The sequence below is a fragment of the Oncorhynchus clarkii genome, chromosome 1, assembly GCF_045791955.1.
Source record: "Oncorhynchus clarkii lewisi isolate Uvic-CL-2024 chromosome 1, UVic_Ocla_1.0, whole genome shotgun sequence".
NCBI classification, from domain to species: domain Eukaryota; kingdom Metazoa; phylum Chordata; class Actinopteri; order Salmoniformes; family Salmonidae; genus Oncorhynchus; species Oncorhynchus clarkii.
The window spans coordinates 20833664-21122021 of NC_092147.1; the positions used below are offsets into that span (position 1 = coordinate 20833664).

The 288358-nt window shown below is 42.9% G+C and overlaps 5 protein-coding genes and 1 pseudogene across 6 annotated transcripts in view; 4 read left to right on the forward strand and 2 right to left on the reverse strand.

Annotated features, from left to right (window-relative positions):
* The first annotated feature begins 4836 nt into the window (after positions 1–4836).
* LOC139415642 (protein kinase C-binding protein NELL2a-like) lies at positions 4837–97674 on the forward strand. 2 transcript variants are annotated; one of them, XM_071163760.1, is made up of 20 exons: positions 4837–5191; positions 5497–5625; positions 17678–17828; positions 19657–19830; positions 21501–21597; positions 23651–23723; positions 23937–24019; positions 28060–28188; positions 34698–34800; positions 40220–40311; positions 43519–43624; positions 44020–44148; positions 51803–51928; positions 64629–64751; positions 65866–65961; positions 90396–90536; positions 91313–91506; positions 92257–92433; positions 96741–96965; positions 97177–97674. In XM_071163760.1, the coding sequence occupies exons 1-20, from the start codon at positions 5143–5145 to the stop codon at positions 97216–97218; spliced, it is 2439 nt and encodes an 812-aa protein (XP_071019861.1). In that variant the 5' UTR covers positions 4837–5142; the 3' UTR covers positions 97219–97674. The 2 variants fall into 2 exon arrangements, with proteins under 2 accessions (XP_071019861.1, XP_071019866.1); XM_071163765.1 differs by having other exon boundaries at positions 5053–5191; positions 5503–5625; positions 97177–97426.
* Positions 97675–100829: 3155 nt separating this feature from the next.
* Positions 100830–193856, reverse strand: LOC139415659 (transmembrane protein 117-like). Its single transcript, XM_071163778.1, has 8 exons — positions 193726–193856; positions 190460–190766; positions 151301–151433; positions 120980–121079; positions 115096–115193; positions 111500–111659; positions 105950–106079; positions 100830–103195 (listed from the first exon to the last, which is right to left on the reverse strand). Exons 1-8 carry the CDS (start codon positions 193813–193815, stop codon positions 102516–102518), a joined length of 1698 nt encoding a protein of 565 aa, XP_071019879.1. The 5' UTR covers positions 193816–193856; the 3' UTR covers positions 100830–102515.
* Positions 162000–166096, forward strand: LOC139414019 (P2Y purinoceptor 1-like). The gene is made up of 2 exons (XM_071161898.1): positions 162000–162126; positions 165090–166096. Exons 1-2 carry the CDS (start codon positions 162000–162002, stop codon positions 166094–166096), a joined length of 1134 nt encoding a protein of 377 aa, XP_071017999.1.
* Positions 193857–201583: 7727 nt separating the features above from the next.
* On the forward strand, positions 201584–215153 carry LOC139384101 (twinfilin-1-like). The gene is made up of 9 exons (XM_071128789.1): positions 201584–201724; positions 203997–204077; positions 204283–204461; positions 208835–208930; positions 209294–209398; positions 212732–212857; positions 213256–213406; positions 213579–213700; positions 213958–215153. Exons 1-9 carry the CDS (start codon positions 201700–201702, stop codon positions 214123–214125), a joined length of 1053 nt encoding a protein of 350 aa, XP_070984890.1. The 5' UTR covers positions 201584–201699; the 3' UTR covers positions 214126–215153.
* A 106-nt stretch (positions 215154–215259) lies between these two features.
* Positions 215260–220697, reverse strand: LOC139423082 (interleukin-1 receptor-associated kinase 4-like; annotated as a pseudogene).
* Positions 220698–274358: 53661 nt separating this feature from the next.
* LOC139385010 (A disintegrin and metalloproteinase with thrombospondin motifs 20-like) overlaps positions 274359–288358 on the forward strand; it is a 153857-nt gene continuing 139857 nt past the window's right edge. The window contains exons 1-3 of the mRNA XM_071130028.1: positions 274359–274484; positions 274731–275095; positions 285774–285945. Of these exons, the coding sequence (XP_070986129.1) occupies positions 274394–274484; positions 274731–275095; positions 285774–285945 (628 nt within the window). The 5' untranslated portion in view covers positions 274359–274393. The remainder of the gene's footprint in view (positions 274485–274730; positions 275096–285773; positions 285946–288358) is intronic.

Below are 288358 nucleotides of genomic sequence, written 5' to 3' on the forward strand. Positions count from 1 at the left end.
GAAGAGAGTATGAGTAAATATGGAGTGTGGGATTGCACAAGCCTTTTGGAAGATCTAATGAAGGAGAAGATGGCGGACAAGGTAAAAAGAAGAAGTGAGTTTTGAGTGAATATGGAATGGAGGATCACACAGAATGTTTGGAAGAGCTAGAGAAGGAACTTAAACATGACGAGTATGAGGATGAATTAAATGCGGTGGCAGGTGCAGTGATGACCACCTAGAACACATATGTCAGAGTCAAGGCCCGCGGGCCACATCCGGCCCGCAAGAAGGTTTTTTACGGCCCCTGGGATGATCTTGATTTATTATTAGAACCGGCCCGCAGCAAGCCGGCAGCCCGCAGATCTTTTACACGCACCAATACTACATTTCCCACAATGCAAAGGTGACGCACCGAGCAGTAGGCTGCTTCATTTCAATATTTATTGGCACAGCAGTCGTCAGCATCACAGTAAAATTAACTTTCAGATACCCATCAAAAATGGCAAAACGGAAGGTGGATACTGAGAACCGGGGGTTTCAAACAAGGTGGGAGTCGGAGTATATGTTCACGAAGGTAGCTGGAAAACCTGTGTGTCTTCTGTGTGGAGAAAGTGTGGCGGTACTGAAAGAGTATAATCTGAGACGACATTATGAAACGAAACACGCGGACAAAAACAAGAATATGGACATGGAACAAAGGCTACAAAAGGCAGAGGAATTAAAACGAGGCCTCAAATCTCGACAGGCTCTGTTCAAAAAAGCCAAATCACAAGGCCAGGCTGCTGTCAAGGCCAGTTTTATTTTGGCAGAAGAGATCGCTAAATCAGCCCGGCCATTTACGGAGGGGGATTTCATCAAAAACTGCATGATTAAAGTTTGTGACGAAGTTTGCCCAGAAAAAAGGCAACTCTTTTTAAATGTGAGTCTGAGCAGAAACACCATTGCCGAGAGAGTAGACCAGTTGTCCATCAATCTAAAAGAGCAGCTTGTGAAAAAGGGAAAAGATTTTATTGCATATTCCTTGGCTGTGGATGAGAGCACCGACATTTCTGACATTGCCCAGTTGTCAATTTTCATCCGCGGAGTGGACTCCAACCTAAGCGTGACAGAGGAGTTTTTGGCTTTACGTCCTATGCATGGCACAACTACGGGGCATGATTTGTATGAAGAGGTGTCAAGATGTGTAAATGAGATGGAGCTGCCTTGGGAAAAACTTGTGGGTTTGACAACCGACGGAGCACCTGCGATGTGTGGACACAGGAGCGGACTGGTGGCGAAGATACGGGAAAAGATGCAAGAGGAAAACGCGACAGGTGAGCTGACAGCTTATCATTGTATCATACACCAGGAAGCGTTGTGCGGTAAAGCCTTGAAAATGGAGCATGTAATGAGCATCATCACGCGCACAGTTAACTTTATCAGAGCCAAAGGTTTGAATCACCGCCAGTTCAAGGCATTTCTGACGGAGTTAGAAACGGAGCATGGTGATTTGCCTTATCACACAGAGGTGCGATGGCTAAGCCAGGGAAAGGTGCTTCAAAGATGTTTCGAGCTTCGTGAGGAGATTTGTCTGTTCTTGGACAGCAAAGGGAAAGACACAACACAACTCCGAGACGAAATGTTTCTGTGTGAAATGGCTTTTCTGTGTGACATTAGGAGTCATCTGAATGCAATAAACTTGCAGCTGCAGGGTCGGGATCGTGTCATCTCTGATATGTACAGTACAGTGAAGGCATTTAAAACCAAACTGACTCTGTGGGAGACGCAGATGCGGAAAAAGAAAATTTGAGCCACTTTCCCAGCTGCCAGACCATGAAAGAGAAGCTCTCTACCAGTGCGTTCCCGAGCACACAGTTGGCTGATAAAATAGGTATGCTTGCCGCTGACTTTCGACGCCGATTTGCTGACTTTGAAGCACAAAAAAGCAGGTTGGAACTGCTCGGTAACCCATTTGCTGTTGACGTGGAAAGCTCACCACCAAACCTCCAAATGGAGTTGATTGACCTCCAATGCAATGATGCACTGAGGGCAAAATATGCGGCAGTGGGTGCTGCGGAGTTCGCCCGTTTCCTCCCCGGCACAATGCCCCAGCTGCGCATCCAGGCTGCTCAAACGTTGTCTATGTTTGGCAGCACATACCTGTGTGAACAACTGTTTTCTTTGATGAACCTGAACAAAACATCACACAGAAGTCGACTTACTGCTGAACACCTCCACTCAATTCTGAGGATTTCTTCAGCTCAGAGCCTTACCCCGAACATTGATGAACTTGTGGAAAAGATGGGACACCACCAAGTATCACCCTCAACCTCAAACAAGTGAACATTACTGTGCAATCACATATTTAGAGTTTTTACTCAGTTCAAGTTTAAAAGTTAAAATTTAATATTTGTTTTCACTGCATGTTACTTCTCCTTAAACAAAGTGTTGTTTTTGATTAATAGATTTTTGCACTTTATTTTTTTGTATTTCAATCCAATTATATTTTAAAAATATTTCAGTTGAGTGGATGATAGAAAATTGCTATTATTGTTTTTTCTTTGAAGTAAATTTAGCCCACTTTTGCTAAAATAGAAAATATAGTCTACTGATGGTGCCTTGAATACCGGTTTCTTTCATTTAATGTTCATGTTATGGGGATATTTATATAAAGGAAATTTGTCTTTTGTGTCTGTTGAAAATTAAAGATTACTGACAGAGCCATAAGAAAATATTGCTTTATTTATCTGATCATATTGTAATATATTTGTTAGGTTTTCAGTAGGTTCAATTAGGTTCACTAGACTATATGCGTCATTTAAAAAATTTTCAATGAACATTCGAACAGTCCGGCCCTCGTCTTGTAGCTGATTTTTTTATTTGGCCCTCCGTCCATTTGACTTTGACACCCCTGACCTAGAAGGAGCTAAGTGTATAGGGAAGTGGTGTGGTGAGGAAGGTTCGTGTCAAGGTCAAAAAGAGGGATACGTGCTCCAGTAGCTCAGAGATTGAACCTGACGAGAGTAAGGAAGAAGTACCTGCATTGAGAACTGCCGAGTTCAAGCCTCATCCCAATGATAAGAAGGATTCTGGCACAGTGCGGGTGAGCTTTGGGGAGAGAATGGATCCTTGTATTCTGGCTGATTCATACAGTATGTGATGTCAGGTTGAGTGGAGAAGAGTTTGGGAACTTTTGAGTTGTTTAAAGTAATGCGAAGTGTTCTTTTGTTGATTTATTCTGTGTCTTCCATCCAGAGTGCTCAGAAACCACGGGACTAGGGACAATAATTTACTTGCTTTGCTCACCAGAGAAGGGCGCCTTTGACAGGAGTGATAACGGGAGTAGCATTAAATGGTGAGGAGGATCAGCTGAAATGGAAGATTCCTGGTGTCTGTGATGCCCGCCGTTTGGTGGTGAAACGGAGAAGTCATTGTCTGTCTTGCTTTGTTTTGATGCAAGTTTTGAGTCTTTGCCCGACAAGGTCAAGTTAGGCTTTGCCAGTTATGCCGTGAGAGCTTTTGTTCCAATAATACTACAGTACTTTTTTTTTTAGATGCCAAGCTTATGGTCATGTTGCAGCAGTGTGTAGGAGGTGGATTCGTAGATGTGAGAAGTGTACAGTAGGGAATTAAACAAAGGAATGTGTAGTATTGGTGGAGAAAGTTGTGTGTTAGCTGTGGGAGTGCCCATGGTGCTGGAGATCGGAGGTGTCCTATGAGAGAAAGGCAGGTTGTGGCTACCAGGGTCAGAGTCGTACAGAAAGGGTTGTATGCTGAAGGAGTGAAGAAAGTGGTAGAGAAAGATGGGATGAGGGATCCTGAGAGGATTCCTGTGAGTAGGCAGAGACCAATATAGAGGGATGGGAATAATATGTGCTTCAGCAAGGTGGGTGTCTTAGCATTCATATTCATGTTTGTCAATTTAATGCAGAAATGGAACATAAGTCACAGAAAACAGAGGTTGCAGTGGTAGCTGCAGAAAGTTCTTGGGATTGCAAGGTTTACTGCAGAACAGTTGCAGGGGGTGTTGAGGGGCAGTGTTCTGTCCTCCCAGACCATTGGCCTAGAGTAGGATTATACAGAGTTAAGTAGTGGAGTGGGTGGTGGGTTTTTTAGTGAGGGCTATTAGTTGGAAGGTTCATTTTCCTTTACCATTTTTTCTATTTTCTATTACTGAAATTGAATGTAGGTAGGCCATGACTGGCCTCACACTCCAGCACAGTAGGTGACGGTGAATGCACCTAAAATTAGGATGCAATCCCCAAACCAGATCATAAAGAATGAGAAATAGATAATGTACGTGTCATTTTTTACATTTTACTAGTCAAGTCAGTTAAGAACAAATTCTTATTTTCAATGACGACCTAGGAACAGTGAGTTAACTGCCATGTTCAGGGGCAGAATGACAGATTTTTACCTCGTCAGCTCGGGGATTCAATCTTGCAACCTTTCGGTTGCTAGTCCAACATTCTAACCACTAGGCTATTTGCCACCCCATGTGTGCCATTCAGAGGGTAACTGGGCAATACTACAATACTGCCTTTGAATGGGATATGGTAGTACTGTAGGCGCCATGCACACTGGTTTGAGTGTGGGAACTGTGGGAAGCATTGACGTCAACATGGGCCAGCATCCCTGTGGAAGGCTTTCATCACCTTATAGAGTCCATGCCCAACGAATTGAGGCTGTTCTGATGGCAAAATGGGATGCAACTCAATATTAGGAAGGTGCTCCTAATGTTTTGTACACCTTAATGCGCGTTTTGGATTAAGGCCAGTTCAAGGCATTTTCAGCAGAAGACCACAAGGGGGTTTATTGGTCCTATTTCATTGGCTATATTCGCCTTTCCTTCCCACCTTGAAAGCGGGTACCCTCGCTCTCGTGCATACTGCTGAACAGAGCGTCTCGGGGACTGGTAAAACTTGTTTTGTTACAACCTCTAGACTATTGCCTACCCACTTGTGTTACCGACGGACCGGTGCCTGTGTAACAGACCTTTAACGGAGTTTGTACTGAATGGAATAATATCTCTGGCGTCCAAGTTCTGAATCTGATGCGGTTTTCACAAGTGTGGGATTTGTAACACTGCGCTGGTGTGACATCGTTCGCATGTAAACCGATTGAGCAGGATTGACTCTTGGAAGTGGTCAAAAAATGGACTACTGTTAATTTTTATTCACAATGGGATTAAAACTATTTATTTTCCTCGGTTTATTCTGCGTCACCTCAGGTAGGACACACATTTGCCATTGACCATAATGTATTGTAGATAAAAATGTAAATGACTTGATACACCCATTTTACAACAAAGTATGGTATAGGCTTTCATAAAATGGTATTGTTATTGTCCTGTACATTAGTGTTTATCCTATACATTTTCACTTATTATTCCAAATGGCCGGTTTAAATATCAGCTGGAATTCTGTACACTTTGATGCGCATCTACCTAGCACCTTATAGCCGTTCGGAAACAGGTCACCGAAATGATGCTATGAATTGTGTCCATGCGTACTGTGTTTGTTTCTGTCACTTAAGTTTTAGGTTTCGGGGTTGATCCTGCTCTATGCATCAATGTTTTCGATGAATTGACGCTTGGAGAGGGTTTTGATGGAGTTACTCAAGTCCAGGGCTTCCACAGCGAGTCTCGGGCGTTCCACTTTCAAGGTAAGACGCTCCCATAAAGAAACCTAATAGGCTATGCTATGTGGTATGTTGAAGGCGAGAGGGCAAGAATGGTTAGTTGCAGTTTTTTCCTCATCAGAATGAGACAACAAAACAGCAGGCATTATGAGTTCAAAAACTCATGGCAAGGGAAAAAACGTGTTTCTTTCCATGTATTATTAGATTGACTGTCATGCATGGTGAATGGGTGTTGATGCTTTTGGAAGCTCTCACATAAAAGGAAAACATTCTATTTATACATATTGTCCACAATATAACCTGTTTGTTTGCACAACCATTTATTTTGACATACTTATCCTAGTGTTGTCATTTTCTCTCTGCCCTGGGATGCCACCTGCCCAAAGCAAAGAACAGTGTTCCCATAAGAGAGGGGGACACAGACATGCAAAGAATTATGGAAAGATTGGGCATAATGAGAAGTCAGCAAACAAAACCCCAGGCTCATGGCGATGTTGAATGAGCCACTCTACAGGCCCCAGCCAGACTGGACCTTTAACGGCCACCCTAGGTCTGAGGTCTATGGGTTGTCTAGCCTGAACCTGTTGTTGGCGATTCCAACAGAGTAAATTGCTCTGGATGAGAGAGTCTAGTAAAATGTAATTATGTGCTCTAGTTGTACATCCTACTGCTCTGCCCTTGGACAAGCACCTCTCAGAATATCACATGATACATAGTGTTTCCATGGATAAATTCTCTGGAGAAGAATTTCAACCTGGACAAATTGGCACCTGAAGCAGTAAGCATCCAGATCAATGTATACAAAATAATGAGTTATGGCTTCAAAAGGAACATTTGCCATCTTATAGCACATCATCCTATATAAAAGTAAATAACATTGTTAGAGGAATAACTCATTTCCAAATTCTTCTACGTGTACCTGGTATCTTCTCCTGCCTATCCTTACACATACTTCTCTGTAGCGACGCCAGCACAGTTACTGTATGTATAGTGCAGATGGAGCCCCTCTTCCTCTTTGAAGATAGGGGGACATGATGTCCCGTCCTCTACTCCAACGCTTATGCATTCCACCTAGGCGGGGTTCCACCCGCCCTCTCTCCTTCAGTTTGCCATTAATGTCACACAATGGAAACATGACTCAGACATCCCCATACATTCTTCAGCGTTACCCCTTATTTCATTTAGGATGTCTCTGTTAAGTAAGTCATGCTGGGTGGAGGCGAGGAGCGGAGTGGCAGTCAAACCTGCTGGCCTCTGTGTAGTGTAGTCACTGAGCAGGCTGTCTAGAGTGAGGGGAGCTGTCTGAGTCAGGAGAACATTCCCTAAATGTCAAACAGAAATTACCCAGAACGTGGTTGCCATGTTCTCAGAATATAAGATATTAATGTTCTAGACACGTTTCATGGGAAGATTGCGAGAACATTCCTGTGTTCAGTTTTCTGAGGGTTAGGAGAATATTCCATCAACATCCCACCAAACATACACAGACCACAGTTGCCATGTTCTCAGAACATAAGATATGAATGGTCTAGACACATTTCAAGGGAATGTTGCAAGAACATTTCTGTGTATCAGTTGTCAGCACATCACCTGATGGTCCCAAAGAAACATTCTCCCCAAAATATTTTGTTTCATTACACATTGTTACTGTTGCCGAGCACGTGAAGGACCTGATTAATTTACCTCTGATCTATTCACAGCTCTTTGTCAGTTGGCAATGTTAGGGACACACATGGTGCTTTTAACAGTGCGTTCTGTTGACATACATAATTATATTGCTCAGGTTCATTTAAAGTAATTAATTATTTTTCAGCATGTCTTCAATTGGGATTTGAACTCAGAACCTCTTGGTTCACAGCCTTCCAATCTTTCTGCTACGCCACCATGTCTGTCAGTTATCAGTTAATCTGACTATTTTCTCATTGATTTGATTTTCTTATTTCATCAATTTTAGTGTTGTTGGGGCATTTGACCCTGTTTTAATGTTACTCCTGATTCCCTATGAACAATGAAATAGTTGTTATTGTGTATACTTTTAAACAGAGCTGAGATTTACTTCAAAGTGTGTTTCAAGAAGATGACAGAGAGATGCTCAGCTATATATAAATAATAAATACTCATAAATTATGAGAGGTAGTGGAAATGTCATTTGTGCTCAAGGGGTAATCTTACAGATTCACTTCTTTTAATTAAAACTGATTTTAATTATATCAGTTATGGGTGTTGTATATGTTACCAAATAATGACATTAACATACATTGCTTAGAAAGTGAGAGTAGTGTGACTCCCCATGTGGGTCTCAAACCCAGGCCACCAGCACCAATGAAGAACACCCTAGCCACTCTCCCAATAAGGGATGTCCCTAGACTGTACAGTATGTGCTTATTGGGCCAAAATAGTTAGGTCCTGTCCTGAAGCCAACCCTAACTCCTCTCCCTAGACACTTGTGTAGATATGAAACTGGGTAGATATAAGCAATAGGGCAAATTAACTTTGAAGTAAATCTCAGCTCTGTTAAAAGTACACAAGAAAAACAATTTTATTGATCATAGTGATTCAGGAGTACCATTTAAACAGGGTTATGCCCCACTAACATTATACAACTCAACAAAAAGCCCTAAAATTGCTGAAATAAGTCAGTCAAATCAATGATGAGAAACTGTTCATTATCTGATACAGACATGGTGGGTTAGCAGGATGATCAAACTGCAGTGAACCTAAAGGTTGAGAGTTCAAATCCCAGGGCTGGATATTTTTTATAATAATAATTGTACTAATGAAGATGCACAATATAATAATTGATGTGAAATGTAAGTTGAAAACACTGTTACACTCAAACAATGCTTTTATCTAAACTTGCCAACAAATAAAGAGCGGTTGTTCACCAATCAGCCTTGATGGGCTTGGCAACAGTAACAAGGGGTGATGTGTAATGATGAAACAAACATCTTTGGCGACCATCGGGCAACATCCTGAACACTGATACACAGGAATGTTCTTGCAACATTCCCATGAAACGTGTCTAGAACATTAATATTGAATATTCTGAGAACATGGGAACCAATTCCGGGTAAGTTATGTTTGACATTAAGGGAATGGTCTCTTGGAAACAGTCCTTGCATGTCACTGGAACATTCCTATGAAAACATTAGGTAATGACCTAATGAGACTCTTAAGAGAACGTTCTCTAAAGTTGTTTCATTCTTAAAGTTGTGTGAACGTTTGTTGCTAGCTGGGTGCCTGATTGCCCATGGGGATTGCTGGTATCTCTAGGAGGGGGGAGAAGAAGGATACGTTTCTGTGGACTGGCTTGTATGAACTATGTGTGTGTGTGTTTGTGAGAGAGCTGGGAAGGTGGGGATTACATTTTAGAACTTCTCACCTGCTGCAGATTGCCTTTGAAATGACCTGTCAGCCGTACAGTGAGTGGCAGTACTGTAGATATACAGAGGTAGGCCTCGGACTGATATGATAAAGCTGGAGGAAGAAATGTCCCTGTGCTACATATGAAACAGACGGCCACAACCAGAGCACTGAACTAGGATCAGACTCTGTCCTAACTGATCCTGGAAGAGGAGCCTACCATGGTCAGACAGCAAGCAGCCAATGAGCAGTATCCTATCTACACAGCTGCATGCATGTGAGCCCAGAGACCCACGTGCTGATTTTATGTCATCACCAGTGTCAGAAAGGCATTCGTTCTTGTTGAGTGTTTGAGCACTGAGCAGCACTGCCGGTGAAGTGTTTCTGTGTATCTGGTGGTGGTTATGCTCCTAACTGCAACTGCCCTGGAGGGTAGAGGGATGGAAGAGACTCATTTGTTATACAGCAGCGCTCCCTGTGTGTGTGTGTCAACCAAATAGGAGGCAACTAATGGGCTAATCTCTGGGGCTACAGCCACCAATGCCAGCTACCAAAGCTATTCTGGCAAAAACACTGCATTCCTTTGACTGATTCTGTGGTAGGACTTGTAACAGTAACTTGGAATCCAGGTGTTAGCCCTCTTAGTCCAACCAAATCCTTTATTCCAGAATTGCTTATGGTGGTTGAGTGATATTTGTGTCATCTCCGGGCCACCATAAATAGTGTTTACGCTTAACCTTTTATTTAACTAGGAAAGTCAGTTAAGAGCAAATTATTATTTACAATGATTGCCTAGGAAGAGTAGGTTAACTGCCTTGTTCAGAGGCAGAACAACATATTTTTACCTTGTCAGCTCAGTGATTCAATCTAGCAACCTTTTGGTTACTAGCCCAACGCTCTAACCACCAGGCTACCTGCCGCCACCATAGATTTAGGACTAGTGGCTGACACCAGCTCAAAGACTCTGAATGTCAGACAGCCAGTGGCTGAGTCGATCAGAGAATTTGGGAGAGAGTGCTGCCCCAGCAGTCCTGGAGGTGCCCTTGGCTCGGTTTAGTATTTGTTCCAGTAGAGCGGACACACAGTGGAGGGAGAGACCATCCTCCGAATGCAGATTTCCTGAGCCAGCCGGAGCAGGAGCTGGAGCTGGTATTGGAATATTCAGGGTGTAGGCTAGCCAAAAGGGGGCTACGTGAGGGTTTCGAGTTGCTGTTGAGTTTATTATTAATGTAATCCCCCTAGAGAGAGGTTCTCAAGCCCAACCCTCCCACGCAGATGCCTCAGCCTCAGCACCGATGTTTAAAGCAGAGTGTTTTGAAAAAATGCTATGTCATTTTCTAACTGGCAGTGTTACGCAATGTTGAGTGAGTCATGAATATTTTTATCGTCTACCTGTGGTAGAGCTCTGCTACCTGAGCCGAGCCTGATGGGCCCCAACATTATACATTGGGTAGGGCCTGTTTTCTTCCATCAATAACTAGAATATAGGTAGGGCTCGGGCATCATTAAATTGATCACTAACATTTTGAAGCTGAGCCAGTACAGTTATATCTTACTAAGATCTAAACATGCTGTCAGAAGTGCTTAAACCTCGTCAAATATAAGACAGGAGAGATTATTTCACAGAAATAATAATGTTCCTTGAGTTTTGTCTGGGTTTAGAGTGATGAAAAGTAGTTAACAGCTCACTGCTCTGTCTCGTCATTGAGCAGAGAGGCCCAAGCGGAGCTGTTGCTATGGTTACTCACAGACTCAGAGCCGCCATGAGCAGAATGCATGCAGAGCGAGCCTCCTTTGCACAGGGAGCCAGTGACCAACAGAGAGGAGCGGCTAATAGATTTACGGTCATGGCTAGAAAAAATACAGCTTTTGTCAAATTACCTTCTGATTTGACTTTTCGTAGCAGGTTAAGAGAATTAACGTAGCAGGTTACGTGAATTAGGTTAAGAAAAGGGTTAAGGTTGTTATTGGCTAAACAAATTAACTTTTGACGATAATTTTACAAAAGCTGGAACCCTTCTAGCCACGATTTGTATTTAATAACTGATTTCTGATTTCAGGCAGGCCTGGACTTTAAATTTGACAGGAGGAATCGGGCCTGGGTAGGGTAGGGCCTGAATGTCGCAGGCATGGGTAGGGGTCGGGCTAAAGATTAATGCCCATGCAGAGCTCTAATCTGTGATATATTATTTGTTCTCTAATATGGCTGTTTAGGATTTTGTTTATGTTTGGACTGACTGGTCCCACTTGGTCATTCTGTGCCAGGAATATTTATGCAGCTCACAATAATATCATTTCAAAATAAACAAATACCCTGGGTTAAATAATCTATGGTTCTATTTCAATACCTCAGGTAAAATCACGTTCTCCCTTCTATAGTATCAATTATCACCAGTACAGTTCAATTCAGAAAATTATATTCAAATACAGTATTTCAGTCTTACCACATAACATGGGGTGATCAGTTACTGTTCAATTGAATTTTAGAATGTGCTAAACAAGTGACTTAAGTGAATTTGACTGTGGTATGATCGTCGTGCCAGATCCGGTATCTCAGAAACAGCTGCCTTCCTGGGCTTTTTACACACACAACAGTGTCAAGGGTTTACAGAGAATTGGGCGACAAACAAAACAAAACATCCAGTCATCGGCAGTCCTGTGGGCGAAAACAGTTAGTTGATGAGAGAGGTTCGAATGAGACAAACACAGTAGAGCTGTGGAGAATAGTGTACTTCAAGAAAAGGTCCTCTTGAAAAGATTTCTTCAGATGTCTTCTTTCTTTGCATGTAATGGAAGATGTCGTTCTCTCTGGGTAGGCTCGCCATCCAAGAAGACTCAAACGCCATCAAAAAACCTGCATACTATGGATTCATAAACTGTACTTGGCTCCAAAAGGGGGCTTCGCCCCATACCGCATTGGTAATAAAGCATAATTTGTTCAACCGCAACTTCTGGGGTAGCTAGCTTTAGCTTGGTACCTAGCTAGCACCAATACAACCAGCCTGAAAACAATGACCTGTATAAACTGCAGTCATTTTCATTATTCTTAGCAATGATTTAGGAATCCTTGTGAGTAAGTATTAGCTAGGTTGCCACTTGTTATTCGCCTATTGAAATTGAACTTCAGTTGATGAAAATAAATAGCTAGCCAGCTACTTAACCCTGTTGCCCAAAGCTAACATTATAAGCAGACAGCTAGCTTCATCTGGCTAGTGAGGCTCGACCGTACTGGGTTTTGTGTTGTGAAGCTAGCCACAATAAGGATTAGGCACAATAGTGGAATTTGTGGTTTGCCTTCAAAATAAAAGTATGAATTTTAGAATGGGCTAAATGCCTACCTTCAAACTCAGTACCTCTTTGCTTGACATCATGGGAAAATCAAAATAAATCAGCCAAGACCTCCACAAGTCTGGGTCATCCCTGGGAGCAATTTCCAAATGCCTGAAGGTACCACGTTCATCTGTACAAACAATAGTACGCAAGTATAAACACCATGGGACCATGCAGCCGTCATATCGCTCAGGAAGGAGACGCGTTCTGTCTCCTAGAGATGAAAGTACTTTGGTGCGAAAAGTGCAAATCAATCTCAGAACAACAGCAAAGGACCTTGTGAAGATGCTGGAGGAAACGGGTACAAAAGTATCTATATCCACAGTAAAACGAGTCCTATATTCAACATAATCTGAAAGGCTGCTCAGCAAGGAAGAAACCACTGCTCCAAAACTGCCATTAAAAAAAAATGACTACGGTTTGCAACTGCACATGGGGACAAAGATCATACTTTTTGGAGAAATGTCCTCTGGTCTGATTAAAGAAAAATAGAACTGTTTGGCCATATTGACCATTTATGTTTGGAGGAGAAAGGGCGAGGCTTGCAAGCCAACGAACATCATCCCAACCGTGAAGCACGGGGGTGGCAGCATCATGTTGTGGGGGTGCTTTGCTGCAGGAGGGACTGGTGCACTTCACAAAATAGATGGCATCATGAGGACAGAAAATTGTGGATATATTGGAGCAACATCTCAAGACATCAGTCAGGAAGTTAAAGCTTGGTCACAAATGGTTCTTCCAAATGGACAATGAACACAAGCATATTTCCAAAGTTGTGGCAAAATGGCTTAAGGACAACAAAGTCAAGGTATTGGAGTGGCCATCACAAAGCCCTGACCTCAATCCCATAGAAAATTTGTGGGCAGAACTGAAAAAGCTTTTGCAAGCAAGGAGGCCTACAAACCTGACTCAGTTCCACCAGCTCTGTCGGGAGGAATGGGCCAAAATTCACCCAACTTATTGTGGGAAGCTTGTGGAAGGCTAGCCAAAACGTTTGACCCAAGTTAAACAATTTAAAGGCAATGCTACCAAATACTAATTGAGTGTATGTAAACTTCTGAACCACTGGGAATGTGATGAAAGTAATAACTGAAATAAATCATTTTCTCTACTATTATTCTGACAAAATCTTAAAATAAAGTGGTGATCCTAACTGACCTAAGACAGGGAATTCTTACTAGGATTAAATGTTTTTACTAGGATTGAATATTTGGCTAAGGTGTATGTAAACTTTCGACTTCAACTGTATATGTATGCTATTCTACTGTATTTTAGTTAATGCTACTCCGACATTGTTCAACCTAATATTTATATATTTCTTAATTCCATTCTTTTACTTTTAGATTTGTGTATATTGTTGCGAATTGTTAGATACTACTGCTGGAGCTCGGGACGCAAGCATTTCGCTACACACGCAATAACATCTGCTAAAAATGTGTATGTGAGCAATAAAATTAGATTTGATTTACTCTTCGAGTTCCTTCCCTGACTGCGATCAGAGACTGATCTACCTTGCAGTAAAGATGTTTTCTATTATCCAATGAAATAGTCTCTGCCTTAATCTTTGGATCTAGTTTTCCACATTAATAACAAAGAAATAAATGTACAAATAGAATAAACTGCTATTAAAATGTCTTCTCTATGGTTACACAACATGTGCGTCTCAAAAGTTACCGTGAAATGGCATCTGACTGCCTGCATTAGCTAGTGCTTTGTACGTTTCAATGTGTCACTCAACTAACAAATAACTTTGAACAACGTACCAATAAGTAGACTTTTCTACAATATATTACTAGCACCAAACGCATCCGTTTGATATATTGTTCACTTGGGAATATTATTATTAATGCCACAAAAGTTGCTTAGCAATTAGCATAAGTTACACCATTTACATTCACTAACATATAGAAAAGTTAGCTTTGGCCCGCTAACGTGGCGCTAAATCAATAGCTTCATTAATGAAAATAAAACTCATCAAGTAAATGGTCCACAAATGCATTCAACCACTTCAAGATGTTGCAATGAATAGAGCATCAATTATCAGCGTTTTTCTGAAAATATATGCATGTTTTACTCATTATTTTTGCTTTAGATCATAGGAGAGAATGTGCCATAAATGACGCTTCCTCTACATGGCTTGCTCGACATTGCAACGATTTAACTGTCGAAGGTGGGACCTAAAGGATTTGCGCACTTCTGATTGGGTGATAATCTAATTGGGTTGTTTGTTCACATTTACATAAATATTTCACCCATTGTTTTGACCGGGGTTACACACAGTTGCATTTTGAGAGTGATGACATGAAATGTTGGAGAGGAGTGTTGTAAACCTGACCAGTGTTATTTCAATCAGAACACCGCTGTGATCTTTTACTTGCTGTTTTTGCTTTGTTATGGGTAAAGTCAGGCATCTTCATCATTTGAAACCGGGGCCAAAATGAATTTAAATGTTTCCCAGTGAATTCATATCGTCCTTGAGAGGCTGTTTACATCTCAATAAACTAAGTTATTCCCTGTACAGTATACAGTAAAGAAGTCACTCTGAAAAGACAGGAAGATATGGGAGCAGAAAGGATTGTGAGAGTTAGGTTAATGTACTGTAGGGCAGCTTTTCAAAGGGAGCTTTTAAAGGCACCTGATCTAAATACTAAACATATGAACCATTGATTAGATTGGCAGTATTTATTTTGCAATGGTAGGGAAGCATTCACCGTTGTGCACGGACTTAGAGTTCAGACCGACAAAATAAGGTATTATTACTCAGTGACAGATTAGAGTCAATCCCTATGATGAAGACTATCGCCTGGTATGAAACCATTTAAAGCTGTTTATACTGGATCCTGCAGATAAGATTAGCGTGCCGGCAAGGCTAACACAAGGCTGTGCTTCCCAGGAACACTCTCTGAGACTTTGGACTTCTCACTCTGTCAATGCTTTTCTTGATTCCTGAAAATGTAAATGTTTTCTTATTTTTTTCAGTAATTATCTGTGTGCATTAGTTTTAATGAAACATTGAAAGCGCTGCCGATGTGAATTGATTGGTATTGATTTGGTGGGGGGGCCCTCTTATCAGAGCAGAGTCTCATCCACTCCTTTTTCATGTGGAGGGTTTTTGGGGGGTTTACTGGTAGGGTACTACTGTCTGGTGGTAATCTTATACCATGAGTGAGCAGCACTGATGCAGGGGTCCTATCTCTGTGCTTTAAATGCAGGCTTCTCCATTGACAGCCGTGCTTATCAGTAAGTCCTAGAAAGGGGTCCGGTGAGCCCCACGCTGCCCCTCCCCCACTTGGGCGTCTCCCCATCCACCATGGGGAGGCAGGCTGTGTCCTGGAGAAGAGAAACTACTAACAGATCAAAGGCTGATAGCATTCTGTGGAGCCCTGTGGTGGGGCTTAGTCCCAAGGTCCCTCGGCCCAAACTGCCCCCTAACCATTGTGTCTGGGATTGAGGTATCACTGTGGTCCTCCCCTTTCCTTGCCCAGTCACACTCGCCATGCTTAGGTCTGGCACATGACTGACCAGCACTGCACTCTACCATCTTCGGGATGAAGTCTTTTGCTTGAGTTTAGTTTTGTTTCAAGTCTGACAAATGGCTTATTGTATTTCTGTTGTAGAAAATTCCACGGGATCTGACTGCAATTGTATAATTTTTTCCAAAGGGAAAAAATGCACCAAACCCTTTATGGGTCACTCTATTTGATCTGTAATTGTGATTCAATGAGGCGGTCTACTAAGACACTTCAAAGCAATAATCATTTCCACCAATGTCCTACATTTATTATGAAAAGTGGTCACTTATATTTAATTATTCATTCAGAGGCTTTCTGTTGCTACCATCATAACTGCAAAAAGTGAATCTAGACAAGCCTAAATATATTTTGAGTGATAATTCACTTTTTAAAATAAATCCTCACCAAACTAAAATTATCTAATCTCATTGGCAAAAATGGGGGGGGGGGATTAAAATAAGCACAAGTATCTACCAATGACGTTAGGTAATTTAGCATGGTAATAGACACTAAGTGAATTCTCACAATATAAGATATTTAGGCTTGCTTATATTTCCCTTTTTGCAGTGCAGGTTATTGCTTTAGCAGACTACTCTGGTACATGTCATCACACCATCTGACCCACCTCAGCCAATAACACCTTTAATGATAGTAGCTCTGTTGAGGATGTACCCAAGCACTGTATCTGTCTAGTTGACCTAAAAAACCAGACAACCTTTTTGTTCTGACAGAAATGACTCAAAACATGGCCTTCCCATGGAGTAGCCTAGCCAGGATCAGACAGATGCTAATGCTAGCAGCACACGCTACACTCCTTCTCTGAAGACTGTATAACGTGCTTCTCTCCAGTCACATGCATAGCACATGTCTCTACTCTGTGTGCTCATCCTGCACAGTGCCAGGCTTCATCATGGCCTTTTTAGCATTTTCATATTACATTGTGTTAATTGGCTACTCCCACCAGCTGGAAGTAAAATGTTTATGCGCTGACGAAAAGAGAGGCAGCGATGCTAGCTTAGCTTCCTGTAGCTCTAAAGTGTGCCATGGCATCATGCATGCATCCCCTGGCTGGGAGTGAACCCTTTGATGTGATTTGCTTCTGAGAAACATCATCATTTATTGATGCTTCCATTAAAGTAGCATAGATGTCTGGGTGGAGTTAGGGGGAGAAGGTGGCACACTAGTGGGACTGGAGAACAAAAGACTAGCTACAGAACAGTAGCTACAGACTAGCCAGGCTACACAGAGATCTGAATTTCCACCGCACTTATTCCTTCTTTTTTCTTCTTCTTCAATCCTTCTTCTTCTTATTTCTTCCTTCCATTTTCTTTCTTCTTCAAGCTGAGCTCAAAAGGTGCAGCTCTGAAGCTGCTTGTCGGAGATTGTTCAGCTTCATAGGAGCTGACATCTTTTGTTTGTATTCTCTATAACAGCCAGATGTGTTCTGCTGTAATTTGGATAGTTTCAAGCTGTGTTGAAATACTTATTTTAACTGTCTGTACCAACAACTGAGGCATTTGTGAATCACGCTAACGGGGGTTTGTTTCTCTGTTCTGGCTCTGTTTGGCTTCAGTTGAGACGCATTTACATTTGAGTAATTTAGCAGACACTCTTATCCAGAGCCACGGTGTAACACTGATCGCCCTGTTATTAATCTAAACACTGGTTGAAATCATCCTTCATTTCCAATATGGCACTATGGTTGAACAATCATGAATATCCTTTGTATTCTGCAACAATGATAACCTGTAATGAATAAAAACACATGCAAATGAAATGCCTACGTAAATAATGCTAATGTATTTGAATGCTCAAGTGCTACTACAATATTGCCTTTTTAATGACCAAACTGCCAACCATCCTTTCCCCAGGTTCGTCCAGGGAGGTGAAGGCTCCTGAGGATGTGTCTGAGCGGATGCTCCAGAAGCTGAGGGGCCGGCGGGAGTTCACCGTTGTGGTCACCCTGAAACAGGAGCACTTCAACTCTGGGGTCATCCTATCCATCCACCACTCTGAACAGAGGTATGGCCAGAGCCATTACAAATACGTACTGAATACAATGCTAGAGTCCTCACAATACCCACTGACCACAATGCCAGAGTCCACATAAAACACACTGGTCAGAGAATGAATGGCTCACCTTTGCAGTGAAGTCCATAAAAAAATATGGGATTGTCATCTGTGCGTAAAATGTGTTGAGGGTACATACAGTATTTTTGTAAATCTGTTAGTGCTGCAGGAATCAGATGACAAAACAGACTAAACAATGCTGTACAGAAAAAGCACACAACACTTACACCAACACTTTATTCCTAGTACATCACCAAACTAAACACAAAACTGTGGTGATTGTGAACAGTTAGTTAGTTAGCTAGTATGCTGATCTGTTTTCCAGATTCCAGCCACATAATGTGTTGATTGAACTGTGTATATTAAAGTCAGCGCAGAGTAAAGACCTCATAGCGACGTTAATGACTTTCCCCAGCTCTGATTAGCTGAGCCAGACTGTGTGCAGGATGTGTGTTCACGCTACAGAACCATTGTTTCATTTGGTTTAGAAATGGGTTGTTGGGGGATCTCGGCAGGCAGTGTTACTGGATTTGTGCAGCTGTTATATTGTGCATGGCTGGAGGACAATAACTCATTAGATTCGGTTTGTAGATAAATCCACTCCACCACTACAGTTCTTCTAAATGGCTGTTTTTCTTTTGAATAATGCTTTGAAGTGAGTAGAAGTCTTTTAAGCCAAAGCTGATGAATCTGTATTGGCAACTCTGTCAGTTCTTTCCATTAGTGTCGCTACTTCACATGGGGAATCTCAACGGACTAGACAGAAGGAAGGCAGGGGTTTCCTGGAATACCAATGTACCAATGAGTTTACTCCTCTCACTCACATTACACACATGCATTAGTGTTGTCTCGCTGAAGCTGTCTTTGACAGCCGTTGTGTAGCATTAAGCTTGCACTTCAAGTGATTGGATATTGAAAGGGTTTGCAGATCTACAGAGGAATGTGTCATGATTCTTTGAAACAGGGTGAAGCACTTATAATTTACCATGGGGTGAGTGTGGTGCACAATCCACTTTACTGGAAGGATTCTGATTCAGGGAATGAACAGGAAATGTTCAGCTATCTGTAGAGTTATGGGTGTGGTCTGTCCTCAGTTTTACTGCCTTTTTACCTCTGTTAGTGATGTTGTGGTTGAATTGGGTAGTGTGCACGTGCACTACATGGCCGAAAGTATGTGGACACCCCTTCAAATTGGTGGATTCGGCTACTTCAGCCACAGCCGTTACTGACAGTGACAGGTGTATAATATCGAGCACACAGCCATGCAATCGGCATAGACCAACATTGGCAGTAGAATGGCCTGTACTGAAGACCTCAGTGACTTTCAACTTGGCACCGTCATAGGATGCCACCTTTCCAACAAGTCAGTTCGTCAAATTTCTGTCCTGCTAGAGCTGCCCCGGTCAACTGTAAGTGCCTTTATTGTGAAGTGGAAATGTCTAGGAACAACAACTGCTCAGACGCGAATAGGTAGGCCACACAAGCTCACAGAAGGGGACTGGTGAGTGTTGTAGTGCGTAAAAATGTTCTATCTAATGGGAAATCTTCCCAGAAGAGTGGAGGCTGTTATATCAGCAAAGGGGGGACCAACTCCATATTAAAGCCCATGATTTTGGAATGAGATGTTCGACGAACAGTTGTCCACGTACTTTTAGCCATGTAGTGTATGTGTGTCTCTCTCCATATTCCATCTGCTCATTATTTCAGGATCCACTTTAGACAAACTTGTGTCCATATCAATTCCTCTCTCCATCCATATTCTGTCTGCTCGTCCCTGCAGGTTCCTGGAATTGGAGAGCAGTGGGCAGCGCAATGAGGTGCGTCTCCACTACCGCACCAAGGGTCAGAAGGCCCACACCGAGGTGTTTCCCTACAGCCTGGCAGACGGACAGTGGCACAAGGTTTCTGTGGCTGTCAGTGCCTCCCACATCATACTGCACGTTGACTGCAACAGGTAGGCTAAATGTACTGAGATATAAACATGTTTAATTTAATCCAGTATTATTCCCAGTATAAACAACCTATAATAAGTAGGGAATAGGATGACTGAAGAGGGTGTATTTTAGTGTTAGAGGCATTATTACCAATCAATTTAATCAAATATGTGACTCACCACCTGGATTTGGTCTTGTTTTTTTTACATTGGATAAAAGTAGAGACTCAGAGCTACAAAATGGTATATCATACACTGCATTTCTGAGTAACAATGGGAAAGTAATTATGCTTTGGAAGTTGATGAACTTGTAAACTCACTTTTTAGAATGTTTTGGTATCTAGTGAAGAGCTCTTCTTTGTCTACACCCATTCAGCATCGTTGACACCCTCTTAAGCTTGAGCCCCACCCATCTCGTTTCGCTCTCGGAGCGTTCAAAGCGCACACTTGACGCTCTGGATGATTTGTTTACCTCTGGATAGCATGAAAACAGCCTAACCAGTTCTGCTGGCAACAATTTCATGACTCTTTTTTTGCTGACGTTTACTGACACCGGCCATATTCAATGGGTGTTTTACACTTTAGCTTAAGACATGTATGTAGCTAGCTAGCTAGGTAAACAATGAACCTAGCTAGGTAAAGAACGTATAAGATCACACACGTCACGTAACGTTAGCTAACGAGCCAGCCAGCTAACGTTAGCTAGTTAAACAACAATGAACATCGTGCCAAATCATGTCGCTAGTACCCTGCATGAATCTGCTGGGAGCTAACCAACCAGGTTCAATGTTAACTAGCTAACATTAGGCTCTAACTTGCAATGCAAACGACTCTGGGATACGAATAATAACGTTATACTAGGGAGCCAGCTAGGGAGCCAGCCAGCTAATGTTGGCTAGCTAGCTAACAGTACACTTTAGCTTGAAATGAAAACACTCTGACAAAATCAGAAACTTGTAATATCTGAAAATGTAGCTAGCTAGACTATCGTACCCGTATACATCATCATGCATGATGGATGGTTCTCCCTGTCACGGATGCCATGCCACGGTTGCCCTTAGTTTGAAGATGTAATCCGGTGTTTTCTCCATCTCTTTAGCTATCACACTCCAATTCCACTGATTTCAAAACTCGATCCTCCAGAAAGTGGTGAGCAACACTTACGCAGCTCCACTACACAATACATTTTTAAAAAAAAGCCTCGTTCAACAGGATTACCAACACAGACTGACCAACTCAAATAGACAGAAGCCCTCTGTATGGCAGACCAATCCAAACTCCTCTTTCGGCAAGTCTAGCCCACTCATTATCTCAACCAATCATGGCTAGTGGAAAGGTTGCTGATTTTTTCTGTGGCTTAACCAACAAGGCTCATAACTGTAAAGTTTTATTCGTATTTACAGATGGCATATACGTTTCTTATTAAGGGACATGAAAGTTCATATGTTCCAGAAGGCATTTCTACCAAAAAACACATTTTGATAAAAACATTTTTTTAAAGAATGGCTCTCCTGTGGAGTCATGACTTGCGACATATGCGTAGTTTCCTGAAACGGGTCACATATTATTACTGTTACAAGCTTTAGTGGTAGTAGTATTAGAAGGTGTGGTGTGGTTGGCAAATACAGTATGTATTATGATGAGCAATAATCATGGTTTGTGGACCCGTTCCTGTCTTTCTGTCTCTGTAGGATCTATGAGAGGGTGGTAGAGATCCCATTCATGGACATCCCTGAGGACACAACCTTCTGGTTAGGGCAGCGGAGCAGCGCCCATGGCTTTTTCAAGGTAAATATTACGTTTTGTAAAGCTGAAGACTCTTCATGGTGGCTTAGGTTTGACGGTGTGGCATAAACGGTGCTGATGCTGCTTAATAAATTATTCAAATAATTGAAGAGGAAATGAAGCGCGTTGGCTCATGGACGTTGTTTTCCCACATGCCACCCTGGTACGTACCCCGCACCCCCCTTCCCATCCTCGGTTGTTTAGCCCTGGACTTGTTTTATTTATTATGGCTGGGAATTTAATTGCTCGCATTTTCTCAAGACTGCCAATGTAATTTGTGCATTCTTTCTCGTTTCTCTCCCTCACTGCTAAGAATACATTTACAATTTTGTCCCATAAATTGTTTCTCCCCTAGTCTGCTGCTGTATGCATTGCCACCGTAATTATCCCACTAACACTGATTTGGGAGAAATCATTAAACTCTCTGGACCGTGCTCATTAAACATGGTCCATTGTTTATCAGACATGAAGACATGTATCACCCCTCACAGCGGTTTAATCCACATGGGAACATCCTTCCCATATTGATAACTTAGAGTATAATGTCAGCTTTAATGTCGGATTTTACCCATTTTAACCACACTGGTACTACTTTTTGTTTGCTGTTGGGCAGAACGTGTATGTGTGTCTGTGTGTTGAACTGCGTGTGTATAATTTTGTGTGACGCTCCTGGCTGTTGCATTTACTCTGCGTTAATTGGCAGATGAAAGAAGACTTGGAGGTCACCCACTAATCTTGACGTGTGCCCACCACACCTCCCCCTTTTGTGCCTCTGAAGCCCTGATTAGTGCTGGGAAAGGAAAGCCACATCTCATCTAAAGGAAAACCCCTTCATTAACAATCAGACATTCTTTCTCTCGGTTTGGATGGGGGTTTAGAGGAAGCAAAAATTGCATCCCCAGCAGTATAGTGGCAAACACTTTGGGATGATACCCATTCAGCAGTTCGATATTATAGCATCCTACATGTATAATATACCTTGATGTGTGTGAAGTAGAAGTCCATAAGATGATTTATTCACAATTGATTACCAATTTAGTTGCATTTAGATCTTAATCTTTCATTAAAAGACACTGTGTGTGGTTTACAGCTGTAGTCTACATCTGGAAAGTAATCATACACTCAATAACCTTTCACACTAAATGCACACATTCATCAGTGATACATACATGCATTATCGTCCCTAGTCTAATGGTTTTTCAGCCTTCCACTGAGTTAGTCTAAATTACCAGGAGATGGAAACATATTTAACAAAACATGACTCATGCCTGCTTCCATCTCGCATGATGTTGCCATGAGAAATCAGCTAATTGGTTTCTTTGGATTTGAATTCATGGCCAGTAAATTAAAGTGGCAAGACAATAAAAAATATAAAAAATATCATAAGTTGCGTGGCTCCACTTCTGTAAGAGAAGTACATGCACTCAAGGAATGAGATGGGCCAGGTTTCCATGGTTACTGAGTGTCTGGATGTGTGCTTCGACCACACGATGATAGGCTATACAATGAGGATACCTATGAATCAAATTTAATGTGTATCTCATAGCTATGCTTATCAAAGGGAATCAGAAGAAAACAGAAATTGAGATTACATTCATTATTGGTTCAATTTACATCCCATTTCAGTCCAATTAACTCAACGGACATCAGGCTGTAACAGTCCAGAGAACACATTAACTAGAATAAAGAATAATAGAATAGAATAAACTTGTCAGACTCCCTCCCTTCTATTGAAACATATATTTCCAGTAACAGTTTTCACTAAATATTTAATACAGTTGTTTACTTATAGCACAGTATTTATTGGGCTTTGTGCGTGACTTGAGGTGTGTGTGTGAAGAATATTAGACCATCTCTCTTATCTATTTTCTACCTATTGCACATGTAGCTGTCCTAGCTTCTCTTTATATAGCACCATCCACGGCACTGTGATGACGGCTATCCTCTCATTTAGGGGTGCTATCTGTGATCAAGTAGGACACATTTAGTCAGACGAGACAGTACGCTCTGTGCTGGCTGTAACTAAGCCAGTGTTTTTTTCTATGTGTGTCTGCAGGGTGTAATGCAGGACGTTCAGATATTAGTCATGCCTCAGGGATTCATCTCCCAGTGCCCAGATCTCAACCGGAGTAAGTCCACACCGTAGGAGGATGCTGAGGAGAGAACAGCTCATAATAATTGCCAGAACGGAGCAAATGGAATGGTATCAAACACCTGGAAATCATTTGTTTGATCTATTTGATACCATTCCACTACTTATTGGTGCAGTCATATAAAAATGTTATTCATCTGTAACAAAGTTATGTGTAAACATGTTGTCTCTGTGGTCTGTTCTTTTCTAGCTTGCCCAACCTGCAATGACTTCCACGGACTGGTGCAGAAGATCATGGAACTGCAGGATATCTTAGCCAAAACATCCAGCAAGGTACTGTAATGTGTCCTGATCATAAACCTTTGTTGTCAAGGCTGATACCTCAGGCTATTCATTTCTGTTTCAACAAGTTTCATTCACCATCAAAGGGCATCTATGGTCTACCTACAGTCCCTTTGGAAAGTATGCAATATTTTGATACGTTACAGCCTTATTCTAAAATGGATTTAAAAAAAATAAATAATCCTCAGCAATGTGTCGTGTCTTTACTATCATTAACTGAAGACTGATAGGTTTTATCAAAGATTCTCTGTAATTAGTTACTATGCGATCAACTGATTAATCACGTAACTAATTAACTAGGAAGTCGGGGCACCAAGGAAAAATATTCAGATTACAAAGTTATTTCCTAAAATAACTTTGCAGATATTTTTATCTGATCAATTAGTCTTCGAATTAATGAATTATTTACTGTACCACACGTTAGTCTCATTACAAACGTCTCGTTCCAAATTGTTGGTTATCTGCACGAACCCAGGCTTCACTGAGTCATCCATGCATCAATTGTCTTAAATCATTTATTTATTACTAACTAAGTAATTCACAGAAATGCATAAACAAACAAACATGGTAAATGTGGTTACATGAAATGATAGGAGAATGTGCCCTAGTGGGCTGAACCGGCATGGCGGCTTGTTTGACAAGAGGGGGAGTGGGGGTCAACTAAGAAGTCACTACAGTTAATGATTATAACAATTGAAATGCTAATCCTTTACACATGAACGCTCACTCATTCGGGAACAATTGCAATCAATATATATATATTTACACTCAGTATGTCGTCTTGATCGCTGGAGAAAAGTTTGTCTTTCGTAGAATTGTCCGTCTCTCTCCCTCTCTCTCTCTCTCTCTCTCTCTGTCTTGGTTAGAGGGGATAGTTAAAAGTGACATTCGTTATAGAATGGATTTTTCGGCGGTTGTCGTTCTTCGCGTTCAATGATACCGAATTCCTAGCTGCAGACTAGTAATTAATATCAAAGACTTGTTCTCATTCTATCGGTATCGATAGTCTAAGAGTTTAACCACGTGGTATGGTTAAAAGATTCTGCAACCTTTAGCCATCTCGTAATTGAGGTAAGCTCGGTCTGGTGATGATTTCTCAAAGTTGGGTTTTATTCGGAATGTTCCAGAATGTCTGACCCTAACTTGGCTCAAGAGCGGTCCTCTGATTTAGTTCAAATCCAATTCCCTTTTTGAGTTTTCCTTCATTAAACAGTCCAAAATCACATTGTAAAATTGTGTAAACAGTATCATACTCACTCATTCATCTTATACAACAATTAGATGTAAACCTTATATCCGGGGCTATTATATAAACAGGTTTATGGTCTCTCATGAGCTTCCCAAGTTGTGACAAACGGACCAGTTCGTAGCTGGATTCTTCACCGATCTTTTACACTTTCTCCGGAACATGAAATTTGTTCGTACCTCAAGTTCTGTGAGGTGGAAGGATTTCCTTTGTCTCCATGAAAAACTACTCTCTATATCTGTGTGTCCATGAGGTCTTCTCAGGAATTTACGACCTCTGACCACAGAAGCCTAGTTTAAGGAGGCAAGGGGGAGGCAGGGAGAGGGGGATGGGTTTGCTATACCCAAAGAGGCCAACGTCATGACAAATGTACACACAATACTCCACAATGACAAAGCGAAAACACGTCTTTAGAAACAGAAATACCTTATTTACATAAGTATTCAGACCCTTTGGTATAAGACTCAAAATTGTTTCCATTGATCATCCTTGAAATGTTTCTTCAACTTGATTGGAGTCCTCCTGTGGTAAATTCAATTGATTGGACATGATTTGGAAAGGCACACACCTGTCTATATAAGGTCCCACAGTTGACAGTGCATGTCAGAGCAAAAACCAAGAATTGTCCGTAGAGCTTCGAGACAGGATTGTGTCGAGGCACAGATCTGGGAAAGGGGACCAAAACATTTCTCAAGCATTGAAGGCCCCCAAGAACACAGTGGCCTACATCATTCTTAAATGGAATACGTTTGGAACTCCAAGACTCTTCCTAGAGCTGGCCGCCCAGCCAAACTGAGCAATCGGGGGAGAAGGGCCTTGGTCAGGGAGGTAACCAAGAACCCGATGTTCACTCTGACAGAGCACTAGAGTTTCTCTGTGGAGATGGGAGAACCTTCCAGAAGGACAACCATCTCTGCAGCACTCCACCAATCAGGCCTTTATGGTAGAGTGACCAGACAGAAGCCACTCCTCAGTAAGAGGCACATGACAGCCCGCTTGGAGTTTTCCAAAAGGCACCTAAAGACTCAGCATGGTGGTGGCAGCATCATGCTGTAGGGATGCTTTTCAGTAGCAGGGACTGGGAGATTAGTCAGAATTGAGGCAAAGATGAACAGGGCAAAGTACAGAGATCCTTAATGAAAACCCGTCCACTCAGGACTTCCGACTGGGGTGAATGTCCACCTTCCAACAGCTCAACAACCCTAAGCACACAGCCAAGACACAGGAGTGGCTTCGGGACAAGTCTTTGAATGTCCTTGAGTGGCCCAGCCAGAGCCTGGACTTCAGAGCCTGGACTTGAAACAGAAGGAACATCTCTGGAGAGACCCTGAAAATAGCTGTGCAGCAACTCTCCCATCCAACCTGACAGAGCTTGAGAGAATCTGCAGAGAAAAATGGGAGAAACTCCACAGGTACAGGTGTGCCAAGCTTGTAGCGTCATACCCAAGAAGACTCAAGGCTGCAATCGCTGCTAAAGGTGCTTCAACAAATTACTGAGTAAAGGGTCTGAATACTTATGTAAATGTGATATTTCAGTTTGGTATTTTAAATAAATTAGCAAAAATTCCTAATAACCTGTTTTTGCTTTGTCATTATGGGGTATTGTGTGTAGATTGATACACTTTTTTTTGGGGGGGGGGGGGGGCAGTTTTAGAACAAGGCTGTAACCTAAAAAAATGTGGAAAAAGTCAAGGGATCTGAATACTTTCCAAGGGCAATGAATATGACTCTACTTTGATGATGTCATACACTGTAGATCTCCTTTAGTGCATGGTTGACTGTAGCAAGGCTTGTAGTAGAAGGCGTTTTATATGTAGATCAGTGGTCACCAACCTTTTCTGAGTCAAAATGCAAGCTGAGATCTACCGCTCAGACTTTTTTTTAATGACTTAGAAAATGTAAGCCTATGCAACATTAACCAATCAAAAACAGTTCTGTAGCAATGCCATTTGTGCAGTAGGCTATAGGCCCAATACATTATCATTGCATAATGGCTAATCTTGAATTGCCTTGCCATTGTTGTTCTTCTCAGATCATTTTGAAATTATATTTACAAAATGTAGGTGTATGATCACACTGGTAATAGATCATTTGTTGTATTACTTATGAGGCACAGCTGAGAGAGCATAATAATAATAACAACGCAAGCTTATCGGAAATAATTTGCTATACTCATTCATTGCAGGGCTGGTTGTAATTGTGAGTGGAAGTAGCGAGAACGTGCATTTTATGCCTTATAAAAGTGTTGAACAAAGTGTTGACAGTGCTGAATAACAATTTGAACATGAACATACTTTAAAAAACAGCAGCCGTTTGCTGTATGTGTTGTCTCTCTCTAGTCATGGTTTTAAGTTTTGCTGTGCGTTCAAGATTTATTTTTACAGTCTATGGCCCAAGGAAACTGTGCAGACACAGTGGTCTGAGCTATCTGATTGGTCAGCGCTAAGCCTATAGATTCACTTGATCTTCTCTGGGCCTGCCCGGTAGGCGGAGTTCTACCTTCAGACACATGAAATGGTTAAGAATGGGAACACTTTGCCTTTCCGGGGCTAGGGCTGCTGAATCAAGTGCACCTCCAGCCAACAGCACGAAACAAATAAAAAACATAGGAACGCAAGGCTTTATCGTTGGGTTTTTACAGAAATGTTTGGTGATCGACTACGAATGCCTTGGAGATCAACAGGTTGGTGACCACTGATATAGATGGATTATATGCACCGATCTGAGACCCTCTCCCTCCCTCCATCCCCGTCCCTCCCTTTGTATCTGGGCCTGGCTTGGCCAGCTGTCCAGAGCAGAGGAGATGATGAATAGTCTGGATGGATGCTACTGTGAGAGGACCTGCAGCGTCAAGGGGGTCGTCTACAGAGAGGACGAATCATTGACAGATGGCTGCAGGAACTGCACATGCACGGTGGGCTATATCAGTGTGTGTGTACTGTGTGTGTGTACAGTACGTGTACACTGACTGTACAAAATATTATGAACACCTGCTCTTTCCATGAAATAGACTGACCAGGGGAGTCCAGGTGAAAGCTTGGATTATTGATGTCACTTGTTAAATCCACTTCGATCAGTGTAGATGAAGGGAAGCAGACCGGCTAAAGAAGGATTTTTAAGCCTTTAGACAATAGAGACATGGATTGTGTATGTGTGCCATTCAGAGGGTAAATGGGCAAGTCAAAAGTTTTCCGTGTGTATCAAGAATGGTTCACCAACCAAAAGACATCCAGCCAAGTTGACACATCTGTGGGAAGCATTAGAGTCAACATGGATTAGTATCCCTGTGGAACGCTTTTGCCACATTGTAAAGTCCCTGCCCCAATAAATTGAGGCTGTTCAGAGGGCAAAAGGGGCGGGGGTACACTCAATATTAGGAAGGTGTTCTTAATGTTTTGTCCACTCATTGTATATAACTGGTGTGTGTATGTGTGCGCACGCGTGTCTGTGTGCGTGCATTTGGTTTTACTATCCTTGTGGGCTAGTCCATCTGTACAAGTGCCGACATTTCACCGGTCCCCATAAGGAAAAAGGCTATTTTAGTGATTGTGGTTATGGTTAGGGAAAATAGTATTTTGAATGGGAATCAATTTTTTTGGTCCCCACAAAGATAGTAAAACAAACGTGTATGTGTGAGTGATTTAAATCCCATTGTTGACCCTGCCTATGTTTTTGTCTTCTGTTAATCAATTGTTGTTGGTGGGGGGGGGGGGGGGGGGGCAGTACTCCATTGTTGATGGCTTATGTTCTCATTACTTCATTGGTTTGAGAGGAGAGTTGCCCTAGATATTTAAAGAAAACAGGATAGAAACACTGAGGAATAATAGAAAACATACACAGTAGCTAGGATTAAACAGAGCACCAGGACTCAGCTATGCTGGACAGACCCTCTCAAGGGTCTACTTTCCTCTTCAACAAGTATGTCAAAGGAGCGTAAATATTTATGAGAGTGCTGGGGTTATTTACCACAACAAAAGAGATTTCACCTCTGTCTCTCTCCCAGCTATAGGTCATGCATTACTTTCTATGCCACTGGACTCCTGAAATGAGCCAATGGGGTGGATCTGTGGCTTAGCACCTGCAGCTGAGAAACTGAGGAGATCACATATTTCTCAGTACATTACATTGGTATAATGTGAGTAAATCACATCTCTCACTATATTGCACCTAATTACTCTCGACAGATGATAATTATCGTCTGCGATTCGTTCCGCCCCGTTTGTCTAATGAATCATCGGTGCTCATCGACGTGTCACTTCTCTGATGCAGACTGCAATTACGCCATTAGATAGACGTGTTCGTTACCTTATGTGTGGCAATTAGCCGCAACCTTTGAAACTCAAAGGTCACAGCATTAAGATGTTATCAATTATGGTGGATCAGTCACATACAGTGGTTCTTCCTTTAAAAGTTGCATCATACTGCAGCACAGCTTGCAGGGTGCTGCATAATGGTATGGCACGTTGGAGTGCATGACGTCATAGTATTTTACTCTCAGCCATGGTCTCCATTAATGCTAGTTAATTTTAGTTTGACCACCAGAGAGCATCTTTGAGAAGTTAAGTTATTGAAATGACATGGAGCTGTAGACCTAAGTGTCCTGTTTACTGTAGCTGTTTTAGCGTAACTTACTTATTGGCATAAAGGCCTACTTCAATATAAAGTATATCAATCAATCATTCATTTGTGCGTGTCATCACACAGCATACTGTAATGGTCTGGGTGTAGCTGGTGCAGAGGAATCAGGCGCAGGACAGCAGAGATGAGTAACACAAGTAACCTTACTCAAATATTCCAATAACATGTCGTAAATACCGAGCCCACAATAACGAGAGACACATGTAAGGAGGGGTTAATACGGTAATCGGGGGGAAGCTGTAACCTGTAGCAAACCTCGTTCAGTCTCCTCAGGACTTTGAATGGCCCCACAAACCGCGGGCCCAGCTTCCGGCATGACAGGTGGAGGGGCAGGTTTCGGGTCGAGAGCCAGACCCGGTCCGCCTCACTGCGGTGGCAGTGTTATCATGCTCTCCGCAGCCGATGTGAGTAAGAACTTTTAAACAGGTCAACATTCAAATGGATTACCAGGATGTGTACTCCGAGCATGCACTGACCAACTGGAAAGTGTCTTCACTGACATTTCCAATCTCACCCTGTCTGAGTCTGTAATGCCAACATGTTTCAAGTAGACCACCATAGTCCCTGTGCCCAAGAACACCAAGGTAACCTGCCTAAAAGACTACTAACCGGTAGCACTCACGTTTGTAGCCATGAAGTGCTTTGAAAGGCTGGTCATGGCTCACATAAACACCATTATCCCAGAAGCCCTAGACCCACTCCAATTTGCATACCGTCCTAACAGATCCACAAATGATGCACTCCACACTGCCCTTTCCCACCTTTCCCACCTGGACGAAAGGAACACTTATGTGAGAATCTTATTTATTGACTACAGCTCAGCGTCCAACAGTATAGGGCCCGCAAAGCTCATCACTAAGCTAAGGTCCCTGGGACTAAACACCTCCCTCTGCACCTGAATCCTGGACTTTATGACGGGCCCCCACCAGGTGGTAAGGGTAGGTAACAACACATCCGCCACGCTGATCCACAACACAGGGGCCCCTTAGGGGTGTTTGCTCAGTCCCCTCCTGTAGTCCCTGTTCACTCATGGCTGCACGGCCAGGCACGACTCCATAAGTTTGCCGATGACATAACAGTGGTAGTCCTGACCACCGACAACAACGAGACAGCCTATAGAGTGGAGGTCAGAGGCCTGACAGCGTGGTGCAAGGACAGCAACCTCTCCCTCAACGTGATCAAGGAGATGATTGTGTACTACAGGAAAAAGAGGACTGATCATGCCCCCATTCTCATCGACGTGACTGTAGTGGAGCAGATTGAGAGCTTCATGTTCCTTGGTGTCCACATCGCCAACAAACTAACGTGATCCAAGCACACCAAAACAGTCGTGAAGAGGGCACAACAAAACCTATTCTCCCTCAGGAGACTGAAAAGATTTGGCATGGGTCCTCAGATCCTCAAAAGGTTCTACAGCTGCACAGTTGAGAGCATCCTGGCAGGTTGCATCACTGCCTGGTATGGCAACTGCTCAGCCTCCAACCACAAGGCACTACAGAAGATAGTGTGTACGGCCCAGTACATCACTGGGGCCAAGCTTCCTGCCATCCAGGACCTCTATACCAAGTGGTGACTGTTCTCTCTGCTACCGCACAGCAAGCGATACCGGAGCGCCATGTCTTGGTCCAAGAGGCTTCTAAACAGCTTCTACCCCCAAGCCATAAGACGCTTGAACATGTAATCAAATGGCTACCCAGACTATTTCCATTGCCCCCCTCTGCTCTTATCTATTGATAGTCACTTTAATAACTCTACCTACATGTACATATTACCTTAATTACCTCGACTAACCAATGCCCCCGCACATTGACTCTGTACCGCTACCCCCTGTATATAGGCTCGCTATTATTATTTTAATGCTGCTCTTTAATTATTTGTTACTTTTATATTTTAAGGTATTTTTCTTAGCTGCATTATTGGTTAAGAGCTTGTAAGTAAGCATTTCACTGTGAGTGTAACGGCTTTCCTCCTCTTCGTCTGAGGAGTAGCAAGGATCAGACCAATACGCAGCATGGTAAGTGTCCATGATACTTTAATAATAACTGAACACGGCTCAATAAAAAAATAAATTGAATGGAAACAAAAACCGAAACAGTCCTGAATGGTGACACAAACAACAAAACAGGAAACAATCACCCACGAAACACAGGTGGGAAAAGGCTATGATTCTCAGAGACAACTAACGACACCTGCCTCTGATTGAGAACCATACCAGGCCAAACACAAAACACAACATAGAAAAACGAACATAGACAACCCACTCAACTCTCGCCCTGACCATACTAAAACAAAGACATAACAAAAGAACTAAGGTCAGAACGTGACAGTACTCCCCCCCCCCCCCCCCCCCAAAGGTGCGGACTCCGGCCGCAAAACCTGAACCTATAGGGGAGGGTCTGGGTGGGTGTCTGTCCGCGATGGCGGCTCTGGCACGGGACGTGGACCCCACTCCATCATAGTCTTTACCCGCTTCTTAACCCGCCTCCGTGGTGCCTTTCGAGCGACGACCCTCGCCGCCGACCTCGGACTGGGGACCCTAGCAACGGGCCCCGAACGGAAAGGAGATTCCAGCTGAACCAGACAGGTGGGAGACTCTGGCAGCTCCTGACAGACGGGCGGCTCTGGCAGCTCCTGACTGACGGGCGGCTCTGGCAGCTCCTGACTGACGGGCGGCTCTGGCAGCTCCTGACTGACGGGCGGCTCTGGCAGCTCCTGACTGACGGGCGGCTCTGGCAGCTCCTGACTGACGGGCGGCTCTGGCAGCTCCTGACTGACGGGCGGCTCTGGCAGCTCCTGACTGACGGGCGGCTCTGGCAGCTCCTGACTGACGGGCGGGAGCACCTCGAGGAATGAAACAGAGAGACAGCCTGGTGCGTGGGGCTGCCACCGGAGGCCTGGTGCGTGGAGGCACCGGATAGACCGGACCGTAGAGGTGCACTGGAGGTCTCGAGCACCGAGCCTGCACAACCCTACCTGGATGGATACTCCCCGTCGCCAGGCCAGTACGACTAGGTGGAACAGACCGCACTGGGCTGTGCTGGCGAACCGGGGACACCGTGCTTAGGGCTGGTGCCATGTACCCCGGCCCAAGGAGACGCACTGGAGACCAGATGCGCTGAGCCGGCTTCATGGCACCTGGCTCGATGCCCACTCTAGCCCGGCCGATACGAGGCGCTGCGATGTAACGCACCGGGCTATGCCTGCGCACCGGGGACACTGTGCGCCTCACGGCCTAACACGGTCCCTGCCCGGTCCACCTCTCTCCATGGTAAGCACGGGGAGTTGGCTCAGGTCTCCTACCTGACTTAGCCACACTCCCCGTGTGCCCCACCAATACATTTTCGGGGCTGCCTCTCGTCCCAGCCGCGCTGCCGTGCTGCCGTGCTGCCTCCTCATACCACCGCCGTTCAGCTTTCGCTGCCTCCAGCTCTGCCTTGGGGCGGTGATATTCCCCAGCCTGTGCCCAGGGTCCTTCTCCGTCCAGAATCTCCTCCCATGTCCATGAGTCCAGAGATTTCTGCTGCTGCCCGATACCACGCTGCTTGGTCCTTTTTTTGGTGGGTGATTCTGTAACGGCTTTCCTCCTCTTCGTCTGAGGAGGAGTAGCAAGGATCGGACCAATACGCAGCGTGGTAAGTGTCTATGATACTTTAATAATAACTGAACAGGACTCAATACAAAAATAACAAAGTGAATGGAAACGAAAACCGAAACAGTACTGAATGGTGACACAAACAACAAAACAGGAAACAATCACCCACAAAACACAGGTGGGAAAAGGCTACCTAAGTATGATTCTCAATCAGAGACAACTAACGACACCTGCCTCTGATTGAGAACCATACCAGGCAAAACACAAAACACAACATTAGAAAAACAAACAATGACAACCCACCCAACTCACGCCCTGACCAAACTAAAAAAAAAGACATAACAAAAGAACTAAGGTCAGAACGTGACGGCAAGGTCTACACCTGTTGCATTCAGCGCATGTGACAAGTACAATTTGATTTGATGTGTGGTTTCAGAGCGAAGCCAGCTGCGAGCCTGCCACCAGGCACGGTGGATGACATGTTTTTCCTGCACAGCAATTTGAAGAAATCCAGTGACGAATGGACTGTTTTTGTTTTAGTATTATTATTTGTTTTCTAATATTAGAAGATTCTTTAAAGCAATTTGAGTTGTCAATGTGCCGTATTGCATTATGAAAAAAAAGAAATATCTGTTCTTAATTTATGAAAAGGTTTCTTATTAGTTAGATGTTGACAGAAATGCAGACAAATTAATTAATGCAGGAAAATAAGAATAATAACATACTGTCTGTAATACTGTCTGTCATACTGAACTCATTAAGAGGTAGCTTCTACCTTCAATATAATCATTCATTCAGAAGGTTAAACCCATAGGTCTTAGGCCTGCATAAATACAATTAGATTGCCAAATTTATTTTTTGTTAGGTTATAATAATCCATGCCTTCGGAGAATGTTATGAAGTCCGAAAGTTAAACGACGAGTTAGAAATGTGGCTGTCAGAAGTATTACAATGAAAATGAACTTTTAATCCGTCTGTCTGCATATTTCAAGACATGGCATGTAAGGGTGCAGTGAGATGGGTTGGACGATACTTTTCTCATCAACCATCTTGAATAAAACGTATATTTAAACTGAAAATCAACCATTGTCAGCCTTAAAATGTTTTATTATCCAAATGTTGAACTCCGGGACCACCCGCAAGCAATTATTTTGGGGTTGCCTGTGACTTCCAGTCTTTTCTCTCTCCTACAGAACGGCACGGTGCAGTGTGAGACTATCTCCTGCCCTCCCCCTCAGTGCCCAGCGGACACCACGCCTGCCTACGTGAAGGGTGCCTGCTGCATGGAGTGCCAACGTGAGTGAAGTGTTTTAACATAAACACGCACAGATGGACACACGTATGCACACACATACACATATAAACACTCCTCTTCTCACACACTCAACACAGAAACACCAGAGACACACATAGCACGCCTCCACAACGGCTGCCTGGCAACTGACCTGCGTTGCTAAGCTGCTCCCCAACACACCTCTTGAGATGCTCCATACTTTTGCATATACATGGACCAAACAATTATTCAACAGCCAGCTTCTCAACCGGGGTGGCCACATTGACACAAATGGGAAATAGAATTCAGGGGTCGCAGGATGTGCGATGAACTAGTTCCTGTTTACAATAGACAGGATGATGCTATGAGCCGGGAACTCGTCCAAGGACTTTCATTGAGTTTTCTTTCTAAGAAAATATGTAAAATGATGAAATTGAAGTTGGAAGCTGTTGGAGTATCCTTGTGTCTGGCTGAGTGGACTATGAAACATTAAGATACATGTCTGTGTGTTTTGTATTTGATCAATAGCCATTTGCTATATACGCTAAAACTTGTTGTGTATTTGAGGTTTAAAACTGCTTGTCACGCCCTGACCTTAGAGAGCCGTTTTATTTCTCTATTTGGTTCAGTCAGGGTGTGATTTGGGGTGGCATTCTATGTTGTCTATTTCTTTGTTTTTGGCCGAGTTCCCAATCAGAGGCAGCTGTCTATCTTTGTCTCTAATTGGGAGTCATACTTAGGCAGCCCTTTTTCCCACTTTCTGTTGTGGGATCTTGTTTTTGCACAGTTGCTGTTAGCCCTGCAGAACTTCACGTTTGTTTATATTTGGTTGTTTTTTGGTGTCATTTTTAATAAAAGAAAAATGTACGCCTACCACACTGCACCTTGGTCCATTCATTCAGACGAACGTAACAGAAGATCCCACCACCAACGGACCGAGCAGCGTGGTCAGGAGGACTGGACCTGGGAGGAAATCCTGGAGGGAGCAGGACCCTGGACAAGGGCCGGGGAGTATCGCCGTCCGAAGGAGGAGATGGAGGCAGCGAAAGCGGAATGGCGACATTACGAGGAGTTATACCAACAAAGCAAGCACGAGAGGCAGCCCCAAATAATTTTTTTGGGGGGGGCACAAGAGGAGATTGATGTCAGGGTTTAAACCTGAGCCAACTCCCCATGCTTACCGTGGGGAGCGTGTGACTGGTCAGGCACCGTGTTATGCGGTGATGCGCACGGTGTCTCCAGTGTGCATTCACAGGCCTGTGCGCTCTGTGCCAGCGCCCCTCATTTGCCGGACTGAAGTGGGCATCCAGCCAGGACGGGTTGTGCCAGCTCTACGCTCGAGACCTCCAGTGCGCCTCCACAGCCCAGTGTATCCGGTGCCTGTTCCACGCACCAGGCTTCCAGTGCATCTCCCCAGTCCGGTGAGACCTGTTCCACGTACCAGGCCTCCAGTATGTCTCTGTTACGCACGCCTCTGTAAAGAGGGAACGCAATACCCTGCTACAACTCAACTCTCCGTGAAGTGAAAGAGGTATGGACTGTAGGTGTGAGTAAGGATGACAAAATGCAGAGAATTTACCGTTACTAGGAATTTATTCCTTCACACGGTAATATGGGGAAAAGAGGCTGACCGGAACCAAAGCAAAGAAAGTAAATCTCAAAGCCCCCTCTCCTACCTAACCTGCCTACCCACTACCTATCTAACTTAGAACCACCTGATGCGCTAACCAAAATACAGGGGGTGGTCCGCCCAGGTCTTACCTAGTGTGCCTAGACAGTGAATATACTACGGGTATATGTATGCCTGCGGGCCTCATGCCTAAGCACTCCCTAGGTGCCTTCCCCTTCCCCCTGGGAACAAATTAAACAGAATAACAAACAATCCACTTCACTACAAAACTGAGAAAAAACTAACTCAGGCCATTAAAGAAGCTCTGACAAAGCAACAAACACAGAACATACCAAAGCTGCTACCAACAACAACTCACATAGTACATAACAACGACCAATATGCTATAACCCTCAGCCATCAACCTCCTCTCTCAGCAATGATCTGTATCACAATCAATCTCTCTCCTGAACAATAGAACACTGGCTTTTATAGCTTCAGAAGGCATTGGAAATTGGAGACAGCTGCGTCCTGACGAGGGGGCGGGGTCAGCCCTCCAATTCAACTCCAGCCACTTTAATAATGGGAATTGATGGGAATGGATGTCAAATATATCACTAGCCACTTTAAACAATGCTACTTAATATAATGTTTACATACCCTACATTATTCATCTCATATGTATACGTATATACTGTACTCTATCATCTACTGCATCTTTATGTAATACATGTATCACTAGCCACTTTAAACTATGCCACTTTGTTTACATACCCTTACTCATCTCATATGTATATACTGTACTCGATACCATCTACTGCATCTTGCCTGTGCCGCTCTGTACCATCACTCATTCATATCTTTATGTACATATTTTTTATTCTTTATCCCTTTACACTTGTGTGTGTGTGTATAAGGTAGTAGTTTTGGAATTGTTAGATGACTCGTTGGTTATTACTGCATTGTCGGAACTAGAAGCACAAGCATTTCGCTACACTCGTATTAACATCTGCTAACCATGTGTATGTGACAAATACATTTGATTTGATTTGAATTAATCGTGGAGTCGACCAATCAGCTGCTGGGGGATTTCAGGAAGCCATCTCCTGAAACACACTCAAATACACAAACTACAACAGAAACTGGGGAACGTAACAGTCTCCCCAGCCAGGCTTCCAATACGTCTCCTCAGTCCGGTGAGACCTGTTCCGGTTCCACGTACCAGGCCTCCAGTATGTCTCCCCAACCTGGTAAGCCCTGTGGCAGCTCCACACACCAGGCCTCCAGTACGTCTCCTCAGTCCTGTGAGACCTGTTCCGGCTCCATGTTCGAAGCCTCTAGTGATGATCCATGGCACGAAGCCTCCAGTGATAATCCATGGCCCGGAGCCTGAAGTGATAATCCATGGCACGAAGCCTCCAGTGATGATCCATGGCCCAGAGCCTGCAGTGAAAATCCAGGGCAAGGAGCCTCCGGTTCCACAGAAGCGGAGGGATCAGCCTAGGGAGCGGGGGCTACGTCCCGAACCGGAGCCGCCACAGAGGGTAGATGCCCACCCGGACTCTCCCCTATAGGTTCAGGTTTGCGGCCGGGAGTCCGCACCTTTGGGGGGGGTACTGTCACGCCCTGACCTTAGAGCTGTTTTATTTCTCTATTTGGTTAGGTCAGGGTGTGATTTGGGGTGGGCATTCTATGTTGTCTTTCTTTGTTTTTGGCCGAGTATGGTTCCCAATCAGAGGCAGCTGTCTATCCTTGTCTCTGATTGGGAATCATACTTTGGCAGCCCTTTTTCCCACTTTCTGTTGTGGGATCTTGTTTTTGCACAGTTGCTGTTAGCCCAGCAGAATTTGACATTTGTTTATATTTTGTTGTTTTTTGGTGTCTACCACGTTGCACCTTGGTCCATTCATTCAGACGAACGTAACACTGCTTCTGAAGTTTGTAATTTCCACTTGATTTTCCCTGACAAAATGTATCAACCCCTACAAAAATTTTCATTAATTATAATCCACATAATAATTCACATTTCCTTCTACTGCGGGATTATTTTCCTGCTGTAGCAAACTGGCTCAAATTAGGATCCTATATCTGTACATGCTGTATGTCACATATTCAAAGGTTCTCTCAACTTTGTTTGCTCTCAATAAGACATGGCTCTTGTTTTTGTCTCTTTTGTGGCTACCTATACCTTATATATACAGTACCAGTCGATAGTGGGTTAGTACCCACAAAATACCAGTCTCAACATCAACAGTGAAGAGGCGACTCCACACCTTCTAGGCAAGAGTTGCAAAGAAAAAGCCATATCTCAGACTGGCCAATCAAAAGAACAGACACTGGACAGAAGAACTCTGACTAGAAGGCCAGCATCCCGGAGTCGCCCCTTCACTGTTCACTTCACGGACGTTGAGACTGGTGTTTTGCGGGTACTATTTAAGGAAGCTGCCAGTTGAGAACTTGTGAGGCATCTGTTTCTTTCATTTCTCAGAACAAGAATAGACTGACGAGTTTCCAATGAAAGTTCTTTGTTTCTGGCCATTTGAGCCTGTAATCGAACCCACAAATGCTGATGCTCCAGATACTCAACTAGTCTAAAGAAGGCCAGTTTTTTTGCTTCTTTAGTCAGAACAACAGTTTTCAGCTGTGCTAACATAATTGCATAATTTTCTAATGATCAATTAGCCTTTTTAAAATGATAAAATTGGATTAGCTAACACAACGTGCCATTGGAACACAGGAGTGATGGTTGCTGATAATTGGCCTCTGTACGCCTATGTAGATATTCCATAAAAGAAATCAGCCGTTTCCAGCTATAATAGTCATTCACAACATTAACTATGTTTACACTGTATTTTTGATCAATTTGATGTTATTTTAATGGACAAAAAAATAGTTTTTCTTTAAAAAACAAGGACATTTCTAAGTGACCACAAACTTTTGAATGGTAGTGTATATGAGGCCTGGGTGGGTTAAACAGTACATACATACTCTCACATGTAAATTGAATTCACTTCAAACTCACACTCTACAAAACCTCGATTAGCTTAGCTAGCTAATCAGGCTGTGTTGATGTAAACACTCTCACTCCATACCCACTTCATACCCAACTGCACTGCATTGGTGGAGTGGGTCATAAGGCCTGTAAACATCCTAATCTGACATCAACACACTGGTATTAATCCTCCTGCTAGTGTGTCTCTACCGTGTCTCTGTGTACAGCGCTTATCTCACTTAGGTAGACAAACATAGGGTTTATTGAGCTCGCTTTGGTGTTAGACACAAAGACACAGCTCCCTCTCCAAATTAAAACCTTATCTGTTGACATATTGTACAGTATCCTCCTCCACGGAGCGGGAGGCAAGGAGCTAGGTTCTCGTTCTGATGACTTGTCAAACACAATGTTTAATTGCGTTGTCAAAAGTTCATCATTGAGTTTACTTGTAATCACCATTCTAAAATACTGGATGTAATGTATGCAGTTTATTCAGTTTTACTACTGTAGTTATTGTGCAGATGTAGGAATTCACAGTTTGATTGAAGTGTGAAGTGGCTTAGTGCTAGTCCTATATAGTGCTTTCCTCCAATAATTCTGATAACCAGGTAGCCTATCCACTCAAACCTTCACATCAAACTGACACATTTAATATGATGTTCTGCCCAAGTAAGAGTGACATTGAAGTCCAATGCTCCAATTCTATTTTCTGATAATAAAGATTGCCATGCCTGATCCCAGTGTGTCTCCACACCACCACAGGTTGTCACAGACTGCCATACTGAAAAGTGTGTGTGTGTGTGTGTGTGTGTGTGTGTGCATGGCGTGTGTCTATTTTTAGCTGTATGCCATTTCGGAGAAGAAGAGTTGGTGGAGGGAGATCAGAAAGCGGTGCATTATAACTCTGGCAGATGCCAGCTGTCTGAGTGCAGGGTAAGTAACACGACAGCCCTAATAAAAACATACAACAGTTTTTCTGCAGTACTGCTTGCTTAAAACTCCTTCAACTCTTCTGAAAAAATACAATAATTCAAGCAAACAAGCGCTAAAAGTGTATTTCAGTGTTTTAATTTTCATCTTGATGTGTATGACGGCCTCATTAAATACTGATTCCTGACTGGAGCTGCGCTCCTCAGGCCAGGGGCTAAATCAGGCCTGAATGAGAGACTGTGGTGGGCCGTCAACATCAGCTAAATGTATTGATCCGTTGGTTGTCAACTCTCCATGTTTATCTATTGCTCTCTAAGGGGAAAGTAAATGGGCAGAACTGAGTAATTGAGTTTCCATAAGGGTACCAAACTGTCACAGCATGTCAATCACTCCAGGGTTTGATCCATCCTCATCAAATATATCTCCTGTGGATTCATGCATGGCCCTATAGATTTTATACAAAAATACATATATTCTGCATTGTTGGGAAGTGCACGTAAGTAAACATTTCACTGTTAGTCTACACCTGTTGTTTACGAAGCATGTGACAATTAAGATCTGATTTGAGACTGATGGATGTACACTCTTAGAAAAAAGGTGCTAAGTACTGTACAACCATGCAGGGTTCTTTGGGTTGTCCTCATAGGGGAACCCTTTTTGGTTCTGTGTAGAACCCTTTGCATAGGGTTCTATCTAGATCCCTCTATATAGGGTTTTTCAAAGAACCACCTGTATATAGTTCTACCTAGAACCCTCTATGAAGGGTTTTGCCTAGAACACTCTGAAGGGTTTTTACCAAGAACCAGTTTATCATCTAAAGGTTCTTCCTAATACCATCTATGAAGGGTTCTACCGAGAACCCTTTTATCTTTGGTGGGTTCTTCCTAGAACCCTCTATGAACGGTTCCACCAACGTTATTAGCCTTTAACATGTAAAATTTAAGATAATACATTACATATCTCATTAGGCCTTTTTTAAGGCCTAGTTATTGTCACGTCCTGACCTTAGTTCCTTTTTTATGTCTCTATTTTAGTTTGGTCAGGGCGTGAGTTGGGGTGGGCATTCTATGTTTTGTTCTGTGTGTTAGATTTCTGTGTTTGGCCTGGTATGGTTCCCAATCAGAGGCAGCTGTCAATCGTTGTCTCTGATTGAGAACCATACTTAGGCAGCCTGTTTTCCCACTATGGGTTGTGGGTAGTTGTTTTCTGTGTCTGTGTTTCACCATACAGAACTGTTTCGATTTTCATTGTTTCACTTTGGTTATTTTTTATTCAGTGTTCAGTTATATTTCATTAAAATGGACACTTACCACGCTGCGTTTTGGTCCGATCTTTCATACTCCTCATCAGATGAAGAAGATCGTTACAGTTATACCCTAACACAGCAGTGTTAGGAATCTCCTGGTTGACAGGCCACATCAGGCCTGCAAGTCACATGATGCTGTCTTGCAAATGTGACGTGTAATTCTATTGAAATCGAGCCAGAGTTAGGATATCCAAGAAGTGGAATTGTTAATCACCCTTGACCTGCATTCAGGGTGACTGCCAGGGTAGGAAAGATTAACTACTGAGACAACCTACAATCATCTAAACTGGAACAGCCATCTCAGTAACGGGTGTAATAAACCCAACAGATTGGATTAGTTAAGAAAACCGTATGTTATTAATCATTGTGTAGCATAAAATGTATCAACCAATCAATGTACATGCACAAACAGATATTACAGTAAAACAACCAGCTCTGAAAATCTCCCTGCAATAGAGCATGCTGGGAAATATTATATATGGTTCAATGTAGAACCCTTCTTGCCTTTCAAAGAACCATTTTTTTCCCAAAAAGTTTATTATGATGTTAAAGGTTCTAGGTAGAACCTTTTGCCTTAAAAAAAGAACCCTTGTCTTCCAGAAAGTTTTTTCTGATCAAAACAATTATTGGTAGAACCCTATCCCTCCACAAAGAACCCTTTTGGAACCTAAGAGTATATGGTGAGGTCACTCACCTGGCCCATTGACGGCCCCTGCATTCTGACAGCACAGATACAGACATGGATAAAGATACAGCTACAGACAGACTCCAAGAGAGACATAGATAAGGACACAGTTACAGACACAGATGTAGACATACAATAGATAAAGGTACAGACTCAGACAGACCCAGACATAGACACAAGCTACAGACAGAAGCTGCAGATGAAAGGACTGGGTGATGGCAATAGTCATCCTGGTCCTCCAGTTTCAGACAGGTGGCCATCTGACTACTGGTGACAGTTGCCTGGCATGTCTTGTGTCTCCGATCTCATGTCTGACTGCTGCTGGTTGAAGGAGGTTTCTGGGGAGAGAGGGACTAACATAGAGAGACAACTATTAGATTTATCTCTATTTTGGCATCAGAGTGGAGAGGAGCGGAGCTGTTGAAGAGATGGTGGGAGAGGGAGTCCCCTTATAACGTTACTGTCTAATCATACAATTGGGGACAAATACACTGGTTTCATATCCTATCCAATGAGCTCTGTTCAATTGGATATCATGCTCATACTCATCATGAATCTTAAAAGACAGGTTGGTTGTTTAGCATCAAAACCGACTCGTGCACAACTATGGAGTAAAACAGAAAGGTTTGGCTTATAAGCTATATTTCCTCTCCAAATGTTGATTAAAAACATAAATACTTTTGCACAATGAGCACTTGTTGTTGCTCAAATGCATAGTTACAGTTGTTGGTTAGCTAGCTAGGGAATTTTTGCCTTATTAGCATAGACATGACATGAGTCAAAACATGACATCAATAACAAGATACAACGAGCTGAAACGATACACCTACAATTCTCCACATGGCAGCTTCTTGTCATTGTTTCTAGCTATCTGACCATTCAGAATCACAACGTCACACGGCCTTCTACCTCATCGATGCGAGTGCATAATTTTTGTGACGTTGTCAGCCAATCCATCTATAGGTAAGAGAATCGACTTGCAGAGTTTACTACATCGCTAAACACTAACCTGAAATATGTAGACCTTACTGCTATTGACCCATTATGTCACTTTAGTTGGGAAGATGTGCACAGTGAGGAAGGAGGCACACAATGGATGGATAATTGCCTCTAATTAAATTCAAGCCTTATTAAATCTGTGGGAAACTAGCAGCTGAGCTAATCTAACCCTCCATTGTGTTGTGTCTCATATTGTTTCTCATTGGTTCCCTGTTACTAGGAGAGGACCATGCATCGGGTCGTCATGACTAGCCCCTGTCCTGAACTTAACTGTCCAGAGTCCGAGCAGGTCACTCTCACCAACAGGTGCTGCAAAGTCTGCAGAGGTATTGGAAAATACATTCACCTACCTATATTCTACAGATGTAAACCTTAAAATAATCTGCAAATCATGACTGGAATCATTGCAAGAAACCCACCTGGACTGTTAGACCCAGTCTGAGAGGAGTGACCTGTGTGTAACCTCCATAGAGATGGATAGAGGATTAATCTTTGCATCTGTATCGTTATAGCATCAATGGCGCTGCCCATGCTGTAAAAGATGCTATCTCCATTTTAAAGTAGTCCATTTTCTTCTTCTTCATTGGCTGATTGCTCCCAAGTCATAGGAATCCCCACCCAGTTGATTGCCATTGATAGCTTCCACCATTTTAAAGCAATGTCCATGCTAAAACGGCTTACATCCATGAGTCCTCTATCTATAGTAACCTCTGTGCCCTAGGTCACGACTTCTGTGCGGAGGGCCACGGCTGTGTGGAGCACTCTGACTGTATCAACCTGGAGGCTGGGGCCTGCTGCAGCTGCAAGGACGGCTTCCGCCCGCTCCGAGATGACAACGCATACTGTGAAGGTACATAAAGGATTCTAATAAAATAATAATAGAATTGATAACAAACCTTCCATTGATCTACTGTTTTCCTACAGGTTAATTTATTTTGCAGATCCAGTTTGCTTTTCCTTTTGTGCACTTTGGTTGAACTGTGAGGTACTTGTAATAGCATAATTCTTATTTTGCAACATAACTACATCTTTCAACACTTTGAGAGATGACATACTGTTAAACAGACTGTCTGCTGGGATTTGTGTGGAGGTATGAGACATACGTACAGTGTCCGATCCAAGGACTTACTTTCACTGACATTCTCACACCACTCTTGTCCCTTTGTCTGCTTGTGGTCAGTCTCTACTGTCTATTGGTATGAAAATACAGAACGCTCCCTAGCTTTGTTTATTGTATCACTGTTAAGAATGCATCAGTGATATTTTATGAGCAGTAGTGCTGTCATGTAAGTAGTGTTACTCTATACTCTATATATACAAAAGTATATGGACACCCCTTCAAATGAGTGTATTCGGCTATTTCAGCCACAACCGTTGCTAACAGGTGTATAAAATCGAGCACACAGCCATGCAATTTCCATAGACAAACATTGACAGTAGAATAGCCTGTACTGAAGACCTCAGTGACTTTCAACGTGGCACCTTCATAGGATGCCACCTTTCCAACAAGTCAGTTCGTCAAATATCTGCCCTGTTAGAGCTGCCCCGATCAGCTGTAAGTGCTGTTATTGTGAAGTGGAAACGTCTAGGAACAACAACTGCTCAGCCGCGAAGTGGTAGGCCACACCAGCTCACAGAATGGGACCACCGAGTGCTGTAGCGCATATAAATTGTATGTCCTCTGTTGCAACACTCACTACCGAGTTCCAAACTGCCTCTGGAAGCAACGTCAGCTCAAGAACTGTTAGTTGGAAGCTCCATGAAATGGGTTTCCATGGCTGAGCAGCCGCACACAAGCCTAAGATCATAATGCCAAGCGTCGGCTGGAGTGGTGTAAAGCTCACCGCCATTGGATTCTAGAGCAGTGGAAACGTGTTCTCTGGAGTGATGAATCACGCTTCACCATCTGGCAGTACAACGGACAAATCTGGGTTTGGCAGATGCCTGGAGAACGCTACCTGCCCCAATGCATAGTGCAAACTGTAAGGTTTGGTGGATGAGGAATAATGGTCTGGTTATTCATGGTCCGGGCTAGGCGCCTTAGTTCTAGTGAAGGGAAATTCTACACAATTCTGTACTTCCAACATTTGGCAACAGTTTTGGGAATTCCCTTTCCTGTTTCAGCATGACAATGCCCCTGTGCACAAGGCGAGGTGATTTGGCCCTCCACTTTTGAAGATTGGAAAACGTGTTAATACATCAAGGGCATTATTTCACATGGGTTGCCTGCAAAAATACATGCTCGTAAATGCTATATAACATACACTGTGAATATAGATGTCTTCGCCCCTCGTCTCCTCCCTCTCCTCCCTCCTCCCACATACAGTACATGTATGCTTCTTACTATACGGAATCTTCCTGGGATGATCAAAGACGAGATGACTGCTTCATCTGCAGTGATGTCATGCTATAACATCTACAGTGTTTACCCCAACTCATATTAATACATGTGGGATTCCGGGAGCTAAATCGAAACATGACGTTGATGACTAGTGCAAATAAGCCATTAATTCTTGGCTCCATATCGCTTTCTTCCTCACTGCTTCACTCCGTGCCTGTGTGCATACATGCCCTACTTTTAGCAAGCTGAAAAATTCCCTCCAACTTCTCTGTTCTGTCACCTTCACCAAGATCAGTGGGATGTCTTTGGCTACAAGTTTGTTGGCGCTGACAGAGATAACCAAGGAGGGAAAGGCATGTGTGTGAGAAAGAGAACAGTTATTCCTGACCTCATGTCAGTCTGTTTTAATATGCTGAATATGACCAGTTGGTCATATTCTCTGCATCTCTGGGAATCTGCATAATTGAAGATGACATCAGCCCCCGGTCTCAAATTAATGGAGTGTATGGTCTCTGGGCTTCAGGTTAAGTTCTTGCCACACGGCACCACCTCCACGCACTGAAATAGACTGTGACCTCCCTCCGCTGTGTACATGCAGCACTACAGGCAGCTTAACCCACTATATGTTGGAGGGAAGAGTTTTGCTAAAGGCTTTGCAAAATCTGTGAGGAAGACGTGTTCAATGTTTTTGCACACCTATTGTGTTAAGAACGTGAAGGTTCAAATTAGGTGTGTATATTTCAATTTAGAATTGAGCCATATTAGGTTTTTTCTGTGTTTTTATTTAGCTTTATCTTGGTGTTGTAGTATGTTTGGAAATTGGCCATATTCATGACTGTATTCAGTTGTTCACTGAATGACTCAGAACAGCCATTCCATCAAAGGGGCAATCAGCAGTTAAAATGACAACAAAGCATTTTCCCCGCCACTGTTTCGGTAAAAAGCTGAGGGATGCGGCTGGAAGAATGTAATCACTCTTACATTCATAGACTTAGCTATTGATGCATGGACCGGCCCACTCACCTCGAGAGTGACCCAGGTCTCTGTATGAAATTGGATAGGGGTGTGATCTGAAAACTGCATTTGCATCTGAAATTGCGTAGGAACCAAATTGACTATTGTAACTCTCACAAAATAAATGTAATTTTGGGGGTGCTTCTGGAAGTCACTTACATTTTGAGTAATGTGCCCTGCTAAAATAAGTGGACCCGTCAACTTACACTGTAGTTGTTTTGAGTGAGTGTATGAGAGAGTTATGTTCAGATAATAGTCTGGACAAAGGTAGTTATGCCATTTTGCTGTTGAGGGTTGGTATATGTCAGTAGACAGATGCACACAGACATTGAAATTGGCAGGTTCCAAATGTTTGTCAGCTTCATTATCAGATCGCAGAAGAGATGAGATGGACTCTGATAGACAGTCTTGCTGCACACAATGTACATACAGTACACGATACATAAAGTACATACAAAATACCCCAATACAGTTCCCTGCACCCATCAGGCAGGAGTCAGATAGGACTAGGTATATCTGTCTGGAGGATAAGACAGACACTAACGTTAGCTCTTTAAAACAGTCCTAGGTCACTGATGTGCTGAAAATAGCATATGAGATCACTCCTGTGTAAATGTTTCATAGAAGCAATGGTAGCAGAGACAAAGGGGGAGATACACTCCTCTCCCAGCCTCTTTCTGCTCTGTGAGATAAAGTGCTGTTCTCTCTGACAGAAAAGCACCAGAACCCATCTCTAAGATTGCGTCCCAAATGGCACCGTGTTCCCTATATAGTGCACTACTTTTTGACCAGAGCCCTATGGTGCCTGTTCAAAAGTAGTGCACTACATAGGGAATAGGGTACCATTTGGGATGCAGTCTCAGTCCCTCAGAAGGCGAAGGCAGCCATTAAGAAGGCTCCTGAACAGCTTTTACCCCCAAGCCATAAGACTGCTGAACAGTTAATCAAATTGCCACCCAGACTATTGACATTGACCCCTTTTTATTATTATTATTATTTTTATTTTGTTTGCACTGGCTGTATGAACACTGTAGACTCTACCCCACACACTCACACATACTACACTGAACCTCCAACACACACATACATACACACTACATATGCTCACAAACACATACACACACACACACATGCATATTGACGCCACACACACCCACACTCACTCGCACATAGACACACTCCTTCACACTCTTCACATATGTTGCTGCTACTCTGTTTATCTATCCTGATTGTCTAGCCACTTTTACCCTTACTTACATGTACATATTACCTCAACTACCTCGTACCCTGCACATTGACTCGTTACCAGTACTCCTTGTATCACATTGTTATTTTATTGTTGCTTTTTCCTTTTATGACATTTTTTTTATTTTGCAAATATTTTTCAACTCTGCATTGTTGGGAATGGGCTCGTAAGTAAGCATTTCAAGGTAAAGTGAAATTTGGCGCATATGACCTATTTTTTTTTTATTTGTATTTTCCAACACAGCTTCATGTGTTGGGGTGTGTTAAACATCAATGTTAGAGTAAGAGCCAAGCTGCTGTGGCTATGTGATGGACTGTGTGATTGGCTCTAAATTGAGGCATCAGTAAAGCGCTCCAAAGGTTGAAGCTAGTCTCATTATTAGTATTCTTACCACAGGAGAAAAGACAAGGGGCAGATCGTGTAGGTTTTTCTCATACGGAAATAATTTTTTTCTGGGTCTCTGAAAATTACTGTAGTATCAGTTTTCTTTTTATACCTCAAAAGGACAATTTGAAATGCGTCTCTATTTTGAAGTACACAGTAATTTAGTCAACTATCGGCATTTGCACATTGCAAACCTTCACGAGATTTATCTAGTGTATTATTACCATCCAGAGGGACTGTGTGTGTACAGAAGGATAGCGGCTGTGTACCATCCAGTGCATTGTGACCTGGCCGGTGTATTTTGCAGCGTGTTTTAATGTCACAAGGTGGAGGGAGGCTAATTGGTGTTGACTGAGGGGCACAGCTCACTCCCCAACGCAATCACTGCTGGGATGAGCCTGACCCACACAGCGTGCAAACGCCAAGACTGCTGACAAACACCCTGTGGTGCTGAAAACCAGGCCAGTCTGTAAATAGCAACAGCATATGACAGCAACCGCGCTCCTACTGTATCCTTCATCACCAGAGACACTTCCCCTGTGTTTGTCAGGCAGCATTAGAGACAGCTACAACTACTAGCACCTGTTATTCAGAGAGAAGGATGATAGATGATGGTGATTCATTCAAAGAGGCAAGATTCCGCAAGATTAATGAGTGCCGTGAAGGAGCGTAAGCCCACTCACTCCCTCAGACAAATCCCCCATTTCCTTACATGCTTGATAGCATAGCAAGGAGTTTATTCTGTAAAATACATTAGCATTCATATACAGTAGCTTGTCATGACACACACGCACGCATGTGCACACACACACACACACACACACACACACTGCATTCCTCAGTGTCTGCAGAGTTCATTCATACCAGTCCATTATTCTAAACTCAGGTACTGTAGTGGTATGATTCCTCTCACTTCATTCTCGCTATGATTTATCACTTCTGGTTGTTGCCTTGAAAAGAGACAATGACTGTACTGCTTTTTAAACAGAATTGAGACAGAATTGTTGTTGCATCCTAATGTGCTTCTTTTCACTCCATTGTGTTAATTGTTTCGCTTTCCAAAACAGTTTGAGATGCTTTTCCATGTTTGTTTTTTTTTACTCATTGACTGGTTTTTGAAAGAGATGAAAAGATGTTGAGCATTGTCTCTCGCCCATTAAAACACAATCAACAAAGCATATAATCTCCCCACCAATGTTTAGGCAATTGTTCTGAAGAGATACTAATGGCTCCTAGTTGTTTTACTGAGAGGCCTGTTTGCGTAGAGTGATTATAACATGTAGCTTGAAAATAATCGGAGACTCTTGGGATTTTAACATAAAGGAGCCAGATATTTTTCCTCTATCAATTACAGCTGCAGACTCTGCTGAATGAAGGAAATAGAGTTGCATTTATTCTCCATCCTAATATACCATGCTCTGCCTCCTTCGACCTAAGCAATATATTGTGGAAATTCTTACACAGAGACACTCAAAGTCAATCTTAAATGAATCATTGTTTATTGTCATCATGCTTGAGAGGTTCCAACAAAGTTAATTCCCTATAGTGAACGTCTGTCAGAAACTCGAACGGGGCAGTCCCGTTAGTTCCCTTCTATACTGACAAGTCATATTTGCATGATTTAGCTTATTCACTGTTCCCCGGGCGCCGAAGACGTGGATGTCGATTAAGGCAGCCCCCCGCACCTCTCTGATTCAGAGGGGTTGGGTTAAATGCTGAAGACACATTTCAGTTAAAGGCATTCAGTTGCACAACTGACTAGGTATCCCCTTTTCCCTTTCATAATTAATTAATTAATTAATGAATCATTGTTTGCTTCATTCATGTGACCAACCAATACTGGGTCATGCATGTGACAGACCAATACCTCACAAGGCTTCTTCTCTCTGAGCGGAGACCTTAAAACGGAGATATCTCTAAACAAGGCTCTGTGTGTGAGGATTCGTTAAATCAGTCACTTGCATGAACACAGAAATTGGTTTATAGAAAAGCACCAACACAACATTTTCCATCACAAATACATAGACAATTAACATGTAGTATCACAGTAAGTGGAGTGCTGCCTAGAGAGAAACCTATTGAGGAACTATTTTTTTATTGTAATATGTAGAATAATTTTAAAAAATATAATTCATACGCAAAGCAGTGGCACCTACTGAATTGTCTGAAAGACAGAAATGTCTGAAAACTCTCCAAACAGAATAGCCTATCTATATACTCTTGCTCCGTTCACCGAAGGTGCTTCAACAAAGTACTGAGTAAATGTTCTGAATGATTATGTAAATGTGAAATGTGTTTTTGCGTGTAGATTGATGAGGGGGAAAAAAATATTTGATACATTTTAGAATAAGGCTGTAATGTAACAATTTTCTACACACAATAACCTAAAATGACAAAGCAAAAAAACAAAATTTCACATTTACATAATCATTCAGACCATTTACTCAGTACTTTGTTGAATGTGGAAAAAGTGAAGGGGTCTGAGTACTTTTCGAATTCACTGTATACAGTAGATCGCTGGTTGTTGGTTGAGCTCTGTTTGCATTGCACTGCGTTGAATCACAATATGAGTATTTTATTTACTCCAACAGTTTTTTTGAGATTCTGCATGTTGTGTATAATGCTTTGACAGTTTTTTTTGTTTGTGTACTTCACAAAGAGTTGCTGTGACCACTCTCCAAGGGTCTCTCAGGGGGATGCAAACCCATTTCACACCTCACACCTGTACAGGTTACCCACTTAAACATACAGTGAAACAGGACTATATAAGCACCCCCTAATTATTATTTAATATATTAGCTAATGTGGTTAGGAATACATTTATAAAAGATTGAATCTACTGCCTTGTGGTGAGTCATTACGCATAAAGAAAATATATAGACAGTTCTGTGAGGTTGACTACATGACTACTTGGCTTTTCCAGTTCAACAGCAGGGATGGGCAACTGGCCCTCCTTTTGAAGGCCCTCAATCCAAAATATATCTCACTCAGATATCATATTAAAACCTGCAAACATTTCTCTCCACCCTATTGGAAAATATGTAGAATTGCAGGAAATTAGCTGTTAAACAGCAACATTTTCTCTTCGCCCCATGGTACGAAATTCACTCTAAAATGTAAAAAATGTATCTTCTGTCAAAAGTGGGCTGCTAAAATGTTTTGCTTGCAATGTGGTGGTGGGGGAGAGGTATGCAGACCTGCGAGCAACTGTCGCCCTTCAAGATTTTTGATGGCCCCCACCCCCATCAAAGTTGCCCATCCCTAATCTAAAGTATGAGTAAAGGATGTTGTTCTTTGAGTACATGGAAGACCTAGACGCACAGCCTCCAGTGTCCCCCTCCATCTCCTCAGGGTCTCCACTGATGAAGGAAAAACTACACTTGAGCTCTCCCTCCTTCCCTAGCTTTGTATGAGGACTTAAAGCTAATCTGGGGCCCTTGTCTTTAGTAGAGCCACTGTTAGGGGATCCTAGGGTTGGCCATGCATGACCAGCTGTCCTGTCCTTACACCTCTCCCCAGATATCGATGAGTGTGCAGAGGGGAAACACTACTGCAGGGAGAACACCATGTGTGTCAACACCCCCGGCTCCTTCATGTGTGTCTGCCACACGGGTTACATCAGGATCGATGACTACTGCTGCACAGGTGAGTCTTTTCTTGTGGAAGACTCTTATAGCTGCTAACAGGAGAGACCCATATTGCCCTACCAAGCAAAAAGGCAGTAACTGCTAATTTGGTCGAAAAAGAGTTGATGTCATTTTTGCTACATTAAATACATGCTTAATAATGTGGACAAGTGTCCTTCCACAATTTTTTCTTGGAGAAAATGGGGATCATGTCAGCTGTAACTCCATAAAGTTATTGTGAAACCACGTTAATAAAAGCCATTTTTCTTAGTTCCACGCTATGAGCAGTTACTGCCTTTTTGCTTGGTAGGGCAGCATACTGTACTTGTTTCATGTTTATGACTTCGGACTAAACCGTTGAAAGCTGCAGACTTGCCTTTTCAACAGAAGTTATTGGAAGGGATATTATTTAATAAGGTAACTTAGCTGTGCTCAGTGTGTGCGTCAGCGTTTGTGTGTGTGTCAGTGTGTGCCCACAATTGTGACTCATGCTTGTGAGCCTTTTTAAAACATTTCCAGAACTATCATCATGTGATGAAATCACTTCAAACACTGCATAGCCATGTACAGTTGTATTTCTTTCATCACATTCCTAGCGGGTCAGAAGTTTACATTCACTCAATTTAGTATTTGGTAGCATTGCCTTTCAATTGTTTAACTTGGGTCAAACGTTTTGGGTAGCCAGTTCTTCCATCATCTTGAATATGCGCCTCGGAATTCAATTAGGACAATGTGTTTGTCTTCACTTCTAGCTTGTGAGAGGACCTGAGATGGCTATGAGAAGGACCCGATCACGTGACGGGCATTGGCTAATAAGAATTGAGATACAGTGCCTTGCGAAAGTATTCGGCCCCCTTGAACTTTGCAACCTTTTGCCACATTTCAGGCTTCAAACATAAAGATATAAAACTGTCTTTTTTTTGTGAAGAATCAACAACAAGTGGGACACAATCATGAAGTGGAACGACATTTATCAAAAACTGAAAAATTGGGCGTGCAAAATTATTCAGCCCCCTTAAGTTAATACTTTGTAGCGCCACCTTTTGCTGCGATTACAGCTGTAAGTCGCTTGGGGTATGTCTATCAGTTTTGCACATCGAGAGACTGAATTTTTTTCCCATTCCTCCTTGCAAAACAGCTCGAGCTCAGTGAGGTTGGATGGAGAGCATTTGTGAACAGCAGTTTTCAGTTCTTTCCACAGATTCTCGATTGGATTCAGGTCTGGACTTTGACTTGGCCATTCTAACACCTGGATATGTTTATTTTTGAACCATTCCATTGTAGATTTTGCTTTATGTTTTGGATCATTGTCTTGCTGGAAGACAAATCTCCGTCCCAGTCTCAGGTCTTTTGCAGACTCCATCAGGTTTTCTTCCAGAATGGTCCTGTATTTGGCTCCATCCATCCTCCCATCAATTTTAACCATCTTCCCTGTCCCTGCTGAAGAAAAGCAGGCCCAAACCATGATGCTGCCACCACCATGTTTGACAGTGGGGATGGTGTGTTCAGCTGTGTTGCTTTTACGCCAAACATAACGTTTTGCATTGTTGCCAAAAAGTTCAATTTTGGTTTCATCTGACCAGAGCACCTTCTTCCACATGTTTGGTGTGTCTCCCAGGTGGCTTGTGGCAAACTTTAAACAACACTTTTTATGGATATCTTTAAGAAATGGCTTTCTTCTTGCCACTCTTCCATAAAGGCCAGATTTGTGCAATATACGACTGATTGTTGTCCTATGGACAGAGTCTCCCACCTCAGCTGTAGATCTCTGCAGTTCATCCAGAGTGATCATGGGCCTCTTGGCTGCATCTATGATCAGTCTTCTCCTTGTATGAGCTGAAAGTTTAGAGGGACGGCCAGGTCTTGGTAGATTTGCAGTGGTCTGATACTCCTTCCATTTCAATATTATCGCTTGCACAGTGCTCCTTGGGATGTTTAAAGCTTGGGAAATCTTTTTGTATCCAAATCCGGCTTTAAACTTCTTCACAACAGTATCTCGGACCTGCCTGGTGTGTTCCTTGTTCTTCATGATGCTCTCTGCGCTTTTAACGGACCTCTGAGACTATCACAGTGCAGGTGCATTTATACGGAGACTTGATTACACACAGGTGGATTGTATTTATCATCATTAGTCATTTAGGTCAACATTGGATCATTCAGAGATCCTCACTGAACTTCTGGAGAGAGTTTGCTGCACTGAAAGTAAAGAGGCTGAATAATTTTGCACGCCCAATTTTTCAGTTTTTGATTTGTTAAAAAAGTTTGAAATATCCAATAAATGTCGTTCCACTTCATGATTGTGTCCCACTTGTTGTTGATTCTTCACAAAAAAATACAGTTTTATATCTTTATGTTTGAAGCCTGAAATGTGGCAAAAGGTCGCAAAGTTCAAGGGGGCCGAATACTTTCGCAAGGCACTGTATCTGAGAGAGCCATGTGAGTGAGAGGTGCTTCGAAGCACGCAGCCGGGAGAAGGGAATTATAATTATTATATTCAGCCCAAGGGTACAACGGACACTGGCCGCAAAAGGCATGCATTTTTTTAGAGGGCATTACGGCCACACAAAGGGGATGCCACCTCAAATTCAAGGGATTATCAAGTGCTTGTCAAATTTTTAATGAGAGACAGAGGAAATGTGTGCAGCCACCACAAAAACAAAGCAGAGCTCATGCCTTCCATGCAACTTTAAAACAAATCATCATTAGTCACATGATGCAACCTTAGAATGTATAAAAAAATCTAAACATATAGCCCAATTATATCCATATAATTTTCCAAGTAGTTATAGATAACTCTAAATGAAGCGTATAGGTGGACCTGTTTTTTTGTTAACCACTCAACACAGAATAGCCACGTGTGTACTCCCAGAAATCTTTTGGATAAAATATCCTTTCTATTTTATTCAGCTACAGTTGAAATCTGAATTTTACATACACCTTGGCCAAAATACATTTAAACTCAGTTTTTCACAATTCCTGACATTTAGGATTTAGGACAGTTAGGATAACCACTTAATTTTAAGATTGTGAAATGTCAGAATAATAGTAGAGAGAATGATTTATTTCAGCTTTTATTTCTTTCATCACATTCCCAGTGGGTCAGACGTTTACAAACACTCAATTTGGTAGTATTGCCTTTAAATTGTATGACTTGGGTTAAATGTTTCGGGAGACTTCATCAAGCTTCCCACAATAAGTTGGGTGAATTTTGGCCTATTCTTCCTGACAGAGCTGGTGTAACGGAGTCAGGTTTGTAGGCCTCCTTGCTCGCACACACTTTTTTCAGTTCTGCCCACAAATGTTCAATAGGATTGAGGTCAGGGCTTTGTGATGGCCACTCCAATACCTTGACTTATTTGTCCTTAAGCCATTTTTGCCACAACTTTGGAAGTGTGCTTGGGGTCAATATCCATTTGCGACCAGGCTTTAACTTCTTGACTGATGTCTTGAGATGTTGCTTAAATTATATGAATATATTGTCCATCCTCATGATGCCATCTATTTTGTGAAGTGCACCAGTCCCTCCTGCAGCAAAGCACCCCCACAACATGATGCTGCCACCTCCATGCTTCACGGTTGGGATGGTGTTCTTCGGCTTGCAAGCCTCCCCCTTTTTCCTCCAAACATAACGATGGTCATTATGGCCAAACAGTTCTATTTTTGTTTCATCAGACCAGAGGACATTTCTCCAAATAGTACAATCTTTGTCCCCATGTGCAGTTGCAAACCGTAGTCTGGCTTTTTTATTGCGGTTTTGGAGCAGTGGCTTCTTCCTTGCTGAGCGGCCTTTCAGATTAGGTCGATATAGGACTCGTTTTTACTGTGGATGTAGATACTTTTGTACCTGTTTCCTCCAGCATCTTCACAATGTCCTTTGCTGTTGTTCTGGGATTGATTTGCACTTTTCGCAGCAAAGTACGTTCATTTCTAGGAGACAGAACGCGTCTACTTCCTGAGCAATATGACGGCTGCGTGGTCCCATGGTTTTTATACTTGCGTACTATTGTTTGTACAGATGAACGTGGTACCTTCAGGTGTTTGGAAATTGCTCCCTCGGATGAACCAAACTTGTGGAGGTCAAACATTTTTTATGAGGTCTTGGCTGATTTCTTTTGATTTTCCCATGATGTCAAGCAAAGAGGCACTGAGTTTGAAGGTAGACCATGCACAAAGTAGATGTTCTAACCGACTTGCCAAAACTATAGTTTGTTAACAAGAAAAACTAGTTTTAATGACTCCAACCTAAGTGTTTGTAAACTTCCAACTTGTACATACAACCTCAAATAACCAGTGCACCCGCACATTGACTCTGTATCAGTACCCCCCTGTATATTGTCTCGCTATTGTTATTTCACTGCTGCTATTTAATTACTTGTTACTGTTATCTCTTATTCTTATCTGTATTTTTTTTTAACTGCATTGGTGGTTAGGGGCTCGTAAGTAAGCATTTCATTGTAAGGTCTACACCTGTTGTATTCAGAGCATGTGACTTGTCGGATGTGACTTGTCGCATGTGACTTGAATCGCTTTGAGATTCTTTGAAAGCGCTATATCAGTTGAACAAATTAGGGCAGGCAGGGCGTGCATGTGACTGAGTGGGGAGGGAGAAGAGGCAGCCAAGTCGATCTATACTGAACAACAATATAAACGCAACATGCAACAATTTCCACGATTTTACTGAGTTACAGTTCATGTAAGGAAATCAGTCAATTCCAATAAAAAATTATTTGGCCCTAATCTATGGATGTCACAGGATTGGGCAGGGGCACAGCCATGGGTTGGCTTGGGAAGGTATAAGCTCACCCACTTGGGAGCCAGGCCCACCCATTGGGGAGCCAGGCCCAGCAAATCAGAATGAGTTTTTCCCCCACAAAAGGGCTTTATTACAGACAGAAATACTCCTCATTTCCATCAGCGGTCCAGGTGGCTGGTCTTAGATGATCCAGCAGATGAAGAAGCCGGATGTGGAGGTCCTGGGCTGGCGTGGTTGCAAGTGGTTTGCAGTTGTGAGGCCAGTTGGACATACTCTACGCCAAATTCTCTAAAACGACATTGGAGGTGGCTTATGGTAGAGAAATTAACATTAAATTCTCTGGCAACATCTCTGGTGGACATTCCTGCAGACAGCATGCCAATTGCACGCTCCCTCAACTTGTGACATCTGTGGCATTGTGTTGTGTGACAAAACTGCACATTTTTGAGTGACCTATGCCATACCTGTCAAGTGGATGGATTATCTTGGCAAAGGGGAAATGCTCACCAACACGGATGTAAACTAATTTCTGCACAAGATTTGAGATAAATAAGCTTTTTGTGCGTATGGAACATTTCTGGGATCTTTTATTTCAGCTCATGACAGATGGAACCAACACTTTCCATATATTTATAGCCTCCAATACCCTACTCAATAAATTGGGATGCAGTCTATCACAGTGCCATCCGTTTTGTCACCAAAGCCCCATATACTACCCACCACTGCGACCTGTACGCTCTCGTTGGCTGGCCCTCGCTTCATACTCGTCGCCAAACCCACTGGCTCCAGGTCATCTACAAGACCCTGCTAGGTAAAGTCCCCCCTTATCTCAGCTCGCTGGTCACCATAGCAGCACCCACCTGTAGCACGCGCTCCAGCAGGTATATCTCTCTGGTCACCCCCAAAACCAATTCTTCCTTTGGCCGCCTCTCCTTCCAGTTCTCTGCTGCCAATGACTGAAACGAACTACAAAAATCTCTGAAACTGGAAACACTTATCTCCCTCACTAGCTTTAAGCACCAGCTGTCAGAGCAGCTCACAGATTACTGCACCTGTACATAGCCCATCTATAATTTAGCCCAAACAACTACCTCTTTCCCTACTGTATTTATTTATTTTGCTCCTTTGCACCCATTATTTCTATCTCTACTCTGTACATTCTTCCACTGCAAATCAACCATTCCAGTGTTTTACTTGCTATATTGTATTTACTTCTCCACCATGGCCTTTTTTTTGCCTTTACCTCCCTTCTCGCACCTCACTTGCTCACATTGTATATAGACTTATTTTTCTACTGTATTATTGACTGTATGTTTATTTTACTCTATGTGTAACTCTGTTGTGTGTGTCGAACTGCTTTGCTTTACCTTGGCCAGGTCGCAGTTGTAAATGAGAACTTGTTCTCAACTTGTCTACCTGGTTAAATAAAGGTGAAATAAATCAAATAAAATAAAATATTTGTTCAATATAAAAAGACTGCAAGCAAGATTCCTCGTCTTTCTTCTCCTCTGTTCTTCTCTGTTCTCCCCTGTTCTGTTTCTCTGTCAGCAGTACTGTAGCCCTCCATGTTCAGGTCAGCCAGTTCTCCTCACACCAGATTGAAATGCCACATGGTGACACAGTTACTACTGACACAAGCACTCTTTTTCTGTAGAGCTACCCTTAGAGTTGTGTTCCCTTAGAAGGTATAGGCTCACCCACTTGGGAGGCAGACTTGTGTTCCCTTAGAAAGGTATAGGCTCACCCACTTGGGAGGCAGAGTTGTGTTCCCTTAGATTGTTTCAGGTAATGAGTTGAAGAAACAGACTTCGGGAAAGATTTACTAAGTCTGCATCAATATAGTTTGTGGTTATAAGAAGAGAATGATACTGCAGCTAAAAAGCTTACAATTTCTTCTATAGTCCATGTTTTTACCGTGGATGTCATATGTACAGTGCCTTGCGAAAGTATTCGGCCCCCTTGAACTTTGCGACCTTTTGCCACATTTCAGGCTTCAAACAAAGATATAAAACTGTATTTTTTTGTGTAGAATCAACAACAAGTGGGACACAATCATGAAGTGGAACGACATTTATTGGATATTTCAAACTTTTTTAACAAATCAAAAACTGAAAAATTGGGCGTGCAAAATTATTCAGCCCCTTTAATTTCAGTGCAGCAAACTCTCTCCAGAAGTTCAGTGAGGATCTCTGAATGATCCAATGTTGACCTAAATGACTAATGATGATAAATACAATCCACCTGTGTGTAATCAAGTCTCCGTATAAATGCACCTGCACTGTGATAGTCTCAGAGGTCCGTTAAAAGCGCAGAGAGCATCATGAAGAACAAGGAACACACCAGGCAGGTCCGAGATACTGTTGTGAAGAAGTTTAAAGCCGGATTTGGATACAAAAAGATTTCCCAAGCTTTAAACATCCCAAGGAGCACTGTGCAAGTGATAATATTGAAATGGAAGGAGTATCAGGCCACTGCAAATCTACCAAGACCTGGCCGTCCCTCTAAACTTTCAGCTCATACAAGGAGAAGACTGATCATAGATGCAGCCAAGAGGCCCATGATCACTCTGGATGAACTGCAGAGATCTACAGCTGAGGTGGGAGACTCTGTCCATAGGACAACAATCAGTCGTATATTGCACAAATCTGGCCTTTATGGAAGAGTGGCAAGAAGAAAGCCATTTCTTAAAGATATCCATAAAAAATGTTGTTTAAAGTTTGCCACAAGCCACCTGGGAGACACACCAAACATGTGGAAGAAGGTGCTGTGGTCAGATGAAACCAAAATTGAACTTTTTGGCAACAATGCAAAACGTTATGTTTGGCGTAAAAGCAACACAGCTCATCACCCTGAACACACCATCCCCACTGTCAAACATGGTGGTGGCAGCATGGATGGAGCCAAATACAGGACCATTCTGGAAGAAAACCTGATGGAGTCTGCAAAAGACCTGAGACTGGGACGGAGATTTGTCTTCCAACAAGACAATGATCCAAAACATAAAGCAAAATCTACAATGGAATGGTTCAAAAATAAACATATCCAGGTGTTAGAATGGCCAAGTCAAAGTCCAGACCTGAATCCAATCGAGAATCTGTGGAAAGAACTGAAAACTGCTGTTCACAAATGCTCTCCATCCAACCTCACTGACCTCGAGCTGTTTTGCAAGGAGGAATGGGAAAAAATTTCAGTCTCTCGATGTGCAAAACTGATAGAGACATACCCCAAGCGACTCACAGCTGTAATCGCAGCAAAAGGTGGCGCTACAAAGTATTAACTAAAGGGGGCTGAATAATTTTGCACGCCCAATTTTTAAGTTTTTGATTTGTTAAAAAAGTTTGAAATATCCAATAAATGTCGTTCCACTTCATGATTGTGTCCCACTTGTTGTTGATTCTTCACAAAAAAAGACAGTTTTATATCTTTGTTTGAAGCCTGAAATGTGGCAAAAGGTCGCAAAGTTCAAGGGGGCCGAATACTTTCGAAAAGGCACTGTATGTAGCATGGTCGTCATGTTCTTTGTGAGTGCATTACAGTGCGAGTTATGAGGCTAAGTAGATCCCTGTGTGTGTCGTCTCTGATGGGGACACAAAACATTTCCTCTTCTTCTGTAATTAAAAAAGCAATTACCACTAATTCAAACTAACTCAGCACGGAGGAGAGGAGGTAGAATGCAGAGTAAAGGAGCAGCCTGCCTGGCTGAGACATGCCAGAAAGAGGGGTTGCATCCCAAATGGCACACTATTCTCTTTATAGTGCACTACTTTTGACCAGGGCCCATAGGGAGGGCCCATAGGGCTCTGGCCAAAAAGTAGGGAATATGGTGCATTTAGGACATAGCCAGAGAAAGGATTCGGGCCTGCTGCAACGCTGCTTTCCTCCCCCCTCCCTCCCTCCCCTCTGAGCTTAAAGCAGTAAGAGTCTGTAAGACCCACCAAGACAATGCAACAACACAGCAGATTTTTTTACATTTCCTGACTGCCACAACTATGCCCATGGTGGGTTTCTCCTTGTTGATGGGAACAGGAAACAAAAGAGGATATGGGAATGGAGGTGGTGAGGCTGTCAGTAGGTATTTTAGGAATGTTTCAGAAGGAATAATCATGAGAATTCTCACTCATCTCACACTTTTTTGTTTTCTAATTTATTCAGTGAAGAAAAGACACACCTTGCGTACTCAGTCTTTTTCTCTAGTGTTAGTTCTCCTTAGACACACCCTGAATTACATTCCACTCAGATATATTTCTATGCATCTTAGAGCCGGATGCAGTCTCCTATTCATTTGTCTCCTATCCTGCAACCCATTAGTTTCACCGATTTACAATGAAGATTAATACTGCAGCCCAGTGGATTAAGTTGTGTCTCTGTATTTGACATAGAATCTTATTAAAATGCCTTCAAGTCAGAGCCATGCACACCTCTGTTATGCATCCTGATTAAACCGAGGCGTATTCGGGGGGCCTGATATAATGACTTTCTGCCTGCTACACCTTAGTCAAATTACTGTCGTAATCTCTCTCTGAGTTATTGGACTATCAGTGTATATTCACAATCATTGCCTCAGCGCATGATATAGAATCGCTCATATAGAGCCACACTCCACCTCTTATCTGATATTAAAAAGATCAATTATGGTTAAATTGTACTTAATTCAAAACTTGTCCGATGGACCCATATGTGGCTAGATCAAATCAAACCGACACAATCTTATTAGAGCACATACACAAGGCACTGCCTCCGACAAGATTCAATGTTTATTTCCAGAGTATGCCATCTCGCCCATTCCTGTTGCACTGTGATATGTTAGTGATAGAGGCCCTGTGCTAAGCTAGCCATGGGGTTCTATTCATTATTAATAGCAATCAAACATCTGTTTCTGTTTGAACAGGGTCCAGAGGGAATGGGCTATTCCCCAAGTGGCTTAGATAGGAAATATAGCACCAGCTCAACAAAACACAAAATATAATATCTCCCATGTCCATTAGAATAACTAATTCAATATGAGGATCTTTATTATTCTCTGTGGATTCGAGCAATTACTAGATTGCAAACCTCAGCAGAAATAATGCACAGGTAGCCTAATTATATTGCTTTTCCATAAGTGCATGTATCTATACTAGTCTGCATAGTGATTTAAGATAGAATACAATTATTTAATTGAGTAACTCTAACAGTAATTCTGGATTAAAAGGCTAAACCCAGAGAGATTTTCTATAGTAACATCGTGAGGTTCTGGGTTCAAGTGAACATGGTATTTACATAAAACACCCCACAGTGAAAGGGGTCACTATTTAACATCCCAGCTGGTCAATGTCGAATAGAGTCAGGACAGAAAGGAGCAACCCAACTTTCCCCTGCTCTCTGACTATCATTTTAGCCTTGACCTTGAAGGAAAGTGCCTGGGGTGTGCTCCTCACTCCTAGAGATGGGTTGCCTTTGAATGTTATTAGAGGGCTGCTGTCCTGAGGTGTGTGTGGTGAGATGTGAGGTGTGTGACCCCGCTCTTATCTGATGATAACCAATCCGACCTTGGTCTCAGAGGCAGTAGGAAAGGAGGGTGGGAGGGAAGGTGAAAGGGAGGACGGAGGTGGTGATGAAGGGAGGGCGGAGGTGGTGATGAAGAGAGGGCGGAGGTGGTGATGAAGGGAGGGCGGAGGTGGTGATGAAGGGAGGGCGGAGGTGGTGATGAAGGGAGGGCGGAGGTGGTGATGAAGGGAGGGCGGAGGTGGTGATGAAGGGAGGGCGGAGGTGGTGATGAAGGGAGGGCGGAGGTGGTGATGAAGGGAGGGCGGAGGTGGATTTGAAGGGAGGGCGGCGGTGGATTTGAAGGGAGGGCGGCGGTGGATTTGAAGGGAGGGCGGCGGTGGATTTGAAGGGAGGGCGGAGGTGGATTTGAAGGGAGGGCGGAGGTGGATTTGAAGGGAGGGCGGAGGTGGGGCAGTGGGGATTAGAAAGGATAACTTCCACTGTGTGAAGTCAAAGGGCCTGGCAGACACAGAGGATTATGGGAAAACAGTGGGCCTTGACCCCCGTCTCCTCCCCATCCTTTCATGCTTTGTTCCCACTCTATTATATCTCCCTTTATCTCAGATATTGCATCTTATGATGACGTTGATACTCTCCCAAAGATGGAAAACAGACACTGCTTTTTCAACACAGCCTTCACATTTAGAACTGTTATTATGATATGCCTGTGAAGACCCAGAATGTCTCCATTTTGCATAAAGATCAGTGCGTTCTCCATGAGTTTATAAGTAGTTCTAGATGCAGTGACTGTATTAACTGATACAGTGACTGTATTACCATGGCCTAATGCAGTTTTAGTTACAGTGTGTCGGTCAAATTGTTGGACAAAGGCGGAGTTGGCTCCAGGCTGGGCTGAGGCTCCAGTCAGTCAGTCTGCTGTATCACGCTACAGAGGGCTCCCTAGTGACAGCCTGTACATAATTGATTGTTTATCTGTCTGCAGCATGAGCAGCACTAGTCAAGAAGAAAAACCCCTACACAGGACGCAAAGGCACACACATACACAGATGGACGCACGCAGACAGATGTACTGTACGCGCACACACACACACACACACACAAAGGATATCCTCTTTGCAGACACACACACACGCACCTAGTCTGCCAGTTTCTCCATCCTGTCGATTCAGAGTGATGGCATACAACTACCCTGCCCGGCAGGCATAGACAGATGTGACCTTGGGCAAATCTCCTCTCTGTTTTTACTCTCCCCTTCCGTTAGTTTTATATGCTATCTGCATCTCATACGACACCCTGTTCCCTATAAAGTGCACTACTTTTGACCAGGTCCCATAGGGTTCTGGTCAAAAGTAGTGCACTTTGTAGGGAAAAGGGTGCCATTTGGGACACATCCTATATGCTGCCTCAGTGGGGACTCAGAGCAGGTTTTAATGCAGGACATCAGCAGGTGTGATAGAGCAGCAGGACCGGTGTTCCTTCATGTTCTTGACTCTGTCATATAGACATCATACCCTCAAAGGAGAATCTCAACACCACATCACTTTCAATTTGTTTGAGCCTGATACGGTTCACGAAATGTAATGGATGGGATGATTACAATGAAATGGATGTAGTTTAGGTCTCTCCCGTGGCACGCATTCTCATTCAGATACATCCTTGTTCTCAGATAGTAAGATGTTCCGTTTGAGGGACGTTTGATTTTTGCTGTATTAGACAATAGAACTCCAACAACTACAGAAAAAATACTTCCACTAATTAGGAGAAAAGCACAATATATTAATACTATACTTTATTGTTATTGTTTAGTAAGACTCCTGAGAGCTAGTTGGTTGGTGTATGAACATGTGTGAGCACAGCAAAGAGGACTTGATGCCAGGCTTAGGATGGCCCAGAAAATCCACTAACACAAATGGTAGAAGTGTTACCCAGAGATAAGCAATACAATGTTATGCACCATAGGACTAGAATTATTCTCTCTGCCAAAATGAGTTGGATAGTTTGATAACCAATGGCAGGTTTAGGTCCTTTGGGACCTGACTTTTTGTGTCATTCTAGATACTGAGTCATAACTGAAGTTTTGTTTTGCTTCTATAAAAAGGTACACAGAAAGTTTCCAGTCATTTTTGGAAGGTCACAACGCAACACCAAATGTTTAGTAAAAAACTTCCTTAAGTTGTACATAGTAAGCAAATACTTATCACAAAGTAGTAGTTCGTTACACCCACAATAACATTGCTAAATATGTGTATGCGACCAATAAAATTGAACCCTCTGGAACGGTCCACACAGAATGGATGTATTCCTGTGTGTTTGGGATAAAGATCTCCCTGTGTTCTGCTTGGTACTGATGATAGTGTGTGTCTGCCTCTCTCTGCTTCCTGCGGCTAAGGTGTGATTGACCTGTGTAAGGTGGATTTTAGTTCAGGTCTTAAAGGTGCGGTTATGGTATGATTGATCTGTGTTTGTTTTGCTGTTCCAGAGCATGATGAGTGTGTGAGCGGACTGCACAGCTGCGCCCAGAATGCCCTCTGTTTCAATACGGTGGGGGGACACAGCTGCTCTTGTAAGCCGGGATACACTGGCAACGGTACCATCTGCAAAGGTGAGATCCTACTGACCAGACCCACACAGATACAGTACAGATAGGGTCATTTTTCATTCTAGTACCTTAAAGGTTTCTTCAGCTGTCCCCATAGGAGAACCCTTTTTGGTTCCAGATAGAACACTTTTGGTTCCCGGTAGAATTCTTTCTACAGAGGGTTCTACATGGAACCCAAAATGGTTTTACCCGGAACCAAAAATGGTTCTCCTATGGGGACAGCTGAAGAAACCTTTTTTTTTCTAGGCCTAAATAAAATGTTAATCGACCTAAATTAATGTTACTGCTTGACTAGTTGGGCCCAAGCTTGCTGTACAACATTAAAACCTATTCAGTCTGTCTACAAACAGGCTCTCAAAGTGCTTGATAGGAAGCCCAATAGCCATCATCGTCACATTCTTAGAAAGCATGAGCTCTTGAGTTGGGAAAATCTTGTGCAATACACCGACGCATGTCTTGTATTCAAGATCCTTAATGGCCTGGCTCCCCCTCCACTCAATATTTTTGTTAAACAGAAAACCCAGACATATGGCAACAGATCCACAAGGTCTGCCACAAGAGGTGACTGTATAGTTCCCCTAAGGAAAAGCACCTTTAGTAAATCTGCATTCTCTGTGAGAGCTTCCCATGTCTGGAATACACTGCCATCAGACACACAACTGCACCACATATCACACTTTCACAAAATGCTTGAAGACATGGCTAAAGGTCAATCAGATTTGTGAACATGGTCCCTAGCTGTGTGTTGCCGCTTTCCATGTTGTCTGTTGTCTGTAGCTTGTGAGGTGTGGAGACACTTTGTTGCTTTTATGAATTTTGTCTTGCTGCTTTTTGTTTTATGTTGCTCTGTCTGTATGCTACGTCTTGCTTGTCCTATGTTGCTCTGTATGCTATGTCTTGCTTGTCCTATGTTGCTATGTCTTGCTTGTTCTATGCTGCTATTGTCTATATTGTAATTGTTTTTAATAACCTGCCCAGGGACTGCGGTTGAAAATTAGCCGGCTGGCTAAAACCGGCACTTTTACTGAAACGTTGATTAATGTGCACTGTCCCTGTAAAAATAAAAATAAACTCAAACTCGAATACTGACTTCGTGGTACCTGTGTTCTTCCTCTAGCGATGTGTGATGGCCTGTGCCAGAATGGAGGAACCTGCATCTCCCCTAATAACTGCATCTGCCAGCTAGGCTTCACAGGGAAGAGGTGTGAGACAGGTAAGACTTCCTTTGTCCAGTCGGCAGTCCTCTGATTTAAACACTGCATCAAGACTACAGAATAAAAAGTATGAGGGAAGAGGTGAGGTGTGGAGTTGTTTACTTTGATTTGCATTTCAAAGGATCAAATATGATTTTTAAAATCAAATCAAACCAAATCAAATGTTAGTCACATGCGCCGAATACAACAGGTGTAGACCTTGCAGTGAAATGCTTACTTACAAGCCCTTAACCAACAATGCTTTAAGAAGTTAAGAAAAATAAATGTTAAAGTAGTCACTCAAGACTAAAGTAGTCACTCTTGCTGAAAATAAAATCTTAAGAGGATACTTTCAGTGTTATCATCGCTTTGGTGCCAGAGTTTATTTCATTCTCTAGACATACCAGAAAGAGCCCATTAAGTCATCTGCATCCTTGTTTAAAATAAAACCAATGTCTTGTGTTCAATTGGAATACATTTGCCTGAGACAATCAAATGAGACTGTTGTCCATTTTAAGTGTTGACCTGGCCCTGACTGTACTTAGTGACTGTCTTTATTTACTCTGACAGTAAAAATGGCATGTGGTATTTTCACTATACCCCAGCTGAGGTATTTGGAGCTTGCAAGAAAGGCATTTCACTGTACTTGTGACATTAAAACTTGAAACTATTCACAAAAAGCACCCGTCTTCAGTTTCTCCAAAACCGTTATCCATAAATACATGGCTCTTAGATTCCCCATTCCCCTGTTCATCCTCCTTCATTACCCATGTATTCTGTTCTGTGGTGACTAATAAGATGGTAATCTGTTATTAATATCGCCAGATATTATTCAGTTTGGCATTTTCTTTTACAGGGCTTTAAACTTTCTCACTTTCAAATGACAATAGCACACAAACACTGATTCACTGTGCATTATAGTGCATCAAGCATTATACTGTAGATTTACCACTATGCATAAAACTCATCCTATATTGATATCTATCTTTTGTAATCTGTTTTTTGTATATATTTCCATCTGCGGTGGTGTATATGTGAGCATCATGGGGAGAGGTTGAAACGGCGTTGACATGCTCATGTAGCAGTTTAACACTCCTTATCCCTGATCTATACAACAGATGCTTTGCTCTCAGCCTATTGTACATAGAGAATAGCTGTCAGGACAAGGCAACATGGAAAGCTAACAAAAAAAACAGGGCCCTTACAGTTTGAGACTGTCTTTAGGCTCCCAGACAGGGCAGACAGAACAGAAACCGAGATCTGCTGAGCCGCTGCCTACTCATTGGTGCAGGTATTGATTGCACATAAAGAACCTTTATGAGGCGTACCCTTTTACTGCCTGTCTTAAAGCAAATTACTTTTCTCAAGGTGCTGTTCTGTCCTGTTTTGTGATGCTGAGGACAGCTGAAGGGAAGGCTAGAAAGCTGGCTGGTGTTATGAGCATAATAACCACGATCTCTTATCACTCCACCTGCTCTCTGCAGTAGACCAGCTCTGATGACCATGTACCCTAGTAATGATATGGCCAGAGCCCTCAACCATTTCATTACCTTCACTAGTCTGGGCTTTGCCTTCACTAGGTTTTCTCTGTAGAATCTGCAATTTTCTGTTCTGTAGATCTAGCAATAGTGAGTAGCAGGGGACAAGGAATTGTGAGAATGTATTTTCTGTTTAATAGAACAGTTTAGAACAGAATTCTTAAAGCCTAATTAGTGACAAACAAATAGTTGTGGTGCAGAGTGACTTTGTCAATCTAATCACAGAATGAGGGAAAACAGTAATGATGATGATGTGGAGCTCAGGCCTCTGTTAATTTTGGGCTCCTTCCTTCCCAACAGTTAATCATCAACGTTTATTTTAATTCACACACACACACTCAAACAGATTCCCAGAGAGGGTGCCTCAGGTGACAAGGCTTTTGTCACCACCTCTGCATCTTTTTCTCTCCTCCTTTCCACTCTGTCTCCAGCCCCGTCAGGCTTGTGACAGCTCCTGTCCTCACGTGCCCATTGTGCCCTCAACAAATAGCTGGAGCCACCTCTGGAGTTGCCTGACGACTCAAACTGAATTCTTCCGCTGCTCTATGTTCACGACATACTTCAGTCTGAGACGCCATAGTTGAAGTAATTTGTGGTGACGTCAAAATTAGGGATGTTGCACAAAACATCAGTGATTGGATCATCTCTAACCAATCAGAGTATCAAAGCCAATGACGCATTATTTTTTACACCCTTTTTTGTGGTATTCAATTGGTGGTTACAGTCTTGTCCCATCGCTGCAATTCCTGTACGGACTCGGGAGAGGCAAAGGTCGAGAGCCATGCGTCCTCCAAAACACGACACTGCCAAGCCGCAGCAATGTGTCGGAGGAAACACCGTACAACTGGCGACCGAAGTCGGCGTGCATGCACCCGGCCCACCACAAGGAGTGGCTAGAGTGCGATGTGACAAGGACCTCCCGGCCGGCCAAACCCTCCCCTAACCCGGATGATGCTGGGCCAATTATGCGCCGCCTCATGGGGTTCCCAGTCGCGGCCGGCTGCGACACAGCCTGGGATTAAACCCGGGTCTATAGTTACGCGCCACTCGGGAGGCCCCACCAATGACACATTTTGTAAACGCTGCTTTACCCACGTATGCAACCCATCGGGTTCTGGAAATAGTCTGGTGGTACTCAGATCCAGACTCATTGAGGAGAAGAAACTAACGTCCATGGGCGTGACGCAGCGTTTGGCTAGAGCAAGGAGTTTGGGCAACCAGGCAACCTCTGGAGGCCTCTGCAGAGACCTCACCGGGCAGTCAGTGGATGGACTGGAGGAGTCAGTGCTCATGTGCTTATGAGCAGAGAGAGAGAGACAGAGAGAGAGCTCCATCCATCCAACATGGAAAAGCTTTCACAGCGGCCCACTCCCCCAACCAACCCACCGTGCTGCTTTTAGAACCGGACACACACTGCCTCCAGAACAGTGGCAAAGCTACCTGCCTGTGACAGCTGAGAGAAGATACGCATACACACACACACACACACACACACTACATATTTGTTTTGTTTTTAGCTCATTATCGTCTCCCTTTATATTCAAAGCCATTCCAAGCTTGTTTATGCTTTATTGTTTGTTTTTTTTCCTCCACTCTGATAGCCCACTGTGCCTTCAGTCGCTAATGGCAACCCGTTGTTGCCCTTGGCGGCAGTTATCTGTGGTTACAATAAGACAATGAAAGCAGCCAAAACAAGAGTGATCTTGGTGTTGTCTCACTCCCTATGTTTGTGACTCATCTTTACACTAAAATTGTTCTTCGAGGACCAAGATAAAGAAAGGGGCTTGTGTTAGATGTTATTGATTTGCTTTAGAAACAACTCTGCTTGAAATATGGAGAACAACCTGGTGGAAAGCTTTGAAAAGCTTGTAACTATTCAAGGCTCGTTATTTTTGTACTATTACAGTAGTTACATACTCAGATTTACATACTCGCCTTTCTACATTTAAGAAAGGTCCGGATGGTCTTAAACATGCTTGATGAACCTTTCAACATCCTCAGGTAACTTCATATTTTAGGCTTTTTTTAGGCTCTATTAAATGAGTGGTTGCCTGACTAGAGAAAGAGCAGAGAGCATACAGCACAGTTCTGTTACAAACGAGACAGCAGAAGAGCCGGAGCCCAGGGGTCACTCTGACACATCAACCAGGAGGGTGGATGGGTGGACGGATGCAGACAAACAGTTTGTTACTACAGACCTCATTAACATGGAGGACAGACGGATGGACGGACGGACGGTAGCTGGAGGAGACATCTTGTCAAATCAAATTTTATTTGTCACACATATACATGGTTAGCAAATTTTAATGCGAGTGTAGCGAAATGCTCTCTCTTCTATTCACATAACTGTTTCCTTACATAGTCTGAAGTAGGGAGTGAGTGTTTGAATAGTATTGCAGTGATTGCTTTTCCTCCCTCAACAGCCCCCATGAAGTCTCTCTCTCTCTCTCATATATATGCGGCCCAGTTGATCTAGTGGTTTTTTAATCACAATGATTACTTCACTTCGCCATACTTCTCCTGTTTCCAAGTGACTCACTGTTCATTCTTTACCATGTTGTATTGTTACTGTACATGCTAATGTTCATTTAATGTGTACAGAGTATTTTAACACACTCCTCTATTCCCCAGACACACCCCCAGGATCAGTAATCTGTCATAAATCCACTTAACGCCAAAGCATGTATACAGGAGAGGACACCAGAATCATATTTGAAATAGGATTAGGAAGTGTTATAAATAAGAGGAGCAGATCAGGATTATAGTTAATTTTCCTGTGAAAATGGAAATACTGTATTCATATTGTACTGTATGTAAGATCTGACTGTCCAGGCCCTGATGTTCTGTGGTCGAGAGAGAGAGAGCGAGAGACTCTCTGGGGTCCAAACAGGAATAAAACAATAGTCTACATCATAAATAAAACAGTACATCAAACTACAAATTGGGCATTATACATATTGGCATTGCTCCATTACTACAAATTTACAGTATAAAATGTGTTAGAGTGCGTGTGTGTCTCTTCACTGTCCACTTTGTGCTGTGAGGTGTTCCATGTACTCATGGCTCTATGTAGTACTGTGTTTCCCAGAGTCTGTTCTGGACTTGGACTGTGAAGAGACCCCTGGTGGCAAGTCTTGTGGGGAATGCATGTCTCAGCTGTGTGTTAGCTGTTTGAACAGACAGTTTGGCGCTTTCAACACGTTGATACCTCTCACAAAGACAAAAAGTGATGAAGTCCTCTACTTTGAGCCAGGAGAGATTGACATGCATGTTATTGAAATTAGCCCTCTGTGTACACTGCTCTGTTCTGGGCCAACTGTAATTTGTGCCCTTCTTTGTGGCACTTGGCCATTTAACTGGGCAGTAGTCCAGGTGTGTTAAAACTAAGGCCTGTAGGACATGTTTTGTTGATTGTGATGTCAAGAAAGCAGAGCAAGTCTTTATCACGGACAGCCCACTTCCCATCTTAGTTACTGTTACATCAAAAATGTTTTGACTGTCAGTTTACAATCTTGTGTTACACTAAGCAGTTTAGTCTCCTCAACAGGTGAGACTAACGACTGACTAATGAGGCGACAGGTGCAATACATCCTGACCAATGAGAATGATTCCAATCAGTGTGTGTCCACACCTGAATAGAACCAACCTTGAAAACCAAAGCCGGTAACAATGAGGATTAGGGTTTAGCGAATAATTTGTCCCAAATACTATGCTTTTAGTTTTTGATATATTTAGGACTACCGTAATACTAGTGTTGCAGTGATTTTACTTGCTGTGGTAGCTGATGTGTATAATGTCAATTCATCAGTGTACATAGACACACAGGCTTTACTCAACGCTAGTGGTAGGTCATTAGTAAAAACTGAAAAAAAGTAAGGGGCCAAGACTCTACCTGGTTTACATTAGGAATTCCTGATTCTACCTGGATTATGTTGGAGATGCTTCTATTAAAGAACACACTCTGTGTTCTGTTAGATAGGTAACTCTCAATCCACAATATGGCAGAGGATGTGAAGCCATAACAAGGTATTTTCTAAGATCGAAAATGTCAAAAGCTGCACTGAAGTCTAACATAACTGCTTCCACAATCTTCTTATTTTAGCCAATTCTTTCAGCCAATCCATCAGTCATTTGCGTCAGTGGCGTACATGTTGAGTTAGCTGACAATGTCATGAAAACGATGTGCACGCTTCAAAGCGGCCAGATAGTTAGCAACAATGACAAGAAACTTCCATGTGGGGAATCGTAAGTGGCTCATTTCAGCTCATTTGATCTTGTTCTTGATACCATGTCTCGTTTTGAGGTGTTTTGACTGATGTCGCGTCTATGCAAATATGACTAACATCTGCTAGCTAGCTAGTTAACCAACAGCTGTAAATATGTATTTGAGTGCTCATTGTGGAACTTTAGTTCTGTTTTTTGAAAACATTGTAGACTAAATATAGTTTACATGTTAAAAACAATCTGAGCCATCCCCGTCGTTTTTCCCCGTAGTTGCGCACACATCAGTTTTGTTGCTAATCAACCAACCCATTTATATTTTGTATTTATTTAACCTTTATTTAACTAGGCATGTCAGTTAAGAACAAATTCTTATTTACAATGACGGCCTAGGAACAGTGCCTTGTTCATGGGCAGAATGACAGATTTTTACCTTGTCAGTTAACACATTTACTGTAAAATAGCATTGTATCTGGTTAAAAAGTTTAGTGAAGGTCGGTACCAGGCTGCTTTGGTCGGCTGTTTGAACGATTAAAGGGCTCTTTGGTAATTTTTGGTTGTATAATTACTTTTCACTGGGCTCAAACGGTCTTATCAGGGGATATATTTAATAACATGTTAGATATCCAGAAATATATAGATAGACATGCTCCAGATACTCATGTCCTTACTTTCATATACAGAGCTAGAATATTCTCCTTAATGGGACAGTTTCTACATGCGTCCACTCTGGAGTTCAGAAATCTCCCTGCTACCATATGAGTCCAGAGAGATATCTGAGGTGAGATATGTTCAAGACACACACCTGATGCGCGTGCACCCGCTTATATATTTTCAGAAATGTATCATATCTTTAGTCATTACCTGATCATTTATGTATATGTTTTTTTAATACTGAATTTCTTCAATAGATATCCTTATATCCACATGTCTGATTGAAAAAGGGCTAAATCCAACTCATTAAATGCCCAGTGACCAAATGATTTTACCTGTTCAGGTGCCGAAAATCATCATGCTTCTTCACATATGATGGTGACATATCTGAGCATACATTTGCACCATATTCAGTGGTAGGTTATACAAAGCACAGAAAGGCGAACATCATATTTAATCCAAGTTGCTATTTCCAAAGCACATCTTTGCTATTTCTGTTTAAAATATGCAGCACAGCAAATCCAGAGCTCCCATCACAAAATTGCAAATGTAGGCAAATCTTTGCTAAAAATAAATGTTTATGTAGCCCTCTCCTGCAGTCGAATGACCAAAGAGCCCTCTAGTGGCCTCATGGGTGGAATGTTATTCATATTTATCACAATTTCATAATTAATGAACATACAAAAAAATAATTACTAGGGTGTTTCTATGTCTAACATAGATTTCATTTTTTTATTTTTATTGAAGTCTTCTGTGATGTACAGTGCCTTGCGAAAGTATTCGGCCCCCTTGAACTTTGCGACCTTTTGCCACATTTCAGGCTTCAAACATAAAGATATAAAACTGTATTTTTTTGTGAAGAATCAACAACAAGTGGGACACAATCATGAAGTGGAACGACATTTATTGGATATTTCAAACTTTTTTAACAAATCAAAAACTGAAAAATTGGGCGTGCAAAATTATTCAGCCCCCTTAAGTTAATACTTTGTAGCGCCACCTTTTGCTGCGATTACAGCTGTAAGTCGCTTGGGGTATGTCTCTATCAGTTTTGCACATCGAGAGACTGAATTTTTTTCCCATTCCTCCTTGCAAAACAGCTCGAGCTCAGTGAGGTTGGATGGAGAGCATTTGTGAACAGCAGTTTTCAGTTCTTTCTACAGATTCTCGATTGGATTCAGGTCTGGACTTTGACTTGGCCATTCTAACACCTGGATATGTTTATTTTTGAACCATTCCATTGTAGATTTTGCTTTATGTTTTGGATCATTGTCTTGTTGGAAGACAAATCTCCGTCCCAGTCTCAGGTCTTTTGCAGACTCCATCAGGTTTTCTTCCAGAATGGTCCTGTATTTGGCTCCATCCATCTTCCCATCAATTTTAACCATCTTCTCTGTCCCTGCTGAAGAAAAGCAGGCCCAAACCATGATGCTGCCACCACCATGTTTGACAGTGGGGATGGTGTGTTCAGCTGTGTTGCTTTTACGCCAAACATAACGTTTTGCATTGTTGCCAAAAAGTTCAATTTTGGTTTCATCTGACCAGAGCACCTTCTTCCACATGTTTGGTGTGTCTCCCAGGTGGCTTGTGGCAAACTTTAAACAACACTTTTTATGGATATCTTTAAGAAATGGCTTTCTTCTTGCCACTCTTCCATAAAGGCCAGATTTGTGCAATATACGACTGATTGTTTTCCTATGGACAGAGTCTCCCACCTCAGCTGTAGATCTCTGCAGTTCATCCAGAGTGATCATGGGCCTCTTGGCTGCATCTCTGATCAGTCTTCTCCTTGTATGAGCTGAAAGTTTAGAGGGACGGCCAGGTCTTGGTAGATTTGCAGTGGTCTGATACTCCTTCAATATTATCGCTTGCACAGTGCTCCTTGGGATGTTTAAAGCTTGGGAAATCTTTTTGTATCCAAATCCGGCTTTAAACTTCTTCACAACAGTATCTCGGACCTGCCTGGTGTGTTCCTTGTTCTTCATGATGCCCTCTACGCTTTTAACGGACCTCTGAGACTATCACAGTGCAGGTGCATTTATACGGAGACTTGATTACACACAGGTGGATTGTATTTATCATTATTAGTCATTTAGGTCAACATTGGATCATTCAGAGATCCTCACTGAACTTCTGGAGAGAGTTTGCTGCACTGAAAGTAGAGGGGCTGAATAATTTTGCACGCCCAATTTTTCAGTTTTTGAATTGTTAAAAAAGTTTGAAATATCCAATAAATGTTGTTCCACTTCATGATTGTGTCCCGCTTGTTGTTGATTCTTCACAAAAAAATACAGTTTTATATCTTTATGTTTGAAGCCTGAAATGTGGCAAAAGGTCGCAAAGTTCAAGGGGGCCGAATACTTTCGCAAGGCACTGTATATGAAGTGTAATATTGAATACATTTAAACTCTACATCTGACATGGTACAAACTTTTGTTTCAAAGTTGATTTGTTTAAGACTACAAAGAAACACTGTGTGACATTGATTTAGCCCACTGCAGTTAAAGGTTTGACAGTATGTCCAACCGGCCTCACAACCTGCAGACCACGTGTTTGGCGTCGTGTGGGCGAGTGGTTTGCTGATGTCAATGTTGTGAACCGAGTGCCCTGTGGTGGTGGGTTTATGGTATGGGAATGCATAAGATACGGACAACAAACACAACTGTATTTTATCAATGGCAATTTGAATGCACAGAGATACTGTGATGAGATCCTTTCCATATTTTGTTATGTTACAGCCTTATTATAAATTGATTAAATCAAATGTTTTCCTCATCAATCTACACACAATACTCCATAATAACGAAGCTAAAACAGTTTTTTTTAAATGTTTGCAAATTCGTAAAAAATTAAATTAAGAATTGTAGAATGTAAGGGGGAATTTACGCATGTGCCGTGCATTCGTGATAAGTCTAATTCAGACGTGACAGGAAGCAGTCGTTTGAGAAGGTATATTTAGACCCACCATCAATTTTACAAAGGCCTCGGAAGTGCTTTGTTGTAATTGTGATCGACAGCTGTGGTGTCACATAAAGGAAGTAGAGGGTGAAACGTTTAATTGAAAACGTGACCTCCTGTCACCATTGCAGGGCATTTAGGCATAGCAACAGAACAGTTTGAATTAATATACGCTGAAAATAGTTCAATTTGTGTATATTTAGAACTGCATTCCCTCTAGGTTGGTTATAAATAGTAACTCCATCTTTCTTTGAACAATTTCATACAGTTAGATTGGAGAAAATATCATTTCAATAGATTATTTTTCCCCCCTTCCCCATCCGGGCTTGAGACCACATGCCGCTTCTCTATTTCAAAGCATGCCAAGCTCTGTCAACGGAAATACACTGGCATCAAAGATCATGAGAGATTTCACTTCATGACTGAGAGACGAGAGAATATGATTAATTTCAAGGCTGGTTATTATTTTTGGTGTTACCATATGCTTTTAGGTGACAAGGTGGCTGTAAGGGTCTGCATTTATTTTCTTAGTCAACCGTGTGCTCTGTTTTGTTGTGTTCTTGAACGTAGCCCTGTCTTTCATTTTTGTTCATTGATGTCACCTGTGTTTAGTTACTCATCTGGTCTCATCAGCTCCTTATTTAGTTCAGTTCATTCTGTTTGTGCCTTTGTGAGGTATTGTTCATTTTAACTCTACTAAGCCTTTTCCTAGCTCGTTTGTGAGAATCAGTTATAGCCTTCAGTCCTAGTTCTGATTCACCTGCCTGTTTGCCTACCTGTGTATGACCATTGCCTGCCTGTGACCAAGAGTCTTGCCTTCTGCAAAGGTGAAATAACCACCTGCCGCACTCTGCGTGTGAATCTCCACTTTTTTTCTCCCTGAGTATTCATTATAGTGGCAAGGTGCTGTAGTTAGCTTTTTTTTGTGTTATTTCTTAAATTATTTGCTCAGAATGTTAAGTATTATGTCCTACAACCAAAAATAATGTTTGGACATTAGTTCGGAGGTCACTCGAGAAATTCGACCAGAAATTTTACTTTCCTGATCTGGATCCTTTGTTTGGACATCCCGAGGCAGCCCCATTCATCCTGGGTGCTACACCCAAATGTTGACGCCAGAGAAAAGGGAGGGGAAGTGTGGTTCTAGTCAGGCAGCGAGCAAACAACCCACCGCTTCCAAGTATAGTACTCACAAACGTTCAGTCCCTGGACAATAATGTAGACAAGCTCAGGGCAAGGATCTCCTTTCATTGAGACATAAGGGACTGTAGCATACTCTGTTTTACGGAATCATTACACTGGACTTCAACGTCAGCAAGAAAAAGGAGCTGATTATGGACTACAGGAAACGGAGGGCCGAGCACACCCCCATCCACATTGATGGGGCCCGTATTGGAGCGTGTCAAGAGATCCAAGTTCCACGGTGTCCACATCACTAAGGAATTAACATGGTGCACACAAACCCACATCGCTGTGAAGAGGGTACAACAGTGCCTCTTCCCACTCAGGAGGCTGAAAAGATTTGGCATGGGCCCTCAGATCCTCAAAGTTCTACAGCTGCACCATTGAGAGCATCTTGACTGCCTGCATCACCGCTTGGTACGGCAACTGCAAGGCAAGGCGCTACGGTGGTGAGTACCACCTAGTACATCACAGGGGCCGAGCTTCCTACCATCCAGGAGCTCCATACCAAGTGCTGTCAGAGGAAGGCACTGACTCTATGCACACACACTGGACTCTACCCACAAACTCACACATACTTACACTGACAGCGAAACACACACACACTACATACTCGTAACACATGCATACTAATGCCACACACACACTTTCACACTCACCACATACGCTGCTACTACTGTCTATTATCTATCATGTTGTCTAGTCACTTTTCTCCTACCTATATGTACAAAGCAACCTCAATTACCTCGTACCCCTTCGCATCGATTCGGTTCTGGTACTCCCTGTATATAACCATTTTAATTTAGTGATCGTTATTTGTTTTTCACTGTATATTTATTCATTTTATATACAGAACCAGTCAAACGGTTGGACAAATCTACTGATTCAATGGTTTCTTTTTTTAAACTATTTTCTACATTGTAGAATAGTGAAGACATCAAAACTATGAAATCACACATGAAATCATGTAGTAACCAAAAAAGTGTCAAACAAATCAAAATATATATTTTATATTTGAGATTCTTCAAAGTAGCCACCCTTTGCCTTGATGACAGTTTTGTACACTCTTGGCATTCTCTCAGCCAGCTTCTTCTGGAATGCTTTTCCAACAGTTTTGAAGAAGTTTCCACATATCCTGAGTACTTGTTGGATGCTTTTCCTTCACTCTGCAGTCCAACTCATCCCAAACCATCTCAATTGGGTTTAGGTCAGGTGATTGTGGAGGCCAGGTCATCTGACGCAGCACGCCATCGCTCTCCTTCTTGGTCAAATAGCACTTACACAGCCTGGAGGTGTTTTGGGTTATTGTCCTGTTGAAAAACAAATGAAAGTCCCACTAAGCACAAACCAGATGGAATGGCGTATCGCTGCAGAATGCTGTGGTAGCCATGCTGATTAAGTGTGCCTTGAATTCTAAATAAATCACTGACAGTGTCACCAGCAAAGCACCCCCCCTAGATATGGTGCTCCGTTACCGCTTGTCGTGCGGTAGCAGAGAGAACAGTCTATGTCCAGGGTGGTTGGAGTCTTTGACAATTTTTGGGCCTTCCTCTGACACCACCTGGTGTAGAGGCAGGAAGCTTGGCCCCAGTGATGTACTGGGCCGTACGCACTACCTTCTGTAGTGCCTTGCGGTCGGGGGATGAGCAGTTGCCATACCAGGCACTAACCAAGATGGCGCCGACAGAGAGTGCCGCCTCGCTATGAGTTCATAGCGAATTTTGCAGTTTTCGCACACCACCCAAAGCTTCCGAGTATATTACTCGCTAATGTCCAGTCTCTAGATAACAAGATAGACAAAATTAGGGCTAGGGTTGCTTTCCAGAGAGACATCAGGGATTGTAACCCACTATGTTTCACAGAAACATGGCTCTATCGTGATATGTTGTCGGAGTCAGTACAGCCACCGGGATTCTCAGTGCATCGTGCCGACAGGAGTAAACATCTCTCCAGGAAGAAGAAGAAGGGATGTATGTTTCATGATTAACGACTCATGGTGTAATTGTAACAACATACAGGAACTCAAGTAATTTTGTTCACCTGACCTAGAATCTCTGAAAATCAAATGCTTGACCGTATTATCTCCCAAGGGAATTCTCTTCGGGTATTGTCACATCCGTGTATATACCCCCCTCAAGCCGATACCACGACGGCCCTCAAGGAACTTCAATGGACTTTATGCAAACTGGAAACCATATGTCCTGAGGCTGCATTTATTGTAGCTGGGGATTTTAACAAACCACATTTGAGAACAAGGCTACCTAAATTCTATCAGCATATTGATTGTAGCGCTGGCATAAAACTGGATCCCTGCTACTTCCATGATGCATAAAAGGCCCTCCCCCACCCTCCTTTTGGCAAATCTGACCAAGACTCCATTTTGCTCCTCCCTTCCTATTGGCAGAAACTCAAACAAGACGTACCCGTGCTAAGGACTATTCTACACTGGTCTGACCAATCGGAATCCACACTTCAAGATTGTTTTGATCACACGGACTGGGACATGCCCGGAGGTAGCCTCAGAGAATAATATTGATTTATGCGCTGATTCGGTGAGTGAGTTTAAGGAAGTGCATAGGAGATGTTGTATCCACTGTGACTATTAAAACTACCCTAACCAGAAACCGTGGACAGATGGCGGCATTTGCGCAAAACTGAAAGCGCGAACCACCACATTTAACCATGGAAAGGTGACTGGGAATATGGACGAATACAAACAGTGTACTTATTCCCTCCGCAAGGCAATCAAATAAGCGAAATGTCAGTGTAGAGACAAAGTGGAGTCGCAATTCAATAGCTCAGACACGAGACGTGTATGGCAGGGTCTACAGAAAATCGCAGACTACAAAAAGAAAACCAGCCACGTCACAGACACCGTTGTCTTGCTTCCAGAAAAACTAAACACATTTTCCCGCTTTGAGGAGAATACAGTGCCACTGATGCGGCCCGCTAACACGGACTGTGGGCTCTTCTTCTCCCTGGCCGAAGTAAGACATTTTAAACGTGTTAACCCTTGCAAGGCTGCCTGCCCGCACGGCATCCCTAGCCACGTTCTCAGAGCATGCGCAAACCAGCTGGCTGTTTTGTTTACGGACATATTCAATCTCTCCCTATCCCAGTATGCTGTCCCCACAAGCTTCAATATGGCCACCATTGTTCCTGTACCCAAGAAGGCAAAGGTAACTAGTCAAGGATAATATCACCTCCACCTTACCTATCACCCTAGACCCACTTCAATTTGCGTACTGCCCCGATAGGTCCACAGATGATGCAATTGCCAAAACACTGCACACTGCCTTATCCCATCTGGACAAGATGAATATCTATGTAAGAAGGCTGTTCATTGACTACAGCTCAGCATTCAACACCATAGTACCCGCCAAGCTCATCATTAAGCTTGAGGCCATGGGTCTCAACCCCGCCCTGTGCAATTGGGTCCTGGACTTCCTGATGGGCCGCCCCCAGGTGGTGAAGGTAGGAAACAACATCTCCACCTTGCTGATCCTCAAGCTACTTTTATGTCTGTTATAGATTGTGGGGATATTATCTACATGCATGCTACGGCATCCACACTGAAACTGCTGGATGCTACTATCATTTTGGAGCGGTAGGGTAGCCTAGTGGTTAGAGCGTTGGACTAGTAACCGGAAGGTTGCAAGTTCAAACCCCCAAGCTGACAAGGTACAAATCTGTTGTTCTGCCCCTGAACAGACAGTTTAACCCACTGTTCCTAGGCCGTCATTGAAAATAAGAATTTGTTCTTAACTGACTTGCCTAGTTAAATAAAAGTACAATAAAATTGCGCGCTTATTATGGGTGCTAGCTACAGAACTCACCACGGAATCCACACTTCAAGATTTTTTGATCACACGGACTGGGACATGCCCAATTGTGGGTTGGACTTCGCTGTCCATGAGATGAGAACAACTTTTTGTCTATAAAGCACTTCTGAATAAACAACCTTCTTATTTATCATCACTCATCAACATTATAATTCATAAAACCAGGTCTCAAGCATGGATTACACTTGAGGCCCCTGCGATCTCCACAGAGTTGGCTGCCTTTTCCTGTTACACTCCTTGCTTATGGAATAGCTTGCAGACCAAATTTAAACTTGAGACTCTTGTCCCCCTTGCCCATTTGAAACATTTATTGGAGTTTATTGGAGTTTTATTTTTATATTGTAACTTCTTTGGGGAATACAAGTTCTTGTGCTATTAGGAGAATAACCTATGTATAAATGTAACAATCTACTGCTGTATTTTTTTTTGTGTTATCTGTGATCGTTTTGTTTGTCTTGTGTAATTTCTTAATCATTGTACTTAAACTGTATATGTATACGCAGGGCCCAGCTGTAAAGGAGACCTTGGTCTCAGGCTCTGTTCCTTGTTGAAATAAAGCTGAAATAACACTGGGGCCCCACAAGGGTGCGTGCTCAGCGCTCTCCTGTACTCCCTGTTCACCCATGACTGCTTGGCCATGCACTCCTCCAACTCAATCATCAAGTTTGCAGATGACACAGCGATAGTAGGCTTGATTACCAACAATGACGAGACAGCCTATAGGGAGGAGGTGAGGGCACTCGGAGTGTGGTGTCAGGAAAACAACCTCTCACTCAACATCAACTACACAGATGATCGTGGACTTCAGGAAACAGCAGAGGGAGCACCCCCCTATCCACATCGACGGGACAGCAGTGGAGAAGGTAGAAAGCATTCAGTTCCTCGGCACATCACAGACAAACTGAAATGGTCCTCCTCACACAGACAGTGTGGTGAAGAAGGCGCAACAGCACCTCTTCAACCTCAAAACGCGGAAGAAATGTGGCTTGTCAAACGTTTACAGATGCACAATTGAGAGCATCCTGTCGGACTGTATCACCGCCTGGTACGGCAACTGCACCGCCCACAACCCCAGGGTTGTGTTCAAAGATGTCTTTAAGGAAAAGGGTGGCTTCTTTGAAGAATCCCAAATATAAAATATATTTTGATTGAACACTTTTTTTCGGTACTACATGATTCCATATTATTTCATAGTTTTGATGTCTTCAATATTATTCTACAATGTAGAAAATAGTCAAAATAAAGAAAGACTCTAGAATGAGTAGGTGTATCCTAAAATTTGAATGGTACTGTATATTATCTTTAACTCTGCATTGTTGGAAAAGGACCCGTAAGTAAGCATTTCACTATTAGTCTACACCTGTTGTTTACGAAGAATGTGACAAATACAATACAATTTGATTGATTTGACTTTGTGCAAACTGGAAACCGCAATTCCCGAGGCCACATTTATTGTAGCTGGGGTCTTTGATAAAGGAAATCTGAGGAAAACACTCCCAAAATTCTACCAACACGCTTGACCATTGTTACTCTCACTTCCGGGACAACTGCAAGGCCCTCCCATGCGGCAAATCAAATCACGCCTCTATCCTGCTCTGCCCCGCCTATAAGCAGAAGCTTAAACAGGAAGCACCCGTGGTAAGGTCTTGTTCTACTTTGGTCTGAACAATCGGAATCTATGCTTCAAGATTGTTTTGATCACGGGTTGCCTTCTGGGAATAGTATCAATGTATACACTGACTCAGTGACTGGGTTCATCAAGAAGTGCATAGAAGATGTTATTCTTACTGTGACGTTTAGAACTTATCCAAACCAAACAACGTGGATAGATGGCAGCATTTGGCAAAACTGAAATCGCAAACCACCACATTTATCCACCAGAAGGTGACTGGCAACATGGACATGTACAAACAGACCAGCGAGGACCTCCGTAAGGAAATCAAAGATGCAAAAAGACAGTACAGCTGGCTGGAGTGTTTACATACATATTCAATCTCTTCCTATCCCAGTATGTTGTCCCCACTTGCTTCAAGATGTCCACCATTGTTCCTGTTCCCAAGAATGCAAAGGTAACTTAACTAAATGACTATCGCCCGGAAGCACTCACTTCTGTCATCATGAAGTGCTTTGAGAGGCTAGTTGAGGACCATATAACCTCCACCTTATCTGACACCCTAGACTCACTACAATTTCCATACCGCCCCAACAGATCTACGGACGACGCAATCGCCATTGGACTGCACACTGCCCTCCAAGCACATCACTAAGCTCAGGGCCCTAGGTCTGAACCACTCTCTTTGCAACTGGGTCCTAGACTTGGTGACTAGATGACCCCAGGTGGTGAAGTTTGGCAGCAACACCGCCACACTGATCCTCAACACGGGGGGCCCCACAGAGGTGCGTGTTCAGCTTCCTCCTGTACTCCCTGTTCGGTCATGGCCGCATGGATACGCACGTCACCAACTCAATCATCAAGTTTGCTGACAACACAACAGCCTGTTTACCAACAAAGATGAGAAAGCCTACAGGGAGGAGGTGAGAGCCTTGGCAGTCTTATGCTAGGGACGGGGCCGCAGTGGAGAGGGTCAAAAGCTTCAAATTCCTCGGTGTGCACATCACTGGGAAACTAAAATAGTCCCTCCATCCTGACACTGTGGTCAAGGCGGAGCCATAGAGCCTCTTCAAACTCAAGAGGCTGAAGAAATTCGGCAAAGACTTCTACAGATGCATCATCGACAGCATTCTGTCAGGCTGTATCATGGCCTGGTACGGCAACTGCACTATCCGCAACCGCAGGGCTCTCCTGAGGGTAGTGTGGTCCGCCCAACGCATCACCAGGGGCACACTCCCTGCCCTACAGGACATCTACAGCACCCGGTGTCAAAGAAAGCCCAAGAAGATCATCAAGGACTTCAGCTACCCGAGCCATGGCCTGTTCACCCTGCTACCATGTAGCAGGCGGAGACAGTACAGGTGCATCAAAGCTGGGACAGAGAGAAGGAAAACAGCTTCTATCTCCAGGCCATTAGACTGTTAAAACCTCTTGATACTAGCCATCCCGGATCTGGGATCGTAAATACAGCCTCAAGCCCATTACCATAACGCAACGTTAACTATTCATGAAAATCGCAAATGAAATGAAATAAATATGCTAGCTCTCAAGCTTAGCCTTTTGTTAACAACACTGTCATCTCAGATTTTCAAAATATGCTTTTCAACCATAGCAAAACAAGCATTTGTGTAAGAGCTAGCGTAGCATTTAGCGTAGCATTCAGCGGGCAACATTTTCACAAAAACAAGAAAAGCATTCAAATAAAATCATTTACCTTTGAAGAACTTTGGATGTTTTCAATGAGGAGACTCTCAGTTAGATAGCAAATGTTCAGTTTTTCCAAAAATATTCTTTGTGTAGGAGAAATCGCTCCGTTTTGTTCATCGCGTTTGGCTACCAAAAAAAAACGAAAATTCAGTCATCAAAACGCCAAACTTTTTTCCAAATTAACTCCATAATATCGACTGAAACATGGCAAACGTGTTTAGAATCAATCCTCAAGGTGTTTTTCACATATCTCTTCGATGATATATCGTTCGTGATAGTCTGGTTTCTCCTCTGAATCACATGGAAGAATACTTGCAGCTGGAGATTACGCACCAATTTTGACGCAGGACACCAGGGGACACCTGGTAAATGTGGTCTCTTAGGTCAATCTTCCAATGATATGCCTACAAATACGTCACAATGCTGCAAGCAAACACCTTGGGGAAATGACAGAAAGTGTAGGCTCATTCCTTGCGCATTCACAGCCATATAAGGAGACACAGGAAAAAAGCGCCTCAAATTTTGATCACTTCCTGTTTGAAGTTTCATCTTGGTTTCGCCTGTAGCATCAGTTCTGTGGCACTCACAGATAATATCTTAGCAGTTTTGGAAACGTCAGTGTCTTCGTTCCAAAGCTGTCAATTATATGCATAGTCGAGCATCTTCTCGTGACAAAATATCTTGTTTAAAACGGGAACGTTTTTCATCTTAAAATGAAATACTGCCCCTAGAGTTTCAACAGGGTTTAAACAGTCATCACTATCCGGCCTCCGCCCAGTACCCCGCCCTGCACCTTAGAGACTCCTACCCTATGTACAGAGTCATTGAACACTGGTCACTTTAATAATGTTTACGTAATGTTTATTTTTCTGAAATCGTTTCTGTAGTTAGGAACAGATGAGATTTGCATTCCTGCATCATTATTCTGTTAAAATGTAATTGATCTCTGAAAAATAACTACAGTGCCTTGCGAAAGTATTCGGCCCCCTTGAACTTTGCAACCTTTTGCCACATTTCAGGCTTCAAACATAAAGATATAAAACTGTCTTTTTTTGTGAAGAATCAACAACAAGTGGGACACAATCATGAAGTGGAACGACATTTATTGGATATTTCAAACTTTTTTAACAAATCAAAAACTGAAAAGTTGGGCGTGCAAAATTATTCAGCCCCCTTAAGTTAATACTTTGTAGCGCCACCTTTTGCTGCGATTACAGCTGTAAGTCGCTTGGGGTATGTCTCTATCAGTTTTGCACATCGAGAGACTGAAATTTTTTCCCATTCCTCCTTGCAAAACAGCTCGAGCTCAGTGAGGTTGGATGGAGAGCATTTGTGAACAGCAGTTTTCAGTTCTTTCCACAGATTCTCGATTGGATTCAGGTCTGGACTTTGACTTGGCCATTCTAACACCTGGATATGTTTATTTTTGAACCATTCCATTGTAGATTTTGCTTTATGTTTTGGATCATTGTCTTGTTGGAAGACAAATCTCCGTCCCAGTCTCAGGTCTTTTGCAGACTCCATCAGGTTTTCTTCCAGAATGGTCCTGTATTTGGCTCCATCCATCTTCCCATCAATTTTAACCATCTTCCCTGTCCCTGCTGAAGAAAAGCAGGCCCAAACCATGATGCTGCCACCACCATGTTTGACAGTGGGGATGGTGTGTTCAGCTGTGTTGCTTTTACGCCAAATTAACGTTTTGCATTGTTGCCAAAAAGTTCAATTTTGGTTTCATCTGACCAGAGCACCTTCTTCCACATGTTTGGTGTGTCTCCCAGGTGGCTTGTGGCAAACTTTAAACTACACTTTTTATGGATATCTTTAAGAAATGGCTTTCTTCTTGCCACTCTTCCATAAAGGCCAGATTTGTGCAATATACGACTGATTGTTGTCCTATGGACAGAGTCTCCTCTGCAGTTCATCCAGAGTGATCATGGGCCTCTTGGCTGCATCTCTGATCAGTCTTCTCCTTGTATGAGCTGAAAGTTTAGAGGGACGGCCAGGTCTTGGTAGATTTGCAGTGGTCTGATACTCCTTCCATTTCAATATTATCGCTTGCACAGTGCTCCTTGGGATGTTTAAAGCTTGGGAAATCTTTTTGTATCCAAATCCGGCTTTAAACTTCTTCACAACAGTATCTCGGACCTGCCTGGTGTGTTCCTTGTTCTTCATGATGCTCTCTGCGCTTTTAACGGACCTCTGAGACTATCACAGTGCAGGTGCATTTATACGGAGACTTGATTACACACAGGTGGATTGTATTTATCATCATTAGTCATTTAGGTCAACATTGGATCATTCAGAGATCCTCACTGAACTTCTGGAGAGAGTTTGCTGCACTGAAAGTAAAGGGGCTGAATAATTTTGCACGCCCAATTTTTCAGTTTTTGATTTGTTAAAAAAGTTTGAAATATCCAATAAATGTCATTCCACTTCATGATTGTGTCCCACTTGTTGTTGATTCTTCACAAACAAATACAGTTTTATATCTTTATGTTTGAAGCCTGAAATGTGGCAAAAGGTCGCAAAGTTCAAGGGGGCCGAATACTTTCGCAAGGCACTGTAATTGATTATTTACTGTATACACTGCTCAAAAAAATAAAGGGAACACTTAAACAACACAATGTAACTCCAGGTCAATCACACTTCTGTGAAATCAAACTGTCCACTTAGGAGGCAACACTGATTGACAATAAATTTCACATGCTGTTGTGCAAATGGAATAGACAACAGACGGAAATGATAGGCATTTAGCAAGACACCCCCAATAAAGGAGTGGTTCTGCGGGTGGTGACCAGACCATTTCTCAGTTCCTATGCTACCTGGCTGATGTTTTGGTCACTTTTTGAATGCTGGCGGTGCTTTCACTCTAGTGGTAGCATGAGACGGAGACTACAACCCACACAAGTGGCCCAGGTAGTGCAGCTCATCCAGGATGGAATATCAATGCGAGCTGTGGCAAGAAGGTTTGCTGTGTCTGTCAGCGTAGTGTCCAGTGCATGGAGGCGCTACCAGGAGACAGGCCAGTACATCAGGAGACATGGAGGAGGCCGTAGGAGGGCAACAACCCAGCAGCAGGACTGCTACCTCCGCCTTTGTGCAAGGAGGAGCAGGAGGAGCACTGCCAGAGCCCTGCAAAATGACCTCCAGCAGGCCACAAATGTGCATGTGTCTGCTCAAACGGTCAGAAACAGACTCCATGAGGGTGGTATGAGGGCCCGACGTCCACAGGTGGGGGTTGTGCTTACAGCCCAACACCGTGCAGGACGTTTGGCATTTACCAGAGAACAACAAGATTGGCAAATTCGACACTGGGCGCCAGTGTCGTACTGTGCTCTTCACAGATGAAAGCAGGTTCACACTGAGCACATGTGACAGACGTGACAGAGTCTGGAGACGTCGTGGAGAACGTTCTGCTGCCTGCAACATCCTCCAGCATGACCGGTTTGGCGGTGGGTCAATCATGGTGTGGGGTGGCATTTCTTTGGGGGGCCGCACAGCCCTCCATGTGCTCGCCAGAGGTAGCCTGACTGCCATTAGGTACCGAGATGAGATCCTCAGGCCCCTTGTGAGACCATATGCTGGTGCGGTTGGCCCTGGGTTCCTCCTAATGCAAGACAATGCTAGACCTCATGTGGCTGGAGTGTGTCAGCAGTTCCTGCAAGAGGAAGGCATTGATGCTATGGACTGGCCCGCCCGTTCCCCAGACCTGAATCCAGTTGAGCACATCTGGGACATCATATCTCGCTCCATCCACCAGCACCACAGACTGTCCAGGAGTTGGCGGATGCTTTAGTCCAGGTCTGGGAGGAGATCCCTCAGGAGACCATCCGCCACCTCATCAGGAGTATGCCCAGGCGTTGTAGGGAGGTCATACAGGCACGTGGAGGCCACACACACTACTGAGCCTCAATTTGACTTGTTTTAAGGACATTACATCAAAGTTGGATCAGCCTGTAGTGTGTTTTTCCACTTTAATTTTGAGTGTGACTCCAAATCCAGACCTCCATGGGTTGATAAATTTGATTTCCATTGATAATTTTTGTGTGATTTTGTTGTCAGCACATTCAACTATGTAAAGAAAAAAGTATTTAATAAGAATATTTCATTCATTCAGATCTAGATTGTGTTATTTTAGTGTTTCCTTTATTTTTTTGAGCAGTGTATACTGTATTCTCAACATAGTTAATCTTACTGTACATGCCTTTTTCCTACATTGTGACACAAATCTAATTCATGGTACCGATATTAACATTTTTCGCACACACAGATCAAATCATCTATACAGTGCAATCGGAAAGTATTCAGACCCCTTGACTTTTTCCACCTTTTTGTTACGTTAGAATTTTTTCAAAAATGGATAAAATATTGTTTGCAAATATGTTTGTAAATGTATAAAAAAAAAAAAGATACCTTATTTACTTAAGTATTCAGACCCTTTGCTATGAGACTCAGGTGCATCCTGTTTCCATTATCCTTGAGATGTTTCTACAACTTGATTGGAGTCATCTTGTGGTAAATTCAATTGATTGGACATGATTTGGAAAGGCACGCACCTGTCTATATAACCAAGCCATGAGGTCGAAGGAATTGTCGGTAGAGCATCTGAGACAGCATTGTGTCGAGGCACAGATCTGGGGAAGGGTACCAAAGCATTTCTGCAGCATTGAAGGTCCCCAAGAACACAGTGGCCTCCATCATTCTTAAAATGGAAGAAGTTTGGAAGAACCAGGACTCTTCCTAGAGCTGGCCGCCCGGCCAAAGTGCGCAATCGGGGGAGAGGGGTCATTCTGACAGAGCTCCAGACCTCCTCTGTGGGGATGGGAGAACCTTCCAGAAGCACGACCATCTCTGCAGCACTCCACCAATCAGGCCTTTATTGTAGAGTGGCCAGACGAAAGCCACTCCTCAGTAAAAAGGCACATGACAGTCCGCTTGGAGTTTTCCAAAAGGCACCTAAAGGACTCTCAGACCATGAGAAACAAGATTATCTGGTCTGGTGAAACCAAGATTGAATTATTTGGCCTGAATGCCAAGTTTCACGTCTGGAGGAAACCTGGCACCATCCCTACGGTAAAGCATGGTGGTGGCAGCAGCATCATCATGCTGTGGGGATGTTTTTCAGCCACAGGGTCTGGGAGACTAGTCATGATCGATGGAAAGATGAACAGAGCAAAGTACAGAGAGATCCTTGATTAAAACCTGCTCCAGAGCCCTTTGGGCCTCAGACTGGGGTGAAGGTTCACCTTCCAACAGGACAACGGCCCTAAGCACACAGCCAAGACAATGCAGGAGTGGCTTTGGGACAGGTCTCTGTCCTTGAGTGGCCCAGCCAGAGCCTAGACCTGAACCCACCCGAACATCTCTGGAGAGACCTGATAATAGCTGTGCCGCGACGCTCCTCAACCAACCTGACAGAACTTGAGAGGATCTGCAGAGAAGAATGGGAGAAACTCCCCAAATACAGGTGTATCAAGCTTGAAGTGTCATAACCAAGAAGACCCGAGGCTATAATAGCTGCCAAAGGTGCTTCAAAAAAGTACTGAGTAAATAGTCGGAATACTTATGTAAATGTAATATTAAAGCTTTTTATTTGTTATACATTTGCTTAAATGTCTAAACCTGTTTTTGCTTTGTTATTATGGGGTATTGTCTGTAGAGGAATATAATACATTTTAGAATAAATCTGTAATGTAACAAAATATGGAAAGAGTCAAGGGGTCAGAATACTATCCAAATGCACTGTAAGTGACTGTTGAGTTTCACAATCAATTTTAGATACTTTTTGAAGATTTGGACACGATAACATGTACCAAGACTTGGATGAGATGTTTGCCACAAATCCTAAAACATTAGCATTTGGAAACAAAGTAAACCAAAATCCTGGATTGCTGTCAAACCTTGTCCATAGACTGCTTACAGTGTAAGGAAACCAATATGTAATTTGGGTGAATTATCCCTGATAAGTGCCTAATATCCACAACATTTCTGCTGGTTAAATTATTTTAAACGGGTGAATGCTCATTAGCCAATAGATCTTAATCCTATTACTGCTGTGGCAGAGGGAGAGGACAAGAGGAGAGGAAGGGAGAGGAGACGAAAGGGGAGGGGAGTAAGGGGAAGAGCAGAGAGGAAAGGAAAGGAGAATGGAGGGAAGGAGTAGAGGAGTGGATGAGGGGACGAGGAGGCCTGACCTGGGCCCTCCAGGGGATCCTGATGTGTTCTATTCTGTCTGGACTCTGGGGGAATTGAATGGGAAGGTCACTGATAGTACAGGGCAATTATCATAATGAGGGACTCTGATAATGCATCACACACGCACACAATCATAAAAAATCCATCCGTGCCTACACAGACACATTTAATCACTCTGCAACCTGGGCCCTTACATTTAGCCCCAATCCTGTAATCACTAGCTAAGCTTCTCTCATCTGGCCAAGCCAGTCTAATTAAATATTAGTTGAAATATTAGGGCATCTTCTTTTTCAGTTCTCACATAAATCCAGTTGATTTGAGATGTTTAGTTTATTTGCACCTCATTCCTTTGTAATAAATGGATGGTCAAGTAGTTGTTTGTCTATATAAATTGTCACGGTCAATGTTGAAAATGCCTGTCAGGCAAGAATGAAGCTAAATTCGATACGCTGTTCCAAACTTAGGGAGATAACGTCTAGTCCTCACTGCTCTCTCTCTCGCTTTCTTACACCCCCCCCCCCCCCCCCCCCACACACCTCTGACAGACATTGATGAGTGTTTTCATGGTTTCGTGGAGTGTGATGACAAAGCCATCTGTGTCAACTTGCCCGGGTGGTACCACTGCGAGTGTCTGGATGGCTACCACGACAATGGCTTGTTCTCTACTAATGGGGAGTCGTGCATAGGTGAGTTGATTCGCTCCTTTCATCACAAGACCAAAATAAACATTGCGGTTGTAGACAATCCCTATTCACCTAGTCACATATGATAATTTATATTGATATCACATAGAGTATACCTACAAACTAGTTTGTTTTTCCATGATTCTAGTCTAGTGTATTCTAACATTGATCATAGCAGCACATCTAACCATTGCAGAACTAGAAATGTCCTTGGTCTTCTTTTGACCAGTTGTTTTTGCTGTCGGGTGTGGGTAACAATATGTTTGGACTGGGCATACCATTACTGGTGCATTTTCCTCAAAATCCCTGTCTGCTTTTTACTGCTCATTCAATCTTTCTGGAACATTCTCTGAAGCTGCCTGCCAAGAGCTTGTCACATGTCAAAATGGAGGGAAACCCTTATGCAGTTACGCCTCAGTAGTGACAGTACTACAGCTCTGTGTCTGTCTGTCTGCGCTATAGACAAATGTTACCTGTCAAGTCTAGCCGATCCACACAGAGCACATCAGAGACTGTCAGAGAGGTGAACATACTGTGAAGAACAAAGCCAACTGCAGTTATAATTTGATGAAAAATGGTCTCTGGGGGGACGAAATTACGAAGTGTTTTGACAAGAAAGCCCACTTTAGTTTACTGAGGCTGAGAGCTGTTAGAATATAATACATGTGCTTCCTTTGTATTTTTTTAAAGCAGTAAGATGCATGTGAATTTAAGCATGACCTACAGCACTTGACCTCTGTTGAGCATATGCCTGAAGTCATCTCTCTGGCTCCCTACAGATATCAATGAATGCAAGACGGGGAGGAACACCTGTGCCAATGACACGGTGTGCTTCAACTTAGAGGGGGGCTATGACTGCAGGTGCCCCCACGGGAGGAACTGCACCGGAGACTGTATTCATGACAACAAAGTCAAACACAATGGACAGATCTGGGTGCTGGACAATGATAGGTGCTCAGTCTGCTCTTGTCAGGTGAGACAGGTGAAAAAAACGATGATCAGGTCAGGGGCGTTGTATTGGTTAATGTAAAGCATTATGATGACTTTATTAATTCAGTTAGTTATATGATTAATACAGGTCTGAAGAATTTAGATGTGTTTAGAACCAGTTATTTGGAAAACTTAGGTTTTTTGCTTAATTATTAAAAACTAACATTTATCTAATCATTATTAGGCCACAGTCTTGTCATGTTTAGTCATTTAGCGTTTACTTCTGGATAATGTCTGGTGTATGGGAATGCTTGCAGGTGATTATAGAGGATTAGTATGGGTATTTAACAATCAAGCATCATATTATTCATTTGATTAAAGAGGAGGGCAGAAATTAAGCTTGAATGAAATTTGTCATTTTAATTGATTGGAGAAATTGAGAACCTGCCTGTCAGAATTAGTAGTATTGAACAGCTGAGCAAACAGTTAAATGAGTAAACATGTTATTGTTTTGTAATGTTCACGGTCAGCTAGTAGAGAGCAATGGTAATATTGAGTGTGTGTAATCAACCAATAACCAAGGTCAACAACTAGCAAATATTGAGTTTGGGTTATGGAGACTGTACTTTACAATAGTTGTTCAAATCAAATTGTATTTGTCACATGCGCTGAATACAACCTTAACAAGAAATGCTTACTTACGAGCCCTTAACCAACAATGCAGAGTTTTTAAAAAGTAAGTTACTGACAGTTGATTGACAGACAGTGTATCGCCCCCCTCCCCTCTGTGCAGACTGGCCGGGTGATGTGCAGGAGGATGGTGTGTGACTGTGAGAACCCGACAGCTGATCTGTTCTGCTGTCCAGAGTGTGACCCTCGCCTCAGCAGCCAGTGTCTGCACCAGAACGGCCTGCTGACCTACGGCAGTGGAGACACCTGGGTGGAGAACTGCCAGCAGTGCCAGTGTCTGGTGAGTACCAATAATACACACCCTATAAATCAAATCAAATCAAATTGTATTTATCACATGCGCTGAATACCACTGGTGTAGACTTTACAGTGAAATTCTTGCTTACGAACTTTTCCAAACAATGCAGAGTTTAAAAAAAATGAATAATAAATAGTATCTAACAGAAGAGGAATAAAATAAAATACGCAAGAATGGAGATACAGTATATACAGGGAATACCAGTTATTTCGTGATTAATGTATGGGAGATACTGTGTGTGTGTGTGTGTGTGTGTGTGTGTGTGTACTGTATACAGGTTTCTATGTCCACAGGTCTCTATGCCCTGCAATATATATAACTGAATTACGATGTGTCAAGAGCGTTCTCTATTGAATCTACTCAGAGAAATGCGCACTGTTTGCATTGACTCTCTCCACTGTTGACCTTTTCCTAGGTTCCCGCATCCCTGCTGTTCAAACAGGAAGGCTTTTTTTACGAGGATTTCATACTAAATCTGACAGAACATCACATCCTACCGCCTTCAATAAGCCTTTCAGACGCTCTTCACCACCAACCATATGTTTATTAAATGCAAATGTCACACTTGGCATTCACCCTGGCCATTCCACTCCCAGATAAAAGTAACACTTAGCTGCATTTGTGTCAATCTGCCTTTGCGTCGACCCATAAATCATCTTTAGCTTTGTTGTTCTGCCAGCTCTCTCCCGCCCGCCCGTTCCCTCGGAGGAGTGGCATTACCGTTGGTTCTTTTTTCCCTCAGATCAAACAGAATGTTGTAGCCACACATACAGCCTTCCCACCTCACTCTCCTTCTGTGATTAACATATGCATGCACACACATACATCATGTTGCGCACACACACACACACACACACACACACACAAACACAGCTACCAGCTAAAATGGTATAAACAGCAGCACACGAAAGAGAGGAGTGGAGGAGAATGGTGAGAGATACGCGTGGGATCTAGAAGCGTGACCGCGACGTGAAATCAACCTTGAATGCCTACACAGTTAGCAGAACCATACTGGCCCTGCTCTGCTCAGCAGGGAAACGGACAAGCAATTCTCTAAGACAAAGATACAAATTCCCTTTTAAATTACATGTATTTTTGTGAATATTTGAATGACAGAATATGGCTCTTTGACGTATGTGTCTCTGAGTTGATACTATAGGTATTAGACGTAATGGGTACAGGATACTATTTTAGCCTTAGATTTGGAGGATTGAAACATGGTTGTTGTTCGCCATGCTGTTGTCTAACCAAGGAACATTTCTGGCAAAGCTCCCTAAACCAAATGTAATTCACCGGTAAATGTAATTTAGAGTGGCCTATTTAGAAACTTATCAGTGACTTACCCAACTGCCAGGGCTCATGTGAAGGTGATTGAAGGACATCACATACTCTATCACAGGGTTCTTCAACCCTGTTCCTGGAGAGCTACCCTCCTGTGGGTTTTTTCTCCAACCCCAGTTTTGACTGATGTCATTCAGCTTATCAACCAGCTAATTATTAGAATCAGGTGCGCTAGATTAGTGTTAGAGTGAAAATCTACAGGACGGGAGCTCCTGCTCTATCATGTTACATAGACTGCAGTTCGGCGTCGGAGCCGACTTCGCTGATTCACGGATTAATCCGGGTTTCAACTGTACCAGGGAGATGGCAGACCGTGTGTAAGGCGTCGTGTGGGCGAGCGGTTTGCTGATTTCCTACATTGTGAACAGAGTACCCTATGGTGGCGGTGGGGTTATGGTATGGGCAGGCATAAGCTATGGACAATGAACACAATTGCATTTTATCGATGGCAATTTTAATGCACAGAGATACCGTGACGCGATCCTGAGGCCCATTGTTATGCCATTTATCCGCCGCCATCACCTCATGTTTCAGCATGATTATCTGTACACAATTCCTGGAAGCTGAAAATGTCCCAGTTCTTCCATGGCCTGCATACTCATGGCACATTTTACCCATCGAGCATGTTTGGGATGTTATGGATCAACGTGAACAACAGCGTGTTCCAGTTCCCGCCAATATCCAGCAACTTCGCACGCTGTTGAAGAGAAGTGGGACAACATTCAACAGGCCACGATCAACAGCCTGATCAACTGATCAAGATATGCTGTGCTGCATGAAGCAAATGGTGGTCACACCAGATACTGACTAGTTTTATGATCCACGTCTCTACCTCTTTTTTTTTTTTAAAGGTGTTTGTGACCAACAGACGCATATCTCTATTCCCAGTCATGTGAAATCCATAGATTAGGGCCTAATGAATTTATTTCAGTTTACTGATTTCCTTATATGAACTCAGTAAAATCATTGAAATTGTTGAATGTTGAGTTTATATTTTTGTTCAGTGTATATTGAAGGTCTTTATATCAAAAAGAATAGCGATTTTGGTTTGTAACCCTGGAAAAATGGTCTTTCAACTCGCCAAATTGACCCCGTTTTCAATTGATCCCTCTGAGAATAACTGCTCCAAAAGCGAGATGCGCATCTGGAAAAATCTGTCATATTTTATTCTGTTATATTACGTCATGTTTTGTACTATAAAATAGGTAAGTCTTGACTGTGAACTGGGCTCGGGAAATAAGTATCTTGTCTGCTAAATTAACAAAACAAGGCTGTGCCATTGCACAGCCATTGGCTTCCACAAGCAAGGGCCATTGCTGAGGTTACTGCCTTTTTGAAGATTGTGTCCCACGATAATATAACCAGTTGATATTATGGTTTCATCCAATCAAATCGTCGGCATGGGCTCTACAAGGTGTCAAAAGCGTTCCACAGAGATGCTGGCCCTGTTGACTCCAATGCTTCCAACAGTTGTGAAGTTGGCTGGATGTCCTTTTGGGGGTGGACCATTCTTGATACACATGGGAAACTGTTGAGTGTGAAAACCCAGCAGCGTTGCAGTTCTGGACACAAACTGGTGCGCCTGTCACCTAATACGATAACCCGTTCAAAGTCACTTAAATATTTTGTCTTGTCCATTCACCCTCTGAATGGTACACATACACAATCTATGTCTCAATTGTCTCAAGGTTTAAAAATCCTTCTTTAACCTGTCTCCTCCCTTTCATCTACACTAATTGAAGTGGATTTAACAAGTGACATCAATAAGGGATCATAGCTTGATTATAGCTGGATTCACCTGGTCAGTCTATGTCATGGAAAGAGCATAATGTTTTGTACACTCAGTGTATATGGGCAATTTAGCAATTAGGATTTGTTATCTGTAATGGCTATGATATATTAGGCATTGTTGGCCTATAGATAAATGAGCAAAAACATGTCTGGCCATGTGTTCTAAAAATATATTTTTTATTTGAGTACTTGAGTTCAATATAATTTATTATGGAAAAACCTAATAAAAATTGTTGTTCTGTTCATCACATTTAATTTTTTCAAACATTTTTGGGGAACCCCGAATTTCAGTCTGCCACCCATGGAGGGACCTACCTGCATTTGTCCAATAGAAGCTCTTGTTTTCATTGCAAAACGTTTTCCGTTTTGAGTGAACGCTTTCCTTTGCAAAACGTTTTGCAATTGGAATCCGACTAATGAATACTGTGTGTGTGTGTGTGTGTGTGTGTGTGTGTGTGTGTGTGTGTGTGTGTGTGTGTGTGCTCTTTTTCCAAGGAGGTGTAAACCACAAAAGCTCAGGGATGAAAATGTTAACAGAACTAGGTCATGCAGAATCATAGCTTAACCAGGATCTATAAAGTTGGCCAGAATATATGTCATGTATTCACTGGCTTATTGAAACGACTGCTGGAGAAATCCAATAAGGCGTTCTCTACTGCAACTGTGTAGTGATTCATATAAGAGGGAGAATTAACGGGTGACCAAAACAACTCCATTAGGAAACACAGAACATTTAGACCAGTGTCTGAAAATGTCTTTCTTCTGATACTCCTACACAACAACATATTCTTAGTCCCATGTACTGTACATCTATGATGTATCAGGACAAAATGTCTATGTTTACATGATAATGACTGCATCAGGGTGGTATAGAAGTATGCCTAAACAGTTGGCAAGGGACAGGATCTATTCAATACAATTGTAGGGGTGATGGGCTGCACATACCAGTGGAGGCTACTAAGGTGAGGACGGCTCTTAATAATGTCTGGAATGGAGTCAATGGAATGGTATCAAACACGTGGTTCATACCATTCCATTGGCTCCATTCCAGCCATTATTATGAGCCGTCCTCCCCTCAGCAGCCTCCATGGGTATGTATCATTGTATTGTCCCAGTGATATGACTCCAGTCTGTCTTTCTGTCTCGCCCATCCACAGCAGGGACAGGTGGACTGCTGGCCCCTGTTGTGCCCCCATGTGGACTGTGAATTCACGGTGGTGCCCGAGGGCGAATGCTGTGCCCGCTGCGTCACTGATCCCTGCCAGGCCGACACCATACGCAACAACATCACCAAGACGTGCATGGACGAGCACGGCATCCAGCGCTTCAGCGGGTCCTCATGGGTCAAACACAGCACCGAGTGCACCCTCTGCCAGTGCAAGGTAACAGACATGGATTTTCATTATATCTATGCAGACTTAAGCCAACCATACCCCATGTTGGCGCTAAACACTCCATGACTATCGAAATTCTAAATGTCAAACCAAGTTAGCCTTTCAGTGAGAAATAACAGAACATAATAACAGAACCTCATTCTGGTTTGTCTAACAGTGACCCACTCTAAATTCTCTCTCTCCTCCTCCTCTCTTTCAGAATGGACATATCTGTTGCTCAGTGGACCCCATGTGCCTTTAGTTCCTGAAGCTCTGAAGGCACCTCCCTGTACAGTGTTATCCATGTAAAAACAACCAGCGTTTTCCACCCTCCAGCCCAACTTCTTTATACCAAATACAAAACATGTATCATAGAACACAGATGGACTACAGTACCCGCAAGCCCCCTCTGTGTTCAGCCTCACCAATCAGGGTGACCTGTGTGCATTGAGGAACACCCCCAAATCATCTGCAACATGACGCTGTAAAATACTATTATACTGGCATGAATGTGCTCGATGTAGAAACATTTTGCTCATTTATAAACTCTTTTAATGTCAATGATGTCCTAGATAGTGGTTGTTTTAGTGTAAGTTTCATTTGCTACACTATTAAAGTTGTCGATATTTTGTGGTCCTCTAGCATTATTTTCTATTCATCTTTTACATTTATTTCCAGGCTTGTTAATGTGTAATGGTGAATAAAGTATTTCAATTTACATGAATTGTTTGAGCTTGTCTTTATTAAGATGTTGTGTATTAGTCATTGGAAACCATCGATCTCTGTATTCATATGAAGTCAAAAACTCACCCTCTCAGGTCTCGTGTACCCGAAAATTCAATCAACACAGATGACAAATCACTTGAGCTGTGCCTTCCCAGACCTCCCCACTTCCTGTGAAGAGGATAGCGAGGTGAGAGTTAGTTCATGTCAGAACACATGTTTGTGTGACAGTGTGTTAGAGCAGAAAAGAGGAGAGGAAACTCAGCCTGACACCAGCAATCACAGCCTATCAGTGGTACCTACACATCATCACGCCTGACCTTTCACATCAAATATTCATTGAGCAGGTGGACTTCCTCTGTCTGCACTGCTGCCGGTGTACATGGTGCTGGTGATGATTACATAGTACAGTGCAGGATCAAGAACCATCCAGATCAGTCTGATTTTGAATGGATAATTGGAAGGTGTTTGAAGTTTAGGATTTTAAGCATTTTGAGGGTTTGTCAATACACACACAGTACTTGATTGAGTACTGTATTTGATTGAGAACTTTCCTTTGTTCAATACATTGAGCATCTCATTTGTGTATACTGTGATACAGTATACACAATGTCCCAATTGGTTTGCTTTGCTTCCTTCCACTGGTTCCATATGTAATGGTAATACTTGTATGATTCAGAGTACAGTGCTTAAAACTCCTAAAATAATTAGCATATCAATATACAGGCTGGCTGGGAGGAATGAGTTGTGCCTGAAGAAGACTGACCAACTAATTCCCTGGGTCTCCCTAGCAGCAGCTTCTTACATGAACAAAAACAAAGCAGAACCGAATCATGGAGCACATTGGTATTCTACCATTTCCTCCTCCCTCAGTGGAACATTTGCCATCTCTCTCTCCTTCGAAACGTGTTATACCTGTCAAATGATGAATATAGACTACTGTGAACGTGTGCCTAGCTGCAATGAAAGTGTGTGTGTGTGCGCATACGAGCGTGTCTGGTTTATGTGTGTGTATATGTGCGTCCGCAGTGGCTGGAAGCACACTGGCAAGGGCACCATCTGGCAGGCTTTGGTCCAGTGACTGCAAGCCGGTGGTGACTCCTAGCTGGTGGTGGCTCTTTGCCAGGGGCACAGGGGTAGTGGCACAGCGGGGCAGAGTGGTTGTCCAGCTGGCTCCTAAATGTCCAATTTTCCATGGTGGGGTAAGTTGAACTCACCACAACAGATGTCTCCACCCACATTACTGCCTGTCCTGGGTTCATTACTAATGGGCACATATTATTGGGATTGGCAGGAGGACTAAGGCAGTGGAGCAGCGCAATAGTTTTACGTGGAGATCTGTAAATACTGTAGCCTTCATAAACCATTAGTTTACAACATGCGTGTTAGTTGACATTGACAACTCTCAAGGCATCAGAAGAGTAATGTATTGGAGGTCAGTCATCAGACATTATTGAACCCTTTCATAGATCTTGGACATACAGTGTAGAATGCTACAGTAGCTTGGTTCCTCTGTAGGGGACCTGGTTCATAATCTCTGTGTGTCAGAGGGAGCAGCAGAGACTCAACCTCAACTCTTTATTAATTGCCAATTTGTTCATATGTAAATCCAAGACAGTGCTGATTCTATGTATAGCAAAGCCTCCAATTATCACTATATGTCCGGATTTAGCCTACATTTAACTAAATATGACATGCAGTATGTGCTTATTTGTCAAAATAGTTGGTTGGTTGAATGCACTAAAGCTGCAGTCACTTATTTTTGATTCTCCCAACAAGTGTTGTGTATTGCATCAGTAAGTAAATTAAGGGAGGTGTCAACACTCAAGACTATACTAGCTGAGAAACCACCTCCACTGCATAGCCATACAGTATATGTGCAGGTATTAGTTCCACAGTGTGCAACCACCATTGCTTAACTCAAAGCACTTCATCCTCGCTGATAAAAATGAACTCTCGCCACCTCTCTATTCCAAAGAAAAGGAAGCAGAAGAAAATCAATTGGAGTAATACTTTTTTTTTGTCCGTCAATCTCTCTTCCAAGCGAGTGACTGGATATAGGCTACCCAGGGACTAATGTGAGCCCCCTGTCTCACAGTAGGAATCAGGCAGGGATAACATAATCCACAGCGCCAGACACAGCTGACAGACAGACTGTCTTCAGACCAGTCAGTCTCATGGGGAAACCACCCTGCCTCTGTCCTGACTGATGGATTCACAGGAGACTCACAGTTCACAGACATGAAGTTGAACTAAAATTTGTTTGAAGCCAATTCTTGCAAAGTTGCATGACTATTCCTCACTTACAGAAGGGCCTACTTTACCCATTGCAGTAACCATCTCATTTTGGGAGTACACAACTTGGGCACAGACGTCCCACCTTTCTCATCCCGAACATTATTGAAACTCTTGGTTTGATGATTTCCCTCACTTACTGCATACACCCATAAATCAATATCTAATTCCTCACTGCAGTAGCACACTGGGAATGGCTTCAGTGTAAGACCAAGCACTCCAGCTGTAAGAAATGTTTCCCTTATCCAACAAACTACACTGTAGAGTGACTAGTTGGTTTGACTGCCCAGTTTGACTTTTACAAGTATTCTTGTACAGCTCCGTGCCCCCAATGTTTGACATGGTCTGTATCTTTGTAAACTAGCTACAGTATACTGTATTCTGTATCAACAAACGACTTAACTACAGAACGTCATTAGTGAGAAGAGGGCTAATCATGGCCTAATGGCATGAACAGGGCTATGTTTAAGTGTAGATAATATCTTTCATATCTTACCTTGTGTAAATACAGTACTACTATAATTATACTATCTCTCTCATTTTCCAAGTTTTATTAGTTGTATGTACAGGATACACCTGGTATACACCATCCAATGAAATGTTTACTTGCAGGTTCCCTCTTGACAATGCAACAGTAATCTTACATATTCCCATGTAATTGGGTCAGCAGCTGTATGAAGTTGACCTGAGGAGTTGCTTGGCAACAGTGTCAATGCGTGCTACATCTACTGTATATAAAATATGAACTAGTTTCAGCATTGAGGTTATGTAACAGATAGGCACCTCATTCTATCTCACACTGATATTCTTCAATCCCACAAAGTATATCAGTTAATAAGGGCACCGGCAACCTAGTATGTAGCAAAATGTATACATTTTATTGATACCATTACTCGGCAGACATTTATTGAGTCAACATGTTTAAAAGAGATATCCTTTGTTTAAAAACCACACACACACACAATAATGCAAAATAGCTGTCAGTTATGCATCACAATACCATGTATGACAGCAGGGGGAACATTCAGTTCCAACCAAAGCACAATATTTTACAAACATATCACTAGATCACTTCTAGTGAGATAAACACACTCATTTAGCCATTGCCCCATACATTTAGCAATTTGTTGCCTTGTTGCAAAGCCGTATCTCCAAAATGAAATAAGTTGAGCTGTAATGAGGACTCTGACCTGTAAAGTGTAGAAGGGGGATCACTGAACCAAGGACCATACGCCACTTACATGAACTACATTGACCTCTTCACAGAATTGTCAGCTCTCGCTGTCTCTGACACATACACACGCGCACAAACTCAGACGCACAACACTTTGTTAGAAAACACTTAAATAACAGAGCATTGGTATACAGTAGTTGCACACTTAACATATGTGATATAATAACTCTCATAAATACAAAAAACTCCCACTCTCTTTTGCTTGTCAGCTGTAAGAGGTCACATTCTCTATGTGTTCTCTCAAACCAATCCATACCCCAATACTGGCTTCAAACCAAGGTCTTACTTGTGGTACATATACTGCTGGGGGATATGATATGGGTAAGGTGCATCAGTTAGATTTGGTGTTCTTCTCTCTCCTTCTATAACAAAAGCACATTTACCCCGCCAAGGGCAAATTACCTTTCTGACCTAATTGGCATTACATCTGAGTATTTTGACCAGATAGGTGATCATGAGGTGACTTTTTAATGTTATTTGAAAATAGCTTATGCCTTTTATCTTGCGTTTGATAATACAACCAGAAAATGAAGAGGTGGTCATAGTATTATCATCATCGTAACGATGTTTAGCAATCTAGTCATTTCTATGACTACAAGAGAAGAGGCACATGAAGATGGGATATGTAAGAATGATCAAGATAGCAAATGAATTCAAAAACCTGTGATAAAGTCTGAAAGGGTAAACATTGTCCAACATTGTGAAGTGGAACATTGAAATAAACAAGACAGACACACATTATCAGACGTCTTCTGTTTTGCTGCCTGTGGTATAGACTATGTTGCTGTCCTTTAGTGGGCATGGGTTTATCAAGGCACCTCTTCAACTGTAATACTCAAGTTGTACACTATAAACTAGCCATGACCATTGTGTCATACATCGACTGTAGAAATAGTTCCCCACAGAGGCACCAAAATATGTCACGGTAAAAGAGAAAACATCTTGATATTGTAAAAACGTCAAATCTAGCGAGAGCACCATGTTGACAATAGAACTTTACAGTGAGGGAGGTTAAAATAAGCTGTTTGTCATTGTGTTGGTGTCAGCTTAGAGGTTTTACAATTCAAATAAATAATAATAATAAAATGCCATCAGGGATATCACAGTAGCAAAACAAAGTGGCCATTGTAGCTACATCCTCCTGCTCCAGGAATAATCAGTGTTGAGTTCAAAATCTACCCAGACTGAAAAAGATCTAGACTGAAATTGAGTTTCAGTTTGGTCTCTCTCCTGTGTCTGCTCTCCTCCCTCCAGGCTGTGTGTCTGTCAGTAGAAGCATAGCAGTACTTCCCCTCAGGGCAGTAAGGTCAGGGCGGTGACAGTTTGCCGACATCAAAGGAAACCGCCGGCTCTCTTGGCTCCGTGCCTTCGATGACAATGCTGGGATGCGTCTCCTGGGTCTCCATGGAAACAGGCGAAGTGGAGTTGGTGGAGGTGGCAGAGTGCAGAGCAAAATGATGCCCATCCACCGACAGCAGCATGGGGGTTCCGGAACGTTTGAGCGCCTCGCTCATAGAGATGTGCACCTCCTCTGGCGTGAGTCCCATGTCCTTACTATACTCAGATGGAGACTTCCTCTTGATCCTCTCGTACGTCTTGTCCACCTGGCCCTCCGGGAAGGTCTCGCTGTCCTGAAAACGTCCCAGCAGCCAGATGAAGAAGCCGAAGAGGACAAAGGCAGCCAGGCTGGGGATGAAGGCCAAGCACTTGACTTCCAGGCTGGCACCCACGTAGCGGCTATGCAGGAACATGTCCCGTTCGACATATGAGCGGTTGGTCAGCGGGTCCACGTGGCTGGAGCGCCACTTGTAGGTGAGCGTGCTGCGGTTGAAGTCGCCCAGTGTGTTGGGCTCCTCCACAGTGAAGATCTTCTCCCCTGGACCAACGTATTGGCCGTACTCGTAGGGCTTGTAGAAGATCTGGTTCTTCCACATGTTCAGGTCCAGGATTAACACCAGGAAGATGATGCCGTAGTTGAACCACTTACCTGCAGGGACAAACAATATGGAGGGCAATTAGGGTAATTTCTAGATGTCAAAATCTAGTATTAGTATTAGTATTATCTAGTATTTATTGTGCCCAAGCTGACGTTGACATGCTCTATAATTCACTGATTTCTGTACTAAAGCTTTTATGAATCAAATTAATTTAAGGTAATCAATTGACAAAAGACAGACAGACAGACAGACAGACAGTGTGTTAAGGCATATGATAATATACAGTGCCTTGCGAAAGTATTCGGCCCCCTTGAACTTTGCGACCTTTTGCCACATTTCAGGCTTCAAACATAAAGATATAAAACTGTATTTTTTTGTGAAGAATCAACAACAAGTGGGACACAATCATGAAGTGGAACAACATTTATTGGATATTTCAAACTTTTTTAACAATTCAAAAACTGAAAAATTGGGCGTGCAAAATTATTCAGCCCCTCTACTTTCAGTGCAGCAAACTCTCTCCAGAAGTTCAGTGAGGATCTCTGAATGATCCAATGTTGACCTAAATGACTAATGATGATAAATACAATCCACCTGTGTGTAATCAAGTCTCCGTATAAATGCACCTGCACTGTGATAGTCTCAGAGGTCCGTTAAAAGCGCAGAGAGCATCATGAAGAACAAGGAACACACCAGGCAGGTCCGAGATACTGTTGTGAAGAAGTTTAAAGCCAGATTTGGATACAAAAAGATTTCCCAAGCTTTAAACATCCCAAGGAGCACTGTGCAAGCGATAATATTGAAATGGAAGGAGTATCAGACCACTGCAAATCTACCAAGACCTGGCCGTCCCTCTAAACTTTCAGCTCATACAAGGAAAAGACTGATCAGAGATGCAGCCAAGAGGCCCATGATCACTCTGGATGAACTGCAGAGATCTACAGCTGAGGTGGGAGACTCTGTCCATAGGACAACAATCAGTCGTATATTGCACAAATCTGGCCTTTATGGAAGAGTGGCAAGAAGAAAGCCATTTCTTAAAGATATCCATAAAAAGTGTAGTTTAAAGTTTGCCACAAGCCACCTGGGAGACACACCAAACATGCGGAAGAAGGTGCTCTGGTCAGATGAAACCAAAATTGAACTTTTTGGCAACAATGCAAAACGTTATGTTTGGCGTAAAAGCAACACAGCTGAACACACCATCCCCACTGTCAAACATGGTGGTGGCAGCATCATGGTTTGGGCCTGCTTTTCTTCAGCAGGGACAGGGAAGATGGTTAAAATTGATGGGAAGATGGATGGAGCCAAATACAGGACCATTCTGGAAGAAAACCTGATGGAGTCTGCAAAAGACCTGAGACTGGGACGGAGATTTGTCTTCCAACAAGACAATGATCCAAAACATAAAGCAAAATCTACAATGGAATGGTTCAAAAATAAACATATCCAGGTGTTAGAATGGCCAAGTCAAAGTCCAGACCTGAATCCAATCGAGAATCTGTGGAAAGAACTGAAAACTGCTGTTCACAAATGCTCTCCATCCAACCTCACTGAGCTCGAGCTGTTTTGCAAGGAGGAATGGGAAAAAATTTCAGTCTCTCGATGTGCAAAACTGATAGAGACATACCCCAAGCGACTTACAGCTGTAATCGCAGCAAAAGGTGGCGCTACAAAGTATTAACTTAAGGGGGCTGAATAATTTTGCACGCCCAATTTTTCAGTTTTTCAATTGTTAAAAAAGTTTGAAATATCCAATAAATGTCGTTCCACTTCATGATTGTGTCCCACTTGTTGTTGATTCTTCACAAAAAAATACAGTTTTATATCTTTATGCTTGAAGCCTGAAATGTGGCAAAAGGTCGCAAAGTTCAAGGGGGCCGAATACTTTTGCAAGGCACTGTATTTGCAGGTATCAGGTCCAACATTGACACTTAATGAAATGAGGTCATAATATTAATGGTAGCAATCTCTCCAGGTTTACTGATCTAAAGGCAGATAGCTTCATCGGTACATGTGACACAATTCCTTCCCTTTCCTGAGACGCACCACCGTTAACAAGCTTTTAGTCAAAGCAATCACGTATCAATCAAGAATATTAACATAATGCTAAATGGATGTGCAATGCATTAGGGTTAACAACCAAGTGCAAATCAGGGAGCGTTTGAACATTTTAACATCTAGCATGGGAACATTAGTTTCTCTCCCCCTTAATGGTTATCACATTTACACTTTAGCAGATGCTCTAATCCAGAGCGATTTACAGGAACAATTAGGGTTAAGTGCCTTGCTCAAGGGCACATCCACAGATATTTCACCTAGTCAGCTTAGAGACTTGAACCAGTGACCTTTCAGTTACCGGTCCAACGCTCTTAACCTCTAGGCTACCTGTCGACCCACATGAGTTTACCAAATTACTTCAAATGAAAGAAAACAAGTGCAACACATTTAATAATATCAATACTTGGGGAATGCTGTGGAACAGAATGAAACCTGGGTGATTGTTTAAATGGAAGAGTTAACTCTCACATGCTTATACACGTTGCACCTTTCTGTCTGACGCAGCAGGGATGCTAGGTGAGGGGGGAGGGCAGAAACAAGCAACACTGGTAGGATGAAGAAGACATGTCAGAACAGGTATATCTGATCTGTATTCATCTTAGGCCAGTGTCATGGTGCAACCATCAAAACACAGCTAGTCAGATGGAATGTGAAAATATTGAAGTAATAGTGGTAACCCTCTATACCACCTAAATCAATTGGGATAGTATGTTTACTTATATAGTATGCTTTAATATATGTACCTGTGATATGGATGTGGTATTCCTCTTTGAAGATGCTCTTGCAGACAGGAAGTTTGAACTTGAGCTGAGTGGTGGACATGCCAGGCAGGTTCATATCCAGGTCGCCCATGAACTGAGGAAAATCCCAATCCTAATGACATCAAACATATGATCAAACAATGCAAATACAAAATACATCAGGCCATCAAAATCATTTACTGATAGTGAAAGCTTTTACTGAAGTAAACACACATCATGTAACACCTAGCGTAAAAGCAAAGACAAAAGAAGAATACACCGGCTCCAAAGTCTAATGGTGCGTGTGTAGCAGGGATTTATTTTAATATAGAAAATGATACTAACTAGGGATTCATTGTTGTCCATTGATGGGTAAGTTCCACAGGGGTCAAAAGCCTAACTGTGAGCTGCAGTGCACAGTGTGTGTTTACATGGCCTTGTATTGTGCCTGTGTGCATTGAGGTTTTCTCATGTCAAAACACCTCAGGAATCACTCACAGACATCTATAAGTTGCCCTCTGTGTCTCAGTCTTTGCTTTGGAATAGTCAATACAGACTCAATATCGTATAGATATAAGATACCGGAACATCGTCTGAAATAAACAGGTGATAATGTCTGGGAAGAATGTGATGTGTGTTGAACAGATAGAGGGACATACTGTACATTTTAGACAACAAAAGCACACTGAGATCTTTCTATCTTTTTATGAATAGCTGCATTTTCCTCATATTCTAACAGTCTAGTTACATACCTAACCAGCAGCCATTTCTAATGCTATTCAATTCTATACATTTTAAGATGTTAGGGTGAATGAAGAATCCATATGTATGAATGTTCATATGGAAAAATATGAGAAGGAATTTCCCCCTTGATATTAATTAGACCTTCAACCTACTCAACTGTACTTTGTTTCCTGATACTAATAAGCTTGACATTTAAGTCATGTGCGCCCCTCACAGCAAATAATGAGTCTCTAGGACATACTGTAGTAAACAGTGCACACACGCACACATGCATGCACACGCACAAAAGCACACAAAACAATTACAAGCTTGCTAGGTCACAATTGATTCTTTGGAAGAGACACTCACACATTGGCTGTGTTCAGTGTTCTGTCACTCATGGGGACACTACGTCACCCGCCTTTAGTAAAGGTAGACATCAAGAATGTGAGCCCTTTGGGTGTTGCCATAGAATTGCATTAGAAGTGCCCTTCCAAGAAGGCTCAATGTCATTGCCCACAGATAAAATTATGTCTAATCACGTGATATCTACAGTAGCTTTGATTGGACAACATCTTACTTTCAAAATCTTAGTTAGCAGTCATCATCATAAATCAAGTAGACAATATTTGTAATCCTTGTCTTATGAAGATAAATAATGAAGAGAAATTATAGATAAAACGTATTGGTGCTCATCGGCCATTGGACATAAACATTACACAACAAGTTGGAGTTGTTTGGAAGGAATCGGTGACAGTGGCTATCCGCAAGCATTGCAACTGAGAAGTCAGACTGAAAAAATACGTTTTGAACGGTCATTCCACTTGGAATTGAAAATATTTTTCTTTGATGACAAAATGTGCCATTGAAGGACCGCCGCGCACAACGAGTCCAAAAATGTCTTATATGATGTAATATGCCAGGGAGATATGGTCAGCCATGTCAGCTTTGTTTAAAAAAAAAGAGGCAGTAAGGCAGTAAACAAGGCTGAATTAATTGTTTCATGCCAGACAAGGCTCTGCTGATAGCCAGGTGTAGCGGTGGTAAGAATTCACTCCATTGTGCTGTTGGGACATCTTTATGTAAGCCCTAACAGTTTCTGGGCATCGCTTGTCGCCGTTATAGTGCAATTAATGTATTGTTATGTGTTGGGATAACCCAAACATGGGTTAATTTATTTATTTTATTCCTTTTCATGCTGGGTTGACCCAGCAGCTGAGTCTTTTTTAACGTAATCCTCAGATTCTTTTCAGGAGGTGTGGCTTATTAGGGGTGTGACTTCCGACAGTTATTTTTGGCCATCTGTGAGAGTAAATGTCATTCCTGTTCATCATGTTTTTTACTTTTCTTGTTGAAAGGCTTTATCTCAAGTAGAAATACAGTAAACACACTAAAAGGTAAAAAAATATATGTTTTGAGAAAAATAGTGGTTAGACAACTGCAAACTTCAAGGAGTAGGGCATTCAAAGAGTTGGTTTGATGGGAAGTCATGATGTCATCGGCCTTGCCCCTCACTTGAGGAACAATAGAGGAACAACAGAGAACAAAAGAGGAAAGGCCCACCCCCCTCACTTGTGCTAGTTCATGACTTACCTGGACCACCTATTGAGATGTGCCTTTTGTAAATCAGATGACATGAGGTGAAAAGGATACTGGAGTACCACTAAGTTTGTACACTGCAAATAAAAATGTTCTTTAAATATTTTTACACATGACATATTCTACTATAATATTAATAACAGGATTTTTTTACACATTGCAACAAAGTGATGCAATGTGAGATTTGTATAGGCTTTTAAGGAACTCCGTTATCTTCAGCAAAGCTTCAAAAGTGTCTGTGTTCAACCTTACCATGTGAAAACAATGGCCATAATATATCTAAAAGCCACAACTTTACTAAGCCACACCTCCAGTCTTCTGATCTAACCCGCTGGGTCATATCTCAATAACATAGCATCAATAACCCAGCACTAACAACTCAACCTTGCTCTTTTTAGAAAACAACCCAACTAAGTGGCCCAATGCCTGCACCCTGCAGTTGGGTCATCCAAACAACCCAACATTTTTGAGACTATACCAGACAGAACACATACATATGAAGGTGAATGAAGCCATTTCAAAGGCTGTGACATAAAGGCTGAGTAGAGGAGTGTTTGTTGACTACCAGAGTAAAGTGCATGGACAGCCAGCCTCAGATCCATGTGAGCACAACCGGCGGGGAATGATTGAAATCATAAATAACCGTAGTAAACGTGCTTGCTGTACACAGAGCAGAAAACGAGAGGAGGCTAGCAATCATAAACAAGTCTGAAAGATGCAGGGGTGATGTGATTGGTGGGTAGTTGGGTACTGGCTGGGGCCAGGGAGTCAAAATAGGGATGTCATACTATGGAGACTGCTGTAGTCATGAGGAGATGAGAGCTGAAACTGACAGCATGCTGAATGTAAGGTACCTGTTGTATTCGGCGCACGTGACAAATAAACTTGGATTTGATTTGAATAATAATAATAATATATGCCATTTAACAGACACTTTAATCCAAAGTCCCTTACAGTCATGCATGCACACATTTTACAAATGGGTGGCCCCAGGAATCAAACCTACAACTCTGGCATTGCAGACAACATGCTCTATCAACTGAGCCATACAGGACCAAGATGGTGCCTGTTTCTGAGATGGAAAGGGACCCTGGTGAAAAGCAAGGAGGCCTATGCTAACAAAAGCAGGCATGGTAAAAAGTTGTGAGAAGTTGTAATCTTGTAATAAAATCCTTTAAAACTATTGAATGGCTGAGCTGAGGCAAATGAAATAGCATTGAAAATTCATTATATCGGATTCGTTCTTTTTTGTCAGTTATTGTGCTACAGATAAATCATTTGAGTTAGCTAATAATAAAAGTGTGGTAACAACAGGTGCCAAGTGTGCAGAATAAGGTAGGCTGAGGTATTATTGACACAATAAGGTTGTGCACTTATCCATGAGCAGCTACTAGGTAGTTTCAATAATGAATAATGTAGAAACAGATATTTAAGGGATACTACAGATTAGACTACTCCATATCCTTTAAAACAACAAAGCTGTGGAAATACACTACATGACCAAAAGTATGTGGACACCAGCTCATCGAACATCTCATTCCAAAATCATAGGCAATAATATGGAGTTGGTCCCCCCCCTTTGCTGCTATAACAGCCTCCACTCTTCTGGGAAGGCTTCCCACTAGATGCTGGAACATTGCTGTGGGGACTTCCATTCAGCCACAAGAGCATTAGTGAGGTTGGGCGATGACGTTGGGCAATTAGGTCTGGTTCGTCCCAAAGGTGTTCATCCTAAAGATGTTCGATGGGGTTGAAGTCAGTGCTCTGTGCAGGCCAGTCAAGTTCTTCCACACCGATCTCGACAAACAATTTCTGTATGGACCTCGCTTTGTGTATGGGGGAACAAACTTTACATTTGACACTTCGCATTCGGGCAGGTTGTGTTCACTGCCAGATGGTGAAGCGTGATTCATCACTCCAGTGAACGTGTTTCCACTGCTCCAGAGTCCAATGGCGGCGAGCTTTACACCACTCCAGCCGACGCTTGGCATTGTGCCTGGTGATCTTAGGCTTGTGCGGCTGCTCAACCATAAAAACCCATTTCATTATGCTCCCGACGAACAGTTATTGGGCTGACGTGGCTTCCAGAGGCAGTTTGGAACTCGGTAGTGTGTGTTGCAAGCAAGGACAGACGATTTTTACGCACTAGGCACTTCAACACTCGGTAGTCCCATTCTGTGAGCTTATGTGGCATACCAATTCACGGCTGAGCCGTTGTTGCTCCTAGATGGTTCCACTTCACAATAACAGCACTTACAGTAGACCAGGGCAGCTCTAGCAGGGTAAAAATTTGATGAACTGACTTGTTGGAAAGGTGGCATCCAGTATAAGTACAGTATAACGGTGTCACGTTGAAAGTCACTGAGCTCTTCAGTACAGGCCATTCTACTGACACTGTCTATGGACATTGCATGGTTGTGTGCTCGGTTTTATACACCTGTCAGCAATGGGTGTGGCTGAAATAGTCAAATCCACTCATTTGAAGGGGTATCCATATATAGTGTATGTTAATTAAACATTAGCAGAAGCCAAACTAAATCCGGCTAGCGTTACAAACCAACCAGTCTGCATTTAGCTTGGAGCTACTGGGTTGAAAGTCTTCTCTCTTTGAAACACTGTTATGCATTTTCTACCCAGACAAAACATTTGCATATTCATGAGTATGCCACTGACAAATCCTTCATTGATGTATAGTCTCCTGTGGGATGTAGAACATTGGGTGGAAAAAAGGAAAGAAAACATAAAATTTTATGAGTCATCATTAAGGAAGGCCTGGGTTCACGGAGGAGGAAAGGGTGTAGTTCCTTGCCTGAAGCCTGGCCGGATGGGGGGATTGATTGCTGGATAGCTGGGTGGATGGTGGATTAAGGGTAAAGAAAAGGGGTTTGTAGACATGCAGATTCAGACTGATTAAATGTCTCCCTATCTCATCCAAGTACCACAGTGTCCCTTTTTTATTTAACCTTTATTTAACTAGGCAAGTCAGTTATGAACAAATTCTTATTTACAGCCTAGGAACAGTGGGTTACTGCCTTGTTCAGGGGCAGAAACCTTGTCATCTCAGGGATTTGATCTAGCAACCTTTCAGTTACTGGCCCAACGCTCTAACCACTAGGCTACCTGCCGCCCCTGTGGCTGAGGGAGGGGTGAGGAAGGGGAGAGATAGAGGAAAAAGTGGGGGAGAGTATAGGAGTCCACCTAGTTTTTAATTGGCCATGGGGGAGCCCCTACCTGCATGACAATGAGCAGATCAAAGACCAGGATGAAGGATACCAGGAAGGCCCTGGAGACCTCGTCGCTGGGCAGAAATCCCCGGTTCAGGTTGTCCCAGCTGATCCAGTCAGTGCTGATGACCAACAAAACCACCGATGTCAGAGTGATCAGGACCGTCCTGGAGGAGACAGGAAGTAAAACCGCATTACTTTCCTGGTAATAACCTGGGACACTCCACAGATTTACTAATTACCACTTTAGTAGTCCATTTGTTACGGCAGACAACAATCATTTGCCTTCTGCTCATTTCTCTAAAGTACACAACAACAATATAATTATAACAGGAAGTTATTATAGGTTTATGTAAATATTCATGATGGTTAATAATTCTGTTAGGTATCATTTGACGTTTATCTGTGTGTTATGGACTTTGGATTTAGCAAACTATATTTGGCTCCTCTTTGTACTTGTTTCAATGTCATTCAGTAATTATTACACTGAACTGGTGTTGTGTGGGTTGCTGCATCCCCATGGTGACTGGCTGCGTTGCCGGTAGCTTGCACCAAGTTCATCATATCATATTTCAAATGTTGTGAGACACAGTTTGCATTTTAAAAATCTAAAGTGGATTCTTTCCCCTCCAGTCCAGATTACAGATTTTTGGCACTGTCATTTGTGATTTACCCAGATTCTTTGCCGCATAATGTCAAGATACATTCCTCAACATATTTATTAATCATACTTTCTCAACCAGTATTTGAGATTTACAAATCATACTTTCTCCCGAGAGTACACATTGATTGTGACAGTCAGACGGGGGGCATTCATTAATAAGACAAAGGCTTCCAGAGGAGCCACAGAGACTATAGCTCGACATTCTGCATCCTAAAATAGAAGAACAATCATTTCTATGGGTAACATAATGCATTGGAGAGTGTGACTTTGAACTTCCATTTATTGGTAATTTACAAATCAAACTGCTCAGATAATACCAAACTACTCCAACACATGTAGATGTTTGTACATAAGCTCAAATATCCCCATCCCAGTAGTGACCCTAGTGTCTTGTCCAATAACCACCATTAGGGACATAAATATACTACTGTACATTGGATTTCTGTTACACTGTTTATACACACTGCATATTTATATACTGGATTGTTGACACAACTCACTATAATATACAGTGCCTTGCGAAAGTATTCGGCCCCCTTGAACTTTGCGACCTTTTGCCACATTTCAGGCTTCAAACATAAAGATATAAAACTGTATTTTTTTGTGAAGAATCAACAACAAGTGGGACACAATCATGAAGTGGAACGACATTCATTGGATATTTCAAACTTTTTTAACAAATCAAAAACTGAAAAATTGGGCGTGCAACATTATTCAGCCCCCTTAAGTTAATACTTTGTAGCGCCACCTTTTGCTTCGATTACAGCTGTAAGTCGCTTGGGGTATGCCTCTATCAGTTTTGCACATCGAGAGACTGAAATGTTTTCCCATTCCTCCTTGCAAAACAGCTCGAGCTCAGTGAGGTTGGATGGAGAGCATTTGTGAACAGCAGTTTTCAGTTCTTTCCACAGATAGGATTCAGGTCTGGACTTTGACTTGGCCATTCTAACACCTGGATATGTTTATTTTTGAACCATTCCATTGTAGATTTTGCTTTATGTTTTGGATCATTGTCTTGTTGGAAGACAAATCTCCGTCCCAGTCTCAGGTCTTTTGCAGACTCCATCAGGTTTTCTTCCAGAATGGTCCTGTATTTGGCTCCAACCATCTTCCCATCAATTTTAACCATCTTCCCTGTCCCTGCTGAAGAAAAGCAGGCCCAAACCATGATGCTGCCACCACCATGTTTGACAGTGGGAATGGTGTGTTCAGGGTGATGAGCTGTGTTGCTTTTACAAACAAAACGTTTTGCATTGTTGCCAAAAAGTTACATTTTGGTTTCATCTGACCAGAGCACCTTCTTCCACATGTTTGGTGTGTCTCCCAGGTGGCTTGTGGTAAACTTTAAACAACACTTTTTATGGATATCTTTAAGAAATGGCTTTCTTCTTGCCACTCTTCCATAAAGGCCAGATTTGTGCAATATACGACTGATTGTTGTCCTATGGACAGAGTCTCCCACCTCAGCTGTAGATCTCTGCAGTTCATCCAGAGTGATCATGGGCCTCTTGGCTGCATCTCTGATCAGTCTTCTCCTTGTATGAGCTGAAAGTTTAGAGGGACGGCCAGGTCTTGGTAGATTTGCAGTGGTCTGATACTCCTTCCATTTCAATATTATCGCTTGCACAGTGCTCCTTGGGATGTTTAAAGCTTGGGAAATCTTTTTGTATCCAAATCCGGCTTTAAACTTCTTCACAACAGTATCTCGGACCTGCCTGGTGTGTTCCTTGTTCTTCATTATGCTCTCTGCGCTTTTAACGGACCTCTGAGACTATCACAGTGCAGGTGCATTTATACGGAGACTTGATTACACACAGGTGGATTGTATTTATCATCATTAGTCATTTAGGTCAACATTGGATCATTCAGAGATCCTCACTGAACTTCTGGAGAGAGTTAGCTGCACTGAAAGTAAAGGGGCTGAATAATTTTGCACGCCCAATTTTTCCGTTTTTGATTTGTTAAAAAAGTTTGAAATATCCAATAAATGTCGTTCCACTTCATGATTGTGTCCCACTTGCTGTTGATTCTTCACAAAAAAATACAGTTTTATATCTTTATGTTTGAAGCCTGAAATGTGGCAAAAGGTCGCAAAGTTCAAGGGGGCCGAATACTTCCGCAAGGCACTGTATCTACTGCTGTACATATATATTTTTGAGTTTATCCGCATAGATTGCATTTGGATTACTGATACAGTATTTTTGGGGTTGTTAATTAGATTAGTTTGGACATTCTTGATTTCTTGTTTTTGATTATTTGTGTAAATCTTTACTGCACTGTTCGAAGCCAATAACACAAGAATTTCGCTGCACCCGCTATAACATCTGCTAAACTGTGTACTCAACCAACAAACTTTGATTTGAGATAAGGGCATCAACCTGTCATGTTTTACTGGCAGTAGCGAACCATTTTCATGCTGACCTGGTGGAGTGACGCCCTCTGGGACCACAGGTGACCGTGAGATAGATTTAGACCAGGACGGTCTAAAACGACCATTGACTGCTCTTTTGTAATAAGCATCTTTGGGCACAGTGTAACAGTTTGAGTGGGTCATAGACCTTGCTCTGGCTCAGGGAGGTAAAGGCAGCAGTGTGTGTGTGTGTGTGTGTAAAGGCAGAAGTATAGCTGGCCTCGTGACCTTGCTGTGTCTATTGATTTCCTCTTCCTGTTCTTCTAATTAAAGGTGAAAGATTAACAGGGCTATTGACTGTGTGTTACTGTGTGTAACCCCACGAGGAGCACAGGGCTTTGTCTGAATACCAATACATGAATGAATACATGCATACTAATGCACACACACATACTCATGAACCCTAGCACCCACACACACATACTCATAATCCCCAGCATACACACATGTGCACACACATGTACACATACACTGATTGTGCTCAGAGGCAGCATACTGTAAATGCATTAGACTGGAGAATAGAACATACCAGAAGAGGACGATCCTGTGGTTGCCTTGTTTCCAGAACCTTCTGGCAGCTTTGCCCCAGTCTGGGTAGTGCTGGTCCTGGAGCATCATGTCAGTGACCTGGGAATAAAACAGGGTAACTTAACACGTGACATGTGTGAGGGAGAAATAAACTAACATCAAACTGAGATGGTGTTTCCAGTAATCATTCATTTCTGAGCGATCTCTGAATGAGGCTAAAATTCATTCATAGAATCACATTCGTACAGGATTGAGCTTGTGTTATTTCATTGTGAATACAGTGTTAACATGGATGTTTAGAATTTGCCATTCTGCCGATGGAACGCCGCAATGGAATGGCATAATCAATTCAAATGGCATTGCTTTGTTTATATTCTTATGCTATGCAGTCAATCATTAAAAGTAATCTAGGTTTATTTATTTTCGATCAACATTAATTTAGATTTTAAAGGGTTGTTATACCCAACTATGCAAATTGAGGCGAGGGTTATTTGTCAGCAGGCCACATCTTCAGGCAGAGAGAGTGGAGAAAGATTATGTTGAGAATAGGGGTGTTATGGTGACCGTATTACCGCCACACCGGAGGTCACGAGTCATGACCGGAGTCAAATTCCAAACGGTAACTGGGCTTCTCCGAGCTCTGATGCTGCTGATGGTCATTAGTAGTCTACCAAACCTGCTAACTGCCTGGTACTCAAGCACTATATTGTCCCTCTAATTACTCTGACATCAATGCAAATGTAATCGAAAATATAATCAAACACTTCATGAAAACCCATGAGATCATGTAGGCTCAAATCAAATAACATTGTATTGGTCACATACACATGATTAGCAGATGTTATTTGCAGCTGTAGCGAAATTCTTGTGATTCTAGCTCCGACAGTGCAGTAATATCTAACAAGTAATATGTAACAATAACACAACATATACACACAGATCTAGTTAAAGGAATGTAATTAGAATATAAATATATATGGACGAGCAATGTCAGAGAGGCATAGAATAAGATACAGTAGAATAGTATAGGATACAGTATATACATACGATATGGGTAATGCAAGATATGTAGAAGTGACTAGTGTTCCATTTATTAAAGTGGTCAGTCATTTCAAGTCTATGTATATAGGCAGCAGCCTCTATGTGCTAGTGAAGGCTATTTAGCAGTCTGATGGCCTTGAGATAGAAGCTGTTTTTCAGCCTCTCAGTCCCAGCTTTGATGCACCTGTACTGACCTCGACTTCCGGATGATAGCGGGGTGAAAAGGCAGTGACATCGGGTGCTGTAGGTGTCCTGGAGGGCAGGTAGTGCGCCCCCGGTGATGCGTTGGGCAGACCGCACCACAATCTGGAAAGCCCTGCGGTTGCAGGCGGTACAGTTGCCTTAGCAAGCGGTGGTACAGTTGCCTTAGCAAGCAGTGATACAGAATGACAGGATGCACTCGATTGTGTATCTGTAAAGGTTTGTGAGGGTTTTAGGTGATAAGCCAAATTTCTTCAGCTTCCTGAGGTTGAAGAGGCGCTGTTGCACCTTCTTCACCACACTGTCTGTGTGAGTGAACCATTGAAGTTTGTCAGTGATGTGTACGCCGAGGAACTTAAAACTTTCCACCTACTCCACTGCTGTCCCATCGATGTGGATAGAGGGGTGCTCCTTCTGCAGTTTCCTGAAGTCCACGATCATCTCCTTTGTTTTATTGACATTGAGTGAGAGGTTGTTTTCCTGACACCACTGGCATGACGTAGGCCTGGGGGATAGGTTTATGACAGTCATAAATACCTCTTCCCCCCTTTTTCCTCTCTCTACCCTACTGAGGTTACATTTGCATTTCCATGAGTAGCTAATCATGAAACATACATCCCCGCCCTTCTTCCTGGAGAGATATTTATTCCTGTCGGCACAATGAACTAAGAACCCAACTGGCTGTACGTACTCAGACAGTAAATCCCGAGAGAGCCATGTTTCCGTGAAACAGAGTATGTTACAATCTCTGATGTCTCCTCTGTAAGGAAATCCTCACCCCCAGCTCGTCAACGTTATTATCCAGAGACTGAACATTAGCGAGTAATATACTCGGAAGCGGTGGGTGGTGTGCGCGCCTCCTGAGTAGGACTAAAACTCCACGTACCTCTTCTCCGCCAGCGATGTTTTGGGTCAGCCTCTGGAATCAGATCAATTGCCCTAGGCCCTAGGGGTAGAACAAAGGATCCAATTCTGGAAAGTTGTATTCCTGGCTGTAATGCTGGTAATGCTGGTGAGTACCGCCGCTCTGATATCCAAAAGTTCGTCTCAGCTGTATGTAATAACACAAAAACATTTCTGGCCTAATAATGTAAGAAATAACACATTAAAAAAAATACTGCAAAGTTGCCTAGGGGCTAGAAGCACAGCTGCCCTCTCTATCAACGCCATTTTACACCACTTGTGAATGATGCCCAGTGTTTGCAGTAAGGCAAGAAACAGCACATGGCTTTTTTGCAACTTTACTGCCTTGTGAGCATTGCTGCACTTATTATGTAAAGAGATAGCTTAATAGTTTATCAACATTTTAAACTAAACGTTCTGATCTGTTGCATTTTTGATGAGTGGTTTGATTCATTTGGGATCTATCGCATCCCACAACTGTTTGGAATATTTATTTCTCGCACAGAAGGACAAGTTGAACAATAGAATAGGTTAACTTTTGTACTATGGGGATTTGAGAATGACACAAATATACATTTTCACAAAGTCTGCTTCCTCAGTTTGTATGATGACAATTTGCATATACTCCAGAATGTTATGAAGAGTGATCAGATGAATTGAAATTAATTGCAAAGTCCCTCTTTGCCATGCAAATGAAATGAATCCCCCAAAAATATTTCCACTGCATTTCAGCCCTGCCACAAAAGAACCAGCTGACATCATGTCAGTGATTCTCTCGTTAACACAGGTGTGAGTGTTGACGAGGACAAGGCTGGAGATCACTCTGTCATGCTGATTGAGTTTGAATAACAGACTGGAAGCTTCAAAAGGAAGGTGGTGCTTGGAATCGTTGTTCTTCCTCTGTCAAACATGGTTACCTGCAAGGAAACACGTGCCGTCATCATTGCTTTGCACAAAAAGGGCTTCACAGGCAAGGATATTTCTGCCAGTAAGATTGCACTTAAATCAACCATTTATCGGATCATCAAGAACTTCAAGGAGAGCGGTTAAATTGTTGTGAAGGCGGCTTCAGGGCGCCCAAGAAAGTCCAGCAAGCGCCAGGACCATCTCCTAAAGCTGATTCAGCTGCAGGATCGGGGGACCACCAGTACAGAGCTTGCACGCACAGAGGCGAATAATTTTGGAGGATGGCCTGGTGTCAAGAAGGGCAGCAAAGAAGCCACTTCTCTCCAGGAAAAACATCAGGGACAGACTGATATTCTGCAAAAGGTACAGGGATTGGACTGTTGAGAACTGGGATAAAGTAATTTTCTCTGATGAATTACCCTTTCCGATTGTTTGGGGCATACGGAAAAAAGCTTGTCTGGAGAAGACAAGGTGAGCGCTACCATCAGTCCTGTGTCATGCCAACAGCAAAGCATCCTGAGACCATTCATGTGTGGGGTTGCTTCTCAGCCAAGTGAGTGGGCTCACTCACAATTTTTCCTAAGAACACAGCCATGAATAAAGAATGGTACCAACACATCCTCCGAAAGCAACTTCTCCCAACCATCCAGGAACAGTTTGGTGATGAACAATGCCTTTTCCAGCATGATGGAGCACCTTGCCAAAAGGCAAAAGTGATAACTAATTGGCTCGGGGAACAAAACATCAATATTTTGGGTCCATGGCCAGGAAACTCCCCGGACCTTAATCCCATTGAGAACTTGTGGTCAATCCTAAAGAGGCGGGTGGACAAACAAAAACCCACAAATTCTGACAAACTCCAAGCATTGATTATGCAAGAATGGGCTGCCACCAGTCAAGATGTGGCCCAGAAGTTAATTGACAGCATGCCAGGGCGGTCTTGAAAAAGAAGGGTCAACACTGCAAATATTGACTCTTTGCATCAACTTCATGTAATTGTCAATAAAAGCCTTTGACACTTATGAAATGTTTGTAATTATACTTCAGTATTCCATAGTAACATATGACAAAAATATCTAAAGACACTGAAGCAGCAAACTTTGTGAAAATTAATATTTGTGTCATTCTCAGAACTTTTGGCCATGACTGTAGATTGACATAGGAAATGCTTTTGCTGTTCATTAGGCCTACTCATCTTGTTGGTTGACGAAAAAGTCAATGTGGACAGTATGCGCGTCAGAATTCGTTAAGAAAGACGCGTGCAGTTGCGTTCCAGATGTGTCTGTCTTCACTTGTAGCCTACTTCGGAACTGAGATGCCTGTGAGAAGGACCCGATCACGTGACGGGCATTAGCTAATAAGAATTGAGATATCTGAGAGAGCCATGTGAGCGAGAGGTGCCTCGGAGCACGGAGATTGGCAGCCATGAGAAGGGTGGCTGTAATTATTATATTCAGCCCAAGGGCATTATGGCCACACAAGGGGGATGGTGCCATGACATTCGGGACCTGGTGAGAATATTATCAAGTGCTTGTCCAATTGTGACTAGGAGTGTGTGCAGCCTGCACAAGAAACAAAGCAGAGTTCATGCCTTCATGCAACTTTTTTCAAATCAGCCATGCAGCCAACGTTTGTATCACAACTAATGTTGCATAAATAACACTAAATTTAGCATATAGGAGGACCTGTTTCTTTGTTAACTGCTCAACACAGAATAGCCGCATGTGCACACTCCCTCGGAAATCATTTGGAGAAAATATCCTTTCTATTTTATTTAGCTATGTTCAATTGTGTTCTTCATACTATAAAATAATATTAAATAATGCAATAGAATTATAAGCGAATCTTGTCTGCTAAATTAACTACTGTAGCCCAAAGCCATATGTCAGGGCCTAACATAAGGACAACTCAAAGTGTGCTATTCTGTTCTTCGGAAATAACTACATTCTCTTCATATCATGTTTCTTTAGACCTGTCTAAAATAAATCATGGATTTATTATGATGGTCTAAGATATATTTAATGAATTTATTAGACTTTTTAAAATGTAGATGTTCCAAAGGTCTGCATCAGTGGCTTGTAGGCTATGCGTGGAAGCCAGGAGATGCTAAATGTATTTATGTTAATTACCGGTCAATTGATGTGAGACTGGCAGTTATTTGCTTGACAATCACCGGCTGATAATATTTCATGACCACCACAGCCCTAGTAGAGAAAATCATTTAATATTTTTTGTTATGAGCAGTGTTGCAAAAACACCAATTTCCTGCTCACTCATCTACCGATGACACATTCAAAATATCTGTTCTGTCGAGGAGACACACAGAGGTCGTCTTGAAAGTGCCTTGTTGAATTAATCAACTGTAAAAAAAAAAGAATTAAAAAAAGCCAGAGTAATGTCTGGATTCAGTTCTCTCTCTCTCTCCCTCTCTCTCTCTCCCTCCCTCTCGTACAGTAGAATAATAATGGCGGCTGAGGAAGCGTGACAAGTTGTCTCTCCTCTACTCCAGTGGTTCCCAAACTGTGGGGCGCGAGGGTGTCGGCAGGGGTAGTGCGGGGTTCTCCCCCCACTCTATCCCTCGCTGTCTCTCCTTTCCTCTACTCCACCCCTCACTGTCTCTCTTCTACTCCACTCCACCCCTCGCTGTGCCGCTATGTTTCTCTGTGTTTCCTGTGACCTCGCACTGTTGCTCTGTTCCTGTTACTTCTGTTTGATCTGGTCTGGGACCAGGTGCTAAGGGTATAAACCCTAATCCCACTGTCTTTGTGCTGATATTCTAGTTGATTCTAATCTGTGTTGGGCTACTACTGGGTAGTACCATCTTACCATCTTACCATCCATGCAGTCACAAAGTCCCCCATCCACGTCCCTACTGCTGCAATCTTCATGAAGCTCTCATTCCTGATACCCATGTACTCTGTCACCATGTGAGGCCTAGAAAGAGAAAGAGAGATAGAAAAAGAGAGAGAAAGAGAAAAAAAGAAAGAAAGAGAGAGCGAGAGAGGGTCAGAAAGGGAGGGAGGGAGGGAGGGAGGGAGGGAGGGAGGGAGGGAGGGAGGGAGGGAGGGAGAAACAGAAAACGGTCACTGCGGCTGCTTAGTGTCTTGATGCTAACTGTCAGATCCCATCCAAATCAAACTAGCCCCGTGAAAACAGTGTGCGGCAAGCGGCTCTACCTTCGTGGGGCCCTCAGGGTTGTAAATAATATACACTGAGCTTCCATGAAATTGTTTACCTCCCTACTGTTTGGGAATTATCTTTCCATTTCGCAAATTTGTACCAGTGTCTAGGTGAATTTAAATCAGCATTATCCAAAAGCATGAGATGTCTCCGTTGGTTGTTGGAACTAACAGAACATCCCTGATACAAAGGGCATGGGAGAAGAAACCATTTGTGGTATGCAGTTTGTCTTTGGTGCAGGGAAAAAGATGACATGCATTCGCTGAAGTCCTAGTTATTCCTCCTCTATTTCCTGTTGTAGGTGGAGATGGGAGCAGGAGCCTTTGTTCAGGGTATTCAATAATCTTCCAACTTATCCTGGTAATAACACTGGGAGAAACTGGGTCAAAAGCCAGGTCTATATGACAACCGCATTGACCTGTCAGGGTTGAGAGGGAGGGAGGGAGGAGACCGCACCTACTGTACTTACCGCCCCCCAAAGAGAAGAAAATAAGGATGAGGGAGGGAGGGGTTTGATCTCCTGGCAGCATCTTAGAGGCTGAGTGGAGCAGGTGGGCCTCCTCCCTCCCTCATCCTTCTTTTCTTCTCTTTGGGGGGCGGTAAGTACAGTAGGTGCGGTCTCCTCCCTCCCTCCCTCTCAACCCTGACAGGTCAATGTGGTTTTCCAGCAGGTCGTTTCTGAAGTCAATAGCTCCACTCATCTTCTTTTGGCTCCGTGGCTGTTTTCCAACCTGCCACACATTAACCATGAAATATTTATTTGGCTATGTGGACAGAGGCATCTAGAAAATGACAACCATGCCTGTTTTACTTTCCCATGCATTTATTTGATGTGTTATTAGTGTTTACAATGACTGTACATGACATTGCTTTTGTGAATGAAAATACAACTCTTTCAAAGCGGTACAGGATTATCCATTAAAGCCTATTAAAGAGCTTAGGCATGTTTAAATTAAACTTGAATAGGTATTCATCTCCAATTAATGATAATTGCTCTCCCTTTTCTCACCCATTAACTCATAATTCCCCTTAGTAACAAAACATAATAAAGAATTGAAAGTGGTCCTGGGGCAGAATTGCATTCAGCTATGACGAACCACTGAACCCAAATGGCACTTGTCTTCTTCTGCTGTTTTCATGTTCTTTGAAGTCATAAAAATGAGCTGCTTTTGAAAATGAATGTGTTAAATATGATAGGGTCTGGTATAATTTACTCCTACCCATAATTTTTTGCTCAGTGTAGAGTAAAAGTGCTACCAAATAACTGTCCTGTTTCAAGTGTCTCCTAGAACCTATGACAAACCATTGACCCCAAATGGCACCTGTTTTCTTGTGCCTACATAGACAGTCTCTGTAGTCATGAAAACAGATAGACTGCTAATTAAAGGTAGGCTACAATATAAATCATATGACATCAATACTCTATTCATTAGGTTGCTGTGAAAGGGCTTGATTAACAGAAACGTGAGGGGCATGGCATAGGTGACTTAACACCTTGCAAGTAAATAAAACTAAACTTGATTAGAATGGGGATTTATAGGCCTACCTGCATTAAGTCAGTTAGATGCTCAGCAGCTTGGCCCCGGTCCAGTTGCCAAGGAGATCCCACAGGGAGTCGTGTACCCACTGCAAAATTATAATCGATAGTCCTGGAAACGCTGTCTAGCCCAGCACAACTCAGACTTAAATCTAGCCGATAGCTGGCTGTATCAGAGAAAACACTTGCCCTCTCTCCACCTCTTCCACGGTTATCTAATTGGGCAAACATTGCACCTCTTCTACCAGGCAGCAATGTTTGCCCTTTTTTTCTTTGGAAAGCAGAAGAGCACAGAGGAAGAGTTTGGGGACTCTTCTCTCAGTGTGATTAAAGGCAATGATTCCACGGCTGCCGTGAACCCTCTGACCTAATGAGAGGGTTCATGTCAGCCGTGGAACATCAGTACAGTAGCTACCATGAATAATCAGATCCAAAATGGCTCCCTCCTGGTGGAACATCAGTACACTAACTACCATGAATAATCGGATCCAAAATGGCTCCTGTGGCGCAAAGCAGTGAACCAGTTACACCAAAATCTGCACTCTCGCCAAAATCTGCACTCTCTATGGAACAAAATTGTATTTTTAAGACACCTTAAGAGTCACCCGTGCGTCAATCTAATTAACATATATACATCCAAATCCGTCAGTTTAAGAGAGAGATATCTGTTTTTTTTTGCATGGGCTGCGTCTCAATCCACCACATCCGCCTAAGTCAGCCTTCCACATCTGCGTTGGAAAGTGACAGAGCTACAGTCCTCTTTGTCAGACCAGGAAAAATCCATAAAACCGGTCTTCTTACAAAAATGTCTGTAGCAAACGGTTACTCTAAATTTCACAATCCGTGATTGTGGAAGAACCTGGCAGGTGTGTAACCTCTGAAGCCTCGGAGGTGTCTAGCCTACTTCAGTACACGAACATGGCATTGGATCCTCCGTCATCTACATTGAGATTTTTTCAGTCTCCTCCGTGTGTACAGTACATAAGAGCACACATTTGACAGTGTACACAGCTTTGGACTGGAGAATGGTTGACTGAAGAACATCAAGCTGTCATGGAAGGGCCTCTCTCCTATCACCAAATCATCTCCCAAGGCGACTTAAAATCTCTATCTCCATCCATCCCCCTCTTTTTTAGTCAGAGCGACATCAGCCCACATATTGTATTAAACTTCCTCCAGATAGAGTTCTCTAGTCTCTTATCACCCTACTGGCTCATACAGGGGGGGGGAGTGAGAGTGAATAACCAGCAGGCACTTTCCAGGCCAGCACCAGTATCTGTCCACTGTATCAGTCTTCCATTAAACTAGTCTTAAATGTAGTCTGCAAGTCTAAGAAGCTTATAAATCCACTTGACTTGGGCTTTACAATTTCACAAGTGATAAAAGGCACACGCGCACACACACACAAAATCAATCGTGATAAGCTTTTCTAGAAAGTATTGCTTGTAGATGCTGGCATATGCCTGCTAATTAAGGCTACAAACAGGTGGGTGAGACAGGCTTGTAGCTTTGCCTTACTTGATAAATACAGCCAGACCATGACTTTATACTTGATAGTCAAGACAAGCTCTGAGTTTACCTTTCCACCTCCTCTCGAGATGGGAAAGTGCTCAAGTACTTACATAAAAAGTCACACATCAACACACAGGCAGGCACACACACATGCATGCGCACAGACACACAAAATCAACTGTAGTAAGCTTATATAAAAAATGATTGCTTGTAGATGCATTACAAATGTGAAAATATTGATTAAAAGACACGTTTCAAGTTGTTTGATGTCCCTCAAGGGAAGATTGGTTCTGCACTGTGTGGCATTTAGAAATGTCAGGACACATTTTATAAATCATATTTTATCGCAAATTGTCTGCAGAGCAGCACAAACAATTTATAGTACAGTGCTTGCAAAACTGTAGCCTTAAAGGCAAGATTTTGAAATGCTATCAATGACATGACTGGCTGGTGTGAAACATAATGAAAAGGTAGAGAGATTCACACATGCAGACCACAGGAGGTTGGAGGCTCCTTCATTGGGGAGAACGAGCTTGTGGTAATGACTGGAGCAGTATAAGTGGAATGGTATCAAATACATCAAACAGATGGTTTTCAGGTGGCATTCCATTTGCTCCGTTCCGTCTATTATTATGAGCCGTTCTCCGCTCAGCAGCCTCCACTGATGCAGATGTATGCACACACACACTGTGTTAGGCTTTTTCCAGTTCCCAGTGGACTTCCCCATAGAGTTGTCAAGGTTAATGTGCTATGCTGTTGAGAGTAGCTGTCTGTATGTCTCTGCATGAGGATGACCTGTAAGAGGCCAACTCCCAATGAGGCCTCTCCCCCTTGTCCCAGATAACAGCAGGGGAAGGTGGGCTTATGATACTGAGGTAATGACAGACCCGTCTCTCCTCTCTCTCTCTCTCTCACTATCGACCCTCAGCTACAAAAAATAGCATGGTCTCTCCACCCCTGGTCATGTTTATGTTTGGTACTCCGGCAGGGAAAACCTAAATACCACAACATGCCATTTATTCTGCCTTTTAAATCTGCTAGTCTATGGCATTATGCCCGCCGCTCAGCTAAACAGGGACTCTCACACAAGGAACACAGAGGCATGGTGGTAAACAGAGACAATGTTCTTATGTGCTGCTATAACCCAGCTCAGTCAAAGGTGGTCATCTTCCTCCCTCCCTCCCGACCGCCACTGGGTGAGGACATGGGGCACGCAGGCAGCCGCCCCCTGCCTCCACCCGTCCCATGCAGCAGTGTAGCCTGGTGATAGCAGTCCCCCCTCATCTAAATTAGTCATGATTAACATGTGCGGTGCCACGCATTGGGGTCTCTTAATTAAATAACACTGCCTAATTAGGGGCTTCTTTCTGCAGGTAATGGTGCTGTAAAATGCCAGAATGGGATTAGGCAGCGTGACGGCGCACCGGTGAAGGGCGTCAAACTCCCTGGGCGGTCACACTCCTCTGCTTTCACACAAACAAAAGCCCCCTAATCTGACACTTACATTAAAATGCAAATGACCCAGATGTGAAAGCCGCCCGGTAACAAGTGTGGCTCTGGATAACACTGTGTGCTGTGGGAGCCACAATGGAGGGATGCTTTCCTGGTGTTACATATGAATGAAGGCAACTGGTTGATAGCTGATGACCCTGGGTTATGTTTAAACATTGGCGCTCATGGTTACATGTTTGATCAATGTCCTTTGTCTGGACAGCTTTAAATTCTGATGGACACATCTAACATAGAGAACATGTCGTTCTCATCATTTATCATATTTGAATGAATTTAATTTGAATAAGTAAGTATTAGGCAATTCCTAGAGAAAATATAAATTCCTGTCATTGAATCAAGCTCAGTGGAGTCTGAAAGGTCAAAGAAAATGTAAGCATATCAATGGGCACTGGGTCAGGGACAGCATACGGTGACAGGTCAGAGAGCACGGAGACAGACACACCTCCTCCTCAGCCACACTCACACAGGTCAGACACACACAGTCAGACACACACAAGACACAGCCAGACATCTACAAAGGGGTGTGAGATGTAAACAATATGTGGTGTGTGTGTGTGTGTGAGGGGGGGGGGGGACACGAGCAGTAGGACCTCTCCTGCACCGCTCCATCACAGTTGGATGCCGAGCGCAAGGCATCATGGTGTGTTTTTCAAAGACATCATTATTCCGAGGGAAACCAATGCCAGCAGATGGCCTTTACAGAGCCTTGGCAATAACTGTGCCTTATCCTCTCTGAACAAAAAATGAAAAGGAAAACATAATTAATTCCCACACAGAGGCTTCCTATCCTATTCGCCACAAAGGGATATTATTGTACTTCTCTTTTATGCTTTGCCTCAGTAATATTACAACGGCCTCATATTGAGTAAAGGAACGCGGGATATGGATGCAGAAAAGCTTTGGACACGGATCAAAAGACTTAAGTTTCACTGCATCATCAGAGCTGCAACACTTCCATTCTCTTCTCCATCCTCCTCCCGCTCTACCTCCCTCCCCTCTCTGCTAACTGCTGCATCGGATGCCATCAGAGACCCGAACACATCTCTTCTGAGGCGTGTCCTGGTCCTCTCTGGTAGAATGTAAACACTGCTCTTATAGGTCCACCTTAAACAGAGATGCAAACACTAGTCATCTCTGGCAGACCGCCAACCTTAAGAGGACACCGAGAAAGAGCAAGACACGAGGTGCTGGGAGGAAGCAGGACTAGAGGAGTAGAGCAGAGTAGAGGAGAGTAGTAGAGGAGTAGAGCAGAGAAAAGGCTGGTTGCTGGCTCCTACTGCCTCTTGGTGGGCTGCTGGCTCGATGCGTTCACTTGCTTTACAACAGCACCATCTATCGATCTGAAAAGACAGAACCTGAAATGACTTTTTTAAAATTTTATTTTACCTTTATTTAACTAGGCAAGTCAGTTAAGAACAAATTCTTATTTTCAATGATGGCCTAGGAACAGTGGGTTAACTGCCTGTTCAGGGGCAGAACAACAGTTTTGTACCTTGTCAGCTCGGGGGTATGAACTTGCAACCTTCCGGTTACTAGTCCAACGCTCTAACCACTAGGCTACCCTGCCGCTCACTATGTGATGTCATTGGAACTGTCACATCACAGGCAGTTTGTTACATAAGGGAGATTATTATTTTTTATGTCTGGGACATATAGTTGACCAATTGAAAGTACCTGGCTCGTTGTGTCTGCACTGTATCTCTGTTCATTTAGTGTTTACCACTCACGGTGAGGAATAAATGAGGATTTTCCACCCAGCTAGCACATAACATTCTGAGAACCATTTCTTAGAGCTTAGTGAGAGTATGGTTGTCCTATTGTTATTTTGCATACAAACTTCCCACAACTTTCTGGGAATGATAGTTGCTTGGCTTGGGAACATTCTCAGCACTTTTAAGGAACCTGAAAAACTAGCTAGCTAGCTAGCTAGCAACCTGATAACTTAACCACTAACTAGGCTATGCACAGATATGGATGGCACAGAAATAACTGAAAATGAATAGGGTACTCAAAGAGATGCATCAAAGGTAGGCTGCATATGCAAGAGTGATGTGTGTATTATCGTGTTTGTGAGAGAGGATGTGTGTGATAGCAGGAGTAAGTGTGTGGGAGGAAGGGAGAGCGTGTAGGCCTACAGTATGTGTGTTTTACATTTATCTGAACAGTACAGAAGGTTACAGTGTTTAAAAGATCTTTCTTCTTTGTATACATAGAGACAGTTATTTTTTCCTATTGTCACACTCATTTAGAATTTCTGAGAAAGGGGGTGCTGTGGGATTATTTAAGATATTCTAGGGTTTCAGATCATTTCAAAAGATGGGCAGGAACTCTGCTGTCCTAGCTTCAGGGGAAAGCTGTACCATGGCCTTGTAGTTGATGCGAGCTTCGACTGGAAGCTAGTGGATGTTACGGAGGAGTGGGATGACATGGGAAGGTTGAATACCAGGTGGGCTCCAGCATTATGGATAAGTTGGAGGGGTTTGATTGCACAAGTGGGGAACCCAGCCAACAGCGATCCGCAGAAGTCCAGACAGGAGATGACAAGTGCCTGGATTATGTGATCTACGGATGTTGTAGAACCTTCAAACTCAATTCTGGACCTCGAAGCCAGTTTCACTACATTTTTTCATTGTTCCCCTCTAGTGATTTAGACCTGGGACACCAGGTACATGCAATTCATTATCAGGTAGAACAGAAAACCAGCAGGCTCCGGACCTTGTAGGGTAAGAGTTGAATACACCTGTTGTAGAGGATGAACCTGCAGGAGCAAGTCACTGCTTTGATGTTTGTAGAGAACAACAGGGTGTTGTCCAGGGTCAAGCCAAGGTTCTTTGCACTCTGGGAGGGGGACACCGTGGAGTTGTCAACCATGATGTAGATGTCTTGGAACGAGAAAAGCCTTCTCCAGGAGGAAGAGCAGCTCTGGCTTGTCAAGGTTGAAATTTAGGTGGAGATGCCTGTCAGGCACGCAGGTGTCGCCACCTGGGTGTCAGAAGGGGGAGAAGTAAAAAAAAAGTAGCTGAGTGTCATCCGCATAGCAATGATAGGAGAGACCATGTGAGAATATGACGGAGCCAAGTGACTTGGTGTAGAGAGAGAAGAGGAGAGGGCCGAGATCCGAGCCCTGGGGGACACCAGTAGTGAGTATGTGGAGCAGACAGATCCTCTGCACGTTACCTGGTAGGAGAAGCCTGCCAGGTAAGATGCAATCCATGAGTGTGCAGAGCTTGAGATGCCCAGCCCTGATCAGGTTGAGAGGAGAATCTAATGGCTCACAGTGTCGAAGGCAGCGGATAGATCTAGGAGGATGAGAATAGAGGAGAGAGTGTCATCTGCGGCAGTGTAGAAATTGTCCGTGACACAGAAGAGCAGTCTCAGTTGAGTGACCTGTCTTGAAGCCTGACTGGTTAGGGTCAAGAAGATCATTGAGCGAGAGATAGCGAGAGAGCTGTTCAGAGACAGCACACTCAAGTGTATTGGAAAGAAAGTTATGTGTGAGTAGGACCAGTAGACTCAATAGGCTGAGTGAACAAGGAGCGGATGTCGTCAACCTTCTTTCAAAGAGGTTGACAAAGTCGTCCTCAGAGAGTGTCTTTAGCAGCGGATACAGAGGAAGAGAAGGTCGAGAGGAGGGAGTGATAGGTTCTCCGGAAGTTTCATTTTCCTCCATTTTCTCTCAGCTGCCCACAGCCCTGTTCTGTAAGCTCACAATGAGTCACTCAGGCACGGAGCAGGAGGGGAGGAAAGGGGACAGTACGAGTCATAGGATGGGGAAAGGGAGGAGAGTAGGGTCAAATAAGCAGAATCAGGACACAGGATGGAGAAGGATTTAGCAGAAGAGAGAGATGATAGGATAGAAGAGGAAGGAGTAGTGGGAGAGAGAGAACAAAGATTGCGACAGCGCATGACCATCTGGGTAAGGGCTGAGTGGCTAGGGTTGGAGGAGAGGGAGACAGAAAAATAAACAAAGTAGTGATCAGGGACCTGTTGCAGTGAGATTAGTATGCGAAAAGCCTCTAGTAAAAATAAGGCCTGCCTTGTGAGTGGGTCAAAAGAGGGAGTGGGAGGAGAAAGAAAAAAGAGTTGGGAAAAAATAAACATTTCGACGGCAGACATCGGGAGGTTGAAGTTGCCCAGTAAGAACAATGGAAATGAGCTTATCAAGGTGGCAAACTCATTGAGGAACTCTCTAAGGGCAACTGGTTGGCAATAGATGACAACAATGAGTGTATGTTACAGTGACTTTTGTGGGACGTAGGTCTGCCTTGTAAGGATCCGACAGCGAGTGGGTAATCTGCCTCTACCATCAGTCCTCCGACGGCGAGAGGGTAATCTGCCTCTACCATCAGTCCTCCGACGGCGAGAGGGTAATCTGCCTCTACCATCAGTCCTCCGACGGCAAGAGGGTAATCTGCCTCTACCATCAGTCCTCCGACGGCGAGAGGGTAATCTGCCTCTACCATCAGTCCTCCGACAGCGAGAGGGTAATCTGCCTCTACCATCAGTCCTCCGACGGCGAGAGGGTAATCTGCCTCTACCATCAGTCCTCCGACGGCGAGAGGGTAATCTGCCTCTACCATCAGTCCAATTAGACAATGTACAATCATTGGATAACAAAATAGACTAACTACCATCATGAATATTCTACCAAGGGGACATTAAAAACTATAATATCTTATGTTTCACCGAGTCGTGGCTGAACGACGACATGAATAACATACAGCTGGCAGGGTTTATGCTGCATTGGCAAGATAGAACAACCGCCTACGGTAAGACAAGCGGTGGCAGTCTAAGGATATTTGTAAACAACAGCTGGTGCACAAAATCTAAGTATCTTATGATAAGCTGTACACCACCCTATTTAACAAGAGTGTTTTCATCTACAGTTGAAGTCGGAAGTTTATATACACTTAGGTTGGAGTCAAGAAAACTTGTTTTTCAACCACTCCACAAATTTCTTGTTAACAAACTATAGTTTTGGCAAGTCAGTTAGGACATCTACTTTGTGCACGACACAAGTCATTTTTCCAACAATTGTTTACAGACAGTTTATTTCACTTATATTCACTGTATCAGAATTCTAGTGGGTCAGAAGTTTACATACACTAAGTTGACAGTGCCTTTAAACAGCTTGGAAAATTCAAGAAAATGATGTCATGGCTTTAGAAGAAATCAGATAATTGACATCCTTTGAGTCAATTGGAGGTGTACCTGTGGATATATTTCAAGTCCTACCTTCAAACTCAGGGCCTCTTTGCTTGACATCATGGGAAAATCAAAATAAATCAGCCAAGACCTTCACAAAAATTGTAGACCTTCACAAGTCTGGTTCATCCTTGGGAGCAATTTCCAAATGCCTGAATAAACCATGTTCAGCAGTACAAACAATAGTACGCAAGTATAAACACCATGGGACCACGCAGCCGTCATACCACTCAAGAAAGAGACGCGTTCTGTCTCCTAGAGATTAACGTACTTTGGTGTGAAAAGGGCAAATCATTCCCAGGCCTACAAACCTGACTCCCGCTCTGTCAGGAGGAATGGGCCAATATTCACCCAACTTATTGTGGGATGCTTGTGGAAGGCTACCCGAAAGGTTTGACCCAAGTTAAACAATTTAAAGGCAATGCTACCAAATACTAATTGAGGGTATGTAAACTTCTGACCCACTGGGAATGTGATGAAAGAAATAAAAGCTGAAATAAATCACTCTACTATTATTCTGACATTTCACATTCTTAAAATAAAGTGGTGATCCTAACTGACCTAAAACAGGGATTTGTTATGAGGATTAAATGTCAGGAATTGTGAAAAACTGAGTTTAAATGGCTAAGGTGTATGTAAACTTCCGACTTCAACTGTATATTCTTCGTAGATGTCTATTTATCACCACAAACCGATGCTGGCACTTAGCCCGCACTCAATGAGCTGTATACGGCCATAAGCAAACAGGAAAACGCTCATCCAGAGGCGGCACTCCTAGTGGCCGGGGACTTGAATGCAGGGAAACTTAAATCTGTTTTACCTCATTTCTAACTCTAGACCACCTTTACTCTACACACAGAGATGTGTATAAAGCTCTCCCTCGCCCTCCATTTGGCAAATCTGACCATAATTCTATTCACCTGATTCCTGCTTACAAGCAAAAACTAAAGCAGGAAGCACCAGTAACTCGGTCAATAAATAGTGGTCAGATGCCGCAGATGCTAAGCTACAAGACTGTTTTGCTAGCACCGACAGGAAATGTTCTGGGATTCTTCTGATGGCATTGAGGAGTACACCATATCAATCACTGGCTTCATCAATAAGTGCATCGATGATGTCGTCCCCACAGTGACTGTACGTACATACTCCAACCAGAAGCCATGGATCACTGGCAACATATGCACTGAGCTAAAGGGTAGAGCTGCCGCTTTCAAGGAGTGGGACTCTAACCTGGATGCTTATAAGAAATTCCGCTATGCCCCCCGACAAACCACCAAACAGGCGAAGCGTCAATATAGGACTGAGATTGAATAGTACTACACCGGCTCCGACACTCGTCGGATGTGGCAGGGCGTTTCAAGGAGGCGCTGACAGAGAGGCCCTCAAGAAACTTCACTGGACGTTATGCAAACTGGAATATCCAGAGGCTGCATTTACTGTAGCTGGGGATTTAAACTAATCAAATTTGAGGAAAAGGCTGCCTAAATTCTATCAGCATATCGACTGTAGCACTCGAGCTGCTAAAACACTAGACCACTGTTACTCCAACCTCCCGGGATGCATATAAGGCCCTCCCCCACCTTCCTTTCAGAAAATCTGACTCCATTTTGCTCCTACCTTACCTTACTATAGGCAGAAACTCAAAAAGGAAGTACCCGTGCTAACACAGGCCTGACCATTCGGAATCCACGCTTCAAGATTTTGTTTTGTGTTTTGATCACGCAGACTGGGATATGTTCCGGGTAGCCTCCGAGAATAACATTGACGAAAACACTGAAATTGTAACTGAGTTTATCAGGAAGTGTATAGGAGATGTTGTACCCACTAAAACCTACCCTAACCAGAAACAATGGATATATGGCAGCATTCGCACAAAACTGAAAGCGCAAACCACCGCATTTAACCATGGCAAGGTGACTGGTAATATGGCAGAATACAAACAGAGTAGTCATTGCCGCCGCAAGGAAATCAAACAGGCAAAACGTCAGTATAGAGACAAAGTGGAGTCGCAATTCAACGGCTCAGATATGAGACGTATGTGGGAATCCAGACAATCACGGACTACAAAAGGAAAACCAGCCACGTCGCAGACACCAATGTCTTGCTTCCAGACAAGCTAAACACGTTCTTTGCCCGCTATGAGGATAACACAGTGCCACCGACGTGGCCCGCCACTAAGGACTGTGGGCTCTCCTTCTCCGTGGCCAATGTGAGTAAGACATTTAAACACGTTAAACCTTGCAAGGCTACTGGGCCCAGAAAACATCCCTAGCCGCATCCTCAGAGCATGTGCAGACCAGCTGGCTGGTGTTTTTTAGGATATATTCAATCTCTCCCTATACAAGTCTGCTGTACCCATATGCTTCAAGATGGCCACCATTGTTCCTGTACCCAAGAATGCAAAGGTAACTGAACTAAATGACTATCACCCCGTTGCACTCACTTCTGTCATCATGAAGTGCATTGAAAGACTAGTCAAGGATAATATCACCTCCACATTACCTATCACCCTAGACCCACTTCAAATTTTCTTAGCACCCCAATAGGTCCACAGATGATGCAATCGCCATCACACTGCACACTGCCCTATCCCATCTGGACAAGAGGAATAACTATGTAAGAATGCTGCTCATTGACTATAGCTCAGGATTCAACACCATAGTACCCTCACCAAGCTCATCATTAAGCTCGAGGCCCTGGGTTTGAACCCCGCACTGTGCAATTGGGTCCTGGACTTCCTGAAGGGCCGCCCCCAGGTGGTGAAGGTAGGAAACAACATCTCCACTTTTCTGATCCTCAACACTGGGGTCCTACAAGGGTGTGTACTCAGCCCCCTCCTGTACTCCCTGTTCACCCATGACTGCGTGGCCAAGCACGCCTCCAACTCAATCATCAAGTTTACAGACGACACAACATTAGTAGGCTTGATTATCAACAACAACGAGACCCTACAGGGAGGAGGTGAGGGCTCTGGGAATGTGGTGCCAAGAAAATAACCTCTCACTCAACGTCAACCAAAACAAAGGAGATGATCGTGGACTTCAGTAAACAAAAGGAACATCCCCCTATCCACATCGACGGGACAGCAGTGGAGAATGTGGAAAGTTTTAAGTTCCTCAGCGCCCACCCACACAGACAGTGTGGTGAAGAAATATCATCAAGAATAACAACCACCCGAGCCACTGCCTGTTCACCCCGCTATCATCCAGAAGGCGAGGTCAGTACAGGTGCATCAAAGCTGGGAACGAGAGACAGAAGCTGCTTTTCAATCTCAAGGCCATCAGACTGTTAAACAGCCATCACTAACATAGAGAGGCTGCTGCCTATATACATAGACTTGAAATAATTGGCCACTCTATTAAATGGAACATTAGTCACTTTAATAATGTCCCTTATAATGTTTACATATCTTGCATTACTCATCTCATTGGTATATACTGTATTCTATACTATTCTACTGTATCTTAGTCTATGCTGCTCTGACATTGCTAGTCCATATATTTATATATTGTTAATTTATATATGACTTAGATTTGTGTGTACTGGGTATATGTTGTGAAATTGTTAGATATTACTTGTTAGATATTGCTGCTCTGTCGGAACAAGAAGCACATGCATTTCGCTACACCTGCAATAACCTCTGCTAAACATGTGTATGTGACCAATATATTTGGATATGATTTGATTTGCAAACTATTACAGACTATAAAGGGAAGCACAGCCGCGAACTGCCCAGTGACACCAGCCTACCAGAAAAGCTAAATTACTTCTATGCTCGCTTCGAGGCAAGCAGCACTGAAGCATGCATGAAGGCATCAGCTGTTCCAGACGACTGTGTGATCACACTCTCGGTAGCCAATGTGAATAAGACCTTTAAAGAGGTCAACATTCACAAGGCCGCAGGGCCAGACAGATTACCAGGACGTGTACTCTGAGCATGCACTGAACAACTGGCAAGTGTCTTCACTGACACTTTCAACCTGTCCCTGACTGAGTCTGTAATACCTACATGTTTCAAGCAGATCACCATAGTCCCTGTGCCAAAGAACACTAAGGTAACTTGACTAAATGATACCGCCCCGTAGCACTCACGTCTGTAGCCATGAAGTGCTTTGAAAAGCTGGTCATGGCTCACATCAACACCATGGCAACTGCTCGGGCTCCGACTGCAAGGCACTACAAAGGGTAGTGCGTTCAGACCAGTACATCACTGGGGCCAAGCTTCCTGCCACCCAGGACCCCTATACCAGGCATTATCAGAGGAACGCACCAAAAATTGACAAAGACCCCAACCACCCTAGTCATTGACTGTTCTTCTACTGCTACCGCACGAGAAGCGGTACCGGAGCACCAAGTCTAAGTTCAAAAGGCTTCTAAACAACTGCTACCCTCAAGCTATAAGACCTCTGAACAGCTAATGAAATGGCTACCCCCCCCCCCCCCCCCCTTTAACTCTACCTACATGCACATAATACCTCAATTACCTCGACTAACCTGTGCCCCCGCACATGTGCCCCCGCACATTGACTCTGTACTGGTACTCACTGTATATAGCCTCGCCACTGTTATTTTACTGCTGCTCTTTAATTTAAAAAAAAAAAGTTTTTTTACCTATCTATTTTTTACTTAACACTTATTTTTCTTAAAACTGCATTGTAGGTTAAGGGCTTGTAAATAAGCATTTCACTGTAATACCTGTTGTATTTGGTGCATGTTACAAATACAAATTGATTTGATTTGCTGAAGGCAGTACAGGCACTATTTTGGTAAAGCATGAAATGGGAGAGTGGTAGCGGGTAACATTTATCGTCTCAGCGGACGGGCTGCTCCGTTCAGCCATGTATCTCTGCGTTTCCCTTCCTCCTGCCAAACAGAAAGAGCGGGCATGATGGATGTCACTGTCACAGCTCTGGCCAGTTTGACAGATTATACAAGCATATTCCCCTCCCCTGTATAGAACAACAACACCTTACCGCTAGCTATTAGCATGCCCAGTCTACTTCCACTGACAGCATGTTTGCAATACGTAATTTAATTTTAAGCCCTTGACCTTGCAGCTGGATGGATACTCAATACCCAATAAGGGATATCTCTAGTGCATGTGCTTATCGGGCCAGTGTAGTTTTGCCCTGTCCAGAAGCAACCCTAACCCTAGGCATGTGTGTAGATCTGGAACAACTTGATATGAGTAAGAAATAGGGTGAATGCAATTTGAAGTAAATCTCAGCTATGGTAAAAGTACACTAGATTTTCAGGACTATCATTATAACAGGTTAATATGCCCCACCGGCATTAGATAACTATACAGAAAGCCCTAACATATCTACAATTAGTAAATAAAACAAATGATAAAAGAACAGTCTGATTACCTGGAAGATCGGAACTTTGTGAACTAAGAGGTTGTGAGTTCAAATCCCAGGCGACAAAATGTTGAATAATAATTACGGTATAAATAACCATGCACAATGTAATCACATACAGTGCATTCGGAAAGTATTCTGACCCCTTGACTTTTCCCACATTTTATTAAGTACAGTCTTATACAGCCTTATTCTTAAATGTATTAAATTAATGCTTTTTCTCATCAATCTACACACAGGACCCCATAATGAACAGGTAATAACAGTTAATTGTTTTTTATTTTGCAAATGTATACAAAAAAACAAAAACAGAAATACCTTATTTACATAAGTATTCAGACCCTTTTCTATGATAATCAAAATTGAGCTCAGGTGCAACCTGTTTCCATTGATCATCCTTAAGATGTTTTTACAACTTGATTGGAGTCCACCTGTGGTAAATTCAAGTGATTGGACATGATTTGCAAAGGCACACACCTTTCTATATAAGGTCCCACAGTTGACAGTGCATGTCAGAGCAAAAACAAAGCCATGAGGTTGAAGGAATTGTCCGTAAAGGTCAGAGACAGGATTGTGTCGAGGCACAGATCTGGTGAAGGGTACGAAAACATGTCTGGAGCACTGAAGGTCCCCAAGAACACAGTGGCCTTCATTATTCTTAAATAGAAAAAGTTTACAACTACTGAGCAATCAGGGGAGAAGGGCCTTGGTTAGGGAGGTGATCAAGAACCCGATGGTCGCTCTGACAGAGCTCCAGAGTTCCTCTGTGGAGATGGGAGAACCTTCCAGAAGGACAACCATCTCTGAAGCACTCCACCAATCAGGCCGTTATGGTAGAGTGGCCAGACGGAAGCCACTCCTCAGTAAAAGGCACATGACAGCAAATTGCCAAAAAGGCACCTAAAGAGTCCCAGACCATGAAAAACAAGATTCTCTGGCCTGAATGCCAAGCGTCACATCTGGAGGAAACCTGGGACCATCCCTACGTTGAAGCATGGTGGTGGCAGAGTCATGCTGTGTGGATGTTTTTCAGCGGCAGGGACTGGGAGACTAGTCAGGATCCAGGGAATGATGAACGGAGCAAAATACAGAGAGATCCTTGATGAAAACCTGCTACAAAGCGCTCAGGACCTCAGACTGGGGCAAAGGTTGACCTTCCAACAGGACAATGACCCGAAGCACACAGCCAAGACAATGCAGCAGTGGCTTCTCTGAATGTCCTTGAGTGGCCCAGCCAGAGCCCAGACTTGAACCCGATCGAACATCTCTGGAGAAACCTTAAAATAGCTGTGCAGTGATGCTCCCCATCCAACCTGACAGAGCTTGAGAGGACCTGCAGAGAAGAATGGGAGAAACTCCACAAATACAGCAGTGTCAAGCCTGTAGTGTCATAACCAAGAAGACTCAAGGCTGTAATCGCTGCCAAAGGTGCTTCAACAAAGTACTGAGTAAAGGGTCTGAATACTTATGTAAATGTGATATATATACAGTGAGGGAGAAAGTATTTGATCCCCTGCTGATTTTGTACATTTGTCCACTGACAAAGAAATTATCCATCTATAATTTTAATGGTAGGTTTATTTGAACAGTGAGAGACAGAATAACAACAAAAAAATCCAGAAAAACGCATGTCAAAAATGTTATAAATTGATTTGCATTTTAATGAGGGAAATAAGTATTTGACCCCTCTGCAAAACATGACTTAGTACTTGGTGGCAAAACCCTTGTTGGACATTTCTTGTAGTTGGCCACCAGGTTTTCACACATCGCAGGAGGGATTTTGTCCCACTCCTCTTTGAAGATCTTCTCCAAGTCATTAAGGTTTTGAGGCTGACGTTTGGCAACTCGAACCTTCAGCTCCCTCCACAGATTTTCTATAGGATTAAGGTCTGGAGACCGACTAGGCCACTCCAGGACCTTAATGTGCTTCTCCTTGAGCCACTCCTTTGTTGCCTTGGCCGAGTGTTTTGGGTCATTGTCATGCTGGAATACCCATCCATGACCCATTTTCAATGCCCTGGCTGAGGGAAGGAGGTTCTCACCCAAGATTTGACGGTATATTGCCCCGTCTATCGTCCCTTTGATGCGGTGAAGTTGTCCTGTCCCCTTAGCATAAAAACACCCCCAAAGCATAATGTTTCCACCTCCATGTTTGACGGTGGGGATGGTGTTCTTGGGGTCATAGGCAGCATTCCTCCTCCTCCAAACATAGCGAGTTGAGTTGATGCCAAAGAGCTCCATTTTGGTCTCATCTGACCACAACACTTTCACCCAGTTGTCCTCTGAATCATTCAGATGTTCATTGGCAAACTTCAGACGGGCATGTATACGTGCTTTCTTGAGCAGGGGGACCCTGTGGGTGCTGCAGGATTTCAGTCCTTCATGGCGTAGTGTGTTACCAATTGTTTTCTTGGTGACTATGGTCCCAGCTGCCTTGAGATCATTGACAAGATCCTCCCGTGTAGTTCTGGGCTGATTCCTCACCGTTCTCATAATCATTGCAACTCCACAAGGTGAGATCTTGCATTGAGCCCCAGGCCGAGGGAGATTGACAGTTCTTTTGTGTTTCTTCCATTTGCGAATAATCGCACCAACTGTTGTCACCTTCTCACCAAGCTGCTTGGTGATGACCTTGTAGCCCATTCCAGCCTTGTGTAGGTCTACACAATACTCTCCACCTGGCCATGGTGGAGAGTTTGGAATCTGATTGATTGATTGCTTAAGGGGCCAGGTGTCTTTTATACAGGTAACAAACTGAGATTAGGAGCACTCCCTTTAAGAGTGTGCTCCTAATCTCAGCTCGTTACCTGTATAAAAGACACCCGAGAGCCAGAAATCTTTCTGATTGAGAGGGGGTCAATTATTTCCCCCATTAAAATGCTAATCAATTTATACAATTTTTGACATGCGTTTTTCTGGATTTCTTGTTGTTATTCTGTCTCTCACTGTTCAAATAAACCTACCATTAAAATTATAGACGGATCATTGTTGCTTTGCCATTATGGGGTATTGTGTGTAGATTGATGAGGGGGGAAAAACCTATTTAATACATTTTATAATAAGGCTGTAATGTAACAAAATGTGGAAAAAGTCAAAGGGTCTGAATACTTTCCGAATGCACTGTATGTTAAAGTGTGTCAAATACAGTGCCTTCAGAAAGTATTCACACCCCTTGACTTTATCCACTTTTTGTTGTGTTACAGCCTGAATTTTTAATGGATTCAATTTAGATTTTTTTGTCACTGGCCTACACACAATACCCCATAATGTCAAGCGGAATTATGTTCTTTTAATGTTTTTATAAAGATGAAATGCTGAAATGTCTTGAGTCAATACGTATTCAACCCCTTTGTTATGGCAAACCTAAATATGTTCAGGAGTAAAAGTGTGCTTAACAAGTCACATAATAAGTTGCATGGACTCATTCCATATTCAATAATAGTGGTTAACATGATTTTTGAATAACTACCCCAGCTTTGTACCCTAAACATACAATTATCTGTAAGAATTTCAAGCACAGATTCAACTACAAAGACCAGGGAGGTTTTTCTTTACCTCGCAAAGAAGGGCACGATAGAGTACCACAGTATGAGTCATAATACCCATAAAACCTAGCGGTGAAACAGGGAAAAGGTTCCAATAGTTTTTTCCACCATTCATTTTTCCCATAGGGAATTTTAGAAGCAATTAAAATAAGAGCTGTGTTTCGTGTAGGCTTACCCAGGCAAGACGTCTTGTAAATCTCTCCAGGACAGGGTGACTTTTATCAATATATTCACATATATTTATCCCCCAAAAATGAAATGCTAATTTGCTGCTAATGTGACTATCATAAAGAACTACAAATTCCATGATGATCAAGACGAGACTGACGAATTGAGGCAAAGGTAAGAATCTCTGTATTAACTATCCAATATTAGCCAAATGTAGTAATGAATAAATAGGCAACATTTCTTAAAAAAGGACAATTCTGTAAACTGTCTTGTGCTAGTTTTAACTGTTAGCATAGGTGTCAGCTAGAGATGACATGTAAGGGCTTGCAGGGATTTGTAGTTTTGCATGATGTCTTCTTTGATGCTAATTAGCATTTTCGAATCAGATTAAATAGAGCCGAATATATTGATAAAAGTCACCTTGTCTGAGAGAGATTTACATGATCAAACCGGCCCGCCAGGTTAAGTCCACTCGAAACAGACCTTATTTAAAGTGTTTCTAAAATCCCCTAAGGGGGGAAATTAACGGTAGAAAAATGATTGGAACCACTTCACTATTTGATGGCTAGGTTTTATGCGTATTATGACACCTCCACTGTGAGGCGATGTAGGTAGATGGGTAAAAAAATAGTTATTAATTAACCTTTGGATGGTGTGTCAATATACCCAGTCACTACAAAGGTACAGACATCCTTCCTAACAGTTGCCGGAGAGGATGGAAACCGCTCAGGGTTTTCACCATGAGGCCAATAGTGAACGTAACAGTTCAAGTTTAATGGCTGTGATAGGAGAAAACTGAGGATGGATCAACAACATTGTAGTTACTCCACAAAACTAACCTACACTTAACAAAATAGAAATGCAACATGCAACAATTTCAAAGATTTTACTGAGTTACAGTTCATATAAGGAACTCAAGTCAATTCAAATAAATTCATTATGCCCTAATCTATGGATTTCACATGACTAGGAATACAGATTAGCATCTGTTGGTCACAGATACCTTAAAAAAGTAGGGGCATGAATCAGAAAACCAGTCAGTATCTGATGTGACCACTATTGGCCTCATGCAGCATTGATCAGTCTGTTGATTGTGGTATGTGGAATGTTGTCCCACTCCTCTTCAATGGCTGTGCGAAGTTGCTGGATATTGGTGGGAACTGGAACACGCTGTCATCCACGTCGATCCAGTGCGTCCCAAACAGGATCAATGGGTGACAGGTCTGGTCAGTATGCAGGCCATGGAAGAAAAGGGGACATTTTTAGCTTCCAGGAATTGTGAGAAAGCCATCTTCTCCCGGGAGACCTGTCACACGTGCTGACGTATCTTGCCTTCCCCAAGCGGTTGATCAGTTCGTCCACCCGGGGCATGGGGTTGGCGTCGAATTTACTGACCTCGTTCCCAGAAGTCGTTGCAGAAGCGGACGGTTCTGTCCGGTTTCGGTAACAGCACGACGGGGCTAGACCACTCAGTGTGGGAGTCCTCCAGTACCCCCATCGTTAACATTATCGTCACTTCCCGCTGGACCGCCGTCCTCCGGGATTCTGGTATCCGGTATGGCCGTTTACACACTTTTGTGTAGATGTGATGTTCCACGAGATCCGTGCTCCCCGGCACCTCGGAGAACAAGGCCGTATTCCGCTGGACCAACTCTCAGAGCGCTTGTCGTTAGTTCGGGCTGAGGTCTTACCCCATGGAGACTTCGACAGAGGGCGGATTCTGCTGTGCCCGGGTCCACATTGCGCACAGCGCCTCTAGTGTGTGCCACTTCTTCAGAAGGTTCACATGGTAAAGCTGGAGGGGTTTTGTCCACCCTGGTTGGCAGACCTTATAATGGACATTGCCTATCCCGCTCAACGATATCATAGGGCCCATGCCACGTAGCCAGCAATTTGCTCTCCGTTGGCTAGGTCCAGCAGTCCGTGGGGCCGATGGACATACAGGAGCTCAAATGAGGAGAACCCAGTGGACACTTGGGGTACCTCGCGCACCAATAACATCAGGTAGGGCAGCAGCTGGTCCCAGTTTCTTCCCGTCTCTCTCGATGACATTCTTCAGCATCTGTTTTAGGGTCTTATTGAAGTGTTCGACTAGCCCATCCGTTTGTGGATGGTACACACTGGTCCTCATTTGGTTGATTCGTAAAAGATTGCAGACCACTTTCATTACACTAGACATGATCCTACAGAATTTCCCGCAGAATACCCACCCGGCTGAATAAATGGAAGAGCTCTCACGCGATAACGTTCGCTGCCGCCGTGCGTAATGGGATCGCCTCCGGATATCGGGTAGCGTAATCTACGATTACCAAGATGCATTTGGTGTCCCCTCGTGGTCTTCACATACGAACCCACCAGATCCATCTCCACCCACTCAAACGGCACCCCTATAATGGGCAAGGGAACCAAAGGGTTTCTATAATATGTCTGTGATCTTGCAATCCAGGCAGGTAAGGCAGTAGTCCTCAATGGCACTCTTGACTCTGGGACAGTGGAACCGATTCCCGATCCGCTCCCTGGTTTTCTACATCCCCAGGTGTGCCCCGAGCAGGTGGGTGTGGGGGCGAGCTGCAAGACAGTCCTAAGATACTGGGTGGGTATGAATAACAAGTCTTTTGACTCCCCATTGTGCTTTACTACCTGATACAATAAATTATGCTTGATGGCAAAGTGGGGGTAGCGCCACTCACTTTCCCCGGGTAATAGTGCACCATCCACCGCAATCACCTGGCCCCTCATGTTCTGGAGGTTGGGGTCTTCTAACTGGGCCGTCCCAAACTGGCCCCTGAGGATTCCCATGTTGAGCGGTCCATCTGGTGCCTCCACCTCCATAGTGGGAGGTGGAGACTTTTTGTCCTGAATACAAAGTGTTATGTTTTGCGCAAATCCAATACAGCACATTACTGAGTACCACACTCCATATTTTCAAGTATACTGGTGGCTGCATCATGTAATGCATATGCTTGTAATTGTTAAGGACTGGGGAGTTTTTTCAGCATAAAAAATAACCAGAATGACGCCACACACAGGCAAAATCGTAGAGGAAAACCTGGTTCAGTCTGCTTTCCACCAGACACTGGGAGATTAATTCACCTTTCATCAGGACAATAACCTAAAACACAAGGCCAAGTCTAAACTGGAGTTGCTTACTAAGGAGACAGTGAATGTTCCTGAGTGGCTGTTATAGTTTTGACTTAAATCTATTGTAAGACCTGAAAATGGTTGTCTAGCAATGATCAACAACCAACTTGACAGAGCTTGAAGAATTTTGAAAATAATAATGGGCAAATGTTGCACAATCCAGGTGTAGAAAGCTCTTAACCAGAAGAGACTTAACCAGAAAGACTCACAGCTGTAATCCCTAACAAAGGTGATTCTACAAAGTATTGACTCAAGGGCGTGACTACTTACAGTTGAAGTCAGAAGTTTACATACACATTAGACAAATACATTTAAAACTCAGTATTTCACAATTCCTGACATTTAATCAGAGTAAAAATTCCCTTTCTTAGGTCAGTTAGGATCACCACTTTATTTTAAGAATGTGAAATGTCAGAAATAAAGATAATTATTTATTTAATCTTTTATTCATTTCATCACATTCCCAGTGGGTCAGAGGTTTACATACACTCAATTAGTATTTGGTAGCATTGCCTTTAAATTGTTTAACTTGGGTCAAACATTTTGGGTAGCCTTTCACAAACATCCCAGAATAAGTTGGGTGAATATTGGCCCATTCCTCCTGACAGAGCTGGTGTAACTGAGTCAGGTTTGTAGGCCTTGCTCGCACACGCTTTTTCAGTTCTGCCCACAAATTTTCAATGGGATTGAGGTCAGTGATTTGTGATGGTCACTCCAATGCCTTGACTTTGTTGTCCTTAATAAAGATATGGCTGATTACTGCCCCCTTTGGAGAAATTGCGTGCCCATAGTAAACTGAAAAAAAATCTGTCAAAAATTGCTAATATATGCATATAATAATTATTATTGGATAGAAAACACTCTAAAGCTTCTAAAACCGTTGGAATTATGTCTGTAAGTATAGCAGAACCCACAGGGCAGGCATTCTTCCAAACTAGTTTTGTGGTCATGAAAGTTGGGGCAACTTTGACGTCATCGCCCCCACCCTTCCCAACCAGCTATGGATCTGGGGACACTTTCTATATCTTCCACTAGATGTCCTCATTCAGTAGAGCCTTTAATCGTTCAAATCCCGCGAGAATTGGCCCTATGGGAGTGAATTGAGTGAGTGCCGCGAGAAAATACCTGTGCGTTAGGGCACGAATTGGTCCCAGCCATTCCTTTGTTCCAGCACTCCGGAGAAGGACAAACAATGACCGGTTGAATTGAAAATTGTTTTGTATGTTTATAACATCCTAAAGCTTGGTTCTGCACTTAGTTTGACCTGTTTAGTCGACATATAATATGTAATTTTGAAGTTTTGATGCGCAACTTTTCCGGACCAGAGGACATTTTGGGTGCATTTAAACTGATGTTATTAGCAGTAGCTAATACAAAGATGCAAGACTTGAAACCAAACAATGTTTTGGGTAAGTATGAACCCTTCCAGTACATTCTGAACGAAGACCATCAAAAGGTAAGGGAATATTTATGCTGAAATCTGTGTTTCTGTTGACTCCAACATAGCGGAGAAATATAGCTTATATCTGAGCGCCGTCTCAGAATATTGAATAGTGAGCGATTTCTGTAACGTTAAAAATAAATGTAACAACGCGATTGCATTAAGAAGCAGTGTATCTTTCTAACTATATGTAGAACATGTATATTTAGTCAAAGTTTATGATGTCTATTTACGTTATCTTGCGGCGCTACCTACATTTTCTGCGGACATTTTTGAGTATTTTCTGAACATGAATTCAATGTAAATGGACATTTATAGATATAAATGGCATATTATTGAAAACAAATGTACTGTGTAACATGTCCTATTACTGTCATCTGATGAAGATTTTCAAAAGGTTAGTGAATGATTTATTTTTTAATCCTGCTTTTATAATTTTATATTTTCTGGGACAAAATGGCTGCCTCTTGTCTTGGTTTCGGTGGTGGTCTAATATAAATATGTGGTGTGTTTTCGCCGTAAAACATTTAAAAAATCTGACATGCTGGGTAGATGAACAAGGTGTTTATCTTTCATTTGAGCTATTGGACTTGTTAATGTGTGGAGGTTAAATATTTCTAAGAATATTTTTGCGTTCCGTGCGCCACCGTTCCAGCTGAACGTGGGAGGGGATGTTCCCAAAGGGGATCGCTAAATCCTCAACAGGTTTTAAGCCATTTTGCCACAACTTTAGAAGTATGCTTGAGGTCATTGTCCATTTGGAAGACCCATTTACGACTAAGCTTTAAATTCATGACTGGTGTCTTAAGAAGTTGCTTCAATATATCCACATAATTTTCCTACCTCATGATTCCCTCTATTTTGTGAAGTGCACCAGTCCCTCCTGAAGCAAAGCACCTCTACAACATGATGCGGCCACACCCATGCTTCACGTTTGGGATGGTGTTCTTAGGCTTGCAAACATCCCCTTTTTTCCTCCAAACATAACGATGGTCATTATGGCCAAACAGTTCTATTTATGTTTAATCAGACCAGAGGACATTTTTCCAAAAAGTACAATCTCTGTCTCCATGTGCATTCGCAAACTGTAGTATGACTTTTTATGGCGGTTTTGGAGCAGTGGCTTCATCCTTGATGAGCGGCCTTTCAGGTTATGTCAATATAGGACTCGTTTTACTGTGGATATAGATACTTTTGTACCTGTTTCCTCCAGCATCTTCACAAGGTCCTTTGCTGTTGTTCTGGGATTGATTTGCACTTCCGCACCAAAGTACGTTCATTTGTAGGAGACAGAATGCATCTCCTTTCTGAGCGGTATGACAGCTGCGTGGTCCCATGGTGTTTATACTTGTGCATTGTTGTTTGTACAGATGCGGTACCTTCAGGCGTTTGGAAATTGCTCCCAAGGATGAACCAAACTCGCGGGGGTCTACAATTTTCTTTTCTGAGGTCTTGGCTGATTTTCCCATGATGTCAAGCAACGTGGCACTGAATTTGAAGGTAGGCCTTGAAATACATCCACAGGTACACCTCCAATTGACTCAAATGATGTCAATTAGCCTATCAGAAGCTTCTAAAGCCACGACATCTCTGGAAAATCTGAAATTTTCCAAGCTGTTTAAAGGCACAGTCAACTTAGTGTATATAAACTTCTGACCCACTGGAATTGTGATACAGTGAATTATAAGTGAAATAATCTGTCTGTAAACAATTGTTGGAAAAATTACTTGTGTAATAGATGTCCTAACCGACTTGCTAAAACTATAGTTTGTTAACAAGAAATTTGTGGAGTAGTTGAAAAACAAGTTTTAATGACTCCAACCGAAGTGTATGTAAACTTCCGACTTCAACTGTATGTAAATTAGGTATTTTCTTCTCATTTTCACAGAATTTGTAAAACACAAAACCATTTTTTACAACTTTGTCATTATGGGTAGTGTGTGTAGATGGGTGAGGAAAAACATACATTTAATCTATTTAAATTTTCAGGCTGTAACACAACAAAATGTGGAATAAGTCAAGGGGTATGAATATGTTCTGAAGGCACTAAGTTGAAAACACTATGTTAAAAGCACTGTGTGCTTGACTTATTCCACATTTCATTGTTACAGCCTGAATTCAAAATTGATTATTATATTTAATTATTTATTTAATATTTTAACAAACCTAACCTTGCCAACAGACAAATATCTATGACTGGATCAGTGGTCCACCAATCAGAGCCTTGGATTGGCTCAGCAACAGTAACAAGAGATGTAATGACAGTAACAAGAGGTGTAATGTGTAATGACATTTTTTTTTACACAAATGTTCTTGCACAGATCCCATGAAACATTTCTATAACATTAATATCTTATATTCTGAGAACATAGCAACCATGTTCTGCGTATGTTTGATGTGAAGGTGATGGAATATTCTCCTAACACGTGATATATGTCTAGAATTTGTATATCTTATATTCTGAGAACATGGCAACCACGTTCTGTGTATGTTTGGTGGGACTGTCACACCCTGACCATAGTTTACTTTGTATATTTCTATGTTTTGGTTGGTCAGGGTGTGATCTGAGTGGGCATTCTATGTTACATGTCTAGTTTGTCCAGTTCTATGTTCGGCCTGATATGGTTCTCAATCAGAGGCAGGTGTTCGTCATTGTCTCTGATTGGGAACCATATTTAGGTAGCCTGGGTTTCACTGTGTGTTTGTGGGTGATTGTTCCTGTCTATGTGTTTTCACCAGATAGGGCTGTTTAGGTTTTCGTTACGTTCATTACGTTCTTTATTTTGTAGTGTTTGTATTGATTCGTGTTTTACGTTTGTTTATTAAAGCATGGATCGCAATCTACACGCTGCATTTTGGTCCGACTCTCCTTCTCATACGGAAAACCGTTACAGAATCACCCACCACCAACGGACCAAGCAGCGTGTCAACAGGCAGCAACAGCAGCGTAAAGAGGAATGGACATGGGAGGACGTTATGGACAGCAGGAGTATGGACTATACTACTTGGGAGGAAATCCTCGACGGGAGAGGACCCTGGGCTAAACCAGGGGAGTGTAGCCGCATCAAGGTGCAGCAGGAGAAGGAACAGAGGCAGCAGCAGCAGGAGCAGCTGCAGTGGGAGAGGCTGCACCACCTGGAGAAATGGACATGGGAGGAGGAACTGGACGGTAAAGGACCCTGGGCTCAGCCTGGAGAATATCGCCGCCCCAAGGAAGAACTGGAGGCGGCGAAAGCTGAGAGGCGCAGATATGAGGAGGCAGCACGACGTAGCGGATGGAAGCCTGAGAGGCAGCCCCAAAAATTTCTTGGGGGGGGGCTAACAGGGAGTATGGCTACGCCAGGTAGGAGACCTGGGCAGACTCCCTGTGCTTACCGGGGGGCTAGAGAGACCGGACAGGCACCGTGTTATGCAGTGGTGCGCACGGTGTCTCCAGTGCGGGTGCATAGCCCGGTGCGGTATATTCCAGCTCCGCGTGTCGGCCGGGCTAGATTGAGCGTCGAGCCTAATGCCATGAAGCCGGCTCTACGCAGCTGGTCCCCAGTGCGTCTCCTTGGGCCGGCTTACATGGCACCAGCCTTGCGCTCGGTGTCTCCGGTTCGCCTGCATAGCCCAGTGCGGGCTATTCCACCTCGCCGCACTGGCAGGGCGACCGTGAGCATTCAACCAGGTAAGGTTGGGCAGGCTCGGTGCTCAAGAGCTCCAGTGCGCCTGCACGGTCCGGTTTTTCCAGTACCACCTCCACACCCCAGCCCTCCGGTAGCAGCTCCCCGCACCAGGCTTCCTGTGCGTGTCCTCGGCCCAGTACCACCAGTGCCAGCACCACGCATCAGGCCTACAGTGCGCCTCGCCTGTCCAGCGCTGCCAGAGCCTTCCTCCTCTTCAGCGCTGTCGGAGTCTCCCGCCTGTTTAGCGCTGTTAGAGCCTTCCTTCTCTACAGCGCTGCCGGAGTCTCCCGCCTGTTCAGAACTGCCAGTTTGCAAGGAGCTGCCAGTTTGCAAGGAGCTGCCAGTTTGCAAGGAGCTGCCAGTTTGCAAGGAGCTGCCAGTTTGCAAGGAGCTGCCAGTCTGCAAGGAGCTGCCAGTCTGCATTGAGCTGCCAGTCTGCATTGAGCTGCCAGTCTGCATAGAGCTGCCAGTCTGCATAGAGCTGCCAGTCTGCATAGAGCTGCCAGTCTGCAAGGAGCTGCCAGTCTGCAGGGAGCTGCCAGTCTGCAAGGAGCCGCCAGAGCTGCCAGTCTGCAGGATGCCGCCAAAGCTTCCAGTTTGCAAGGAGCCGCCAGAGCTGCCAGTCTGCAAGGAGCCGCCAGAGCTGCCAGTTAGCATGGAGCAGCCAGGGCCGCCAGTCAGCATGGAGCAGCCAGGGCCGCCAGTCAGCATGGAGCAGCCAGGGCCGCCAGTCAGCATGGAGCAGCCAGGGCCGCCAGTCAGCATGGAGCAGCCAGAGCAGCCAGTCAGCATGGAGCAGCCAGTCAGCATGGAGCAGCCAGAGCAGCCAGTCAGCATGGAGCAGCCAGAGCTGCCAGTCATCATGGAGCAGCCAGAGCTGTCAGTCAGCATGGAGCAGCCAGGCAGCATGGAGCAGCCAGTCAGCATGGAGCAGCCAGTCAGCATGGAGCAGCCAGTCAGCATGGAGCAGCCAGAGCAGCCAGTCAGCATGGAGCAGCCAGAGCTGCCAGTCAGCATGGAGCAGCCAGTCAGCATGGAGCAGCCAGAGCTGCCAGTCAGCATGGAGCAGCCAGTCAGCATGGAGCAGCCAGAGCTGCCAGTCAGCATGGAGCAGCCAGTCAGCACGGAGCAGCCAGAGCTGCCAGTCGACCAGACTCTTCCAGATCTGCCAGTCGACCAGACTCTTCCAGATCTGCCAGTCGACCAGACTCTTCCAGATCTGCCAGTCGACCAGACTCTTCCAGATCTGCCAGTCGACCAGACTCTTCCAGATCTGCCAGTCGACCAGACTCTTCCAGATCTGCCAGTCGACCAGACTCTTCCAGATCTGCCAGTCGACCAGACTCTTCCAGATTTGCCAGTCGACCAGACTCTGCCAGATCTGCCAGTCAGCCAGACTCTGCCAGATCTGCCAGTCAGCCAGACTCTGCCAGATCTGCCAGTCAGCCAGACTCTGCCAGATCTGCCAGTCAGCCAGGATCTGCCAGATCTGCCAGTCAGCCAGGATCTGCCAGAACCGCCAGCCAGCCAGGATCTGCCGGATCCAACTACCTGCCTGAGCTTCCTCTCAGTGCTGACCTTCCTCTCAGTGCTGAGCTTCCTCTCAGTGCTGAGCTACCCATCAGTCCCGAGCTACCTCTGTCCCGAGCTGTCCTTCTGTCCCGAGCTGACCCTCTGTCCCGAGCTGTCATTAAGGAGGGTCACCTATCTAGGGACGTTAAGGAGGTGGACCAAGACTATTATGGAGTGGGGTCCACGTCCAGCGCCAAAGCCGCCACCGCGGACAGATGCCCACCCAGACCCTCCCCTATAGGTTCAGGTTTTGCGGCCGGAGTCCGCACCTTGGGGGGGGGGGGGGGGGGGGGGTACTGTCACACCCTGACCATAGTTTACTTTGTATATTTCTATGTTTTGGTTGGTCAGGGTGTGATCTGAGTGGGCATTCTATGTTACATGTCTAGTTTGTCCAGTTCTATGTTCGGCCTGATATGGTTCTCAATCAGAGGCAGGTGTTCGTCATTGTCTCTGATTGGGAACCATATTTAGGTAGCCTGGGTTTCACTGTGTGTTTGTGGGTGATTGTTCCTGTCTATGTGTTTTCACCAGATAGGGCTGTTTAGGTTTTCGTTACGTTCATTACGTTCTTTATTTTGTAGTGTTTGTATTGATTCGTGTTTTACGTTTGTTTATTAAAGCATGGATCGCAATCTACACGCTGCATTTTGGTCCTACTCTCCTTCTCATACGGAAAACCGTTACAGGGACATTGATGAAATATTCTCCTAACCCACAAAAAACTGGACACATGAATGTTCTTGCAATGTTCTCATTTAATCTAGAACATCTAGAACATTAATATCTTGTGACATTAAGGGAATGGTCTCTTGGAAACATTGCTTGCACATCACGGGAACATTCCTTTAAAAACATAAATTAATGACCTATTGGGACTCTTAAGGGTACGTTCTCTAAAGCTGTGGGAACGTTTGTTGTTAACTGGGAGCTTCTCTCTGACTGAAACATCAAATGCTAAAATGGATTCCTGTCACTGGCTTGATGTGTGTGACTGACACGGCTCTGCAGCTGGTTACCCATTGAGTGTAGGTAAACCAATAGAACAGCAGGTAAAGGGGAAGCTATCTTGACTCTTGACTTTATGTAGTCAATAAACCAAGATGGCCGCCCTTATCATCATTGAAGAGTTATGGTGGTGCTGAAGGTGATCTTTCAGGTGCCCTCCTTCCCACCCACCCCAACTTCATCTCCTCCACCCCTGAATAAAAGTATTGAGATGATTGATGGAACTGAGAGAGACAGAGGCTCTAACAAATGAAAGCAGCAGTGAGAGAATGAGAGAGAAGGATGAGACATTGAGCGGTGGCTTACCCCATGCTTCCTGCCATTAGAAGGATCACATTGTAGATGTGTGAGAAGATGAAGAGGAAGAGGATGGTGCTGAAGAACATGGTCATCCAGGAGCCGTGATCCTCACGGAACATTTTCAGACGCAGATATCGACCTATAGGAGGAGGGCATGAGGACGACAAACCTTTTCAGTGGCAGGGTCCATTCACTGGGCATTATATTATCTCAGTCAGTGTACTACTTTTGACCAGGACCACTAGTCAAAGGTTGTGCACTATATAGGGAATAGGCTACCATTTTAGATGCAACCTGTGTCTGCTGTACCAGCAAATATGGGCTCAACAAACAAGGATTAAATTATAGGCTGTGTTCATACACATAAATAAACATGTGTCAGAAATTCGGCCTTTAAAGCATTGAAATTATCATTAAAATACCATTCTGGAGCACTATATCCTCCCTTCCAATTTCAGTGCAATTTATTTTGGTGAAATAAACCTTGCCAACTGAACTGACTGTTCTAAAATGGCATCTCCTTAGTACAGGGATCTTCAACCTTTTCTTGCCCAGGGAAACCCTCTCAGGTAAACCCGCGAGCCAGGGACATCCGTCATATGTTAGCAAAACATTTTTTCACATGTTTTGTCTTATAATCAGGTGAATGATAATAGCAAGGAGAAGTAATCAACAATTTAAAATTAATAGATTAGATAGATAGTCACACGGTCTCCTCTGAACAGTTGATGTTAGCGTCCCACCTCGTCAACAGCCAGTGAAACTGCAGGACGCCAAATTCAAAACAACAGAAATCCCATAATTAAAATTCCTCAAACATACAAGTATTTTACACCATTTTAAAGATACACTTGTTGTAATTCCAGCCACAGTGTCCGATTTCAAAAAGGCTTTACGACGAAAGCACACCAAACGATTATGTTAGGTCAGAGCCAAGTCACAGAAAAACACAGCCATTTTTCCAGCCAAAGAGAGGAGTCACAAAAAGCAGAAATAGAGATAAAATGAATCACTAACCTTTGATGATCTTCATCAGATGACACGCATAGGACTTCATGTTACACTATACATGTATGTTTTGTTCGGTAACGATCATATTTATATCCAAAAATCTGAGTTTACATTGGCACGTTATGTTCAGTAGTTCCAAAACATCCAGTGATTTTGCAGAGAGCCACATCAATTTACAGAAATACTCATAATAAACATTGCTAAAAGATACAACTGTTATGCATGGAATTTTAGATCCACTTCTCCTTAATGCAACCGCTGTGTCAGATTTCAAAGAAACTTGACGGAAAAAGCAAACCATGCAATAATCTGAGTACAAGCCAAACAGATATCCTCCATGTTGGAGTCAACAGAAGTCAGAAATAGCATTATAAATATTCACTTACCTTTGATGATCTTCATCAGAATGCACTCCCAGGAATCTCAGTTCCACAATAATGTTTTGTTCGATAATGTCCATCATTTATGTCCAAATACCTCGTTTTTGTTCTTGCATTTAACCCAGTATTCCAAAATTATGTCGCGCGATCACTAGGATCAGACGAAAAGTCCAAAAGTTCCGTTCCAGTCCGTAGAAATATGTCAAACGATATAGAATCAATCTTTAGGATGTTTTTAACATAAATCTTCAATAATGTTCCAACTGGAGAATTCCTTTGTCTTCAGAATTGCAATGGAACGCAAGCTAACTCTTATGTGAACGAGCGTGGCCAGCTCGTGCCTCTCTGGCAGACCTCTGACTCATTCCCCTCTCATTCGTTCCCACTTCACAGTAGAAGCATCAAACAAGGTTCTAAAGATTGTTGACATCTAGTGGAAGCCTTGGGAAGTGAAATATGACACTGTGTATTCGATAGGCCTAGAGTTGAAAAACTACAAACCTCAGATTTCCTACTTCCTGGTTGAATTTTTTCTCAGGTTTTTGCCTGCCATATGAGTTATTTTATACTCACAGACATCATTCAAACAGTTTTAGAAACTTCAATGTGTTTTTTATACACATCTACTAATCTACAAATCTACTATATGCATATTCTAGCTTTCATGGCTGAGTAGCAGGCAGTTTAATTTAGGCACGCTTTTCATCCAAAATTCCCAATGCTGCCCCCTACCCTAGAGAAGTTAAGAAACGTTTAATGTTCTTGACATTTTCCGGATTGACTGCCCTTTATGTCTTAAAGTAACAATGTGCAGTCATTTCTGCTTATTTGAGCTGTTCTTGCCATAATATGGACTTGGACTTTTACCAAATAGAGCTATCTTCTGTATACCACCCCTACCTTGTCACAAGACAACTGATTGGCTCAAACGCATTAAGAAGGAAAGATATTCCACAAATGAACAGGGCACACCTGTTAATTGAAATGCATTCCAGGTGACTACTTCATGAAGCTGGTTGAGATAATTCCAAGAGTGTGCAAAGCTGCCATCAAGGCAAAGGGTGGCTACTTTGAAGAATCTAAAATCTAAAATATATATATTTGTTTAACACTTTTTTGGTTACTACATGATTCCATATGTGTTATTTCATAGTTTCGATGTCTTCACTATTATTCTACAATGAGTATGTGTGTCCAAACTTTTGACTGGTACTGTATATAATTATACATTTTATTTTAGTATTTTATTTTTTGCAGTGATGGCCGCGATTTAGCAGCGGCAAAGGCGCCACTGCTGAATGCATATAGGGGAAACAATGCCTTGTCTGTGCTCTTTGGTATATCACTGGCTTTTTGGTCTAAAAAGGTAACATGATTTTTAGCAACCTGACTGAGACCCTGTTGTGTTCCAAGCCTCTGATGCTGCCTTGATTGTGTTCCATGAGGACAGTTCAGCATGATTAGATAGATTATGCTGATATTTGTGACCTGTGGTGTTTTCCATTCTTCTGGCTGGGAATTCAATTACTGGGAAATATCTCTCTGCTAGAGCATGAGATTGATTCAGGCAGTCCACCTTCTGCCCAGAATACATAATCACAGCTGGCCTCTGGTGCCAGAGATCCTCTACACAGTTTATGAAGACACTGAGTTCCATTACAACATTGTTATTTTGGAATTTGAATGAATCCATCTGTTTAGCTAATCCATGGATTGCGTTGCCCAGAAAAGACTAAAGTAAGTGCATAGCCTAAAAGGCTTGTATCATTTTGACAGCCATCTATTTCAGATGAAATGTTGCATGGCAATATTATGAATAAATTCAAACCAGGCAATATAATCCATATTACAACTCTGAACATAAACCTGTTGCATGAGTAGTGCCTTAAGCTAATGAAACTGCAAAACAGAAAATGTTATTTTCTTTGGGGATGTACAATCAGACTATGGCTAGTGTATACCACAATTTTGATCTCACTCCTGCTGCCCAGTGCTCATACAGTACAGTACAATGCCATGTCAGTGGCCCTGACCCCAAGTCCTCTCTCCCCACCGGGAGGCCCCTCTAAAATATAGGTGTTACTAACACACACAGCAGGCTTCTGGTTCCCTCTCAGAAACCTCAGCCAGTGCCAACCCAGTACCAGCAGCCTGCTTCTCTCAGAGACAACTCTTTATTTTGGTCTGCCCCAGTCTCCCTAAGAGTTGCAGCCCCTGGGAGGGGTGTTGTGTTGTGTAGTGTAGTGTAGCTGCAGTGTAGTGTTGTGTCCAGACGCAGTAGCAGCCACAAAGACAGGACCCCAATGCTCCGTTTATTTTCCCATTACCACAAGGCCAAAGGCTCCCTCTCTCCGAGTGCCTAACATGCTGTTCAATTTCAGCTCGCTCACCTCATTCTCCCCAATAAAACCAAAGCCGCTGAGACTGCATCAGAGAGATGGAGTCCTCCAATGCTGTTTTACATCCATAATAAAGATATCCATTATCTCCCTTCAGGTGTACAGCCACTGTGTGTGTGTTTGGGTTTTCATACTGAAATGCATTCTTAAACAGCCTTTATACAGAAGACAAATTGAGGTCTCCACTACTCAATGCACCATGTACTGTGTAAGATACAACAAAGCAGTGGTGACATACTGTACCATTATACTGAAGGAAGAGATTACATTTGCTACATTCCCTGAAACCAAATTGTGTTCAACCCCATTCAAACAGTTGTAAAGTTGTGGACGAATCGATGTGCAGGTGCCTAGCTAGTGTGGATTGTGGTTTTTCGAGATTCATCACAGCTTTATAATTGAATTGGTCTGTGTGGATTAATTGAATTACAGTGCCAGTGAGCCCTAGCTCTGATCTAGGTGCAGCCTGCATAGTATAGGCAGATCTGACTCTTAAAGTGGCCAGCCCAGGCAGCGAACACGGTGGCAAGCCTCTCAGAGCCAATCAGTGTAGGCCTGATAACGAGTGATTCATGAACCCCTTCTACACCATTCAGCCAGGCTGGACACACACACGCACACAGCCACGCACACACACAGGCACATACACTTAAACCTACACACTCAAGCAAACAATTTTCAGTAGCTGGCTATTTATCACCATAAACCAATGCTGACATTAAGACCGCACTCAGCGAGCTATATAGGGCCATAAGCCAACAAGAAAACGCTCATCCAGAGGCAGTTCTTCTAGTGGCCGGTGATTTTACTGCAGGAAAACTCAGTTTTACTTCATTTCTACCAGCATGTCATCTGTGCAACTAGAGGGAAAAAACTCTAGACGGATACAAAGCTCTCCCTCGCCCTCCATTTGGCAAATCTGACCATAAATCTATCCTCCTGATTCCTGCTTACAAGCAAAAACTATAACAGGAAGTACCAGTGACATGCTCAATTCGGAAGTGGTCCGATGAAGCGGAGGCTAAGCTACAGGACTGTTTTGCTAGCACAGCCTGGAATATGTTCCTGGATTCATCCGATGGCATTGAGGAGTTTACCACATCAGTCACTGGCTGATAAGTGCATTGATAAGTGCATTGACGACGTCATCCCCACAGTAACCGTACATACATATCCCAACCAGATGCCATGGATTACAGGCAATATCTGCATTGAGCTAAAGCCTAAAGCTACTGCTTTCAAGGAGCGAAAAACTAAGCCGGACGCTTATAAGAAATCCCGCTACGCGTCAATACAGGACAGGGTTTCCATTAGTCGGTAATAGCCGGCTTTTGGCCTATAAAAAAAAAATGGAGAAGCCGATTAATAAAATTGGCACCGGCCAATTGTCCGGGAGAAGAAAACAAAATCCCATTGAGAAATAACGATTTTTATCCTATTCATCGATGGAAATACCAGTCGATGGAAATACATTTGACTGGTCGTGCTTATCAGTCTATAGGTTCATTTCCATAATTTAGCGGCATTAAATTGGCTTGTGTGTAGAGTAAAGCATGTCCGTTATGGATCTTATTTATCACACGCGTACAGCATACAGATACATCGACGTTGAGCGGAAAATCTGTCAGACTATGCAAAAGCAGCTGCTGCAGCATCTCAAACTTCATCAGCACTTTACAATAAGATGGAGGCAATAGGCAATGCCTTTTCAAAAAATAAAAACTTAATTGTTCAAAGTAGCCAATTAGATATCCTCGCTTTCTAAATTTCGGACACATATTTTTATCTGTGACATGAAATCACTCACATGTGCATTGTCCCGCTAATTGCATTATGGAATGAATATTTGCAAATAGCCTACTGCCTTGTGCGCATTGCTGCGCTTATAATGTGAAGAAATAGTAGTTTATCAACATTGTAAGCTAAACGTTCTGATCTGTTGCATCAGACTCATTGCTTTTTAAAGTGTTTCTTATGTAGCCTTACTGGATTTGTGAATTTGGGATCTACACTACATGACCAAAAGTATGTGGACATCTGCCTGTCGAACATCTCATTCCAAAATCATGGGCGTTAATATGGAGTTGTCCCCCCTTTGCTGCTATAACAGCCTCCACTCTTCTGGGAAGGCTTTCCACTAAGATGTTGGAACATTGCTGCGGGGACTTGCTTGATGTTGGGCGATTAGGCCTGGCTCGCAGTCGGTGTTCCAATTCATCCCAAAGGTGTTCGATGGGGTTGAGGTCAGGAAACTGTGCAGATCAGACAAGTTATTCCACTCTGATCTCGGCAAACTATTTCTGTATGGTCCTCGCTTTGTGCACAGGGACATTGTCATGCTGAAACAGGAAAGGGCCTCCCCCAAACTGGTGCCACAAAGCTGGAAGCACAGAATCATCTAGAATGTCATTGTATGCTGTAGCGTTAAGATTTCCCTTCACTGGAACTAAGGGGCCTAGCCCGAACCATGAAAAACAGCCCCAGACCATTATTCCTCCTCCACTCCTCCTCTACAGTTGCCACTATGCATTTAGGCAGGTAGCGTTCTCCTGGAATTTGCCAAACCCAGATTCGTCAGTCGAACTGCCAGATGGGGAAGTGTGATTCATCACTCCAGAGAACGCGTATCCATTGCTCCAGAGTCCAATTGTGGTGAGCTTTACACCACTCCAGCCGACGCTTGGTATTGTACATGGTGATCTTAGGCTTGCGTATGGCTGCTCGGATATGGAAATCCCTGGGCCGAATTTGACAAGCGGGTGATTTTATTTTGCCCCCCAAGTTTCTAATTTTAATTTTTATTGTTGGACATAATAGACTAAAAACACCAGGAAATCAGCTCCAAGTTATTCTAATTTAAGAAATCTGTTCCCAAGTATTTCCATACATATTGTAATAGAGAGAACATGTGATCATATACAAATGTAAGCAAGGTTTAAAATGATTATGTTTTAGCCAAACATTATATCTGTTTGGACTACTTGCGGTCAATAGTCCGTCTACAAATTATTTGTAATTATGTTCCGGCCCCCCGACCATCCAATCAAGAAATATTCGTCCCACGGCTGAATCTGGTGGATGATCCCTAACTTACATGTTTCAAGCAGACCACCATAGACCCTGTGCCCAAGAACGCCAAGGTAACCTGTCTAAAACTGACTAGGTTATCTCCCTTTCCCTTATCACCCCGTAGCACTCACATCTGTAGACATAGAATGCTTTGGAAGGCTGGTCATGGCTCACATCAACATCATCATCCCAGACACCCTGGACCCACTCCAAATCGCATACCGCGCCCAATAGATTCACAGATGATGCAATCTCTATTGCACTCCACACTGCCCTTTCCCACTGGGAAAAAGGAACATCTACAGGAGAATGCTGTTCATTGACTACAGCTCAAGATTCAAAACCATAGTGCCCTCGAAGCTCATCACTAAGCTAAGGTCCCTGGGACTGAACACCTCCCTCTGCAACTGTATCCTGGACTTCCTGTTGGGCCACCCCCAAGTGGTAAGGGTAGACAACAACACATCCGCCATGTTTGCCCTCAACACTGGGGCCCCTCAGAGGTACAGTGTACTCCCTATTCAACTACGACTGCGTGGCCGCAAGGACATCCTCATTAAGTTTGCCAAAAACACAAAGGTGGTCACTGACGACGATGAGACAGCCTATAGAGAGGAGGTCAGAGACCTGGCAGGGTGGTGCCAGGACAACAAGCTCTCCCTCAATATCAGTCAGACAAAAGAACATATCGTGGACTACAGGAAATGGAGGGCCGAGCACACCCCCATTCACACCGACGGGGCTGTTGTGGAGCAGATCAAGAGCTTCAAGTTCCTCGGTGTGCACATCACTAAAGACCTATCATGGTCCAAACACACCAATACAGTTGTGAAGAGGGAACGACAACGCCTCTTCCCCTTCAAAAGCCTGAAAATAATTGGCATGGGCCCTGTTGTGACGTGACTAAACATTCATCGGATAACTGTTATGTATCAAATCAATTAACTAGGTTTATCTGTTACTCGATTAAATTAATCATGTAACAGTTAACTCATTAGGATTTAGGGCACCACTGAAGAAGTTGTTACAATTTCCCAAATTAAACTTTAGATGATATATAAGATATATATCGGTAAAAGTCTCATAACTCCTTGCATATGCACAAACCCCAGCTTTACTGATCATTCCGTACCACAAAAATATATTTAATTATTGATTTACTACCTAACTACATGATAACACAGGATATACACACACACGGTATAGGTTATTGATTAGAAACTTAATACGATGGAAATAGGTCCTTAGCGGACTAACAACAACATGACTGCTTGTTTATCAAAAGAGGGAGGGGTAGAGAGGAACAAAGGTAGAATCAAAGAGAGACAAACTTATATACTTGGAACTACGCTCACAGTAATCATGATTCTTTGCCCCGAACCATCGCCCATTTGGGGTAAGAAGTTGTCATGACGTTGGCCTGGGGGTAGGTTTATGACAGTCATAAATACCTCTTCCCCCCTTTTTCCTCTCTCTACCCTACTGATGTGAAATTTGAAAACCCTTGGTTAACATAGAGATTCTGGGAACATCAGAAGGTGGGGGCAAATTAACTATTTTCTGGTAATCCGACCAATTGAACATATGCGGTGGTACTTAATGAATATGATGTCAGTTCGTTTGTCATCTGAGACATTCTCATCAATGATAAGATGACATAAACTCTACAGTGGAAAGTCTGCACATTGTAGTTATCGGATTCACATGGAATTGTTGTTCAATTTAAATGTTTGAATATAAAATTATTGGTGAAGAGATTAAATGTAATTTTAGCTTCCAAATGAGAGATTTGAGTTTTCATAAGGTTAGGGCTCTGCTCAATCAGTGGCCCGCCCCTGTGAAGGGACATGGTTTATAAAACTTTTCAAACACCTCACCTCTCCTCTCCCTTCCTATATAAAGCATTGACGACAATATAACCTCCGGTTCCAAGTACGTGAGTTCTGCAGCCTCTGCGTTAAAAGGACTAACATGTCAACTACAGAACTAAGCCAACCTCAGCGTGAGCTTTGGTTGCGAATGGTATGAACTTTGAACTCTTATTCACTACAGAAGTGATACCTCCTAGCCGTTGAGTTAGCAACAGCAGCTGCAAATGCGGGCTAGGAAAGAACAGACAGAGTATCCCCTCTACCACACAACGACGTTACTACAACGTATACAATTGACCACCAGAGACATTCTTCAAAGGACAAAGGACTCGGTTTGGCAACACGGCCTTCCATCTACCACCAACCTACCGAAGCGCAGCTCAGATTAAATATTTATTGCATTTTCCTTTTCCAAATGGGCGGTAATTTAGAATGCATACGATAGCACAGCTTCCCCCTGTGACCCTCAGTCTTCCCGCTCTTTCACTCAAACCCATCCCCTTTTCTTTTGTGTAACCAGCTGTCATATCTGTTCCGCCCGCTAGGGACGTTTTCCTTTATGATGTAATTTGTAATCAAGGTATGATTCATTCTGTGTACATGTAATTCTGTGTGATTAGTTAGGTATTTAGTAAATAAATAATTAAATCCAATTTTGTATTGCTGATTGAACTTGTTAGCCAGGGTTCGTGAAGATAACCAAGAATTTACAACTTTCAGATGAGACTGAATTAAGGTGACGATTAATATTGACTGCTATTGATGTAAAATACTACTAGGTCTTTAAGAGTTTATTCGGGAAGATAAAAACTCTATAAATATTATTTCTTGGTGCCCCGACTCTCTAGCTAATTACATTTACATGATTAGCTCAATCGGGTAATATTAATTACAGAGAAAGGATTTTATAGAATGTAGCATGTCATATCACTTAATCCGGCATAGCCAAAGACACGACAAAGTAATGAATGTATTTACGTGTTTGGACATCTTCCTTCGTTGTTTCTCTCTTTTGGACCCATGCCTTTGTGAAAAGGGTTCCGTTGGCCTTCTCCCGAGCTCTTAAGTGTAAGGCTCTGATTGTACACAAGAGGTCACAATGTTCTTGTCCTGTAGTCTGAAGCAGACTAACAGGGTATTGTTTACTTTCATTCCCAGGAAGAGGGGTACTCTGAACGCAGCTAATCAGCTGTGTTGATGATCCCCAGTGGGGTGATGAGAGCAGTGTAGTTGATGAGGATTTGAAGAGAGTAATAGGGTGGTCCTACTTAAATTCACTTTCTTAGATACAGTACTTAGAACAGCCACTCAGCCGTAACATTGATTGCTAGAGAAGCTACTTTGCCGTCTTCACCTCATCTTAACCAATGGAGATCTAGGCTGCAGCTAGAGTCCTTCTGGTCTGATATGTTAATTCCCAACTCATCCTTTATACACTGGCAAAAAGGGGGCGTTTCCATCATGCTGACACACTCTTTGAGCTCCCTCGAGCATGGCTATTTACTGGGCAATGTATCATCAAAACTATGATCTCGTTTAAAAACTAAAATCAAATTCATATTCATCAAATTCATATCTCAAAATCAAATTCATAAATATGATCATCATCTTGATATTTCCTACGCGTAAGGACGAAAACCTGACATATACAGTGTGTATACTGTTCAAGTTACAATATTTTTGTCAAAATGTTTTCTACCATTTTTAATGACATCACAAAATCAACATTAGTTTTCCATAGACCATCTCTCATCATTCCCCACATTCAGATGTTAGAAATATTGTCCCAGTGTTCACTTGTGGACATTAGAGTTTTTGGGCGGCAAAATGCCTCTTTAACAAAGGAACATTCCAATCACCACTACTAAAGACCAAAAAGAGTCCAATTTATTTACAATTTACAACTGGGCGTGAGGTGTCACAAAACCCCTACATCAATCCCTCCTCCCCTCTGCAGGTGAGAGGGATCTGGTAGATGTTGATCCATTGTAACCTGATCTGTGGATTCACACGGGAGAGTTATGACAGCCCTCAGATCCTCAAACAGTTCTACAGCTGTACCATCTGGGGCATCTTGAAGAGTCAGACTGGTTCACTGCTTGGTACTGTATGGCAACTGCTTGGCATGCGACCGCAAGGCGCTACAGAGAGTAGTGCATATGGCCCAGTAAATCACTGGGGCCGAGCCCCCTGCCATCCAGGACCTCTATATCAGGTAGTGTTAGAGGAAGGCCCAAAAAATTGGTCAAAGACTCCAGCCACCCCAGCCACAGACGGTTCTCTCTGCTACTATATGGCAAGCAGTACCAGTGCATAAAGTCTGGAACCAACAGGACCCTGAACAGCTTCTCCCCCCAAGCCATAAGACTTCTAAACAAGACTGCTAAATAGCTAATCAAATGGCTACCCGGACCTACTGCATTTACTCTATTTTGCATCAACTCTCTTTCACTGACTCTCTGCCTACACACTGGACACACACTACCCACACATACTTACACCCCAACACACACATACTACTAACGCCCACACACACATAACATGCACACACTAGCATACTGACGCCACACACACACACACACACACACTGCTGCTACTGTCTATTATCAATCCTGTTGCCTAGTCACTTTACCCCTACCTATATGTACAGCAGTGGAGGCTGCTGAGGGGAGGACAGCTCATAAAAATGTCTGGAATGGATTTTAATGTCTGGAATTGAGTGAATAGAATGGTAACAAACCATACACTTCCATTTACTCCATACAGGCCATTATTATGAGCCGTCCATAGCTACTTCAATTACCTAGTACCCCTGCATATTGACTCGGAACTTGTACTCCCTTTACGTAGCCATCTTATTTTTACTCTTATTTTTGTTCGTTATTCACTGTGTATTTATTCCTCGTCACAATTTCTATTTTTTATCTTATCTTTAACTCTGCATTGTTGGAAAAGGACTCGTAAGTAAGCATTTCACTGTTGGTCTACACCTGTTGTCTACGAAGCATGTGACAAATCAAATTTGATTCAATTTTGAGACTGACTCTTGGCCACTACAGCTTCCATCAAAATTCTAAAATGTGTGGTTGTTTCCATCTAGTGGGGATATAGTGATAGTACAACAGAACTGAAAAGGGGCCCCTTTTTTAATTATACAGCATTAATATTGACCATCATGTAAATGTGGAAATCGTTAAACGTGTTATGTGCATGATCACGCTGGTTACCCCTGTTTAATTCTAGAAAATCAGTGGAATAATAAATGATAATGAACATTAAACAAAGGTCATGGCACAAAAATAGAATTTGAAAAAGACAAAAAAAACTCCAATCTTTTTCTGACAACAAGCATGCAAGCAGGAACGTTGGTGCCAGACAGCTAAAATACAAACACACATGGGCAAACTGGAGCAGGCAATCAATCAAAAACACACACACGCACAATGGGCGGCACACACAGACAGGCAACCTGTCACCAGCCTCAGCCCCAGACTGATGAGAAGTACACAGCTGGTGGAGGTGTTCAACTAAGTGAGTGACAGAATGAGTGAGTGAGACCTGAGACCCGAACACTGTCTCTCCTGTCATCATGATACAACTGCTCATCAATAACTCGCTGTTTATTAAACAGGGTAAGAACAGCTCCTCATTCATTATTTCACACCTACATTATGATTCACTGACACATCATGGTGTATACCTGTACAGATACGTTCATACATATATTTTGGAGCAATGACGGTAGTTTGTGGCCATCAAAACATTATTTATTGTGTTATTGGTGTTGAAGTTTTTTTGTCACATACACAGATTTACAGATGTTATCGCAGGTGCAGCAAAATGCTTGTGTTTCTAGCTCAAACAGTGCAGTAATACCTATCAATAAAAAACAATACCCACATAATCCAATTGATTATGATTTTTTTTAAATAAGATAATAAGAAATATCAGAACGATCAATGTCAGAGTCCGGAATATAAATATATATACATACTGTATAATGTATATAAATATATATACAAATAATGGTGTGTATAGATAGTATGGACAGTATATGAACAGAAAAGCTGTATACTGAAGTAGCTATATATGATGAGGCATGAATACAGTATATACATATAAAGTGGGTAAATTAGTGTAAACATTATTAAAGTGACCAGTGTTCAATGACTATGTACATAGGGCAGCAGTCGCTAAGGTGCAGCGTAGAGTACCGGCTGGTAGCCGGCTAGTAACAGTGACTAAGGTTCACTGTAGGGTACTAGACGGAGGCCGGCTAGTGGTGACTGTTTAACAGTCTGATGGCCTAGAGATAAAAGCTGTTTATCAGTCTCTCAGTCCCAGCTCTGATGCACCTAATGTGGTCTTTTAAATGGGTATAGTATTAATTTGCTAAATGCTTATCAGTATGTTTGTAAAGTATTGTGATGAGAAGGCTGACAGAAAATGCTAAATGTCCACAAAAAATACTTAATAACACATTTAGGACATTCCATGTGTATAAAGTTCAGAATTAGTCTTTAAATCTCTAAAAATCTAGTGAAAAAACGATCCTGTCACTCTCAGCGTCACAGACACTATGTTGAAATGTGATAAAAGTTAATGTAACCTTTGCATGCATGGCCAGTCTTGATTGAAAGCAAACAGCACGTTTCCATATTGAAGGTAATAGATCAACAGTGAAATCCAGGGCTCATTATTCTCAGCACATACAGTACAATAGCCAGGCTGTCACTTCCTGGTGACTGGTCACAGCAGGACTGAGGGGGTGGATGGGGTTGAGAAGGTTTGGAGACAGTCAGGCAGGGGACTCTACCTGATTTAATGATAATGATATATCCTGGCTGAACCTTGGCTAGAATAACCTTGATGTGGATCAACTGAAATGCATGTAATTATATATGGCATGAAAGGCTACCCTTGATTATGTTTTTATACTGTATTAAGTGATCTTGTAAATGTCCCCATCCCACAACAACAGAGGTAATGTTTTGGGGTAAATGCAAGCTGTTTGAAATCAATATGTTTTTAAGTGGCTGTCTATTGTCTTTTCCCACCCCCACAGTACCGTTCCTGCCCCTAAACCAGTCGGAAGCATTCTGCAGCCAGTTTAAGAACGGCCATTGGTACTGCTATGTCCTCCTCGTTCTCTTCACCTTCACCCTGCCCCTGGGCATCGTGGGTAACGTGGCGGCGCTGTTCAACTACACCTGCTTCAGGAGGACACGTAGTCTGTCCACCAGCAACGTGTTCCTACTCAACCTGGCCATGTGTGACTCTGCCTGGATCCTCACCCTGCCCTTCACCATCTACTTCAGCCTCCAGAGGCCCTTCCTCAAGGACATCCAGACCTTCTGCCAACTCAAGAAGATCTTCTTCAACATCAACATCTACGGTAGTATTTTCTTCCTCACTCTGATCAGCTTCGATCGCTACGCCGGCACCGTGCACCCAATCAGCTCCCGCCGGTGGTGGGACGTAGGCAAAGCCAAGCTCTGCTCCGCCTGCGTCTGGGTCTTCCTCTTCCTGGGCTCCATCCCTGAACTCTTCTTGAACTTCGCTATCCAAAGACCGGAGAATGTGACTGTGTGCATGGACCACATCCAGGGTCCATTCGTCTATGTCAAAACCATTTCCATCATCAGGACTCTGGTGGGCTTCGCCCTGCCGTTCAGTGTCATGCTAGCCTTCTATGTGATGACAGTGCGGGTGTTACGAGGAATGCCCAGGGGAAAGAGAAGGGGTTGTGGCGGGTGTCAGTGGGTGGGGAAACCCCTGCTGCTCATCACCGCTGCCCTGCTGGTGTTCGTGGTGTCCTTCGTGCCCTACCACGTCATGATCATGACCCTGGTGTTCATGAGGATCCACGACCAGGTAACTCCCGCCAACGTGCACGTCCTCTATGCCTCCTATGAGTTCTTCGAGGCCATGTGCAGCGTGAGTAGCTGCCTGGACCCCATGCTGTACATCCTGGCCAGTGACAGGTTCCAGAGGAGACTGCAGGCCCTCAGGAGGGGCCACCACAGGGCGCTATGCTGCAGGCGTAGCAGGAGGGTAGAGGTGGAGGGCTGACAGCGGAAAGGGCCTTCTATTATAGTCAGCTTTATTCAATTCAATTCATTTAGTAAACTACAAAATAGTTTGATTGTTTTATTTGATGATCTAATAAGACACATATTAAGGGCCGGTGTTATGTGCAGGCGTTAGTGGGCCTGGCACACCTAACGTAACTCGTTGCCAACCAAATCAAATATTTAAATATTGATCATTTATTTTAATGATGTCATTTTGCTATCTCATCCTGGAATATACAAGGTCTTAGGTCATCTACCTTTGGCCGAAAGAGCAGGAACCCAGGCTTCATCAAATAAATTGGAAATACAGACATTGTCATCCTACAATAAACATGGTATAGACGGACCCACCGGTTGCCATCTAGGTTACAGAGAGCTGGTAGTCCCATCCACCAAACTACTGTACCAGGTGTGAAACAGGGAAGAGACTCTGGGGGTATGCTAACTTGGTATAAATCAGACCTAACCCACTCTATTAAATTAGTCAAAACAGAAGCATTTTACATCTGTCTAGAAATAAATAAGGAAATTAACTCAACGGAGCAAAATGTCCTCAAGTGTGCTACCAATTTCCCCCCTATAGAATCCCCATATTTTAATGATGACAGCTTCTCCTTCCTAGATGGGAAGATCAACCTTTGGCAGCTATTACAGCTGTGAGTCTATCTGGGTAAGTCTCTAAGAGCTTTGCACACAAGCTTTGTCAAGTTGGTTGTTAGACAGCCATTTTCAAATCTTGCCATATATTTTCAAGGCGATTTAAGTGTAACTAGGCCACTCAGGAATATTCAATGTTATGTTAGCAACTCCAGTGTATATTTGGCCTAGTGATTTGGGTTATTATCCTGCATCACGTTATTGTGAACCCACAACATGATGCAGCCACTATCATGCTTGAAAATATGAAGAGTGGTACTCAGTGATGTGTGGCGTTGGATTTGTTAAAGTTAATTTCTTTGCCACATTTTTTGCAGTATTACTTTAGTGCCTTGTTGCAAACCGGATGCATGTTTGGAATATTTTTACATCAGTACAGGCTTCACTCTTTTCACTCTGTCATTTAGGTTAGTATTGTTGAGTAGCTACAATGTTGTTGATTTATCCTCAATTTTCTCATATCACAACCATTAAGCTCTGTAAATGTTTTAAATCACCATTGCCCTTATGGTGAAAAACCTGAGCGGTTTCCATCCTCTCCGGCAACCGAGTTAGGAAAGACGCCTGCATCTTTGTAGTGACTGGGTGTATTGATACACCATCCAAAGTGTAATTAATAACTTCACTGTGCTCAAAGGGATATTCAATGTCTGCTATTTTTATTATTACCCATCTACCAATAGGTGCCCTTCTTTGTGAAGCTTTGGAAACCCCCAAACCCCCATGTTTTATTAATTTGTAAAAGTTTCTAACGACATAATTCCGCTTTGACATTATGGGGTATTGTGTGTAGGCCATTAACAGAAAATCGCAATTTAATCAATTTTAAATTCAGCCTATAACACAAAATAGGGGGAAAATCAAGGGGTGTGAATACTTTCAGAATTAACTGCAATTGTATGTATGGGGTACAGAGATGGGGTAATCATAAAAAAATGATGTTAACCACTATTACTCAACACAGAATGAGTCCATGCAACTTATGTGATTTGTTAAGCACATTTTTACTACTGAACTTATTTAGGGTTGCCATAAAAAAAGAGATTGAATACTTTTTGACTGAAGACATTTCAGCTTTTCATTTTTTGTAGATCGGTAGATCAGTGACACAAAATCTAAATTTGTATCCATTTTAAATTCAAGCTGTAACACCAAAATGTGAATTGTTTCAGGAAACGCGCGTCACTACATCACAGGAGCACCATTTGAACGTATGAACGTTTTTGGGGCAAAAATGCCTTCTGGAACATGTGAACTTTCATTTGCCTTAATAACAAACTTGTATGTCATCTGTAAATACGAATAAATTGTTAAATTACGAGCCTAGTTGGTTTAGCCATGGAAAAAGGCAGAAACCTTGTTGGGGAATAATCAGAATTAGTTGGTAACATAGGTAAGATGTTTTATATTCATCATATGTTTGTAAGTTACTTCTCATCAGAATGTTATTTTTGTATACTACTGTGGCGGGGTTGCAGTATCTGTTCTATGTCAAGACTAAGTTACTTGGGCCGGAGAGAGGGGAGAGGTCAAGCATGTATCTCTTGGCTCCACAATGTCTGTGTGCCAGTCAGTGTGTCTCTGTGATCTTGTCAAGATAGGTTGGATTTGATATATGGCTGTGATATGGAGGATTTGTTTATGGTTCTGAGTTTGAGAAAAGAACATAGTTTAGGAGACAAAGCTGAACGATAAATTATGCCTATGCTGTCTGGATATGTGTGTCTTTGCTATAAAGGATCTCAGTTGCAATGTGTAAGGGACTCTCAGAGAATTCATTGATAGACACTGAATTGATCTGAGAGTCACAGGGTTGTGATAGAGCTCATATAAGTAAAGATGGACTTTGTGAAAACTAACTCTGACTTGTGTGTGGTTTGCTCTCATGATTTGGTAAATAGAGGAAATTTCCACGACAACCTTCCCGCTAGCCATGATTAGCTGAGATAATGAGTAGGCTGGACATGCCGAGAGATGAGCTCGGATTGGTCTGCCATGTAGCACGCTTCTGTCTATAATATGAGCTTTCCACTATGTGTAGGTAATCCTTTCTAAAGCAGATATCACATAGTGGAACTCCATAAGCATTGCTCTCTACTTTTTGGAGGACCGAGTTTTGAAATCAGTTTAATTAGAGTATGATAGTTAAGGAGATGGAGAAAATTTTGGCGTTTGATTGCAAATAAAAGAGATCACACAGAAGGCTGTGTTGTATAAAACACCTGTCTACAGATTACATCTTCAAACTAAGGACAACCATGGCATCCGTGACAGAGGGAGAAGCATCCATCCATGTATGGATGTAAGAGAGTCTAGCTAGCTACATTTTCAGATATTACACGTTTCTAATTTAGGCAGAAAGTCAGAAATTCTACTGTTAGCTAGCTAGCTAACATTAGCTGTGTTGTAATATTATTCGTATCTCAGAGCCCTTTTAATTGATAGTTATAGCCTAATGTTAGCTAGCTAACATTGAACCTGGTTGGTTAGCTATGTACAGATTCATGCAGGTTAGTAACGTTATGAGTTGGGATTATGATTGATTGTTTAGCTAATGTTGTGGTAATTTCCTGTATTACTAAGTGAAAGGAGAGTTTTCAAACCACACACAAGTCAGAGTTATACTTTAAACTTCATATTTTAATCATATGAGCTTCACCATAGCCCTTTGACTCAGATCAATTCAGTGTCTATAAATTAATTCTGAGAGTGTCAACATAATGGCAACTGAGATCTTTTATAGCAAAGATCCACCCCTCTCAGGTCTTAGGAAAACTGCACAAAGGAAGACTTTTACTTGAGAGGAGTATCCCATAGCCAGACAGCATTAGCTATAAATTATCATTTAGTTTGCGTTCTAAGACAAGGTTCTAATCTTGTTCTTGGTACTTCATATTACCAAAACATTACCTCATCCAATGGCATATATCAATTGTCAATTCTAGATACTCCCATCTCAAATACACCCCTCCTGGACAAGCTCAAGGAGGAGAGTGAGCCTCTAGGTCTTATACTAGGTCAAGAGAAGGGCAACATCAGAGTGGACATACAATAGTTCCAGACACTGCCATACTCTTCCCCCAAATGGGAAAAGTAGGGAGTGACTGGTGTACAGACATTGTGGAGCCAACTAACTGGTTCCCCAGTAATCACGCCATCCCTTCACATGGTTTAGGAATAGTTACAGACACATTCACAGATAAGACAAGCCTGACCTCTCCCCTCTCTGGGCCCCAAGTAACTGAGCCCTAGCTGAGAAGGGATAACTGCAAACTGCCAACCCAATAGTCCAAAGAGATACATTCTAATGACAAGTATCTCACAAGCATATTATGAAAATAAAACATTTTTTCTATGTTACCCAACTAATTCTGATTCATCCCCAACACTAACTAGCTACATGTCTAAACAAAAGATGCAAGTAGCCATTTCAATAGAATGTTTATGATGTCACTGCGACAACTGTTGATAGCCAGAGCGAATTTACCAGCTACGTCTATCTACTCCGATTTCAGAGAACTCTCGCCTGAGTGTGCCAGAGCGCAGAATAACTGTCAAATTTACAAACGCTCAACACCCGTTGAATATGGCCGGTGTCAGTAAACATTGGCAAAAAAGTGTAATTAAATGTTTGCCAGCAGCACAGCTGCAGTCACCATCGCTCTGGATAACATAAACCAGCTCTGCTAGGGCGAGTAAAATGGTCAGAGTGAGCTGTTCTCTCATTTGTGTCTGGAAGTAGCTAGCCAACAATAGCCAGTTAGCTTGGGTGCTTGAGTGCTGTTATTAGGTCAGGACGCTCAGATCAGCCCTACTTTTCGGCCAGAGTGTCCAGTGTGCGCTCCGAGAGCAAAACACTCTGAATTTACAAACGGCCAATCTGACAACGCTCTGAGTTTAGAAAAGCCCAGAACCAACCCGTAGTATAAGCCAGCCTTTAGACTTTAAATATTTGATTGTTTAGTACATAGCCTCACGTGTGAATTCTTAAAGAGATGGGTGGGGCTAAAGCTTAAAAGGGTGTGAACGATGCTGAATGGGTGTAGACAAAGAAGAGTTCTCCAGTAGGTACCAAAACATTCAAGGGCCATTTTCTCAAAAGTGAGGTTACCAGTTTATCAACTTTCAAAGCAGAATTACTTTCCCATTGTTCCTCAAATGTAGTATATGATATACCATTTTATAGCTCTGAGTCTTTACTTTTATCCAATGTAAAAAACACTACTTCAAATCGAGCCGGTTGGCCACAAATGTGGAAAAAGTAAAGGGGTGTGAATGCTTTCTGAAGGCACTGTACCTGGAGGTGACAGCATTCCCACCCCAATATGCCAATATGCCCCCCTAGACACAACAAAAACGGGTCACAACTCCTACAGCTCTGTCACACGCTGGGTCTGTACAGAGTCAATGGTAGGCTTTAAGGGGACTCCTAGGGTAGGTACACCTACAGCTCATCCCTTGGCAGCAATACTGTAAATTACTTTGTCACTGACCTCAACCCAGTGCATTCACAGTAAGCCCACTGACACCCCTATCAGATCCCAGCAAATTCCCAGTCTACTTGAACAGAGCAATACTCAATCAGGAGGTATCAAACCAAAATTAATGCACCCTTGTTCTCTTTACGTGAAACATGTAAGCATCGCATGTATGTCACTAGTGCTCATGACATTTTGTAGCCGGTGATTGTCAAGCAAATAACTGCCGGTCTCACGGTAATTGACCGTTAATTAACATAAACACATTTATCATCCCAGAACGTTTGACCAAACGTCATACAATTTCAAGGCAATGCTACCAAATACTAATTGGGTGTATATAAACTTCTGACCCATTGGGTTTGTGATGAAAGAAATTAAAGCTGAAATAAATCATTCTCTACTATTATTCAGACATTTCACATTCTTAAAATAAAGTGGTGATCCTAACTGACCTAAGACAGGGAATTTTTAATAGGATTGAATGTCAGGAATTGTGAAAAACTGAGTTTAAATGTATTTGGCTAAGGTGTATGTAAACTTCCGTCTGTGTTGAGCGCTTAACAAAGAAACAGGTCCACCTATATGCTTAATTTAGAGTTATTTATACAACTTTAGTTGTGATACAAACGTTGGGCTATATGTTTAGATTTTTTTATACATTCTAAGGCATCATGTGACTAATGATGATTTCTTTTTAAAGTTGCATGGAAGGCATGAGCTCTGCTTTGTTTTTTTGTGGAGGCTGCACACATTTCCTCTGTCTCTCATTAAAAACTTGACAAGCACTTGATAATCCCTTGAATTTGAGGTGGCATCCCCTTTGTGTGGCCGTAATGCCCTCTAAAAAAATGCATGCCTTTTGCGGCCAGTGTCCGTTGTACCCTTGGGCTGAATATAATAATTATAATTCCCTTCTCCCGGCTGCGTGCTTCGAAGCACCTCTCACTCACATGGCTCTCTCAGATATCTCAATTCTTATTAGCCAATGCCCGTCACGTTATTGGGTCCTTCTCATAGCCATCTCAGGTCCTCTCACAAGTGAAGACAAACACATTGTCCTAATCGAAATCCAAGGCGCATATTCAAGGTGATGGAAGAACTGTCCACATTTACTTTTCCACTGCCAACAAGATGAGTAAGCCTAAAGAACAGCAAAACGCACAAGCCTCTGTCAATCTACTATCCCCCACAGTACAAAAGTGAACCTATTCTATGGGTCAACTTGTCCTTTGACAAGCTTTGATTATGTACAGACTCAGTAAGCATTGATAGGCATAGGTAGGCAGACCTGGCTCTCTCTCTCTCGAGAAGACAGGCTATGTGCACACTACAGTATGTTCTATGTGCAAAATGTGGAAACTATGCTGAACTTCCTAACCTCCTGCCAAATGTATGTATCAAGGCACAAGGTGAGATCCAAATGCAGACACAGGAGGCAGATGGTTGGAGTCTTACAATGTTTATGAATCCAAAGAGATGGGCAAGAGAATGGTCGTGGACAGGCAAAAGGTCAAAACCAGATCAGAGTCCAGGAGGTACAGAGTGGCAGACAGGCAGAATGGTCAGGCAGGCAGGTACAAAGTCCAGAAACAGGCAAGGGTCAAAACCGGAGGACTAGAAAAAGGAGAATGCAAAAAGCAGAATGGGAAAAACGCTGGTTAACTTGGAAACATACAAGACGAACTGGCACAGAGAGACAGGAAACACAGGGATAAATAAACTGGGGAAAATAAGCGACATCTGGAGGGGGTGAAGACAATCACTAGGACAGGTGAAGCAGATCAGGGCGTGACATTATGACCATATTAGAGAGACATATTTCCCTCAGATTACACAGACCCACAAATTATTTGAAAACAAATCCAATTTTGATAAAAGTCTTGAAGGAGTTCCCACATATGCTGAGCAATGGTTGGCTGCTTTTCCATCACTCTGCGGTGCAACTCATCCCAAACCATCTCAATTTGGTTGAGTGTGATTGTGGTGGCCAGGTCATCTGATGCAGCACTCCATCACTCTTCTTGGTCAAATACCCTTACACAGCCTGGAGGTGTGTTTTGGGTCATTGTCCTGTTGAAAAACAGATGATAGTCCCACAAAGCGCAAAAAGATGGGATGGTGTATCGCTGCAGAATGCAGCTCTTTGGTCTTGGCCATAATGGATTTTGGAGTGTGACTGTTTGAGATTGTGGTAACAAGTTCAAACAGGTGCCATTAGTACAGGTAACGAGTGGAGGACAGAGGAGCCTCTTAAAGAAGAAGTTACAGGTCTGTGAGAGCCAGAAATCTTGCTTGTTTGTAGGTGACCAAATACTTATTTTCCACCATAATTTGCAAATAAATTCATAAAAAATCCTACAATGTGATTTTCTGGATTTTTTTTCTCATTTTGTCTGTCATAGTTGAAGTCAAATCAAATCAAATCAAATCTTATTTGTCACATACACATGGTTAGCAGATGTTAATGCGAGTGTAGCGAAATGCTTGTGCTTCAAGTTCCGACAATGCAGTAATAACCAACAAGTAATCTAACTAACAATTCCAAAACTACTGTCTTGTACACAGTGTAAGGGGATAAAGAATATGTACATAAGGATATATGAATGAGTGATGGTACAGAGCAGCATAGGCAAGATACAGTAGATGGTATCGAGTACAGTACACAGTGCCTTGCGAAAGTATTTGGCCCCCTTGAACTTTGCGACCTTTTGCCACATTTCAGGCTTCAAACATAAAGATATAAAACTGTATTTTTTTGTGAAGAATCAACAACAAGTGGGACACAATCATGAAGTGGAACGACATTTATTGGATATTTCTAACTTTTTTAACAAATCAAAAACTGAAAAATTGGGCGTGCAAAATTATTCAGCCCCCTTAAGTTAATACTTTGTAGCGCCACCTTTTGCTGCGATTACAGCTGTAAGTCGCTTGGGGTATGTCTCTATCAGTTTTGCACATCGAGAGACTGACATTTTTTCCCATTCCTCCTTGCAAAACAGCTCGAGCTCAGTGAGGTTGGATGGAGAGCATTTGTGAACAGCAGTTTTCAGTTCTTTCCACAGATTCTCGATTGGATTCAGGTCTGGACTTTGACTTGGCCATTCTAACACCTGGATATGTTTATTTTTGAACCATTCCATTGTAGATTTTGCTTTATGTTTTGGATCATTGTCTTGTTGGAAGACAAATCTCCGTCCCAGTCTCAGGTCTTTTGCAGACTCCATCAGGTTTTCTTCCAGAATGGTCCTGTATTTGGCTCCATCCATCTTCCCATCAATTTTAACCATCTTCCCTGTCCCTGCTGAAGAAAAGCAGGCCCAAACCATGATGCTGCCACCACCATGTTTGACAGTGGGGATGGTGTGTTCAGCTGTGTTGCTTTTACGCCAAACATAACATTTTGCATTGTTGCCAAAAAGTTCAATTTTGGTTTTATCTGACCAGAGCACCTTCTTCCACATGTTTGGTGTGTCTCCCAGGTGGCTTGTGGCAAACTTTAAACGACACTTTTTATGGATATCTTTAAGAAATGGCTTTCTTCTTGCCACTCTTCCATAAAGGCCAGATTTGTGCAATATACGACTGATTGTTGTCCTATGGACAGAGTCTCCCACCTCAGCTGTAGATCTCTGCAGTTCATCCAGAGTGATCATGGGCCTCTTGGCTGCATCTCTGATCAGTCTTCTCCTTGTATGAGCTGAAAGTTTAGAGTGACGGCCAGGTCTTGGTAGATTTGCAGTGGTCTGATACTCCTTCCATTTCAATATTATCGCTTGCACAGTGCTCCTTGGGATGTTTAAAGCTTGGGAAATCTTTTTGTATCCAAATCCGGCTTTAAACTTCTTCACAACAGTATCTCAGACCTGCCTGGTGTGTTCCTTGTTCTTCATGATGCTCTCTGCGCTTTTAACGGACCTCTGAGACTATCACAGTGCAGGTGCATTTATACTGAGACTTGATTACACACAGGTGGATTGTATTTATCATCATTAGTCATTTAGGTCAACATTGGATCATTCAGAGATCCTCACTGAACTTCTGGAGAGAGTTTGCTGCACTGAAAGTAAAGGGGCTGAATAATTTTGCACGCCCAATTTTTCAGTTTTTGATTTGTTAAAAAAGTTTGAAATATCCAATAAATGTCGTTCCACTTCATGATTGTATCCCACTTGTTGTTGATTCTTCACAAAAAAATACAGTTTTATATCTTTATGTTTGAAGCCTGAAATGTGGCAAAAGGTCGCAAAGTTCAAGGGGGCCGAATACTTTCGCAAGGCACTGTATACATATGAGATGAGTATGTAAACAAAGTGGCATAGTTAAAGTGGTTAGTGATACATGTATTACATAAGGATACAGTCGATGATATAGAGTACAGTATATACGTATGCATACGAGATGAATAATGTAGGGTAAGTAACATTATATAAGGTAGCATTGTTTAAAGTGGCTAGTGATATATTTACATAATTTCCCATCAATTCCCATTATTAAAGTGGCTGGAGTTGAGTCAGTGTCAGTGTGTTGGCAGCAGCCACTCAATGTTAGTGGTGGCTGTTTAACAGTCTGATGGCCTTGAGATAGAAGCTGTTTTTCAGTCTCTCGGTCCCAGCTTTGATGCACCTGTACTGACCTCGCCTTCTGGATGATAGCGGGGTGAACAGGCAGTGGCTCGGGTGGTTGATGTCCTTGATGATCTTTATGGCCTTCCTGTGACATCGGGTGGTGTAGGTGTCCTGGAGGGCAGGTAGTTTGCCCCCGGTGATGCGTTGTGCAGACCTCACTACCCTCTGGAGAGCCTTACGGTTGAGGGCGGAGCAGTTGCCGTACCAGGCGGTGATACAGCCCGCCAGGATGCTCTCGATTGTGCATCTGTAGAAGTTTGTGAGTGCTTTTGGTGACAAGCCAAATTTCTTCAGCCTCCTGAGGTTGAAGAGGCGCTGCTGCGCCTTCTTCACAATGCTGTCTGTGTGAGTGGACCAATTCAGTTTGTCTGTGATGTGTATGCCGAGGAACTTAAAACTTGCTACCCTCTCCACTACTGTTCCATCGATGTGGATAGGGGGGTGTTCCCTCTGCTGTTTCCTGAAGTCCACAATCATCTCCTTAGTTTTGTTGACGTTGAGTGTGAGGTTATTTTCCTCACACATAGGTTATTTACCTATGATGAAAATTACAGGCCTGTCTCATCTTTTTAAGTGGGAGAACTTGCACAATTGGTGGCTGACTAAATACTTTTTTGCCCCACTGTATTGAAGCAACATCTCAAGACCAGTCAGGAAGTTGAAGCTTGGTCGCAAATGGGTCTTCCAAATGGACAATGACCCCAAGCATACTTCCAAAGTTGTGGCAAAATGGCTTAAGGACAACAAAGTCAAGGTATTGGAGCGGCCATCACAAAGCCCTGACCTCAATCCCATAGAAAATGTGGGGGCAGAACTGAAAAAGCGTGTGCTAGCAAGGAAGCCTACAAACCTGACTCAGTTACACCAGCTCTGTCAGGAGTAATGGACAAAATTCACCAACTGATTGTGGGAAGCTTGTGGACGGCTACCCGAAACGTTTATACCCAAGTTAAACCATTTAAAGGCAATGTTACCAAATACTAATTGAGTGTATGTAAACATCTGACCCACTGGGAATGTGATGAAAGAAATACAAAAGCTGAAATAAATCATTCTCGCTAGTATTATTCTGACTTTTCACATTCTTAAAATAAAGTGGTGATCCTAACTGACCTAAGACAGGGAATTTTTATTTGGATTAAATGTCAGGAATTGGAAAAACTGTGTTTAAACGTATCTGGCTAAGGTGTATGTAAACTTCTGACTTCAACTGTACATGACATGTATTAATTACACTGCTAGAATGTTGCATTCGGAATGACTGCTCATTAGCTTGAAGCGGGGGTCCATCGAGGCCCAGCGGTTCTAGTTTTAAAAGTAATTGTGCAGCGCATGCACACGTAGGAGGTCCTGTCAAGAAAATGTGCCCCAATGGAAATCAAACACCTGTCCAACTGATTAGTTCTGGTGCTGGCCATGCACACATTGCCATGTCATTCAGAGAGATTGTCTCTCACAAAATAAATGCCAACCAAGGAGGGAGAGGGGGGAAATTCTACCTTTGTCAAGTGTCTGTGTTTATCTATAGAGCAGGATAGATGATGCATTGTGCCATTGATACCTACAGTGAGGTAAAAAAAAGTATTTGATCCCCTGCTGATTTTGTACGTTTGCCCACTGACAAAGAAATGATCCGTCTATAATTTTAATGGTAGGTTAATTTGAACAGTGAGAGAGTGTTCAAAAAATCCAGAAAAACGCTTGTCAAAAATGTTATGAATTGATTTGCATTTTAATGAGGGAAATATGTATTTGACCCCTCTGCAAAACATGACTTAGTACTTGTTGGCAAAACCCTTGTTGGCAATCACAGAGGTCAGATGTTTCTTGAAGTTGGCCACCAGGTTTGCACACATCTCAGGAGGGATTTTGTCCCACTCCTCTCTGAAGATCTTCTCCAAGTCATTAAGGTTTCGAGGCTGATGTTTGGCAACTCGAACCTTCAGCTCCCTCCACAGATTTTCTACGGGATTAAGGTCTGGAGACTGGCTAGGCCACTCCAGGACCTTAATGTGCTTCTTCTTGAGCCACTCCTTTGTTGCCTTGGCCGTGTGTTTTGGGTCATTGTCATACTGGAATACCCATCCACGACCCATTTTCAATGCCCTGGCTGAGGGAAGGAGGTTCTCACCCAAGATTTAACAGTACATGTCCCCGTCCATCGTCCCTTTGATGTGGTGTAGCTGTCCTGTACCCTTAGCATAAAAACACCCCCAAAGCATAATGTTTCCACCTTCATGTTTGACGGTGGGGATGGTGTTCTTAGGGTCATAGGCAGCATTCCTCCTCCTCCAAACATGGCGAGTTGAGTTGATGCCAAAGAGCTCCATTTTGGTCTCATCAGACCACATCACTTTCACCCAGTTGTCCTCTGAATCATTCAGATGTTCATTGGCAAACTTCAGACGGGCATGTATATGTGCTTTCTTGAGCAGGGGGACCTTGCGGGCGCTGCAGGATTTCAGTCCTTCATGGCGTAGTGTGTTACCAATTGTTTTCTTGGTGACTATTGTCCCAGCTGCCTTGAGATCATTGACAAGATCCTCCCATGTAGTTCTGGAATGATTCCTCACCGTTCTCATGATCATTGCAACTCCACGAAGTGAGATCTTGCATGGAGCCCCAGGCCGAGGCAGATTGACAGTTCTTTTGTGTTTCTTCCATTTGCGAATAATCGCATCAACTGTTGTCACGTTCTCACCAAGCTGCTTGGCGATGGTCTTGTAGCCCATTCCAGCCTTGTGTAGGTCTACAATCTTGTCCCTGACATCCTTGGAGAGCTCTTTGGTCTTGGCCATGGTGGAGAGTTTGGAATCTGATTGCTTCTGTGGACAGGTGTCTTTTTTACAGGTAACGAACTGAGATTAGGAGCACGAAGTGCAAAATTAGCAGGGGACCAAATACTTTTCCCCTCACTGTATATATTAGTGTCAAAACACTTTGAAAATATTATATTCCAGAAAACAGACGTTCAAATTGGGGCCCTTGCTAGAATGTAACATCTTCAAGATGAAACAGTAAATAGAAATAGTAATTCTGTAGTTGGGGGACAACAATATCCTTTAATATGGGGCGGCAGGTAGCCTAGTTAGGGCGTTGGGCCAGTAACTGCTAGAGTGAATCCCCGAGCTGACAAGAATCGTTCTGCCCCTGAACAAGGCAGTTAACCCACTGTTCCTATGCCGCCATTATAAATAAGAATTTGTTCTTAACTGACTTGCCTAGTTAAATAAAGGTTATATTAAATACATTTAAAATAAAAATATCAGAGCTGCACGAATACAGAATAACCTGCTGTATTTACAGACTGTTATTGCCACAGTCTTCCAGGGGGATAGAAACACCAACTGATCAAATATTTTACTGGCAGTGACAGGGCGCCGAGCTGGACATGGAAAAATTAGTCAAATCAATCTAGGCATAATGAGATCAAATAGAGCTTTTAAAAAACAACATTTGATCACTTTACTTGAGGATATCTGTATTGATACATACAGCCTTCAGATAGCCAACCCTCCATGTGTTACACCTTCTCCTTTTCTATACCACACATTATATATTGCCAGCAGCATACCACCCTCTATCTCACTGCTGGCCTGCTTCTGAAGCTAAGACAGGGTTGGTCCTAGTCAGTCCCTGGATGGGAGACCAGATGCTGCTGGAAGTGGTATTGGAGGGCCAGTAGGAGGCACCCTTTCCTATGGTCTCAAAAATATATATCCCAATGCCCCAGGGAAGTGATTGGGCACATTGCCGTGTGCCGTCTTTTAGATGGGACGTTAAACGGGTGTCCTGACAGTCTGTGGTCACTAAAGGTCATATTGCACTTATTGTAAGAGTAGGGGTGTTAACCCTGGTGTCCTGGCTAAATTCCCAATCTGGCCTTCATACCATCATAGTCACCTAATCATCGCCAGTTTACAATTGGCTCATTCATCCCCTGGAACTATTCCCCAGGTCATTGCTGTAAAAAAGAATGTGTTCTCAGTTAACTTACTGGGCAAAAAAAAATAACCCAATTAATTTACATGCTGTTGGGTCTTTAACTGGGTGTCCTGTTTTGGGGTATTGCACCATCAAAGTGGTTGTTAGTCCACTCACACACATAAAAGTTTTACGTGTTACTGTAGCTTTGTTGCCAACCTTACTTTGCTACCTGACAACTTTACGTTTTTTTCTTTTTAGTTTCCGTTTATATTTTAGTTTTTCCCTCACTCCACTTTTTTTCTTTCAACTTTTCCCCTCCGGATGCTTTATCTGGACGTGGTTCGTCAGGACCTCCAACAGCCGAAGCTAAGTAGTAACATTAACATGATGCCATCTAAATTGCAGTCGCTGTACTCATAATATACAGGGGAACAGTCGCCTTACGGCGAGGATAGCTGTGCTGCAAGCCCAGCTTCAGACGCAATTGTTAGGCAAGGGTAATTTCAGTGTAGGAAAGGATGAAACAGCGTCTTTGCCACCAGTAAGTACATATAGTAGTATAAATCTCCTCGCAGGGTCCTCGCAGCCGGACAACTTTCTCATGGCTTCTGGAGGGAAATGCTGTAGGAATGCTCAACCGGTGTCGCTCATTCAGCCGACAGAACCTTTCAACCGGTTTTCCCCATTAAGCATTGAGTCTGAGGCCGAGCCTTCTCTTGGGGGTCTGAGACGCCGAAGCCTCCCACCATTAGCTCTGACAAATTGAAAACGCTAGGTCATTGGCGACTCCATTACCCGCAGTATTAGACTTAAAAAGAATCATCCAGCGATCATACACTGTTTACCAGGGGGCAGGGCAGCCGACGTTAAGGCTAATCTGAAGATGGTGCTGGCTAAAGCTAAAACTGGCGAGTGTAGAGAGTATAGAGATATTGTTATCCATGTCGGCACCAACGATGTTAGGATGAAACAGTCAGAGGTCACCAAGCGCAACATAGCTTCAGCGTGTAAATCAGCTAGAAAGATGTGTCGGCATCGAGTAATTGTCTCTGGCCCCCTTCCAGTTAGGGGGAGTGATGAGCTCTACAGCAGAGTCCCACAACTCAATTGCTGGTTGAAAACTGTTTTCTGCCCCTGCCAAAAGATAGAATTTGTAGATAATTGGCCCTCTTTCTGGGACTCACCCACAAACAGGACCAAGCCTGGCCTGCTGAGGAGTGACGGACTCCATCCTAGCTGGAGGGGTGCTCTCATCTTATCTACCAACATAGAGCCCTGTCTAACTCCTCTAGCTCCACAATGAAATAGGGTGCAGGCCAGGCTGTTAGCCAGCCTGCCAGCTTAGTGGAGTCTGCCACTAGCACAGTCAGTGTAGTCAGCTCAGCTATCACCATTGAGACCGTGTCAGTGCCTCGACCTAGGTTGGGCAAAACTAAACATGGCGGTGTTCGCCTTAGCAATCTCACTAGTATAAAGACCTCCTCCATTCCTGCCATTATTGAAAGAGATTGTGATACCTCACATCTCCAAATAGGGCTACTTAAAACCTGTTGCGACGACCAAACCCGGATCCGGGATTCCTAAGCTCATTACCATAACGCAACGTTAACTATTCATGAAAATCGCAAATGAAATGAAATAAATATGCTAGCTCTCAAGCTTAGCCTTTTGTTAACAACACTGTCATCTCAGATTTTCAAAATATGCTTTTCAACCATAGGAAAACAATCATTTGTGTAACAGTAGCTAGCTAGCGTAGCATTTAGCGTTAGCATTAGCGTTAGCATTTAGCAGGCAACTATCACAAAAACAAGTAAAGCCTTCAAATAAAATAACTTACCTTTGAAGAACTTCTGATGTTTTAAATGAGGAGACTCTCAGTTAGATAGCAGATGCTCAGTTTTTCCAAAAAGATTCTTTGTGTATTAGAAATAGCTCCGTTTTGTACATCACATTTGGCTACCAAAAAAAAAAAAAAAAAAAAAAAAAAAACGAAAATTCAACTTTTTTCCAAATTAACTCCATAATATCGACTGAAACATGGCAAACGTGGTTTAGAATCAATCCTCAAGGTGTTTTTCCACATATCTCTTCAATGATATATCCTTCGTGGAAGCCTGGTTTCTCCTTGCTCTCAAATGGAAAAATAATTGCACCTGGCTTTACGCTCCAATTTCGACGCAGGGACACCAGGCGGACACTTGGAAAATGTAGTCTCTTATGGTCAATCTTCCAATGATATGCCTACAAATACGTCACAATGCTGCTAACACTTTGGGGGAACTACAGAAAGTGTAGGCTCATTCCTTGCGCAATCACAGCCATATAAGGAGACAATGGAAAACAGAGCTTCAGAAATTCTGCTCATTTCCTGGTTGACGCATCATCTTGGTTTCGCCTGTAGAATGAGTTCTGGGGCACTTACAGACAATATCTTTGCAGATTCTGAAACTTCAGAGTGTTTTCTTTCAAAAACTGTCAAGAATATGCATAGTCGAGCATCTTTTCGTGACAAAATATCGCGCTTAAAACGGGAACGTTTTTTATCCAAAAATGAAATAGCGCCCCTAGAGATCAAAGAGGTTAATGTTAGATCCCTCACTTCAAAGGCAGTTATAGTCAATGAACTAATCACTGATCATAATCTTGATGTGATTGGCCTGACTGAAACATGGCTTAAGCCTGATGAATTTACTGTGTTAAATGAGGCCTCACCTCCTGGTTACACTAGTGACCATATCTTCAGTGCATCCCACAAAGGCGGAGGTGTTGCTAACATTTACGATAGCAAATTTCAATTTACAAAAAAATAAATGACGTTTTCGTCTTTTGAGCTTCTAGTCATGAAATCTATTCAGCCTACTCAATCACTTTTTATAGCTACTGTTTACAGGACTCCTGGGCCATATACAGCGTTCCTCACTGAGTTCCCTGAATTCCTATCGGACCTTGTAGTCATAGCAGATAATATTTTTTTTGTGATTTTAATATTCACATGGAAAAGTCCACAGACCCACTCCAAAAGGCTTTCGGAGCCATCATCGACTCAGTGGGTTTAGTCCAACATGTCTCTGGACCTACTCACTGTCACAGTCATACTCTGGACCTAGTTTTGTCCCATGGAATAAATGTTGTGGATCTTAATGTTTTTCCTCATAATCCTGGACTATTGGACCACCATTTTATTACGTTTGCAATCGCAACAAATAATCTGCTCAGACCCCAACCAAGGAGCATCAAAAGTCGTGCTATAAATTCTCAGACAACACAAAGATTCCTTGATGCCCTTCCAGACTCCCTCTGCCTACCCAAGGACGTCAGAGGACAAAAATCAGTTAACCACCTAACTGAGGAACTCAATTTAACCTTGCGCAATACCCTAGATGCAGTTGCACCCCTAAAAACTAAAAACATGTCATAAGAAACTAGCTCCCTGGTATACCGAAAATACCCAAGCTTGAAAAGACAGTACCGTGCAGCATCGAAGAGCCCTCACTGCTGCCTGATCATCCTATTTCCAACTTAATTGAGGAAAATAAGAACAATCCTAAATTTATTTTTGATACTGTCGCAAAGCTAACTAAAAAGCAGCATTCCCAAAGTAAGGATGGCTTTCACTTCAGCAGTAGTAAATTCATGAACTTCTTTGAGGAAAAGATCATGATCATTAGAAAGCAAATTACGGACTCCTCTTTAAATCTGCGTATTCCTCCAAATCTCAGTTGTCCTGAGTCTGCACAACTCTGCCAGGACCTAGGATCAAGAGAGACGCTCAAGTGTTTTAGTACTATATCTCTTGACACAATGATGAAAATAATCATGGCCTCTAAACCTTCAAGCTGCATACTGGACCCTATTCCAACTAAACTACTAAAAGAGCTGCTTCCTGTGCTTGGCCCGCCTATGTTGAACATAATAAACAGCTCTCTATCCACCAGATGTGAACCAAACTCACTAAAAGTGGCAGTAATAAAGCCTCTCTTGAAAAAGCCAAACCTTGAAAATATAAAAATCTATCGGCATATATCGAATCTTCCATTCCTCTCAAAACATTTAGAAAAAGCTATTGCGCAGCAACTCACTGCCTTCCTGAAGACAAACAATGTATACGAAATGCTTCAGTCTGGTTTTAGACCCCATCATAGCACTGAGACTGCACTTGTGAAGGTGGTAAATTACCTTTTAATGGCATCAGACCGAGGCTCTGTCTTCGTGCTCCTAGACCTTAGTGCTGCTTTTGATACCATCGATCACCACATTCTTTTGGAGAGATTGGAACGCCAAATTGGTCTACACAGACAAGTTCTGGCCTGGTTTAGATCTTATCTGTCGGAAAGATATCAGTTTGTCGGTGTTCCTAAAGGTTCAGTTTTAGGACCACTATTATTTACCTCTTGGGGATGTCATTGGAAAACATAATTTTAACTTTCACTGCTATGCGGATGACACACAGCTGTACATTTCAATTAAACATGGTGAAGCCCCAAAATTGCCCTCGCTAGAAGCCTGCGTTTCAGACATAAGGAAGTGGATGGCTGCAAAACTCGGACAAAACAGAGATGCTTGTTTTAGGTCCCAAGAAACAAAGAGATCTTCTGTTGAAACTGACAATTAATCTTGATGGTTGTACAGTCGTCTCAAATAAAACTGTGAAGGACCTCAGCGTTACTCTGGACCCTAATCTCTCTTTTGACGAACATATCAAGACTGTTTCAAGGACAGCTTTTTTCCATCTACGTAACATTGCAGAAATCAGAAACTTTGTCCAAAAATTATGCAGAAAAATTAATCCATGCTTTTGTTACTTCTAGGTTAGACTACTGCAATGCTTTACTTTCCGGCTAAAGCACTAAATAAACTTCAGTTAGTGCTAAATACGGCTGCTAGAATCCTGACTAGAACCAAATAATTTGATCATATTACTCCAGTGCTAGCCTCCCTACACTGGCTTCCTGTTAAGGCAAGGGCTGTTTTACAGCTAACCCACAAAGCATTACATGGGCTTGCTCCTACCTATCTTTCTGATTTGGTCCTGCCGTACATACCTACACGTACGCTACGGTCACAAGACGCAGGCCTCCTAATTGTCCCTAGAATTTCTAAGCAAACAGCTGGAGGCAGGGCTTTCTCCTATAGAGCTCAATTTTTATGGAATGGTCTGCCTACCCATGTGAGAGACGCAGACTCGGTCTCAACCTTTAAGTCTTTACTGAAGACTCCTCTCTTCAGTGGGTCATATGATTGAGTTAGGTCTGGCCCAGGAGTGTGAAGGTGAACGGAAAGGCTCTGGAGCCTTTGCTGCCTCTGCCTGGCCGGTTCCCCTCTCTCCACTGGGATTCTCTGCCTCTAACCCTATTACAGGGGCTGAGTCACTGGCTTACTGGTGCTCTTTCATGCCGTCCCTAGGAGGGGTGCGTCACTTGAGTGGGTTGAGTCACTGACGTGATCTTCCTGTCTGGGTTGGCGCCCCCCCCTGTGGCGGAGATCTTTGTGGGCTATACTCGGCCTTGTCTCAGGATGGTAAGTTGGTGGTTGAAAATATCCCTCTAGTGGTGTGGGGGCTGTGCTTTGGCAAAGTGGGTGGGGTTATATCATTCCTGTTTGACCTGTCCGGGGGTATCATCGGATGGGGCCACAGTGTCTCCTGACCCCTCCGGTCTCAGCCTCCAGTATTTATGCTGCAGTAGTTTATGTGTCGGGGGTCTAGGGTCAGTTTGTTATATCTGGAGTACTTCTCCGGTCTTATCCGGTATCCTGTGTGAATTTAAGTATGCTCTCTCTAATTCTCCACAGTCCACCTGGACGTGCTGCTGCTTCAGTTTCAACTGTTCTGTCTGCGGCTATGGAACCCTGACCTGTTCACTGGACGTGCTACCTGTCCCAGACCTGCTGTTTTCAACTCTCTAGAGACAGCAGGAGCGGTAGAGATACTCTTAATGATCGGCTATGAAAAGCCAACTGACATTTACTCCTGAGGTGCTGACTTGCTGCCCCCTCGACAACTACTGTGATTATTATTATTTGACCATGTTGGTCATTTATGAACATTTGAACATCTTGGCCATGTTCTGTTATAATCTCCACCCGGCACAGAAGAGGACTGGCCACCCCTTATAGCCTGGTTCCTCTCTAGGTTTCTTCCTAGGTTTTGGCCTTTCTAGGGAGTTTTTCCTAGCCACCGTGCTTCTACACCTGCATTGCTTGCTGTTTGGGGTTTTTCGGCTGGGTTTCCGTACAGCACTTTGAGATATCAGCTGATGTAAGAAGGGCTATATAAATAAATTTGATTTGATGATTTGAACAACAGTTCCTGCCCTCCTTAGGGACCCTAGAACAGACGACTTGCTTCCCTCTGACAAACCTAGATGGGCTGGATAGGAGAGGAAAGAGCCCTGCTCCATGTCATTATATCGCCAGCTGTGTTACCGTGGCCAAGGCGTCACACTCAACATTGGAATTACCCTGACAACATTGCCGGGTTCCCCAGAGTTGCACCCATGGTAACTACAAGTCTCCCCAATAAAACAGAAAGGCAGACGTACTTGTAAGAGTGAGAATCCCTCCCTCCCTCCTTGCCTCCCTCCCTCCAATGGGAGATGGAAAGCAGCTGTTCCAGTGTCTAGCTGGGGCTGTTTCAACAGCCACATCGGATTACTGTCAGAGAGGTTTGCTAAATAATTTCCCCAGTCGTAAGAGCTACAGTATGTACCAAAGACTTCGTTAATCTTAAGTAAACAAGCAATTTCCTTTGCCCAATTTATTGTTTGTCCTCTCTCACACTCAATCTCTCTCTCTCCCTGGATTTTGCAAACACCTGGACCGTTATCTTTCATTCAAAGCAGAAAGATGTTTAGAGTTAGTTTACTTCATGAATAAAAAAAATAATAAAACACCTTTCATTGTCTGAATACAAGACAAGAAAGGAGGTTACTTACTGTATTAATGTTTTGAGTGTAAACCAGTCTTGTGGATAAACAACTTCACTGTTTACAATTGATCCTGGACACAATAGATCATGAACACATTTAAGATTCTGCTAAATATAGCGTATTTAGTGCGTATTTAATGCATATTTATTACAGCATATTTAATGCTGTTTGATGGAAAGTGCATCAAACAGCAAAACATAAAAAACCCATTCACTCTAAAACAACAACATGCCAATGTAAGAAAGAGTTACTGTCTAAGATAGTGGCCGATTCCCCTCTGCTCAAATCTCTGCTACAAACATCAATATTACATTACAACCCATCCGTCTCAACACAGCAGCCGGCCTGCTGGTCCATGTCTTAAATATTTGAATCCTGGCACTAGTACAATTGTTACGGCTGTCGTCGGAATGAGACCAAGGCGCAGCGTGGTAGGCGTACATTTTGAATTTATTAAATGAACAAACCAAAAAAAACAAGAAATATAAACGACACATAAAGTAATGGAGCGCTAAACCAGCAACTAACAAAAACAAGATCCCACCACAGAAAGTGGGGAAAAGGGCTGCCTAAGTATGATCCCCAATCAGAGACAACGATAGACAGCTGCCTCTGATTGGGAACCATAGTCGGCCAAAAACAAAGAAATAGACAACATAGAATGCCCACCCCAAATCACACCCTGACCTAACCAAATAGAGAAATAAAACAGCTCTCTAAGGTCAGGGCGTGACAACAATACAATATATTATTTACTGTGAAAGGCCAGCCTCCGAGTGACAACTAACAAAGGGAGGTCTAAACTGAATTGTTGCTGTGTATTAAACAGAAGAAACAACACTGAGGTTCCAGATGTACACACACACACAGGCACGCACACACACACACACGTATGCAAAGTAAAACACACACACACACACTTAAACCCACACGCTCAAGCAAACTCTGACCTTTGGCCACCACAGCACAGGGCCATCGTACCCATAATGCACTACTGTAACAACATGTGACAGAGTCCAGATGGTATCTCTGAGGATACAGCTACAGTCAAGGATCAGGATCAGGCAGGAGGAGCATTGGAGAGCGCTTTAACAATGGAACAACCATAGGCAATAGTCACACATTCACAGCAGGGCATTGATGTTAACTTCAAAATATCTTTAACCATCAAAGTCTCCCAAAAAAACTGGGTCTCCCATTTCAGTCTTTTCTCAAACGGGTTTATACTATTCTGAGCGGCTGTGTGAGCTGGAAAATCCACCGTGATGACTCAAAGCAAAGAAGCCCTGTGTTTATAGTACTGAATCAAAGATGGTCAATGTGATACCTACTCCTGTTAGGAAGCTAAACATTCACTGAGAATACAAGTCTTGGAAAATGCACAGGAAACAAAGGTGCATACATTATGTTAATCTGAAACTGGTGCAGCACAACATGGAATGAGAAGCAGATGCCATTGCATTACCTTGATGAAAAGGCGTTTTGCTTTACAATGAAGGCTGTAAGCATGAAATACTGAGTGCTGTGCTGGATCAGGGAGGAAAGGAAAAAGGTATGCTGTATGTACTGTATGCCTACTGGTTTACAACACAGAAAACACAGTATACAAAATAGAATACAATACAACCTCACATGGGCATACAAATCAAATTCCCCATGTCCTTGTTGTAATAACAAAGGCACAGAAACAGACAGGCTCTCACTGAATGACCAGAAGACATGCCACTCAATGGGAGAGCATATAGCCTTTAGTGGCTGGGTAGTCTTAACCCACATAGTCTGTCATGAACCATCCATCACCTTTGAGAGAAACTGATAAGTGGCTGGCTGTGCTACCGGAGAATAAAAAACAAACCCACTGTGATCTCCATCCACCCCCACTCATTCCACTAGGTAGCAGCCAACGTTATTGCTAACAAAAACACGGTAAATTGTGTATTGCGTACAGTTCTCTGTGAAAAAGCAACATCGCCAGTGGGATGAGTTGGTGTAATTCAACGTAAAATTAGTGGTTGTGATATTCAGATTTTTTTTCTAGGCCATGATAAATGATAAATGATGCAGCGGAATGCGTCAGCAAGCAACACATTGTCTGGTACATAGTTGAACACAAATGGAAATAGCAGCATGAATAACTTAATCTATTACGCAGGAAAGACAAGTGCTTTCATTTGGAAAAATAAAACAAATAAACAAAGAATAAGTTGAAATATCAGTGACCAGATAAAAGGATTGGCATTTATTGGACAAATGACTCTCATTACAATTATAAATACACTGTGAATTTCTCATAAGAATTCTTCATAAATGAGACATTACTGTACTTGTAATTAACTAAGTGCGCGTGCCTACCATGTTGTAGTGTAGGTAGTAAAGGAGAGAAGAGGAGCTGCAGAGTACTCTATAGAGTGCTCTATATTCTGCTCATCTCTCATTTTTGGGTATTACATAATGCCATTGCAAAAATGTTGTCTATCGCTCACCATCTCACCCCACTTCTCCCCATCTCACACTCACTCAATCACTCAAGCCCACACACACACACAGATGCACACACACACACCATCTGTTCCTCCTGCACTCTGTGCCCTGCGGCCTGTGAAGTGCATTGGCCCTACCTGGCTCCAGCTCCAGAGAGAGAGAGAGAGATGGGAGGTCTACTCTGCTCTCTTTTCCCGCTATGTGCCCTAAAGCTCTGGGCTTTAACTGTAAAACTCTGATCTGAATAGACTGCCCTCATTTTTTTTTTACCTTTATTTAACTAGGCAACAAATTCTTATTTACAATGAAAGCCTACCCCGGCCAAACCCAGACGACACTGAGACAATTGTGCGCTGCTCTATGGGACTCCCAATCACAACCGGATGTGAAACAGCCTGGATTCGACCAGGGACTGTAGTGATGCCTCTTGCAATGAGATGCAGTGACTTAGACTGCTGCGCCATAATGGTGCTGAATCTGAGGGTGGGAACCAGACAAGCAGCTAGGCTTGACATGACTTTCAAAGGAAAGACAAGCTGAGTGCCGATTGAAGAATTGAATTGAATTCTAGCAATTATGAAAGATCAATGCAACTATAGTGCTGTAAATGCATTTAAGATGCTTGCTTTTGTGTAGGAGGGAAACGGCTAAGTGGCTTCAAACTCTGACATTTAGTTTTAGTCTAAAAGTAAATGGTGGAATCCTCCAGGTAATTCATAGGGTAATTCAATAGATTAAGGCTTGAAAGATGTGCAAGGACAGAGTAGGTACATTATCAGATACCTATTCTTCCGCATAGAGGAAACATAATAGCACTCAAGACATGTTCTCTTTCCTGGCCTAAGTGAAGACTGCAACATTCAATATTTATAGAGAGCAGCACATGGAATAGAGTCATGATCCCTTCATATCCTGTTTATGCTCTGTGTGTGTGTGTGTGTGTGTGTGTGTGTGTGTCAGTGTTTAGCATATCACGTGATTTTCTTTGCCACTCTAACCATTACCCTAACATGACAAAATACTTTTCAGTTGTCTTTGTAGGGCTGTATTCCTCCTTATGGCTCGCCAGAAGGGGGCCACCCTTCAGAGCATGGTTCCTCTCTAGGTTTCTTCCTAGGTTCCTGGCTTTCTTGGGAGATTTTCCTAGCCATCGTGGCTCTACATCTGCATTGCTTGCTCTCTGGGTTCTGTATAAGCACTTTGTGACATCTGCCGATGTAAAAAGGGTTTTATAAATACATTAAATTGACTGACTTACCAAAGAGCCTGCGGTGGAATATGAACTTCCCGGCAAACATTCCGGTGACAATGGCCATCAGCCACGAGATGACTTTGAGGACGCTCCATCCTCCACCAGGGTACTTGTTCACTATGAAGGAGAAGCAGTTTCCCACCACGATCATGTGAGCCTCTGTCTGGCTGTGGGAGACAGGGTCCTCAGCAAAGATAAGGAAGTTGCAGAAAGTGACGAGGTAGGCCACAAACAGACGAGACCAGGGGTGCTGGAAATAGTACCGCAAACAGGGATCTATATCCATTTTGAAGGACCCCAAGCCACAGTCCACCTGAAGAGGGAGAGAATATTGTTGCCTGAGTGAAATCTGCAACAGATTACAGTGGAAATATTACAGAGTTCATGAGATTACAGAGGAAAAACTAGAGACGTCCGTCCAGACTGAGATTATTCTAAATTCAGACGACTCAGATTATTCTGTAGCGTGATCACCACGCTAAGAGCAGCAGGACAGACAAGTGGTCTATCATCCAGACTGAGATTATCTGAAAAACGTCTATCAGTCAGGTCAACAGTGTAGTTTCAGAGCATCATTATGGTCATCTACTCCTCAAATGGTTTCAGATTTGTATTTATTTTACATTTCTCTTCCTTTAAATCTAGTATTTCGCCAGGGATGACCTTTGACGTCAGAGGTTTTCCAGAGACCATTCACTCAATCAATAAAATTATCTAAAGATACACTGTCACACAAGGCAGTCTCTTGGAGCTGCCTCACATTCACTGCCTAGCTGTTTGTCTGGTTCCCACCCTCAGATTTATCACCATCATGCTGATATTTTGGTTCCACTGCCAGGCAGTGCTTGGGTCGGTTCTCAACAGGACAGTGAGCCCACTGTATTTTCAAATCTGTGGACAATTATTTGCTCCAGGACTCCACCTCGTCACTCACTCACTGCCGTGCACATTCTTGGCGGTCTCAAATATTTTCCCTCCGGTCTCCTCCGACCCTGTTTCCTAAAATATCCATACTGGGAATTTGTATGATGATGTAAAGCCCCAGATATAGAGCAGTGTCAAATTGGGCTATGTGGATATTACATTTCACCAGCATCATGTTTGTCTTGGTATAATGTGCCACCCTAGGTGTTGTTGATGTTATGACTCAGGGGAGGTTTATAACAAATAAGTTAACATATGGATTTTGTTAAGATGGTCATACCAAGGCAGTTTTAGCTACTTGATTTAGAATTTTAGGACCCCTTTAGTTATAAAATATATATAAAAACATTTTATGATGAAACATTGAATTTGGCCTTACTGCTATCAGCCCATGGCCCATTGAATAACACATTCAGACATGGAAAAACAGATAGTCAAAAATTTTATCAAAAGGAAGTTTGTTTTAAAGTGTCTGTTCTACACTACATGGCCAAAAGTAGGTGGACACCCATTCAAATGAGTGGATTTTGCTATTTCAGCCACACCCGTTGCTGACAGGTGTATAAAATCGAGCATGCAGCCATGCAATGTCCATAGACAAACAATGGAAGTAGAATGGCCGTACTGAAGAGCTCAGTGACTTTTAACGTGGCACCGTCATAGGATGCCACCTTTCCAACAAGTCAGTTTGTAAAATGTCTGGAGCAACAACGGCTCAGCCGCAAAGTGGTAAGCCACATAAGCTCAAAGAATGGGACTGCCGAGTGCTGATACACGTAGTGCATCAAAATCGTCTGTCCTCAGTTGCAACACTCACTACCGAGTTCCAAATACTGTAGCCTCTGGAAGCACCGTCAGCACAAGAACTGTTCGTCGGGAGCTTCATTAAATGAGTTTCTATGGCCGAGCAGCTGCACACAAGCCTAAGATCACCATGCGCAATGCCAAGCGTCGGCTGGAGTGGTGTAAAGCTCGCTGCCATTGGACTGGAGCAGTGGAAACACGGTCTCTGGAGTGATGAATCAGGCTTCACCATCTGGCGGTCCAACTGACAAATCTGAGTTTGGAGGATGCCAGGAGAACCCAACCTGTCTGAATGCATAGTGTTAACTGTAAAGTTTGGTGGAGGAGGAATAATGGTCTGGGGCTGTTTTTGGTTCGGGTTAGGCCCCTTTGTTCCAGTGAAGGGAAATCTTAACACTACAGCATACAATGACATTCTAGAACACCTTTGGGTTGAATTGAAACGCCGACTGTGAGCCAGGCCTAATCACCCAACATCAGTGCCCGAACTCACTAATGCTCTTGTGGCTGAATGGAAGTAAGTCCTCACAGCAATGTTCCAACAGCTAGTGGAATGCCTTCCCAGAAGAGTGGAGGCTATTATAGCGGCAAAGGGGGGACAACTCCATATTAATGCACATGATATTGGAATGAGATGTTTGACAAGCATGTGTCCACATTTATATATTTTTTTCACCTTTATTTAACCAGGTAGGCTAGTTGAGAACAAGTTCTCATTTTCAACTGCAACCTGGCCAAGATAAAGCAAAGCAGTGCGACATAAACAACACAGAGTTACACATGGGATAAACAAGCGTACAATAGATAAATCTGTATACAGTGTGTACAAATGAAGTAAGGAGGTAAGGCAATAAATATGCCAATAGTGGAGAAGTAATTACAATTTAGCAATTTACACTGGAGTGATATGTGCAGATGAGGATGTGCAAATAGAAATACTGGTGTGCAAAAGAGCAGAAAAACATACTTTTGGTCATGTAGTGTATATCTGAGCGATATAAGAAAGATCAGGAAAGTATTATATATTTTTTACCCGTATTTAACCCCTTTTTAGGCACAAAACTACTTCCATATACACTGAGCATACAAAACATTAAGAAAACCGGCTCTTTCCATGATATAGGTAGATTGCATTGACCAGGTGAAAGCTATGATCCCTTATTGATGTCACTTGTTAAATCCACTCCAATCAGTAGGGATTGAGTATTATCTGAGATGGGCTAAATGGGCCCTGTCATTGGACACAGCACCGCTGTTGTGCCGATGGGGAGATGCATCTGTGTATCCAGTTCATCAAATTAATAGAGTCGATGTCTGCGCCCACGCGGAAACTTAATTAGCATAATTAAGTTAGCATAGCATTATATATATATATATAATACTCTATCCATATGCTTTATCAATCTCGAATGGAATTATCTGATTACAAAATTGAAACCTACCTCAGTGCACAATGGTGTGTGCACGGCAACTACATATTGATTTAATAAGAAAGCATCCCCTTGATATGGATAGGCCTACAGACACACACTCCACGCACTTACCTGTTCCACGCTTCTTTGCGTTTCCCTCTCAAAAAGTACTGTCAAAACGAGAAGCCCCGCTCCCGCACGGCTCTCTCTCCTGCCTATCATGCCCGGCGAGCCGACAGCGGCGCTCTAATCATCGTAACGACGAGAGCTGAATCGGTTGAGGCGGGATTATCCATGCTATCTGTTGTTGCTAAAAACAGATGCACCCCCAAATCCTCTGCCATTGTGTTGGCTGTCCATGCAACGGCGTGGCAGGGCAGCGAGGCGCTGCTTTGCACCGCCGGAGCGGCTCGCAGTTTTCTATGTGTGATGATGATGGAGAGTCGCGCGATGGCTGGATGCTTCTATCCCCACGACTGGCGCATACCATCAGTGCATTGCAATGTAACTGCAATATAACAAACACATTGAGTTTCCCACTGATGGCAGGGTGATGTTCATAGAGCATACAAATATTTATTTTTATATACAGAGGGGAATGCGTATACCCCTTTCTGTGTTTGCAAACATTGTCGCACGAGGGCGAAGGAAGCACGCTGGTGGCAGAACACCGAGGAGTTCTTATAGAACGCCAGCAAATTTAGGGTGATTTACATGCTAAAATAGGGTTCTGAGTTAAATAATGTTCTGGTTATAAAAAACGAAGGAATTATATTCCTCGTCTCATTAAAACATACACTACATTACCAAAATGTGGACACCTGGTCCTCAAACATCTCATATTCCAAAATCATCGGCATTAATATGGAGTTGGTCCCCCTTTGCTACTATAACAGCCTCCACAGTGCTGCGGGGACATACTTCCATTCAGCCACAAGAGCATTAGTGAGGTCTGGCACTAATGTTGGGCGATTAGGGCTGGCTTGCAGTCATTGTTCCAATTCTTCCCAAAGGTGTTGGGGATGAGGGCCTTCCCCAAAATGTTGCAACAAAGTTGGAAGCACAGAATCGTCTAGAATGTCATTGTATTCTGTATCGTTAAGATTTCCCATCTCTGGAACTAAGCGGCCTGGACCATGAAAAACAGCCACAGACTATTATTCCTGGTCCACCAAACTATAAAGTTGGCACTATGCATTCCGGCAGGTAGCGTTCTCCTGGCATCTGCCAAACCCATATTTGTCTGTTGGACTGCCAGATGGTGAAGCATGATTCATCACTCCAGAGAACACGTTTCCACTGTTCCAGAGTCCAATGGCAGCGAGCTGCTCCATTTCATGAAGCTCGCAACAAACAGTTATTGTGCTGACATTGCATCCAGAGGCAATTTGGAACTCGGTAGTGAGTGTCACAACCGAAGACAGACGATTTTACGAGATACGCGCTTCAGCACTTGGGGGTGCCTTTCTGTGAGCTTGTGTGGCCTACCACTTCACAACTGAGCCATTGTTGCTCCTAGATGTTTCCACTTCACAAAAACAGCACTTACAGTTGACTGGGGCAGCTCTAGCAGGGGCAGAAATTTGATGAACTGACTTGTTGGAAAGGTGGCACCCTATGATGGTGCCATGTTGAAAGTCACTGAGCTCTTCAGTAAGGCCATTCTACTGCCAATGTTTGTCTATGGAGATTGCATGGATTTTATAGCCAAATCCACTCATTTGTCCACATACAATTGTATATATAGGGTATTTTGTAATGGGATGTAATTGTAAATCAAAATGACTGTAAATGGTTTTCTTACTACTCTCACCTTTTTAGAATATTGACATTTTGACAGTGTCCCAGTACTACTGTCAAACTGGGACAACCTATTACTGTCAAACTGGGACACTCCTCTAGGCCATTTTAATGCAGAAAAAATGTTTAGGGGGATTATGAAATACATTTTCTAAAAATGATCAAATGCTAAATGTAATTTTCCTCTAATCTGCTATCAGCTAGCTTGCTAGCAAAAGCTACAGTAGCATAGCATAGCTGCATTTTACTTAGAAAGATATTACCTCACTAACAATAAAAATCCTAGCTGACAATATTCATAACCATACAGTTATATGAAGACTAAAAAAGTTTATTTTGCTGTATTTGACCGTCGTGAAAATATGAATTGTCATTTTTGAGGGATGAGGTCTTTCTGGTTTCATTCAACAACAAAAAATGTCCTCTACAGTGTAGTGCTGAGAATGTTGAGCTGATAGGCCTAGATGAAGCCCATTTTATTTTATTTATAGGATATATAATTACATATAGGCTACATCATAATTATAATCAAGTATAATACTAATAATAACAATGATAATAATAATAGTACATTATAATTCGTAATGTTCCACAAACAATTTACACAAAAAAATGCCACAGGCAGATAGGGCAGCCGTGCTTCTAGCTCCTAAGCAACTGGAGTATTTCGTTGTTTTAATGTATTATTTCTTACATTATTAGCCCAGAATTTTTGTTGTTATTACATACAGACGGGAAGAACTTTTGGATATCAGAGCGACGGTAACTTACCAGCATTACAACCAGGAATACGACTTTCCCGAATCGGATCCTGTGTTCGTAACCCTGAGGGCAATTGAACTGATTCCAGAAGCTGATCTAAAACACAGCCGGAAAAGAAGTATTCAGAGTGGACTTGTAGTCCGACTCAGAAGGCGTGCACACCACCCTCCGCTTCCGAGTATATTACTCGCTAATGTTCAGTCTCTGGATAATAAAGTTGACGAGCTCAAGCCGATGATTTCCTTCCAGAGAGACATCAAGGATTGTAACATACTTTGTTACCCGGAAACATGGTTCTCTTGGGATATACTGTCTGAGTCCGTACAGCCAGTTGGGTTCTCAGTTCATCGCGCAGACAGGAATAGATATCTCTCCGGGAAGAAGGGCGGGGGTGTATGTTTCATGATTAACTACTTAGGGTGTGATTGTGATAACATACAGGAACTCAAGTCCTTGTTTACCCAACCTAGAATACCTCACAATCAAATTCCGACCGTATTAACTCCCAAGAGAATTCTCTTCGGTTATAGTCACATATTCACCCTCAAGCCGATACCACGACAGACTTCAAAGAACTTCACTGGACATTATGCAAACTGGAAACCACATATCCTGAGGCCACATTTATTGTAGCTGGGGATTTTAACAAAGCAAATCTGAGAAAAATGCTACCGAAGTTCTATCAACACATTGACTGTAGTACTCGCGCTGCTAAAACACTTGACCACTGCTACTCCAACTTCTGGGATACCGAACAGGCCCTCCCCTGCCCTCCCTTCGGCAAATCTGGCCACAACTCCATTTTCCTCCTCCCTTTGTATAGGCAGAAACTCAAACAGGAAGTACCAGCGCTAAGGACTATTCAACGCTGGTCTGACCAATCGGAATCCACGCTTCAATATTGTTTGATCATGCGGACTGGGATATGTTCAGGGAAGCTATAAATAACATTGATGAATACACTGATACGGTGACCAAGTTTATCAGGAAGTGTATAGTCACCGAACGTACCCACGGTGACTATTAAAACCTACCCTAACCAAAACTGTGGATAGATGGCAGCATTTGCGCAAAACTGAACGTGCAAACCACTGCATTTAAGGTGACTGGGAATATGCCGAATACGAATAGTGCAGTTATTCCTTCCGTGAGGCAATCAAATAGGCAAAACGTCAGTATAGAGACAAAGTAGAGACATGGCCTGCTACCAAGGACTGTGGGCTCTCCTCTCCGTGTCTGACATAAGTAAGACATTTAAGTGTGTTAACTCTCGCAAGGCTGCCGGCCCAGACGGTATCCCTAGCCGCATTCTCAGAGCATGCACAGAACAGCTGGCTGGAGTGTTTACGGACATATTCAATCTCTCCCTATCCCAGTCTGCTGTCTCCACATGCTTCAAGATGTCCACTATTGTTTCAATACCCCAAAAAACAAAAGAAACTGAACTAAATGACTATCGCCCCGTAACACTCGCTTATGTCATTATGAAGTGCTTTGAGAGACTAGTGAAGGTTATATCACCTCTACCTTACCTTGACACCCTAGACCCACTTCAATTTGCTTACTGCCCCAATAGATCCACAGACGATACAATCGCAATTGCCATCGCTCTGCACACTGCCCTATCCCATCTGGACAAGAGGAATGCCTATGTACTGTAAGAATGCTGTTCATTGACACTAGCTCAGCATTCAACACCATAGTACACTCCAAGCTCATCATTAAGCTCGTGGCCCTGGGTCTGAACCCCGCCCTGTGCAACTGGGTCCTGGACATCCTGATGGGCCACCCCCAGGTGGTGAAGGTAGGAAACCACACCTCCACTTCGCTGATCATCAACATTAGGACCCCACAAGGGTGCGTTCTCAGCCCCCTCCTGTACTCTCTGTTCACCCATGACTGCGTGGCCACGCACACCTTCAACTCAATCATCAAGTTTGCAGATGACACAACAGTAGTAGGCCTGATTACCAACAATGATGAGACAGCCTACAGGGAGGAGGTGAGGGCCCTGGGAGTGTGGTGCCAGGAAAATAACCTCTCACTCAATGTCACCAAAACAAAGGAGCTGATCGTGGACTTCAGGAAACAGCAGAGGGAGCACCCCCCTATCCACTTTGATGGGACCGCAGTGGAGAAGGTGGAAAGTTTCAAGTTCCTCGGCGTACACATCACTGACAAACTGAAATGGTCAACCCACACAGACAGTGTGGTGAAGAAGGTGCAACAGAACATCTTCAACCTCAGGAGGCTGAAGAAATTTGGCTTGGCACCTAAAACCCTTACAAACTTTTACAGATACACAATTGAGAGCATCCTGTTGGGCTGACCGCCTGGTACGGAAACTCCACTGCCCGCAACCGCAGGGCTCACCAGAGGGTGGTGCGGTCTGCCCAACGCATCACCGGGGGAAAACCACCTGCCCTCCTGGACACCTACAGCACCCAATGTCACAGGAATGCCAAAAATATCATTAAGGACAACAACCACCTGAGCCACTGCCTGTTCACCCCGTTAGAAGGGGGAAGGCGAGGTCAGTACAGGTGCATCAAAGCTGGGACTGAGACTGAAAAACAGCTTCTATATCAAGGCCATCAGACTGTTAAATAGCCACCAGTAGCACCTAAGAGGTTGCTGCCATATATGCATAGACTTGAAATCACTGGCCACTTTAATAACGGAATACTAGTCACTTTAATAGTGTTTACATATTTTGCATTACTCATCTCATATGTATACTGTTTTATATTATATTCTACTGTATCTTAGTCTATGCCGCTCTGACATTACTCGTCCAAATATTTATATATTCTTAATTCCATTCCTTTACTTTAGGTTTGTGTGTATTGTTTGTAATGTTGTGAAATTGTTAGATACCACTTGTTCGATATTACTGCACTGTTGGCTCTAGAAACACAAGCATTTCGCTACACCCGCACTAACATCTGCTATTCACGTGTACGTGACCAACAAAATTTGATTGGATTTGATTTAAAGAATGTTTTAATACATTTCATTTGTATTTATAATTCAAGTTTATCATTAAAATATTAAAATGACTAATATACTCTCTGAATTATCCTTCTTTACAATAAAGAATTAAGTGTACCTCTTTGCCAACCAAGGTGTCCCAATTTGCCAGTATCAACTGAAAAAAATGTGGTCTCAGGACAATGAGACCACAACAATGATGACACAACAGTGGTAGGCCTGATCACTGACAACAATGAGACAGCCTATAGGGAGGAGGTCAGAGACCTGACCATGTGGTGCAAGGACAACAACCTCTCCCTCAACGTGATCAAGACAAAGGAGATGATTGTGGACTACAGGAAAAAGAGGACCGAGCACGCCCCCATTCTCATCGACGTGGCTGTAGTGGAGCAGGTTGAGAGCTGCAAGTTCCTTGGCGTACACATCAACAACAGACTAACATGGTCCAAGCACACCAAGACAGTCATGAAGAGGGCACGACAAAACCTATTCCCCCTCAGGAGACTGAAAAGATTTGGCATGGGTCCTCAGATCCTCAAAAGGTTCTACAGCTGCACCATCAAGAGCATCCTGACGGGTTGCATCACTGCCTGGTATGGCAACTGCTCGGCTTCCGACTGCAAGGCACAACAGAGGGTAGTGTGAGCGGCCCAGTACTGTTCTCTTTGCTACCACACGGCAAGAGGTACCGGAGCGCCAAGTATTAGTCCAAGAGGCTTCTAAACAGCTTCTACCCCCAAGCCATAAGACTACTGAACAGCTAATCAAATGGCTACCCAGACTATTTGCTACCCCACCCCCCATGCTGCTGCTACTCTCTGTTATTATCTATGCATAGCCACTTTAACAACCCTACCTGCATGTACAGAATTATCTCAATTACCTCGACACCTGTGCCCCCGCACATTGACACACTGATTCTGTACAAATACCCCATGTATATAGCCCCGCTATTGTTATTCACTGCTGCTCTTTAATGATTTGTTTTTCTTACTTCTTAACTTTTTCTTAATTTGAATTTGTTTAGGTAGTTTCTTAAGACTACATCATTGGTTAAAGGGTTGTAAGTAAGCATTTCACTGTAAGGCTGTATTTGACGCATGTGAAAAATACAATTTGATTTAATTTATCATTGCTAGACAGCCATTTTCAAGTCTTGCCATAGATTTTCAAGCCAATTTAAGTCAAAACTGTAATTAGGCCACTCGGGAACATTCAATGTTATCTTGGTTAGCAACTCTTGTGATTTAGGTTATTGTCCTGTTATTGCTGAAACGTGAATTTGTCTCCCTCTGTCTGTTGGAAAGCACACTGAACAAGGTTTTCCTATTGGATATTTCCTGCTGTATTCCTTTTCTTTTTATCCCCAAAAACTCCATAGTCCTTGCGATGTCAAGCATATCCATAACATGATGCAGCCACCACCATGTTTGAAAATATGAAGAGTGGTACTCGGTGATGTGTGGTGTCGGATTTGCTCCAAAGATAACGCTTTGTATTCAGGACAAAAAGTACATTTCTTTGCCACATTTTGTTGTTGTTTTGGCCCCGTACTCCAGCACTTTGGATTTGAAATGATACAATGAGGTTACTACAAAGTCCTCCCAGTTTAGGGAACCAAAAGTATTGGGAAAAAATCACTTATCTGTGTATTAAAGTAGTCAAAAGTTTTGTGTTTGGTCCCATATTCCAAGCACACAATAATTACATGAAGCTTGTGACTACAAATTTGTTGGATGCATTTGCTGTTTGTTTTGGTTGTTTCAAATAATTTTGTGCCCAATAGAAATGAATGGTAAATAATCTATTGTGTCATGTGTCACTTTTATCGTAAATAAGAATATAATATGTTTCTAAACACTTATGCATTCATGTGGATGCTACCCTGATTATGGATAATTCTGAAAAAATCATAAATATTGATGATTGAGAAAGTTATAGAGGCATAAATATCATATCTAATTTGTATGTCTGTAACTCATTATTCACAATTCATTCAGGATTATCCATAATCATGTTAGCATCCACATGAATGTAGAAGTGTGATGGTGTGGCTGAAATGCCTGGGCTGAATTTTTGTCCCAGTCTGCCCCTGGTAGCATTGCATCACAAACAATAGGCTACATTACAAAAGTTACAAATGTAACATTGTAAATGTAACATTGCATTTCAGTCTAGACTGGAGTGGAAACAATGGAACAAATGTGGCATCCCCTCATGCTAGACAGAGTAGTAACGTTAGACTTCATATATACAGTCATTGGTAGTAGCCTATAAAATAGCTAGCTCCTCCAGTCCAGCGTGTATGTGTAGAATGTCAATAGACTCCCCGAGGTCAAAGCGCATTTGTTGTTTACCATTTAATTAACGCAGGAATTTAATAATACGATTTGTTGTATTCCTCGTCGTCACCCCTGCACCGTTGAACCACGTGACCTTGCTGATGATGATGATGATGACGACACATGAATTTAGCCTAGTCCGCTTCCTACTTCCTTATCCTGGCTTGGTTCTCTGCTTCATCAACCTTTCTTGCGATAAAAATACAAAATGTCCCACCAAACGGGCATACAAGGTAGCTATTTCATTTAAGTTATATTGTCGCTATCTTAGCATGATTGAACTGTATACATCTTAATTGAAAAATCTGTTTTTAATCGATGTGCAATGTTTTACTATGTATGTACTGTAGTACAGTAACGTTAAGTACTAGCTAGCGACGGTAGCTAGCTAGCAACTATCTGTCATAATTGATTTGATGCTCTGCTAAGAAGTAGCAACGGTAGTTATGTAGCTAGGTGTCCTAAAATAACCGTGTGTGTTTGTCTCTGCTTCTACTCGAGTAAAAAAATAACATTTTGGCTTGGGCAACGCCTTCATTGAAACATCTGGCACTCAAATGTAACAGACATTTTACATGAAAAAAATGAGCTGACAAATAGCCTAAACCAAAGTATCTGAGTGCTTTCAACCCAATGACAGATACCAATATTGTATTTTTCATTTGCACAATTATTGAAATATTTATGCAAGTGATACTGAAGTGTGTGTGTGTGTGTGTGTGTGTGTGTGTGTGTGGTTTTGACAGTGAGGATCCTACTCACCAAGCAACACGCACACGACTTGGGTTAAAAGGTTCATATGGTGAACTTGACGGACATGCATGTAAAATAGTGGTGTGCCACATTGTTCAAATCTATGAGTGGGAAGGAGATTGCTGTGGGTCGCATGCGTTCATCCTACTATTTGCTCAGTATGGACTTATGTGAGGGATAGGCATAGGCCAGGGATGGGCAACTCAGTCGGGGTTGTGATATACTGTTGAGAGTTAAAATAATAGAATATACAAGCTGCAATTTTGAAATGTGATTGTCCATCAGCAGTCACTCAATTAGCCCATGTTAGCAAAATATTTTTAGATTGGTAAATTAGTCTAACGGCCAGCTATCTGAACTTGTAATAAGCATGGTCTAATTACCAACCAGGGAGGAGCCCATTGACCATCAATTGTCATATTAAAAACTGCAAACATTTGCTTTCACCCTATGGCAAAAATGTATAGAATTGCAGGAAATTAGCTGTGAAAATGCACATTTCTTTCCACCCCATGGCAACATTAGTAGAATTGCATTAAATTAGTTATAAAATTGCAGGAAATTAACGTTAAAACTAAATGTATGTATCACGAGGGGAAGGGGGGTATGGATGTTGGTACGCAGACCCACGAGCCACTGTGGCCCCTTATGAGCAATTTCCAAACGCCTGAAGGTACCACGTTCATCTGTACAAACAATAGTACGCAAGTATAAACACCATGGGACCACACAGCCGTCATTCCGCTCATGAAGGAGACACGTTCTGTCTCCTAGAGATTAACGTACTTTGGTGCGAAAAGTGCAAATCAATCCCAGAACAACAGCAAAGGACCTTGTGGAGATGCTGGAGGAAATCTCTACTCAGATCACTGAGTATCTATATCCACAGTAAAACGAGTCCTATATCGGGTGCTTTGCTGCAGTAGGGACTGGTGCACTTCACAAAATAGATGGCATCATGAGGGTGGACAATTATGTGGATATATTGAAGCAACATTTCAAGACATCAGTTAGGAAGTTAAAGCTTGGTCGCAAATGGGTCTTCCAAAACTTCCAGTTGCAATTTAGACAACAAATGGCATAAAGACAACAAAGTCAAGGTATTGGAGTGGCCATCACAAAGCCCTGGCCTCAATCCTATAGAACATTTGTGGGCAGAACTGAAAAAGTGTGTGCGAGCAAGGAGGCCTACAAACCTGACTCCGTTACACCAGCTCTGTCAGGAGGAATGGGCCAAAATGCACCTAACTTATTGTGGGAAGCTTGTGGAAAGCTACCCAAAATGTTTGACCCAAGTTAAATCATTTAAAGGCAATGTTACCAAATATTAATTGAGTGTATTTAAACTTCTGACCCACTGGGAATGTGATGAAAGAAATATAAAAGCTGAAATAAATCATTCTCTCTACTATTATTCTGGCATGTCACATTCTTAAAATAAAGTGGTGATCCTAACTGACCAAAGACAGGATTAAATGTCAGGAATTGTGAAAAACCGAGTTTAAATATATTTGGCGAAGGTGTATGTAAACTTCCGACTTCAACTGTATATGTTGACCAAACTTCTGTGGCAAAGATTGTTTTAAATAGATAAGGCTGAAGATAATTGGAAGGTTTTAACATGGTTTTAACAGCTTGAAAAATTTATTTAAGCCCAATTTCAGTGATGAGGCTTCTACTATGAAACATCCATATTAGAACACATTGCATGTTTGTGCCGATACCAAACTCACTCCCCCACTGTTTTTCTAGCTGGTAACGACGTGAAGGACATCTTTGCCAGTGCGAGGTGTGGAGACCAATATCGACTCTTAAAGATTGTGATTGAGGATGGTAAGAAGTGTTTGTTTTACTGATCTGACCATAAACATATCTAATGTTTGTCACCAAGGCTGTCTCTCATGGATATATTACAGATCTTTTTTAGAATTAAAACAGTTTCTGAAATGTTGGAAAGCACAGAGAGATTCTATTCACCAAAATTATGTTTTCACTTTGAATCTTCAGCCACTAAATTCTGATAATATTTGTGTTACAGAGCAGCTAGCTTTGGGCGAGACCAGGCAAGCATCAAAGACATGGGACCAAGAGTATGACTCGTTAGTCCTGCCTCTACTACAGGACGACCTGCCATCTTATATCCTGTACCGACTGGACTCCTCCAACAACCAGGGCTATGAGTGGATCTTCATGGCCTGGTCACCTGACCACTCTCCTGTAAGCAACTCCTCTCACACACAGATGTCATCTTCCGTTTGCTAATTATGTTGCACGTTCATGTCAATGACAAGTCTCTTCATGCTCACGACTCACAACAGACCCTTAGCAAACATGTTTTGTGTTTATTACTGATTGTTGTTGGTTATATGTAGTTTGTACTTAAGTGCAAATGTGACATTTAGCTTTTGACCACCTCTGATACAGATAACATCACAACTGTTGCAAATTGATGTAATGGCAGAGACTGAAAGGAATTTAGCATTACCAGATTGAATGAGTTGGCACAATTAAGACAGATAAATGAATGATGCACAGAAAAGGAGAGAAATGTGCCCTGGCCTACACTGGCTGTACCAGGCTGAATAACATGGGGCAGAGACTAGAGACCGAGGGAGTACTGACTGCATCCTACTCTAGCAGACAGGGCTCGACATTCCTACCCACTATCTGTAGGCTGAGTGCCACAGGTCCAGGCTTGTCTGGAAAGCTGCAGAGGTTTCAAATCACTTGCACATGTTCTAAGACTGAGTACAGTTACATATACACCAGAGTTTCCAATAGCTGGCTTTTGGAATAATTTAAAAAATTTTGAAAAGCTGATGAATAATATTGGCACTGGCCAATTGTCTGGGAGAAGAAATAAAGTCCCATTGCGAAATAATAATACTCTTTAGTCTATTCATTGATGGAAATAGCAGTTGATGTAAATACATTTGACTGGTCATGCATTCCGGTCTGTGGGTCATTTGCATAATTTAGTGGAATTGAATTGTGCGTGTATATTCATTATATCTTGGTTACTGACTTGCCTAGTTAAATAAAGGTTAAATTAAAATATATATAAATGTAAATATCTCATCACACATGCACAGCACACAGAATCAAAGCCTTTGAGCAGAAAATCTGTCAGTCAGCGCTTTAATAAGCCCAATCATTGTGCAACAATTCTAAATGCAATCCTGTGTTAAAAATAGTTTTTGGGCAAAGATTAAAAATAGCTGCTATTTTTATTTCCCAACTGGTAATTGAAGTATGCTTCCCATTTACTTGCCTTTCAAATGCATAAGCAACGGAAGGCAGGCTTCATCATCGCGTCACACACCACTTTGGAAACGTATAGCATGTCCATAAGGCTAGGGGAAACTGAGCTTTCCCTAAGTAAATTGAATTAAATTGCCAAAATTATATAGCCTAATTAGCCTACTCATGTCTATACAGAGCTAAATAAAATAATTCAAACCATACTACTGAAGCATGATTAGGATACGGTGGATCATTACCTTCCCCTAGCCTTAAAACATTAATAAGTTGTTTTAAATCGCATTGCCTAAAGTCGGAAGGAAAGGCAGCATGCTCAATTTGGGCAGCGTGTGCGGCAAATACCAAATAGATGATTGCTGAGTTGCGACTGTCAGTGAAAAGTAGAGACCCAACCAGGTATCGCAATATTTCTACATTAAATCGCGGGAAAACATTGTTTGGAAAGCAAATAGTTATTGCTTTAAAGAGAAGACAATGAAAATACTATAATCTGTCTTTTAGTTATCACAATTGAGCGAACAACAGTAGGCCTATAGCCTATCTTATTGGCACCAGCGGAGAGCATCGGCCATACCTCCGGTGAGTACGCAGTTCACATATTCACTCTTTATCGTTGAGTCAGTGGCACTTAAAAGTCTGCTTTTGGACAATAATTTCCTCCAGTTTAGATGGACGTCATATTCTATTCGTGTCTCCCCTTTTCGTAGGCCTATTATATGGACAACGGCGTTTTTATTGGTCTGTTTGTCAGTGTCAGCAGAGTAGGCTACCCTATAATTTGTTGTTTTAAGAAATTAAGATTCTGCTAATGTCTCCGTTCATATAAAGTGTAGTAGCATTGCATGAAATGTGTAATTCCCATGCAAAGAAATAAGAAATGTATCTGATATAGCCTATAGCCCAGGCTTCTACGCTATTAGTGCTCAGCCATGCAAAAAACTGTCTTTTTTGCGAACAGTGATTTAGTTAGATTTAGTTATATTTACAGTGCATTCGGAAGGTATTCAGACCCATTGACTTTTTCCACATGTTGTTATGTTACAGCCTTATTCTGAAATGATGAGGAAACTTCTATTTAATCCAATCTACACACAATACCCCATAATGACAAAGCAATTCAAATTAAAAGTGTGCAAATTCGTGAAAAAAACAAAAACAGAAATACCTTATTTACATAGGTATTCAGACCCTTTGCTATGCGACTCAAAAATGAGCTCAGGTGCATCCTGTTTCCATTGAACATCCATTGAGATGTTTCTACAACTTGATGGGAGTCCACCTGTTGTAAATTCAATTGGACATGATTTGGAAAGATACACGCCTGTCTATATAAGTTCCCACAGTTTAAAGTGCATGTCAGAGCAAAAACCAAGCTATGAGGTCGAAGGAATTGTCTGTAGAGCTCTGAGACAGGATTGTGTCGAGGCACAGATATGGGGAAAGGTACCAAAACATTTCTGCAGCATTGAAGGTCCCCAAGAACACAGTGGCCTCCATCATTCTTAAATGGAAAAAGTTTGGAACTACCTAGAGCTGGCCGCCCGGCCAAACTGATCAATCGGGGGAGAAGGGCCTTGGTCAGGAAGGTGACCAAGAACCCGATGGTAACTCTGACAGAGCTCCAGAGTTCCTCTGTGGAGATGGGAAAACGTTCTAGAAGAACAACCATCTCTGTAGCACTCCACCAATCAGGCCTTTATGGTAGAGTGGCCACACGGAAGCCACTCCTCAGTTAAAGGCACATGACTGCACGCTTGGAGTTTGCCAAAAATCACCTATAGGACTTTGACCATGAGAAACAAGATTCTCTGGTCTGATGAAACCAAGATTGAACTATTTGGCCTGAATGCCAAGCGTCACATCTGGCACCACCCCTACGGTGAAGCATGGTGGTGGCAGCAGCATGCTGTGGGGATGTTTTTTTGCGGCAGGGACTGGGAGACTAGTCAGGATCGAGGGAAAGATGAACAGAGCTAAATACAGAGAGATCCTTGATGAAAACCTTCTCCAGAGCTCTCAGGACCTCAGACTGGGGTGAATGTCCACCTTCCAACAGGACAACGGCCCTAAGCACACAGCCAAGACAACACCGGAGTGGCTTTGGGACAAGTCTCTGAATGTCCTTGATTGGCCCAGCCAGAGCCCGTACTTGAACCCGATCTAAAATCTAAAACCTAAAAATAGCTGTGCAGCAACGATCCCCATCCAACCTGACAGAGCTTGAGAGGATCTGCAAATTTGCTTCCTCAAACTAGAAACTCACCCGCCGCCTATGCATAGGCTAGTGATTTTACTCTCCGCTACTCATCTTGTTGGCTGAGGAAAAGTGAATGTGGACAGTTATTCTAACATCTTCAAAGTGGGCGGTAAGGACACGTCATTGCATCCTCGATTTGCATGTTGTGTTACAAATAATTACCATAATGTAAAGGTGATTTCTGTCATTCTGAACACTGTGGGTGGACACCCTAATCAGGGTATACACCCAATGCATATGGGTCTGGGAAATTTCTCAATTGTCTGGTGCCACCTTTTCATAACGGAAACAATACTCCCGATTTATTGTGGATAGTCAGATTAATATAATACTTTCATTAAAACGTTTACATGCTTTTCAAGAATAATGATTTCCCTAATAGTCCTGTTTACACGGACACATCTGAAATCAGGCCACTTGATGCAGAAAATTGGCAATCAAAATAAACGTTATAACACAGCGACCATACTATTTTTGTGAAGCAAATTTTATTCTGAGTTCGGACATATAAAGTTTGTGTGAACTACTTCTAAGATGCATACGTTCAGTTGTTCCGAACTCACTGCACTCGCGCTAAAGAGGGAGGCTCGCTCGGCTGTTGCTCACACATGCGCAGATCAAATACATCGCTGGAACGTGAATTAAGGTGTTCACATGTCCTAATAATTCAAAAGATTTCACAGAACACCAGGTATTTTAATCGGCGTATGCTTACTTCGATTTTGACCGTACTCCAATTTGAGATACTGTTTACATTACTATTGCATAATCTGCCTACTGCCATAATCAGTTTAATATAGAAATTATTAGTGTGCATGTAAAAGTACTCACTGAAACATCCAAATGGGATGCATTTATTTAGTGTTTATCCAGGCACAGTTTACTCTCCTATGGGGAAAAAGAATGGGGGCTTATGTTGCGGCAGCAAGATAAGAATCAGAAATCAATAAAAAACATTAATAAAATCACTGAATGTCATTGAGTTATAGAAAGTGGATGGTATAGTTAAATGTAAACAGACTGCTTTTCCAGTACCCTTTGTGTATTCACTAATACATTCTATTTCAAACAGGTGCGACATAAGATGTTATACGCTGCTACCAGGGCCACACTAAAGAAGGAATTTGGTGGGGGGCTTATCAAAGATGAGCTCTTTGGCACTACAAAGGTTGGTTAGATTATCTGTATTAGCCTAGATTGTGTTGTGAAATCCTCTTATGCCTTTCTGAAATGAACTTTGAAGATCAGATTTTCTGTCTGCTTTGTCATTCAGGTTGTTGTAATGGAAATATGGAAATTATTTTAGATCACAAACCCCCGAGGTGCCTTATTGCTGTTATAAACTGGTTACTAACGTAATTAGGGCAGTAAAACTAAACGTTTTGTCATACCCATGGTATACGGTCTGATATACCATGGCTGTCGGCCAATAAGCATTCAGGACTCGAACCACCCCGTTTATAATAGTGTTTATAAAAGGCTAACTGGTATGTGATCCTCTCTCCCCTCCTGATTATCCCCACTCCCCCAGGAGGATGTGTCTCTGAGTGGCTACAAGAAGTACCTGGTGACCAAGGCCGCACCACTACCACTCACTGCTGCTGAGGAGGAACTAAGACAGATCAAACTCAGTGAGGTACACACACAGAGAGAGAGAACAGTATTCACACTTCCTGTGATGTTTAAAAGTGATTCTGTGCAAAAGTAATTCTGTTGGTTGAAAGTGTCATTGTTAAATGGGTGTCGATTCAAACCTTTAAGCTTTGAAACCAATACATCTAGACAAATTTATCTTAATAGTGGGAGTGATTCTGAGCAACTCATAGCAACATGTACGGTAAACTCATAGCATATGCTTTGAATTGTGTTCAATCCAAAAGACAGTCTTGAATATTAATGACGGCTGGTGATACCTAACCCCCATAAGACCACAAGGTCAGCAATACAGCTGTGCAAAATGCCGAATTGGCACTAAGAGTCACTGGATAGGTGCTGTGATTCATTAGAACTACAGGCAGATGGACAACTAACCGCAGCACGTAGCCTAGTGGTTAAAAGCGTTTGGCCAGTAACCGAAAGGTTGCTCGTTCGAATGCCCTTCTGCCCTCGAGCAAGGCAGTTAACCTCCAACCGAAACGATTCCCTGGGCTCCGATGACGCGGACATCGATTAAGGCAGCCCCCGCACCTCTTTGATTCAGAGGGGTTGGTTTAAATGCGGTAGACACATTTTAGTTGAATGCATTCAGTTGTACAACTGACTAGGTATCCCCTTTCTCTATTTCCCCTGTATGGGTCGAGACTCATAGCTATATAAATAGGTGTTTTTCGTGTGTAAAAAAAAATAAGTCACAATGCAATGTAAGCAATAGGATGTTGTTGTTGAGATCTCCCACTAAATACACTGGTCTTGAACTAAAATGTTCTGTATAGTCAGCCTACACGAGGGGCCACCTTTGAAAGTTGATGAATGATCATTCATTTGCATTGATACTTTGCAATAATTCTGTCCAGGAAAGCACTTGGACAAGGTCACACCACTGCCTGGGCTTGGCTCCACTGATAAGATCAGGGTAAACTGTTATGTGATAGCCAGTGCTTGACTTGCTACTAACAATGAAGCTTGTCAAGTTTGCTTTTCTCTTGGTAGTTGTGAGATGTGATTAAACCAAAGAGAAAGTAACACACAGTGGCTCATGATTCCAACCAAACCAAAGTCAGCCTTCTTAAAGAGGAAACAACCTAGTTGCTGTGACTGTCTGACATGAACAATGTCTCCAACTCTGTATAAGGAAGTGGTCTGAGAAGCATTCAGGCACACTCCTAAATACAACCAATAAAAAGCTAGACAGGCGAAAACAGGCTCGCATTTCTCCCATAAATTTCTTAACAAATTATAGTTTTGGCAAGTCGATTAGGACATCTACTTTGTGCATGACACAAGTAATTTTTCCAACAATTGTTTACAGACAGATTATTTCACTTATAATTCACTGTATCACAATTATAGTGGGTCAGAAGTTTACATACACTAAGTTGACTGTGCCTTTAAATAGCTTGGAAAATTCCAGAAAATGGTGTCATGGCTTTAGAAGCTTCTGATAGGCTAATTGACATAATTTGAGTCAATTGGAGGTGTACCTGTGAATGTATTTCAAGGCCTACCTTCAAACTCAGTGCCTCTTTGCTTGACATCATGGGAAAATCAAAAGAAATCAGCCAAGACCTCAGGAAAAAAAAATGTAGACCTCCACAAGTCTGGTTCATCCTTGGGAGCAATTTCCAAACACCTGAAGGTACCACGTTCATCTATACAAACAATAGTACGCAAGTATAAACACCATGGGACCACGCAGCCGTCATACCGCTCAGGAAGGAGACGCGTTCTGTCTCCTAGAGATGAACGTACTTTGGTGCAAAAAGTGCAAATCAATCCCAGAACAACAGCAAAGGACCTTGTGGAGATGCTGGAGGAAACGGGTACAAAGTATTTATATCCACAGTAAGTCTTATATTGACATATCCTGAAAGGCTGCTCAGCAAGGAAGAAGCCACTGCTCCATAACCGCCATAAAAAAAAACAGACTATGGGGACAAAGATTGTACTATTTGGAGAAATGTCCTCTGGTCTGATGAAACAAAAATAGAACTGTTTGGCCATAATGACCATCGTTATGTTTGGAGGAGAAAGGGGGAGGCTTCCAAGCCGAAGAACACCATCCCAACTGTGAAGCACGGGGGTGGCAGCATCATGTTGTGGGGGTGCTTTACTGCGGGAGGGACTGGTGCGTTTCACAAAATAGATGGCATCATGAGGTTGGAAAATTATGTGGATATATTGAAGCAACATCTCAAGACATCAGTCAGGAAATTAAAGCTTGGTCGCAAATGGGTCTTCCAAATGGACAATGACCCCAAGCATACTTCCAAAGTTGTAGCAAAATGGCTTAAGGACAACAAAGTCAATGTATTGGAGTGGCCATCACAAAGCCCTGACCTCAATCCTATAGAACATTTGTGGGCAGAACTGAAAAAGCGTGTGAGAGCACAGAGGCCTACAAACCTGGCAGAACTGAAAAAGCCTGTGAGAGCAAGGAGGTCTACAAACCTGACTCCGTTACACCAGCTCTGTCAGGAGGAATGGGCCAAAATTCACCCAACTTATTGTGGGAAGCTTGTGGATGGCTACCCAAAACGTTTGACCTAAGTTAAACAATTTAAAGGCAATGCTACCAAATACTAATTCAGGCTATGTAAACTTCTGACCCACTGGGAATGTGATGAAAGAAATATAAAAGCTGAAATAAATCATTCTCTCTACTATTATTCTGACATTTCACATTCTTAAAATAAAGTGGTGATCCTAACTGACCTAAAACAGGGATTTTTTACTCTGATTAAATGTCAGGAATTGTGAACAACTGAGTTTTTAAATGTATTTGGCTAAGGTGTATGTAAACTTCCGACTTCAACTGTATTTATAATTTATGTGCCTGGAGAGAGAGAGACTGCCTTGACTAAATTGATGGATAAACCCCACAATCCTTCTGGTCCATGAGGTGGGTGCACTGCTGCTCAATCGTGTACACGACAGAGCCTCTAATTCCGAGGGAACCAGCAGGGCTCTAAAAATAGGTGCAATCCATCAGTATCATCCCCTTCTATTTCCAGTCTTTAAGGTGATTTTATCATCACTCCTGTCTCTCCTGTCCAGAAATAGAAACATCAGCCACATCAGTCATTATCCCCAATGTGGAGAATCTGAACAGGAGGAAGTAAGGAAGTACATGTTCTGGATTTGTTTGCCTCATATCTACTTCATATTAATTTAAGGTGGCCAGTTCTCCTCAAAGGGACTTCCTGGTTAAATCAAATATTGATGGAATCACTAGCACTACCACTAGCGAGCTGTGTGCTGACTATGGTAAAGGTTAAGTTGTCTTACGTTGTTTTCTCTGTGTTGTGTTCAGGTGCAGACTGACATCAGTGTAGACACCAAGCAGCAGACTCTGCAGGGGGTGGCGTTCCCCATGCATGGAGACGCGTTCGAGGCGCTCAAACGATTCAGAGACAAGCAAGTCAACTACGTACAACTTGTAAGTACTTCTCTTCCTCTGTCGCTTTTCCAGGTGAGTCAGTTGAGAACAAGTTCTGTTCCTCTTTTATCCTCAGGCTTCTCTGTAGACTGTCAAAGGAATTTTGGAGTCAGGAGTTCTATTTAGAACAGTACGATGTGGTTCTTCTTTGTTTACCAAAGTGTCATTGTGTCAGTTCTCATTGAAATTCAAGGGCTTGTGTCACAAGATCACATTTGGGGACAAAGGCATAATTGTGACACGTCGAACCGGCTCTGCCTTTTTCTCATAATGGGCATGTTATAAAAATAGCTATTCAATAAATCACACAAAGATGAAATTACATTTTATTAGAGCGTAATTGTCCAACTGTCATATCTGGTTAATTCATAGTACGGTTTCATATCTACTCTCGATAGGAAATAGACTTTGCCAAAGAACTCATTAGGTTGTCTAACACTGAACCAACCGAGGTGAAAGACCTGCCCAAGAGGATCCCCACAGAGTCTGCTCGCTATCACTTCTTCCGCTACAATCATTCCCACGAGGGAGACTACCTGGAGTCCACAGGTGAATATATTTACATTCACTGTTTTCACAAAGAACAATAGAAGAGAACCAACTGAAGACACCAAGCACAGCTGTCATCATACCTATATACAAAATACATCTTTCATATTTACTGCATTGTATATCTGTGATTGTGATGAGACATCCTCCATTGTTATTTTGCCTTTTGCAGTGTTCATTTATTCCATGCCGGGGTACAAGTGCAGCATCAAAGAGAGGATGCTCTATTCCAGTTGCAAAAATCCCCTGGTGGACATGGTGGAGAACAACATGCAAATTGACATTTTGAAGAAGGTAAGGACCGAAAGATCAAACAATTGGTGTTAACATCAATACAAGTGTTCCATGTGTCTTAAGGTTCATTAAAAAAAGTCAGTAGGTTTGGTTCAGGTTAATTTAGTTTCAATTCAGGATGTAAACTGACACTATTATTACATTTTTTTCTCAATGCGTTTACTTCCAAAATTTACTGAATTTATATGGAATTGACTCCAACCCTGGTTTGGTTAACAGTCCAACGCCTCACTATTCGTGTGTGTGACTGTTCATAGCTCGAGATTGAAAGTGGGGAAGAGCTGACTGGTGACTTCCTGTATGAGGAAGTCCATCCCAAGCAGCACGCACACAAGCAGGCCTTTGCCAAGCCCAAGGGCCCCGCTGGGAAGAAGGGAGGACGCCGCATCACCAGACCGCCCGGAGATGGAGAAGAGGATGACTAAACAGACCCCCCCCCACACACACACACACCCACACGCTCCATAATGGAACATTCCAAGTGATGGAGGGAAAGATTATTTGAAACAACCTCTTGTAAAAAATAAATAAAATAAAAATAAAATAGAAAAACTTCTAAACCCTCGAAGCTCACCCAGAGACTGAACTATGCACGCCAATGGACAACTGAGCTGAAACACACTTGAGAATGTCCATTTGTAGCCTGCGATTCATTCAAAGTATTTTACTGAGCTATTCAGAGGTTAGAACAAGTCAAGTAAGAAAGGTTTTTACACTGTTGCCGAGAATAAAAAAAATATGTTAGTGCGACTAATGTGAATTGTGCCAATGTGACGAATCCTCCATGAGTTGAGTTCACATGCTTGCAATCATTCCTTGCATTCCTCTTAGATCAATGCCAATTTGTTATGTGTTTCCTGTACCTAAAGTTGATAAAATGTCTCCATCAATATGTGGGCACAGCTATGAAGAGGTCCAAACCCCACTTAAAGATGTAATATTTGCTCCTGTCATTTTTCTTCTTTTTGAAAAAATATTGGAACATTTCTTTTTTGATAATTGTGGTTTACATAAAACTTATCTGCTGAGAAACGTATTTTTCTATGCAAGTGCTGTACATGTTGTAGGTGTTCTGCTCTGTCTGTGATGAAAAGGTATTGTCTGTACTGATCTGTCTATCTATAGTGTCAATGAGGGTCACGTAACGGAGAGAACAGGGGCTTCCACTATTTCATAGCTCTGATTAGATTCGAGGAGGCTAAGTATGCTACTGTGCCAGCTCCTATGGTGTGAATGCAAGGTGGGAGTCCCAGAGACAGTGATTCCAAATGGAATTTCTTTCTGCCACAGTCACTTGTCTACTGATTTATTGTATGGCAAATCACTAGTTTAACACCTCATCTTCGGACAAGGGAATACACTCTCATGAGAACTGTCTTGTTTGGTCTTAAGTTGTTTATTTTTCTTAAAACAGCTGCTTTTTAAAAAGGAAAATAAAAATATTTACATCAAACATACAGTATGCTCTGTTTTTCCATATATATATATAAAAAAAATGCTGTTTATTCCTAAAGCAAAAAGAAAATACAGAAGACTTTGTAAAAATGTTGGTCAATGCTCTAGAGCAAAGTAACCTTGTTTAAGGAAAAAGTGTGAGGTAAGGGGTCGTCTCCCATGTTGTCTGCTTCCATATCAGGCCCCAGCTGTTCTAGTGAAATGCTTTTGACAACATCTTCAAGCTCCGTCAGGACCTATTAAGATATTTACATTATTTCAATGCGATAAAGACAATTAAGCACATAGTAGTAAGCGTTGGCTCCCAACTATAACTAAGAAGCACAAAGTACCCATTGATATACCAGTGGAGACAGTACTGTCAACTAAAGTGCTAGCAACTTTACTGGCATCACACACCTCTTTCGTCAGTGGCTGTTTGTTCTTTCTGTCATTAAGACAGCATCCTCTTGTCCTCCAGGGCCATTTCTTCCTCATCTATCTCATCCTTCATGTTCATCTGTGTCAGTCATAACAAATAATACCAATCAACAGCAGCAACACATCCTTCAGCTACTGCTTATTGTGGTAACTACACTGACATGAGATATACAACTCTGTCTGCCATTACTGTATACTGTACAAATGTGGCCTTATGCTCAACAGGGAGCGAAGAGTAGAAACTAAGTAATGCTGTGTAATTAGCTTTTAGATTGACACTGCATAGTAAATACAAAAAGTTAAATATTTCTTTCTTCAGATCATATGCATTCATCCCACTGTATGATGAAGACAGACGAGTACTAAAGAGAAAGCTTCCATTGTTCTGCTTGCTCACCAGGAACATAGGATCACAATTTTCATCAACTGGCAGGACTCCAGACAATATTTCTAGCAACACCTGTGGATGACAGAGACCTTAGATTAACCACCTGGCTGGCTCCGGCTCTAGCCAACAACAGCCCTCTATTACTCTTCATTAATAATATAGCAGGCTATGTCTAAGATACTGACACTACTGTTCCCAGGGTTCAGGCTGAACACTGACAGTAGCTGTTGGTTTATGATGAGGTTCAATCAGTTCAACACACAGAAGACCTGACCTCATATTGGACTGCTGACAGTAGAGTACATCATTTATGTCATACAGTACTGTTCCCACACTTTCCATTATAAGCCTCCATCAACATTTACCAACATGTTTTCTTTATTTATCATTGAGGAGCAGTAACCTTTCATTTGTTGGTATTTCATTTGAAATTAATTGGCTGGTAGACGGGCACAGGTGCATGTTTCAGTGCAGTTCTCCCGATTGACACAGTGGTCTAAGGCACTATTGCAGTGCTAGAGGCGTGTCACAACTGGACGTGATCGGGAGTCCCATAGGGCGGCGCACAATTGGCCCAGCGTCATACGGGTTAGGGGAGGGTTTGGCCGGGGTAGTTCTTAACTGACTTGGATAGTTAAATAAAAAATAAAACAATTCTCACTTAAGGGTCCAACAATTGTGTGTCAGTAGGTTTTGGAGTCTGGCACTGAGGTAAACCGCTGAACTGGCAATTCAGTTTTATGAGTTTGACTTACGTTGCAGTTCCATCATCAATTCAATATTGTTGTCACTGTATCTTCTGGGTTATATTTAGGTATTTAAAGTGATAGTGTGAAAGGCTTGACCTGTTTAGCATAATGTTTAGGGGTGTAGCCACATGAGGTGCTGTCTCAATTGCTTGTCATTGTCGTCATATGGAGGAGACCAAGGCGCAGCGTGGTAAGCGTACATACTTCTTTAATGAAAGAAAGAACAATGAACAAACTATACAAAATTAACCGTGATGCTAATATGGCTAGTACAGACAGGCAACTAAACATAGAATAAGAACCCACAAACTACCCAAGGAATATGGATACCTAAATATGGTCCCCAATCAGACAACGATAAACAGCTGCCTCTGATTGAGAACCAATCTAGGCAACCATAGACATATAAACACCTAGACTTACAAAAAACCCTAGACATACAAAAACCCCTAGACAATACAAAACTAAACAAACCACCCTCGTCACACCCTGACCTAACCAAAATAATAAAGAAAACAAAGATAACTAAGGTCAGGGCGTGACAGTCATGTAGTGTCACTCAGGTGATATTCAAATCAGTGCTGGTGTGGATTTTCACACAACATTGTATAATGTCTTCATATTGTGTTAGTTCCATAGATGTGTGTTGGTGTAAAGTGCAACGTACCACCCAAAAACTGTTTGATTAGATTTTTTCGGTCATCACTGTCGAAGACGACCGCATGGCCGAGGCCCGTGTCAGCCCAAAGTCAGAGATTTTCGGCACAAGTGCTTTATTCAGAAAAATATTTCTGCAGCCAGACACTTATGTTTAGAACTCATGAATAACTACTATTGAGACTGATATGACAAGGTTGTCTGTCTATGGTTTTTGAGAGGATCTGTCGCACATCCGACTGTAGCTGAGGTGCAGGGGATAAAGAGTAATGCTGAAATAAAAAGGTCTCCGCACACTCAGGATTAATACACAATTTAAAATGTATTTTGTCATGCTCTGATGAAGGTCTGATGACCGAAAACTCAGCCTAAATAAATTGAAAATTGTGCATTGATCCTGAGTGTGCGGAGACTCATTTTCATGTCTGACTATGATTCAAATGTCAAATATTTGATCAAGTGGCATAAGAAAGGCATTTATTAAAAACTTCCAGTTACCTCTTGTCATCTTCGTGGACATGGTTGCTGCTGTGTAGATAATCCAAGCCTCTGGCTGTTCCCAAGGCGGTCAGACATCTCCTGTACCAGAACATAGGAGCACTACTGTCCTACAACCACACAAACATATTCATCCTAAAGAGAAAGCACCTGTAAAACATCTCTCTTCCAAAATCAATTTTATTTAATTGATTATGTACAAATGAAGGTAGCTACAATTAAAAATATATGTCGATATTGTACAGTGTGTATGCTTACCAAGCAAGCCAGCCGGTCTGGCAACGACCCATTAGACATGTAAGCATACACAAAACAAGGGTGATTATGTCTACCAGGTTTTCATGTTTCAACCTGTGGAACAAGAAGCCTATCATCAAATAAACAGTAGTCTTTTCTTCAAACCATAAAGACAATTCAAGCTAAATCAGATCTAGTAATATCCATTCAATGTAAAAAACGATATCTGGACAGCTCCTAAGTAAAAGCCATTCTCGCAGGACATTTCTCTGTTGATTTTATTACAGTAGAGAGCCATTAAGTTGCATTATTGAGATATTGAGCACACACTAGCTATTGCTTCTGTTAAAGAAATAGAGCTGCAATGGTTATGAAGTGGTCACACAGTAGGTCAGCTAGTTTATAAGGACTCCCTACAATAGGACAATAGAAGAGCAGAAAATAGACACTTATGCCATAAGAATTTGGACCTCTTGAATGAACTGAATTAAAAAATATATATATATATTTTTTTTTCACCTTTATTTAACCAGGTAGGCTAGTTGAGAACAAGTTCTCATTTTCAACTGCGACCTGGCCAAGATAAAGCATAGCAATTCGACACATACAACAACACAGAGTTACACATGGAAAAACAAAACATAGTCAATAATACAGCAGAACAAACGAAAACAAAAGTCTATGTATAGTGAGTGCAAATGAGGTAAGATAAGGGAGGTAAGGCAATAAATAGGCCATGGTGGCGAAGTAATTACAATATACAATTGAAACACTGGAATGGTAGATGTGCAGAAGATGAATGTGCAAGTAGAGATTCTGGGGTGCAAAGGAGCAAGATAAATAAATAAATACTGTATGGGGATGAGGTAGATAGATAGATGGGCTGTTTACAGATGGGCTATGTACAGGTGCAGTGATCTGTGAGCTGCTCTGACAGCTGGTGCTTAAAGCTAGTGAGGGAGATATGAGTCTCCAGCTTCAGAGATTTTTGCAGCTCCTCTAGTGAGATGTCTTCCATCTAAAAGAGTAAGAAACTGAAGTTTTAGTAACCTTTTAGAATGTGCTTTTTTAATTAAATGTGGAGAACTCATACACACACTGAATACACCAAACATTAACCCTAACATTAAGAACACCTTTATCAAAGGCACTTAAATATTTTGTCTTGCCCATTCAACCTCTGAATGGCATGCATACACAATCCATGTCTCAATTGTCTCAAGGCTTAAAAATCCTTCTTTAACTTGTCTCCTCCCCTTCATCTACACTGATTGAAGTGGATTTAACATCAATAAGGGATCATAGCTTTCACCTGGATTCACCTGGTCAGTCTATGTCACGGAAAGAGCAGGTGTTCTTAATGTTTTGTATACTCTGTGTACAATATGAATAGCGTTATTGCCACAGATAATATTGGCACCTACTGAGAGTAGTTTCTTCACTGCCACAGGTTTACCATTGATGAGGCCTTTGTAGACCGTTCCAAAGCTGCCCTCACCAAGGCCAGTGAGTGGAAAGAAAGCCTTAGAAAACCTGAGAATCAATTGATTATTAACCTGTTCATCAGGGACAGTCTTGGTATACTACCATCGTTTTTTGAGCACTGCACAAATGCTGCCATCTACTGGATATTGTGTGCATTGCGACACATTTCTGAACAGGATCAAACGATCAGTCAAATTTCACTCAACACAATCTATAATAGCTTCTTGTCACCACATCTATGTAATTAAACCACCAGTAAAAGAACCTATAATCTATATAACCCCATGTATCACTATGTTTTGGGCGCTCATAACACCTCAAGTGGTTATAACACATGCATATGCAAGTCATACAACATTAGTCCAAACCTGAAGTGTCATTGGGTTCCTCGACCTTCTGCTGCTCTGAGGTGCTGTCTGGAAGTGGCTGTTCCTCTGTCCTTCCCAAGGTTCTGGTTTCAGTGTTGTTTACTGTCTCTTTTCCCCCTGGAGACACAGGTGGCTGGGATGTGGCTGGGGGATGGTTGAGCGGAGGTTTTTTATGTTTGGGTGAAATCATAGATAAGAAATCTATACAAGACGATCAAAACCAGCGAGTGGAATAGACAGTCAATACAAGCTCTGTGATGAAACACACACGTTGACCGTAGCATACCCTGTAGCAGAATACTGGCTGCAGCCATTAACCTGTGGCTCATCAAGATGCCACCTCTCCCACAGTGCTGTTAGATGTCCACCAGCTTCAAATCTCCTGTCATTTGAAGGTAGGTTCAAGAATAGAGTAGACCATGACCGGAACAACCAAAAACCAGCATCTGATGATTACAGTGCTAATGTTGCAATGTAACAGCCAGCTTTGACAGAAGGTAACAATTTTGTCATGAAAGATGACAACTTTGGTGTCACTCCTATCAGTGAAGTACAGTAGATGACCAGCACATGACCTTAAATGCGAGTACCTGAGAGTACTTCAGCTGCCCTGTGGGTTTGTGTATAGAAACAAGAACGTCTTTCCAGCTCTCTTGAGGGTCCAAGAAGTCTGAGAATTTTCGTTGAACCCCATAGTGGAGGTTCGGAATAAATGTAGCTGACTTTATTGTATTCTTCATCCTGGAAAATAATGATCACACATGTTGGTTGGACAGTTCCTTTTTACATGAGAAGGTTCACTTCAAAGGTAAGCGTTACAATGTCATGTTACAATTTTGCAAACTCATGGAGTAGAAATCAAAATAATTTATTTCCTTGTTCATTGAGGTACTCTTTAAAAAAATAGCAATATCCCTAATGTGTAACATTATAGGCTCACCATGTGACATGGTTTCACATTCGTCATTACTGTAGCATGTAGGTTAACATCAGTGCCCTCTTGTGGGCAATCTTGCAATATCTGCAGGGATTTTAAAGTTCCACTATTCTCCACCAGTATAGAATAGAAGACAGACTTTCCATTCCTGTATCTGATATTAATGTTGGAAGCATGCAAGTCAAGATGCTGTTGTGATTAGGTCCAGAGGTCTGGCGCATACTTACACATCAACAATTATGATGAAATAACCATGACAGAATGCTGTGCATGTTTGCTCTTTGATTGTTAATTGGAAGTTAGTGAGACTAATTATCTCTCTCTTTATAAGCAGTACCTGGTCTGTTTATGGCCTGCTAGTTGCTTTTTGCTCTGAGTGTGTTGGTTGAGGATTTATGATCAGTTACACATGTTGATGCTGGGTTCTGGTAGCCTGGCAGGGTGGCTGGCTGGCTTGATGGATGACTGGAGTTGTGGATGGGTAGGTCTGGCTGGTAGGTTGTATGGCTGACTGGGTGGTTGAGAGTGAAGGAGAGGCCCAGGGTCCACTCTGTAGATGGAATAGATGAGATGTTGTGCTGTGCATGTGACTCATAGCCTCAGTGTCTGGTTATGAACCTTGTGGTTGATTTGATATGTGGAAGTACAATCATAACTTGACTGTGACCCTGAGGCCACAGGGCCACCCATGGCCACCTATAAATACAGATGTATGTACTTTACCCATACTGATAGGACAGAGAAATACTGACATGCTCTACTCTATTTACTAAGCCTGCATAAGGGACCAAGTGACACTCTCCGTTGTCAACACTGTATTTGTATCTGTTCCCACAGGGGCCATAATTATTTCTACGACACCTCAGAGAGACTACTACTGACTACATCTACCAACAATAACTCATATGACACATATGTCAGAGTCAAGGCCCGCGGGCCACATCCGGCCCGCAAGAAGGTTTTTTACGGCCCCTGGGATGATCTTGATTTATTATTAGAACCGGCCCGCAGCAAGCCGGCAGCCCGCAGATCTTTTACACGCACCAATACTACATTTCCCACAATGCAAAGGTGACGCACCGAGCAGTAGGCTGCTTCATTTCAATATTTATTGGCACAGCAGTCGTCAGCATCACAGTAAAATTAACTTTCAGATACCCATCAAAAATGGCAAAACGGAAGGTGGATACTGAGAACCGGGGGTTTCAAACAAGGTGGGAGTCGGAGTATATGTTCACGAAGGTAGCTGGAAAACCTGTGTGTCTTCTGTGTGGAGAAAGTGTGGCGGTACTGAAAGAGTATAATCTGAGACGACATTATGAAACGAAACACGCGGACACACACGCGGACGCAACTGTCAAGGCCAGTTTTATTTTGGCAGAAGAGATCGCTAAATCAGCCCGGCCATTTACGGAGGGGGATTTCATCAAAAACTGCATGATTAAAGTTTGTGACGAAGTTTGCCCAGAAAAAAGGCAACTCTTTTTAAATGTGAGTCTGAGCAGAAACACCATTGCCGAGAGAGTAGACCAGTTGTCCATCAATCTAAAAGAGCAGCTTGTGAAAAAGGGAAAAGATTTTATTGCATATTCCTTGGCTGTGGATGAGAGCACCGACATTTCTGACATTGCCCAGTTGTCAATTTTCATCCGCGGAGTGGACTCCAACCTAAGCGTGACAGAGGAGTTTTTGGCTTTACGTCCTATGCATGGCACAACTACGGGGCATGATTTGTATGAAGAGGTGTCAAGATGTGTAAATGAGATGGAGCTGCCTTGGGAAAAACTCGTGGGTTTGACAACCGACGGAGCACCTGCGATGTGTGGACACAGGAGCGGACTGGTGGCGAAGATACGGGAAAAGATGCAAGAGGAAAACGCGACAGGTGAGCTGACAGCTTATCATTGTATCATACACCAGGAAGCGTTGTGCGGTAAAGCCTTGAAAATGGAGCATGTAATGAGCATCATCACGCGCACAGTTAACTTTATCAGAGCCAAAGGTTTGAATCACCGCCAGTTCAAGGCATTTCTGACGGAGTTAGAAACGGAGCATGGTGATTTGCCTTATCACACAGAGGTGCGATGGCTAAGCCAGGGAAAGGTGCTTCAAAGATGTTTCGAGCTTCGTGAGGAGATTTGTCTGTTCTTGGACAGCAAAGGGAAAGACACAACACAACTCCGAGACGAAATGTTTCTGTGTGAAATGGCTTTTCTGTGTGACATTACGAGTCATCTGAATGCAATAAACTTGCAGCTGCAGGGTCGGGATCGTGTCATCTCTGATATGTACAGTACAGTGAAGGCATTTAAAACCAAACTGACTCTGTGGGAGACGCAGATGCGGAAAGAAAATTTGAGCCACTTTCCCAGCTGCCAGACCATGAAAGAGAAGCTCTCTACCAGTGCGTTCCCAAGCACACAGTTGGCTGATAAAATAGGTATGCTTGCCGCTGACTTTCGACGCCGATTTGCTGACTTTGAAGCACAAAAAAGCAGGTTGGAACTGCTCGGTAACCCATTTGCTGTTGACGTGGAAAGCTCACCACCAAACCTCCAAATGGAGTTGATTGACCTCCAATGCAATGATGCACTGAGGGCAAAATATGCGGCAGTGGGTGCTGCGGAGTTCGCCCGTTTCCTCCCCGGCACAATGCCCCAGCTGCGCATCCAGGCTGCTCAAACGTTGTCTATGTTTGGCAGCACATACCTGTGTGAACAACTGTTTTCTTTGATGAACCTGAACAAAACATCACACAGAAGTCGACTTACTGCTGAACACCTCCACTCAATTCTGAGGATTTCTTCAGCTCAGAGCCTTACCCCGAACATTGATGAACTTGTGGAAAAGATGGGACACCACCAAGTATCACCCTCAACCTCAAACAAGTGAACATTACTGTGCAATCACATATTTAGAGTTTTTACTCAGTTCAAGTTTAAAAGTTAAAATTTAATATTTGTTTTCACTGCATGTTACTTCTCCTTAAACAAAGTGTTGTTTTTGATTAATAGATTTTTGCACTTTATTTTTTTGTATTTCAATCCAATTATATTTTAAAAATATTTCAGTTGAGTGGATGATAGAAAATTGCTATTATTGTTTTTTCTTTGAAGTAAATTTAGCCCACTTTTGCTAAAATAGAAAATATAGTCTACTGATGGTGCCTTGAATACCGGTTTCTTTCATTTAATGTTCATGTTATGGGGATATTTATATAAAGGAAATTTGTCTTTTGTGTCTGTTGAAAATTAAAGATTACTGACAGAGCCATAAGAAAATATTGCTTTATTTATCTGATCATATTGTAATATATTTGTTAGGTTTTCAGTAGGTTCAATTAGGTTCACTAGACTATATGCGTCATTTAAACATTTTTCAATGAACATTCGAACAGTCCGGCCCTCGTCTTGTAGCTGATTTTTTTATTTGGCCCTCCGTCCATTTGACTTTGACACCCCTGTCATATGAGGACTGAATTAACAATGCAAACCATCCATGTGTAAAATTGTTTTTATTTATTTTTATTTTCTATGAAACAACATCATTTAAACCATTAACAGAATGGCGGAGGCCGAAAATGTGGGTCTCTCATAGAGGCCTTCCTTGACAAAATACAACACGTTTATGAGTTCATTGTTCTGGGTTTGTTTGCTGTGTACTATATATTCAAGAGCGTGTGTGTGTTTGCTGTGCGGGTGTGTGTGTGTGTGCGTGCATGCGTGCGTGCGTGTGTGTACAAGCTGGAGGGTGCAACCAACTAGGTGTGTTGTTTGGAATGTAAAGATATTGCATTATGCCTGAGAGACCTTCAAAGGAGTTCCATGTTTGACAGGGGTGTGCAACTGACAAGCAGCCCTCAGATTAGTGCTCTGAGTTAGACGGCCCTCACACCTGCACACAGGGCCCTCAGAGTAGAGCTCTGTGTCAGATGGCCCTCACACCTGCACACAGGACCCCTTTGAAGTCCCTAACTGTCTCCAGTGTTTTTCCCCAAGGATCTCACTACCGTTCACACGCAAAGTCCCAGATGCAGGGAGTAAGGCCAGCTCTGGTTTCTTCTTTGTGTTAATTCTTGGAGCAGAGTGAGAGAGGGAAACAGGGAGAGAGAGACTTGAACATGTCTATCTTGAACATGTCTAACACTTGAAATGTCTATCTTTTTCTCATTTTTGTTGATGTTGTTTTGTGTCTTCTCACTTTTGTTTATTGTTTATCTCACTTGCTTTATCAATGTAAACACGTTTCCCATACCAATAAAGCCCCTTCGAATTGAACTGAAGGGAGACAAGGGGAACCCCCTACTGATTAGGAACAAGGGCAGAAGAGAGAAGTGCCAACGCAGGATATATTATAGTACGATGTGGTCATACTAAGTCATGTGATGGAAGGACCTCCGTGAGTGAAAAAAAGGTGTGTTGTGGCGGTGCTGGGGCAGTGAAGGAGCCACATTGCCAGGGTTGCTAGGTTACGGTTTGTCACATACCCAGACCTTGGTTGTGTCCGAATACCCATACTTGTGTCCTAAATAGTAGGCGTTTGAGTATGGAATAATTACGTTTAATAGTGTGCGGCATTTCAAAAATCTAGTATACTTTAAATTCCCAGATGTCAAACTAATTTTGGCTTTGACAACAGCTGATCAATTAGATATGGGGATGTGCTACCGAAATCAATGAACAGCAGGAAACAATGAAATCATGCATGACACATTCTCAGTATGCAAAAATATAATGTCTAATATTGTGTGACATTTCTAAAATCAAGTATGATTTAAATGCCAGGATGTAATACTAATTTTGGCTCTTTTTTCCACAATGCATTGGAAAAGGTGGGCTGCGAGTGATAGGCCCTAGTTCTCTTCAAGTAGCCAACGCCAAAACTAGGCTTCTTAATTGGGATTATAAACTGGGTGGTTCGAGCCCTGAATGCTAATTGGCTAAAAGCTGTGGTATTTATGACTGTATACCACAGGTGTGACAAAACATTTATTTTTACTGTTCTAATTATGTTGGTAACCAGTTTATAATAGCTATAAGGCACCTCAGGGGTTGTGGTACATGGCTAATATACCATTGCTAAGCGCTGTATCCAGGCTCTCCAAATTGTGTCGTGCCTAAGAACGGGCCTTAGCCCTGGTACAGTGCCTTGCGAAAATATTCGGCCCCCTTGAACTTTGCGACCTTTTGCCACATTTCAGGCTTCAAACATAAAGATATAAAACTGTATTTTTTTGTGAAGAATCAACAACAAGTGGGACACAATCATGAAGTGGAACGACATTTATTGGATATTCCAAACTTTTTTAACAAATCAAAAACTGAAAAATTGGGCGTGCAAAATTATTCAGCCCCTTTACTTTCAGTGCAGCAAACTCTCTCCAGAAGTTCAGTGAGGATCTCTGAATGATCCAATGTTGACCTAAATGACTAATGATGATAAATACAATCCACCTGTGTGTAATCAAGTCTCCGTATAAATGCACCTGCACTGTGATAGTCTCAGAGGTCCGTTAAAAGCGCAGAGAGCATCATGAAGAACAAGGAACACACCAGGCAGGTCCGAGATACTGTTGTGAAGAAGTTTAAAGCCGGATTTGGATACAAAAATATTTCCCAAGCTTTAAACATCCCAAGGAGCACTGTGCAAGCGATAATATTGAAATGGAAGGAGTATCAGACCACTGCAAATCTACCAAGACCTGGCCATCCCTCTAAACTTTCAGCTCATACAAGGAGAAGACTGATCAGAGATGCAGCCAAGAGGCCCATGATCACTCTGGATGAACTGCAGAGATCTACAGCTGAGGTGGGAGACTCTGTCCATAGGACAACAATCAGTCGTATATTGCACAAATCTGGCCTTTATGGAAGAGTGGCAAGAAGAAAGCCATTTCTTAAAGATATCCATAAAAAGTGTTGTTTAAAGTTTGCCACAAGCCACCTGGGAGACACACCAAACATGTGGAAGAAGGTGCTCTGGTCAGATGAAACCAAAATTGAACTTTTTGGCAACAATGCAAAACGTTATGTTTGGCGTAAAAGCAACACAGCTGAACACACCATCCCCACTGTCAAACATGGTGGTGGCAGCATCATGGTTTGGGCCTGCTTTTCTTCAGCAGGGACAGGGAAGATGGTTAAAATTGATGGGAAGATGGATGGAGCCAAATACAGGACCATTCTGGGAGAAAACCTGATGGAGTCTGCAAAAGACCTGAGACTGGGATGGAGATTTGTCTTCCAACAAGACAATGATACAAAACATAAAGCAAAATCTACAATGGAATGGTTCAAAAATAAACATATCCAGGTGTTAGAATGGCCAAGTCTCTATGGGGGTGCCACAGGGTTCAATTCTCGGGCCGACTCTTTTCTCTGTATATATCAATGATGTTGCTCATGCTGCGGGCGATTCCCTGATCCACCTCTACGCAGACGACACCATTCTATATACTTCCGGCCCGTCCTTGGACACTGTGCTATCTAACCACCAAACGAGCTTCAATGCCATACAACACTCCTTCCGTGGCCTCCAACTGCTCTTAAACACTAGTAAAACCAAATGCATGCTTTTCAACCGTTCGCTGCCTGCACCCGCACGCCTGACCAGCATCACCACCCTGGATGGTTCCGACCTTGAATATGTGGACATCTATAAGTACCTAGGTGTCTGGCTAGACTCTAAACTCTCCTTCCAGACCCATATCAAACATCTCCAATCGAAAATCAAATCAAGAGTCGGCTTTCTATTCCGCAACAAAGCCTCCTTCACTCACGCCGCCAAACTTACCCTAGTAAAACTGACTATCCTACCGATTTTTGACTTCGGCGATGTCATCTACAAAATTGCTTCCAACACTCTATTCAGCAAACTGGATGCAGTTTATCACAGTGCCATCCGTTTTGTCACTAAAGCACCTTATACCACCCACCACTGCGACTTGTAGGCTCTAGTCGGCTGGCCCTCGCTACATATTCGTCGCCAGACCCACTGGCTCCAGGTCATCTACAAGTCCATGCTAGGTAAAGCTCCGCCTTATCTCAGTTCACTGGTTACGATGGCAACACCCATCCGTAGCACGCGCTCCAGCAGGTGTATCTCACTGATCATCCCTAAAGCCAACACCTCATTTGGCCGCCTTTCGTTCCAGTTCTCTGCTGCCTGTGACTGGAATGAATTGCAAAAATCGTTGAAATTGGAGACTTTTATCTCCCTCACCAACTTCAAACATCTGCTATCTGAGCAGCTAACCGATCGCTGCAGCTGTACATAGTCTATTGGTAAATAGCCCACCCATTTCACCTACCTCATCCCCATACTGTTTTTATTTATTTATTTTTCTGCTCTTTTGCACACCAATATCTCTACCTGTACATAACCATCTGATCATTTATCACTCCAGTGTTAATCTGCATAATTGTAATTATTCGCCTACCTTCTCATGCCTTTTGCACACAATGTATATAGACTCCCCTTTTTTCTACTGTGTTATTGACTTGTTAATTGTTTACTCCATGTGTAACTCTGTGTTGTCTGTTCACACTGCTATGCTTTATCTTGGCCAGGTCGCAGTTGCAAATGAGAACTTGTTCTCAACTAGCCTACCTGGTTAAATAAAGGTGAAATAAAAAATAAATAAATAAAAAAGTCAAAGTCCAGACCTGAATCCAATCGAGAATCTGTGGAAAGAACTGAAAACTGCTGTTCACAAATGCTCTCCATCCAACCTCACTGAGCTCGAGCTGTTTTGCAAGGAGGAATGGGAAAAAATGTCAGTCTCTCGATGTGCAAAACTGATAGTGTCATGTACTGTCATGTTGTGTCTTGTCTCTGTCCTTTCCCTTCACCCTGTCTCCCTCTGCTGGTCGAATTAGGTTACCTTTTCTCCCCCGCTTTCCCCCAGCTGTTCCTTGTCTCCTCCTAACTACCCATTCACCCCGTTTCCCACCTGTTCCCTTTTTCCCTCTGATTAGGTCCCTATATCTCTCTCTGTTTCTGCTCCTGTCTTTGTCGGATTCTTGTTTGTTGTGTTTCATGCCTGAACCAGACTATCGTCATGTTTGCTGTAACCTTGTCCTGTCGGAATCTGCCGGTCTATCTGAGCCTACCTATGTTTGGTTATTAAAGAAGCTCTGTTTAAGTTAGTTCGCTTTTGGGTCCTCATTCACTCACCGTAACAGATAGAGACATACCCCAAGCGACTTACAGCTGTAATCGCAGCAAAAGGTGGCGCTACAAAGTATTAACTTAAGGGGGCTGAATAATTTTGCACGCCCAATTTTTCAGTTTTTGATTTGTTAAAAAAGTTTGAAATATCCAATAAATGTCGTTCCACTTCATGATTGTGTCCAACTTGTTGTTGATTCTTCACAAAAAAATACAGTTTTATATCTTTATGTTTGAAGCCTGAAATGTGGCAAAAGGTTGCAAAGTTCAAGGGGGCCGAATACTTTCGCAAGGCACTGTATATTGACTATATACCACACAACCCTCGGGTCTTATTTCTTAATTATAAAATGGGTGGTTTGAGCCCTGAAAGCTGATTGGCAGAAAGCCATGGTATATCAGACTGTATACCATGGGTATGACAAAAACATTTTTTACTGGTCTAATTACATTGGCAACCAGTTTATAATAGCAATAAGGCACCTCGCGGGTTTGTGTTTTATGGCCAATATACCATGACTAAGGGCTGTATCCAGGCACTCTGCGTTGTGTCGTGCAAAAACAGCCAGTGGTATATCTTATTGCTTAAATATGCCCGAAGCTTGTACGGTGGTGTTTTAATGTAGGCTAAGTATATTTTGTTCTCCTTAGAATGATCACAAGTATTGCATCATAGGCTACATCTTTGAAAACACAAGTATTTTTTATTTATTTTTATCCAAAGTGGATTTCTGTTTTCTCACTGAAAAGTGTTTCCTGTTCTCTTGGCCTTCGTCAGAGCTTTTAAACTAAGTAATAAACCATCTTTTGATTTCTGAATCTGTCGGCGCCTGGGACTCTGGAACATATGGACTGTTTTAGTTTTGTATGCTAGGCTACGTATATAATTATTTAACTTAGAGTTCAAATCAAATCAAAGTTTATTTGTCACGTGCGCCGAATACAACAGGTGTAGATCTTACAGTGAACTGTTTACTTACAGGCTCTTACCAATAGTGCAAAAAAGGTGTTAGGAGAACAACAGGTAGGTAAAGAAATAAAACAACAGTAAAAAGACAGGCTATATACAGTAGAGAGGCTATAAAAGTAGCGAGGCAACATTCAGACACCGGTTAGTCAGGCTGATTGAGGTACTATGTACATGTAGATATGGTTAAAGTGACTATACATATATGATGAACAGAGAGTAGCAGTAGCATAGAAGAGGGGTTGGCGGGTGGTGGGTGGTGGGACACAATGCAGATAGCCCGGTTAGCATATGTGCGGGAACACTGGTTGGTCGGACCAATTGAGGTAGTATTTGGGGGAGGGGGGGCACACAATGCAAATAGTCCGGGTAGCCATTTGGTTACTTGTTCAGGAGTCTTATGGCTTGGGGGAAAAAACTGTTGAGGAGCCTTTTTGTCCTAGACTTGGCACTCCGGTACCGCTTGCCATGCGGTAGTAGAGAGAACAGTCTATGACTGGGGTGGCTGGGGTCTTTGAAGTCGGATGATTACATACACATTAGCCAAATACATTTAAACTTAGTGTTTCACAATTCCTGACATTTAATCCTAGTAAATATCCCCTGTTTTAGGTCAGTTATCAAATACAGTTTATTTGTCACGTGCGCTGAATACAACAGGTTACAATGAAAGGCTTACAATGAAAGGCTCTAACCAATAGGATCACCACTTTATGTGAAATGTCAGAATAATAGTAGAGAGAATGATTTATTTCAGCTTTTATCTTTCATCACATTCCCATTTGGTCAGAAGTTTACATACACTCAATTAGTATTTGGTAGCATTGCCTTCAAATTGTTTAACTTGGGTCAAAAGTTTCGGGTAGCCTTCCACAAGCTTTTCACAATAAGTGGAGTGAATTTTGGCCCTTTCCTCCTGACAGAGCTGGTGTAACTGTCCATTTGAAAAACCCATTTGCGTCCAAGCTTTAACTTCCTGACTGATGTCTTGAGACATTGCTTCAATATATCCACATAATTTTCCATCCTCATGAAGCCATCTATTTTGTGAAACGCACCAGTCCCTCCCCGCAGCAAAGCACCCCCACAACATGATGCTGCCACCCCCGTGCTTCACAGTTGGGATGGTGTTCTTCGGCTTGGAAGCCTCCCCCGCTTTCCTCCAAACATAACGATGGTCATTATGGCCAAACAGTTATATTTTTGTTTCATCAGACCAGAGGACATTTCTCCAAAAAGTACAATCTTTGTCCCCATGTGCAGTTGCAAAACGTAGTCTGGCTTTTTTATGGTGGTTTTTGAGCAGTGGCTTCTTCCTTGCTGAGCAGCCTTTCAGGTTATGTCGATATAGGACTCGTTTTACTGTGGATATAGATACTTTTGTACCTGTTTCCTCCAGCATCTTCACAAGGTCCTTTGCTGTTGTTCTGGGATTGATTTGCACTTTTCGCACCAAAGTACATTAATCTCTAGGAGACAGAACGCGTCTCCTTCCTGAGCGATATGACGGCTGCGTGGTCCCATGGTGTTTATACTTGCGTACTATTGTTTGTACAGATGAACGTGGTACCTTCAGGCATTTGGAAATTGCTCCCAAGGATGAACCAGACTTGTGGAGGTCCACAATTTTTTCTGAGGTCTTGGCTGATTTATTTTGATTTTCCCATGATGTCAAGCAAAGAGGCACTGAGTTTGAAGGTAGGCCTTGAAATACACAGTTACACCTCCAATTGACTCAGATTATGTCAATAGCCTATCAGAAGCTTCTAAAGCCATGACATCATTTTCTGGAATTTTCCAAGCTGTTTAAAGGCACAGTCAACTTAGTGTATGTAAACTTCTGACCCACTGTAATTGTGATACAGTGCAATAATCTGTCAGTAAACAATTGTTGAAAAAATGACTTGTGTCGTGTACAAAGTACATGTCCTAACCGACTTGCCAAAACTATAGTTTGTTAACAAGGAATTTGTGGAGTGGTTGAAAAAATAGTTTTATTGACTCCAACCGAAGTGTATGTTAACTTCTGACTTCAACTGTATGTATCAAGCCTTAGCAGTCATTCTGATGTCGTTCCCAATGATCATTGCTTTAGTTTATTATGGTGCTGTCCAGCGGTTCTGAATTGCAACGCATCAGACACGTTTTTCTGTGCAATAGCCTTTTGACTTGAAGAGTTGAAAAATGTTGGTGTGTGGTTTTACTAATAAATACACTGAGTGTACAAAATATTAGAAACACCTTCCTAATATTGAGTTGCAGCCCCTTTAGCCCTCAGAACGACTGGGCATGGACAACAAGGTGTCGAAAGCAACGTGGACTACAAGGTGTCGAAAGCAACATGGACTACAAGGTGTCGAAAGCAACATGGACTACAAGGTGTCGAAAGCAACATGGACAACAAGGTGTCGAAAGCAACGTGGACTACAAGGTGTCGAAAGCAACGTGGACTACAAGGTGTCGAAAGCAACATGGACTACAAGGTGTCGAAAGCAACGTGGACTACAAGGTGTCGAAAGCAACATGGACTACAAGGTGTCGAAAGCAACATGGACTACAAGGTGTCGAAAGCAACATGGACTACAAGGTGTCGAAAGCAACATGGACTACAAGGTGTCGAAAGCAACATGGACTACAAGGTGTCGAAAGCAACATGGACAACAAGGTGTCGAAAGCAACATGGACTACAAGGTGTCGAAAGCAACATGGACTACAAGGTGTCGAAAGCAACATGGACTACAAGGTGTCGAAAGCAACGTGGACTACAAGGTGTCGAAAGCAACATGGACTACAAGGTGTCGAAAGCAACGTGGACTACAAGGTGTCGAAAGCAACATGGACTACAAGGTGTCGAAAGCAACATGGACTACAAGGTGTCGAAAGCAACATGGACTACAAGGTGTCGAAAGCAACATGGACTACAAGGTGTCGAAAGCAACGTGGACTACAAGGTGTCGAAAGCAACATGGACTACAAGGTGTCGAAAGCAACATGGACTACAAGGTGTCGAAAGCAACGTGGACTACAAGGTGTCGAAAGCAACGTGGACTACAAGGTGTCGAAAGCAACATGGACTACAAGGTGTCGAAAGCAACATGGACAACAAGGTGTCGAAAGCAACATGGACTACAAGGTGTCGAAAGCAACATGAAAGCAAAGGGATGCTGGCCCATGTTGACACCAATGCTTCCATACAGTTGTGTCAAGTTGGCTGGATGTCCTTTTGATGTCCATTCTTGATACACCCAGGAAACTGTTGAGCGTGAAAAACCCAGCAGCGTTGCAGTTCTTGACACACTCAAACCGGTGCACCTGGCACCTACTACCATACCCCGTTCAAAGGCACTTAAATATTTTGTCTTGCCCAATCACCCTCTGAATGGCACACATACACAATACATGTCTCAATTTTCTCAAGGCTTTAAAATCCTTCTTTAACCCGTCTCCTCCCCTTCATCTACATTAATTGAAGTGGATTTAACAAGTGACATCAATAAGGGATCATAGCTTTCACCTGGATTCACCTGGTCAGTCTACTGTATGTCATGGAAAGAGCTGTGTTCCTAATGTTTTGTACATTCCGTGTATGGAACCAAATGATCCGTTTCTGTCTTCAGTCCTTTTTAGATGAGCTATATGCTCTACTACGGTGTAGGCTAAATGTGATAGTCTGCCTATAACTAGAAAGATTGGAAATGAGCAATGACCAGGCTGGTTAATGTGATGCATGTCTTTTGAATTTGTAAAAATCCACCTGCATTCGACCCCACCCCACCTACTCAGGCAGCCAGGAGCCGCTACTGTGTTGCGGCCTTGGAGTACTGCATTATTTTTACTAAGCAGTACTTGCAGTACTTGCTAAATAGAATGCAACAATGAGTAAATGGTGTGCAGTTTAAGTATGTAGTACGCAAGTATGGGTATTCGTACACGGCCCTTGTGATATCAGTCATTTTCTGGCACCTCTCACTCCATTTGAACAGAGCATGCAGAGTACATAGAGCAAGATAATGAAGGACCATGATACTCTACTCTCATGTATAGAGATACAGAATTTGACTCTTTGACCTTACCTTGCTCTATGACCATGCTGGTTTGTTAGGGTATGAAATCAGGTGTTGTACGCACACTTGTGTTGCTTTCAAGCACATGTGATTTAAAGATACATTTACCAGACATCTAACAGCTTTAACATACTGTATACGTTGGCTATGTATCTAGGGAAATCAAGTCATGTCAGGCGATGTAACAGGTCAATAGGCTGGATCAGAATTCCTTTATCTGAGAATGTAAATGAGCCAACTGAATGGAAAGACTCATTTGTACAGAGAGTGAGCAACAGGGGATAGGACACCATGTCAGAACCATAGAGGAGTCTGTATGAAGACTGTCTGGCTATATGAAGGGCTTGGCAGAATACCACTGACAGACATTTAAGGTCCTCAACTATGTTTCCTGGTCTCTCTCTCTCTCTCTCTCTCTTTCTCTCTTTTTCTCTTTCTATCTCTCTCTCTCTCTCTCTCTCTCTCTCTCTCTCTCTCTCTCTCTTATTTATCATAATAATCTGAAAACCATTCTGTTGTCTTGTTTTGATAATGGCTTTACTACGCTGTCATGCTACATACTGTACAAGCAGTACCTTAATGCAAAGGCACTTAGAAGTCTGTTAGGAAAACTTTACATTGCATTATCTTAGGTACTGATGTATTTTATATGTTTTTGTTTTAAAATGTGTTTTATTAGTGTGCTATCAAATGTTTATTGTTGTCACACTGTACAGACCCTTTAGTAACACACACCTTGTTCTTGTTAGCAGAGCTTTATATGACTTATTGTAGTTGTCAAGGGTAGACATAGAGGGCAGTAGTGGCCTGCATACATTCTACCTGTATTGTAACACTGACTGACCAAAAAGTACAAAGCATTTAGATCATCTACAACTCATAATCACCAAAGATAAATACAGAGAAAGCAGCCAAAGCTTTCTGACACAGTTGCCGCGGATTGAGAGGCAGCTCTCTGGTGCGTCGCAGTCCAGTAGTCACCGACACTGCATGATTGCAGGAGGTTGGCCTCTCATATTTCCCACTAAACCTCTGGCTCAGATCCCAAATGATCTGTCCATTGAAGCGAGTCACCCTCCCTCCCTGGCTGCCACCCTCACTACTCTGAGGGCACACGTTAGCCATAGAGAAGGCCGGGCAAATTGGTTAAAACATCTTGAAGGTCATATTATATTGAAGGTTAATTGTTTACTCCATGTGTAACTCTGTGTTGTCTGTTCACACTGCTATGCCTTATCTTGGCCAGGTCGCAGTTGCAAATGAGAACTTGTTCTCAACTAGCCTACCTGGTTAAATAAAGGTGAAATAATAAAAAATAATAGTAAAATACACACACAAGGCCTTTTAGTATATCATGTCAACCACGTAAAAAAGGGTCTAGAGAGACGATATTAACAACTACAGACAAGAAGTGATACAACAATAGCTTGTCCTACAAATATTTTTTAATGACAGTTGCCAGATCCCTTTGTTCCACCACAATGCTCCACTTCCTGAGGGTCAACTCCAGAAAAGTGCTTTGTAGTTCGTGGAGCTTGAATTTATAACCCCCATTGTGAGGGACAGATTTGTTTGGGGTCCTTTTGTGGGTCTCGTAGTTAGTGATTAGGAGGACCTGACAGGATATAGACTCGGCCAGGGTAATCTATGGGAATCTAGGGGTGGCAGGTCAACAGTGACCCAGATCATTCAAAGGCTCTTCTGATTTTCTTAGGCAAGTCCTTGATGGTGCGTGACCCCTGGCAGTGGTGCTTTTCTCCTCAGAGGGGGAGGTGAAAGGAGCCTGCGTGGCTCTTTGACATCCCAGCAGGGACCATGTAATCCAGGGGCTCGTCAATACTAATCCTGGTCTCCCCAGTTACAAAGACCCGGGACACATTTACCCTACACAACATTCCCCCACCATAGAGATGATGAGTTAGCAAGAGAGTAAACAAAAATGAATGCACGCACACCCACACGCAAATATCCCCCACCACACACATAGTCACAAACACACGCATGCACACACACACAAACACACACACACACAAACACACACACTCTCACAATGGGGACACTCCAAAACCCAATTGTTAAGTTGCTGACTGTTTGGTTAAGCAGAGAAAAGATACAGAGATATTTGTTTTTCTAATTCACGAAAACTAAACCCGCTCTGGTTGGGTGCCCAAGCCCTGTTAGAGGTCAAGGGTCCAGTCGGTAACATCTGAGTTGGTTTCTCCATCTCCCTGTTGCACATTGAGCCATGAGAGTTGAAATGAAGCTCAAGATATAATGTGCTGTAGTTTTGGCCCAAGCCTAGACAAAGTGTCCGGGTGCCTCTTTCAATTGTAGTTTTTTTGAGGGGAAGAGAAATACATGTTGTTCGGTTGTTCACTGTTTCTCTAGCAGTCTTGAATAGAAATAGAATAAGCAATAGTTTTAAGAGAGTATTTAGTGAGGTCATGTTTGACTCAGGTTATGTAGATGCTTTCTTCTCCAGGTGGGCTTGGAAACCTACCTTCCCATCTCAAAAGAACCTCCCTCCCTTACAATAACTTGTTTTCTTGCATTCTAAACGTCTAGCTAAATTGCTCTCCATAATTTTTTATCTTACTCTTTTGTTGGCATTACCCTTTCAGCTATTGTTCCTGCGGTTTTTGTTATTTTCATTGTCACCTCAATTGTAGCATTTTGAAAGGAGATGCTTACTTATCTTTCCTTGAGTAAATATCCCAGGGAGAATTGGACTGGTTACCCTCCATTAGCTTATAGGGCTCTGACTGAGACTTCAAAGCTGCAGGTTCAAGCCCCTCAGTCTTAGGAACATGATGGGCTCACATATTACAAAAGAGAGACACAGGTGGTTTATTCTTCAAACAATAAAACAATGTACCGTATTGTTGGTTCTTCCTCACTTTCCCTTGGAAACCTGTCAGAACCTGTAAATGGATTTAGTTTAGCTAATGGTCTCTTTCCACACCTTGAGAATGAAGGTAGAATGAATTGGTTGAACAATATCCCATGGTTTTTCCCATGGATATGCTTTGTATTTTTTGAACCAACATAAAATATTGTGTTGAAACATCATTGAGTTCATAGAGTTCGTCATAGAGTTGTGTTGTGTCCATCTGGTGCACTAATGTAGGTAGGAGGGAAAGGATTTAGGAACACATCTGTTTACTGTACCTTACTATACAGCACACATACTGCACACATACAGTATAATCACCATACAACACACATACTGTATAATTTCTCTGTCAAATGGCCTTGTCTTGTGTATTATTCAGGTTTAAAAGATACTTGACACAGATGTAGAGAAGTGACGTGAGCCTGAAACTCGACCACACCATGGGGCATGGCTCTTGAGTTTCTATGTACCACGGAAGAGATTATGACGCTAAACCAGCCGTGTCCGAGTGTTTACATCCTAGCTGATTCCAAACACCAAAGCCTTCTCTTGCTTATCGTTAACGCCGGCCGCCCAAGTCTCATCAGCACCCCGTTGCTGAGTCGACCTAATCCCACCCAACACTGATCCTTCTCCATACAAAACATTTGTGGTGGAGGGGAAATCAGTATAGACTGGAATATAATGGTGGTCTTCTGATGATATGGAGGATTTAACACACCTCTACGTCTATGGATTAATCTACACAACAATGGTGGCCAGCATGGTTATGGTCCATGTGGTAGTACAGTACAGTATGCACATTAATCTTCTTGGGTTTCGGGTTTCCTGGACCCAGATTAATCCTATTCATGTCCAACGGGGATTCTCCATTGAGCATAACCCAAACCCTATAGGCTTAATCAGGGTCCTGGAAAACGAGGCCCTTATGTGCTTCTTCACCCCCAATTTGTTAATAGGAGGAGACTTTTGTTGTCTGACATGGGGGGATTCTTCACAGTTTGATATGTAAAATCACCCTTGCGCAATCTTCAAAAACGTTTAGATTTTTAATCCAGCCATGCTTTCCTGTACCTGAACCCCATGCTGTATCCAGAGAAAGGGTAATGTCTTTCAATAGGCCAACAGTCAATCAGATGTTCACATGTGCATCTTTGGAAAACATAGCACATAAAGAAAGGCTTGTAGTTGAGCAAACCAAGGGACCCATTTTCCACAGCCTGGCTGTCGTCTCAAAGCCAGAGGTGTTTTGGACTGCTGTGGTGCTGCTTTGAACTGTTCTTCTGCCCATTTATCCATTCTGTAAAGTTGTTGTATAATTCCTCTTACAGTAGAGAAATGAACCGAAACCCAATACTTTACAAGAAGGATGTTTAAAATACCCAGAGCATGCTGCTAAATTATCAGTGTGGATGCCTTTAACTTCAATAAACATATTTGTCATGGAAGTGCTGTAATTGACGAGTAGATCAAAAGCACAGCCAGCAGTGGTACCAGAAGTGTCAGCCAGACCAGTATAGAGACAGAGCTGCAGTAGGACTGCTGGGAACATGCCTGTGTTCAGGAGATAATCGGCCTTAGAATATCATTACTGTAGCTGAATGAGGTGCAAATCCTCCTCTAACCTGGCCAATCTGTAGATGTGTTATGAGAAACCTCTGGGAGGACTAACGATAGGTTAAAGTTGTCATAGGTGAGTCAGAATGTCTTCAAAAAATCCTATTCATTAGAGTTAATCTGTGCTACGTCTGTGTGTCTCAGTTCCTGTCATTCCCGTAAAGAAGCAGTCAACCGGAGATTCACCTCCATTATCTTTTATGCTCATCATGTGATGTTTAGACAACATAACTACCATGGTCTGTGTTTTACCATTTCCCAGAAGTTGAGAGGTTGTTACACACGTGGTCACAAGAATGTAAATGGTGCCATTCACAACCACTTCAAAGTGTGGGTTAGTGTAAGTTATGGTTGGTGGGCCAATTTCCTCAGAGAGTAGACTGGAGATGAATCGCATTGAATGGCCTGTCCTGCTCTAGGCCCTCCAGTCAGTCTTTCAGCCCCTTAGCTCTTCTGCTCTGTCTGAGGCAGTGGACACACCCTGTCTGTCATTGCTCCTGGCTGTGAGAGTGTGCAGATCCATGGCTAGCTCTGGGCATAAACGCTGTCGCTTTAGGCCCCAGATCCCCCCCAAAACAAATATATATGTTTTTTAGAAACTTTAACTTATTGTTGAGAGTTAGAATAGTAGAATACACAAGGTGCAAGTTTGGTAGTGCATCATGCATTTTCTCTTATGTCAGTCACTGACAGTCACTCAATTATCCATGTCAGCTAACAATTTTTAGATTGGTAAATTAGTCTAGCCAACTAAACTTGTAATAATCATAGCCGAGTACCGACCGGGCACGCAGGGCACATGTCCAGGGGCCCTAACCTCCAGGCGGACAGTTGCAGTGAATTAGCTTTAAAACTGAAAAACGTTCTCTACACCGCATGGCAAAATGTGTAGAATTGCATGAAATGTGTTATAAAATTGCAAGATTTTCTCTACGCCCCATGGCAAAATTTGTAGAACTGCAGGAAATGTACTTTAAAACGTAAATGTTTCTCTCTGCTGTCAATTGGGGGCCACTAAAATGTTTTGCCCCTGAGGAGTGGTATAGTGCTATTTTTTTTAGGAACGGTAGCTCCCCAAAATGTTTTACAATGTCATCATCAATCAAAGTTTGTACTGACAGATGTAGCCTATTGAATATAATTATAAAGTATGCATAAAATGCATCCTCCAATTGAAACGCCCACACATATTGTCTCAAGAACATGTTATGTTCATACCGTCAAGTGCCAAGTTTGTCACGCCTGCTCCTGCTCTCCCTCCCTGTCGCTTGAGGGTGCCTGGTTGCCCAGCACTACGCACTCCTGCCACCATCATTACACACCCCTGCTTCCCTGTCCAAATGGCATCTGCATGCCAATAATTTGATCTCAATCAATTTTATTGGAATTTGCATTTAGATCTTCCTGAATGACAAATGAGCGAATTAGTGCAGATGGTGTTAACAAACTATTAACCTTTCTTGTATTTTGTTTCAATCAAAGCATACAGGTAGATCTTGCCTGGTGGCGCGTGCTGTTGAGTTTTGGCTGCAAAAGGCTAGAGCCGGCACTGTACAGATCCTATCAGTATCAGGAATGTCTTGCAGCCACGCTGCTGGACAGGACAGGGGTTTATTTATTAGCTGCTCCTAATTGCACTGGACGCCTCTCATTTCCTGGTTGTTAGAGACAGGGGAGGGCTGCAGATCTGAGCCCCAAGATAACAGAGAATGTTAGAACGCTATAACCAGGACTTTGGACCACGAGCAGAAATGTACATTAGGAGCACCTTCCTAATATTGAGTTCCACCACCTTTTGCCATCAGAACAGCCTCAATTTGTCGGGGCATGGACTCTACAAAGTGTCGAAAGCGTTCCACAGGGATGCTGGCCCATTTTGACACCAATGCTGGATGTTCTTTGGGTGGTGGACCATTTTTGATACACATGAGAAACTTTTGAGCGTGAAAAACCCAGCAGCATTGCAGATCTTGACACACTCAAACCAGTGTGCCTGGCACCTACTACCATATCCAGTTCAAAGGAACTTAAATCTTTTGACTTACCCATTCACCCTCTCTCTGAATTGTACACATACACAATCCATGTCTCAATTGTCTCAAGGCTTAAAAATCCTTCTTTAACCTGTCTCCTCCCCTTTATCTACACGGATTAAAGTGGATTTAGCAGGTGACATCAATAAGGGATCATAGCTTTATCTGGATAGTCTATGTCATGTAAAGAGCAGGTGTTCCTAATGTTTTGTACATATTAGTAAATTAACAGATGCTGTTATCCAGAGCCACTTACAGGGGCAATTATGTTTAGGTGCCTTGCTTAAGGGCACATCAACCAATGATTCCCCTAGTTGGCTCAGGGATTCGAACCAGTGAACCTTCAACCATTTTTAGATTGACATTTTTGGTGTTTAGCGGACGCTCTTATCCAGAGCGACTTACGGTTAGTGCATCCATCTTAAGATAGCTAGGTGGGATCATTCCATATCACAGGCAGAGTAACTACACCTTTCCTCAACACAGTAGCTATCAGCAAAGTCGAAGCTAGAAGGAGGGGGGGGGGGGGGGGGGGGGGTCAAGTGCAAGTGCTGATTCAGGAAATATTATTTTTTGGGGGGGGGGTTGTTGAGGTGAGGAAGGGGACTATTTAAGATACTCTTTGAAGAGGTGTTTCAGGTGCTTTTGGAAGATGGGTAGGGACTCTGCTGTCCTAACTTCATGAGGTGCCAGGACAGAGAAGAGCTTGGACTTGTGGTGCATGTGTCATCCTCATCCTCAGATGTTCAACGTCTCTCACGACAACTGTAGCCTAAACGTATTTCTTCCTCCGGTCAGACTAGTCATATCAGCTGTATCAGCTGTGCTTTAAAGGCCCAATGCAGCCATTTTTATATCAAAATGAAATAATTTCTGGGTAACAATGAAGTACCTTAATGTAATAGATTTCCATTCAAATTGTCCAAAATATTTTTTATGACAGTACTGAGGATGACAGCACACATGATATCGGAAAGAGAGAGAGCAGAGAACATCAAACCCAGACCTCTCAGTGATTACATTCCACTTATTCTTGAGGACTAACAGTTCTGTCATTGGCCGTTTGTTCAAGACATTTGGGCTTTATCTAAATTTACAGGCCAGTAACTTTTATCATGGATGTGTTTCAGCAACAAAGCAAATAAATGTGGGACTGTTGCAGTCTGCTTCCTGCATGGGTTTGTTTACTAGCTTGCTCATATCTTTGTTTGGGTCACCCTGACCTCTCTGCCAAAGCACCGGGTCACATATGCCCTTTCTGTTTGAGGATGTGTTCCAAAACTGGAACTGAATCAATGCAGACCTCCGTGAACTCGGAGAAAAAACAAACAGGCCAGGTTAGATAGCTTAAGTACATTTCTACAAGACATCAAAATCCTTTACATGACTGATTATGACTATCATATGACTTTGAAGTTTCCTTACACTTTGGTTATTCTTGTTGTTTGAAGTTGCTTGTTCCTTATAACCTTATTTACATCATTTAGACCGCAGTGAACTCTGAGAAGAAACAAACAGCAACATCTGATGTTAATGTCTGGTGTCAAGATTACAAGAAATCTACATTCTTTACACAATTAATTATGACTATCATCATTTGTTTGTTTTTTATACATAGGCTAGATCGGCGTCATAAGAATTCAGACCTCTTGACTTTTTCCACATTTTGTTACGTTACACCCTTATTCTATAATGTATTAAATTGTTTTTTCCCCTCATCAATCTACACACAATACCCCATAATGACAAAGCAAAAACAGGTTTTTGGAAATTTTTGAAAAGTTAATAAAAATAAAGAGCTGAAATATCACGTCCATAAGTATTCAGACCCTTTACTCAGTACTTTGTTGAAGCACCTTTGGCAGCGATTACAGCCTCGAGTCTTCTTGGGTATGACGCTACAAGCTTGGCACACCTGTACTTGGGGAGTTTCTCCCATTCTTCTCTGCATCAAGCTCTGTCAGGTTGGATGGGGAGCGTTGCTGCACAGCTATTTTCAGGTCTCTCCAGAGATGTTCGATCGAGTTCAAGTCCGGGCTCTGGCTGGGCCACTCAATGACATTCAGAGACTTGTCTTGAAGCCACTCCTGCATTGTCTTGGCTATGTGCTTAGGGTCGTTGTCCTGCTGGAAGGTGAACCCTTGCCCCAGTCTGTGGTCCTGTGCGCTTTGGAGCAAGTTTTTATCAAGGATCTCTCTTTACTTTGCTCCGTTCATCTTTCCCTTGATCCTGACTAGTCTCCCAGCCCCTGCCGCTGAAAAACATCCCCACAGCAAGATGCTGCCACCACCATGCTTCACCTTAGGGATGGTTCCAGATTTCCTCCAGATGTGACGCTTGGCATTCAGGCCAAAGAGTTCAATATTGGTTTCATCAGACCAGAGAATCTTGTTTCTCATGGTCTGCGAGTCCTTACGTGCATTTTGGCAAACTCCAAGCGGGCTGTCATGTGCCTTTTACTGAGGAGTGGCTTCTGTCTGGAGACAATCAGGTTCTTGGTCACCTCCCTGACCAAGGCCCTTCTCCCCCGATGGCTCAGTTTGGCTGAGCGGCCAGCTCTAGGAAGAGTCTTGGCGGTTCCAAACTTATTCCATTTAAGAATGATGAAGGCCACTGTGTTCTTGGGGACCTTCAATGCTGCAGAATTGTTTTGATGTCCTTCCCCAGATCTGTGCGTCGACACAATCCTGTCTCGGGGACCTTATATTGACAGGTGTGTGCCTTTCCAAATCATGTCTAATCAATTGAATCTACCACAGTTGGACTCTAATCAAGTTGTAGAAACATGTCAACTATGATCAATGGAAACAGGATGTACATGAGCTCAATTTCAAGTCTCATAGCAAAGGGTCTGAATAATTATGTAAATAAGTTATTTCTGTTTTATATTTTAATAAATTAGCAAAAAAATGTTTTCACTTTGTCATTATGGGCTATTGTGTGTAGATTGAGGAGGAAAAATATTAATTTAATCCATTTTAGAATAAAGCTGTAACCTAACAAAATGTGGAAAAGGTAGAAGGGTCTGAATACTTTCAGAATGCACTGTAGATAAATGTATGGCTCTGATTTAGATTAGGTGTATTTCAATGGCAAGCAAGGCTCTGTAGTTCGGTGTGTGTGTGTGTTTGTATGTTTGTATGTGTGTGTGTGTAGTCAGAGTTTCTTTTATATTTGTCTCCACCTGCTTGTGAAAGTTATAGAAAAATAGACAAATGGTTCACAGGTCGATGATTACTCGTTGCTGTTTTACATTTTAGATCTAAGATTCTTAATTAAAGAACACATCGTAGAGAATATGGAAAAAGATTAGTCAGAGTTGGCTGCATTTCAAAAATACCGTACTGCACGGAACGGAATGGTGCCACAGGTGGTCCAAAGAAATACAGTGTCTTGTTTACACACAAACTTCTCATAGCTGCTGGTCCAAACTAGACCTGCTGTTGTAAAGTTACCATTTCCTATTAGAAATGTATTTTTCACTCCTGTAGGACATATCTGAGAGCTTGTCTTGTCTCCCATTGCTGACCTTTCAGATAGACTACAAGGATGTAAATGCAAGTTTCCATTGTTTGTAATTTGATGGCATACTGTACATGATGTAATCTTAACATTTAACATCCCTGGCTAGAGGCTAGAGGGGGGGGACTTCTGAATGTGGAATAAAATGCATTCCCCGGTTTTATTTGTTTTACCTTACATCGAATGGGATTCCCCTCTTATTTAAATCCAATAATTACTTAATCCTGGATGTCAAAACAATTTCCATTATTGTCACACCCCTTTCTTTGATGCCGTTTACTCCAGTGCAGGAACACACTCCCAAGGCCTTTGTTAGCTCAGCTCACTTGTCAAGATTCATAACCACAGCCATCCCAAGGGATATGCCTCTGATCTCAGGATAGATTGCTTACTTGGCGATATTTCTGTAACTGAATATTTTAAGGTTTAATGCATAATTACGTGTTTCAGAGATGTTGTTTGTTTTTATTTTCCATGTTGGTTAAATGTGCCAAGAAATGAGTTGTGAATTACTGAGTGGTATGTAGAGCGATTGTGCTCTCGAGGTTCTTAAAAATACAACGCAGAGAGTCTGTGATACGAAAAACAAACAAACAAAAAGTACATCTGGCCCTATGCCATCATTTATGAGGAGTTATGTTGTATTTATGTAATGAGAACATTGTTTCTTATAGTAAATAGGATGCAATGTTTAGTCTTTATTTATGTAACTATCACTCTAAATTTTGGAAAATCCCTTCAGGTTTCAGAGAGCTAATTAAACATTTAAGACTTTAACTGTCTTGTGTCTCTTGTAAATGCAGCTAGTGATGCACATAACTAATAGCACTTATTCATGTGGCACTTACCAATTCTAAGAGAAGCTACTTAGATTGTACAAGGTCCCAGTGATTCCCACCAGTAATGGAGTGTCACAATTAAAATAACCTGTTAGTGCTTTTTAAGCATAATCCTTCTCCTTTCACAAATGTTGAGGTGTATTGTTAAGGTCTTGGGTTTGTGGTTTGAGCAACCATTGATTGGGTGTGAAATTACGGGCTAGTTCTATTCACCATCACATCTTGCCTGTAACATTATCTTGTTTCCTCACTTTTGTGGCGGTGCATTCTTTTGTACTTCCGGCACGCTTGCTGATGTAGAGGTCAAGTGGGTTTAGGTTGGGATAAAAGCACCAACTCAGAGTTAAAGCTTAAAGGTCATTGATGGGTCCGCTCCAAGAGGCTTTGCTGATTCCAACACTGAGAGGTTCCATTTTCTGCAGATGGAAGGCAATGTAGCGTGTGATATGGTAGTTGTAAGGGTGGGAGACGATGATGGTGGTTGTTGCTTTGTGTTTATGACAGAACCTCAAAACAATGACCACCACCTTTTTGAATGAAGATCGCACCTGGACGGAACTTGAAAAATAATGAATAAAGCTGTACATATCTACTTACAGGCTCATGTCTTGGTATCCTCCAGCAATGGCATCACTTCCTAAACCACTCCTTACTGTCTGTCCCCTAGCTATGGAAAAGCTATTTAACAAAAGCTTCCTTTCAAATGTAACTAAATTAAATATCCTTCGCTTTTGTCAGCTAAGATTTTGATAAATAAATATTTGCTATCGTCCTGTATACACCCCCTGTGAGTTTTTACAGAACAGTAGAGTAACTCTACGGTACATACAGTGTGTCTCACAGCTCTAAAGACTAACCAGATGGAGAGAGAGTAGGCTGGCAGAGCTGTCGTGATGCCCAGTCTTCCTCCAGGACTTGCCTTGAATGTTTCCTGCCCCCTCTCAATTCAATGTAAAGGGTTTATTGGCATGGGAAACATACAGTGCCTTGCGAAAGTATTCGGCCCCCTTGAACTTTGCAACCTTCTGCCACATTTCAGGCTTCAAACATAAAGATATAAAACTGTATTTTTTTGTGAAGAATCAACAACAAGTGGGACACAATCATGAAGTGGAACGACATTTATTGGATATTTCAAACTTTTTTAACAAATCAAAAACTGAAAAATTGGGCGTGCAAAATTATTCAGCCCCCTTAAGTTAATACTTTGTAGCGCCACCTTTTGCTGCGATTACAGCTGTAAGTCGCTTGGGGTATGTCTCTATCAGTTTTGCACATCGAGAGACTGACATTTTTTCCCATTCCTCCTTGCAAAACAGCTCGAGCTCAGTGAGGTTGGATGGAGAGCATTTGTGAACAGCAGTTTTCAGTTCTTTCCACAGATTCTCGATTGGATTCAGGTCTGGACTTTGACTTGGCCATTCTAACACCTGGATATGTTTATTTTTTAACCATTCCATTGTAGATGTTGCTTTATGTTTTGGATCATTGTCTTGATGGAAGACAAATCTCCGTCCCAGTCTCAGGTCTTTTGCAGACTCCATCAGGTTTTCTTCCAGAATTGTCCTGTATTTGGCTCCATCCATCTTCCCATCAATTTTAACCATCTTCCCTGTCCCTGCTGAAGAAAAGCAGGCCCAAACCATGATGCTGCCACCACCATGTTTGACAGTGGGGATGGTGTGTTCATGGTGATGAGCTGTGTTGCTTTTACGCCAAACATAACGTTTTGCATTGTTGCCAAAAAGATACATTTTGGTTTCATCTGACCAGAGCACCTTCTTCCACATGTTTGGTGTGTCTCCCAGGTGGCTTGTGGCAAACTTTAAACGACACTTTTTATGGATATCTTTAAGAAATGGCTTTCTTCTTGCTACTCTTCCATAAAGGCCAGATTTGTGCAATATACGACTGATTGTTGTCCTATGGACAGAGTCTCCCACCTCAGCTGTAGATCTCTGCAGTTCATCCAGAGTGATCATGGGCCTCTTGGCTGCATCTCTGATCAGTCTTCTCCTTGTATGAGCTGAAAGTTTAGAGGGACGGCCAGGTCTTGGTAGATTTGCAGTGGTCTGATACTCCTTCCCTTTCAATATTATCGCTTGCACGGTGCTCCTTGGGATGTTTAAAGCTTGGGAAATCTTTTTGTATCCAAATCCGGCTTTAAACTTCTTCACAACAGTATCTCGGACCTGCCTGGTGTGTTCCTTGTTCTTCATGATGCTCTCTGCGCTTTTAACGGACCTCTGAGACTATCACAGTGCAGGTGCACTTATACGGAGACTTGATTACACACAGGTGGATTGTATATATCATCATTAGTCATTTAGGTCAACATTGGATCATTCAGAGATCCTCACTGAACTTCTGGAGAGAGTTTGCTGCACTGAAAGTAAAGGGGCTGAATAATTTTGCACGCCCAATTTTTCAGTTTTTGATTTGTTAAAAAGGTTTGAAATATCCAATAAATGTCGTTCCACTTCATGATTGTGTCCCACTTGTTGTTGATTCTTCACAAAAAAATACAGTTTTATATCTTTATGTTTGAAGCCTGAAATGTGGCAAAAGGTCGCAAAGTTCAAGGGGGCCGAATACTTTCGCAAGGCACTGTATGTTTACATTGCCAAAGCAAGTGAAATAGATAATAAACAAAATTGAAATAAACAATCAGAAATTAACAATAAACATTACACTCACAAAAGTTTCAAAAGGATAGAGACATTTCAAATGGTATATTATGGCTGTACAGTGTTATATTATGTCTCTTTCACTCTATGCTGTAAATAGCTTCACTAAAGTCATTACTTGCTGGACCAATTCAGCATGTTTTCACAAGATCTTAAGTAGTTTACATTTTAAAGAAACAATCACGCAGCACAGGGCCTGTGTGACATCTGCGATAGAGAGAAAGAGAAAGGGAGAGAGAGAGGAACAATGGAGTTCCTGCGCCACATTCCCCATGGTTCCTGTGGAGGAGCAGCTAGCGGTGGCCAGGCCCAGGACTGTCACACCCTGACCTGTTTCACTTGTCTTGTGCTTGTCTCCACACCCCCCACCAGCTGTCTCCTATTTTTCCCCATTATCCTCTGTGTATTTATACCTGCGTTTTCTGTTTGTTTGTTGCCAGTTCGTCTTGTGTCGCGGAAATTCAGTACTGAGAGAGACTTGGTCATTTCTTCAAACAATCATCTTTATTTAATATTGATTAATTATTGCAATATTGAGGCTGGTTGTCCTCTCACCCTTGAGTGTTGGACCGAGTAACCTAACCTTTACACAAAGGCAGAGTACTCCATATAGCTGACACTAACAATGCTCAGTCATGGTTAGTTCAACCCCCCTCATGCAGAACAAGGAGCATCATAAGCCACTCTGGGTTCATCCTGTTATCTGCACGTGGGTTGTTGTCTTAACCCCACCCTGGCGTAGTTTCCCAGATGCAAGGATGATTTTGAGACAATGAGGGATTGTTCTACTCCTAAGCTATCTCTAGTAAAACACATTCTTGTCTATGCAATGCAGTCTTTAACTCATTTTTCAGCTCAAGCCATATCTTGTGACCATATGCCCAGGTTAGCTGCAGGGAACTAGAGTGGAGCCCATGAAACTAGAGTGGAGCCCATGTTGTGTGGCGACCGGTCGAAATCTCTCTGGGTGCTCGTGGACTCTTGGGCCGACGAGAGCTTTATGGACACTACCCTGGTGTCAGAGCTGGGTATCTCCACACAACTCCTCTCCATTCCCATGGACGCCAGAGCATGGGACGGACACTCTATTGGCAGGGTCACTCACAGTACGATTCCAATTAACCTGCGAGTGTCAGGGAATCACAGTGAGTCCATGTGGTTGCTGCTCATTGAATTTCCTAATTCACCCGTGGTTTTGGAATTGCCGTGGCTCCAGAGGCACAACCCCCTGATCGACGGGGCTATGGGTTCTATCCTGGGTTGGAGCCTGTTCTGCAATGCGCATTGCCTTAAGGAAATGCAGCCCGCCCCTGGATGTCTTCCTGCGGGGTTGGGTAGAGCCCCAGAGCTCTCCGCCGTTCCCGCGGAGTATCAGGACCTCCGAGAGGTTTTCAACAAGGCCCGCACCACATCTCTTCCTCCGCATCGACCCTATAACTATGCCATTGACCTCCTCTCTGGCACTACACTGCCTCGTGGGCAGCTTTATTCCCTGTCTGGTCCGGAGAACCAAGACCATATTCTCGAAGTTTCGGAATGCCTACCATCTGGTTTGGATACGGGAAGGAGACGAATGGAAGGAGACGAATGGAAGGAGACAAATGGAAGGAGACGAATGGAAGACAGCCTTTAACACAGCTAGCGGGCACTACTAAGTATCTGGTTATGCCATTTGTACTGACCAACGCTCCCGCAGTGTTCCAGGCTCTGGTCAATGATGTGCTCTGTGACATGTTGAACCGGTTCGTGTTTGTATACCTTGATGGCATCCTTGTATTTTCCTATTCGGTTCAGTAGCATGTTCTCCACGTACGACAAGTCCTCCAGCACCTCCTGGAGAACCAGCTGTTTGTTAAAGCGAAGAAATGTGAGTTCCATCGTTCCACTATCACCTTTCTGGGATATGTCATTGCTGCAGGGAACATTCAGATGGATCCTGACAAGGTGAGAGTGGTGGTGGATTGGTTCCAACCCACATCCAGAGTGCAGCTGCAATGTTTCCTGAGATTTGCTCATTTCTACCGCCGCTTCATTCGGGGCTACAGCACCCTGGCGTCCACCCTCTCAGCACTCACCTCACCCAAGGTTCCGCTCACGTGGTCCCCAGCTGCTGACCGGGCATTTTCGGATCTCAAGCATCGGTTCACTACAGCCCCCATCTTAATCTATCCGGACCTGTCCCATCAGTTCGTGGTGGAGGACGCCGCCTCAGATGTTGAAGTGGGGGCCCAGCATTCTACCCAGTGTTCTGCCCAGCATTCTGCCCAGCGTTCTGCCCAGCGTTCTGCCCAGGACCAAAAGCTGCATCCCTGTGCTTTCCTTTTCCATCGTCTTAATCCTGCGGAGGGGAACTATGATGTTGGTAACTGGGAACTTCTTGCGGTCAAGATAGCACTGGAGGAATGGAGACACTGGCTAGAAGGGGCGGAACTTACATTCCTATTGTGGACCGACCATAAAAATCTGGAATATCTCCACACTGCCAAGCGTCTCAACTCAAGGCAGGCTCTTTGGACTCTGAAGTTCACTCTTTTCAATTTCACCATCTCCTACCGCCCTGGGTACACAAATGTGAATTCTGACGCCCTCTCTCACTTGTAAAGCTCCGCTGCTACTCTGTCTGACCCAGAGACCATCCTCCCTACCTCCTGTCTATCAGCGACATTCATCTGGGGTATCGAGGGCCTGCTCCAACCAGGCGCAGCTGTTGTTTGTCACGGATTCTGCCCAGTCCCCGGTCCTGGAATGGGCTCATTCCTCCAATCCAACCTACCATCCTGGCGTTCCTCCGACAACATTTTTGGTGGCCCACTATGGTTTCTGACTTCTCCGCATTCGCCGCCGCATGCATGGTGTGTGGTCAGAATTAGACTCCGCAGCATGCTCCAGCCGGCCTCCTTCAACCACCCCTTGTTCCTCATCGCCCCTGGTCCCATATATCCCTGGACTTTGTCACTGGTATCCCTCCGTATGATGGCAACACCATCCTTACAGTGGTGGATCGGTTTTCCAAAGCCACCCATATCATCCCCCTTCCCAAGTTACCCTCAGCCAAGGAGATGTCCCAACTCATGGTACAACATGTCTTCCAAATCCATGGACTTCCGGTCAACATAGTCTCCGTACTTGGTCCTCAGTTCTCATCCCGATTCTGGAAGGCGTTCTGCACCCTCATTGGGTCGTCGGCCAGCCTATCCTCCGGGTTCCATCCTCAATCTATCGACCAGTTGGAGCCTGTCAATCAGGACCTGGAGACGACTCTTCGGGGCCTCGTCTCTGCCAACTCCACCACCTGGAGCCAGCAACTCATGTGGGTGGGGTATGCCCGGAACACCCTTCCCTGCTCGGCCAATGGTCTCTCGCCCTTCGAGTGCTCTGTGGGTTATTAGCCCCCACTCTTCACTGAGCAAGTGGAAGAGGTCAACATACCCTTGGCTCAGATGTTCGTCTGTCGCTGTCGGTGTACCTGGAAGAGAGCCAGAACCCCAGTTCCCTACTATCGTCTTGGGCAGAGGGTATGGCTCTCCACTCGGGATCTGCCCCTCCGGCTGGAGTCCCGTAAACTTTCCCCCCGCTTTATCGGCCCTTTCCCCATCTCTAAAGTCCTTAGCCCCACTGCTGTTCATCTTCTGTTGCCCCACACCCTCCGTATACATCCCACTTTCCATGTGTCTAGGATTAAACATCTGTCTCACAGCCCTTTGTCTCCTGTTTCCAGGGCCACCCCTCTTGCCCTTTGCCTTCCCCTTTGTATAATAAATATTCTGAGTATCGAACTATCCGCCTGCTGTGTCTGCATCTGGGTCATATCCTGAGTTGTGATAAGGACAGTCTTAACACAGGTCCAATCTGTCAGTATGCCCTCCAGGGGCCCAGCTCATATAGAATGAGTGGATAATAGAGGAGCTCTGCTCAACCCAAACCCTATCTAGCCCCTGGCAGTGGGGTAGCTGACTGGGAGATGGTGATGATAATGAGTAAGTGCACAGCAAGCACCAGTTGGAACTCCTGTTAACTCACAATCACCATTGAATCCCCTTTATTCCTGTTCACTGATGAGCTCACATGGATAAAGACAGTTGGAACTGTGCTAGTAATTTCGAACGATTTTAAGTAGAGGATATTAGTAATACTAAGTTATTCGAGGGAGTAATCTACTTTTCTATAGAATGAATAGTAGAGGAGGTCCTGCTGGGGAGGATCTGTTCTTTTCATTTACTGGAACACAGAATTCCATGTAAGCAGAATGAATAGCATTCACTCATACAGATGTAATTAAAGCTTTTTTTTCCCTTGACTAAGACAGATCCCTTGACTGAGACATGATCAAGACATAAAGTTACTATGTGCATCACAGAACTTGGACTGCTCCTGAATTTCAATATAAAGCAGGGACAAACAAGGACAATATGAGAAATGTTGAATAACAGTCAAAAGTTAGTAGTGGTAACTAACTAATTAATGGCTAATTACTATACTGGACTCCAAACCATGGTAATACTGTACTGTACAGAGAGAGAGAGAGAGAGAGAGAGAGATAGAGAGAGAGAGAGAGAGAGAGAGAGAGAGAGAGAGAGAGAGAGAGAGAGAGAGAGAGAGAGAGAGAGAGAGAGGTGGAATGTGTGACTGTGAGGCTGCGGGACTCCTCCGTGCCTCTCTCCTTTCTTCCCCCAGGAGCCCCTGCGCATGGGCCGCCCCCTCTGACATCACCGGGGCCCCCGCATCCCTGGGAAGTTGAGCATGTGAGCTTCCCCTGGTCATTAGGGAAAGGGCTTGAAAAGACTGTCACTAGGAAGGAGATAAGCCGTGAGGGGCGCAGTAATAAGGCCCAGAATAATAGGCCTTCTGTGGAGAACCACCACGGACACAGACGCAAGGATTAAAGTTAGCCTGAAAAGGAGAGTCAATGGACCCTCCACATAAATATGAACCAACCGGGGTTGAATGGTGAACTGATCAGCATTCTGGGGCTAGTTACTCAAGGAGAGGGCTACTGGCTGTGTTGGGGGGGGTCTCTCTCCTGGGGTGGGACTGAGAGATGGGCCTTTTTAAAGAATGTATTTCTTGAGTGACGTTGCATGGCTTGGAGATGCCACACAGGACCAAATGCACATGCACTCACTGAACCCCACACTGAATGAAGCCCTGATATCTCTTCACAATACACTAGCTGTTGCAGTACTGCTTCAACATAAAATATTTGTAGACATCAGCTTTCCCACCAGACAGAGCACTAATCAGTATGCAATCTATGTGTGCGTCTGTGTGTGTGCTTGTGTGCATGCGTCCTTTCCTGCCTGCTTGTGTGTATCTAGGCATGTGGCTAGGTGTGTGGCTAAGTGTATGTCTAGGTGTGTGGCTAGGTGTGTTGCTAGGTGTGTGTCTAGGTGTGTGGCTACGTTTGTGTCTGTGTGTGTATTCAAGGTGATGCTAAATGTGAAAACTATAGGCAAGGCTTTGTTCGTTCCGCCTTCCGGTTATTCCAGATAAGATCTTGGTCACCCACTTCACCCTTGGTCGGTCCACACGGAAGGAAAGGCGAGCCCTTTCTTAATTCAGTCTTCCACACAGAACAATGATACAGCATACAGTATATCCATCACTACATTGAAAATGATCAACATAACAAGCTACAAAACAATAACTACTCAGTGAACATGCACTTGTATACTGCATTCTCCAGTCCATACAGGTAGTTCAAGATGTTTCACTGTCTCTCTGGTATGGATGCATGCAATGGAGTGGAGAGCGTTTAAGAACAGCCAGTAAAATCTATCTGTAAGACTCAATTACAGGCTATGTTGAAGTGGTTCCAAGCTACGCATACTGACAGTTTCCAAGTTTCCTCTTCCATCCTGAACAGAGCTACCATTGTTGCATCTGAAATCAATCTTTATCCCTCCTCTACTAATGCCATGTCCTCTTAAACTGACAGTTAACTCCATGATCACTTCATTTACACAAGGTCTGTTTCTGGAGGAATATTGATCATTAGAGTTACTGTGGCTTCTATGATTGACTGCTGGTCTGTTCTGTTTCACCTTGAGTTGAAGTTGCACTGAAACATGAACCCACCATACAGGATTCTGTAACTCCGTGGCTTGATGTCAGGTACTGCAGGAAGGAAATCTGAGGGAGGAAATTCAAATGTTTTGATGGGACATTGGGGTGGGGTTAGGGGGTTGGTTGAGAATGATTTCACAGATGCATTGGAAGGTAATTAGGTCATCGTTCTCGATGCACACCATCTGAATCAATTTCCGATCTAGCTGCTGCCTGGTTTCCCCTAATGCCCCTAATGCCAGCCATTGGGAGCAGAAATGTGAAGCTCCACTCAGGTGGCCCCTGCTCCCATCTGCAAGGGCCTCAATGGCCCCGGCTGTAATGTCGTAAATATGAATGCACTAAATTAATAGTCAAAAATAAACTCACTAACCCCTATCATGTGTTCACCCACACTCTGAAACATTTTTAGAAATGCATTTGTCCCATTGTCTTCACACAGTTAAACCCAACAGTTACTCAGTAAACTATCTGTACTCACTCAACCCACAGTCACCCCCCCCCCCTCCTGCCCTGACTCAAGCCTGCTGAGGCAGCCCGCAGCGGATAGCCAGTCCAGCTCTCCTCTTTCCCCAGCCAAGATCCCCTCAGCACAACACAAGGCCCTCCACCCTACCGCCCAGAACAGAGCAGAGCTGAGAGACAGACAGGTCTGTGAATAGGCATGAAGCCTGAATAGGCATTATATCAGAAAGGACTATTGGGTGGTCTCTGGGTGTTAGGAATGGACTGCTGCATTTCAGTGGCACATCCATAGGAACTCTCTCTTGCTCATGCAATGTCACCAAAGACAATAATCTGTTGAAAGTTCAGATTAGTTCTAGATTTCCTGAAAAACCTTTTACTTTGTTTTTGCTCTTTGTTGTCCAATTTTCAAAGTCACTCCTATCTCTCTCTCTCTGAGCAGAACAGTTATCCTAGTGAGTCTCTTTATGTTTGTTCAGATCTGTCAAGAAAAACGGTTACTGATGTATAATAGTAATAAATAGTATAGTGGTAAAACAAAAATAACGATTAGCTTCTCTGACTCTATCATGACCTCCGTCATGGTGGTCTGGTCTCCTGACTCTGACGGAGATCCCCACCATGCAGGCTGGTCTTCCAGGTGGGACGTGTCTCCCTGCCTGCTCCCTGGGTTTATGTTGTGGAAACGCTGGGGGTGGGGATGCAGCGGGCCCCTGGAAGGTGTAAAACAGCAGAGATCCATGTCTGTCATCATCCCACTGCAGAACACACACACACACACGCACGCACACACACACCTACAAAGACCCTGACACCGGCTGTAGGCTTTGATCACCCTCGGCCTCAGATCTTCTTCAGCTCCTCTGCCATTTAGAGGTGTTTACACAACTGCACTCTTCACAAGTAGGATGTCAATACATAGATTCCCCCAACTTAAAAGGGTGTGAAAAGGAAGAGGGAAAAGATGGAATTGCATGTGGTAAAGTTCATTTTATTTGCAGTGAATTTAAAGATGCTAAGACCCTAAAGGCATTTCAAGTTTAAAATCATCTTCATCATCAGCATCATATGCATGTCAGTATCAGTCCCTGAAATAGGCTAATGATTAGAAGATGCTATACTGTACAGTCGGGCATCAATACACAGATGGCACACTGTACTCCACACTCTCCAGGGTATTGCCTGTTTGTCATTCTCCACGCTGACTTAGCTGTTTTAGCCTGTAGTCCGGCGATAGTGCAACTGAGATCTCAGGACAGAGACTATACGCTGAAAAGGAGGAGTAATCCATCACAGGCCTTATCAAACGTAATAGAGATTCAACACGTTTTTATGAGTCTCAGTGCTCTGGTGGAGAACGCTGTGGTGAATAGGGCAATAAAGCCAAGGTTGTACTGGGTGTACTGCACTGAGTACAGGACAGGGGCAGTGCAGGCAGGGGGGATTTGTGATGCTGCAGCATGCAGCCATGCACCCTTCCTCCAGATGGGGAGGGAGGAAGGGGGTGTCTAAATGAAGACCACCTGGACCGGAGCTAATCCCCTCGACACCATACCCTAAGACGCCCCATGGACTCATTGGATTTACACAGTTTGGGATTTGAAAGTCCTAGGAATGGTTTTGTTTTTTCTTTTATTTTAATTTCACCTTTATTTAACCAGCTAGGCTAGTTGAGAACAAGTTCTCATTTACAACTGCGACCTGGCCAAGATAAAGCAAAGCAGTGTGACACATACAACAACACAGAGTTACACATGGAATAAACAAACATACAGTCAATAATACAGTAGAACAAGTCTATATACAGTGTATGCAAATGAGGTAAGATAAGGGAGGTAAGGCAATAAGTAGGCCATGGTGGCGAAGTAATTAAAATATAGCAATTAAACACTGGAATGGTAGAAGTGCAGAAAAGGGAAAGAGGCGCACCGCGCACAGTCTCTGATGTCATGGACCTGGGTTACGCCATAGTTCATGTATACAGTCAGTTGAGCCCATGAGCTCCTAAGGAGGATATACTGGCTGATGTATTAATCAATATATTGTAGGCAGGGTCACTATCAATACTCTCTAACTGGTTTTGATGTTCAGTACATGTTGGTAGGGGGGTAGCTTTGAATTTGAACATACTGTATATGAACATTTTAACATATTGTATGTGGATTAAGACCCTGCATGTGGGAATAGGTCAGGAAAAGCTCCTGGCCCCACACATTATAACATTTTTGTTTCTTCTCTAAAATTTGCGCCATGTTCCATCTACAAGTCAGCTGTTTCGAATGCTTGTGCCAATAGTTATCCAAAGATCATGAGAATATGACGCATTATGGCAATAGACGGCAATTCATGCAGATCAGATTTGCTGATATATTTTTTGAGCAGTAGAAGTGGCTTGATAATAATAATAATAATATCTGTTTTACTTTGTTACGCCAAACTTAAATGACAAACATCTGTGACACACACACACACACACACACACATACACACGCACACACAGACACACACACACACATAAACACACATACACACACATACATACACACACAGACACACACGGACAGAGCAAGATAATGTGATCAAATAGTCCACGGAGACTGGTTGTCCACCCATGTGTGTAGATATGATAAAACTGGGCAGCATATTAACATTAACAGGTGTGGCACCAATATTCTCTGGCCGCAGGTACCGGGAAAAAAAAGCCCCAAAGTCCTGCAAATGATCTTGATTCAAAGAGTACAGTGTATCGATCCGTTTTGCTGTGGTTCTGGTACTGTAGAATGAAAAGCCTGGATGTTGTTCAATAATGTAACACAGGTAATACACTACATGATCAAAAGTATGTGGACACCTGCTCGTCGAACATCTCATTCCAAAATCATGGGCATTAATATGGAGGTGGTCCCCCCTTTGCTGCTATAACAGCATCCACTCTTCTGGGAAGGGCTTCCACTAGATGTTGGAACATTGCTGCGGGGACTTGCTTCCATTCAGCCACAAAAGCATTAGTGAAGTTGGGCACTGATGTTGGGTGATTAGGCCTGGCTCGCAATCGGCATTCCAATTCATCCCAAAGGTGTTGGATGGGGTTGAGGTCAGGGCTCTGTGCAGGCCAGTCAAGTTCTTCCACACCAATCTTGAGAAACAATATCTGTGTGGACTTCACTTTGTGCCTGGGAGCGTTGTCATGCTGAAACAGAAAATGGACTTCCCCAAACTGTTGCCACAAAGTTGGAAGCACAGAATGGTCTAGAATGTAATTGTATGCTGTATGCTGGGCCTAGCCCGGACCATGAAAACAGCCCCAGACCATTATTCCTCCTCCACCAAACATTACAGTTGGCACTATACATTCGGGCAGGTAGCATTCCCCTGGCATTCGCCAAACCCAGATTTGTCCATCGGACTGCCAGATGGTGAAGCGTGATTCATCACTCCAGAGAACGTGTTTCCACTTCTCCAGAGGCCAATGGCGGTGAGCTTTACATCACTCCAGGCGACGCTTGGCATTGCACATGGTGATCATGTACTTGTGTGCAGCTGCTAAGCCATTGAAACCCATTTCATGAAGCTCCAGATGAACAGTTCTTGTGCCGACGTTGCTTCTAGAGGCAGTTTGGAACTCTGTAGTGAGTGTTGCAACCGAGGACAGATGGTTTTTACACGCTACACGCTTTAGCACTGTGAGCTTGTGTGGCCTACCACTTTGCGGCTGAGCCGTAACAGTTGACCGGGACAGCTCTGGCAGGGCAGAAATTTGACGAACTGACTTGTTGGAAAAGTGGCATTCTATGATGGTGCCACGTCGAAAGTCACTGAGCATAGGCCATTCTACTGCCAATGTTTGTCTAAGGAGATTGCATGGCTGTGTACTGAATTTTATATACCTGTCAGCAACGGGTGTGGCTGAAATAGCCAAAACACTAATTTGAAAGGGTGTCCATATACTTTTATATACAGTTGAAGTCGGAAGTTTACATACACTTCGGTTGGAGTCAATAAAACTTGTTTTTCAACCACTCCACAAATTTCTTGTTAACAAACTATAGTTTTGGCAAGTCGATTAGGACATCTGATTTGTGCATGACACAAGTCATTTTTCCAACAATTGTTTACAGACAGATTATTTCACTTTAAATTCAATGTGTCACAATTCCAGTGGGTCAGAAGTTTACATACACTAAGTTGACTGTGCCTTCAAACAGCTTGGAAAATTCCAGAAAATGATGTGATGGCTTTAGAAGCTTCTGATAGGCTAATTTACATCATTTGAGTCAATTGGGGGTGTACCTGTGGATGTACTTCAAGTGCCTCTTTGCTTGACATTGTGAAAAAGTCAAAAGAAATCAGCCAAGACCTCAGGAAAAAAATTCCAAACGCCTGAAGGTACCACGTTCATCAGTACAAATAATAGTACGCAAGTATAAACACCATGGGACCAAGCAGCCGTCATCCTGCTCAGGAAGGAGACGCGTTCTGTCTCCTAGAGATGAACGTACTTTGGTGCGAAAAGTGCAAATCAATCCCAGAATAACAACAACAGGTCCTATATCGACATAACCTGAAAGGCTGCTCAGCAAGGAAGAAGCCACTGCTCCAAAACCGCCATAATAAAGCCAGACTACGGTTTGCAACTGCACATGGGGACAAAGATTGTACTTTTTGGAAAAATATCCTCTGGTCTGATGAAACAAAAATAGAACTGTTTGGCCATAATGACCATTGTTATGTTTGGAGGAAAAAGGGGGAGGCTTGCAAGCTGAAGAACACCATCCCAACCGTGAAGCACAGGGTGGCAGCATCATGTTGTGGGGGTGGTTTGCTGCAGGAGGGACTGGTGCACTTCACAAAATAGATGGCATCATGAGGGAGGAAAATTATGTGGATATATTGAAGCAACATCTCAAGACATCAGTTAAAGCTTGATCGCAAATGGGTCTTCCAAATGAACAATGACCCCAATCTTACTTCCAAAGTTGTGGCAAAATGGCTTAAGGACAACAAAGTCAAGGTATTGGAGTGGACATTACAAAGCCCTGACCTCAATCCTATAGACATTTTGTGGGCAGAACTGAAAAAGCGTGTGTGAGCAAGGAGGCCTACAAACCTGACTCAGTTACACCAGCTCTGTCAGGAGGAATGGGCCAAAATTACCCAACTTATTGTGGGAAGCTTGTGGAAGGCTACCCGAAACGTTTGACACAAGTCATATAATTTAAAGGCAATGCTACCAAATACTAATTGAATGTATGTAAACGTCTGACCCACTGGGAATGTGATGAAAGAAATAAAATCTCTCTAAATCATTCTCTCTACTATTATTCTGATATTTCACATTCTCAAAATAAAGTCTTCCTAAATGACCTAAGACAGGGAATTTTTACTTGGATTAAATGTCAGGAATTGTGACAAACTGAGTTTAAATGTATTTGGCTAAGGTGTATGTAAACTTCCGACTTCAACTGTATGTAGTATATAATCTCTCAAAATGCCATCCAGGAAAGAGATATCACACTGGGTCTGGGGGATTGAACAAAGTGACTACCATAATACAGTGTGAAATCTCCAACAGCTGTATCTTCTTAATTTTAGCACTATAGTATCTGTGGAGTTGGGAGCAGGGAGTTATCCTTCTGGAGGTTCTGAGAACTGCAACATCCACTGAGACATGCAGCTACTAGGGATTCATCAAGAGAAGTGGACAAAATGGCCATAACATATTATATATTATTATATTATACTGATGACATATGATGTATTGAGATTTGTTCTCAATTCAGAGCAGTCTGATTCATCATCACTTTATTTTGTCTTAGAACCTTGATATGATTCAATGACTTTTCATTTTCTCATTAAAAAATGCATTATCAGACTAACTTAACTCAGCAAAAAAAGAAACGTCCTTTCACTGTCAACTGCGTTTATTTTCAGCAAACTTGACGTGTAAATATTTGTTTGAATATAACAAGATTCAACAACTGAGACATAAACTGAACAAGTTCTACAGACATGATGTGACTAACAGAAATGGAATAATGTGTCCCTGAACAAAGGGGGGGTCCAAATCAAAAGTAACAGTCAGTATCTGTGTGTGGCCACCAGCTGCATTAAGTACTGCAGTGTCTCCTCCTCCTGGACCGTACCAGATTTGCCAGTTCTTGCTGTGAAATGTTACCCCACTCTTTCACCAAGGCACATGCAAGTTCCCAGACATTTCTGGGGGGAATGGCTCAAGCCCTCACCCCCCAATCCAACAGGTCCCAGACGTGCTCAATGGGATTGAGATTCATGCTCTTCGCTGGCCATGCAGAACACTGACCACTGACATTCCTGTCTTGCAGGAAATCACGCACAGAAGGAGCAGTATGGCTGGTGGCATTGTCATGCTGGAGGGTCATGTCAGGATGAGCCTTCAGGAAGGGTACCACATGAGGGAGAAGTATGTCTTCCCTGTAAAGCACAGCATTGAGTGACAACAAGCTCAGTCCAATGACAGCAAGCTCAGTCCGATGATGCTGTGACACACCGCCCCAGACCATGATGGACCCTCCACCTCCAAATTGATCCCGCTCCAGAGTACAGGCACCGGTGTATCGCTCATTCGTTCGACGATAAACATGAATCCGACAATCACTCCTGGTGAGACCAAACTGAAACTCGTCAATGAAGAGCACGTTTTGCCAGTCCTGTCTGGTCCAGCGACGGTGGGCTTGTGCCCATTGACGACATTGTTGCCAATGATGTCTGGTGTGGACCTGCCTTACAACAGGCCTACAAGCCCTGAGTCCAGCCTCTCTCAGCCTATTGCGGACAGTCTGAACACTTATGGAGGGATTGTGTGTTCCTGGTGTAACTCAGTTGTTGTTGCCATCCTGTACCTGTCCCGCAGGTTTGATGTTCGGATGTACCGATCCTATGCAGGTGTTGTTACACGTGGTCTGCCACTGCAAGGATGATCAGCTGTCCGTCCTGTCTCCCTGTAGCGCTGTCTTAGGCGTCTCACAGTACGGACATTGCAATTTATTGCCCTGGCCACATCTGCAGTCCTCATGCCTCCTTGCAGCATGCCTAAGGCACGTTCACACAGATGAGCAGAGACCCTGGGCATCTTTCTTTTGGTGTTTTTCAGAGTCAGTAAAAAGGCCTCTTTCGTGTCCTAAGTTTTTTCCTAACTGTGACCTTAATTGCCTACCGTCTGTAAGCTGTTAGTGTCTTAATGACCATTCCACAGGTGCATGTTCATTAATTGTTTATGGTTCATTGAACAAGCATGGGAAACAGTGTTTAAACCCTTTACAATGAAGATCTGTGAAGTTATTTGGATTTTTACGAATTATCTTTGAAAGACAGGGTCCTGAAAAAGGGACGTTTCTTTTTTTGCTGAGTTTGTGCCCACACACATCAGTTCGTTTTACTTTTTCAAATTAGTCCACCCTGTAAAAAGCTGTTGGATTCTATCTTTCCCCACGGCTACTAAATTAGTTACTAAACTTAATTTTGAACCCCACGTTTTATCCTCATTATTTATAAAAATATCTGTCAGCGGTATTTTTCGGAGTGTTCGCTAGTAAATGGTTCCTTCCAAGGTGCACTGAGCAATGAGATGGCTAGGCAGGACGCTAGATACTCTAGGTAGTGCTGACCATATCGTCAGTGGAGGAGAGAGAGATTATTGAGTGACACACACAGCGTTTGACTTTATTTTAGCTGATGCGCAGGGAGGTACTGTATTTTTGTAAATGATTTTTATCAAACTATGTATCTTCTTGATTCGTTCTTGATTAATAAATCAAACAAAACATGTTGTTGTTTCTCTGTAATACTAGCCACCTAGAAGTTTTAGGACTTTGGAAATTCATAGACAGTGAATTCGAATTCACTGTCTATGATTTTCCACTGTGAAATTCATAGACAGAGCTATGCATGCAAAGATTGACAGACATTTAGATTGTTATTTTCAAAACTCAAATGACAAATATAGCTGCAATGGGGTTCAAAGGATGACAGAAAGCACACAAGATCCGTTGGATAACAAAGCAAGGACTCTATCAAGTAGTAACTATCTTCATTGAAAGCATTACCATTTTGATTTACACTCCACATTAGCGTTCCAAAATACTTCAACACACTCACTCACAGCTGTAATACGCTGACTGTGCAAGCTGCAGGACTTCCTGTTTCTATTTTTACTGAATAAATATACACTTTTAAGTATATTCAGATCACATAATAGGGCAACAATATGTGATTATGCAGATATACTAATCACAATATTTTACATTATTTGTCTGCATAATTATTTTGTCAATTACCTGTTTGTTTCATGTCAGTTCTAATCTAAAGTGTCAGTGTGTTTTGTTTTGAGAGGTTACAGGACTGTCTTGCATTCTCATCTGTTCCATTGCATTGTTTTCGATATCAGACGTTAAAATAATTCAACCAAAGTATTTGTAAACAATGTAAACGTGGACATAACGATACCTGTGTGACATTTTCATGTTATGTTCAGTGAAATTATCCTTGCAGAATGTTTCCCAAAAACACAGCAACTTGGACCACCTACACCGGTCTGGAGGCATAGTGCACTTGCCACCATGTTTCTGTCTATGACTGCTATGAGAGGATGAGAGTCTCTGAGCCAGCAAGCCTCTCCCCAATTTGGGTAATAGCAGTACGATCTCTATATTCTTTCAGACACTGTTCCCAGGGGCAAGGTTATTACAGTAAACCAAAACTGAAACTAAAATGAAAACTAAACTATTTCGTAAACTGAAATAAAATTAACAAATCCGTTTGAAAAACTAAAACTATACTGAAACTATTATCTTCGACTCCAAAACGAAAATAAAAAAACTTAATGAATTATGTAAAAAAAAACTAATGGGGTTTTCAACCTTTTTGAGTGTTTTCAAGCTACTGAATCTGGTGAGTAAATATGGCCAGGGGATTTTTCAAAAAGACCTACAGTAGCTTGTGCATCCCCTATCACTATGGCTATCATTAGCTAATGTCACGCCTGCTCCCGCTTTCCCTCTACTGCGCTCGAGGGCGCCAGTCTGCCTATCATTACGCACACCTGTCCCATTCGTTACGTGCACCTGCACCTCATTGAACCCACCTGAACTCCATCATTATTTGATTGCCTCCTCTTAATCACAGCGGGGTCGATGTGTGCAACTGTACGGACGCTCTGTCTACACGTTAAGAATTATTGCATGCAATACGGTTTTGGAAATCTCTGAAATTCTACATTCATATCACCCCAAAATGATTTTACAAATACAAAAGATACACTTACTGTGAGTCTTTATAACACAGATTCCCACTGAGGTGTTTTGTGTTGCACTTCCTGAGCTAATGGAGGGAACAAAAAAAACCTGTCAGTGCAAAGCTGTGTTACGCAAATCTTCGGTAAAACAGTAAGTGTATCTTTTGTATTTGTAAAATTATTTTTGGATAATAATTAAGTTGAGTGCAATCAAGCATCAATTGTTTCTAGATGGAGTGTTTCACGACCAAATCACCACAACTAATCAAAAGGGATGTAGAATGACTCCAATGTACAGTGGGGAGAAAAAGTATTTGATACACTGCCGATTTTGCAGGTTTTCCTACTTACAAAGCATGCAGAGGTCAGTAATGTTTTATCATAGGTACTCTTCAACTGTGAGAGACAAAATCTAAAACAAAAATCCAGAAAATCACATTGTATGATTTTTAAGTAATGAATTTGCATTTTATTGCATGACATAAGTATTTGATACATCAGAAAAGCAGAACTTAATATTTGGTACAGAAACCTTTGTTTGCAATTACAGAGATCATATGTTTCCTGTAGTTCTTGACCAGGTTTGCACACACTGCAGCAGGGATTTTGGCCCACTCCTCCATACAGACCTTCTCCAGATCCTTCAGGTTTCGGGGCTGTCGCTGGGCAATACGGACATTCAGCTCCCTCCAAAGATTTTCTATTGAGTTCAGGTCTGGAAACTGGCTAGGCCACTCCAGGACCTTGAGATGCTTCTTACGGAGCCATTCCTTAGTTGCCCTGGCTGTGTGTTTCGGGTCATTGTCATGCTGGAAGATCCAGTCACGACCCATCTTCAATGCTCTTACTGAGGGAAGGAGGTTGTTGGCCAAGATCTCGCAATACATGGCCCCATCCATGCTCCCCTCAATAGGGTGCAGTCGTCCTGTCCCCTTTGCAGATAAGCATCCCCAAAGAATGATGTTTCCACCTCCATGCTTCACGGTTGGGATGGTGTTCTTGGGGTTGTACTTATCCTTCTTCTCCCTCCAAACACGGCGAGTGTAGTTTAGACCAAAAAGCTCTATTTTTGTCTCATCAGACCACATGACCTTCTCACATCCCTCCTCTGGATCATCCAGATGGTCATTGGCAAACTTCAGATGGGCCTGGACATGCGCTGGCTTGAGCAGGGGGACCTGTGCTGCAGGATTTTAATCCATGACGGCGTAGTGTGTTACTAATGGTTTTCTTTGAGACTGTGGTCCCAGCTCTCTTCAGCTCATTGACCAGGCCTTGCCGTGTAGTTTTGGCCTGATCCCTCACCTTTCTCATGATCATTGATGCCCCACGAGGTGAGATCTTGCATGGAGCCCCAGACCGAGGGTGATTGACCGTCATCTTGAACTTCTTCCATTTTCTAGTAATTGCGCCAACAGTTGTTGCCTTCTCACCAAGCTGCTTGCCTATTGTCCTGTAGCCCATCCCAGCCTTGTGCAGGTCTGAAATTGTATCCCTGATGTCCTTACACAGCTCCCTGGTCTTGGCCATTGTGGAGAGGTTGGAGTCTGTTTGATTGAGTGTGTGGACAGGTGTCTTTTATACAGGTAACGAGTTCAAACAGGTGCGGTTAATACAGGTAATGAGTGGAGAACAGGAGGGCTTCTTAAAGAGAAACTAACAGGTCTGTGAAAGCCGGAATTCTTACTGGTTGGTAGGTGATCAAATACTTATGTCAAGCAATAAAATGCTAATTAATTACTTAAAAATCATACAATGTGATTTTCTGGATTTTTGTTTTAGATTCCATCTCTCACAGATGAAGTGTACCTATGATAAAAATGACATACCTCTACATGCTTGTAAGTAGGAAAACCTGCAAAATCGGCAGTGCATCAAAAAATACTTGTTCTCCCCACTGTAGTATTGGAGCTAACCTAATCTATGACCTGACCAATCACCTTATGTATTACTGTCCCACAAATGGCTCCTAGCCACATATGCTTTCTGTCCCTAACACTTAAACTTATACTGAAACTAAATCATATAAAAATTAAATATAAATATTTGTGTACAACTATAACTTAATAAAAACAAGCAAATTCAGTCTGACTAACTGAAACTATACTAAATTCAAAATAAAAACCGAAAACTAATATAAATAAAACTAAAACTAAAACTAATTCACAAAACTATAATAACCTTGCCCAGGGGTCATTCATTCAATCACCCAGTCTAAACTGGCATTCCATAGTGCCCCTTAATGGACTGCTGGGGACCCGAACTCAAACTCTCCCTGGATACTCAAATCCATTCCCACCCAATACGCTCCCCTGTTATTTTGGTTTCCAGTTCGCAAATAGTGCTGCAGTTGTCTCGCTGGTGGGCATCAGGGCTTAACAGACATTCCTCTGCTTTCCCACCTCTATCCATATCCATGCAATGGGGTCTTTCTGAGATGAGGTTTCGTTTAGTTTTCAAATGGGTGTATGCCAATAATATACTTATTTCAACATACTGTGATAGTCTTTACATTTCCCAAAGTTAACCTTGGTCCTGCTCTTATCTTTGTCTATGTGGGCATCAGAAGTGACCCTTGTACCCATGGAGATGGGGTAACTAATAGGGCAGGAGAAGAGAGAAGAGGAGATTAAAGGATATGTGTGTGAGAGATGTGAACGTCTGTAAGCACCAGGTCACGGGCAGTCGGAAGTACACACAGCAAGCTCATTTCCCCTGAGCTTTGCTCTCTGGGATATCTAAACGTCTCCTGTTGATCCTGACCTACTGAGAGAGACGGGGGGAGGGAGTGGAAGTAGAGACATGAGAAATGGGAGAAAGAGACATTGACAGACGAAAGTAAGAGGGGGGAGGGGGGGCAAAAAAAGAGGGAGAGGAAGTGAGACAGAAAGTGAGACATTTTGATGTGGTAGAGAAGAAACATGACCACTACTGGACCTGGTTCTAATACCTAAACCCATCACTAGATGTAGGACCATTAAAGCATATTCATAATATCCTGCTATACTACCTCACAGAGAGAACTGAGAAACAGGACCGAATTCAGGGCTGTCTTTACCCATGAGGTCATCTTCAATGGACCGTTTTCAGGATATTGTGTGCTAAAAACAGGCGGAAGAAAATGGAGGATCCCCTATTGGACTGTCATCAAATCTCATGAGTCAGTGCAGCTAAAAGTTCACAGCTGTTAATAATCCAAACACTGGGCACCTGTCTCTGGCATGGACCATGGCACTTATCACCAGCGGATTAGTGCTCTGCGTGACACTAGAAAATGCAAAGCTCTCCAAATGTGTCCCTCAGCGTTTTATATTTTGTCGTACTTTGATCTAAAAGGAATGCGTTTTAATGTTTGTAGGTAATGCATACTATATGCATTTAATGATGGCTAGATATACAATATCAAAGAACTCACACTGATGTCAAATTACGTCTCCGACACCCTTCCAATAATTGTTTATTTAGGTCAGACAAACTTCTCTTGGCAAGTATGTGTTGTGAGTGGAGGGCAAGAATACACTGGCATGCCGGTGTCCGTTCCTCATGCGACTGTTTAGGGGCCTGTGCCTCACTGCCATGAATGGGAAATAGAAACATGATTGCCAGTAAATCAGACAGCTGTTGCAGGGAATATGTTTCTCAATGAAACCTGATAACTCCGAGACATTCACATGGATCATATAGCAGGCATCACTTTGGGTGTAGAGACAAGTCTGGGCCTAATATACCCAGGCAGCAATGGTTCCTGTTTTGGGTCTTATGCTGGAGTTGCATAAGGTTTATATTCACACCTCAAACTTTACACCAATGCCATACCATTTCTGTTAAAGGATGACTTTCATTAATTGTTCGTAACTCATTTAAATTAAATATGATATAATTTGAAGGGGTTTGAATGTGCTGTGTGGTCCATTTTTTCCTCCACCTCAACCTATCGTGATCAGCAGTGGGCTATACCTGTACATGTTGTTCAGAACATCCTCTCACATGTAGCATGTTGCCATTGGTTTGGAGAGTTCCACAAAAATAGCCTTTTCAATGAAGAATTACCATACCTGCTTTTTTGTGTGTTGTTTTGCATAGTTCAACTGCGGATGTGTGAAGGCATTTGAGAACTAAAAAGCAACTATTAGGGCATGAAGTGATCCTAATGAAATGATAGTTCTGTTTTGCAGAGTGTTTTCGCTGACAGCTTGCATGTGATGCAGTAGGTCCAACACCACAATGCTGATCAAAAGCCTTCTCTCACTGCCATTCAAGACTCACTCAAGATTAAACACTGGTCCTGTCAAGCTGTGTGGGGATTTTAAAATACAAGACAACCATTTCTGAAAAGAGCCATTCAATTATGTGAGAATACTACTGTTTTCAAAACCTGTACTCTATACTGTGAAAGCACTATATTGTCGATCTGTGGTTCCATTTTTGTTCATGGACATATTTTATTTATTTTTTTGTTTTCCTTTCTGGCGTTCTCCCAGAATAAGATGTGTCATTGGGGAAGATAATGCAATGCATGGGGAGAGTTGGGTTAGGACTGGTTGAGAGAGCTGTTTTGGGGGGGGGGGTTTGAACACTCAAGGCCAAGCTTTGCTCAAGCTGGGGGAGAGCAGGGCAGGGAGGAGGGAGGGGTGATGGGAGGTTTGGGGGGGGGGGGGGGGGGGGGGGTCATCCTGACATGCTAGCACCTGAGATGCTAGATGAAATGCTGCCACTGCTGCATTTAGTAATGCCGAGGCGTTAAGAAGGAGTTACTGACTAAGACCAGCGGTTCATAGTTTTGGTTTGGAGCCTTGCGCCATCGCATCTGGCAAAGGTGGACACTGGTACAATATACTTTGCATGTAAGTGTTTAAACCATCTTCTTATCGAATAGCAACAGCTATTGTATGGATAATGTTAATGAGGCCCAGATTGCTGAACTGGAAGGGCAAGTAGGCTGCATTTTCTTGAATTATGAGATTAATCATGAGCTACTTGATCCTGTCAGGTGGCCTAATGGTTAAGAGCATGATCACCGACAACGTTGAGACAGCCTATAGGGAGGAAGTCAGAGACCTGAACATGTGGTACCATGACAACAACCTCTCCCTCAACGTGCGTGATCAAAACAAAGGAGATGATTATGGACTACAGGAAAAGGTGGATCGAGCACGCCCCCATTCTCATCGACAGGGCTGTAGTGGAGCACCAAGACAGTCGTGAAGAGGACACGACAAAACCTATCGCCCCTCAGGAGACTGAAAAGATTTGGCATTGGTTCTCAGATCCTCAAAAGGTTCTACAGCTGCACCATCGAGAGCATTCTGACAGGTTGCGTCACTGCCTGGAATGGCAACTGCTCGGCCTCCGACCGCAAGGTACTACAGAGGGTAGTGCGTACGGCCCAGTACATCACCGGGGCCAAGCTTCCTGCCATCCAGGACCAGGTGGTGTCAGAGGAAGGCCCTAAAAAAAACTGCTCCCTGGGCGGAGATGACATGGATGTCGATTAAGGCAGCCCCCCCCCCACCTCTCTGATTCAAAGGGGTTGGGATAAATGCGGAAGATGCATGACTAGGTGTCACATTCTCATTGAGCTATGAATCTAAAACAAGGCCACTTTCCGAAAACATGGCAACAATATCGCTCAGCTAGCATGTCATAAATCTGGGCCAAAACTTGCACTATTGAGTTGAGTAAATGATCAACCCTAGTAAAAAGATCAAACAGGACGAAAACACTTGAGATCAACACATTGTTCTGCACACATGTCCCTTTTCAGAGTAGTCCAGATTGAACAAAGATGTGTTAAACTGCATGAAATATCTTCTCCTCAAAGCCAATTAAGGCCCTCCAAAATACAGTATACCACAGAAATCATTTGAAGACAAAAATGTGAAACATTATTCAAATAAATATTCCAATGATATTCTATAAATAAAGGGAATTATGACATTTGTTCTCCATATGTGAAGTATCTTTGTTTTAGAACAGCATACTATCTGATCTATCTTCTGTAGTCAGCAGCAATCATCTATTTCTCTGGTTCCATGATGCTCCATTGATGGGTTGTGTCAAAACACAATGGACTGCATGCAGTCTGAGGGAACAATTCCCTCTTCACACTCCCTGCTGCTGTATTTCATCCAGTAACCCCTTCAGAGCACATACACCCCACCCCCACGCTGTTCCCCTAACCTCACAGGGTCAAGCCAGGCCAAGGGACTTGGTAGGAGGAGAAGAGGGGAAACTCAAGAGTGTTCCATCATTAGATGACAAACCTGCTCATCATGTGGAACTCATAGGCACTAAACGGCACTTTGTTAATGTCATTGTCATCTGATATGTGGAGGAATGACCTCAATATGCAGAGAATTAGTGGCTGCCAAGGGCATGGCTTCTCTTTCTCTTTTTCCTTCTGCCTGCATGCTTTCTGTTCTGTCCAATACTGGAAAGGCAGGAACTCAACTAGAGCCATTGGCCACACAGTGAGCGAATTTCAGTGCTGTTTGTAATATTACATTAAACTATGTGAGCAACAAATGTAAGTTATGGTCAACTGCGAGATCAGGTGATTATCCTCCAAATCCCATAATTCCACAAATCCTTCAAATGGTCCGATGATGAGGTATCTGATGCATGTCCAACAGAAGAGGAGGCAGATTGGAGTTTTCCTCTTTCAATCTTGTTTTGAGGGCAGCTCTGCCTCCACGGCAGACATTGATGTGATTGGCTACATTTAGGCAAGTAGTCACAATTGGTGGAGATAATTTTAGTTAAGAAAACAAGGGCTTCAGATGCAGTAAGCGGAGGGGTTATGACCATGTGACAGAATGCCTGACTCTCAGCACATCTGGTAATGGGATAACTAAGAAACATAATAATAAGCCTGCTGCACTTTTCATTAACAAACCATTGCATCTGTGGAGGCTTAATTAAAAGGTGTTTCTTTATACAGACAACCCCATACAGGCACTTGGCTCATTTTAGGAGTAGTCACTGAGTGGGAATGATGTTTGTTTGGGGGAGGGTGGGAATGAGGGGGTAGGTACGAGGGTTAATAAAGTGATGACCTAAGGGGAGCTATAGGCACCTGTTCGGCAAGACAGCGGAGGATTATGTCCCTACACTCTTAGAAAAAAGGGTTCCAAAAGGGTTATTCGGCTCTCCCCATAGGAGAACCCTGAGTTCTACATGGAACCCAAAAGGGTTCTACCTGGAACCAAAAAGGGTTCTTCAAAGGGTTCTCCTATGAGGACAGCCAAAGGACCCTTTTAGGTTCTAGATAGCACCTTTTTTTCTAATTGCGTATACCTTAAATAAATGTGGTTTGTGGTTTCTTCTTTGTTTCTTCTTTCTGGTTTCGTCCTGTTCTCTTGGTTTCAGGGAGTTGGACCTTTGTGTGCTCATGTACCCTAATTGTAAAGCACTGGAATAAATCAGAATGTCCATAAAGTTCACTGTAACATAGTGTATCTATGGGGGAAAGCTGGAGCGGTAGGTTCATCATCGTTATAGAGTTATTCTACAGAACAGCTGAGTGTGAATTGGACTGCAGTTGGACTGCAACTTGTTACTGTTTGTCAAATTCAATTCTTCTTCTACATTCACAGTATGATCTTGATTGTGAAAGAGCTCTGAGAGTGGTTTAGGAATCAATGGCTTCATGGGAGGCTTGGAAATCAATGAATAACACATCAGGGAAGCATCAGATTGAGGAGCTACAGTAGAAAGATTTACTTCAACTGAACAATCACCACATCTTAGGAGGACCCCTCAGATTCATACGCAGCTTAGGTGCTTGCACAGACACTGTGGTGCTTGGACAGACACTGGCCGTCCAAGTGCTCAGTTAAATTGGCTTCACTCTATCAGAATGGATGAATGCTCTCGTTGTCACCATGATAGGCCTAAAAGAGTGAAGTTATTGACATGCATTATTTAGTTACCTCATCTTGTGGCTCCTGCAGTGAGCCTCACTTTGAATTACTTTAAAGGTCCAATGCAGCCGTTTTCATCTCAATATCAAATCATTTCTGGGTAACAATTAAGTACCTTACGATGATTGTTTTTAGTAGTACAAAATAGTACAAAATAAAATGTAAAAAAGCTTAGCAAATATCAATTTCTCAAGCATGAATTTTGCTAGAAATGTCCGGAAGGTGGAGGGGAAAACTGAAAACTAGCTGTTATTAGCAGAGAGGTTTGGAACTCTCTTTCTTATTGGTCTATTAAGTAATTTACCGCCTGGTGATGTCAACAGGCAGGCAAAAACTCCATCCCACCAAAACAGGCTGAAATTTCAGGCACTAAAATGTTCTTTAACTAAAATGGCATTATATTAATTTTCACAATTTCACAGTATTATTACAATCTCATAGCGTGGAAATATATATAAAACATTTTTTTGAGTGGACTGCACCTTTGAGTTCAACTTTCCAATGGCAGTGGATAGCATGCAACAAGCAATGCAACTACAGAGGAGGTTTCTGAATAGATAATATTGTTGAGTCTTCTTGAATGTTTTTATTTAAATTTTAAAGTCAGCGCAAAAGACCTCACTGTAACACTGTCAACTGTATGCACTGTATATATTTACCATGGCAGCATCGCTCCCTCTGCTTATATAGCTTTATCCCCTCTGTAAATTGTGTATTCCTACTGTAATCAGCCTATACTCCAGAGTTTCATGTTTACTGTACCGATATTGTATATTCTATATGATGTGGACTTGTGTCTCTATTCTGTTTGTTTATTCTGTTGCAGGCAGCACCTTCACACTGAGACAAATTCTGGGTTATGTGTAAATGTACTTGGTGAATAAAGATTATTCTGATTCTGACCAGATCCCAAAACTATTCCGGGGTACCCTCCGAATATAATCATGCACAATGAAGTGACATTTGTGGCCAAAGAAGATGAAAAAACATGGTCTCTTTCAGATGTCCATCAAGTGTGTGCAAGACAGTACATGCCCAAATGACTAACTAGGAAGTGAACTGACCAAAGCTTTTATGAATTAGAGACACAAAGTATTCTAAACACATGAAATGAGTAATGTTAATAGGTGTTATAATGAAATTCTTATTTTGTCTCAAACTGTATTATTGCTCCGGCTCCAAGGTTTCATTAGAAAAAAAAATCCTTCTTACTTTTATGTGGGCTTTTTAAATACTCACAATACTGTATGTAATAGGTAAATGAATGATAATAGATGATTGACATACTCATGCAAGATGATTGACTTACTCTCAATATCGGATAAGAGGTTTGCAGTGGGCTCTGTAATAGTCTGGCAAAACATTTGGTAACACTTTACTTATAGGCCTACTGTTTAACTAAAGTCTGCAGGTATAATGCTTTGTAACTTGATATAAGAAAGTTTTAGCATTTATAATAATGCTTATATAATAAGGCTCATGACTGCATGGCCAGGCATGACTCCAACACCATCAACAAGTTTGCCAATGACACAACAGTGGTAGGCCTGATCACCGACAACGATGAGACAGCCTATAGGGAGGAGGTCAGAGACCTGGCCGTGTGGTACCAGGACAACAACCTCAAGACAAAGGAGATGATTGTGGACTACAGGAAAAGGAGGACCGAGCACGCCCCTATTCACATCGACGGGGCTGCAGTGGAGTAGGTTGAGAGCTTCAAGTTCCGTGATGTCCACATCACCAACAAACAATCATGGTGCAAACACACTAAGACAGTTGTGAAGAGGGCACGACAAAGCTTATTCCCCCTCAGGAGACTGAAAAGATTTGGCATGGGTCATCAGATCCTCAAAAGGTTCTACAGCTGCACATCGAGAGCACTGGTTGCATTACTGCCTGCTATGGCAACTGTTCCGTCTCCGACAGCAAGGCACTAAAGAGCGTAATGAGTATGACCCAGTACATCACTGGGGCCAAGCCTCCTGACATCCAGAACCTCTATACCAGGCAGTCAGAGGAAGGCCCTAAAAATTGTCAAAGACTGGAGCCACCCTAGTCATGGACTGTTCTCTCTGCTACCGCATGGCAAGCGGTACAGGAGTGCCAAGTCTAGGTCCAAAAGACTTCTTAACAGCTTCTACGCCCAAGCCATAAGACTCCTGGACAGCTAATCAAAGGGCTACCCAGACGCTCCTTTTATGCTGCTGCTACTCTCTGTTTATTATCTATGCATAGTCACCTCTACTAACCGGTGTACCCCCACTTTGACTCTGTACCGGTACCCCCTGTATATAGCCTCGCTATTGTTATTTTACTGCTGCTGGTTCATTATTTGCTACTTTTATTTTCTATTTTTTACTTAACACTTTTTTTCTTAAAACTTCTTGTTGGTTAAGTGCTTGTAAGTAAGCATTTCACTGTTGTATTCGGAGCATGTGATGCCTCTCTAAGTATCAAAATTCCAACTGACTGGTTCATTTTGAGATGATAATAAGACATACAGACAGGTTTAGTAAATGCGTTATCACTATTGCAGTTCTCTTTTACCATAGCATAGGCAACTCACAAAAATAAGGCTACAGACTGCTCCAAATTGTATGGTGGTCGAGTCACACTCACCATTGGCTCTCCGGCCTAGGGGCGGGTCGTGTTTCTGATGTTGGCGAGCGTTTAGGGTGCAAGGGGTGTTCTATGGATGGCGAAGGAAAAGCTTACTTGGCACTGATCCCTCCTTTCCATATAGACGTAGCTTACGTTAGGCATCAAATACTCTGTAATGTATCGTAAATAGTGCGTGTTTGCAGAGGATAGTGGATGCATGTTTAATAATGCGATGAGGCCAATGCACTTTGCAAGACTTGTGCTGCAGAGAGCCTCCGCAGATCCCACGACCTGTTGCTGAAGCCGGGAGGAGAGAGAAGAGGCGCTTTAGAAGGATAGTACTGCATTGGACACGAGAGCCGGGTGGTTTCTTCGCTGAGGAAATCATGCAGTTTGCAATCTGGCTGGTTGGACTAATGTGTCATCTGTCAGCACTTGTCCGCAACTCCTTGGAATACCGATTGCATCCGAAACAAGGTAGCCTACATATCTTGTTGATTTATGGTAGTATCCACCCGGTTAAAATGCAGTTTCTGAGAGTATGTTTAAAATGTTTAGTGGGCTAAATGGCACTGAGAAAATATTCCAGTAGAGTAACAGTACATTGTAGCCTACATGTTCTCATATAAAATAGTTGAATGTTCAAAACTGTTACATTGACATCTCTATTGGCTACATTATAAACCGTTATAAACTCTAATGCACGTTTCCCTTGTCTTTTAGAAAGTTTCATCAAACAGTTGTCGTCCTATGAAATTATCACCCCGCTGCGGATAAATGATTTCGGAGAATCATTCCCCCACACATTGCACTACAAAAGGAAACGGAGAAGTATACATGCAGATTATTCGGCTGGTTTACGTGCTCACTACAGAATTGACGCATTCGGACAACGCTTTCATCTCAATCTAACCGCCGACTCCGGTTTTATCGCCCCCACATACACTGTGACACATTTGGGAGCGGAATACAGCAAATCAACTGAGTCCCGCCAACAAGACCTCAGCGATATGCGTCACTGCTTTTTCCGCGGACATATCAACGCCAAGATTGAATCAACCGCTGTCTTCAGTCTGTGCACTGGCCTTGTGAGTATGACTCTAAACTTAGATACTTTTTAACAGACATTGCTGACAAGTCTCCCGGGTAATTCCCATTTCAACGGATTCCAAGCATATCCCCCATAACACACTAGTGAAGTGCATATGTGTAACATGAGCATGTGTGGCTTGACATGTGTCATTGACCACAGTGTGAGCAGGGACAGCATCGCATTTTATGCCTATTCAGCAGTAATACCACTGGGGTGATGCTGCTATTACACACGATTTGCATATTGTCCTCTGCTGGATATTGTTTACATAGTGGGTATCTGTGACATACATGTGTTTTTTAAATGATGAAACACCTTGGACACATGTTTGGTTTTATTGTGCAAATTACAGAATTACACATAGCCTAGGCCTCTTGGAATATACAGTACCAGTCAAAAGTTTGGACACACCTACTCATTCTAGGGTTTTTCTTTATTTTTACTATTTTCTACATTGTAGAATAATAGTGAAGACATCAAAACTATGAAATAACACATATGGAATCATGTAGTAACCAAAAAGTGTTAAACAAATCTAAATATATTTTATAATTGAGATTCTTCAAAGTAGCCACACTTTGCCTTGATGACAGCTTTGAACACTCTTGGTATTCTCTCAACCAGCTTCACCTGGAATGCTTTTCCAACAGTCTTGAAATAGTTCCCACATATGCTGAGCACTTGTTGGCTGCTTTTCCTTCACTCTGCGGTCCAGATTGTGAGATTGTGTTGAATAGATGACTTTATGGGTCAGATAGGATTACTGTACAGGGGCAGGGTTTGAACTCAAAGGGGTTTTGCCTGGGGTAACTGGCACTGGCCATGTATCAGATGTTCTGCATGGCTGTATAACTTAACTAGCACAAAACACCATCAACTGATTGTGTTTCAGTGAATCACACCCTTCTCTTACCTCTTTTATTTATGTACTTTCATGTTCAGTGGATGACTTCAGATATACTGTACATACAGATAGTACCTCACCTTCTGGAAAAAGAAGAAATAAGATATAATATTTATGAGATTTGATTGTCATCCTGGCCAACTTGATGTACTGCATGAATTCAAGCTATTTTCCAAACATTAATGTATGACTTCAAGCTCCTTTTCAAATGTGTTTGCATCTGTAAACTTTATTAGTACCCTCTGTGATGTTGTCAATTCAATTAAATTCAAGGCGCTTTATTGGCATGGGAAACATATGTTAACATTGCCAAAGCAAGTGAAGTAGATAATATACAAAAGTGAAATAAACAATAAAAATGTACAGTAAATCAAATCAAATGTATTTATATAGCCCTTCTTAGATCAGCTGATATCTCAAAGTGCTGTACAGAAACCCAGCCTAAAACACCAAACAGCAAGCAATACAGGTGTAGAAGCACAGTAAACATTAAACTCACAGAAGTTCCAAAATAATTAAGACATTTCAAATGTCATTTTATGTATATATACAGTGTTGTAACAATGTGCAAATCGTTAGTCATATCATCAGTCATTGAGAACGACAGGACAATAGGCACAGAGAGAGCATCAGTACACCCATGGCTCTAGGCTATTAGGTCATAAACGTGTTGGCCTAGTCTCTGAGAGCGGAGGCTGCTGGGGCTTCGTTGGACGAGCACATTTTGGTGTGATGAGGTCATTAAGGGATGATTAAGCCTCTAAAACAAAAGAGTCATTTTGAGAAGGAAGTTTCCCTTGTCTCTGGTGCCCAATGGCTTCCCTCCGGGGAGGCTAGGGGCCTTGTGTCTTTTCACAGTGTGCTGTGACTTGTGGGAAACAGGAGAAAGATCTTGGGCTGTGGATAATTACTAATGAAGGTGCTGAGAGGAATCTAGAGGACAACTCACACCGTGGGAAATGTGTGTCCTTGGGACTTTCTCTGTTTAAAGGAACATAATGGGGGTACATTCAGAATACCCCCTATGTATCCCATATGTCCCTCTCTCTGTTTCTACAGTCAGCTGCCAAGTGATGGATGTCTATGTAAAGATCCGATGCTAGACACTTTAACGGTCTATTTAACCTGAGCGATGGACTGTCTTCACTGTACGTCACATTAGATGAGTCAGCCTATAGTGCATGACAGTGGTCTTTGCTAGCTGTGTGCCAACAGACAGAGATTCCTCACCTTGGACTTTGTGGTGTTCCCTCCACCATTGCCTTGAACTGAAGCTTTCTGTGGAGTCCCCTCCACCATGGCCTTAACCTGAACAGGACATTTTTCTGCCATTGTAATCCTTGGGCCGGCTGCTTAAGCACTTTTTGGGGTTACCTCATTTTTTTTTATATATACATTTTCAGAATGGAAAAAACGCTTTCAGTGTAAACTTAAATGACTAAAACCATTTATAAAGTGTGTAGAAAAGATAATGTACCTATATATTTTTGATTAATATAAACTCTGAGAACTAACAATCACCAAAATAAAAGCTAGACAGTGAGGGGAAATAGACAATTCCAAAAACAATGAATTTAGCAGTATTCATTTTGTTATTATGTTTGAGCAAAACACAGCACTAGCCTTAGCAATTTGCATAGAATTGTAGGAAATGTGCTTTTAAACTGCTTCTCTCTCAGCTCAGTGGAGAAATTGGCATAAAATTTAAAACATTTCTCTGCACCACCTCTAAAATATTCTCAAAAATATTAGCCGTGCCTACAGGCCGACCACGCTCATTGATATGCCCCACTGCCACACCCACAACCTAAGCTCTTTTTTGATCCAGAAAAAAACTCTAATGAAGCTCTCTGTGGAGTCCCCTGCACCATGGCCTTGACCTGAAGCTCTCTGTGGAGTCCCCTGCACCATGGCCTTGACCTGAAGCTCTCTGTGGAGTCCCCTGCACCATGGCCTTGACCTGAAGCTCTCTGTGGAGTCCCCTGCACCATGGCCTTGACCTGAAGCTCTCTGTGGAGTCCCCTGCACCATGGCCTTGACCTGAAGCTCTCTGTGGAGTCCCCTGCACCATGGCCTTGACCTGAAGCTCTCTGTGGAGTCCCCTGCACCATGGCCTTGACCTGAAGCTCTCTGTGGAGTCCCCTGCAACATGGCCTTGACCTGAAGCTCTCTGTGGAGTCCCCTGCACCATGGCCTTGACCTGAAGCTCTCTGTGGAGTCCCCTGCACCATGGCCTTGACCTGAAGCTCTCTGTGGAGTCCCCTCCACCAAAGTCCCATTTCAGCACCCATTCCTGACAGCAACCATTGTCTGTTCATCTGAACCTCGTTTTCAGATTTCCAAGTGACTAGGAACTAACACTAGACCCCTGACACCATTTTAATTATCCAATAAATTAAATCAATCAAGTCTATTCCTCATTCTGATAATGTACTACTACCTCATTTTCACATTTGGTCTGATAGAATTTGGTAAATGTCATACAGAGATGTACAATGTTACATAGGTCGTTGTCAGTCTGTGCATCACTACTGTCTTGACCCCATGCTCTATTGGACACAGCACATGTAGGAAGTGCCTAGTGCCCAGCCTCTGTCTAGTTCATCAACTCAGTAATCATTCAGTCCTTGGCATTACTGTACAGTACCTGAGTGAATACCTTAGGCTTAGGCTGACATTAGCCTTGACATTACTGTACAGTACCTGAGTGAATACCTTTAGGGTTAGGCTGACATTAGCCTTGACATTACTGTACAGTACCTGAGTGATTACATTAGGGTTAGGCTGACATAAGCCTTGACATTACTGTACAGTACCTGAGTGAATACCTTAGGCTTAGGCTGACATTAGCCTTGACATTACTGTACAGTACCTGAGTGAATACCTTAGGCTTAGGCTGACATTAGCCTTGACATTACTGTACAGAACCTGAGTGAATACCTTAGGCTTAGGCTGACATTAGCCTTGACATTACTGTACCTGAGTGAATACCTTAGGGTTAGGCTGACATTAGCCTTGACATTACTGTACAGTACCTGAGTGAAAGGCTGACATTAGCCTTGACATTACTGTACCTGAGTGAATACCTTAGGGTTAGGCTGACATTAGCCTTGACATTACTGTACAGTACCTGAGTGAAAGGCTGACATTAGCCTTGACATTACTGTACAGTACCTGAGTGAATACCTTAGGCTTAGGCTGACATTAGCCTTGACATTACTGTACAGTACCAGGGTGAATACCTTAGGCTTAGGCTGACATTAGCCTTGACATTACTGTACAGTACCTGAGTGAAAGGCTGACATTAGCCTTGACATTACAGTACAGTACCTGAGTGAATACCTTAGGGTTAGGCTGACATTAGCCTCGACATTACTGTACAGAACCTGAGTGAATACCTTAGGCTTAGGCTGACATTAGCCTTGACATTACTGTACAGTACCTGAGTGAATACCTTAGGCTTAGGCTGACATTAGCCTTGACATTACTGTACAGTACCTGAGTGAAAGGCTGACATTAGCCTTGACATTACTGTACAGAACCTGAGTGAATACCTTAGGCTTAGGCTGACATTAGCCTTGACATTACTGTACCTGAGTGAATACCTTAGGGTTAGGCTGACATTAGCCTTGACATTACTGTACAGTACCTGAGTGAAAGGCTGACATTAGCCTTGACTTTACTGTACAGTACCTGAGTGAGTGTTTCAGGCTGACAGTGCCTGTCTGCACTTTGACGTAAACATAATGTTCTGCTGAATGGCATAGGCTGCTACAAGATGTCCCCCCAGCACAAACTGCCAGCACCATGCCTCGTACAGTGTAACTGTACAGTGTAACTGCTCAATGCCTGTGCATTCACATTCATTCGTCAACTGTACTGCTTTCAGAGGAGCAGAGTGGGGCTGCCTTCCTGCACTCAAGGTAGTTTAGTTTACACACAGTATACAAGGAGAGAGAGAGAGAGAGAGAGAGAGAGAGAGAGAGAGAGAGAGAGAGAGAGAGAGAGAGAGAGAGAGAGAGAGAGAGAGAGAGAGAGAGAGAGAGAGAGAGAGAGAGAGAGAGAGAGAGAGAGCATCTGCCAACTTGCAGAAGTTTGTTTCCTCTGCTTTGTGTCATGTTATTACAACCCAGTCATTATATTGTACTTGGGCTCAGATTCATCTCTCATCATATAGCTAGGCCTGCAACACGTAGGCTTTCCAAGATGCAAGGGTGCTACGGGGCAAGTGTTTCTAACATCTATTGTGAACGGAAAAGAGGAACTGTACATTATTATTATGGTTGTAATGGATATTATTTTCAATGTCCTATCTGGATATTTTCCGTTGTCAAACACCGACCACTTGTGGAGATGGTCATTGAAATTTCCCCCAAAAGATAACATTCCACTGCACAATATCCTGTTAAAGTGTGCGTATGAAATTACCATACAAACACCTTTGTCTTCACGGCCGAGTGAGCCAGCGAGTGGCTGGCTGTTGAACTAAGCAGCTTTGTGAGGGCCTCCATCATCTGCCACATCAATATTTGCATTGCTCTGACAGCCGCCTCTTCCTGTCACGATTAAAGTATTGCACTCTCAAATACCATAAAACAACAGTTTAAATTATTATTTTTTTACCCCTTTTTCTCCCCAATTTCATGGTATCCAATTGTTTTTTTAGTAGCTACTATCTTGTCTCATCGCTACAACTCCTGTACGGGCTCGGGAGAGACGAAGGTTGAAAGTCATGCGTCCTCCGATACACAACCCAACCAAGCCGCACTGCTTCTTAACACAGCGCCATCCAACCCAGAAGCCAGCCGCACCAATGTGTCGGAGGAAACACCATGCACCTGGCAACCTTGGTTAGCGCGCACTGTGCCCGGCCCGCCACGGGAGTCGCTGGTGCGCGATGAGACAAGGATTTCCCTACCGGCCAAACCCGGACGACGCTAGGCCAATTGTGCGTCGCCCCACAGACCTCCCGGTCGCGGCCGGTTACGACAGAGCCTGGGCGCGTACCCAGAGTCTCTGTTGGCACAGCTCGCGTTGGAGTACAGCGCCCTTAACAACTGCGCCACCCGGGAGGCCCATAAAACAACAGTTTTAAAGCCACTGTCTGTATTTAGGTGACATGCTAATGGTGTGTGATATGAAATAAATAAAATACAAATGCATTATTTTTTAGGCTTTTTCTTCCCCAATTGGTAGTTACAGCCTTGTCCCATCACTGCAACTTCCATACGGACTCGGGAGAGGTGAAGGTCGAGAGCCTTGCGTCCTCCGAAACACGACCTTGCCAAGCCGCACTGCTTCTTGACACACTGTTCACTTAACCCGTAAGCCAGCCGCAACTATGTGTCGGAGGAAACACCATACAACTGGCGACCGTATCAGCATGTATGCCCCCGGCCCGCCACAGGAGTCACTAGAGGGTGATGGGACAAGGACATCCCTGCCGGCCAAACCCTTCCCTAACCCGAACAATGCTGGGCCAATTGTGCGCCGCCTCATGGGTCTCCCGGTCACGGCCGGCTGCGACACAGCCCGGGATCGAACCCGGAACTCTAGTGACATCTAGAGTCATTGCCTTAGACTGCTGCGACACTCGGGAGGCCCGTCATATGAAATGACTCTATTAGATATGTGTCAATCAAGCCCATTTTTTCTCATCAGATTTCATGAGGATGATGCTGTCATCTGACCCTTAATTACACAATGTCCTTAACTCAAATAATTAAATAATTCTTCAGGCATTCCAGAATGCAAATTATGGAATTTGCATTCAAATAAAATAATTTTATTTGCCACATGCTTCGTAAAAAACAGGTGTTGACTAACATTGAAATGCTTACTTACGAACCGTTCCCAACAATGCAGAAAAAATAAAATAGAGAAATAATCAAAAAGTAATAACACGTAATAATAAAAGTAATAATAAATACACAATGAGTAATGATATACATGGGGTGCCAGTACCAAGTCAATGTGCAGGGGTACGAGGTAATTTAAGTAGAGATGTACATATAGCTAGGAATAAAGTGACTAGGCAACAAGATAGACAATAAACAGTTGCAGCAGCATATGTGATGAATCAAAAAAAAGTTTGTGCGAAAAGGGTCAATGCAGATAGTTAAATAGTTAACCAAATAGTGGCTTGGGCTTGGGGGTAGAAGCTGTTCATGGTCCTGTTGGTTCCAGACTTGGTGCATCGTTACCACTTGCTGTGCAGTAGCAGAGAGAACAGTCTATGACTTGGGTGGCTGGAGTCTTTGAAAAACATTTGGGCCTTCCTGACACCGCCTGGTATAGAGATCCTGGGTGGCAGGGAGCTCGGCCCCAGTGATGTACTGGGCCGTACGCACTACCAACTGTAGCGCTATGCGGTCGGATGCCAAGCAGATGCCATACCAAGCCAGTCAAGATGCTCTTAATGTTGCAGCAGTATAACGTTTTGAGGCCCATGCCAAATCTTTTCAGCATCCTGAGGTGTAAGAGGCGATGTCGTGTCCTCTTCGCGACTGTGTTGGTGTGTGTGGACCATGATAGATCCTTAGTGATGTGGACACAGAGGAACTTGAAGCTCTCGACCCGTCCCACTACAGCCCTGTCGATGTGAATGGGGATGTTCTCGGCCTTCGTTTCCTGTAGTCCACGATCAGTTCCTTTGTCTTGCCGACGTTGAGGGAGAGGTTGCTGTCCTGGCACCACACTGCCAGGTCTCATCATCGTCGGTGATCAGGCCTACCACTGTCGTGTCGTCAGCAAACTTAATTATGGTATTGGAGTAATGCGTGGCCATGCAGTAATGGGTGAACAGGGAGTACCCCTGAGGGGCTCCTGTGTTCATGGTCAGCGGATGTCTTGTTGCCTACCCTCACCACCTGGGGGCGGCCCGTCAGGAAGTTCAGGATCCAATTGCAGAGGGAGGTGTTCAGTCCCAGGGTCCTTAGCTTAGTGATGAGCTTTGAGGGCAATTAGGTGTTGAACACATAGCTGTAGTCAATGAATAGCATTCTCTCGTAGGTGTTCCTTTTGTCCTAGTGGGAAAGGGCAGTGTGGAGTGCAATAGAGATTGCATCATCTGTAGATCTGTTGGGGCGGTATGCATATTGGAGTGCGTGCAGGGAGTCTGATGGTGTTGATGTGAGCCATGACCAGCCTTTCAAAGCATTTTGCTTTTTTAAATGTTTTATAAATGTTTTATTTATTTATTTATTTTTACACCTTTTTCTCCCCAATTTTCATGGTATCCAACTGGTAGTTACAGTCTTGTCCAATCGCTGCAGCTCCTATACGGACTCGGGAGTGGTGAAGGTCGAGAGCCGCGCGTCCTCCGAAACATAACCCAGCCAAGCCGCACTGCTTCTTGACACAACGCCCACTTAACCCGGAAGCCAGTCGCACCATACACCTGGCGACCGTGTCAGTGGGCATTGTGACCGGCCCGCCATAGGAGTCACTTGTGCGCGATGGGATAAGAACATCCCTGCCTGCCAAACCCTCCCCTAACCCGGACGACTCTGGGACAATTGTGCGCCGCCCCATGGGTCTCCCAATCGCGGCCGGCTGCGACAGAGCCTGGACTCGAACCCAGATCTCTGGTGGCACAGCCTTAGACCACTGAGCCACTCGGGAGGCCAGCATTTTATTGCTACAGGTGTGAGTGCTACGGGGCGATAGTCATTTAGACAGGTTACCTTGGTGTTTTTGGGCACAGGGACTATGGTGGTCTACTTGATACATGTAGGTATTACAGACAGGGTCAGTGAGAGGTTGAAAATGTCAGTGACAACACTTGCCAGCTGGTCAGCGCATGTTCTGAGTACGTGTCCTGGTAATTCGTATGGCCCTGCAGACTTGTGAATGTTAACCTGTTTAAAAGTCTTACTCACAACGGCTACGGAGAACGTGATCACACAGTCGTCCAGAACAGCTGGTGTTCTCATGCATGGTTCAGTGCTGCTTACCTCGAAGTGAGTGTAGAAGGCATTTAGCTGGTCTGGTAGGCTTGCATATCTGGGCAGTTCTCGGCTGGGTTTCCCTTTGTAATCCATGATAGTTTGCAAGCCCTGCCACATCAGACTAGCATCAGAGCCGGTGTAGTAGGATCCAAGCTTAGTCCTGTATTGACACTTTGCCTGTTTGATGGCTCGTCGGAGATCGTAGCAGTATTTCTTATAAGCGTCCGGATTAGTATCCCGCTCCTTGAAAGCGGCAGCTCTAGCCTTTAGCTCAGTGCGGATGCGTCCTGTAATCCATAGTTTATGTACATACGGTCACTGTGGGGACGACGTCAATCATGCACTTAATAATGGTGCTGGTGACTGATGTGTTAAACTCCTCAATGCCATCGTATGTAACATATTCCAGGCTGTGCTAGCAAAACAGTCCTGTAGCTTAGCATCTGCTTCATCGGACCACTTCCATATTGGGCACGTCTATGGGACTTACTGTTTGAGTTTCTTGCTTGTAAGCAGGAATCAGGAGTATAGAGTTATTGTCGGATTTGCCAAACGGAGAGCAAGGGAGAGCTTTGTATGCATTTCTGTGTGTGGAGTAAATGTGATCGAGAGTTTTTTCACCTCTAGTTGCACTGGTGACATGCTGGTAGAAATGAGGTAAAACGGATTTCAGTTTAATTTTCTTGTTTGTTTATGGCCCTATACAGCTCATTGAGTGTGGTCTTAGTGCCAGCATCGGTTTGTGTTGGTAAACCGGTAAATAGTTTGGTCTACAGCTTATCATGAGGTATTCTAACTCAGGCGAGCAGAACCTTGAGTCTTCCTTAATATTAGAGACCACACACTAGCTGTTGTTAACAAAGAGACACACATCCCCTCTTTAGCTTATCCGAAGCTGCCGTTCTGTCCTGCCGATGCAAAGAAAAAACAGCTACATGTACAGTATATTATCCATGTCCTCGTTCAGCCACGACTCTGAGAAACATAGATATTACATGATGGCCTATCCATATACAGCGGCAACATGATCAGACATTCAAATACTGCCATGGCAAGATCGTGTTACTACGACTACAAGTCTGGCCAAATTAAGATCAAACATCTGTACTAAGAGGGATTACCAGTGTGATAAATGGTGATTGACAGCGACCTCTCTAAGTAGTATTTTTCTGTTTGCTTATTTTCCAAGGTGTTCCCATTTCCACCAGCTAAAGAAGACTGTACTTTTTAGATATTCTTTTTGCGTTATTCTTGTGTTTTTCGGACCAATCATGGAACTAATGATGCATAGTACACTGTGTACTTTACTAGTACTCAACATTTACTCAGAGAAACAGCACACATGCTATAACAGCTAGGTACATCACTCACATCAATCACTGATACATGGTCCTGAATGAACAAATGTAATAATTAGGAGTTGAGTTGTCTCTAGATCTATGTCTGGGACAATACAGGACATGCACTTGCTGACTGGTAAGGACTACTCAAAGGAGTTCTCTAGACACCAGTCCTATCATGCTACAGATGTAAGATCTTAAGGAAATGCAAACTTGTAGTGTATTTGATGTTGAAAAAGGCTTCTAAAGTTTGTAATTTCCACTTTAAAATGTCAGACTTGATTTCTCCCAATGAAAAATGTATTAAAATCCATTAATTATAATTAAAATAATAATTCACATTTCCTGTTTCTGCAGGATTATTTTCCTGCTGTAGCAAACTGGCTCTAATGAAGATCCTACATATGTATAGCTGCCATACACACTTCACAGACCTCCTCTAACCAACTCTTCTCTCACAATCTACCCTCTCTCCTCCAGATGGGGACTTTTACAACCCAGCATGGTGAATACTTCTTAGAGCCCCTGATGAAGGCGGATGAGGGGGAGGAGTACGACGAGGAGCACAACAAACCTCACCTCGTCTACAGACAGGACAGGAAGAGGAGAGAGAGTCCTGCCAGTGAGCCCACACAACCCTGCTCAGCTTCAGGTAACATACCTACCTACCACAGTCTGCCCCTATACTAATCATAGTCTGAATTCTCTCCTATACTGTACTATACTATACTGTATTACACTATACTAGAGGGTTTTCCAAACTCGGTCCTACCCCCAAACCCCCCCCAGGTGCACGTTTTGGTTCTTTCCCTAGCACTATACAGCTGATTCAAATAACCAACTCATCATCAAGCTTTGATTATTTGAATCAGCGGGGTGAGTTTGGGAAACCCTTTTATACTACGCTATGCTACACCACACTATTTTTGTATTCACTTTTATTTATTCAGGGGAGCCCAATTGAGTCCAGGGTCTCGTTCCCAATGGTGCCCTGATTACAAACATTTACTCAGAACAGGAAGAACAATTTATATTACAATTAAAACAAGACAAATAAAAATAACCACAAGGCACAACCACAACACCACAATTTTAGCAAATAAACCACTATAATAAATAGAAAAAACTGCAATCCTCAATGAATTCATTCAACACCCGAGTCCTAAACTACAATAGCGGCAGGAATTTTTGCAGGTTATTTCAACATTGGAGGGCACTAAAACTAAAGGAGGAATTACCTAAATTGGTCAAGACCAGAGGGACCTCAAGAGTTAACCAAACCTGTAAGCAGGTTTTGTAGCTCATTCTTTTATATGCTAGCAACGAAGTTAAGCAAGTTTGAAGCTTGTGTAGCAGGGCTTTGTAAACATAAAGGGAATAATGAATTGATCTACTGGACTTTAACAAGGACCAGCCAACCTTTTGATACAGGATGCAGCGTTGAGTATTGAAACTGTCGAGAGATATAAAAGAATAGCGCTATGGTAGACGGCATCCAAAGGTTTAAGAGTAGTGGCTGCTGCAATCTGGTAAATGGTGTCACCATAATCAAGAACTGGCAGGAAAGTTGACTGTACAATCTGCTTCCTACTATTTAGGTAAAGGCAAGGTCTATTTCTAAAAACAAAGCCCAATTTGAGTCTTAGCTTTTTAACTTTAAACATTAAGTCTTTGTCAATCCAAATGCCCAGATATTTGTAGGTGGTGTCCCGATCAATGGGAGAACCATCCAATGAATAAATATGTAGTCCATCTGAAACATTCTTGTGAGAACTAGAGAACAACATGTATTTAGTCTTGCCTGAATTATACAATACTACACTGCACTTTACTATACTTCACTTTACTATACTTCACTACACTACTTTACACTATACTTTACTATACTAATCACAGTCTAATTGTTACTGGGGTTCCCCTCACACCTGCTCTGTGTTGTAGTTCACTCTGTGCCACAGTCGTAATAGCTGCGCTAACAGCAAATTATACTTAGTTAAGATTCTTGACTGCGGGTTTAGTGGGAAGATTTGAGTCTTGAGTGTCATTGACATTCTTTATTTAATTAAGCTAAAATGTGTTCCAGCCAGCCATCGCCTCCTGAGGTTTTTACTCTCCTTTCTGGAGTGTTCACACCCAAGACTGCGGAAGAACAGAGGAAGAAATAATTGCTTTTTAGTTTGCTGCACTGTCGGAGATAAATTTTGAAACTGGAGAGCACTGCATTTTATAAGCTGCTTTTAAATGTTCTCCATTTCATTAGAATTTTAATAGCTGCAGACTTTAGGTGGTGGAGAGGCCCACAAAAAGCAAAGTGACCCAGCAGAGTTCACCCTGACTCAGGCCCTTAAAAGATGGCTCATGGGGAGCTTTGTGGGCGGCCTTTGTTGGCTGATGCAATAAATATTTTATGTGCTGGACACTTGATTTGCTTGTTGTCTGGACCCGGGTATTGTGTGCTGGTTGTGGCCATTGTCTGTGGCTGGATTTAAAGTAGTTGGAGTGACCTGAGGGGCCAGGCCAAAACCTCCTTAATATGCTTGCCTTTCACTCCTTCAGTCTGTGTGTGGCAAACACAGAGGGGCAAAAATCTGGAGGGTCTCACTCTCAGCCAGGCACTGGAGGACTTTAAAATATGCTCTCTCTCTGTGTAGACACTGTCAGACAGTGGGTGGGAGGCGGGAGCCTCTTGAAAGGCCTTGGTTTGACATGAAGGTGTAGCAGCTCACACAAGTTGTGGGTCTATCCACCCAGTCGCCATGTAATATCTTTCAAACCTCACAGATTAGATACAGTAGGTTTTTCTATTCAAAGTGCCCAAGCAAACACATTCTTCCTCCTCACTTTTTAATAAGTCAATAGGCTCTTGTTATAACATAGATAGATAGCAGGAGAAAGAGAAGACACCTGCAGAAGGCCTCATCAAAGGGCAGTAGAGCAGACACACAATGAGGCAGGATTAAAGGACAGAGACGACACAGGGCCGGGTTAGGACAGGAGCACTGTGAGGTGTCCTGGGCTGTGGTTCCACACCCTTATCTGATAGGCTCCTCTCCAGATGCACTGAT

Excerpts from the sequence above, each read along its gene's own strand:
- LOC139414019 (XM_071161898.1), top strand. The coding sequence starts at position 162,000 with ATGTTGATCCATTGTAACCTGATCTGTGGATTCACACGGGAGAGTTAT. Across the intron at positions 162,127-165,089 it reads TCAGACTGGTTCACTGCTTG|TACCGTTCCTGCCCCTAAAC; the intron begins GTACTGTATGGC and ends CCACCCCCACAG.
- LOC139384101 (XM_071128789.1), top strand. The coding sequence starts at position 201,700 with ATGTCCCACCAAACGGGCATACAAG. Across the intron at positions 212,858-213,255 it reads AAGTCAACTACGTACAACTT|GAAATAGACTTTGCCAAAGA; the intron begins GTAAGTACTTCT and ends TACTCTCGATAG. Across the intron at positions 213,701-213,957 it reads AAATTGACATTTTGAAGAAG|CTCGAGATTGAAAGTGGGGA; the intron begins GTAAGGACCGAA and ends GACTGTTCATAG.
- LOC139415659 (XM_071163778.1), bottom strand. The coding sequence starts at position 193,815 with ATGATAGGCAGGAGAGAGAGCCGTGCGGGAGCGGGGCTTCTCGTTTTG. Across the intron at positions 111,660-115,095 it reads CACAGGATCGTCCTCTTCTG|GACGGTCCTGATCACTCTGA; the intron begins GTATGTTCTATT and ends TGTCTCCTCCAG. Across the intron at positions 106,080-111,499 it reads ATCTGCTCATTGTCATGCAG|GATTGGGATTTTCCTCAGTT; the intron begins GTAGGGGCTCCC and ends TGATGTCATTAG.
- LOC139415642 (XM_071163760.1), top strand. The coding sequence starts at position 5,143 with ATGGGATTAAAACTATTTATTTTCCTCGGTTTATTCTGCGTCACCTCA. Across the intron at positions 19,831-21,500 it reads CTGCACGTTGACTGCAACAG|GATCTATGAGAGGGTGGTAG; the intron begins GTAGGCTAAATG and ends CTGTCTCTGTAG. Across the intron at positions 96,966-97,176 it reads GCACCCTCTGCCAGTGCAAG|AATGGACATATCTGTTGCTC; the intron begins GTAACAGACATG and ends CCTCTCTTTCAG.